General features: G+C 37.5%; 44 protein-coding genes, 3 long non-coding RNA genes, 3 other non-coding genes and 1 pseudogene across 71 annotated transcripts in view; 14 read left to right on the top strand and 37 right to left on the bottom strand.

Moving 5' to 3' along the window:
* LOC117634033 (anaphase-promoting complex subunit 10) overlaps positions 1-1756 on the bottom strand; it is a 2242-nt gene extending 486 nt beyond the window's left edge. Inside the window, exons 1-5 of the mRNA XM_034367934.1 lie at positions 1288-1756; positions 1127-1187; positions 931-1023; positions 725-795; positions 24-128 (exon numbers count right to left, since the gene is read on the bottom strand). Of these exons, the coding sequence (XP_034223825.1) occupies positions 24-128; positions 725-795; positions 931-1023; positions 1127-1187; positions 1288-1466 (509 nt within the window). The 5' untranslated portion in view covers positions 1467-1756. The remainder of the gene's footprint in view (positions 1-23; positions 129-724; positions 796-930; positions 1024-1126; positions 1188-1287) is intronic.
* Positions 1757-1770: 14 nt separating this feature from the next.
* TRNAN-GUU lies at positions 1771-1844 on the bottom strand. The gene has a single exon. It is a non-coding gene; the product is annotated as a tRNA-Asn (tRNA).
* A 770-nt stretch (positions 1845-2614) lies between these two features.
* LOC117634082 (U-box domain-containing protein 5) lies at positions 2615-8400 on the bottom strand. 4 transcript variants are annotated; one of them, XM_034367996.1, is made up of 7 exons: positions 7637-8400; positions 6708-6785; positions 5890-6075; positions 5354-5461; positions 3826-4982; positions 3472-3679; positions 3226-3368 (listed from the first exon to the last, which is right to left on the bottom strand). In XM_034367996.1, exons 2-7 carry the CDS (start codon positions 6762-6764, stop codon positions 3348-3350), a joined length of 1737 nt encoding a protein of 578 aa, XP_034223887.1. In that variant the 5' UTR covers positions 6765-6785; positions 7637-8400; the 3' UTR covers positions 3226-3347. The 4 variants fall into 4 exon arrangements, with proteins under 4 accessions (XP_034223884.1, XP_034223885.1, XP_034223886.1 ...); XM_034367993.1 differs by having other exon boundaries at positions 2615-3679; positions 7637-8396; XM_034367994.1 differs by lacking the exon at positions 5354-5461 and having other exon boundaries at positions 2615-3679; positions 7637-8398.
* Positions 8401-19927: 11527 nt separating this feature from the next.
* Positions 19928-21311, top strand: LOC117635099 (protein RADIALIS-like 4). Its single transcript, XM_034369440.1, has 2 exons — positions 19928-20344; positions 21110-21311. Exon 1 carries the CDS (start codon positions 20066-20068, stop codon positions 20309-20311), a length of 246 nt encoding a protein of 81 aa, XP_034225331.1. The 5' UTR covers positions 19928-20065; the 3' UTR covers positions 20312-20344; positions 21110-21311.
* A 1176-nt stretch (positions 21312-22487) lies between these two features.
* Positions 22488-27188, top strand: LOC117636053 (ATPase family AAA domain-containing protein 3C-like). Its single transcript, XM_034370490.1, has 8 exons — positions 22488-22926; positions 23342-23437; positions 23724-23834; positions 24196-24505; positions 24745-24835; positions 25383-25725; positions 26083-26231; positions 26420-27188. The coding sequence occupies exons 1-8, from the start codon at positions 22654-22656 to the stop codon at positions 26925-26927; spliced, it is 1881 nt and encodes a 626-aa protein (XP_034226381.1). The 5' UTR covers positions 22488-22653; the 3' UTR covers positions 26928-27188.
* Positions 27189-28089: 901 nt separating this feature from the next.
* Positions 28090-30810, top strand: LOC117634087. Its single transcript, XM_034368001.1, has 2 exons — positions 28090-28296; positions 28712-30810. Exons 1-2 carry the CDS (start codon positions 28172-28174, stop codon positions 30801-30803), a joined length of 2217 nt encoding a protein of 738 aa, XP_034223892.1. The 5' UTR covers positions 28090-28171; the 3' UTR covers positions 30804-30810.
* Positions 30811-35912: 5102 nt separating this feature from the next.
* LOC117634611 (embryonic protein DC-8) lies at positions 35913-39009 on the top strand. Its single transcript, XM_034368787.1, has 3 exons — positions 35913-36321; positions 37338-37453; positions 37598-39009. The coding sequence occupies exons 1-3, from the start codon at positions 36125-36127 to the stop codon at positions 38794-38796; spliced, it is 1512 nt and encodes a 503-aa protein (XP_034224678.1). The 5' UTR covers positions 35913-36124; the 3' UTR covers positions 38797-39009.
* A 561-nt stretch (positions 39010-39570) lies between these two features.
* On the bottom strand, positions 39571-41954 carry LOC117636028 (zinc-finger homeodomain protein 6-like). Its single transcript, XM_034370454.1, has 2 exons — positions 41554-41954; positions 39571-41436 (listed from the first exon to the last, which is right to left on the bottom strand). The coding sequence occupies exon 2, from the start codon at positions 41046-41048 to the stop codon at positions 40068-40070; it is 981 nt and encodes a 326-aa protein (XP_034226345.1). The 5' UTR covers positions 41049-41436; positions 41554-41954; the 3' UTR covers positions 39571-40067.
* A 6935-nt stretch (positions 41955-48889) lies between these two features.
* Positions 48890-49966, bottom strand: LOC117634512 (DNA-3-methyladenine glycosylase 1). Its single transcript, XM_034368654.1, is given in 1 exon segment — positions 48890-49966. A coding segment is annotated over 1 exon segment (792 nt). The 5' UTR covers positions 49881-49966; the 3' UTR covers positions 48890-49088.
* Positions 49967-50400: 434 nt separating this feature from the next.
* LOC117634936 (epoxide hydrolase 1-like) lies at positions 50401-52338 on the bottom strand. Its single transcript, XM_034369220.1, has 4 exons — positions 51588-52338; positions 50900-50989; positions 50705-50772; positions 50401-50610 (listed from the first exon to the last, which is right to left on the bottom strand). The coding sequence occupies exons 1-4, from the start codon at positions 52236-52238 to the stop codon at positions 50472-50474; spliced, it is 948 nt and encodes a 315-aa protein (XP_034225111.1). The 5' UTR covers positions 52239-52338; the 3' UTR covers positions 50401-50471.
* A 4706-nt stretch (positions 52339-57044) lies between these two features.
* Positions 57045-58414, bottom strand: LOC117635602 (GATA transcription factor 19-like). The gene is made up of 2 exons (XM_034369930.1): positions 57701-58414; positions 57045-57446 (listed from the first exon to the last, which is right to left on the bottom strand). The coding sequence occupies exons 1-2, from the start codon at positions 58223-58225 to the stop codon at positions 57126-57128; spliced, it is 846 nt and encodes a 281-aa protein (XP_034225821.1). The 5' UTR covers positions 58226-58414; the 3' UTR covers positions 57045-57125.
* A 4888-nt stretch (positions 58415-63302) lies between these two features.
* Positions 63303-71384, top strand: LOC117633566 (nucleolar protein 6). 2 transcript variants are annotated; one of them, XM_034367215.1, is made up of 26 exons: positions 63303-63564; positions 63795-63956; positions 64148-64313; positions 64441-64557; positions 64639-64772; positions 64850-65000; positions 65178-65245; positions 65749-65847; positions 65949-66064; positions 66243-66417; positions 66508-66618; positions 66697-66775; positions 66891-67034; positions 67140-67253; positions 67892-68013; positions 68103-68185; positions 68267-68391; positions 68519-68639; positions 68719-68856; positions 69111-69207; positions 69310-69435; positions 69919-70011; positions 70120-70225; positions 70351-70493; positions 70597-70683; positions 70803-71384. In XM_034367215.1, the coding sequence occupies exons 1-26, from the start codon at positions 63409-63411 to the stop codon at positions 70929-70931; spliced, it is 3162 nt and encodes a 1053-aa protein (XP_034223106.1). In that variant the 5' UTR covers positions 63303-63408; the 3' UTR covers positions 70932-71384. The 2 variants fall into 2 exon arrangements, with proteins under 2 accessions (XP_034223106.1, XP_034223107.1); XM_034367216.1 differs by lacking the exon at positions 66508-66618 and having other exon boundaries at positions 63332-63564.
* A 107-nt stretch (positions 71385-71491) lies between these two features.
* On the bottom strand, positions 71492-73872 carry LOC117633567 (7-methyl-GTP pyrophosphatase). Of its 3 annotated transcripts, none has more exons than XM_034367217.1 (9): positions 73716-73872; positions 73555-73626; positions 73390-73464; positions 73061-73144; positions 72656-72725; positions 72483-72574; positions 72249-72290; positions 72078-72158; positions 71492-71777 (listed from the first exon to the last, which is right to left on the bottom strand). In XM_034367217.1, exons 1-9 carry the CDS (start codon positions 73725-73727, stop codon positions 71697-71699), a joined length of 609 nt encoding a protein of 202 aa, XP_034223108.1. In that variant the 5' UTR covers positions 73728-73872; the 3' UTR covers positions 71492-71696. The 3 variants fall into 3 exon arrangements, with proteins under 3 accessions (XP_034223108.1, XP_034223110.1, XP_034223109.1); XM_034367219.1 differs by having other exon boundaries at positions 72078-72154; positions 73716-73831; XM_034367218.1 differs by lacking the exons at positions 72078-72158; positions 72249-72290 and having other exon boundaries at positions 73716-73831.
* A 185-nt stretch (positions 73873-74057) lies between these two features.
* On the top strand, positions 74058-74570 carry LOC117633569. Its single transcript, XR_004586684.1, has 2 exons — positions 74058-74174; positions 74310-74570. It is a non-coding gene; the product is annotated as an uncharacterized LOC117633569 (long non-coding RNA).
* A 363-nt stretch (positions 74571-74933) lies between these two features.
* LOC117633568 (protein RADIALIS-like 3) lies at positions 74934-76311 on the bottom strand. The gene is made up of 2 exons (XM_034367220.1): positions 75653-76311; positions 74934-75137 (listed from the first exon to the last, which is right to left on the bottom strand). Exons 1-2 carry the CDS (start codon positions 75916-75918, stop codon positions 75116-75118), a joined length of 288 nt encoding a protein of 95 aa, XP_034223111.1. The 5' UTR covers positions 75919-76311; the 3' UTR covers positions 74934-75115.
* A 6867-nt stretch (positions 76312-83178) lies between these two features.
* LOC117634554 (pyridine nucleotide-disulfide oxidoreductase domain-containing protein 2-like) lies at positions 83179-87871 on the top strand. 2 transcript variants are annotated; one of them, XM_034368711.1, is made up of 16 exons: positions 83179-83630; positions 83737-83898; positions 83998-84180; positions 84255-84312; positions 84445-84495; positions 84836-84918; positions 85046-85133; positions 85461-85502; positions 85586-85660; positions 85809-85877; positions 86105-86220; positions 86533-86645; positions 86740-86819; positions 86917-87037; positions 87196-87262; positions 87348-87868. In XM_034368711.1, the coding sequence occupies exons 1-16, from the start codon at positions 83374-83376 to the stop codon at positions 87481-87483; spliced, it is 1701 nt and encodes a 566-aa protein (XP_034224602.1). In that variant the 5' UTR covers positions 83179-83373; the 3' UTR covers positions 87484-87868. The 2 variants fall into 2 exon arrangements, with proteins under 2 accessions (XP_034224602.1, XP_034224603.1); XM_034368712.1 differs by lacking the exon at positions 85461-85502 and having other exon boundaries at positions 83232-83630; positions 87348-87871.
* Positions 87872-87936: 65 nt separating this feature from the next.
* Positions 87937-92986, top strand: LOC117634553 (pyridine nucleotide-disulfide oxidoreductase domain-containing protein 2). 3 transcript variants are annotated; one of them, XM_034368710.1, is made up of 17 exons: positions 87937-88121; positions 88253-88535; positions 88650-88811; positions 88885-89070; positions 89195-89252; positions 89446-89496; positions 89787-89869; positions 90078-90165; positions 90319-90360; positions 90446-90520; positions 90677-90745; positions 91334-91449; positions 91529-91641; positions 91743-91822; positions 91925-92045; positions 92435-92501; positions 92639-92986. In XM_034368710.1, exons 2-17 carry the CDS (start codon positions 88273-88275, stop codon positions 92772-92774), a joined length of 1710 nt encoding a protein of 569 aa, XP_034224601.1. In that variant the 5' UTR covers positions 87937-88121; positions 88253-88272; the 3' UTR covers positions 92775-92986. The 3 variants fall into 3 exon arrangements, with proteins under 3 accessions (XP_034224601.1, XP_034224600.1, XP_034224599.1); XM_034368709.1 differs by having other exon boundaries at positions 88075-88121; positions 88266-88535; XM_034368708.1 differs by having other exon boundaries at positions 88075-88121; positions 88263-88535.
* Positions 92987-93058: 72 nt separating this feature from the next.
* On the bottom strand, positions 93059-95236 carry LOC117634557 (AP-3 complex subunit sigma). Its single transcript, XM_034368714.1, has 7 exons — positions 94935-95236; positions 94787-94829; positions 94560-94621; positions 94308-94404; positions 93880-93950; positions 93484-93575; positions 93059-93278 (listed from the first exon to the last, which is right to left on the bottom strand). Exons 1-7 carry the CDS (start codon positions 95001-95003, stop codon positions 93212-93214), a joined length of 501 nt encoding a protein of 166 aa, XP_034224605.1. The 5' UTR covers positions 95004-95236; the 3' UTR covers positions 93059-93211.
* On the top strand, positions 95222-96198 carry LOC117634556 (protein N-lysine methyltransferase METTL21A-like). Its single transcript, XM_034368713.1, has one exon. It carries the CDS (start codon positions 95292-95294, stop codon positions 96096-96098), a length of 807 nt encoding a protein of 268 aa, XP_034224604.1. The 5' UTR covers positions 95222-95291; the 3' UTR covers positions 96099-96198.
* Positions 96143-101625, bottom strand: LOC117634552 (vacuolar sorting protein 39). The gene is made up of 12 exons (XM_034368707.1): positions 101095-101625; positions 100780-100991; positions 100561-100692; positions 100313-100456; positions 100094-100206; positions 99554-99992; positions 98694-99023; positions 98283-98504; positions 97829-98071; positions 97252-97704; positions 96870-96968; positions 96143-96581 (listed from the first exon to the last, which is right to left on the bottom strand). Exons 1-12 carry the CDS (start codon positions 101528-101530, stop codon positions 96375-96377), a joined length of 3030 nt encoding a protein of 1009 aa, XP_034224598.1. The 5' UTR covers positions 101531-101625; the 3' UTR covers positions 96143-96374.
* A 148-nt stretch (positions 101626-101773) lies between these two features.
* On the bottom strand, positions 101774-101847 carry TRNAI-UAU. Its single transcript has one exon. It is a non-coding gene; the product is annotated as a tRNA-Ile (tRNA).
* A 630-nt stretch (positions 101848-102477) lies between these two features.
* On the top strand, positions 102478-104753 carry LOC117634100 (protein AE7-like 1). The gene is made up of 5 exons (XM_034368021.1): positions 102478-102680; positions 102851-102956; positions 103079-103178; positions 103788-103833; positions 104305-104753. Exons 1-5 carry the CDS (start codon positions 102569-102571, stop codon positions 104403-104405), a joined length of 465 nt encoding a protein of 154 aa, XP_034223912.1. The 5' UTR covers positions 102478-102568; the 3' UTR covers positions 104406-104753.
* A 351-nt stretch (positions 104754-105104) lies between these two features.
* On the bottom strand, positions 105105-108700 carry LOC117634099 (phosphatidylinositol transfer protein 3). Of its 2 annotated transcripts, none has more exons than XM_034368019.1 (6): positions 108301-108700; positions 107615-107711; positions 107182-107358; positions 106633-106731; positions 106283-106528; positions 105105-105731 (listed from the first exon to the last, which is right to left on the bottom strand). In XM_034368019.1, the coding sequence occupies exons 2-6, from the start codon at positions 107681-107683 to the stop codon at positions 105432-105434; spliced, it is 891 nt and encodes a 296-aa protein (XP_034223910.1). In that variant the 5' UTR covers positions 107684-107711; positions 108301-108700; the 3' UTR covers positions 105105-105431. The 2 variants fall into 2 exon arrangements, with proteins under 2 accessions (XP_034223910.1, XP_034223911.1); XM_034368020.1 differs by lacking the exon at positions 108301-108700 and adding an exon at positions 108195-108273.
* Positions 108701-113533: 4833 nt separating this feature from the next.
* Positions 113534-115613, bottom strand: LOC117634141. Its single transcript, XR_004586733.1, has 2 exons — positions 115355-115613; positions 113534-115232 (listed from the first exon to the last, which is right to left on the bottom strand). It is a non-coding gene; the product is annotated as an uncharacterized LOC117634141 (long non-coding RNA).
* Positions 115614-117342: 1729 nt separating this feature from the next.
* Positions 117343-119440, bottom strand: LOC117633693. The gene is made up of 2 exons (XR_004586694.1): positions 119182-119440; positions 117343-119020 (listed from the first exon to the last, which is right to left on the bottom strand). It is a non-coding gene; the product is annotated as an uncharacterized LOC117633693 (long non-coding RNA).
* A 1939-nt stretch (positions 119441-121379) lies between these two features.
* LOC117635652 lies at positions 121380-122392 on the bottom strand. Its single transcript, XM_034369989.1, has 2 exons — positions 122124-122392; positions 121380-121786 (listed from the first exon to the last, which is right to left on the bottom strand). The coding sequence occupies exons 1-2, from the start codon at positions 122279-122281 to the stop codon at positions 121570-121572; spliced, it is 375 nt and encodes a 124-aa protein (XP_034225880.1). The 5' UTR covers positions 122282-122392; the 3' UTR covers positions 121380-121569.
* A 349-nt stretch (positions 122393-122741) lies between these two features.
* LOC117635573 lies at positions 122742-123538 on the bottom strand. The gene is made up of 2 exons (XM_034369876.1): positions 123313-123538; positions 122742-123200 (listed from the first exon to the last, which is right to left on the bottom strand). The coding sequence occupies exons 1-2, from the start codon at positions 123513-123515 to the stop codon at positions 122999-123001; spliced, it is 405 nt and encodes a 134-aa protein (XP_034225767.1). The 5' UTR covers positions 123516-123538; the 3' UTR covers positions 122742-122998.
* Positions 123539-127820: 4282 nt separating this feature from the next.
* On the bottom strand, positions 127821-130673 carry LOC117634542 (SCARECROW-LIKE protein 7). Its single transcript, XM_034368693.1, has 2 exons — positions 130288-130673; positions 127821-130154 (listed from the first exon to the last, which is right to left on the bottom strand). The coding sequence occupies exon 2, from the start codon at positions 130125-130127 to the stop codon at positions 128322-128324; it is 1806 nt and encodes a 601-aa protein (XP_034224584.1). The 5' UTR covers positions 130128-130154; positions 130288-130673; the 3' UTR covers positions 127821-128321.
* Positions 130674-136426: 5753 nt separating this feature from the next.
* LOC117634211 (succinate dehydrogenase [ubiquinone] flavoprotein subunit 1, mitochondrial) lies at positions 136427-141675 on the bottom strand. Its single transcript, XM_034368185.1, has 16 exons — positions 141394-141675; positions 140690-140857; positions 140483-140570; positions 140089-140235; positions 139834-139974; positions 139205-139290; positions 139007-139099; positions 138855-138918; positions 138590-138733; positions 138252-138439; positions 137878-138052; positions 137620-137790; positions 137341-137410; positions 137110-137230; positions 136998-137035; positions 136427-136887 (listed from the first exon to the last, which is right to left on the bottom strand). Exons 1-16 carry the CDS (start codon positions 141496-141498, stop codon positions 136785-136787), a joined length of 1902 nt encoding a protein of 633 aa, XP_034224076.1. The 5' UTR covers positions 141499-141675; the 3' UTR covers positions 136427-136784.
* Positions 141676-145381: 3706 nt separating this feature from the next.
* Positions 145382-149416, bottom strand: LOC117635807 (cytochrome P450 90B1). Of its 2 annotated transcripts, none has more exons than XM_034370171.1 (8): positions 149031-149416; positions 148607-148931; positions 148337-148489; positions 147995-148237; positions 147811-147903; positions 147650-147728; positions 147406-147512; positions 145382-146060 (listed from the first exon to the last, which is right to left on the bottom strand). In XM_034370171.1, the coding sequence occupies exons 1-8, from the start codon at positions 149264-149266 to the stop codon at positions 145785-145787; spliced, it is 1512 nt and encodes a 503-aa protein (XP_034226062.1). In that variant the 5' UTR covers positions 149267-149416; the 3' UTR covers positions 145382-145784. The 2 variants fall into 2 exon arrangements, with proteins under 2 accessions (XP_034226062.1, XP_034226063.1); XM_034370172.1 differs by having other exon boundaries at positions 145382-146057; positions 149031-149415.
* Positions 149417-163250: 13834 nt separating this feature from the next.
* TRNAE-UUC lies at positions 163251-163322 on the top strand. Its single transcript has one exon. It is a non-coding gene; the product is annotated as a tRNA-Glu (tRNA).
* Positions 163323-164052: 730 nt separating this feature from the next.
* Positions 164053-170366, bottom strand: LOC117635978 (ATP-dependent DNA helicase DDM1). Its single transcript, XM_034370386.1, has 16 exons — positions 170257-170366; positions 169966-170030; positions 169218-169511; positions 169047-169130; positions 168292-168638; positions 167994-168183; positions 167720-167895; positions 167068-167137; positions 166791-166980; positions 166151-166246; positions 165973-166067; positions 165775-165894; positions 165197-165316; positions 164989-165087; positions 164780-164890; positions 164053-164563 (listed from the first exon to the last, which is right to left on the bottom strand). Exons 2-16 carry the CDS (start codon positions 170020-170022, stop codon positions 164321-164323), a joined length of 2292 nt encoding a protein of 763 aa, XP_034226277.1. The 5' UTR covers positions 170023-170030; positions 170257-170366; the 3' UTR covers positions 164053-164320.
* A 681-nt stretch (positions 170367-171047) lies between these two features.
* Positions 171048-174508, bottom strand: LOC117634998 (sulfite exporter TauE/SafE family protein 3-like). The gene is made up of 12 exons (XM_034369312.1): positions 174065-174508; positions 173712-173871; positions 173400-173600; positions 173252-173316; positions 173117-173156; positions 172946-173007; positions 172739-172825; positions 172476-172526; positions 172128-172349; positions 171726-171819; positions 171459-171599; positions 171048-171360 (listed from the first exon to the last, which is right to left on the bottom strand). The coding sequence occupies exons 1-12, from the start codon at positions 174305-174307 to the stop codon at positions 171278-171280; spliced, it is 1449 nt and encodes a 482-aa protein (XP_034225203.1). The 5' UTR covers positions 174308-174508; the 3' UTR covers positions 171048-171277.
* A 1578-nt stretch (positions 174509-176086) lies between these two features.
* Positions 176087-181564, bottom strand: LOC117636014 (U1 small nuclear ribonucleoprotein 70 kDa). The gene is made up of 10 exons (XM_034370436.1): positions 181255-181564; positions 180806-180920; positions 180624-180703; positions 180452-180527; positions 180300-180364; positions 180144-180206; positions 178577-178658; positions 178335-178497; positions 177577-177648; positions 176087-177177 (listed from the first exon to the last, which is right to left on the bottom strand). Exons 1-10 carry the CDS (start codon positions 181375-181377, stop codon positions 176436-176438), a joined length of 1581 nt encoding a protein of 526 aa, XP_034226327.1. The 5' UTR covers positions 181378-181564; the 3' UTR covers positions 176087-176435.
* A 3589-nt stretch (positions 181565-185153) lies between these two features.
* LOC117636013 (proline-rich receptor-like protein kinase PERK4) lies at positions 185154-189154 on the bottom strand. Of its 3 annotated transcripts, none has more exons than XM_034370434.1 (9): positions 188942-189154; positions 187891-188624; positions 187106-187630; positions 186811-186897; positions 186648-186718; positions 186469-186545; positions 186139-186283; positions 185859-186020; positions 185154-185759 (listed from the first exon to the last, which is right to left on the bottom strand). In XM_034370434.1, the coding sequence occupies exons 2-9, from the start codon at positions 188543-188545 to the stop codon at positions 185499-185501; spliced, it is 1983 nt and encodes a 660-aa protein (XP_034226325.1). In that variant the 5' UTR covers positions 188546-188624; positions 188942-189154; the 3' UTR covers positions 185154-185498. The 3 variants fall into 3 exon arrangements, with proteins under 3 accessions (XP_034226325.1, XP_034226324.1, XP_034226326.1); XM_034370433.1 differs by lacking the exon at positions 188942-189154 and adding an exon at positions 188752-188925; XM_034370435.1 differs by lacking the exon at positions 188942-189154 and adding an exon at positions 188768-188924.
* Positions 189155-189721: 567 nt separating this feature from the next.
* LOC117634846 (F-box protein At5g07610-like) lies at positions 189722-192215 on the bottom strand. Its single transcript, XM_034369102.1, has 3 exons — positions 191834-192215; positions 191588-191725; positions 189722-191101 (listed from the first exon to the last, which is right to left on the bottom strand). The coding sequence occupies exons 2-3, from the start codon at positions 191717-191719 to the stop codon at positions 189995-189997; spliced, it is 1239 nt and encodes a 412-aa protein (XP_034224993.1). The 5' UTR covers positions 191720-191725; positions 191834-192215; the 3' UTR covers positions 189722-189994.
* A 1109-nt stretch (positions 192216-193324) lies between these two features.
* On the bottom strand, positions 193325-196552 carry LOC117635896 (F-box protein At5g03970-like). Of its 2 annotated transcripts, none has more exons than XM_034370274.1 (3): positions 196408-196552; positions 195010-195583; positions 193325-194675 (listed from the first exon to the last, which is right to left on the bottom strand). In XM_034370274.1, the coding sequence occupies exons 2-3, from the start codon at positions 195553-195555 to the stop codon at positions 193587-193589; spliced, it is 1635 nt and encodes a 544-aa protein (XP_034226165.1). In that variant the 5' UTR covers positions 195556-195583; positions 196408-196552; the 3' UTR covers positions 193325-193586. The 2 variants fall into 2 exon arrangements, with proteins under 2 accessions (XP_034226165.1, XP_034226166.1); XM_034370275.1 differs by having other exon boundaries at positions 196418-196552.
* A 578-nt stretch (positions 196553-197130) lies between these two features.
* Positions 197131-199492, bottom strand: LOC117635181 (F-box protein At5g07610-like). Of its 3 annotated transcripts, XM_034369533.1 has the most exons (3): positions 199401-199492; positions 197342-198502; positions 197131-197294 (listed from the first exon to the last, which is right to left on the bottom strand). In XM_034369533.1, exon 2 carries the CDS (start codon positions 198474-198476, stop codon positions 197376-197378), a length of 1101 nt encoding a protein of 366 aa, XP_034225424.1. In that variant the 5' UTR covers positions 198477-198502; positions 199401-199492; the 3' UTR covers positions 197131-197294; positions 197342-197375. The 3 variants fall into 3 exon arrangements, with proteins under 3 accessions (XP_034225424.1, XP_034225423.1, XP_034225425.1); XM_034369532.1 differs by having other exon boundaries at positions 197131-198502; XM_034369534.1 differs by having other exon boundaries at positions 197131-198496.
* Positions 199493-200353: 861 nt separating this feature from the next.
* On the bottom strand, positions 200354-201108 carry LOC117635051. The gene has a single exon (XM_034369377.1). It carries the CDS (start codon positions 201028-201030, stop codon positions 200527-200529), a length of 504 nt encoding a protein of 167 aa, XP_034225268.1. The 5' UTR covers positions 201031-201108; the 3' UTR covers positions 200354-200526.
* Positions 201109-201706: 598 nt separating this feature from the next.
* On the bottom strand, positions 201707-205096 carry LOC117634300 (acidic leucine-rich nuclear phosphoprotein 32-related protein). The gene is made up of 2 exons (XM_034368346.1): positions 203553-205096; positions 201707-202457 (listed from the first exon to the last, which is right to left on the bottom strand). The coding sequence occupies exons 1-2, from the start codon at positions 204663-204665 to the stop codon at positions 202170-202172; spliced, it is 1401 nt and encodes a 466-aa protein (XP_034224237.1). The 5' UTR covers positions 204666-205096; the 3' UTR covers positions 201707-202169.
* Positions 205097-205670: 574 nt separating this feature from the next.
* Positions 205671-208517, bottom strand: LOC117634298 (plant-specific TFIIB-related protein 1). Its single transcript, XM_034368343.1, has 3 exons — positions 207734-208517; positions 207332-207490; positions 205671-206728 (listed from the first exon to the last, which is right to left on the bottom strand). The coding sequence occupies exons 1-3, from the start codon at positions 208337-208339 to the stop codon at positions 205886-205888; spliced, it is 1608 nt and encodes a 535-aa protein (XP_034224234.1). The 5' UTR covers positions 208340-208517; the 3' UTR covers positions 205671-205885.
* Positions 208518-209040: 523 nt separating this feature from the next.
* Positions 209041-212364, bottom strand: LOC117634302. Its single transcript, XM_034368348.1, has 3 exons — positions 211833-212364; positions 211515-211730; positions 209041-209417 (listed from the first exon to the last, which is right to left on the bottom strand). Exons 1-3 carry the CDS (start codon positions 212067-212069, stop codon positions 209337-209339), a joined length of 534 nt encoding a protein of 177 aa, XP_034224239.1. The 5' UTR covers positions 212070-212364; the 3' UTR covers positions 209041-209336.
* A 3530-nt stretch (positions 212365-215894) lies between these two features.
* LOC117634303 lies at positions 215895-216923 on the bottom strand. Its single transcript, XM_034368349.1, has 3 exons — positions 216704-216923; positions 216397-216459; positions 215895-216309 (listed from the first exon to the last, which is right to left on the bottom strand). The coding sequence occupies exons 1-3, from the start codon at positions 216797-216799 to the stop codon at positions 216175-216177; spliced, it is 294 nt and encodes a 97-aa protein (XP_034224240.1). The 5' UTR covers positions 216800-216923; the 3' UTR covers positions 215895-216174.
* Positions 216924-217699: 776 nt separating this feature from the next.
* LOC117634301 lies at positions 217700-219828 on the bottom strand. Its single transcript, XM_034368347.1, has 3 exons — positions 219410-219828; positions 218671-219012; positions 217700-218468 (listed from the first exon to the last, which is right to left on the bottom strand). Exons 1-3 carry the CDS (start codon positions 219695-219697, stop codon positions 217983-217985), a joined length of 1116 nt encoding a protein of 371 aa, XP_034224238.1. The 5' UTR covers positions 219698-219828; the 3' UTR covers positions 217700-217982.
* Positions 219829-222465: 2637 nt separating this feature from the next.
* On the bottom strand, positions 222466-224590 carry LOC117634299 (probable polyol transporter 6). Its single transcript, XM_034368345.1, has 2 exons — positions 224126-224590; positions 222466-223974 (listed from the first exon to the last, which is right to left on the bottom strand). The coding sequence occupies exons 1-2, from the start codon at positions 224268-224270 to the stop codon at positions 222596-222598; spliced, it is 1524 nt and encodes a 507-aa protein (XP_034224236.1). The 5' UTR covers positions 224271-224590; the 3' UTR covers positions 222466-222595.
* A 3677-nt stretch (positions 224591-228267) lies between these two features.
* On the top strand, positions 228268-229621 carry LOC117635007 (transcription repressor OFP7). The gene has a single exon (XM_034369325.1). The coding sequence runs from the start codon at positions 228433-228435 to the stop codon at positions 229480-229482; it is 1050 nt and encodes a 349-aa protein (XP_034225216.1). The 5' UTR covers positions 228268-228432; the 3' UTR covers positions 229483-229621.
* Positions 229622-233284: 3663 nt separating this feature from the next.
* On the bottom strand, positions 233285-235081 carry LOC117635992 (pentatricopeptide repeat-containing protein At4g36680, mitochondrial). Its single transcript, XM_034370403.1, has one exon. It carries the CDS (start codon positions 234875-234877, stop codon positions 233660-233662), a length of 1218 nt encoding a protein of 405 aa, XP_034226294.1. The 5' UTR covers positions 234878-235081; the 3' UTR covers positions 233285-233659.
* Positions 235082-235497: 416 nt separating this feature from the next.
* Positions 235498-241622, bottom strand: LOC117633789 (splicing factor U2af large subunit A). Of its 5 annotated transcripts, none has more exons than XM_034367566.1 (13): positions 241333-241604; positions 240489-240820; positions 240128-240247; positions 239088-239161; positions 238373-238443; positions 238176-238220; positions 238013-238072; positions 237729-237789; positions 237525-237637; positions 236926-237372; positions 236306-236447; positions 235970-236037; positions 235498-235873 (listed from the first exon to the last, which is right to left on the bottom strand). In XM_034367566.1, the coding sequence occupies exons 1-13, from the start codon at positions 241462-241464 to the stop codon at positions 235736-235738; spliced, it is 1803 nt and encodes a 600-aa protein (XP_034223457.1). In that variant the 5' UTR covers positions 241465-241604; the 3' UTR covers positions 235498-235735. The 5 variants fall into 5 exon arrangements, 4 of the variants coding, with proteins under 4 accessions (XP_034223457.1, XP_034223459.1, XP_034223458.1 ...); XR_004586705.1 differs by having other exon boundaries at positions 235554-235873; positions 235970-236179; positions 238176-238223; positions 241333-241616; XM_034367565.1 differs by having other exon boundaries at positions 235554-235873; positions 238176-238223; positions 241333-241622.
* A 693-nt stretch (positions 241623-242315) lies between these two features.
* LOC117635957 (DNA-directed RNA polymerase III subunit RPC5) lies at positions 242316-250024 on the bottom strand. Its single transcript, XM_034370357.1, has 12 exons — positions 249448-250024; positions 249128-249304; positions 248935-249009; positions 247572-247736; positions 247185-247232; positions 246206-246312; positions 246056-246109; positions 245401-245452; positions 244511-245139; positions 243594-243809; positions 243234-243354; positions 242316-242635 (listed from the first exon to the last, which is right to left on the bottom strand). The coding sequence occupies exons 1-12, from the start codon at positions 249826-249828 to the stop codon at positions 242564-242566; spliced, it is 2097 nt and encodes a 698-aa protein (XP_034226248.1). The 5' UTR covers positions 249829-250024; the 3' UTR covers positions 242316-242563.
* Positions 250025-257049: 7025 nt separating this feature from the next.
* On the top strand, positions 257050-260645 carry LOC117634196 (zinc finger protein GAI-ASSOCIATED FACTOR 1). The gene is made up of 4 exons (XM_034368166.1): positions 257050-257805; positions 257903-258299; positions 258402-258658; positions 259174-260645. Exons 1-4 carry the CDS (start codon positions 257682-257684, stop codon positions 259956-259958), a joined length of 1563 nt encoding a protein of 520 aa, XP_034224057.1. The 5' UTR covers positions 257050-257681; the 3' UTR covers positions 259959-260645.
* A 7334-nt stretch (positions 260646-267979) lies between these two features.
* LOC117635444 overlaps positions 267980-269363 on the top strand; it is a 2429-nt pseudogene continuing 1045 nt past the window's right edge. Inside the window, exons 1-6 of the transcript XR_004586895.1 lie at positions 267980-268242; positions 268376-268512; positions 268597-268805; positions 268889-268953; positions 269049-269088; positions 269177-269259. The product of XR_004586895.1 is annotated as a sulfite exporter TauE/SafE family protein 3-like (transcript). The remainder of the gene's footprint in view (positions 268243-268375; positions 268513-268596; positions 268806-268888; positions 268954-269048; positions 269089-269176; positions 269260-269363) is intronic.

The following is a 269363-nucleotide window of genomic DNA, read 5'->3' as shown; positions in this document are numbered from 1 at the left end:
AAGAAAAAGATAAGGAGACACACGGTCGAGGGCCGTAAACTTTGATCTGCCGCACATGAGTGTCCCTTCCATTAAGGTGATTTGATAACACGGAGATTTGCAGCATAAAAGTATTGACAAAAGTTTCCCTGCAAACATATTGACAAACATTTCAAAACTTGAAAATCAATTCGAGAAATTAAACATCATCGCCATATGTGGATCTATTCTGGGAAATATTTCTTTAAGCATATCTCATTCCTCAAACATATCAACATGCAAACATATTTCACCATCATGTCATTGAACCACATATAAAGGCAAAAGCAAATAATTCATTCAACTCGCTTATTTTTGATTCATCAATCATCAATACTTGTCACACCATAAACTGAAATAGGAGGATGTTACTGAACCCAATTTTTTTCCCAGCATTAAGGTCCTCCATGTGACAGAATAGAAAAAAGAGTTGAGCTCCAATTATTATTCAGTGAGGTATTAGAGATCAAATCAAGAAGAACGCAACAGCTATCAAGTTTTGAATTTCTTAACAATAATATTATACATGTTATTCATGTAAGCTCTTGCAATTGAACCTTGTTGAGCCACCGCTCGTCAAGTTATAATTTCATGCAAAGATGCAACAATGTTGTAAACAAAACTACAACCCAGGAATAACAAGGAGAAATATGCAATCCAGGTAACTACTATAGCTTAAAAAATGAATAATGCTTTCACTGCTTACCTAGGATCATTTCCAGACAATGATATATGAACCCAACCAGTTGGCTTATCGAGCTCAACAGTTTTTATGTCCTAAAAACATTTGCAGCACCATAACCAAAGTTAATCAAATTGGGTCTTAGGCAAGATCACATAGCAGTACAGCACAAAAGGAGATATGTAATACAATCGTTCAAGTAGACAAACAAGAGGAGACAAACATATTACCTTCAAGTTGTGGAAGCCATCCCCGGCACGAATTGAGATCTTACAAGGTGTATAGCTCTCATCAAGCTTGAAATCCACATAGAGAACAACAAGCTGATTTTGTTTTGTTTTTTTGGTGAGAAAAAACAAAACCAATTAGTCAAAATCAAATTTTGGATTTTTAAATAACTAAAAAGATAGAAACTTTCACACATACTTGGAGCTTCACTTTCTTCTGGAATTGAATGTTTACTAAATGAGGTTGCGCACCATCCGATCTGCAAACGAAGCAAAAAAGAACAAAACAATTATAAGTTTTCATTTTGCATTTTCGCATTTTTGAGGATCAAGAAAGGAAAAGAGAATTGAAGCAGAGACTGCCAATAAGTATCAAGATTGTCGTCACGGAGAGATGAGACGCCATTGCCGGCCTTGCAAGAGCTGACACTCCAAGCGGCCTTCTTGCCCATTTCTCTGAGATCATCATCCACTGTTAGCACTTGGTTCCCTCCTGTCAGCTTCCCTTCCTCTTCCCCCTCTGATGATTCTGTCGCCATTGCCTCTTCTTCTATGGTTCTTCTATGAACAGGAAGAAGAAAAGAAAAAAGAAAAACCCTAATTTGATCAAGTACCAAAAACCCCAAACCCTAGCTTAGAGAGCAGCCTGATGCGAAGAATCAATCAAAGCAAAACCCTTTATATCATAAAATAAAAATAAAAAGTCTGCAAAAATGAAGCGCTTCTGTTGATGATTTTGAAATTTTGAATTGTAATTTATCGTAGTGTTTTAGACTTCAGGGTTATGCAAAAGGCACTGGTTAATTTGGCGGTTTTAAAAAGAGAAAATGGACAAAATTGTCGCGCTAGAAGAAGGGTTCGAACCTTCGACCTTGTGGTTAACAGCCACACGCTCTAACCAACTGAGCTACTCCAGCTTTTGATATAGTTTATACATATATTAATTAGAATACCACCTAACTTCTTATATTTTTCACTCCGAATTTTTTTTAATAAGGTTTTTTATGCGAAATTAAACCACATAACTTTATGACGTAATTGCTTATGATTATATGACGTAATTTTTCATTCCCCAGTTTTTACTTTTGATTGATGAATAATCAAAGTTGATGTATAGGGGTCTCGGAGCTCAATCGGTTAAAGAATTTATATATTTTATCTACGATATCACTTGTAGAAAACACAAAAAGAAAACAAAGTGGAGAATCATATGCAACTTCAGTGGGATCAATCGATCCCAATAGTATTTCTTCTCTCCCCCTGATCTTGAATGAAGATGCAATTTTGATCCAATATTCTTGAGTTTTTTTTTTTCTTGTTTCATAAGTGAGGATTAATGTGTTTCATGATGGTGATCAGCCTTCCACCATCATCACTTAGCCAAGGTTTTGCCAACTCTGCTATTGGCTCGTTAAAAATGAAAAGGTTCTCAATTAATACCCACCAATCAATATTTACAATTTTTTTTTTGGCCAAATCAATATTGACCTATTGAACATGTTTGATATGCCTCATTCTTAAGAATGGCAGGGAATGATGGTTCATGTAAGAGAGCTGGCAAAAATATTGGATTCCATAGCACCCACCTTCTCTAAATTTCATCTTTTCCAGCAGGCTGCTACAGTGTACCAGGCAATACATACATGATTATGAATGCAAAATCTGTCAAGCCACAAGTACATACAAATGCAATGAGAAAAGGGATTCAATTTTCACAAGCACATCAAATAACATCATTCTATCATTTTTATGGAGTATGCAGCTGCAAAAGGGTAGAAGATACACTATGAATGAAGATTAAAAGCTGAGAGTCTAAATCTTAGCTGAATTCTAAAAACCTGATAAAAACTATGTCGAAATTTGTATGACCGCAAAAGCCAATCAACTTCCTTCTATATTTACATATGACATGATGATACCTTAACTCAGCTTTAAGACCACAAAGCTCTCCAAGCTAGAAGCAATGAACCTTAACAGACATTGGCTTCATTTCTTCTTTTTCGGTGCAAGCGAACGGGGCTTTGAGAACTTTAACATTGTCCTTCCAAAGAATCCTGATGTCTTTGACAACTTCTTTCCAGCAGAGTGATTGTCATTGTCTTTAGATGCATCAAGGTCAGATCCAGAGCATTCTTGCTCATCAACGTAATCGATATCTCTTAAGAGCCGTAGCACTTCCAATGCACTTATCATTGCTCTCTCTTTCCCATTGTTAGATAAAAAGACAAGAGCAGGGATAACACCCTCATGCATGACCAAGTGACAAAATTCAACACGCTGAGAACATAAAGAAAGGAGGATAGCAACAGCATGCTCTTGGTCCTCACTACTGCCTGTCTCAAGTACTTCAGCAATAGAAGCAATGCATCCGCTAGTTTCAGCAATGGAAATCCTGGCCTCTTCAGTATCACACAAATTTTTCAATATGGAAATGCAGTTTCCTGCAAGAGCGTCATCTTTAAAGAAAGAAACCAGTTTTGGGATACACTCCAAAGATACAATTTTTGGACAAATGTCTCTGTTTAAGGACAAATTATACAAAACCTTAATGGCTTTTCCTTGTATATCTTTGATCTGGGAATCAAGGAGTTTTAGAATGGATGAAAGTGCACCAGACTCTGAGATCTTAGACCTGCAATGCTGTTGGACAGACACAATTTCCAATATCGCAAGAGCTTTTTCTACGACCTTTGAATCAAGATAAGATGCCAGCAGAGTATATGCCTCTTCAACTAAGTACGGTATATCATTTCTACATTAGGCAACAAGAAGGAAATTAAAAGAAAAAAATTATAAACCAATCCATAAGCAAAAGCAAGAGCACAGTCAATAAGAGAGTAATGACATAGTTAAGAAATGACTGCAATAAGAATTCCCAGCTACAAAATATAAATTTACCTGTTTTTGCTCACAAAGGTGAACAATAATTTAAATCCATCTCTCTGAGCTTTTACATCATCCAGGTCATGGGCATCCCTTAAAAATTTGATGAGAGGTTCAACAAAATTCTTAGATGACATAGAGTAAGAAGCTTGAGGATTGCATTTCAAATGGCTTTTGACATCTTCAACAACCTTGCATTGGGATTCCCATGGGAGCTCACCAAGTTTAGATAGAAATTCTGAATCTGTCTCACAATTTTTAGCATACCGGTATTTCAGAGAATCGTCATACTCCTGCACCAAACTCAAGCCACTTTCTATCTTTGTGCGTGAAGAATCTGAATTGTAACTAGTATCTAAGGATCCAAATGATACATTGCTGAGATCCATTTGCAGATGTATATCATTCATAGAACTGTCCAAACTAGCAATGGAAGTGGAGGACGTTTCCCATGAGAGGGTTTCTGGTTGCATACTTGCGTCGAGAATGGTGACTCCATACTCTCTACACCACCTTGATATTAACTCCTTCATGGCAGCGTTTGGAGTAAATGACAGGTGGGTGAGCTTCATATGAGTTTTTGGGCATGTATCATGACCCTCATCAAACCACTTCTGTATCCACTTCTTTTCGTATGTTTGTCCAGAAGCAATAACAACAGGATCATACATCAATCTGGAAGATATTCCGCATAAAAATTCCTCAGGAGGTACAGTTCTGTGCAACATGTCACTTCGATTATATTGATTATATTTAACATGGGGTTCAGCTTCAGTATATTGATTATATTCCAAACCATTGCCAGAAGTCTCAGATGCCAAGGATCCTTGTTGCCGCATAGAGGCCCCCTCTGCTTGCTTCCCCATTATTAAGTGTCCATACTTCTTGATTAGATACAAGAAATATGTCAAAATATGCTTTTTTCGAAGGTCACTATCACCAACTTTATCTAGCAACTTCTTAATAGATCTTTTCTCTATCAACATTGCCTTTGATGATGTAATATGAAGCCTCCAAGATGCAATTTGAAGAGCCTTGATTTCAGAATCCTCCTTTGAGTTTGATTGAGAAGCATCTTGATGGAGCAATCCTCGGACAACCCTCCCAGCCTTTTCTTCAGATGGGTCCAGTATAAAGGTTGCACCTTTAAGATCATCGACTATTTGAGAGATCTGCAGATAACCTATCATCATCAGCTCCACCAAACAACTGTGACTCAAATTGGTATGAACCAACATAGAAAATTTGAAATTATATGACAAAAATTACATTGACTTAGAAACAGGTTGATGCTGCCAGAAAAAGAAGAAGATTCATAAATGACAAGCTGCTAGAAGCCTAGGACATAAAACTTCAACATTGTTTTCATTCACTGAATATCCATAAATGTTTGACTTGGGCAATAATAGAACACTGTTATACCGTTGCACACAGGTCACTGGCCAGCACCCCATCAGAAGGGAGTGTAGGATTGGGGGAAAAAGGAAATATCAAAGGGGCATGTAAATTTTTATTAGGAAAAAGGGCATGTAAATTGACAAACCTCCACTACTAACATCACTGGAACCCAATTCTGAATTTCGCGTAAATTTTGCTCCAACAAGTTCCTTGATTTTTGACATCTTGAGACTATCACATCCCCTGTAAATGCCTGCAAGTGATGCAAAGGAACTATCAACCATAGAAAGACAGGTAGGTAGAGAGTTCATAGTGGAGAAACGCACTGAGTATATGACAAGAAATGAAATGCCTTGGTTTTGCATTTCAAAATGACTAACCCGTAGGCATTGGAGCAAGCTCCATAAAAAAAGTTTCTCAAGGGTAAGTTCCATTAGGAAACATGACAACCTAATGCAGAAACAAGTGTAGAGGTTTCCTAGAAAAAGGAAGAAAAGAATGCAGTTATTTATGTTTCTTCCTCCGTTATTTATTCAAGGATCGCCAAATCTTGTTATCTTTTACTTGGCTAGGCAGCATGGAACAATCTCAGTTGCTGTTCCAACACCATATTGACACATTCAATAAACAGTCTTCTCACTCCATCTACTTTCTTCTACTAAATCAAGCAAAGGTACAAACCAGGTAGAGTTTACTAGAATCGCTGCAATGCTGGAGAAGTAGCTTGGCTTTCTCAATTGCACGAGTTAACAAGCATAGAGCCTGTATTCCTGTTGTGCACCGAGGTCTTGCTGCTTCTATATCTGGAAATATCCGTGAAATTCTATCTACCAACTTCATAAGTTCCGTGCACATCAAACGATGAACCTGTTATCATGAATAACAATTTTGTAAAAATCCAACTAATATGACCACACAATTAGATAAATGCACTTAAAATGTTCAAGGACACAACTATCTCAAGTTTGAGATTCCTTAGAGAATCCATTAGGTTTTACAAGGAACCCTTATCATTTGTCATGTTCCTAATACTAGTTCTCAATTGGATACACCCTAACGTTTGTTTTTTGTTTTTCCACGCAAAATACAGAAATATTATTAGGGTAATATTCTGTCATCTTGAAGAAATATCAGTACAAGTTTTTGCGTCGCTTTTCTTGTCCCAAGTTTTATATCAGCTACTGGAAGCTCAACAGCTATTATCTTCCTTTCAAAAATCAACTATTAGTTGGGAAGATGTATAAAACTACACTATGTATACATTTGAACTTTATTTTTCATACATCAAAGCAAAAACAAACTTGAGCAATTCACAGTTTCATTAGTTTTGTTAAATTTTTTAAAAATATATATGTATAAAAATAAAATAAAAAGGTTGTTTCTTGTCATATGTGATTAAAGCTGATCAGACATTGAATCCATAACTACAAAGTGAATGCATATTCAAAGTTGGACGTCCCATATGAAACAAAATAAGAGACTTGTGTGGCGTATCACACCTTAAAGGAATGGGGTTTTCTCACAGTCTCCACCCCTTCAGCAGCATCAGTACCCATTCAAGAGGAATTATCTCATATCTGGGTATTCAATAACAAGAAAAAGATGGTTACTGTCATATGGTTCAACCATATCTCTGTACATATTATGCAGAAAATCTAATATTGTGAAACAGTTACATGTCAACATTCTGTAAACATGCATCCCGTATGCAAAACAATGTGACTTCGGTCACAAGTTCTAAGCAACAGCAAATTGCAAAACTTTATTTTCGAGTTAAGGCATTAATTATGCAAATAATGAATGGGAACCGTCAAGAATCCATAAAAAAGAAACACTCTAACTTAAAATTAGATTATAAAGTTTATCACACTCCCATATCAAGAACAATTTGCAGAGTTTGGTAGAGGTCCTAACAAAATCATTTTCAAATATATGCGGCAGAAAAGAAATTTAACCAGTAACAGAATTTGGGAACCAAATAATCATTGCAGAAGACCATATTTGATTGCTTCAACTGGGTAATGTTCCTGTTTGGAATCATTTCACCACAAAGATTCATGCATCAGCATTCATGACTGACAATTTTAAGTACATGCAATCTTATTGTGCCTTATATTAAAGATTTTCCATTTCCCACCTAAACAACTATTACTGTTATAAATCACAAAGTTATAGCCCACTCATCATTTGAATTATACTTGAGTTGGAGCTATTTGATAGATTTTGAGAATAAAGTTGAAGACTGCAAAAACTTGTCCAGGACCCTTTCAATCTCTGTTTTGCTTCTTTTTTCTATAACATACCAACGAAGCTAGATATTAAGAAGCTCTGATCTGATGTATGCTATAACTTGAGCCATATATAAAATAGAGACCAAACTTGATGACAACTATCTAAGAAAAACAAAAATAAGAAAAAATGGACTCACCAAGTGACACAGAAAGTAGAGCCACGTTCACAAGCTCCCTCCTCAGTCTTCAGCCCACATAGATATGCTAAAAATTGAAAATAACCACAACCCAATTCATATAACCCACAAAATATGGCCTCCAATATATCCACCTTTCACAACCCCTTGAAACTCCAAGTCTCTACAATAACACAAAAGTACACACTGCCTACAGACTAGCTCTTAAACTACAAGAATTCTCAAAGAAGTTGTCAAATTTCAAGCAGAATTCAGCTTCTTGTACTGATAAACCATCCCATATATGAGAAAGTAAAAGAACAAACAGTATTTTTACACAAACTTTTAAGAAGCCCAGAAACCCACGCAAGGAGCACCAATCAAAGTGCGTGGCTTCTATATCCAAAGCAGAAAACAACCCAGGAACAAAGGGGTAATCTTTATCACAGAATGTAAAGCATGCCCACAAGGGAGACTAGCAGTTGGAGTCTAGGGGCAACCGAGTCTTTGCACTACAAACAAAACGAATAACTTAATTGAAAACACAAGCTTTATCTGGTTGTGTTAAGACTTCGAATAACTATAACACAAGAGAGAGAGAGAGAGAGAGAGAGAGAGAGAGAGAGCAGTCAACAAGCATGAGGTTTTACTGGCCGTCTTTGTCACAAAGAGAGAGCAAAGACCCAGTGGGTTCTTCTGTTTCACTTGCAGACATCACATAACAAAACGAAAAACTTAATTGAAAACACAAGCGTATCTGGTTGTGTTCACACTTCGAATAACTATAACTCAAGCGAGAGAGAGAGAGAGAGAGAGAGAGAGAGAGAGGGAAGTCAACGAGCATGAGGTTGTACTGGTCGTCTTTGTCACAAAGTGAGAGAAAGAGAGAGAGAAAAGACCCAGTGGGTTCTTCAGTCTCACTCGCAGACATCACATAGCATTGAAGCAGCATGACATGCCTGTCACGGCTGTGATCAATTTCACCGTGTGAAATGGTGGTAGCCTGGGCTCCACATTATAGAATCTGATTGTTAATAAACCGTAAATTAATTACGCGATGGCTGTGATGGTGGGTTCTCGTTAATCTGAGTGGCCATTTGTAAAACGTCAAAAGAAGCTGACCTTTCAAATGCGCAGGCTATATTGAAGAAGTCTCAACAAGGGTCTTCAAATACTAGAACAGTATTGACCAACAAAAAAACTAGTGAACACGGGTAAATGTAAATGCTCTTAACTTAATCACTTTAACTATATTCACAGGATTTAATTTAGTAAAAAATGATTTTAACTTGCAAATCAGAGATTTTATATTTAAAATCTTCATGATATCTTGATTGTATATGTGAGAAATACTCCTCTCTTATACTGTACATATTATTGTTTGTACTAAAAAAAACCATTTCATCTGCAAGCCATCTCCCTTTCTTTTTCTAATTCAAGGAAAGAAGGAAAAAAAATCCAAATAGAATGAGAACCATTCAGAAAGGCCTGACCCCATTGGCCTTTGGGTGTGTGGCTTTATGACAACAAAAGGGACCTTTTAAAGTGACCCAGTGAGCGGTGACGTGTGGGGTCTACTAGCAGAAAAAAATCTGAGATTAAGAAGCATCCCAGAGACACAGGCCCTCAACACAATACGCATGGGGTACGATTAAACGTAGAGGGAGGGGAACATTTGAAATGCATTATTACCATAATGACTTTTCTTGGAAAAAACCTCTGAGCCAAGGAAAGGAGAAATTAAACACACCAATCCTTGTATGGCCAAATCCTATCTTGTCTGCCGGCTGACGCCTGACTTGTTAAAGATCAGGTATATAATTAAATTTGTATAATAATATTCTCAACCTTCTTGATTAGCTAACATAGTGGTCAAACCGGTTAATGTGAATTGAGGATTGGCGTTTGTTTGATACAAGAAACAATATAGACAATGAGTTTCAATTATATAGTAATGTGATAGAAAAAATCTTAAGTGTAACTGGTTTCATGGTACCTTTTTTTGTAAAAATATTTAAAAGATGATAAGTAACTGTAATATTATTTTTTAAGAGTAACCGATTATGGAGTAGATTTTCTCGTAAAAATATTAGGAAGATGAAGGGTAGATGCAAGCTATTTTGGCAGAAGAAGTAAGATATTAAGTTAGTTCTATTTATGGCTCATATTCATTTGTTTCCATGTGTTTATCGATTACATGACTTTGATGATGAATTACCAACGTTAGCAATAATTGTCAAAAAAGAAAAAAGCAGGTGGCTAGCGAGGGACAAATATTGATTACATGACTTTGTTTCGTTCTCTTGCCCACATTTTGTCCTTCGAAGCAAAAGATTTCAACTCATTCATACAACTTTTTTTTAATCTCAACCTTTCCGTTGAAAAGCTTGTAAATCTTCTTCATCTTATTTCTAAGGAGGTATTCAACTGTCTCTTTTTTCTTTGTTTGTTGGGGTTTCCTTTTTTCACAAGATAACAGTTGCATTCTCAGCAAAATCACTGACAAAAAAAGCAAAAAAGAGAGGAAAGGCTTTCATAGAAAAGAAAGGTCAAAAAAGGCAATTAAATTTGTAGCAAAAACTATTATAATTTAGCTTTTCTTCAAAGACTGTACCAAGTCTAAACAGCTACAATTGAGAAGGAGTCAAGTTGACAGTACAATATTCGAGTATTCAATCATACGCTTTTATGATAACAAATGTTGAAATTTTCATAAGGAATCTAAGTGCTTTTTTTAAAAGCAATATAAACTGGGTGCTTCTCTAGAAAGCATTTACATGACTCGTAAGCACTTCTAAATCTTTATGTCAAATACTATCAAAAACACTTTTGGTTATTATGAAGTATTTTTGGCCCTTTCAGAAACACTCCTAAAATCTAAGGCCATCTCCAGTCATAGGGCTAAATGTAGTCCATGACTATAATTTAGCCCTCCAAAATATTAATTTTTTAAAGAATAGTATAGGATTAAATTTTTTCATCTCCAGCTATGCATGGCTATATTTTAGGGTCCATCATATTTTATTATTTTGAGAAAAACTATGGCACAACACTTATACATTCCACAACTATGTATTGTTTGATTTAATTAAACTATTATCTAGAAAAAAATATTCCATATATGACACGTATACGTTGATAACATTTAAAAATGCTATTTAAAAAAAAATTATCCTAACGGCTAGCTAACGTCATCGATGACGTCAATGCACCTTTAATATTGACTATTGGATATGCATTTGCACAAAATGTTTCGTGCTTTGCCCAATATTCCACAAAATAGGCCTAATTTCCTTCTCTAAGAGCATCTCCACCCATAAGGGCTAAGGGTAAGGCAAGGGCTGCAAGAAATTATGCCATTCTTTTTCCATTTTCTTCTCACGTGAATAGTGGCAGCCTTGCCATTTGTGGTTCCACCTCAAAAGGCTAGGGCAAGGGCAAGAAAAAAAAAAGAATATGCAACAAAATATAAACTTGTTATGTATTTATAGGGAAAGTGAATAAAATTGTTATGTATTTATAGGGAAAACATCCATAAATTTTTGGTTTTTTTTTCGATTTTTTTTTTGCTCGCTGACGTCAGTGCCTTTGGGCTGAAGCCCAAGTAAAATCTGCCCTTGAACTTGCCCGAGCTGGATTTGCTGCGCTGGAGAGTAGATTGGGCTCGAGGGGGGCCTTTTGCCCTGGCAGCGCCCCCGCACTGGAGATGCTCTAACAGACTTGGGCAAAGTCACAATTGCATGACCTCTGACATGTGAAGGAAAACTGGCTAGCCTCTCTGTAAGTTAGCATATATTATTATCCAAACCACACGTAATCGCATAAGTTGGGTGGAGCAGACCAAAATTTGCAAGGTGCATATGTGAGGGCTTCAAAATACAACGTGCAAAAACAATGGCCCTTCAAATTTGATCTTAAATCTCATTTGCTTTTTGTAACCCATCATTTTCACACCGTAAAATCGAAGCCAGGGCTTATCTATCTGCCTTGTGGGTTTGCGTTTCCAAGTTGCTCACATACGAAAGCATGGATGGATTTAGCTTTCTTTGACAACAAGATTCTTCTGTGCATTGCATGCATCACCTTTTAACTGGCCTAAATGACTTGCAGCGACCAACTTTCGACCACCTTTCAGAAAACCCTTCTAAAAGCTCGCATGATTTTAAATTTGCAGCATTTTCAACCATCTGGGGGAATTATTTCTTAGTTGATTTGTGACGCCACACTTGATAATTTTTCTTCTTGAAAAGCACATGTATGGGGCTCTAGTTGGAAGGCCAAAGGGCCAAATGTGGCCCTCTAAATTTGGCAATTTTTTTTCTTTTTTTTTTTTATAGCCAATAGCTGGAGATGGACTAAGGAGCTAGAATTGAGACAAGGGTCAAAGCTCACATTACAATATTCGAGTATAAAATATTGTTGAAGGAAAATGTGAACCTCCCAACATAATTTCACCACCACTAATTAAATAATGGGATTTTATTATTTTAAGTTCGACCCGTTCGAGACACAGTGTTTCTTAATTACAATCCCTTGCTTTAAGGAAACACCCTTTGATTCCATCATAAAGAAACAGAATGTGTGTGTTTGGTTTTGCGGCTGCCCCTAAGTCGAACCTCAGGGTGCCTATGTATCCCTTGCGGGAATCAAGCCACTCGTAGTTCAAAGAATTGCAATGAATAAATTACTCATCACAAAGGAGGAATTTGAATGAATTTAATTGAGAAGTGTTTGAGTGAATTTAGCTGAATAAACCAGGAATTCGATATGGAATTGTGTTTGGGGGCGAATTAAAGAATAAACTAGGGATTCTATTTGGACATTTGGACGGTTGTATCTAGATTGATCCTCTAGATTGCCTACGTACCCTTTCGAAGGGATCAAACCAACGTTGTTCGAAATTGATTTATGTGGAGATAGATATTTGATTTGTAGGAATTTGGTTGACATAACCAGTGATTCAAATTTGGTTGCGGTTGTGTCTATTAAGATGCTAGACTGCTTACGTACCCTTGATGAGATCAACCCGGCGTAGTTCCAAAATTAGAAATTAATGAGTAAGTGTGGCCCACTAATTTAGAATTTGTGTATTTGGGACAATTTGGAGATTTTCATAGGTAGATGACTTATGGGGAAAATTGAAAATAATGGGTAAATGTGGCCCAATAATTTAGAATTTGTGTCTTTAGGACAATTTGGGGATTTTCATAGGTAAATAACATATGATGAAAATTGGAGATTAATGGGTAAGTGAGGCCCAATAATTTAGAATTTGGGTCTTTGAGACAATTTAGGGATTTTCATATGTAGATGACCTATGGGAAAAATTGGAAATCAATGGGTAAGTGTGGCCCACTAATTAAGAATTTGTGTTTGAGATATTTGAATTTAATCTCATTGGAATTTTCATGGGTAGGTGACCCATGAGAAAGATTGAAAATTAATGGGTGAGTGTAACCCACTAATTGAGAATTTGTGTTTTAGATATTTAAATTTAATCTTATTGGAATTTTCATTGGTAGATGACCCATGGGAAAAGTTGGAAATTAATGGGTCAGTGTGGCTCACCAATTCAGAATTTGTGTTTTGAGATTTAAATTTATTCTCATTGGAATTTTCATGGGTAGATGACCCATGAGAAAAATTGGAAATTAATGGGTGAGTGTGACCCATTAATTGAGAACGGTGAAATGAGTTCGTAGACACGTAGTGGGCCCGAATCGGAGTTGTAACAAGAGAGTTATGGTCAAAAGAGTCTCAATGGCATAACCGTAAATATTTCGAAGTTGGATTTATAAAACCAGCTCAGCCTTCTCTCTCCTCTCGCGCGATCTCTCTCTCCTCTCTCCCTTTCCAGCGCCCTGCCGCCTTCCAGGGATCGTCGGCGCCGCCACAGGGCACCACCGACCACGGGACCGGTGGCGTTCGAACCGCCGTCGAGTCCCCTTCCTTTCCCGACCCTTCCCCTCCGGCGGCACGGCCTGTGCTGGCCGGATGAGAAAAATTGGATGGTTTTGTACCATTTTCCTTATTGTGAATGTCCAAGAAAAATAATGAGCAATTTTGATTAACTCACTAATTTTTTAAAATTGACATTTGCACTTGGAAAAATGTTTTGACGAATTTGGTTAGGATAAATCAGGGATTCAAATTGGGTTGCGATTGCGTCAAGTGGGATACTAGACTGCCTACGTACCATTGAAGGAATCAAACCGGCGTAGTTTCAAAATTAGAAATTAATGGGTAAGTGTGGCCCCACTAATTGAGAATTTGTGTTTGAGAGATTTGAATTTAATCTCATTAGAATTTGCATGGATGGATGACCCATGAGAAAAATTAGAAATTAATGAGTAAGTGTAACCCACGAATTGAAAATTTGTGTTTGAGAGATTTTAGATTAATCTCAATGAAATTTGTATGGATAGATGACCTATGAGAAAAATTGGATGGTGTTGTATCATTGAGCAATTTTGATTAACTCACTAATTTTTAAAAATTGACATTTGCACTTGGAAAAGTGCTTTGACGAATTTGGTTAGGATAAACCAGGGATTCAAATTGGGTTGCGGTTGCGTCAAGTGGGATACTAGACTGCCTACGTACCATTGACGGAATCAAACCGGCGTAGTTTCAAAATTAGAAATTAATGGGTAAGTGTGGCCCCACTAATTGAGAATTTGTGTTTGAGAGATTTGAATTTAATCTCATTAGAATTTGCATGGATGGATGACCCATGAGAAAAATTAAAATGTAATGGGTAAGTGTAACCCACGAATTGAAAATTTGTGTTTGAGAGATTTTAGATTAATCTCAATGAAATTTGTATGGATAGATGACTTATGAGAAAAATTGGATGGTGTTGTATCATTTTTATTTTTGTTAATGTCCAAGAAAAATAATGAGTAATTTTGATTAACCCACTCATTTTCTAAAATTGACATTTGCATTTGAACCCAAATATGACTATAAGGATTTTTTAAATAAAATTAATCCATTAACCATATAATGGAAAATTTGGACTTCTAAAAATTTAATGAGTAATTATTTGGCCACCCATTAAATATAGTGGGCTTTTAAGAATTAATGGATATATAACCCAATAATTTGACTAATGGGCCCTTTATTTTGTTTGTTTGCTAAGAAGCCAACAGATGGGGAACCCAATGCATGGGCTGTCCCAACGTGGCCCTTCCCAATTTCTGCTTCTTTTTCCTTGTTTTTTTTAGGGTAATTCGCTATTATACCCAATATAGGGGCCCAAATTATAAAAATACCCTATATGAAATGGACTTTAGAAAGACATCCAAAATTCATTTACAACATAACAAAGAAGCTTTTAACTTCTTATAAATTACAAAACTGCCATCAATTTCTTAAAATAAGCTCAACTCCAAAATCTCATAAAAATACCCAAAACACTCAATAGAGTATCAAAGTAATTTAATAATTAATATTAAATTTAATAAGGTCAGCTGTCAATTTTTATATTTATTTATAGAAATTCAATGATATAAGATTTATCTATAATATTAGTGCTAAGAATTAATATATCATTAAATATCTCTTCTTTTTTTTTATATCCAGCAAACCGAGTAGGTGGCATACAGCCACCCGTTTTCTTTTCTTTTTTGTTTGGCTGCCACACAAAAAACGTGGCTGTAAGTCCATCTTTCCCTCTCTCTTTTTTGTCTTTTTCTTTTTTTTTTTAAAACTTTTCTTCTTTGTTTTTCTTTGTTTTTGGTTTGCTGCACAACAAGAAGTTGCCAACAGAAACGTGGCTATCCTTTTTCCCTTTTTTAAAGACCTCCATCCTTTGTTTTGATTGTTTGCAAACAATCCCCAGATGAGGAATTTAAGGAATGGGCTGCACTACACGGTCTCCCTTTTCGAGCTTTGTTTCTTTTTGTTTTTGTGCACACAGCTGATTTTTATTTGCTGTGAGATTAAACCCCTTCATGGTTTTGTTTGTGGGTTTTGTACCCAAATGGGATCTATCATCCAGAGAACTCGGTGAATGAGCTTTATGCCCAAAATGGATATATCACAAAGTATTTAATTGAGGGTTACACACCCATGATGGATTTTGTATCCAAAATTTGTTTGGGGTGTAAAACCCAAAGTCTTGATTGAGGGTGAAAAACCCAAACTTGTTTTTGTAAACTCATATTTGTTTTCAGGGTGAAATACCCAAACTTTGTTTCTGGGTTGCAAAACCCAATGCTTTGATTTCGGGGTTTATTACCCAATGATGGATTGAACATCCAAGAAATTTTGATTCAAGGGATGCCATCCCACGTGAATTGCCATCCATAGGGATGGCAAAAATCCCCGTAGGGGCGGGTCCCCGTCGGGTCCTCGACCCTAATGGGAGTAGATTTCGGGGCTAAATGGGTATCAGGTACGGGGATCCCCGAACTTGAAAAATTTCCGACAGGTATGGGGAGGGGATGGTATTAGCGTCCCCATCCCCGAACCCGACCCGAAAATATATATGTTTATATTTAAATAAATAAATATATAATTATAATATTTATGTTTAACCCTAAGTTAACTTCTCTCTCCTAATTCTTCCTAATTTTCTATGGAATTTCATATTGATGTGATTTTGAATAGTTGAGTTGAACTTTATAGTTAATTTGGATGTGTTGAATGATAATGTAATATGAAACTCAATGTTAAAATATATGGTAAATATTTTTTTATGCAAAAAAAATCGGGGATTCAGGGCGGGTATGGGAGATAGTCCCCCGACGGGGACGGGAACGGGGATTCCCCGAAACCTAATAAACGGGGATGGGTTCGGGAATGGCGGCGGGAATGGAGAGCGGGGATGGGAATGGTATTGTCATACCCGACCCGTTGCCATCCCTAGCCATCCATTTGATTGATTAAAGGGTTGCCACCCAACATGGAGGACCTCAATAGAGGAGCCTTGATTGCCTCTGTCATTTTTCTTCAGCATGGCTGTGCTCCATTCTTCCCCAGGCCTTGCAGCCTCTCCAACAGCTATGAACAGGCTTCCATTTTAGCACAGAAACTATTGTGAATTGTCAATAGACAATCTTGTAGCAAAAGCTTCATGGCTCCACAAATCAGCCATATGCAGGCTACACGACGAAACCAAACTCCAGATCAGAACCAAAACCAACTCCGAAAAAGCTAGACATGGTTCGTTCTAATTCTAGAACAGAAACATTGCACAAGCAAAACAGCGGTTGAAAATTGAGTAACCTAAAGTGGTTGGTATGTTTCAAATCAGGTCCCTCAGCATCCCTCACAATAATTGGATTGTATCTTGTCCAACCCGTGCAAGCCACAGACCTTTTATCACCTCCAAGAACATCAACTTGTGGAGGGAGAACAAAAGGCTAGGCCTAACTTTTTAATGTAAAATAAACTCAATACGCACAACACATGTTGGGTGACGTGAGAGTACGGGCCCAACACGTGAAGCATTGTTTTGATACTATGAACAAAGTTGAAAATCCACCCAAAAACCAATTGACAATGGGAAGAACAGCCAAATTCATCTAGGTCCCTTAACCTTTTAATGTAATACAAACACTCTCAACAAAAACAATGGTGCGTGAAACTTATCCTTGAAAGAAATGGTGTGTGCCGGTGTGTTTATGTGTACTCCACATCACAAAGGTACAAAGTGATGCGACTAGTCTAGTCTATATATGCTAATTAAATTAACACACAGGTCTTTTCCAAGCTGCCCATAATTTGGAAACCGAATCACTAAAGAAGCAGATTCAGAGTCACTAGAAAACCATTTAAAGATGAAGGAATTTTGTGTATTTTGATCCCCTTAAAAGGGTGGTTCCTTCTCATGCTTACGCTAGCTTAGCAGCTAGAGATGCCTTAATCAGGAGCAAGCAACCTGCAGAGCTCACAGCATGAAAATTCGAATTGAATTTCGGTATAAAGATGCACATAAATATATATGTTCCATTCACAACTTTTTAATCCCCATCAAATTTCAGAGCAGTAAGAAACAATGGAGATACAAAAATCTCTGCAAGACTATTATAGCTATAAGGGTAAAAGAAAAAGGAATCTGTAGGCATGCATATTTACTTTGATGGACGTAGACTTGTGATGAGGTGATAAAGATTCCAGCTATATACGTATCTGCAAAAGATTAATGATGTATTTGAATGCAAGGGTCAGTGGCAGTACATGAGTACAGATTCTCTCCCTCTACTTTTCCTAAAGTCCCTCTCAACCAATGATCATATCAACCGACCTCAACAATAGTGGCACAGCACAATATCTAGATTTTTGTGGCTGTTTTTTTCGGGATGATTTTGAGGGACTTGGATCAACAAATTAAAGCCAAAAAAACATTTTCCAGTTAATTATTAATCTAGTGCTATAATTTTGCTCTATTTTTTTATAAGAAGTGTCAAGTCCGAATCCCGAATCCCGAATCTCCAGATTTAAAAACATTTATAATATTCTCACAAGTTCAAATTGCCAAAGTGTATAATTCCTTATCAAAGTAAAATTAAGCATATATTTATCTAGCAATGATTTGTTGAGAGAGTTGAAATTCATGATTCTTAATCCCAGCCTCTGCTTTGTGAGCCAAGAAATCTAAACAATTGCAGATTCTAGACTCTGTAGCAATGAAACAAAATAATATGCAACTTGCATGCAAAAGGTGTCAGCCAATTAGCGATTTATCTAAAGAATATACCAAACATTCCAAGCAGCCATAGATTTTGGTCCAAGAAAATGAGTCCATATCTTGTTTGGAATAATAGCAAGTGGAAGAATCAAAGATCACCAAGATATGTTTTACCAGAGATAAAAATGAGAAAAGAAGAACAACAAAGCAGCCTGAAAAAGAAATATCGGCAAGGAGATCGTCCAAGATTCGAAAGTGGTCCAGTCGAATTCATATTGACCCAAATGAGTTGCTATCAGTATGACTTTGAGCTCAAAACTTATACCATGTGAATTGCATAGCAGATAGTTACCTCCATTTGTGCAGGAAGTTTTCAAACAATAGTGGAATGTGAAACCCAAAAGGCAAAAGATGGAACCTTTATAGGCTCAGCTTTTGAACCATATTCATACTGCTGACGTACAATCTTAAATACCAAGCCTTGCCCACTTCCAAACATGGGATGGGGATGGAGAAATTACATTGAAAATTACTCACTCTTGTATTCTGCATTCACTTTCTTCCATGAAAAAAAACCTTTTATGCTTTTTTAAAAAAAAAACAGAAAAGCAATTGTGAATAGAGGGGTTTTTCCACCCAAATTAAGCTTAAACTATAATGTAAAACATTATGAATGAGGCATTGTTCCAATTTCCAAATGTTAAGTATTTGTTCCTCTAAAGCAAGAGAAAAGAACCGAACGAAAGACTGATTGAACGGACGGAAACAAGAAAGCAGATTTATGAAGTAATGAACACTAGAAACAATCTTACTTTCCTGACCAGAATCTCAAGTATGTTTTATCTATTCTTGCACAAGCTTCCTGTTTTTGGAAAATGATTAAAAGCATATAATAGTCATTAACACTCAAATGGCAAACAAATTGATGTCAAAATCAGATAATTAGCAATGACAAGGAGGTGATACAACTTGCAATCTTATCCCAAAAGGGCCCTTTGCTTATTAAAAACGTATTGCTGCTATCAGTGTCCTCTCTCTCTCTTTAATTAGTCATATTCCTATTATCCTTATTTGGGAGAAATTCTGGAATATATACAGCTTTAATTTTGCACCACTAATAATGCTTTAGTTAGACCAGTACCTACATTAAGAAGAACCCATTTGCCTGTCAGTGCTGGATAACTATATGGATCAAACCAGACAAAGAAAAAAAGAACCATCTTGCCAAACAAAAGCAATATAAACTAAAGAAAAATGGAAAATAAATATCTGTCTACAGCAGCCAAGCAAGTACTGATACATTATGTGTTTTCAGTTGCTGCAATTACCAGTATTTCAAATGAGTCTGCTTCAGTCGGCTAGCTAATGACAAGAACTGACCAGTAACTAATAAAGGAGGACCAACTTGTTGGTCATTAGATCAAAGGAATATAGTTCCAGTGAAAATAAAATAAAATAAAAGGGCCAGCCCTTTCATACTGATTCTCCTCTAGCAATTGATGTTCCTTGTCCTGCTTTATCTTGTGGCTCTTAAGGGAACGGGTCACTTCATATTCTGCCCTTTTGGAAGATATATTCGGCCAACTGGCTTAACCCCACCACCCCTTTTAAGGCTTCTCCTCCTGCTTATAAGGAGCTCACTTGGTTATCTATTTTCTCAAGCCATTCCTTGACTTCAGTCTTCAAGTAACCAATCTTCCTTGACTTAGAAGGAAAAAAAACAACCATTCTTTTCCCTTCTTTCCCTTCCTTTTGGGTTCAGTCTAGTACCTCTTCTTAACAAGTGCTTTTAGATTATCTGTAGAAGTGCTTTCATGGCATCCAACTCACTCAGTTCTTCAAGAAACTCTAACTCCTCGTGGACTCCTAAGCAAAACAAGCAGTTCGAAAAGGCCCTGGCTTTGTATGACAAGGATACCCCGGACCGCTGGCAGAAGGTTGCCAGAGCTGTGGGTGGGAAATCTGCTGAGGAGGTGAAGCAGCACTATGAGGTCCTCCTTGAGGATGTCAATCACATTGAGGCCGGCAGAGTCCCATTTCCTCGTTACCGGGGCGACTAATAAGGCCAATAGTTTGAACTTTGAATGGCAGCGGTACTTAACTAGTTCCTCTCTACTGTTTTTCTTCTTCTTCCTTTTCTCTTTTAACATTTTGCTTTGCAATCCATAAACAAATGACCATTTCTGGTACCCTGTATTGGACCGGACTGGTTAAGCTGGTTTGTATTCAAAGGATATGTTGCAATATGACTTATGAACTTAACGACAGAATGCTGGTTGTTCCCGGTTAACATGAACAAGATGGGCAACACCATTTCTGATATGGGCAGTTGTATCTGTCCACACTTAAGTTCATGTATCCATGGGAACAGCTGGTTGAGTTATGTATCTACTATCTCCATTTCCTAGTCCCCCTTAGAGCTTCCTTTTTTTCTTTCGTTTTTTTTTTTTAATTCGGTGGGGACAATAGAAAAGTCCAGGAAAGTGAAATTGAGAAGTACTTCTGAAGTGCTTGTTCTCAGTGTGGTCCATCAGTTTCTGCAACTGATCAATAGGCTAAAATCCTACTCCCTCACCTAACTACTTATCATTATACAATGTATTTAATGCAAAAAGGAAATAGCTGACCACACTAGTTCAACTTCTTATCCTGTCTCTAGGCCAAAGAAAGTCCACATGTGATCTAATCCTACCTCCTTTTGGATAACATATGCCAGTGCTCCTATGGACCTAATACATTGGCCTGATTTCTCTAGCATACCCAACTCAATATTTTATCCTTTCTTTGCAACCCATATGAACCTTTTGGCTTTTGCCTACGCTTGGATTTAACTTTTGGAATTCTTCACATTTTTGCAGGCTGGTTTAAAGTCTTTCTGCAGACGCAGACTTACGTTCCTCTATAAAAAATTCCACCTTGTAAGGTCTTCAAGTATATGATATCTAACGTTTCAAAGAAGTTGAAGATGCAAACTTGTGAAAAGTAGCAGATGCAGATATGTATGTAAATGAAGCAGTTTGGGTTTTATGCAACTAAGTGAACCATTGTTATGGCTTTTCAGTGTACCAATCACCATGTATTTGTGTATGAAATTTTCAGTACTAGTATGATTATGACGTTTGCTCATATTTCTTTCCTTTCTGTTAATCCATAGATGCAGGGGTCAAATGGGGCGGCCTTGTCCCTTTCCCAATCTTATCCCTTCCCTATTGTTGTCCAGCTTGAATTCTCCATCCTTGGGGATGAGATTTGCACTACAAACAGCACAGCAGAATTACAATGTAGGCTAGAAAAATGAAGATGTTCTCCTGGAATGGTAGAGAAAACTTGAGCTATACGGCAATCAGAGCATGCAAAGTGATCTAAATGGATGCGATTATTGACTTAATCAACATCAACATAATCATGAATGATAATTAAATGATAATGATATCTATGGGGGAGCTTGATGGAATCTAAAAAGTCAAAAAGGTTGTGGAGAACTTGATGGCTGACCTGACAGATTCTGGACTAAAGTATTCAACCAAGAAAGACGGCCACGAGGGGAATCTAAATTTTATATTATAACCTCTAACTTGAGTACTAATTTTAATGTAGTTAAAGGAGAAGTCAAATGGAGTGAGGGAATTCAAATTCTGACTTGTGAGATAAATGATCAATATTTTCGGCAGCTAGAGCTATACATAGTTCGTATCGTATTAACGGTTTGTGTTACATTATGTTGGATGTAACCTGCATGCCACAAACTTTGTTGCCTCACGGGTCTTTAATAGCCATCAAATCAATTGCGGAACTATTATTGAACAATTAAATTAAACCATTCAATACATCCGCTCCACCCACCCTAGTCGAATTCTATAGTGAGAGCCTTAAGGCCCTTAGTAGATGATGCCCTATTTTTTAATCATTGAATTAAACTAAATAATTTGATCAAACAGCTAACTAATTTGATTCAACAGTTACGAGATAGGATCTCATTTAATAGCCTTAGATGAAGCCTGCACTATAGAATAACTCCCTCACCATATCCCCTAGTTGGGCCTATTTTGTAAATCATTTGGGTCAGCCTCTTTTGTAAATCATTTTGGGTCAACCCCAAATTCCCAGTCCACTTTGTAACCTTGTTGAGAGAGATACCATAAACCGGGTCAGGATAATGGACCAAGTGTATCCAAACAATCTACAGTGGGGTCCCAGTTGGTTAATTGTTTTATTCTCCACGCAAGCCCTCCCTCCTAGATCCTAGAAGGGCCGAGCGAGCACCTTTCAATGTTTCCGTTTAAACCCTAGAGTTCAGGGTTTAAGGTTGAAAGAGGTTTATGCTCGCACAGACATTTGAGTTTACGCCCATGAATTCTCCAACTTAGAAATCTGATCAAAAGCAAAGCTCGAACCTTTATCCATGGCTGCCTCGAAAATATCTTCGTGCATAGCAATGGCGGTCGCCGCGGCGGCTTCCGTGCCCGCTCTCTCCAACCGCGCCTACGCCGACTCTCCCTTCCGTTTTAATCCATTCTCATCTTCTTCTCCTTCTGCTGCGCCAACGGACCAGAGCTCTAATGCGAAATCGGTGCCTGAAGCTGAAGAGCCCAGAGGGTCGGGGATGGATCCCGAGGCTTTAGAACGAGCTGCCAAAGCTCTCCGGAAAATCAATTCCTCGAAATACGCCAAGCAGGTAATTTAAATGTTGCTGAAGTTGAAATTTTTCGTTGGTGTTTGTTTTCTGAGAAGAAAGATGGAAAATAGAAGAAAGATACAACTGTTTTAGTGTATCACTAAGAAGGAAATGAGGGATGAAATCAGAATGCTTAATTCCTGATTTTCTGTTCCTTTTATTTCTATAATTTGGCTTCACGTGTTTCGGTAGCCATTTGGTAGGAGTCCTTAGTTTTATCTGTATGTGTTCCTACAATTGCTATGCTCACGGCTCTACCTTTGTTGTTGTTGGAGCCATTGAAGCATATGAATTGAAATGTGTTTTTCTTTTTATTCTGCATGAGGTTTCAACGCAACTGAATTATGATCTGAGATGAATCTTTACATGGAGTATGGTAAAGGTGTTAAATTGGTCACTTGGTCTTGTTCTCCAGGTCTTTGATCTGATGAGGAAGCAGGAACAAACTCGCCTTGCTGAGTCAGAAGCAGAGAAGAATCATCATCAAGCAATACAAGCTCAAAGTGATATTGTAAGTTGTATCCATCTTAGAACTTTAGTCATCTTCTGGTGTTATTATTTCAAACATAACTATCACACGAGATTGGCTCCTGGTCCTTTCCTTTGTTGTGCCTTGGGTTAGGTAATTTCTTTTCAATTAATGAAACATATAATGTTCTAGGTTTTTAGCATTTAGGTTTAGCAAATTGTGAAAGCCAGCATGCTAATCAATCTTGTGAGAGAATAAATGTGGTTTGCTGTATCTTATCTTTCCTCTATGGATTTTAACTTATACTGCATAGTTTTTTTATTGACAGGAAAGGCAGAGGAAAATGGCTGAGGAACAACGAAATATAGTGCAACAACAAGCACAAGCAAAGGCACAAATGCTTCGTTATGAAGATGAACTGGCTAGGAAGAGATTACAGGTGCAAGCAGTGGAATAAATTATGTGTTCTTTATCTAAGAGTTTATGGTATCTAGCACTTAGACTTTGTAAGTTCTTACCACTGAAGGGAGTCGCTATTAGCTCTCAATGGTGGTGGGCATATTTTGAGAATATATCTATATAAATCTGGCATGTCTTGCTTATAATCAAGAGAGTAGCTACTCTCTTACCAAAAAAATTGGTCAAGTCAGTAGTTGGTTTAACAAATTCACAAACATTGGTAAAGTCTGTAACTACTCTCTAATTCTGGAGCAAGAAAAGATAGGTTTGTTTTATCTTTTAATATTCAATTATTAACTCCTGGTTATTGAAACCTTACTTTATTGTCTACTTGAATGCAGACAGATCATGAGGCCCAGAGGCAGCATAATGTTGAGTTGGCTAGGATGCAAGAAGAGTCCTCTATGCGAAAAGAGCGAGCAAGACAGGCTACTGAGGAGCAGATCCAAGCTCAGCAGCGTCAAACCGAGAAAGAGAGAGCTGAAATAGAACGAGAAACCATTAGAGTAAAGGCCATAGCAGAGGCTGAAGGTCGGGCCCATGAAGCAAAATTGACTGAGGACCATAACAGGAGAATGCTTATAGAGCGGATGAATGGTGAAAAAGAAAAATGGCTTGCTGCAATCAATACAGCTTTTAGTCACATTGAAGGTATGCAAAATTTAGTAGCTGTGTTTTATTTTATAGGAAAAAATCTGAGGCTCATATTTGTACATGAATAACCAACTGTTGCTTCAGACAGATTGAGTAAAATGTTGTCTTTTTTAATCTCTGGTGGTGGCAATAGTGCCACTTTTATCTTGAGTTCGTTGGAACACATTTGTTTGATATCATATTTTTGACTTCATGATAATGTTTGATGATATAATCGTCTCATCTGGTATCTGCAGGGGGTTTTAGAACTTTGTTGACTGATAGGAATAAGTTGGTTATGACCGTTGGAGGTGCCACAGCACTGGCCGCAGGTGTTTATACGACTAGGTTCGTATTCTGTTCTTTCGTTGCATTCAAATGCAACAGCCCTATATATTACTTCTTTTTGGCATGTTTCAACTTAATTAGGATACACATGGGTTTATGTTGAAGGAGCAGAGTTTATCAGTCCATTGTGCTACTTCTAAACCTCCCCATGTAAACTGTCAAGGAACCTAGTCTGCACAATGAGAGGTAGTCCTCTCCCATCCAATAAACCCGCTTAACCTTGGTGTAGACAAGATTCAACCTCTTGTGTGACCACAAGACACATCCTAACTAACCAGTTGGTACCTTCCAGAAATGCTACTTTATAGCTTTGTAGAAATCATTGCACTGCAACCTTTCTATTTCTTGTGTCCAATTACACAGGTAGATAGATGATAAGTTTCAGTCTCTCTCTTAATGATGATGTCAAGTTAATCAGTAATGCCTTTTACTGTGTTGATGTGATGAACTTTTAATATATCAAGTTCTTCATCTGTGGTTTGTGATGACTGTATTGTTTATTGGATGTGCCAACTAATTGTCTTTTGATATCCTTTCTTTTCGACAGAGAAGGTTCTAGAGTTATGTGGGGTTATATCAACCGGATACTGGGGCAGCCATCTCTGATTCGAGAATCATCCATTGCAAGATTTCCAGGTTCAGAGATAATATCTAAAGCAAAGAATAAAGTTTTAAATTATAGTGCTGGTGCTGCAGCATCTGGATCTCTGCAAGGCAAGAATGGTCTTTCAAATATCGTTCTCCATCCCTCGTTGCAGAAGAGAATAGAACTACTTGCTCGAGCTACAGCAAACACTAAGGCTCACCAGGCTCCCTTTCGCAACATGATGTTTTATGGCCCCCCTGGCACTGGTAAAACCATGGTTGCCAGAGAAATAGCTCGAAAATCGGTATTTCACTGATTCATGGCCTTACATTATATCTTTTGTCATTGGTGCTCATTTATATGCCTTACTTAAACCTTTTTATATGTTCTACTGCCTCGCTGGGACAGCACCTGTGCATGGGGAGATCTTTATAGGTCAAATGAATGCAACTGCTTGAATAGTTAAAAGCTTCAATTTGTTATCAATTGAAATGAATGCTAATTTTCATCCATTTTTTTGTTTGTTTTATATATTGAATTACTTTATTGTTGGATCAAAATTCTTAGGATTACAAATGACTGTTTGTAACCATATATGGGAGTTACTCTGAAGGAAACTGTAACTTCTCAACATGAGAGTTTTTTATCCTTTCGAATGCAGGGTTTGGATTATGCTATGATGACCGGAGGAGATGTTGCACCCTTAGGCCCACAGGCTGTTACTAAGATCCATCAGATATTTGATTGGGCAAAAAAATCAAACAAAGGTCTACTGCTTTTTATTGATGAGGCAGATGCTTTCCTATGCGAGTAAGTTCGAGTTTTCAGGCTATCTGTTTTTTCATCTGTTGCAGCTTTTTTTTAAATAAAAAAAGCTTGGGAGTTAACTTCCATTAGTTTATAATTTCAGAGGGTGCAACCTAGATTTTCATTACCTTATAGCTTCAGTCATATATATAAGCTCAATCGGCAGGCCTCTAATGAATGTTCCCATGCAGGCGTAACAGTACACACATGAGCGAATCTCAGCGTAGTGCTCTAAATGCATTGCTCTTCCGAACTGGAGATCAGTCAAGGGACATAGTTCTAGTACTTGCCACAAACAGGCCAGGTGATCTTGACAGTGCTATCACTGACCGCATAGATGAAGTGATTGAGTTCCCAATCCCTGGAGAGGAGGAACGATTTAAACTTTTGAAGCTCTATTTGAACAAATACCTTTGTGATGAAGGCGAAAGCTCTAAGTCAGGCATTTTTGTCAAGAAGAAGCCACAAAAAATAGAGATAAAGGATTTCTCTGATGATTTGATCCTAGAGGCTGCCCGTAAGACAGAAGGGTTCTCTGGCCGTGAGATAGCAAAACTCATGGCCAGTGTCCAAGCAGCTGTGTATGGGCGCCCAGACTGTGTATTGGATTCCCAATTGTTCAAGGAAATTGTAGAGTACAAAGTTGCCGAGCACCACCAAAGAATAAAACTAGCTGCTGAAGGTGGTCATCAAGCTTAGCTATGGAATTTTTACCCTGGCTTGAGTGGATAGAGAAGTAGCGATTTAACATCCATCAAAATCCCATATGGTAGAAATTTTTGTCCTGTCGATTTTTGTTTCACATTTTCCATGATTTTGGAATATGTCATTCATTCAATAGTCTTTGTTAATTGATGAAGCATGTTTCCTTGGGCTAGTCATCCCCACTTTTACTCTCTTCTTAACTTACAACAGTTCTACTCTCATTTCTCATTTTGCTTAAAAGTGAATCTACTCTCATTTCTCATTTTGCTTAAAAGTGAATCTACTCTCATTTCTCATTTTGCTTAAAAGTGAATCTACTCTCATCCCCTATATCTTTCTATCTCTCTTCTTTCCCCAATTCCTAACAACCCATACCATCTTTTGGAGGTGCTAATGTCCGCATATATAAATTAAAATGAACATTATTAGCCAAAAAATAAAGACTAAACAAACTATATATATATATATATATATATAATAGACGGTTTGGATCAGTGAAATACAATCTAGAGAGGGGCCTACAAGGAGTGTCCCTCAATAGAAGCTCTCTGTATATTATTATTATTATTATTATTATTTATTTTATTTTATTACGTGGAACTTTGAACATTAGAATTCAAAATTTCTCAAAATAACAAAGTTAGCCTTTGAGCATTATACATATAGCCGTGGAGCTTCATGAAGAACTCGAACCCCTGGTTTTTGAAATTTAATTTTTGACTATGTGTATTCACCAACTTTATCTATTTACATTTTACAGTCTTGTTTTAAAGAAGCAAGTGGTTCAAATTTGAGTAAATGACAGGCAGGTAATTTGGTGAATAATAAAATTTGATAAATAAATTTGGTGAGTGTAAATTATAATAATGCCCCTAGTCAAGTCACCTTTAAACCCTCGTCGCAAAATGCAATTAAGACCAAACATTCTCACCACCCCGCTTATAGCAAGAACAACCAAGAGAATTTGTCCTCCTAACTCTTCGCTTCGCAAACTGCAAATTTAAGGCGCAGAGGGAGATGCGGCCAAAGCTGCTTTGGTCAAAGCAACAGGTGGAGCCAAGGCAGCAATACTGCATCGCGCCCTTTTCTAACGGTCTGAGTAACTGCCACTATGACCCGACGCATATATATACACAGGCCATCAAACAAACACTTCATAGGGAAAAAAGAAAAGAAGAAAAACAAGTTTGTGTTGTTCAGAGAGAAAGAGCGAAAGAGAGCGAAAGAGAAATTGAAGGATGAGGAAGAGCGCAGCGTTGTTGCTGGTGCTATGGCTGGCTATGTCGGTGGGGGCTTGGGGTGAGGATCAGAACGCCGAAAACAATGATTCATGGACTGGCTGGGCCCGTGACAAGCTCACAGAGTAATTTCTTCATCTTTTCTTTTTCTTATTTACTTTCAAGTTTCTTCCTTTTTTGTGTGTGCATATAATGAAATTGAACCATCCCCTCCTTTGATTTCCCTTCTAAATTAAACAACCATGCATTTTCATTCATAGGAAAAATCTTAACAATCAAGTTACTGGGTCTGGTACATTGTCAATATTTTTGTTAATTGCCAATTCTGTGTTGATGTGATAACAATTGACATGGACCGAATATCGACAATGTACCAGCTACTGTAGATTGGTACACGTACCAACCAATCACTTTTAACCAATTTATGTTTCCTTTCCAATATACTCTGTTTCTTGGATTTTGTAGTTGATGAAAATAATGGTTGTTTTACTTTGTTTTGTGAATGCTTATTGATCATTAACGTTGTGTTGTGTTCTTTAGGGGACTTGGACTCAAAGGTGGGGAAGCAGGCTCTAAGCCCGCGGAAAGAGCGAACAAAGCAGCCTTCGTTCAGAAGTTTTTAGAAGGAGCTATATACTCTCTTGAAAAACATCAAACAGCCAAAGCTGAAGAGCTGATGAAAGGAGCTATGGAGTATCTTTATCATGATAACACAGTAAAGGATAAAGCAGCCAAACTTGAAGAGTTCATGAAAGAAGCTATCAAGTATCTTGAGCAAGATATGGTAGATAAAGCAGAAAACGTGGTGAAAGGCGCTGTGCTGTATCTTAAAGGCGATGACGAAGACAACGATGAAGAGAATGGGAAAAGAGCGAAATATCTTGAAAAGGATGAAAAGGAGAAAGTAGTAGCAGGAGTAAATAAAGCAACCATTGTTGATTCGTTTCTGGAAGGAGCTTTAGCCTATCTTGAACAACACCAAGTGGCGAAAGCTATAGATATTATGCAGGGAATTGTACTGTATGTTGGTCAATCTGACGAAATAAAAGATAAAGCAGCCGCTGCTGAAGAGATGATCCAAGGAGCTTTGACATATCTTCAAGAAGACAAACTAGAGAAAGGTACAGAGATGATCCGTGAAGCTGCGAAGTATCTTGAAAACGACGAGGATTACAAAGCAGCAATTGGCAAGGGGAAAGGAGCGAAGTATCTTGAAAAAGGTAATGCAGAAATAGGATTACAGAAAGCACATTTTGTTGAAGAGGTTCTAAAGGGAGCTATGTCCTATCTTCAAGCAAATCATTTGGTCAAAGCTAAAGACGTTATTCAAGGAGTGCAACAGTTTATTGCTCAGGATAATACATTAAAAGATAAACGTGCCACAGCTGAACAATTGCTCAATGGAGCTTTTGGCTATCTTGAACAAGAGAAATCAGGGAAAGCGCAAAAAATAATCCAAGAAGCTATAGAGTATCTTCAAAACGACGAGGATGTCAAAGCAGCAAATAAAGTCTTTAAAGAAGCAGAAGCTAAGGAAGCTAAGTTGAGAGGGGTGAAGTATCTTGAAAAGGATGAAAAGGAGAAAGTAGCAGCAGGAGTAAATAAAGCAACCCTTGTTGATTCGTTTCTGGAAGGAGCTTTAGCCTATCTTGAACAACACCAAGTGGCGAAAGCTATAGATATTATGCAGGGAATTGTACTGTATGTTGGTCAATCTGACGAAATAAAAGATAAAGCAGCCGCTGCTGAAGAGATGATCCAAGGAGCTTTGACGTATCTTCAAGAAGACAAACTAGAGAAAGGTACGGAAATGATCCGTGAAGCTGCGAAGTATCTTGAAAACGACGAGGATTACAAAGCAGCAATTGGCAAGGGGAAAGGAGCGAAGTATCTTGAAAAAGGCAATGCAGAAATAGGATTACAAAAAGCACATTTTGTTGAAGAGGTTCTAAAGGGAGCTATGTCCTATCTTCAAGCAAATCATTTGGTCAAAGCTAAAGACGTTATTCAAGGAGTGCAACAGTTTATTGCTCAGGATAGTACATTAAAGGATAAACGTGCCACAGCTGAACAATTGCTCAGTGGAGCTTTTGGCTATCTTGAACAAGAGAAATCAGGGAAAGCGCAAAAAATCATCCAAGAAGCTATAGAGTATCTTGAAAAAGACGAGGATGTCAAAGAAGCAAATAAAGTCTTTAAAGAAGCAGAATCTAAGGAAGCTAAGTTGAGAGGAGTGAAGTATCTTGAAAAGGATGAAAAGGAGAAAGTAGCAGCAGGAGTAAATAAGGCAACCATTGTTGATTCGTTTCTGGAAGGAGCTTTAGCCTATCTTGAACAACACCAAGTGGCGAAAGCTATAGATATTATGCAGGGAATTGTACTGTATGTTGGTCAATCTGACGAAATAAAAGATAAAGCAGCCGCTGCTGAAGAGATGATCCAAGGAGCTTTGACATATCTTCAAGAAGACAAACTAGAGAAAGGTACAGAGATGATCCGTGAAGCTGCGAAGTATCTTGAAAACGACGAGGATTACAAAGCAGCAATTGGCAAGGGGAAAGGAGCGAAGTATCTTGAAAAAGGTAATGCAGAAATAGGATTACAGAAAGCACATTTGTTGAAGAGGTTCTAAAGGGAGCTATGTCCTATCTTCAAGCAAATCATTTGGTCAAAGCTAAAGACGTTATTCAAGGAGTGCAACAGTTTATTGCTCAGGATAATACATTAAAAGATAAACGTGCCACAGCTGAACAATTGCTCAATGGAGCTTTTGGCTATCTTGAACAAGAGAAATCAGGGAAAGCGCAAAAAATAATCCAAGAAGCTATAGAGTATCTTCAAAACGACGAGGATGTCAAAGAAGCAAATAAAGTCTTTAAAGAAGCAGAAGCTAAGGAAGCTAAGTTGAGAGGAGTGAAGTATCTTGAAAAGGATGAAAAGGAGAAAGTAGCAGCAGGAGTAAATAAAGCAACCCTTGTTGATTCGTTTCTGGAAGGAGCTTTAGCCTATCTTGAACAACACCAAGTGGCGAAAGCTATAGATATTATGCAGGGAATTGTACTGTATGTTGGTCAATCTGACGAAATAAAAGATAAAGCAGCCGCTGCTGAAGAGATGATCCAAGGAGCTTTGACATATCTTCAAGAAGACAAACTAGAGAAAGGTACAGAGATGATCCGTGAAGCTGCGAAGTATCTTGAAAACGACGAGGATTACAAAGCAGCAATTGGCAAGGGGAAAGGAGCGAAGTATCTTGAAAAAGGTAATGCAGAAATAGGATTACAGAAAGCACATTTTGTTGAAGAGGTTCTAAAGGGAGCTATGTCCTATCTTCAAGCAAATCATTTGGTCAAAGCTAAAGACGTTATTCAAGGAGTGCAACAGTTTATTGCTCAGGATAATACATTAAAAGATAAACGTGCCACAGCTGAACAATTGCTCAATGGAGCTTTTGGCTATCTTGAACAAGAGAAATCAGGGAAAGCGCAAAAAATCATCCAAGAAGCTATAGAGTATCTTCAAAACGACGAGGATGTCAAAGAAGCAAATAAAGTCTTTAAAGAAGCAGAAGCTAAGGAAGCTAAGTTGAGAGGAGTGAAGTATCTTGAAAAGGATGAAAAGGAGAAAGTAGCAGCAGGAGTAAATAAAGCAACCCTTGTTGATTCGTTTCTGGAAGGAGCTTTAGCCTATCTTGAACAACACCAAGTGGCGAAAGCTATAGATATTATGCAGGGAATTGTACTGTATGTTGGTCAATCTGACGAAATAAAAGATAAAGCAGCCGCTGCTGAAGAGATGATCCAAGGAGCTTTGACGTATCTTCAAGAAGACAAACTAGAGAAAGGTACGGAGATGATCCGTGAAGCTGCGAAGTATCTTGAAAATGACGAGGATTACAAAGCAGCAATTGGCAAGGGGAAAGGAGCGAAGTATCTTGAAAAAGGTAATGCAGAAATAGGATTACAAAAAGCACAGTTTGTTGAAGAGGTTCTAAAAGGAGCTATGTCCTATCTTCAAGCAAATCATTTGGTCAAAGCTAAAGACGTTATTCAAGGAGTGCAACAGTTTATTGCTCAGGATAATACATTAAAAGATAAACGTGCCACAGCTGAACAATTGCTCAGTGGAGCTTTTGGCTATCTTGAACAAGAGAAATCAGGGAAAGCGCAAAAAATAATCCAAGAAGCTATAGAGTATCTTGAAAACGACGAGGATGTCAAAGAAGCAAATAAAGTCTTTAAAGAAGCAGAAGCTAAGGAAGCTAAGTTGAGAGGAGTGAAGTATCTTGAAAAGAATGAAAAGGAGAAAGTAGCAGCAGGAGTAAATAAAGCAACCCTTGTTGATTCGTTTCTGGAAGGAGCTTTAGCCTATCTTGAACAACACCAAGTGGCGAAAGCTATAGATATTATGCAGGGAATTGTACTATATGTTGGTCAATCTGACGAAATAAAAGATAAAGCAGCCGCTGCTGAAGAGATGATCCAAGGAGCTTTGACATATCTTCAAGAAGACAAACTAGAGAAAGGTACAGAGATGATCCGTGAAGCTGCGAAGTATCTTGAAAACGACGAGGATTACAAAGCAGCAATTGGCAAGGGGAAAGGAGCGAAGTATCTTGAAAAAGGTAATGCAGAAATAGGATTACAGAAAGCACATTTTGTTGAAGAGGTTCTAAAGGGAGCTATGTCCTATCTTCAAGCAAATCATTTGGTCAAAGCTAAAGACGTTATTCAAGGAGTGCAACAGTTTATTGCTCAGGATAATACATTAAAAGATAAACGTGCCACAGCTGAACAATTGCTCAATGGAGCTTTTGGCTATCTTGAACAAGAGAAATCAGGGAAAGCGCAAAAAATAATCCAAGAGGCCATAGACTATCTTCAAAACGATGAGGATGTCAAAGCAGCAAATAAAGTCTTTAAAGAAGCAGAAGCTAAGGCAGCTAAGGTGACAGGAAGGAAGCATCCTAAAACAAACAATGGAGCTAAACATGATGGTTCAGAGCTCTAAAGTACTTACAGCTACCTGATTGCATGTTAGCCCCATGAAGCCATATGAGATCAGTTTATGTTTTTTTGTTTTTTTTTTTTCACATACTGTGCCCTTTAAGGCATTATTTTCCCATATTTTGGATCTTGTATTGTTCTTTTGTTCCTTGAAAAGGAGCTGCGGGAGCAATAGCGGTATTTAGATTTCCTTTTTTATTTTCCCTTATTTTTCTCTGTTTTGTTGAACGGGAATTTTTTGTATTTGGTAATGAGTTTATTCATAGCTCGAATAAAGTGATTGTGATGTGTTTATATCCCAATCATATTGGACATGCATCTGAGCCTGCAATATTCAAATTATTTAGGCTTACGGTTAAGTTTTGTAGTACCTGCTTCTACTTTTTGTTTACAATTTTCCTGCTGAGGGTTTAGCGTACTTTATTATCAAGGGTCTTTCCTTTTTCTATCCCTCGAGTCCTTCAAATTCATGTCAATTAGAACAATAAGAAAGACTTTGAATCAGAGTTGTATTTTGACTTCAAAAAGTCTTTTGTATTGTATGTTCAGATATTCTGAAGTGAGTGACAAAATGTAAGTACCTGTGACAGCTTGGTTGTTTCAGTCATGAGATTCATCTCTGAAATTCATTTTCAGTTTCAGTTTTTGGGTCACTTGTTGAGCAATGTAATGGTTTTTTCTTAGATTACATTATAATATAGGATCTATTGTTTCCAATGGCACTTGAACCTAGATATTCCACTCTACCCTTTTACTTGCAATACGGCTTCAATCAGAACTCATGATGATTTTCAAATACTAGTTAAAATTTTAGAACAAAGTTGTGAATTTCCTCAACAACAAAAAAATGTTGGGAAAGTTTTTGTGAATCTTAAAAGACTTGTAACTTGACGGTTTATAACTTCTTGTCCAAGGAAACAAAAGTGCACTGCACAGAAACTTGTCCACTTCAACATTCGAGACGAGAAACATCACTAGTAAAATTAAGAGCTAATTGGTAAACAATGCTTCGTAAATCTGATTTGTTGCTCATGTGACTCTTTTTATGGTGTTTTCGTCTTGTTCACTCTCATCTCTCTTCCATGGCTTTTCTCTTTTCCTTTCTTTCTCTTGTTCTCTCTTCTATTTCTTGCGCAAAATGAGAAGTGCACTCTTGTTTCTCAATAAAAATTTCTGGGTGACTCTGAAAATGTGATTGTGATTCGCACAATGTACCATAAATACTCGTATTGTACACATAATACTCACATATTATTGAATAAAAATAAAAATAAATAAACTATTTAAATACAAATTATTCACTAAGTAAATAATAATTAATGTAATTAAAAAAAAGAAATTCAGATTATGCTGTTTACATAGTATAGCCGCGCGGCTGTAGCGTTGAAATATTCCATTTATAGCGTATAGCCGCGCGGCTATACTATTTTCCCCCAAAAACACGCGCTACGCGCCGGGCGTCTCTCTTTTCACAAAAACATAGCTAAGCGCTGGGCGGGTTTTTTTAAAATATTTTTATATAAATAGTACAGCCGCCCGGCTATACTCTTTACACATATACTGTTTTTTTTTTTTTTAATAATTTTTTTCCCTGATTTTTTTTTGGTAGTTTAGAGCATTATCCATTACTATTAGGTCATTACCCGAGTCTCTATTATCCTTTTTTGAGTTTTTTACTTTTCAGAGTTATTACCTGTGTAAATAATTTAGTATTTTCACGCTTAATACTCATATTATACATGTATGTACGTATTTTTCATATTTAATACACTTATTTTTTTTTGAAAATTTTCAAAATTACACACAAAATTTATGTATTGTACACATATTATTGAATAAAATAAATTTGATAAAATATTTAAATGGGTATAGCCACGCACCAATACTTTTAAAAAACTTCTATTTATACAGTAAAGCCGCACGGCTATACTCTTTGCGCTACACGTCCTCTCTTTTTTTAATAACAAGTATAGCCGCTATACTTGTTACACAGTTACTGTGATCTTTTTTTTTTCTTTTCTTTTTTTTAAATAATTATTTTTCCCATTTTTTTTTGTTTATCAATAAGAGTAGTTTAGAGCATTATACATTACTATTAGGCCATTATCCAAGTCTTTATTGTCCCTTTTTGAGTTTTTACTTTTTCATATTTATTACCCGTATAAAGAATTTAGCATTTTCACATTTAAACTCATATTGTACAATGTATTTTTCTTGTTTTGTATAAAATTCACGTATTATACACATAATACTCACATATTATTGAAATACAATAAATTTTAATAAAATATTTAAATACTAATTAAAGTAATTAAAAAAGAGTGATTCACTAAGTATTTTTCATGACGATTAAGTTAATGTATTAATATTTAAAAATGTGTCACGTCTCTTTTGATTGTATTTACGCCGCGAATCTTTTAACTAAATTTTGCTCTTATTCTTAATTGTCATGACACATTTTTTAATATTAATACAATATCTTTTATTTCACCACCAAAAAAAAAAAGTACAATATATTTTCCAACCAAAAAAAATTATGACGCATTAAAATAATTTCTTTCAGACATTTGTCCCCTCTTATCGTCATATGACTAAGCAAATTACAATTAAGGCACGCGAAGTGCGGCCAACACATTGACCAAGCAACACGTGGAGGGATGGCAGATATGGCCTCCTTCTATAACGGTCTGAATAACTGCCACGTTGACCCGAAAGGCGCCACGTTGAGAAACCAGTCTGAAGCCCAAACATCTCTCCGATTTTTCACAACAGAAGAAGCAAACGTTTTGCAGTCAGTGGCGCATATATACAAACACCTCGTACTCATAGGCTTATAATAAGACGTTCGAATATCTCATGGTCCCATACATCCGTGCTTGTTAATTTTCTCAAATCTCAACTGGGTTTTTCACATTCTCTGTAACCCAAAAAATATTGAGTTGTAAAAATGGGGAAGAGAGGAGTGTTTTTGTTTTTGTTGTTGGCGTTGTGGCTGGCTATGTCTGCAGGGACTTGGGGCCAGGACGCGAAGGAGACGCTGAACTTGGCTGCTGGAACAGCCCAGCACAAAACGCACGAGACCTTCAAAGCTGCCAAGGAAAACACCGACTCGTGGGTTGATCGTACCTTCGGCAAAATCGCAGAGTAATTTGTTACAAAATCATTCACTCTGTTTTTTTTTTTTCCTTCAACCTTTTGCTTTCTTCCCCTTCACCATGCATTTTTTTTGTAAATTATTAGTAACTGTTCATATATGCATGCTCATTTTGGAAACAAAAAAAAAAATGTGATGTGATGTGATGTATTATATCAGGGTCCGTTTGATTGCGATTTCGTTTTTAGTTTGTAATTTTTTTCAGCTTTTTAACCTAGAGAGTAAAGGGAAAGCATATGTGAGAAATGAGGGATGAAGAAATATGGAGGGAAGCAAGGGCGGAGACTGGATTTTTTGTTGGGGGGACCCAAACATAAAATACAAGTTTTCTTTTCATAAGCTTCAATTTGATTTGGCTTTAATTATAGGGTAATGCTAGGCATACCACATTTTTATAACACATTGTGTATCATCTCTCTAATAGAGAGAGGTGGAGCTCGTCAATACAATGGAGCGCATGCGAAAGGCTTTTTCAAAAAAATTTAAAATTTATTTTAGAATTAAAAAAGATAATTGGTAGTTGTATTCCATAAAAATTGGATCCATTATCTGATTTTTATTTTTATTTTAATTTGGAAAAGTGTGAATTTACCATATTATCCTAATTTAATTAATAATTTTAATCCTTAATATTTGCATTAATCAAGGGCATTTTTTGGTATTTTGAATGTTTCACTATTCTCTGTCTTTTGCTTTATATATATATATGGCTATTTCTTTTTCATGTAACCTATTTGCAACTAACCATATCCGAGATCAAGGCAACTCCTATACAAGAAAAAGAAAAGTCCAACAAATAGCAAAAAGGAAATGTCACATAAGTGAGGGAAATGCCAAGCACTAGTCTTTACATTGGTTGAGCTAAATGTTTTCAATCTAGGCCGAGTCTTTCTGCTAACAACTTGAGTTTTAAGCTTTTGCGTTTGATCCTTAAACGAGTAGTTGTGTACGTGTGTTAAGAATTAAGGGTTTTTGCTCATTTATATTGTGTGATGGTGCCATTCAGGGGGTTAGGATTCGGCCAGGAAAATGCAAAAGAGAAGGCTAAGAATATGGGGGACAAAGCTGGGGATGCAGCCTCTGTGGCTACAGAAAGATTAAGAACGAGCACATTTGGATCTTGTAATTATTTATTACTAGCTTATTCTTTCACAGATGAAGTAATTAATAAGTCAATTAGTTCTTCAAACAAGTATTTGATTTCATGCTTCTGGGTTTTACTTTATGTATTCTCAACATATGCTTCTCTGATTTCCCAAATGGCAGCGGACACCGATTCTGTTCATGACAACTTTGATCCCTCTATAAGGATGCCTACTGATACAGTTGACAATGCCAAAGAGACCGTGACAAGGGCAATGGGTTCTGGAATGGATAGAGCAGCAAATGCCTACGATGAAGCAAAGAATACAATGAATAGGGCTACAGGCGCGGCTTCTGATAAGGCTTATGATGCAATGGAATATGGAAAAGACAGAACTGCGGGTGCCTATGATGAAGCCAAGGAGAAAATGAACACGGCCTCGGATAAGGCCTACAATGCCAAAGAGACAGTGAGAGGGGCAATGGGTTCTGGAATGGACAGAGCAGCGAATGCTTATGATGGAGCAAAGAATGCAATGAATAGGGCTATGGGTTCGGCCTCTGATAAGGCTCATGAAGCAATGGAATATGGAAAAGAAAGAAGTAGCAATGCCTATGATGGAGCCAAGGAGGGAGTGAACATGGCCTCCGATAAGGCTTATGACGCAATGGAATATGGAAAAGAAAGAACTGCCAATACCTATGATGGAGCCAAGGAGGGAGTGAACATGGCCTCTGATAAGGCCTACGATGCCAAAGAGGCAGCCAGAGGGGCAATTGGTTCTGGAAAGGACAGAGCGGCGAATACCTATGATGAAGCGAAGAATACAATGAATAGGGCTACGGGTTCGGCTTCTGATAAGGCATATGATGCAATGGAATATGGAAAAGAAACAACTGCCAATGCCTATGATGGAGCCAAGGAGGGAGTGAACATGGCATCCAATAAGGCCTACGACGCCAAAGAGACGGTGAGAGGGGCCATGGGTTCTGGAATGGACAGAGCAGCCAATGCCTATGATGGAGCAAAGAATACAATGAATAGGGCTATGGGTTCGGCTTCTGATAACACTCATCACGCAATGGAATACGGAAAAGAAAGAACTGCCAATGCCTATGATGGAGCCAAGGAGAGAATGAACATGGCCTCCAATAAGGCCTCCGATGCCAAAAAAATGGTAGCGGGAGGAATTGATTCTGGGACGGAAAGAGCAGCCAATTCATACGACGAAGCAAAACAAAATGTTGGGGAGTCATACAAGTCAGCTAAGGACTGCATGACTGGACATGCCAAGCATAACTATGAGGCTGCAAAGGAGAGTGCCTCGCAGGCTGCAGGAGATCTCGGCGCTACCATGAGGAATGCTGGTTCAGAGATATAAGGAGGCCGATTGCATGCTTGCTCCATGAAGCCATGTTTGATGAGTTTATGTTTCTTTTGAGTAGCTAGGAATCTCTGTAAGTTCTATGATCAATGTTGCTGTATGTTTCTTGTTTTCTCTTAGTTTGCCCTTACAGTTTTACAGTTTTGTTTCTTTATATCAATGTTGCTATGTTTCTTGTTTTCTATGAATACGGGTCAAGAATTGCTTGAATTAAGCTAGTCTCGCTTTGTCATTTCATTTCTAGTAAATCTATGGCCCAAGCCAAGGCCTCTGATTTTGATGCATGTGCTAGCTACTCTTGTTTGTCTTCATCATTAATATTCTGCATATGGCCTGCTCAGAGGTTTGACCAAGCCGTGTCCCCTTTCTAGCCTTCTAGCCTTCTAGCCTTCTAGCCTACCAATAAAATAATTACAAATCGATCTGTATACTACATAATTGTTCGGCACAAATTATCTGCTGGGGATTTAGAGTACGTATATATTATGGGAGAGGTAGCCTTGGTCTGAAAATATATAGCAGACGTGACTGATCACCCATACGATATTAATGAATATGCAACGCCAAAAACTGAAAATAAGACCTGCTTAATTTGTTTAATTTGTTTCTGCATCAAATTGCAAATTAATAAACACAAAAAAAGAAAAACTATATATATATATACACACACATGTTTTGAAACAGGAAAATATTGTAATGCATGCAAAGACACACTGGTATGTATGATTCATGAAGACGAACTGGATGCGAAAAATTAGAAGAAGAAAATCATACATGAAATGAAACAATAATATGAGAAAATCACATAACACCACGACAAAAAAGCTGACATCTCATTTCCTCTTTTGCTTTCCTTTTTCTTCCTTTTACATCTTTTACCCTAGTGAAAAAGCACAAGCATAGTGATTGGAAATCAAAAGAAAAGGTGCATGCGATGCTAGAGCTCGATGCCAAACATTCAAGCACAAGAAAAAATTGTTGGTTTTTTTCTGCAATTTTATGTTTTTTTTCGAAAGCAACCAAACAAACAAACCGCAGAGAAAGAAGATGAGCATCAAATAGCTAGGTTTATGTTAAATTAAGAAGCAAAAAAACAAAGAAAAAAAGGAGAGCGTGCTTGATTTTCTCTAGCTATCTCCTATCTCTCTAGCTAGCTACATATTTGACTATATATATATTTATGTGCACATACAAATTATCTGATCTAATTATTCACTGATTATATTGATCTCTTTTCCCAGTCACAAATCAATGTATTGAAGTTTGGCTTACATTTGCTTCTTCTTCATGGCTTGTTTATTATTGTGCATCCACACCTTGAACACCTGCCTCTTTATACCCACTTCAGAACACAACTTCTGCACCTCTTGCTCATCATGCCTCTGGATCTTCCACCCTAACTTCTCAGCAACCTCCACCATCTTCTCCTTCTGCTCCTGACTGAACTTCGTCCTAAACCGCTTCTTTGACCGCGCTGCCTGCTGGCCTGCCGCATAAGTTGCCCGAAACAAATTATTCATGTTGAGATCCTCGCTCGAGGACTCATCAGCCCCCCCTCCGCCCCCACCACCGCCTCCAAACGCCATCATCATCGGGGGAACTGGGCCCCCCACAGCTGAATGATGAACAGGAGGCAGTGGGGGTGGAGGGAGTTGAAATACTCTAGTTTCTGAATCTCTACGGCTAATGGTGTGTTTTTGGTGGTTAACAACATAGTAATTATTTGGCAAATGATCGCCTTCGATCTCTTTTCTGTGGAAATTTCTATGGCACTCACAAGCTGCACATTTTAGTGCTTCTGGGATGTCTTCCTCTCCACTTGGCATGAATTCTCCGCAGCCATCGAGCACGTGGCCGCCGCTGCTGGCCGCGTGGTTTCTCAAGCATTCCCTATATCTAACTTTCTGTGGTGGTGGTGGTGGTTGAGCTGGTGGTGCTTTGAAATTTGATCCACCGGGAATTGATGTTGCTGTTGTTGTTGTTGCACTTGGGGTGACAACAATTGGAGATGAGATTGGATCTGGGTTTTGCTCAGAATCTCTTCTTGATGATTTGTGTGGTGATAGATTCAATTGATGAGGCTGGTGATGATGAGGAGAAGGATGGGGGTCTAGGGTTTGAAGAGGGTTGATGAAGATTGTGTTGTTAGCAGTTGAGGGTAGGGCTGGAGAAGAAGAGTCCCTATTGGGGGGATTATAGCCCAGAGTGGTTGGCATCCCTATTACCTTATCTTGGCCTCTCACCTCCATTAAATCTGATATCTATAGCTATTATACTGGCCTTGATCTCAGCCTCCTTTTTATTTTCTCTAATAAAAATAAATAATAATGGAGAGTGTGATTACATTAACTATCTTCATCATGGCATGATCTGTCTCTCAAACTCAAACTATGGATCTTTTTGTCATTTTCTCAACTCTAATTCATACTCTACCTCTAATCTAACCCAAGAGAAAACTTAATCAAAGATATAATCACTAACCTAAGATTATTCTTTTTTCTTTTTTCTTTTTTCTTTTTTGTATTCTGATTTTGACATTTTGGGTGCTAAACCCACCAACCCATCTCACTAATTTCAACCCTATTTCCAAAGAGGTGAGAGGATGACTTGAGAGAGAGAGATGGACTGATGGAGTAGCTGAAGAAGAAAAGATTGAATATTAACTCACATAAACAATTTAAAACAAATCTTGGAACTCAAACAGGAAAAGAGAAAAGAGGGGGCCCTACAAGCAAGAGCTTGAATAAATCTTACCTCCCAGAAATTAGACTGTAAAAATGGTAGAAATATTGTTGTAGTTGCACCACCATTGGAAGCATAAGTAAGAAGCTTGTTCTGACATTTGATTAAAGAAGGAGGGTATTCAGATAATTAGAGCTAAAACTAAGATTATGACAAAGTATAGGGAAGAGAGAGAGAGAGAGGGAGATAAGAAGAGGCCAAGAAAGAGATAGATGGGTATTCTGAGAACAACTGAGAAAGTGGTTTGTGTTTCCTACCACCCATCCAACCCCATAAAATCTATTGATGCAAGGTGCAGGTGGTTTGTTTTGTACTCAAAATGAGTGATGACTACACTGAGTGAGTGAATGAATGAGTAAGAGAGAGTCCTCTTATTTTGCAGAAGAGCCGACAGGGTCACGTTAGTACTCTCTCACACCCTGCAACCCTGGTCCAGTTCCTAATTATTGCTCTCTGAAACCCTAAACCACCCCAAAATTAATGTGTTTTATGTGTAAGACAGAAAGAAAGAGAGAGAAAGAGAGGAGAGAAAAAGAAAAAGAAAAAGAAAATATGTCAGATTTGACGTTACTCTGTTTGCCTGGAATCTTTCCTGCAATGTTCCTCAAATTTTTCCCAGATTAAAGACTTAAACTGTTTGAGATTGATTCTCAGACGCAAAACCCAGTTAGTTCCTAATTAAACAGGCCTTAAAACAAGGGTTTACGATAAAGACAACGAGAGAATCCGAGGGTATATCTAAAGGTAATAAAAAAACAGTTTCTATGTCATTATCAAGTGGTTAAGAGCATTTGACTCTACGCATGAACAACTTCTAATTGTTTATGAGTGTGGGTTTGCGTGTGGTTGATTCTCAACCGTTGATGTAAGTAGAACTCTACACTAACTTCTAATTACATTAACGGCCGTTGATGTAAGTAAAACTCTACATTAACTTCTAATTACATTAACGATTAGAATCACTCACGCGCGCGCGACAACTATTCTAAAAATAAGAAGAAATAAAGGGGTGAGAGCAAGATTTTATTTTTCTCTTTTTTCCACCTCTCTCTTTTGGGTGGGTGTGTGAGGAAGCTAAAGTGAAAGAGAATGGTATGCTGGTCCACATAACAGCATTTATTTTGTCTTGTTAGTGTGTGTGTGTCAGAGAGGTTGTGTTTGTGCGCCTGCTGCAGTTTCGTTCTTTCCCATTGCAATTGATGCTGTATTTGCTGCCATTATTGGCACTTTCACTCCTTTTACTTCATCTTCACACATCCATATTGTGTTGCACTATTGTGCTTGGTTTTGCGGTACTGTTTCTACACTAGTTGTCTTAGCCCATGTCTAAAGAAATAACCCATTTTCAACACTTTGCTATTTGGTTTGGCCCCCCTCTTTTCCTTAGGACCCGCATTATTTCCTTCTAGTCCACGCCACAGTTCATAAGGTATTGTATACCAGTACTATTCTTTGAAAAATGGTGATGTAGGACAAGGCGAGACTTTGTTCAAATGCTAAATTTGTTAAGAAGACGATTTGTCCAAAATTTGATGAGAAAGCGATCAAGAGTTGGAAAGACATACTCAAATTACGTGTTTGACGTTCAGAGAAGTAGTACAACGAATATTCAAGCCAAGATGAGCAAAGAGTGAGATCCAGTGTATCTGCTCAAATCTAAACCCTTGTCGGTTTGTTAATTTTGATTCTCGATGCATCACATTGTAAAAAGAATATAACATTTCTACAACCACCTTAGGCAACTACACATTGTCGTAATCCATGTATTTATTATTGTAAGTCTGATCGATTGTTCATTTCTTGATAACTAAGTTTTTGGAGATGGTGACCCTCTAGCGTAGTATTAAAAAATTTATTTGCAAGAAAATTATGTTCAATTCTCATTCCCCGATTTCTTTGCTACTTAATGTGGTTAGAAAATATGACCCTTTTAGGATTACCTTTTAAATTTTGTTTGTAAGGGGCATTCCTCATCCACATTTCATTCTTATGCATAGTACAAATAACAGAGTATGATGTTGGGGTCTTAATTAAGATGTTAATTATCACCATCTAATAATTTGATAGTTCTTAAATTGTACAACCAACCACCGTGTTCAATCTATTAGACAAACTTGTTAGGTTTCCACTAAGCAGGTCTTGGGTTGTGTATATAATTTTTCTTTTGGGTCATATGGGTTGTATATATAATTAAATAAAACATCTAGCTGAATTTCCATTTTGGCATACACTTCATTTAAAATGATATTAAAATGATTGTATTAAAAAATAATAATAATGATAATGTATGACAAAAGGCAATCCTATCCATATTCAAAGTCTACCGGCTGCCCATTTGTTCGCTATTCAACATCTGTGACTTCAAATAAATAAAAATTAATCTAGATCGATTATCATGATTAACATCCGATCCAAGCATCTAATATAATTAAGTCTTTTGGCATGTTTATTAATTCATAATCGGATTAGGAGGAATTGAATTGAGGAGGAGTTGGGTTAAAGAGAATTAAATTCTGAATTCCTATTAAAGTTGTTTATTGAACCATATGAATTAAAGAGAGTTAGATTCTGAATTTTTATTGAAGTTGGTTAGATTCTGGATTCTTATTGAAGTTGTTGACTAAACCATATGGAACTGGAATTTGTGTTGTGCTAACTACTAAAATATCTTCGTTGCTGTGTTAAAGTAGATGACAAATTTAAAATTTGTAAAATTATGTGAGAATATAATAGGTAAAAAAAGATGAATTCTTAATGGGTTAGATCTCTAGAAATTAAAATACAACCTCTAACCTAAGATTTGAATTCATCTAAAATCAAAAATTCAATTCCTAATTTTATGTGAATTCTATTTCTTTTTTAATTTTTCAATGTGAAACAAACACATGAATTCTTCATACTTAGAATTCAATGAATTGAATTCAATTCATGATTTGTAAAGTTGTGTGGCTGGCCAGTTGCATGCACCCAATTTTGCACTCTCTGACACAATGTTTGTTTGATACAATTCTTATTAATTTGAATTACTATATTTGAGATAACTAATGGTTTATTAGGGCTGAGTTTTATATTCCAAGAATATCTTGTGAACTTCCTTGATCTGTCTAAACCATTTTTTTGGTGTGCTTGAGGGAACAATTTCCAAGTAGTTAAGCCTCGTTTAAATTAAAGGAATAAGATCTGTGATTAAACTAATCAGACAAGCTTTTCTTTCCTAATCAGTGCATGCACACAAGTAATTAAATGCTGGGATTTTGGAGACGTGGCAGAAACCCAGCCAAGTGGCTCTATTTATCAATTTGGGACTGTTCCAGGTGTCCCTGTCGCACTTTTCTTTTGTTTGCTCTATTCAATCTGGCATTTCACAGGTGAGGGAGGGGCCAAGCCAGGGTTGGCAGTAGTTGTCTTTGAATAGCCAAAGGGGTTCGTGGTCTTAGTCTATGGTTTCATTGTCTAGGTCATAATAAAGATGTTAGCGTGGGCCTAATTTAGTTTACTTATGACCCAGAAAATACTTTTTTCTTTTTCCTTTTCCTTTTTTTTTTTTTAATATTTATAATCAGCACCCCTAATGAACCAATTTCTTGGTTGGATTTGTCTCAAATTTGGGAAACTTTTAATAACATTAGCCAAAATGTGATGAATTCTGTGATGTTTTCAAGGCTCCAAGCCCACTTTAAAAAATCAGATTCTGAAGTGACATAACATTACAGATGGGTAATAACAGAGCCTGGAAAAATAAAAGAATGGGTACTTCTACTTCTTTATGATCAGGTTGAGGACCACATATGCTGAAGCCTCAGTTGCATTTTCCTTTTCCACTGTTTGGTAAAGAAAATACTAGTAACTGTCAATATTCTTGATCCAACAACGGCATGTATTTCAGTTTATTTCAAATACTAAAAATATATAAAGAGAGGGTGTGAGGTTGTGAGGACCGAAATCCGAGTTTTCTAAATAAGTGGTCTATCACTGAAGTTATACGTCTTACGAATACCTTGCTAATACAAAAAGCCCTAAACATACTAATTCCGGGAAATTCAAAATGCATCGACATAAGACCTTGACAGCCAAAAAGACGACAAGAAACACAAAGGTTGTGTATTTGATTCGTCTTATCATCTCTGCTTTATGGATTTGGAGAGAGAGGTCAGGGAGGGGGGTCCTATGCAATTTGGACGGACATGGGACACCAAATGTTCCAAGAATAAAGAGAGCCAAATTGTACGGATGGAGCAGAGAGGGCTTTATTTTCTTCTTCTTCTTTATTTTTATTTTTTTCCAAAAATCTTTGGAATTAGTCTGAGTTGAGACAAGGAAATCTATAACATTTGGATCTATGGATTTGAATGAGTCACATCACTCTGCGCATGCACGTTTTAAAGTGTGTGGTGCATTTAGTTTGGTATTTTGGTGGTTAAGGTCATGACTGGTGCGTGCGAAGCCACCACCAATCACCTCCACTCTCTACTTTTCTCATTTTTCTTCCTTTCCTTTACGTTAACAAGGGGGTGTGGAGCATTGGTCAACTATATACTCATTATTAACCACCCCCTAATTGTTAAGTGGTCCTACCATTCTCTATACTCAGAATTTCACTCAAACCCTAAATGATGTGGATGGATCCAATTTTGATCTGAATTTGACATAAGTAATGTAAGATTGATACATTGAGATTCTCGATTCGATAATCTATATATTCAAAATTTGATGATTCATCACTTTAACAAATCAAATACAGATTGAAATCAATTCGATCTGAATCCAATGTTTATCATATATGAATTAATAAATTGATTCGAATTTGAATGCAAGCCAAATCAGATCTGCTTACAAGCCTAGTGCATTTGGAGGGAAAAAACTAAGCGCCCACCAGCACTTTTAGGGCCCAATATAAGAATTTAGGTATAAGATTTGACGTTTAGCATTGGAGATGTCTCATGGATATTTAACAATTAAAAATAATATCTCACATCACTTCAACAAATGTGTCAAAGCTGATGTGGAATGAAGATCAGAGGTTGAGATGTTATTTTTGACATCCCAAAAGCAAGATGTCAAATTAATATTTTATTTTATTTATTTTATTTTATTTTTAATTAAAAATAAATCAATACTAAAATGTAATAAAATAATAATTTAATTTGACATATCGAGTGGAGTGTAAAGCTGTGTAAGATGTCAAATTATCACATCAACCATCAAATTTAAATTTAATATTTAGTATTTTACATCTCCTTTCGAGATGCTCTTAGCATAACGGCGATTTGAATGTAAACCTAGCAAAATAATGATTATATACTGCTGTCATGTCTATTCTTTTGTCTTCTAAAAAGAATCCCTCCTAGCATATATAGTTGAACATTGACTACTGACTTGTGCTTACACTCTGGCATTTATTTTATAGATCATCAAAGTCGCATCTTACATTACGTCCAGCTTCACATACAGGTTGGAGGATAGGGCCAAACTGCCAGAATTCTAAAACTATACACAACAAAATACGCGGTTACACCTTTGAGAAGATCAGACAAAAATTATCCGCAAAATTCTATAATGAGGGTATCATATATGGACTTCTCATGTGGACCTTCATATTAACTAATAGCTATAAGATCATTTCATTAAACTTAAGTGAAATTACTATTTAGAGAAATCGATTAATATGAAAGTCCACATCTATAGTCCATACATCACCCTCACCATAGAACTTCTGTGTGCCTTTTTTAATTTTCCGAGAATGATCGAATGTGTGCTTTCGGCTATGTGCCTTTGTCTGCATGGTTTTCTGCCTTTAATAAGATTCCTTCACTCTGCAAGCATGTAGTGGTAAGCAGATATGCATGATCCTAATCAATCTATTACTCAATCCGATAAGATTAAGGGCACCATCAAACCATCAAAAGCAAAGCCACCCGAAACTCTATCCGAAACATAGGAAGCAACGCAAGGATTCAATTGCAAAACTGAAGTCAGTATCGGATATGAACTAGAATCTTTACGATGTATCGACGATATCAATCATTCTTCAAGGACTAGCAAGTTTCCTCAAGTGTCATAAACAGAATATTTGGTTCCCTACTATGTAGCATGGATACGGATATAGACACGGCAATACGACACGACGAGAAGGCAAATCTCTAAAAACTAGGATACGATACATCATGGATAGAAGAATTAAAAATATATATTAATAATTTAATATATAGCAATAAAAATATATATAATTCAAAACATATTTTAAATAACATTCATTTCACTCAAGGATCAAATCCACGCAAATCCTCCAGCAATTACAACTCAATCAGGATCAAATCTCCTTCATCCTACAACCAATGAGAGTTTCTGTATATACTTTATGTACAAGTGAGCTGTAAACACACAGGTTATTCTCAAGATTCCTACTCCCACTTATCTGAAAAGCCGGATACCCGTGTCTGTTGACTCCGATATGTATCCGAAGTTTATCGGAGCGTATCGTACGCATATTGTATCAGATACGGGATACGGAGTTAAATTGGCATATCCGTGCTTCATAATAGGGGTGGGCATCTAATACCGAAATACCGAAATACCGAAATCGTACACTAACCATACCGTACCATACTGATTTCATACCATTTCATTTGGGATGAGGAGATATTCGGTACTGTACCGTACCGTACCGAATACATTAAAAATGAGCTTTACACGTTTCAACAGCTTGATATCCTTGTTTTGCTTTCAATGTTATTTGCTTGGGTTGGGGTCTAAGTGTTTTGGTGTCATTTACAACAATCTCCTCTGGTAAGATGTTTAAACTTATAAGTTATGACTAGCTCTGATTTTGCAACACAAGTGAGGTTGTGGTTTCATTCCAGAGCTCAGCCCAAAAAAATAAAAATAAAAACAAGTCATAAGAAGACAACCAAATTAAAGAACTACAACTCAGAATCTGTTAAGCACTGCGACAACTCAGAATCCAGATAGAAGATAACTGGGGTTCAATAAAGACTCGAGAGTTTTTCACCAAAAAAACAAACGACTCAAGAGCTCAAGCCCAAAAAAGATCTGTTATATCCAGACAACAAAATCGAGGAACTCAAAACTCCAATCCCTGGCCATATGATTAAGATGGTAGAATGGTAACTTATCGTCTACAGGCCACAAATAAAGACATGATCCACAATGGGTGTTTCAATAATGATGCTTATCAACCACCAATCAAACCTTAGTCATATAATTATCAAACAGGACATCACACATCTAAGTGATGCTACAGTTGGACCAACTTTGACGCAGAACTAATCCTCAAGCTCTATATCTACTAGCAAACACTCAATATTCATCTTTCATTACACAAACAAAAGATTACAAAGTAACTTAAGATTCAAATTTCAGTCTAACAATGATAAACCAATGAACCAGTTCAGAAATTCTTCAATGATACAACAAATATACACAAACTACAAAAGTGATTCTTAAGATTGAATTAGTTCAGAGCGAAAGTTCCATTACCCGAGAATTCGAAAAAGTTCCAAAACCATAAGAGCCCTCCACAATTGCTACTATAAGACCCCCTTGGCCTCCATGTACCTCCACATGTACCAAGACCCAACAGACCTATAAGGCCTCCATTTCTCACACAACTGCTCCATCTCCAATGGCTTCGGCAACTCCTTCAAACCATACAGTAACTGCACTCCTTTCCTCACACCGAGATCGCCGACCGGAAGCACATCCGGTCTGCGAAGTGAGAAAATCATGAACATGTGGACCGACCAAGCCCCAATTCCCTTCACCACGGTGAGCATTGTGAGCAGAGCCTCATCGTCCATTTCCAGAATAGAAGAATCGGACAACGTCCCATCACTGTACTTCTCGGCCAAGTCATGAAGATACGAAGCCTTTCGGCCCGAGACGCCGATATTTCAGAGCTGCTGGGCCGAGAGCGATGCAACGACGTCGGCGACCACTGATTCCTCGCCTCCGCAGAGCGAAATGAATCGGGTGTAGATCGATTGAGCGGCTTTGGTGGCAAGTTGCTGGTAAAGAATGCTTCTTGCGAGCGATAGAAATGGACGGCCAGAATCAAACGACGACGGAGGGCTGTATGAGTCGATCAGAGCCGTTAAATTCGGGTCGGAGCTGCGTAAGTGTTGGAGGGCGAGGTCGACTTCGGATTGGGAGGTTAATGGGTTTAGGGTTTTGGGGAGAGTGGAGGAGGAGGAGGTGAGGGGCTTGGTGGTGGGGGTATTGGAGAGTTTTAGGATTTTGCGGGGTCGGAATGGTATTTTGGGGGAAATGGAGGGGTTTTGGGAAATTTCGGTTTGTATTTGAGCTTTGGATCGCTTAGCCATAATGGTGGCGATGATGGTTGGTGGCGGCCAATCGGTGTTTGCTCTGCCTAAAGAGTAAAGAGACAATGAAAAGTCGTTGTTCTCAGATACGACTTTACGTGAAAACGTATCGTAGTAACCGCGTGTTGGCGGGTAATGGCCAGCGTACGGCCCATGGTCGACTTGATCTACTCGACTTTCTGATCCAAAAATCTCGGACCCAGTTTGGAATTTAATTTGAGCCTCGGGACCGGGGTTTTCAGCCCGATATAAACAGTTATGGGACAGCTTGTAGGCCCGGTCCTTAACCCTTTCTCATCAGTTGAGATATAAAAAATTCGAATTTGTGGCATATTTCACTATTGAGAAGATAAATACTACTAGATTAATAATTAATTTAAGTCCGTAACATTTGAAAAGCTTACAAAAATTATATAAAAAAAACAAAATAATTATCAAATAGGAGCATTCTATCAAATTTAGTACCAAAGAGTAAAAATATCTCTGAATTCTTAGAACATAAGAAAATTCATTCAAATTCTTGGAGCAAACATCGTGGTTGGCAATATATAGGATAGGAAGGAGAAGACAAATACATAGAATGATTGGGTTTTATTTCTGAGCTCCATCTTCATGGGGGAGGGAAGCAAGGAATCGCTTGAGACATCTATTGTAAACGCAAGGTCTTTCCAAGTGGACCAAGTGACCCGCCTTCTTTATGCCTTCAAATGTTGCATTTTCTCCTAGTTGCCTGCGTACACATTACACAAAAATAATATCATTCAAACACATCTTAAGCTACTACACAAAATATTTAGAGGGCAAATTAAGCTCATTCGACCTACTCTTTCATGTTGTGGGCAAGCTCCTGCTGGAATATCTGATCATTTTCACCCCACAACAGATGTATTCTCTGCAGATATATGTAAATTAAGCACACAGAAATTAGAATAAAATAAATTCTTGAGTGATGTAATTAAGAAACACAGAAAGGAAAGTAGCATAGAATCTCCAGAAGAGAGTGAGTGCATGTGGATCACCTGTGGGAATTTGGGGATTGTTGGGTCCTTGGTATCAATGACTAAACCTTCAAGGAGTTCTTCTCTCTCCTTCCTGTTGGTGAACATCACCTACAGATTGGCAGTTGCCCAAAAAAACCTTTAGCTAGAGGTTGAACGATTTTGCTTCCTAAACCACGTAACAATGATGATGTTATCTTTCCTAGTATGCACATACCAAGGCGTTTTTACAATATGAACGTAGGTCGAGCTTACAATGTTTTCGTTACAAATCCAATGACTATTTTCTACAATATTTTCTGAATTGAAAGTTTATCAAAACTCTTTCATCATTTGCTTATAAAATAACGTAATTTTGGACATAAGCACAATATCGACTCCGAAAATAATTATAGAATATTAAAACCCTTTCATCTATACAATTTTGTGATCCCAATTATGCCTAGATGCATTTGTTAACCCTTTCATTCAAAAGTGTAATCTTTCCTTTGTCCCACATCCCATTTATGTCTGACAATTCTGCAAAATTTCACTATCCACCATAGGCTCACCAGAATAATAAAAAAAGAAAAATATCTCAGAACCAATCAAACATGAAACTCTAGCATTTTTCCCAATATGTCTCAAAAACTTTCTATATTTGGGTAAAAAAAAACTTGCATACTTGTTTGTTCAAACCCAAAAAGAAGAAGAAAACAAAATTGAATACCTCGAGGAAGTCCTTGTGAAGCCGGTCAGGAAAATAAAGCTTCTTATGAGCAGCAATAGAGAGCAAGTTCTTGAGCCCCTTCACCGAGCTGGGCAGCAGAAGCTCCGAAGAAGACCCGCACCCAAGCCTCTCCATGGTCTCGTCGCTGACCGAGCAAGTCATAGCCAAGATCGAGCCGGAAACCACCAGGGCTCGAACCATGTCCGGGTACAGCTCGGCCAATTTGAACCCCACCATCCCGCCGTAGCTAAACCCAACCACCGTGCACCTCTCCACCCCGAGCTTCCTCAACCCCGCAGCCAAACATTCCGCCTGCAGAGTCGGTGATCGGTCCGCCTTATCGGTCGCGGAGCCGCCGAAGAAGAGGAGGTCCGGGACGTAGACTGAGTACTTTTTGCTCAACGCGCCAATCTGAAACTGCCACGTGACAATCCCCTCGGCTGCGAAGCCGTGCACGAGGACCACGACGGGCTTTGTTGGGCTGGCCTTGACGGTGGGCTTCTGGCCCTTCTTGGGCTTGTCGAGGGTCTCATTTGGAACCCAAAAGTTCATGGACGTGCCAGGTTCGAGCTCTACCGTGTACGGCCGCACCCCTGCCATTTTCATGAGCCCATGCAGTAAGGGTCTCTGCAGCGCTACCCAGTTCACCATGTGTTTGTTTAAAGTCCTCTGTGAAAAATTTCTCAGTGTTGAGGCTCTCAAAGCATGTGTTCAGAAGCTGGGTTTAAAACCTGGGAGGGAAAGTGAGGTTTGGTGATGGGTTGTTATAGCTTGTATTAATGGAATGTAAAATTTGAATGAGATGGCGAATTTAATGTTAGTAAATTGGGAGCTTTGGAAGCTTCTCTCTGTAATAAAATAGTGAAGTTTTTCTTGTTGTAGGTGAGTGATTTAGTGGATTGAGCAGACACCGGTAGCAGAGTTTCTTGCACGATATCTCCTGTTGTTTATCTTGTGAGTGATAAACTTGTTTAATCAAACTTATGAACTTTGTGTTTTGTCAAAATACTAAATCTATAAGTGTGTGAATAATTTATGCACATATACACACACAATTAGTTTCGTGTAAAAATGAGGAAAGACCCTGTGTTTAGGGGTCCAAAGTCTCTATTGTTGTCTCAATATCTGGCGTTCATTTTTAGGTTTATTCTCAAGAATTATTCTCAGTTTTGCTGAAATTTTGAAAGGGTTTTATCATGCAATGAAAACTTTAAAAATGGAGAGTTTTCGGATCTTATTAGGACAATTATGCGAGATGAAGAGCTCTAACGATGTGTTCTTAAAAGTGACACTCACCTAGATTTTTTGAAAAGAAGATATGCGTAAATAAATAGGAACATGTTTTGTAATATGATATGTCGGATTGAATAAGAATAATCAACTACTAAAAATTAACACATATTCACAGTCTAACAATATAATATGTTTAATATATATATCAAAATATTATTTATATATAAGTCTTTGTTGCATGATGATGTACAGTATTTAACCCGTGGATTAGAAGTAAAGATTTGGGTTTAAATGTTAATAGTTAAGATTTTAATCCAACGGTTTATAATGACCAAGAGGGTATGGATTAATTTATAATATATATATATATATATATATATATATATATATATATTTGTCGGTGTTGCTTTGTGTACGTAGGATATGTGGATTATTATTTTTCCTATTCAGGTACAAGGTTGTTTGGCTTTTGATCAACTGCTCCGCCTACCACTGCCGTCTGCATGACTTTATGGTGGACCTTAGGAGTGGGCTAGTGAATTACTAAAGAATGTGAAGGGCCTTTGAATCATTTCGAACTGACGTTTGCATTTGATCCAAGGTTTTGAGTTTGACTCTTTTGACCCTCATTGCATTGATACATCCTTTTCTTTTTAAATAAAATAAAACTACGTATATGCTTATTATCTCGTTAATTAGGATGAATGTAATTTTATTACTTGAAATTGAACTCAAACGTTAAAATTTCACTTACAATTATATACCAAACTGTGAACTCAAATTCTAACAGCGAAAATAAAAGTATATGCTACATGATTGTTGATGTGTTACTCAAAATAACTCCTGAATTTACAATAATTCAGAGTCAGAAGATGAAAATATATGCATTTATTTTTCAGATTTTTCAAACGATAGGCCAAGTATGCTTAATGGCATGCAGTTGTGCAATAATAACTGAGCCCGCTATAAAAGTCTTTTTCTCATCAATAATACTTTGCTTATTTGCATAAATAACACGTGGAGTAAATCTGACACATCAAGTGTATTTGTGCGCCAATAAAAAGTTGTTGACGGTGGCACCTTTGGCGGTCTTCAGATAAAGAATCGCTTTAACTATTATTTTGATCCAAAATAATACTATTTTTTTAAAAAAATTGGGGACTTTATTATTATCCCCTTCAAAAATTACGAGGAAATAAATATTAAGAAAAATGGTATTCGAGACTTCGACTGTGGCTAAATTGCACTTTTGTAACCATGTCAAGCGATATTAAAGAGGAGGAAAAGTGAAAATTATAATTCAAATATGAAAAATATGATACTAGTGTCACTTACCGTGTATTAAGGTTTTTTAGGGTAGGTGGTTGACATATTTTTTTCAAAAGTTAAGCCTTGCGAAGCTAACCCATTTTCTCAACGGTGAGGTCGCCTGGCCATTGTGGCATTATTAACAAGGTGAGGTTTAGTTTAGATTGCGTTAGGTTTTTAGGTCATCTAAGATTTTTATTTTTATTTTTTGGGATTAAAAGCGATAGCAATTTTATTGATAACACATAAACAAGTACAGAGTAGTCGCAATGCCAAATATGAGTACAACATCTCCAGTGACCAAACACAAAAATAGATTGGTTTGATTTGGAGAGAATTACGCACGCTAGAAAAACCTAAAAACTCCAATTCGGCAGACAAGAAGCATCAGTACTCATACCTACAATACAGATCCATCGCGCAACAACAGTAAATGCAAATCCGCATCGAAAAGTTGAACACAAAATACATACATCAGCAAACTCCTATTGAGTTTTTGAGAATTATTAGAGTCAAATAAACATAGAAACAAGGAGACTGCACCACTTTCTTTCCAACAACCCAAAGAGACTAGTAGCACCAATGTGGCTAAACCTCTTATTTTGCACAGGCAAAACCCGATCCCACACAAGCTAGCAACAATCACTTTTCCAACTCTAAACGTTGAATTGGAGCAAATTCCATATGCGTGGACCAAAAGCTACAACAAAATCATAGCGTCTACAGTGGATTGCAGTACTTGCTTCAAAAACACTACGAAAACCAAAGAGAAAAGCTGAGTCGACAACACTACACCGCAACCATCCTATTGACAGCAAGACACATCCAAGAACAACAAAAGTCAAGGACCTACAACAGAAAACACACAAACAAACACACACACAAACACACACACACAAAAGACAAGATCCAGATAGATCTGGGCAAGAGGACCCAAAATCTAGACAAATCTGGGGAGAGAAGAGGAGAGGGGAATAAAACTAGGAAAGGAGAAAGGGAGATGAGGAGAGAAAGATAGAAGATGGGGAAGCCACCCAGCCCTAGAGGGGGGCGGTGGCTACAGTGCAAGCTCACAGCTTCACCTTCAGAAAGAGTTTAGGGTTTCAGCAGTAAGCGATTTATTTTTTTTATTTTTAAGGTCATCTAAGTTAAAGGCAGGAACCGCATATCCGGTCCCTGCTTCTCAACCACCCATGGAGGAGGTGGACATATTTTAGGTAATTTCTTATTTCTTAATAATAATGCTAAATTCATCACAAATTTAGGCCACACTAATAAAAAAGAATAATGTTGTACCACATTTTTATCCCACGTTTCTATACCATATGATGTGGTATGTCCATATTATATGCCACATCAATTAAATCAATGAAGTGTATTTTAATTAAGGCAATTAAATCAATGAAGTGTATATGCCACATCAATTATATACAAATATGATAAAGAGTATGATTTTTCAATAAAAAAAAGAAAAAGAAAAAGAAAGACAGCCGGTCTGAATCAACTCAAGAATACATTAGGTCGGCCCAAAATGGATCAAATTAAGAATATATTAGGTCGGCCCATGTACACTCTAAATCTTGGACGCTACAGAGTTGCAAAAACTGAGTTTTAAAAATCTGAAGGAGAGGGTCGAGCTCGAGAGGCCCAAGTATGTATTTATTAATATTTTTATATTAAAATATAATATGGAATTATTTCACATAGGCACTAATGTATGATCGTCCTTTAGGGGTAGAGATGAAAAGTTCTCCGAAAAAAAGGGTGCTGTAGACATTAAACAAAATAATTTTTATATATAAAGTAAAAGACGGAGAACGATAAACAGAGTGATTAATTCGGTTGGCAATGGCTTGCATTAATATTGCTTGACCTCTAGCTAGGATGGCATGTGAGAAATATTTAGTGCAGTAATTTAGAAAACTGAACCCCCTCCAAAACTTTAACACAAGGGGAATATCAAGCATGTGACTAAGGTACAAAATTTACGAGATACAAACAAAGGTAAAAATGCTTCTTTTCCAAATTTTATATATATAAAATTTAATTCACACCACCCCTTTCCCCCTCTGTTTGTTAATGCTACAAAATTTAAACCTGACAATATGGCAATTTACTTACATAGTAGTTTGACCGACAGAAGGCTGACTGTCGTGATCGTGAACCCGTGAGACTTGTAAAAAGCGCATGTCAATTTGGCATGCATCATCACCAAAATACTTCCATCTTACATTAAATTGATCACCCTCCACAGCACAAGAACCCATTTGCTGAGCACGGAAAAAACCACACACTCAAGAAAATTAACGAGACTGAACTGAACAGAAATTGAACGGTCAGATTGAATTGGACGTACGGACGGTCAGCATATGATCAGAAAAAGACAAAATGACAGAAACCTCAGAAGTGTCCGGTCCAAGTCGAGAGACAGTGAGTCTAACAATCGCCATTGGACAATCAGATGCATTCCCCAGGTTTAAAAAAAAGTGAACGGATATTTGTGAAATTCAGTAAAATGGCTCCCGATTCAGGTGAGCTTTTAACTTGCAGTTCAATGCTCATGTGATAGCCGACTAACAACTAGTAACTCCTCCTACCAGGGTGTAATATTTATATAAAATACCCTAAAACGATAACCGAGCTGAGATGTTGGTTAAGTCAGTTGGTTAGAACAGTGAGTTCGTTTTTTAACATTCAGGTTCGAATCCCCATAAAATAGATAACTTAGCTCATGATCATCAAGTTAATCAAACGGTGGGCATGCATTTATCATGTAGATCATCATTCATGGTCGTCATTTGTAACATGAAGCGAACCAACAGAACAGAAAGGCAGTAGGTTTATATGTAACTCATGAGGAGAAATAAAGAAAGAAAAAAAGTTAAAAGAAATAAACAACTTGAGAAGAAATAAAAAAAAAAAAGAAGAAGAAGCAAACTAATTAACAACATGGAATTAATTAATTAATAATATTTCTTCATCAACATCCTCGCGAGCTCATCTTGTGAAGTCATGGACGAGGCTTGGTCTGTCCGTGACGTTGAGACGCCAAGAGAGGAAGGGAATGCCGGTGGCGTCGTTTTCGTGGTGCGCAGTGTCGTCCTCCATGAACCGAAACTCGTTGCCCATGGCAGGAGAGAAGCACGGCATTTTCTGGGTTTGTGAATGCGGCATCCATGAATTGTTGTGGTGGTGCTGGCTCAACATGTGACTGTTGTGCTCCATTCCTACCACACTCGAACTGGCGCCGTTTGCTGCCGCCGCCGTGGCACGCCTCTCTTCTTTCTTGAACCGAATTCCACAGGCATTGCACAGTGACTGCAAAAATCGAAGGAATTAAATTAGTTTGATTAAAATGTTACAAAATTATAATTTGTAGGGAAAAAAAATGTAGTACAAAAAAATCATTGGTGGTTTGACTTGGGAGTACAAGTAACAATCATTACGAAAAAGAAGCTTAGAATCCCATCATTTTTTAGGGATAAACTTCGTAATTAATCACATCATTACAAAATTAAAATACAAAATTAATTAAAATGGGTTAATGGCATGATTGGAATTAGGTGGTGTACCTTGGGGCCTCTTGGACCGTTTCTCCAGAGAGGGGTGGAGGTGGTGTCGCAGTTGGCGCAGCGGCGGGCGAGGAGGGGGTCGTTATTAGAATGGACGGCGTTAGATACGCCGTTACCATTGCCGCCGCTGCGGTGGCTGCCGTTCTTGTGATGGTGGGAAGACGTGGCTGACGTGGCGTGGTGCTTGGGCTGCAACAAGTCCCAGCAGAAGTTGGAAACGCTGCGCCGCTCGTTGCGGGTGCGCTTGTCGTCGAGGACGACGTCATTTTCGGTGAGGCGGGTGGAGGGAGTGCCTAGGGAGAGAGTACAGTCGACAGAGGAGGAAGAGGATGCGAACGGGTACATGTGATTATGATGATCATGCTGCGTTTCGTGATGGTGATGATGATGATGATCGTACGGCTTGTGATGGTTGGGCATGGAGAAGAGCATGGAGAAGGAGGAATTGGATTGGGTGTGGTGGAGGACACCGCATGTACATGGACCGGCCATGTTCTCATGTGAGCTGCTACTACACCTCTGCATAATTTCTTTTTTTTTTTTTTTATGTTCTTTTTTTGGTGGGTTTTTCTGGGTTTGTTTTTGTTTTTGTTTTCTCAAAATGGGTTTGGTTTGGTTTGGTTTGGTTTGAATGAAAGCAAAGTGTGGTGGTGGGTTTTTGAAGATGAAGAAGAAGAAGAAGTAGGAAGAGGCAAATAGTGAAGTGAGAGCGAAGTGTAATAATAAATGGGTTTGAAGAAAAAAAAAACTTGGGGGAGAGAGAGAGAGAGGAGGGAGAGGAGTGAGAAGGGGTTGTTGTCTGGTAGCTTTATAAGCTAATAAAAGGGCGAAATACCAGTCAGCAGCTGCAGTCCACGTTGTCGTGAAATGCAAATAGAGAGGTGTATTATATATATAGCAAGGGAAAGGATGATAAAGATGGAGACAGAGAGGGACCCAATTTGCATGTTACAGTGAGAGAAAAAAACACATAATGGACCAAGAAGAAGACTGAGTCATTTAGTCAGTTACCCTCCTCAGCCTCAGTCTCAGAGTGTTTATATATCCATCTATTTATCTCTCTCTCTCTCTGCTACTAGTAGTAGTACTTGTAGGGCATCAACGAGTGTACATTATTTCACAAACTACAAACACTAAAATCACATTTTCACATGTTCATGTTATTGTATATATGTCAAATTGTGATTTAAAAATAAATTTCAAACTGTTGGGGACGTGGGAAATTGAAATTTTAAATAATGTAAAGGGTAATGGAACAAAAAATGAAATGAAAGAAAATGATAATGAGGGAGGAGAATAATGGGGGGAAAGGAAGGGGTTTGGTTTTGGTAATGGTGAGAGAGATTGGGGTAGTCAAAAGAGCCCACGTGACTAGCGGGAACAGTCTTCTATAGATCTGCCTTCTCCGATCACGAGGCCTAATGAGTCTGGTGGTCTGGTCTCAAACCCAATACCATCAAAAACCTCTGTCCGTATCCGTATCTCTGCTCCTCTCTTCTGTCACTGCCACCCTCCCAAGGAAAATGGAATAGTCTCTCTCTCTCTCTCTCTCACTCTCCCCAGTCCCATTCGCACTCCCACACACCACATTCACGTTTTTTATAATTACCATTTTACCCCTCTATCTCTCCCTCTCCTCTCTCTTCTCTCTCCTCTCTATCCCTCTCTCAATCTCTGCCACAAGTATATTCAGATATTCAAAGCCCTTGTTAGTCTTTGTCACCCTGTCACGCTCTTTTTCGGAGCTCTGGACAAGGTATATATGTATGTACCCACAAAATTAAAATTAGGTGGGTCACTTAATTAGTTTTAAAGAAGAAAAGTATAGTTATGATATCAGTGGTTCATTTACGCGTGAGTTAAAATTTATTGTTATATTTGCTTCAACGTAGTTAGATGACTTACTATAATATTCTTCGAGTAAAAAAAGAAAAGTACATATGTGCCAATCATTTCATTAGTGAATCTTAATCTTTCACCAATGCTATATATCTACAAATTCATCACTGCACCTATGCATCCTCTAATTCTAAAACTCTGTTTGGTTATTATAGGGTGTCAAATCCATCCATCAAAATCGACCCATGCCCTAATAGTCCATTTTACCACAAGAGGAGCCAGTTTTTGAGACCTAGCAAAGTACTTCTACTACTAGTAGTATAATTTGCAGTGGCCGTACCCAGTGGAATCACGTGAAGTAGTAAACAAAGGAAAAAAGAAGCCAAAATGGTCATCATAAAACCCTCAAGGCTCTCAATTAGGTTTGAGAAAATCCTCAAAATACCCATCACAACTCAACAAGGTAGCTCACTTTTGAGATATTGTATGAGAGTAGGAAGACTAGTAGTGGTAATAGTAGAAGATTTGGAGATTTTGATCAGACAGAAAAGCGAAAGAGAGAGACAGGGAGAGAGTGATAAAGTTGCACAAATATGACACAACGCAATCATCAAAGCAACACAACACTTTGGAAGTTTTGGGTGTTTTTCTTTTTTATTTTCTGTTGGGTCAAACCGTCAAAGATGGAAACTCAAAAAAGATCAAAAGGGTACTTGCTAGTAAAATCAACAAATCAAAATTTTTTCAAAATATAAAAATATAAAAAAAAATTGGGAAGAAAAAAAAGGGTGTGGCCCCCACAATATTATGATGGGCGGGCAGGCAAGCAAGCCCCAACAAACAAACCTCTCTGGAAGCCCGACCCCATGTTTTGATCAAAGATTCAAAACACAACCAAAGACGCAGAGAGAATCAGATCGTCTAGAGATTGGTGAGGCCACAGTTGGACAAACGGGACGACTACCGCTTTCCAAAAGATGCTCTCGCTCCCTCTATCTACCCATTCGCTCTGTTAATTAATGAGAGAGAACAAAGCAAACAATCAAACAAGCAACCAAGCAAACTACGATTAGCCCAAGACAACACTCACTAAGTGTTGCATTTTTTGCTATTACACATAACACATGCATTTCTCTCATCCCCACGCGACCTCTTTCAACGTGTGACCTGCAATAGTAGTCTTCTGTTTAATCATAAACTAATGTGTGCGTCAGTCATCATTACGTGGCATGTCGAGATGGCGTTATTATGATTCTACATAAATTATAAATTAAGCGACATGTTAATACAATGTTATTAAACATGTATGCATGTGTGAGTTAGGTTAGTTGGTCAGACCAACGAGTCCTTCTCTTTAGGTTCAAATTTAAATCTCTATATCTATAGATTCAATTAACATAAGTAAATTGATAACATTATATAACGTTGTGACTGTTTAGACCTAAATACAATGACTATTTAGTCTTCTCTTGTGTAAATTACACGCTCTATCGAATGTGGTGGTTGGGTTTGCCCAAGTAAATTCGAGTAATTAATGCGGATCTATTTATAATGTATTTAATGTTACTCTGGGATTTGCTTAATCATCCAACCCCAAAAGAATCTAATTAGTGTTGGTTCACCGCCTCTCATGCACGCAACGCAAGTAGTAGTAGTAGTAGTCATCGTCGCATATGCTCTCTCCTATATTAATCATGATGTTTTGTGGCTCGTTGGATTTGGTGGGGCCCGCTCTTAATTGGGCCTTGGTAAGGTTTTTTTTTCTTTTTTTTTTCTTCCCACTTTTCCAAGGTAACCCGACGACGACGACGACCAGAAAAATATCGTATCTGCCTAAAAATAATTAATAAATAATCATCACTATCACTAATGGGAGTGCCACGTGGAAGCCGCAGAGGGATTTACTTTGCATGCATGCATGCAAATGGGTGTGGTTTTTATTATAAGTTGCAAATAATAATAAAAATTATCAATTATGAGCTTTGGAACCCATAAAAATACACATTCCTCAAAAGCACCAAGATACAACTGGAATGTCTGTCCCTCTTCCCTTCTCTCTCTCTCTAGGGTTTTTGATTTATTTAATTTGGTTTTTAACTTTTTAGCTAAGGTGGGTTGGATTGGGTTGGGTTTGGGATTGGTCTAGGGGGCTGGTCAATTTGTAGTTGACCAGAGGATCTTTGTTGGCTGCCAGGTAAGAATAAATTCAATAAAGTAATAATATTCCAGTGGGTGTTGAGAGAAAATAAAAATAAAAAGAAGAAAAAAGCAAAAATTGGGAAGGGAAGTAATAAGTGGACCAGCATTTAGAAAAGGAGGGGGGGGTGAGGTGAGAGAGAGAGGGAGAAGGAAGAAAACCCCCCTAACAAGCCGTCCTATGAAATGAAAGCTAAATCCTTGTCAGTATCATGACATCTACTCATATCTATGGGGAACACTGTAAACCTCTAATTGTCTCCTCCAAGGAGGTCTAAAATATACTAGGATTTCTTTCCTCTCTTTTTTCTTTATTTTTATTTTTAATTTCTTCTAAATGTATGATATGTTCCATTTTAACAATATTATAAGATAAATGTTTTTAAATTGATAATATTACAACATATAACATATTTATCGTACGTGTTATTTTTATTTGAATATATGATACAAACTGAGACTGACCAACAACAAAACACATCAATTCTATTGATTTAATGTGGAGAGGAATTCTCAACCAACTTTTGAGCCAATCGAATGTTGATCTGCGATTTGCTACATAAGGCAACATGAAGTACCTAAATTGATGAACCGACCGACATGCAGAATGTGGAAAAGTGCCAAAACTAAGGGGATAGCGTACGTTGTTGGCTCAGATCTAGTCTTCATGATATATACCCCAACGCCAGGCTTTTCCTTTCTTCTCCCTCTTCTACAACATCTTTCTCCTCCACACTTTGAATCTCTTTTGAACCTTTTGCAGAGACCAACAAGACCAACCAACACATTTCTCTTTTAAGGAATATGTATAAACTTCCTGATCCGGGAACTGTTGCGCTTTTTGTTTTTCTGCTAAGGAAGATCTATGATCCCTCATTGCGATCCAGATCTTGACTGCTGAATCTTCTTTACAACTTCAAAGGGAATCAAATGCATAAAATTTTATTCCAACCCCCCTTTTTCAATTCGTCCAAGTTTAAAGAAATATTAACGGACATGTAACATGTCGATGAGGTTATCAATATTGAAAAATGTCATAAATTCGAACTTTTAGGTAATTGTTAACACTATGTGTGTATATTTTTTCTTTAAAACTATGTAGTGCTTCACCCATATGATACACAAGCACATATTTTCTAGTATCATAATTTAAAATGAAAAATGCTAGGCTTATAACATTTTTCATACCACATTGTGTACCACCTCTTTAATAGAGGTGAACCCTATTGTATTGGTGGGCTCCACATCTATTAGAGAGGTGGTATACAATGTGGTGAGAAAAATGTTGTAAGCCTAGCATTACTCATTTAAAATATATGTTCGTCGCTCATCCATCCATGTTAAAACACATCGACTAGTAACACTGTGTGGGCTATTCTAGTACCATCCAATAAGGTTTCTGGGCTTTAAAGGCCCAACTAAAATAAGCGGGTCTACAAAATATGGTTGCAAGCAAATTGTGTTTGTTCCAAGTTTAATGAAGCCCAACTGAAAATTGGACTGTGCTTATATGGGTTTTTTGAATGAAGCTCAGCCCATAAGTAAGTTAGGGCCAGCTTCTCCCGCCACCTCTTCCGTTAAACCCTAAACCCTAAATACCAGAAGCTTTACCAGTTTCCAACTACACGTTCGGTTTTAGCTCCGAAAGCAAAACCAAAGCCAGAAGAAGAACAATGGAATCAGTTGCAGACACGAACTCAGTGGACCTGAAGGTGACGGAGCTCTTGAAAGAGGTCCAGCTAGACTATTCACCTGCATTCACTAAGGCCGTAGACGACGCCGTTTCAGCCATCAAAGGAGCCATCGATAAAATCCCAGAAAACCTCAAGGTTAGTTTCCTTTCCACACTCTGAAACCGAATTCCTAACTTCTCATGGGTGCCGAGAAATTGTAGCATTTTGAGCTGGATTATGTGGTGTTTGTTCTTTGAATTTGAAAAGCTATCTTATAGGGATGCATTTTTTCAAGAATTGGACTTCTACTGTTATTCATCTAATGAATTTGTATTTCACCATTTACATTGAACTCACTGGCCATCCTTGGTTTAAAATTCGGGCAGGTTACAGCTGATGAAGCTCCCGGATTCGTCAGAGACATTGGTGCAGACAAGGTTGAGTTTGAGTTTAAGAAGCCGAAATCAATTGCAGTTGGTGGGAGTTATGCCCTACAGTGCATTGTAAAACCTGAGGTTAATGTGGACCTTTTGGTCAGGTTGCCAAAGGTATTTGAACACCAAACTTCATGATCGTAACATGTTTTTTGTTTTGATAATCAAAATAAGTGTGTTAATTCTTAATTATTTATTATCGTTAGAGTAGTTTTTGGTAAGAAGATTAGGTGATCAGGATTTACGAGAGGTTGTATTTACTCATGTGGGAAGTTCATGAATCTAAATAATTTTCTCTTTTGCAGGAGTGTTTCCATGAGAAAGACTATTTGAATTACCGGTACCATGCGAAAAGGTGCCTGTACCTTTGTGTAATTAAAAAGTTTTTGATGTCTTCTTCATTAATTCAGAAGGTTGAATGGTCCACCTTACAGAATGAAGTCCGGAAACCTGTATTGATTGTCTATCCAGGTTTGTTTTCCTGTGGCACCTTTTGATTATTATTTTCTCTTTTCATCAACTTAAAATGCTGAATATTTTTGTTTCTTTGGTGCCTGATAAATGCAACTTTTGAATTACAAATAAATCGGTATCACAGGCATGAAGCTTGTTGAAGTCCCTGAGTTTTGTATAAGGATAATTCCTACAGCACCATCCCTTTTTAGCATTCCGAAATTGCACTTGAATCGCAATAATGTTCGTGCACTAAATCAAGGTAAAGTATGTTATCGTGTTTGTGCCATTTGATGATGTTTTCAAGTTAAATGCTTATAATATATTTAACTCTTTTTTGAAGACGGCATTCCTCAGGCGACTCCTAAGTACAATAGTAGTATTTTGGAAGACATGTTTATTGAAGATATGGAAGAATTTCTCAAGAAAACTTTTCTGGGTTGGAAGGAATTACAAGAGGCCTTAATGTTGCTGAAGGTATAAACCAAGCGCTCGCTTGTCATTTTAAAAATCTTAATGCAATATCTCTGACAAGGGTATTCTTATTGATGTAGGTCTGGGCTCGTCAGAGGACACCAATATATGCTTATGATTGCTTGAATGGATTTTTAATCTCTGTCATATTGTCATATCTTGCGGATAGAGATCGTATTAAGAAATCAATGAAGGCAATGCATATACTCCGTGTAACACTGAACTTCATTGGTATGCTTATTTTACAGGACTTTTTTTGTATTTTGTTTTCGCAAAACAAGGAACTGTTGTGCACTACAGAAACTAGATTGTCTTACTTGGCTATTTTCTAACTCAAAGTTGGTTTTTCAAGGCTTTAATAGAGAACTGTGATGACTATTATACTTAATATTGTTATTTCATGTGCAGCCACTTCAGAGCTTTGGAAACATGGGCTCTACTTTACGCCGAAAGGCCAAAATGCTATTCCAAAGGAGGTCTGCTGTTACTGGATCTTAATATCTTCAATTATGGTCTTCACAGGTTTTTTGTTGTCTTCACAGGTTTTTTGTTGTTTTTGTTCCACAAAATAGACATGTGATGTACTCGCCATTTTTGGTTTCTTGTTTTATGTCTGTATCTGTTTTCCCCAAATGATTCCTAGAGAGAAACTATAACTAAGAAACAGACAAGTTGGGAAGTAAGATCAAATGACATACATATGAACTTCACTCTTAGCACACTATCCTTTATTATATTGTCAGCCTTGCGACTTAAAAGAACTATGTGCTCATTCAGAAGTCTGTTGATGTCTCTTATCAGTTGAAATAATTTGAAAAACTTGCTTTTGTTTTTCGGACTGAAGCATTGGAATAGTCTCTTTACGAGTATCCTTCATTGCTTGCTAATTACTTCTGTGTCTATTTTGAAACTTGTACAAATGCTCTCCCCTATATTGTATTATACTGATATTAGTTAACTATGATCTTTGGGATTGCAGAAAAGGTTGCCTCTTAAAGAATCATTTCCAGTTGTTATATGTAGTCCATCTACAAACTTTAATTTGGCCTTCCGGATGACAAGGGTTGGATTCCTCGAGGTACTACTGATTCACAGTTAAATTTTGCTCCATAGTAATGATATATATAGTACACACTCAATTGACCTCTTTACAAACTAATGTATTGCTCTGCATTTCAGCTCCAAGATGAGTCTGCTTTGACACTTGAATGCATAAAGAAAGGTAGAGATTGTGGATTTGAAGAAATTTTTGTGACTAGGGTTGACTATCCTGCAAAATATGATCACATCATAAGGTATAATTTTTTCAAATCTATTTCTTATTGAAGTTGTCTTTATTGTGTACAATGACCTTGTGTTAACTTTTGTACAATGACCTTGTGTTAACTTTTGATTTGAGACTGCATTATCCCTACTGTCCTTGCCTGCTTGTGGTTTGATTTTTTCTTTTTGTGTGCATGGTTGCTCTTTTAGGTTGAACTTAAAGGGGAACAGTAAAGTTTATGCGTCAGGATTTTGCTTGGATGATGAATGCTGGAGATTGTATGAGCAGAAGGTGCATAATGTTTTAATTCAAGGATTGAGTGACAGAGTGAAGACTGTACGTGTCACTTGGAGAAACATGTTATCTGAATGCAGCATAAAAGATGTACGGTATCAAGTATTTAACTTTAGCACCTCACGTCAAAGATGTGTTTTTGTACCAGATCAATTTGTTTATATTGGTATGTGTCTCCAGGGATTGTCAACACTCAATGCAGAGCCATTGCTTATTGGAATTTCAGTGAGCTCTTTAGATAAAGCTTTTAGGATTGTTAATATTGGTCCAGATGCTGATAATAAAGAGGAGGTATTTTGAGTGTATGTTTGGAATTATAAGTCAATTATTTCTTTTGGTGCATGTATTGATTTTACTCATTCTCTCTAGGCTCTCAAATTCCGCAAGTTCTGGGGGGAGAAGGCGGAGCTCAGGAGATTTAAAGATGGTAAAATTGCAGAAAGCACAGGTTAGGCATTTTTTTTGGCCATTTTTTTTTTTAATAAAAAAATTTATTTGACCTTAGTTGTATTATTATGATTTACATGATTTAAAATGATGACACTGTTTGCACAATTCCTTAGTTTGGGAAAGTGATCAATGGAAAAGACATATCATTTTAAAGAGGATTTCTGAGTATGTGCTTCTGCGACATCTTTCTGTATCAAAAGAGAATATAATGCACATAGTGGATCAACTTGATTTCTCGTTGCTATATGGCACTGAAGGTAAACTAGAGCCATTTGTTATCGTTAATTTTTGTGCAATTTCTATATAGTTCTCTTGTTCTTTGTTTCATTTATTGATTTATGAAAACATCTTAACTCCCGCAGATCCTATATCATCTTCTGGGAGTTTGCTTGGGGCATTTGAAATTCTATCAAAACAACTGCGTCTTATTGAAGACATTCCTTTGAAGGTTTCTACTGTGCATCCCCTAGATTCAGGTATAATTTCTTAGCTGGAAAAAAAAAAAAAAATTTTTTTTAAATGCCGAGCCTGAATTGTCTATTCCAAATATTTGATTATGGCTTGTATTCTCTCTGTGTTCGGGATATGGAATTATTTGATTGTTGTTATACATTGTGTTCGTTAGCATTGACCCTTTCGTTCAAGAATTTTAATTTCAAAGGTTGGTGGAAATATCCTCATTAAATTTCCTTTTTCTTCTGTATAACTCATCAAAAGTTTTAGATTAAAGTTTTCTACACATGTACACATGTGCACGCACACACACATGATGCTCTAAAATTTGGGGTAATTTGAAACCTTTTTTCAGTATTGAAGATCTGTACAGTCACTTTGGCCCACTTGGGCTTTTCCTCAGCATGTGTGTATACCTTTTGTTGATAAAAGAGATTGGCAAATTTTATTCATTGCTCGAAAATATAATAACAGTCATATAGCTTGTAAAAATTCATTAGTAATATGATTTTGAAATGATAGTATAATTATATCCAGAAAAAAAAAAAGACAAGATAATTTGTATATAAAGGTATGCTTTTTATATGGCTCTTCCTTCAACCTCTTTTGCTCAAGGTCAAGCAATGCACGCTTATCATGACATCTATATATTTATATACAGCTTTCAGGTTTTCATCTGTCTTCCCACCTGAACCTCATCCCCTTGCTAATGAAAAGGGTACTTTTCTAAGACTACGTAATCTCCCTCCTTCCTGCATTCGTCCGCTGGAAGTTATGATCCAGGCACGCCACTATATCCTTCGACTATTCATGATTTTTTAAATTAATATTACCAGTCAGTTAACAAAAGCCTCATTACTTGATCTAATTAGTTGGAAGGTTCTGGAAACTGGCCAATGGATGATGTTGCGATTGAGAAAACTAAATCTGCATTCCTTCTCAAGATTGGAGAGAGGTGGGCAGACTGGGATTACAAAATTTCAATACTAGCTATACTGTCTTTTGAAAGAAATATCTGATGATACTACTATGGCAGTCTCCAGAATAATTGGGGGATGACATGTACAGCTACTGAGGATGATGTGGATGTTTTTGTCTCTGGATATGCCTTTCGCCTTAAAATTTGGCATGAGAGAGGCCTGACTTTGTTGAGACGGGAAAGTAAGAACTAAGACTCACATATGATTACATTTTCACTGTCGGGATGTTAGATTCTTTTTCCCCTTTTAATAAGAAAGGATGTCAGATTCTATTAATGCTGACCCCTTCAACTTCTTTCTGACTGCAGCTGGAAATGATCAAGTGAAGCAGGTTTCTAATATGGACAGGGAACTTTATTTTCGCAGTCAACATTCCAGCATGATTAATGGATTACAGGGTTGTTACGCAGCATATGGGCCAGTTGTTAGGTGAGTTTTAGCATTTACATTTTTTTATCTCTTATTTGTGATCTTTTACTGCATATAACTTTTTTCGTTTCATGTGAAGGCTTGCAAAACGGTGGGTTGCATCGCATCTGTTTTCTGCTTGCTTGGTGGAGGAGGCAATTGAGCTATTGGTTGCATACATTTTTTTGAAGCCTTTACCATTTAATGCTCCTTCCTCACGGATCACTGGATTTTTAAGGTTGACATTTATATATCCTATTTGCAGGGCATTTATATAGTTCTCAATGACACTTTTGCCTAAAAAGATAGAATTACTAAAATTGCTTGCTTTCCTTTTTTGCTTAGGAGCATCTAAGTAAAATAATTCCAACTTGACTGGCAATTAGAAATAATGCGGTGTAGCGCGCACAATAATTATTGCAAAACTTTACAATGGTGCTGTCTTATTCAGCTAAAACTGTTCTCTCATATGCATGGTAATTTCATCAACAGGTTCCTGCGATTATTAGTGGATTATGACTGGACCTTTTCTGCATTAGTTGTTGACATAAATAATGATTTGACTCCAAATGATGAGAAAGAGATAAGCGTAAGTTCTTGAGTTGAGCTTTAATTAAGAACCTTGTTGATCTCTTTGTTTTCTTGAGTTTATATTTTCTTGGTTGCTACTAATAGCAGTTCTCAACTTCAGGATAACTTTATGTCAAGTAGAAAAACTTATGAAGAAAATGTGCAAAGCGTAAATCCAGCAATGTTCTTAGCTACAGCTTACGACAAGGCATCCGAAGCTTGGACCAGATTCTCACCAAACTCAATGGTTAGTAGATCCTTTTGATTGGTTTTTATTTTCCTGTAATAAAGTTATTTTTTTAGTAAGTTCTTGGTGCTCTCTCTAGTTTTCTGGTCTATGATACTTTTCCTGAGCTGATCCTGCCTATTTAATAAATTTTACTGGCATTTCAATGCATTTCCTTTTCCATTAAAATTCATTGTCTAATTCTTTTCTTGGCTCATGTTAGAATATCAGTTCAAAACTTAGTTTCCATGCAAATGTTAATTATAGACATGGGGGACTTTTGTTAATTCTTCTAATGATTGTAATCAAAAGATAAGACTAATTGAAACCTTTGGCTGACAGAACATTGAGATGAATAATCCTCAACAAAATGGATGTGTCTCTAAAATTTGTGATGGCTGGCTATCTGTATGTCTGTACTGAGTGCAGTAACATTTTTGCTAGGAATTATAGATATGTTCTTTACTATGCTTATCTAGAAGTTTATCTTGTTGAATATGCAAGGAGTTAAAGAGGTTGATGGCCTATGCTGGTAGCAGTGCAAACTTGTTGACCAAACTGATATCGGAGGATCATAATGATTCTTATAGATGGGAGGTGAGCCTGACAAATTTACTAATTGTTTTCCGCTAATGGTTTTTCCTTAATGCATGTTTTGATATATGAGAAGTTGCGAACTTTTAAAGTTTAATTCTTGGTTTGCAGTGCCTTTTTAAAACTCCTTTGAACAATTATGATGCTGTGATTCTTCTCCACGGAGATAAATTACCTTACCCCCAACGTCTTCTCTTCTCGTCCGAATTAAATCAAGGTTCTTTATCTTACCTGAAAGTTTGCATGGCCACGGTTTTATTGCTATTCTCTCTCCTTTTATGGCAATGCAACACTCAAATATTGGTATGTGCTAAGTTTTCATTATGAGCATATCTTGTTCAGGGGTGCATGTGGCACGTGGGAATGCGAGCAAGGTTTTTCACCCCTTTCTTTTGCCTGGTGACCTGAATGGAAACTCAGAGGACCTAAGGAATAAGCTATTGGTAAACTTTGATCCAATGAGGTGCTTTGTTGGGGATATAGAGGCAAGTATTATGCAATGCCTTAATTTTGACCATGATGCCGTTGCGTTCTATTTCATTCTGGGCCAATGCTTTCTTTGCTTACATCTTCTTTTCTTGAATGTAGAAAGAGTACTCCAACACCTTCAAGCTATGGTATGATTCTCTGGGTGGTGATGCTGTTGGCATAACGTGGGGGAGATATAGTTCAAAGGTATAATTGGATGTGTTCCAACAGAATAAATGTGTATCCCAAATTCTCAATGAAAATTTTAAAAAATTATTCTTCTACACATCTTAATCAGCTGTATTCTCTGATCCTAATATCTGCAGAAACGGGGGCGGGAAGAAGAAGCAGAGGAAGTAAAAGATCCAACTGATATATTAAAAGATGTCGGTAAAGTTGGAAAAGGGTTTGTCAGGGGCATTTATCTTCTCAAAGCCCCAAGGCTCATTGGTTAAATCTATTATATCGTCAATTGCTCAAAACTTAATGGGTGACAAGAATTTTACTTCTCAGCTGCAGCTGCTTGTTGACACGATAAGCAACCCTCAGCTCCATTAGTTTAACGCCGAGGGCACCCATTTAGATCCTTGTCGCAATCATAAGCTTGATGTGCGGCTGCAGATTGAGCGAGTTTAGAGGGTCTTTTTTGTAACAAGTGTATCATTAGGTTTACTGGTAATTGCGATGCCCATAACAGAAAGAAGCAAAAAAGAAAAAGGACACTATTTGTATAGTCGTATTTCCAGCCATGAGAATTTTACTATCTGAAATTGTATTATGTTACAGTGAGCAGATTGAGAGCAGCATTTTTGTTGATGAGAAATTCTTTCGAACTGTTTCATCTTGTTACTTGAAAGTAGCTTATGGAATGATATGCTCTATATTGTCGAAAAGAGAACAATTACTCAGTAAGGCTTTCTTTCTTTTACCTGGATATGGTAGGAATTTCATCTCACATGATTAACGTATTACATGAGAATACAAAGGAACATAATTTAATATCGTATCTTCAAAATTAAGAGAACTATGATATTTAATATATGTGCTATCATCGCCATAATCAATATCAAAATGTTTAATATTGATGTGGTAAAAACAATTACGCAACCTCACCTGAAGTCATTAATGATGGGGTTCAATCCCACAATTCTGAAACTGACGGGAAATTATAGATTCATCTGCAGCTGCCATGTTAGCAACAAGAGCCTGGTCGCTAGTAACTACATCAGTTGGAGTGCTTCATGAATGAGTTTTTCTGTGAGTTCTTTAGGTAGCCCCATCACCGTGTCAGTCGTCCCTACCTGCCACAAACCGAACAAAGCACATTACAAAGAAATGTTTGAGAAGGCAGATCAAGAGCAATAATTGAGGGGCAAACTATTATGATTATTAATATATATGCATGCAAGATGCAAAGATATACTGAGGCTAAAATTCAAGTTTTTTGGTTGCTGAATCATTTGGAAGATGCAAGAAAATTTAAGAACACATTATTAGTGAAGCACAAGGAATGTGGCTAAAAAATGAAAGGACCATGTGAAGGGCTCTCTTAGTTGTATCTCTGCAGCATAGACATGAGATAGAGAGAAGAGAGAGCTAACCACTGCTTCTACAAAAGGAGATATCAGTGGATGTTCCAGCATCAAACCCCCCGCGACATCGAGTGTAATTCCCTCCTCTATCTGGGCCAACATCAGACTCATACACAAAATTCAACAAAGAAAAATAGCTCACAATGAAGTACCTAAAGTGATTATGTATCCAATATTTACCAGGCTATCAATAATCTCCTCTGGTATGACATGAAAATAAACCTGTACCACAACATCATCAAATAGATATTATAATTACCAAACTAACCATGAAGGATATAACTATCCATAATCTTTGTTAATCACAAACTTGAACCAAAAAAGGGAGAAAAGAAGGTTATTTCTGACATGCGATTGTTGCTCTTTAGGACAGGACAGCTAAAGAATGAGCTTAAGCTGTAAAAGAATAAGTACCTCCGCTCTGCAACATCCTCCTTTTCTTTTTCCTGTTTTAAGGTTGGTCACAAATACAGATCCTATAACTGCTGCTTGGCCGCCAGAATAGCCTGCAACCCACAAAGACTTGACCACTGCATCCAGCTAATTTTAACAAAGGGAAAAGGTGGACAGTTTCCATTTAAGCAAACCTTTGATAAAATTCCATGCTTCTTCCTTGCTGGATGGTTTTTCCCTTATTATCCCTTCATACACCACCACCTCAAAATCAATAAGACGCAGTAGTAGTGAGAATTAACCTTTAACTGCACAGTCCATGCCAACAACACAAGAGACACTCACTAAAATTCACTAAAAGAAAAAACAGCCTCTGATGCTTTTTCACCTGTAACATGTTTTCTGGATAAGTGGGCCACACTTAAAGAGCAAATGGAATTACCAGACCGCATAAAGGGTATTTCAATTACAGAATTTTAGAACAGAGACATGTTCTATTTCGATTCTTAGCGAATGAGAAACTAATCTACGTCAAAATCAGATACATTTCAAATAGCAAGAAGTTGAAAAATGTAAATATATTACATATAAACGCATACTGTGTCCGCAGTAATCAACAGTGTTGCATGAGCATCTTCATCCGGCTGACTTGTACTTTGAAGCCTTGAAATTATGGCATCTGCCTAAAATAAAAAGGGAGGCAAGACACACATGAATGAAAGTTATATTCTCATAAATATAATTCAAAAGTCATGCAAACTGAAAAGTAAAGCATATAAATTAGAATCTACAGTTCTACATTGCAATTCTTGTAAAACAAAATTGAACCCACATATTTGACCAGCAAAGTAAAACTAAAGAAATTACAAAACCACCACCAAATTGAAAGAAAGCAAAGAAAAAGCAAAAGTGGACAAAGAAGACGTACTTTGGCCTCAGCTAGAACCATCACCAATTCCTCAGGCTTATCCATCCTTATACTTTTTTCGTCTATGTCTGCAGTCTAGACCCATAAACCAGATCAAAAATTTCAATGGCTACCCATTAAGCAAGGCAAAAAAAAGATTGCTTCTTTTATATAAACACAATGTACCAGGATGGTGAATTCATATCCCATCTCCGCTAGTATTTTCCGTCGTGCCATTGAAGCCGAACCCAATATTATCTGTCTCAGAAAAGATTAGAAATTTCTGCAGATTCGCTTCTTTTAAACACCGAAAATTTATGGCTTAAGGTTAATTTGTAATGACGAACCTGAAATGACATCTTTGTCTCTGCATTCACTTTCTGCTCTATCAAATTATCAGAGAGAACTGCACTGGCTGGCTGTGACTGAGTATACGTACGCTTTCCGTTTTGGGCCTAATGGTTCAACTCGGCCCAGTTCAAATCGCATTTTTCTCCAGAATATACCCTACATATGACGGCGTCGTTTTGCATTTTGGAAAGAGTTAATATCACATGGCCGCATCGGCGCCTTTACCTCCTTCCCGTCAGTTTCTTTTACCTCCATTTTGTTTTCCTGCTCAGCTCCTCAGGAACGACGACGACGTTTTAGTATTACAAAGTAAATCAAAGGCGACTATGGGTTCTTGTAGAAAGAAGAATTTTGGGAGTGGTAGCTTTGTGTCGAATTTGAGGGATCACATTCATGAATTTATTCATGCCTCGATGGATGAACACAGAACTTGCATGAAAGAGACAGTGCGGAAGGTACGCTTCTAGCCTCTCTCTCTCTCTCTCTCTTGTTTGCAGAACATGTATTTACTTAGTGGCAGATTTATATTTGTGAATTGTTGGAAATTTGGGAGATAAATATGATTTTGGTTTTGGTTTGGTCTAAAACAGATGTTTGAAAGGGCAAAACTTTACAGAGAAAAGAGTGGCGGTGGCCCAAAGGAAGGAGAAACACCACTGCCTTTGCAAACAACTACAGATTAGGAACATTTTGTGAGCTTTTCTGTTTTCTGGGTTGCAGAGAAAATAGTCGTGTAAGACATTTTTGAGATTCTTATCTAGCATTTATATAGGTTATGTGATTGGCATGAATGACTAGAAATGTATAGAAAGCAAATGTTAGAGTTCTTATCAATCAATTGCTATTGCTCATGTGCGTGTGAGTGACTGACGGGGCAAACTTCGTGATGACTGGAATGGTAATATAGTTTAGTTGTTTGCCGGTTTTCGTTGGTATGCTAACACTCAAACGTGGAAAATTAGCCGTTTACATCCAAATGATTCAGTGTTTCATGCCCTTTTTTGGGAATGATTTGAACCTTACAATGTTAGTTGCAGACTTATTGTAATGAGTTTAAAAATGTGTCACTCAGTTAGAGTAATATGTTATTTAATGCTTCCTTTCTTTAATTTTGAACCTAATATTTCTTCCCCTAACCCCAACCCACCCTATGTGACTTAGAGCTAAGGCTCATGTGATATGCATCCTTTCTTTAAATAATGATGAGAAAAAAGTAAGCAATAGCATATGGGATGATTCTTCCTGGGTACATGTGCAAGACAAAAGTATATTGCATCTAGAAGTTACAGGAACAAAAAAGGGAAAGGGGTAGGGGGGAGTGGGGTGTTATGAGTTAATTTCTAGATGCACTTAAGAGGAATTTGGTGCTCTGTCTAATTCTGGACGGCATCTTCCTTTAGAGCTTTAGGATCTTCAGCCTGCAGAAGAAAAATGGAAGTTATTATACAGGCAGCTTGTAGTGTTTTCTGAACTAAGTGCTTTCTAGTGCTGCAAATCATCATCAATGAACAAACTTTCTTACAGTATAGGAACAAAATATATGAGCAAGGAGTAAGCAATGTTCTTTCATCCACTATGGCTTTAACTGTTAGGATGAAGAGCAGATAATGACAATGTTGAAAGTGCGACTCCACTTATGAAGAAGATTCAAGCTCATGCAAAATGAAGAATAAGAAGGTTAGTATCAAATTGAGGCTCGATGTTATCTGAGATGGACTTCTATGCTTTCACAAGCACAATGGTGATACCTAGAATCCTTATATTTGTGAATACGGATTTAATACAGAAGTGTGTTTCACTTGTTACAGTTGGTGATATCATAGAACAGTTCATATATCTTGTGGTTATAGAAGGTCTGAATATGGTTAACCAAGGATTTAGAAGCTGTTTGTCTAGTCTTCATCTTATCAAGTAGTAAGGAGAAGCGTATTACCTCTTTTCTTCATTGCTGATGTTACTTGCTCCAACTTTCCGATACTTAGGGAGGGGAACTTTGCCTGACTCAATGCGCTTGATGTCTGATAGAAGGATCTCATACTGCCTCTTCACTTCCTCTTCAGTCGTCCCTCCAACAATCCTGGCTATCTTGTGCCAACGATCAGGGGTTTCCTCATCATATGTTGCCAGAGCGTTTTCGAACAATTTGTTTTGTTTGGCTGTCCAAGTCAAACTGGTTTGCGGGGAAGAAAGCTTGCTCATGTTTCTGAGATATTAGAGCAACGATTAGTATGGCGAAAGTGATCAGAACAAAGCTTCTATTTAAGAGAGAGAATGAATTCGGGTGATAAAAGGATTGGAAAAAATTGAAAGGAAACGCCTAAGGCAGAGAAGCTGAATGGTATAGAAAGTCTGAAATATAAAGAAAGGTAGCATACTTAAGTCAAGGGACTAGCAAAGAAGAGATCACAGGATGACTGTTCATGTAAATGGGGTGATGCAAGTTGGCAGACAAAATTTCTGGTTTGCATATTATAAAATATTATGTGTTTAGAATAAGAAGCAGAAACTAGGAACAGAGAAACAGAGAGAGAGAGTTATGTGATTCCAAGGACAGTCAATTGCTTCCTTTCCAAGTCTTTTTGTAATTGGAAGTACGATGATCTAATATTATATTATTATAAGCATGTGGGTTTTCATAAGTAGAGGGGAGAATCATTAAAGAAAGAACCCACTCACCTTTTGAGAATAAACAGATGTCATCGTGAAATGTTCTTTCCTTAAATTATATCATTGCAAAACAGTGTTGGTTAGGAGAATCTGGCTTGCCTGCTTAGTTAATTTCACTTCCAAGAAAATGATTGTAAAACTGTAAATCCAGATTATGTTTTCCAAACAACTTCTTGATATTTATTGATACAAAAGAAACAAATGTTGTAACATGTATATGTGTGCATCCTACATCATTATCATTAAACAAATTCTTCTTCCTGGTTTTCTTGAAGTGGCAGGACCAAGTTGTGGTTACTTACAAGAATCACACTTCTTTTTTTAGCTACTGTATAAAATTGGATACTCTTTGGTCCTGTTTTATCCTGTATTCTAGTTTCTGTCTGACTCTAGAAATGAGAATTTGGTTTTCTTGGGCCATTATTCATCAATCCAAGCTTATTTTGTTTTCTTTTTGTTAGTCATTTATCTCTACTAGGTAATTCGGTGCATATGAAATGGTATGATATGCATAGGGTTCCATTATTGTAGCTTTTGTCCAAAAATGGAGATAAAGAAAAGGGTGTTTCTTTGTCTAATCTGCTTGGCTATATTATATTATTCATCAGTGTGGAACAAAACTCATAAGCCCATGTGAAGTTTCTCATATTTGCTAGACTTTTTCTTGTCCTTTGAAATCGGCGGATTGGGTAATGAAAGTGCATGCTTTGTGTTCTTTTGAGGTTTGCTTATCCTGTTTTTTGAGAAAAAAAAATTGATTATTTTAAGTATAGGATGATCATGTTTAGGAAAGTTTAAAGCTACACGCTTATCTTGAGCTAGTCCCCCCAAGGAAAGCATCTTTTGGCATCATCTCTAAACTATTCAACCCTGAATGTGATGTGAACCCATAGCCTCATTTTTCTGGTGCTTAGCCCTGAAGGAAAACAAAAAGAATAAAGAAAAAGCAGCAGCAATTTCTGGATGATATTTATTAGGAAGAAGTGGGATCCTTTACTTGTATTTTTTCTGCTAATAAAACTCAAATTGTTCTTATCCCAAAAGTGATGATCATCTCGGTTTGTGTTTGGGGTTGTTTACCCCCCCTTTCACCCAAAATAAAGTGATGATCTCTCCTTTATAATTTGCTTTGCTTTTCAGGCTCTTTATCAATCAATGGGGAAAAATGACTTGCTGGATACTTGGTGCTTAAGAATTAGTCATTTGACAAATTCATACCATACAATTACTACTAACTCTATGAAAATACAAGAACCTCTTCTAGCACAGGAGTTTCAAATGTGATTCAACTCCAGTGCAACCCCAAAACCAAATTTAATAAATAAATAAATAAAAGCCATCCCAAAGTGATTCAAGAGAAGATATTAGTTATAAGTTCACCAAGAAATCATGGATTGCTTGTGAGGTCTATTCTGTACTGTAATTTTGGCATACTAAATCCATAATGTAGGACAATGTGGATAATTTCTTCAAAGTTTCTTGGCAAATTTCACTCCAAGGGCTGTAAAATGTTGTGGCCCGTTCTTTTCTTCAACATGCTCTTATGTGGTCCGGAAGGCCCGGTGACTTATAAAACTCTACTTACAAATTAAGGCCCATTTCATATTTTTCTTTTTATATAAGTGATATTCTACTTTAATCTAATCTGGAGCGGGATTTGAACTTGGCTAAGCCCAGTCTACAAGTCAAGTTTATTTATCTATATGTATTAGGGCCAGTTTGGTATTGATGTGCTGTGAAAATAATCTTTCAGATTTACTGTGAGAGCAAGTAGTTTGACGTTTGGTAAACTTTTTTGTTAAAAGTGTTATTGTTACTGGTTCTCACATAATCAGAAAATGATTACCACATAGTCATTAAACTCAGGCCCCGTTTGGTTCATGGAAAATGAGACTTGGGGATGGAAAATCAATTGCTTTCCCATGTTTGGTAAGTCCAGGCATGGAAAATCGTTTCCTGGCCCATGAGAAAGTAGCGAGGAAAATGAAGTCATCCTCCCAACTTGAATTTTATTTTCCTTCCTCATGGGAAAGTTTGGGAAAATGAGCCAATATTAAATAAACATTTTTCATGACAATTTTGTCCCCATCAACAATTTAAAATTACAATAAATCATTAAATGCATTCTTTTTTTATTTGATTCAATATGGGTATAATTGAAAATTTATACAAACTTTGTTTTCCATTCCTACTCAAAACAAACATGGGAAAGGAAATAAAGTGATATCTCTCGGTTAGTTTCCCAGCATTACCAAACATGTGAAAGGAATCTTCCATTTCCCATCTCTTGAGAAGTGATTTCCCCTTAAATTCATTTCGTAAACCAAACGGGGCCTCAATGCCTCTTCGAAACTGATTTATTCACAATTAGAAAATGAAAGCATCTCATTAGCTGATTTCCCTTATAGCTTTCTCTCACATCAATTTTTAACAATAAGTGATTTTCTCATAGTTTATCAAACAAACTGGGCTTCCCAAATTTTTTAAAAATTCACTTATCACCCCAAATAAGTAATGCCAAATGAGTACTCAAAAAAGTTCATCGTGATGATCTTAATTGTTAAAAATGATTTTTAATTTAAATTAAAATTTTCACAACGTAATATTTAAATTATAATTTAGAAAGTGAACATTTTCAATTATAATATGATGAAGATTTGTTAATCAAAATAGGATAGACAATAGATGAGCTTCAATATTGTCAAAAAAGAAGAAGTAATAGTTCATTTGTCTTGTTTATGTATGCCATGCATGAACCTTATTTATTCATATTAACTCAAATAAAATATTGACAAATCAGTTGATGTCCAAAAAGATTGCAATATTATTGAAAAAGGGTTTATTGTCGATTTATTTTCTGAATTTGTATGCTATTCTTAATTTGCACCTTCAATGTTTTTTTTGGAAAATTGAGTACACAAACTAATTGTTATTGTTAATTCCCCCTACCATCTAAATCAACAATATGTCATCCAATAGTCCGTCAAATTATTAAAAACTATTTAAAAATTAAAGAAAAAGAGAACATATGTCATCTAATAGTCCATCTAAATAAAAAATTCTAGGGACCCAACCACCCCATTTGGTTTTCTTCTCCTTCCATTCCTCATTCCCCCATGACCACCACCTTTCACTCTAGACCTCCCCAATGAACCCATAATGACAGGACCTGAATCAAATTCCGCTTTGGAATTCGAGTCGAACCCTGTGCGTGTCCGACACTTGGCAAATATCGGCACAAAAGACCTATTTGCCCTTTTTCTTAAAATTTTGACCTTGACTCCTACCGAAATTTCGGCAGAGTCTCCCCTATATTTCGTTCAATCCCAAAATTTCCACTGTCAGAACGAGCATAATTATCCAAACAACCAACAGCCAGCACTTCAATAACCATGTCAAAAGTTCCATTCCCTCTCTAGGGCAACATATCAGAGCAATTTTGATAGTTTACGGATCACTTAATTATTTTACTTACCAACACTTTTGGACCAGAAGGCACAGAAGTCAAGATAGCCCGGTGGTGGATGTCTTATGCACGCTACAGCCTGGGGGCGCAAAACCGTTGAAAGTGTGAGTGGACAAAAATAGAATTCCAGAAAATAATTTTGCGAACATAATAACCCCCACTGTAAAATGATAGTAATAAAAGCTGGATATGTGAAGTGCGCTTGAAATATGCTAAATGCAAAGCATTCACACATATATAGATAGATATAAAACATGTTCAATATCGAGAAAACTTGCATAAAATCACCGTAATTAATCCTTGCATAAAAGTACTGAAATCCAAAATTTGCATGAAAGTACTGAAATCAAACCTGCATAAAAAGCAATGTACTCAACACTTTAATCAAAGCACTGCAATCAATCAAAACTACCACTCGGATGTACCCCTGTAATTCCGTCAATTCCCCTGGCAGGTCTCGGCGACACACAGTCTATCCGAGCCGCAAATCCTGGCAGGATACAGGGGACTATAGTCAGCCTGATCCGCTGGCAGGTCTCGGTGACACACAGTCAACTCGAGCCGCTCTAGCAGGATTCAGGGGACCGTAGTCAGCCTGATCCGCAATCCTGGCAGGTCTCGGGGACACAAAGTCAGCCGAGCCGCAAATCCTGGCAGGTCTCGGGACACCAAGTCAGCCGAGCCGCAAATCCTGGCACTCACGGTCCGAGCGTCCCCGAAACTCGTGAGGCAATGTCAAGTGCACTGACAAAACTGAAAAAAATAGACTGGATGTCCGTAGACATCGGTCCAACTGAGGGTAATCACCATAGCTGGGTACATGGTGGTGAAAAAATATAATATCTTAGAAAAGTCTGCTAAATAACTGCATTTCAGTAGATCTGAAATTAAACTGCTATTTCCTCTGGTAAAATTCTCAAACTCTGCTTTTTATCACTTTTTAGCATGCTCAACTAAGCAGCATAGGAATAAAAATACTTTACGGCATAAATCATACTCGGAAAACATTCCATAAAACTTATTCAAGATCAAATATGAAATTTATTCAGATAAATTCATTTATAAAAACTCATTTTATAAACTCATTTATATAAAATCATTTATGAAAGAAAGTCCACTCACTCCTGGTCCGAGCTCGCTAGACCTCCTGACGGTCTCTTCTGCGGGCCTGTCTGGTCCCGGGTGCCTGGGTAAACCATCATGAATGTTTAATTAATAAAACTGCTCGGTATAACTTTTTAAGTAAAACCCTGACCCCCGACTTCTAAAAGTGCGTGCACTAACTTTAAAGTTATTTTCCTGCCCATTTAGGCATTTCAGATATTTACAATCGTCTGAAAAGACTCGAGACTTCATTAAGTGATAAACTTCCACCTTGGTCGAGACGGAACCCCATGGGGTCCACGACCTCCAATGACCAATCTGAGAATTCCTTTAAGTTCCTCACGTTTAAGGAACCATATCCTGCAAGTTTGGTCTGAAACTGACGATCGGTTTGACCACGAGGGTGAAATCATACAATTTCCAAACCCTAGCCCCAGGGCTCTCGATTTCGGAGTATCCAGGACTCCGATTCACAATCCGTCGAATCATACACGATCCTAAAATTATTTGGAACAACATATCCGAAATTGAGCGCGATCCAACGGTTCAGTAATATTGAACCCGGAAATCGCACAATATGGAAAATCCGTTCGGGGCTCAAACGGAATCCAAATTGAGATCCGCAAAATCCTACGCGTTCGTGACAACATAAGGGTCGCAACAAGACACAGTGCCACTGCACTACCCTCACCCACGCGCTCCAGCACGCGCCGACAGCGATGGGTGTCTAAAGCGATTTCGGCTCGCCGGAAAAACTTCAAACCAAGGCTCCAAACTCTTACCCTAGGTAAAACACCATATTTGGAGCCACTTTTGTTCTTGGACCTACCCCAAAAAGTGTCCGAAAACGGAGGCCGAAAATTGGCTGAAACTTCAATCTCAAAAATCCGATGGCTACACTACAAATCGATCTAATCCGACCGAACAGGCAGCTAGAACAGCTCGAGAGGTTCAAGATCCATACCTGGGTCGACGGAAATGGTGGCCGGAGGAGGGAGATCGACGGCTGTGAAGTTTCGATGACATTCCGGCGATTTTCTGCATTTTTCGGCCAGCACAGGCCGTGCCGCCGGCGGGGAAGGGTCGGGAAAGGTAGGGGACTCGATGGCGGTTCCATCGCCACCTGTCCCGTGGCCGGTGGTGCCCTGAGGCGGCACCAGCAAGCTCTGGAAGGCGGCGGGCAGTTTCGCGCGAGAGGAGAGAGCTGGCTGGTTTTTATAGATCCAACTTCAAAATATTTACGGTTATGCCACTGAGACTCTTTTGACCATAACTTTCTCGTTACAACTCCGATTCGGGCCCACTACGTGTCTATGAACTCGTCTCACCGTGCTCTACGCAATGGCACAAGCGGAATTGTCAAATTCCACCCCGATCAAAAAGTCACCTTTTTCTTAATAAAATATTCCGAAGGCGAAATTGTCTTTTCGCAAAATAAAATATTCCTTAATTATGAATTTTTGATCTGGGATATTACACATAACCCCAACCCGCAACCACCCATTTTCTTCTCCCCTATTCCCCATGACCACCACGACAAGTCACCATCCACCCCAGACCCATCCCCCTCCCCCAACAGACCTTCCTCCCCTTCTGCCGTTGTCGACTCCCTTTTGTACCCATCTTTCTCATTTGTTTGTTTAATTACAACAAGGGGAAGACATGGGTGGGCTCCGCTATTTATTAAATTTATTTACTTTAGATTTCATATTATTTTAACATGTAAAATGACCAAGTTGCCCTTATATTTAACTGCAAATTGGATGAAATGTTGAGATTTAGACGATATGGGGAAATTGGCAATAAAAATTAGTTCATGTACTCAATTTTCTTAGGGAAAAAAAATTGAGGATGTAAATTGAAAGTAGCGTACAAGTTTAGGGGATAAATCGACGGTTAACCCATTAAAAAAAGAAAAGAAAAGAAGATAACACACGTTACCTAGCATATATATGTATTTTTTACATTTAATACATGTATTTTTAAATAAAATTTTAAATAATACAAATAAAATTCACATATTATTAAAAAAAATTATATATATTAAAATATTAAAATCTAATATAATGGCTGAATTTTTCAGTTGTATCTTGTTAAAATTTTATTGAATTTACTAACTACGCTACAGTCAGACCAAAAAAAAAAAAAACTACGCTACAGACAGAACCAGACAAATCGTGAGGGAAACGTAGATGACAGATATATCTCCAGCGTCCGACGTGGCCGGGTCCCACCCACCCCAACGACAAAAAAGAAAAACCAAGTCTCACCGCCCACTGGCCAGTGGCCACTGCATGCAGCAGCAGAATTGAAATGTTCGTTAGAACATAGCTCATCCCCCATTGAAGGAACTACGTTTTCCTCCATGAAACACACAACAAGAAGCTCCCAAACCCTACGCGCATCATCTGGACTCAATGTTGTGGCGAAGAGCCTTCAGCACCACCGCCGCCAAGCGCCACCTCACGGCCAAGAAATGGGATGCGCTGATCATCGGCGCCGGCCACAACGGCTTGGTCTCCTCGGCTTACCTGGCCCGAGCCGGCCTCTCCGTCGCCGTCCTCGAGCGCCGCCACGTCATCGGAGGCGCAGCCGTCACTGAGGAGATCATCCCCGGCTTCAAGTTCACTCGCTGCAGCTACCTCTATGGCCTCTTCCGCCCCTCCATCGCCAGGTAGGGTCTGGGGCCTGCGTGGGTCCCGCATTCAACGAATTAATTGAACATTGATATTATGATTTGGTATTTAGTTCAATTTTGTTACTAATTTGATTTGGTGAAGGGAACTGGAATTGACGAGACATGGATTGAAGCTGTTGAAGCCTTTGGCTTCATCGTTCACACCATGTCTTGATGGGCGTTATCTGCTCTTGGGCCTCAACCAGGAACAAGACCACTTGGAAATTTCGAAGTTCTCAAAACGAGACGCAGATGCTTATACAAGGTCAATTTTTCCTCATTCAGTCATATGATCAATTTATGTTTAGCTTCATTCAAAAAAATTTGTAGAGCTCATAAATCAATCTATTGTTTTGGTTAATAGCTACGAAAATCAGCTGCATAGGTTCCAAAAATTTGTGGATTTTGTTTTGGATTCACGTACCCCTGAAACTTTCCCCTGTGAACATTCCTCTATCTATGATGGCCTCCGGAATAAGTGGCACAAATCAGCTTTTTGGGCTCGTTGTCTGCAACAAGTTCTGTCTTTAGGCCAAAAAGATATGGTGTAAGTATGAGTATCTGACTATCAATTGAATTTCCCAACAAGTCACTTCCTTTTAATGCTTTTAAAAATGGCAGGGAATTTGTGGATCTTTTGTTGTCCCCAACTTCAAAGTATCTGAATAAGCGGTTTGAGGTTGCCTTTGAGCTGTTCATTTGTGGTTTTCATGTATTCCATACGACTGTCACAAGTGCATCTTGATTTAAAGAGAGATGTTAGTCATTTGAGCAAAGAATCTTACTTTCACAACCCAATGATGTAATGCAGTCGGATATACTCAAGGGAACACTTGCAGTAGAAGCTATCGTTGGAAGTATGGTAGGACTTTTATACTTTGATAATGTATAGAAGGATACTATCTTTGGAAGCATGATGGAGTATGATAATAATAACAAAACTTCCTACTTTGATAATGTGGAGTTGGAAGTTATAAAGTATCTTGGAGGACAGACCAGAATTGTTATTGGAACTTCTTCTCTCCCCTTCCTCACCTTCGTAAAAACAAATTGTTATTATAATTTTTGAGTAACCATATTTGTCACTCCTTTACTTTCATGAAGTGCAACCAAACTAGTGGTTCAGATCTATTATGAAAATTTTAATGATGCTCTGCTAGTTTTTAGCATTATCAAGTGACTTTCTCTATTTCATTTTGTAGGTAAGTATCCATAATTCTGGGAGTGGATACGTTCTGCTACATCATGTCATGGGTGAAGTTGATGGTGATCATAATATTTGGTCGTAAGTACCTCACATGTGAAGTTATGAGTAGGATAACTGTTAATTGTATATCAGAATAATGTGTATTTATGCTTCCAATAATGTTCGTTGAATCTATTTGATAATAAATGAGCTGCATTCTTTGTAGGCATGTTGAAGGCGGGATGGGTTCTGTATCATTGGCCATAAGTAATGCTGCGAAAGAAGCTGGGGTTCATATTGTCACCAATGCAGAGGTATTTGAGCTCTTGAAGTATGGCTTTCAGTAGTGTGGCAATGTTGATTTCCTTTAAGGTTTCCTGCAATCACCAAATGAAGTTTTGTTGTCTTATTATTTTCATCTAGATCTTTCGTTTTCTTTTTCTTTAGGTTTATATACTGGAATAATGTTAGACTATAGGACATCCAGGTTCTTCTTGTTTAACCTTTTCATATCTATTTAGTATCTAATAAGTTAGACATTTTAGTCTGTTTCTACATCCCCTCCATTTTAGTATACAACCATTTGTTTCATTCTATAAGGTTTTGTCTTTCAACTTTTATGATATTATTTCTCTGTTTAGGTTTCACAAGTGATGATTGGAGACACAGGCATAGTGAATGGGGTTAGTTCAGTTGCTGAATTTCCAAGATGTTCTCAACTAAGTAAATATTTCATTCAGATTTTGATAAAATATTTATAATCTAGGTATGCCTGGCTGATGGGACACAAGTGCATTCTTCAGTTGTTTTATCAAATGCAACTCCCTACAAGACTTTCATGGTAAATATTATGTTTTTATTCGATGACACGGAAGAGCATCAACAGCTATTTTTATACTAATGCCAGACTCACATAAACCTTTCAAATTTCTCTCCAATGAGTCCTGTATTTCCTTTCAAAGTTAAACATTATGATTTTTCTGACACAGGAGCTGGTGCCCCAAGATTTTCTTCCCAGCGACTTTCTTCATGCTATAAAGAACTCTGACTACAGCTCTGTAAGAACCCTTAGTTGGTAACTTTGGATATTTGATACATTGATTAGCATTGTACATATGTTTCTTTTGGTTTTAAGTTACCTTTGTAGACGAGTCTCTGTTTCTTATGCCAGTGAAAAAATTTATCTGGTGGGACTTCTATCTCTTTCCATGCGTGGACTAGTTTCTATATCTTCAGCTTACTCAAGACATGTTGAGTTGAGTTTTGCTATCATTGAATTGATCAGGGAACAACAAAAATTAATGTTGCTGTTGATAGATTGCCTCAGTTCCAATGTTGCAAATCGAGTAATCCAGAAGTGGGTCCTCAGCATACAGCTAGTATTCGCATTGGTACTGAGAGGTATGATAGTATGTAGCTTTTATTCTTCTCATTTTGGAAATTCCATGTGTTGTCTCTACATAGTGCAACCTGGTTGATAAACTAAGCTCATATGGAAGAGCATGGTCTCATTTGGTTGAGAGACCACTAAAATGCAATCTAAAATCTAGGTGCGGATAATTATTACAAATTATACAAGTTTTTGTATTTATGTATATCAGTGTATAAATTTGAAACTTAAACCATGCCCAGGGATAGTTCCAATGTGATCAGCATGCTGAACCGTGGACATTTGTGGTACACCTTATTATGTCATCTTTGTTAATATTACAGTATGGGGGAAATTGATACAGCTTGTCAGGAGGCTTGGAATGGCTTACCATCAAGGAGACCTGTTATGGAAATGACAATTCCTTCTTCATTGGATAACACTATATCTCCTCCTGGTATGATGAAACTAATCTTCCTTACGCCTTTGTCCATTTACACATAGCAGTGAGACTCATTTTTATACTTGTCTTCCTTTGCCTTCTCTTGTAGGTAAGCATGTGGTTAGCTTGTTTACACAATACACACCCTACAAACCCTCAGATGGTAGCTGGGAAGATCCTAAATACAGAGTGAGTTGCAATTACCATTCGGGTTGCATGTATATACGCACGCTGCACACGTCATTAGTCCAATTTACCTGAGATATGCTGATATCCGTCTCTGCAGGAATTATATGCACGCAGATGTTTTAACTTGATTGATGAATATGCCCCTGGGTTCAGTTCATCAGTCATTGGCTATGACATGTTGGCACCACCTGATCTAGAAAGGGAAATTGGTCTTACAGGTATTTCACCGCACAGATGCAGATTCCTATGCCATGCTTACTGAGGCTTGAAATCTTGCATTCATACTAAAGCAGACCATGGGAATTCGAGAATCATGAATAAGTATATTTTTCAGTTCAGAACGTTTAAATGTACTGATTTAGAATATTTGCAACAGGGGGTAATGTTTTTCATGGTGCTATGGGTCTAGATTCACTTTTCCTGATGCGACCTGTTAAAGGATGGTAATTTGACAGCAACTCAGAAATAGTTATTTTCCATCTGCTACTCTTCCTAACGCAAAGATTGTGTTTTCTTTTTTTTATACAGGTCTGGCAATCGAACACCGGTGAGAGGACTCTATATGTGTGGGAGTGGATCCCATCCAGGAGGCGGTGTGATGGGAGCTCCTGGGCGTAATGCTGCACACATTGTTCTTGAGGATGTTCAGAAGCGATCTCATTAGGAGACTTGTTTCTGTCTGTCCTTTATTATATCCCTATCCTTCACTAGAATCACCACCCTTACTTGTCCAACTATTGTTGTTTTGCTGACGGTGTATATAGTAATTTTCTTTTGGGGGTAAAATGTATACAGTAGCAAATGATCCCTGAGAAAAATGTAATTAAACATCACATTGTAGTTGTATGTATTAGCCGACTCAGTTATATCATATATGGCATGTGATCCTTGATCAGGTTTGTATCAAAATATGACAGGCTTTCCTTGGATATTGCATTTGCTCATACTGTCAAACGTTGACGCGTATGTGAGTGATTTTTGACTGTTAATGCATAAGGTCCACACTACATCATTGATTAAGACTTATCGTGGCAAAACATTACATGTCTTACAGATAAATCACAATTTGACATATTTGCAGAATCATTTCGTTTTGTAATTTTCCGGAGTTACTTTTGCATTGTCATACATACTAGGATTTGATTGTCATACATACTAGGATTTGTTTGTAAAGAGATATTCTTCTTCCAAATAAAGGAGCCAAACAATGTCGTTGCGCAGGGAATTGCACCTCAAATCCACGTGTCACCTTTGACCCTTGCCGTCTCCCATGTGTCAACTCTCTAAGTTCGTCAATTACAGGTACTTGCCAAAAAAAAAACAAAAATTAACAGGGCCCCACCAAAATCGCCTTATCATTGTACTATTAATTATAATAATAATTAATATTATTAATCATACTAAGCAAAGCACCAACACTAACTGGTAAGCAGCAAAAACCAGCAGAGAAGAAATGTGGCGAAGGAGCTTTAGCAGCAGCAGCAGCGCGGGCGCTACAAGTTCGTTGAAGGACAAGAAATGGGACGCTCTGGTCATTGGTGGTGGCCACAACGGCCTCACGGCTGCCGCGTACCTCGCACGTGGCGGCCTATCCGTCGCCGTCCTTGAACGGCGTCACGTGATCGGCGGCGCCGCCGTGACCGAAGAACTCGTTCCCGGCTTCAAATTCTCTCGGTGTAGCTACCTCCAAAGCCTCCTCCGCCCCTCCATCATCAAGTAACACACACAAACACATTTCTTCATTTATTTATGCATTTGCTTGATAAAATGCAAATTTGAATAATTTAATTTTCAACCAAACAACAATGCCTTATGTTATGCTTCTAACAGAGAACTAGAGCTGGCGCGGCATGGAATGAAGTTGCTGAAGAGGAGCCCCTCGTCGTTCACGCCTTGTTTGGATGGAAAATATCTTCTTTTGGGGCCAAACAAGGACTTAAACCACTCTGAGATTTCCAAGTTCTCCAAACAAGACGCCGATGCTTATCCAAGGTTATCCTTATTCTATCCGTATTTCGTATTCAGTATTCCATGTCTGTTTGGGTTTGAATAGTTAATTTTACAGATATGAGAATCAGCTGGAGAAGTTTTGTGAATTTATGGACCCCTTGTTGGATTCGGCTCCTCCTGAATCTTTGCAATGTGAGTCATCTTGTAGTGTTGGTGACCGCATCAAGAATAAGATGCACAATTCAATGTTTTGGGCTCGGTGTCTGAGACAGGCTGCCACCTTAGGCCAAAAAGATATGGTGTAAGAATTCATTTTCCTAAAAATGTCAGCTACAAACAGCATGCTTGCTATGGTTATGGTACGGCTAATTAGTTTCCTGATACAGATTTTAGGTTTATGATTACGTAATTATTGGCTTTGGCAGGGATTTTATGGACCTTTTATTATCTCCGGCTTCAAAGGTTTTGAACAACTGGTTTGAGGTGATCAAGTCCTCTCTATCTAGGATCACTGACAACAAGATTTTAATTAAAATGGGAATTTTATATATATATATATATATATATATATATAAAATTCTGCATAATCGTTTTCAATGGTGATCAGTTCAAATCTTGTGCAGTTTTATGCATACTAGTTTATTAGCTTCTCTGTTGTTGACTCTGCCTTTTACAGTCAGATGTTCTGAAGGCAACCCTTGCAACAGATGCTGTAATAGGAACCACGGTAAGAGTTCTCATGAATGGTGTGGAGATGCATTTCTTCAAATATTTAAACACCTCCAGATGGCATACATAGTGGACATTGTGTTTTCTATTTTCTTTCTCATCAATAGCACACACACTCTACTTAAGAAGTACTATGCATCTGTGCCTTATAACTTTTCTTGAGAGGACAATGATATTGTGGGAAATCATTTCATTTCAGGGTTCATAATAGATTGATTATACAATATACATTTTCTACTATATCATCCACATTGTTAATCATTTTGACGCCTCTATTTTCTTATGTAGAGAAGTGTCCATACACCGGGGAGTGGATATGTCCTGCTACATCATGTGATGGGAGAAACTGATGGTGAGCGTGGAATTTGGTCGTAAGTTATCTTTTGCGTGCTTGATATATCTCTCCCTACTATTTTTCAATATTAGTTTTTCATTAGACTTGGATAAATGCATTGGATTGTTCTTTTCATGCCAACGTTCATATTTTAATACCTTTAGCTTGGAATTTTCATTTTACACAATTTTGATTCATCCCAATTTATGCTTTCTCTTAGTATTGAAAACCAATTTTCCTTATAGGTATGTTGAAGGTGGGATGGGTTCAGTATCCTTGGCTATCGGTAATGCCGCTAAGGAAGCTGGAGCTCATATTGTAACATGTGCAGAGGTATTTTAGTACAGAAGAGAGCTAGGATTAGTTGATGCTCCAGTTCTCAAACTTTTTTCTTCATTCGCTTCTTTTTACATTGTTTGTCTGTTTGCCTTTGTACATTATGCAATGATCTATTGCTACCTTTAATATTTCAGTTTTGTTGTTTAGGTGCAACAATTGTTGATTAATGACTCTGGCACGGTCAACGGGGTTAGTTTCTTCTTGCTTTCCTAAATGAGGCAGTTTTGAAACTTAAATCTAACTGAATGGACATTGTGGACATGTCTTATTCTAGGTTTTGCTGGCTGATGGTTTACAAGTGCACACTTCAATGGTTTTATCAAATGCAACCCCTTATAAAACATTCAAGGTTCTTCCCTTGCTTATATAATTTAAATTTACTTTAAATTTACTGAGACAAATTATATTTTACGAAATAGATGGGATTCACATTTATGTGAAACCTTTAGACTAGCTATTTAAATGGATTTTAATCTTGATTATAGGTTTCTATTATCTGACGCAGGAGTTGGTGCCGGATAATGTTCTTCCTGATGATTTCATTAATGCAATTAAGTACTCTGATTACAGCTCTGTAAGTTTCCTCTATTACTTTCCTCTCATGTTTATGCAATCTATAATCTTTACTTTAGTGCCTTTATTTGACAATATTAAATATTTACTATCATGCAATGTAAGAACATACGCCATATGCTAAAATGTTACTTGATACACTAATGATTAGAAGATTGGATTAAATGGATAACAAATGTGATTTATTACAATCCGAGAAGGTGTGAGACAATCTATTGTCTTCATCTGATTTTTCAATTTTGTTCGGTTGACCAATGTTCCATACACAATCTCTTAGGAATGGTCGGTATTGGTTCTAACTTCTATCCCTTTCATTACTATTTGTGACCAAAATTAAATTTTTGGATTTATATCATCCTGATGAAAATGTTAATTTAAAACAAGGAAGCATGCGATCAAAATTGTGTGCTCATCAGTTGTGATTTGAGATTTAGAATTAAAATTCATACAAAGTTGTAAAGATTGATTTGACTATTGTACTGCAAGTGTGACTATGGCCTATGAGTTCTAGTCATCTGACTATCACAAATGAGAGGACAGAGACTTCTTTCATGCTAATTGAGAGATTGCTTACCTTCTTTGTCTGTAGGGAACGACAAAAATAAATTTAGCAGTTGATAAATTGCCTCAGTTCAAATGTTGCAAGTTAAGTCATCCTGATGCAGGTCCTCAGCATGTGGGGACCATTCATATTGGTTCTGAGAGGTATGCTCTTATCTCAGCATTATCATTTACATGGTTCCACATGCTGTGCTTTCTGTTATCTTTTCTGTTACTCTTAAAGTATGGAGGAGATTCACTCTGCCTGTCAAGATGCTGTCAATGGATTACCGTCTCAAAGACCAGTTATTGAGATGACAATACCTTCTGTACTGGACAATACCATATCTCCACCTGGTACTTAAAAATTACATTGCCTTAAAGAATGCGTCATATATTTCATTCCTCTTGATACATAATTTTATCTGCCCATATCGATATAATCAAATTCGTTTTAGGTAAGCATGTGATCAACTTGTTTATTCAGTACACACCATATAGTCCGTCAGATGGTCACTGGGGAGATCCTGTTTACAGAGTGAGTTTCCCTACGTACGTCATATATTTCATTCCACATGGTGTGCATTCTCACTTCTTTTCTCTGACTAATCCTTTGAAAATGGCATGGCATCCTTTGCAGGAATCATTCGCACAAAAATGTTTTACCTTGATTGATGAGTATGCCCCGGGGTTCAGTTCATCAATAATTGGTTATGACATGTTGACTCCACCAGACCTTGAGAGGGAAATTGGTTTAACAGGTACTTCAAACCTCTGCACAAATGTAGGCAGCATGTTCTGGTTATTTAAGTTTACAGTAAATGATACAAGGATACTGGCAGAAATACCAGCCATTGATCATCATCACAATACACGGAGATAGGAAGTTTGTCAAACAAGCTTGAACTTGATAACTGGTTGTACTAAATTTTGTAATATTTTAATTTACAAACCGAAACTGATATGACAGCACAATATGCCCATGGAAACACAGAGGCCGGCATAGTGCATTATGAATGGCATAAATGTTTAAGGAGCACATAGTTCACCCAACTCAAAATTTAGCAAGTGTAAAAACTTAAAAGTACATCAAACTTGACTGCAACATCTAAATCTCCCAGCCTCCTGATTCTTAAATTATTTTTGACAGGAGGGAATATCTTCCATGGTGCTATGGGATTGGATTCGCTCTTTCTCATGCGACCCGTTAAAGGATGGTAAATTTTACTGACACATCTGATTTTGCGTGGGACATAAACTTTCTGTTATAGCTATGCCTTATGTTTACTTGCGTGAGTGTGTGGCGCTACCAAAATCTACATTATGTTTATGTTGTTTTGGGGTGCATATACAGGTCAAATTACAGAACACCATTGTACGGGCTGTATTTGTGTGGCAGCGGTACCCACCCGGGAGGTGGTGTGATGGGTGCACCCGGGCGTAATGCTGCGCGTGTGGCTCTTGAAGATGTTAACAAGCCCTTGAAATGATTTTCAGAATGTTACCAACTTACCATCGATGTTAATCTGACGGTTCTACTTTCATTTGCCGTTGGGTGTGGGCTGAAATTTACGGGCGCACAACCACTTTTTTCCTTATCTTGTATCTTGTGTTATCTTTTTTGGGTTTTTTTTCTTTCATTCAGAAATTCAGAATATACAAGCGAAAAAAATAAAATAATACTCTCAAGATTATTTACCAATTTGGCCTCCTTGGACAATACAAAAGGTGTCTCAGGGTCAATTGCTTGATGATTTACAAGGATGGCGAGGGGTTTTGAGGAGGGGAATGTATGCTCTGTCACAATTTTCATTAAAATTATGGAAATTCTCTATTAAAATTGCCTTCCATTAAGCATCCAAAATCTTCACAAACTCCTATCAGAGAAACTTGGAGGTTCTGATAACAAATCACTCAAAACTGCATACTATCGGTTCCGCCAGGCAGAAACAGATTTTGGGACCAGTGAGATGGCATTTGAGGCTGTTTCTAACCTGCATTAAAAGTGAACGCCATGTGTTAAGTACTCGAATGAATGGCAATAATAAGCAAGCAGTGAACGCCATGTGTTAAGTACTCGAATGAATGGCAATAATAAGCAAGCAGACATCATGTCCCACCCCCCCCAAAAAAAAAAAAAAAAAAGATTACTCAGACACAAGGAGAGGGAAGAAGGTGAGAGGAGTTGGGAGAGAGTACTTTGAGATTTCTTCAACGGCTTTCATAACTTCAGTTGAACTTGTTTCCAGCACTTGCCCTCCAAAAATGATCTCATCCAATACTGTATGCATCTGAAAAACAAGAAGAGAAAAAAAAACCCTAAATGAAGCATAGTTCAATGGAAGTCTAAACATGCAACGGAAATGGTTTCACGAATCCAACAAGCAATGCTTTGAAACATAAGATACACCATGAGCATTTTTCTCACCTACATCTCCTAAAAAAACTAAATACCCACCTTTGTATGCAACATAGTCCAATCACAGAACAACGCCAAATAATGTTTATTAAGTTCGTGATGAAAGCTAATACTGTTTATTATTTTTAGGAATTTCACATTTGTCAGGCATTATGCAAATGGGGGGAATGTACAACCTTGCTGTAATTGAGCACGACATCAAGCTCGCACACATTTTTGAAGCATTTGTCCAGGGTTTCCACAAAAACTGTAGGAATGAGAATTGAAGTAAGCAAATCATCCCATCAAAGCAAAACTTAATATAATTAAGCACAAGCATTAACACTAAGAAATAAGCTAATCACTCTCATATTCAGCTTGTTTGCAAGAAAATTTTCACCCTAAATTTCACTTATGGCATTTTAAATTCCCAATAAGCATCCCTTTAAAATTCATCGAAATTCCAACCATAAAAAGCTTTCCCAATTCTACTAATTTGAAGTTAAATTTGCAAATTTGCAAGCAACCAATTTGTGAATGCTCTACTTGTCAAAGGTGCTGCATGTTGTAAATTTGAACATTTGCATTCAGTGCCAGCTACATATAATCCGGTTATGCTATGTACCTTGTATGAGGTCGAGCATGGCAAGCTCGTTTTCAGAGCTATCAAATACAAAAACAAAGTACAAAGTTGCAAAGTGCTTGTACACAAGGCGAGTATCCTGCACCAGAAAGGAAATGGTTCATATAGAAGAACAGCCTATAATCGTGCCGAATAGAACAGGACTGTTTATTTTTTCTTTTCCAATTCAGATCATACAGAAACATAATAAACATGGAGAATTTGAGAATTTGAGGGAAAAATTAGCTAAAATACCGGGCCGAAAATAGACTCAGCATCCACGAAATTGCTCACATTCTCAGCTCTGCTGGATAACACTAGATAAAAGAAAATCAAACATGAAACCCTAATTTGAAGTAGAGTGGTGAACAGAAAACCACCCAACAAATTCAGTGTGAAGCTATGATAATCGTAAAAAAATTAAAATTAAAAATTGCAGGAAAAATATAAAAAGTTAATTACAGTAGAGAGAGAGAGAGAACCTCCATAGACGCTGCGTATAAGCTCCTGTTGCTTCTCCACAGGCTGACCTCAAAAACTGGAAAGTCAGCAATTTTATACATAATCGTAAAATAATAATAATAATAAAGACGCACAGAAATAATAAAACTGAAAAGAGAAGGAGCCGACCTGAAATTCGTAGAACTTGGCAAGCCGAGGCTTTCCCTGCGTGTTTATCACCATCACCGCCCGAATCATCTCTTCCGTTTTTTTTTTTTTTTGGGGTTTTTTCAGTCAATCAGATCAGAAAACACAGATGAGATCACACACAGACTTCACTGCCAGGAGGGGGAAGGGGCCTTTTGGTAAATTTGCTAAAGAGGCAATATCCCGCTGTACCATGTGGGGGCCACATAGCAATCCACTCAAGTTGGCGGTACAAAAATTAAATAAATATCATAAATAGTGCGCGAAACAAGCCCTAATTGAATTGAACTGAAGTCAAACGCAACCAAAATCCTCGTCGGCGCATCAGAGCATCTAACAATGGCCGCTCAACAAGGCGACGGTTCTGAAGACGATGCAACTCTAAGCCCTGTCACCGCCGCCATTCTCCTTCCACCGACTGAACATTGCCTCCACTCCATCAACTCAACCGTCTTCATCCGGCAGCTTCCGTCTCAAGGTCTCTCCTTCCAGCTCTGGCCAGCCGCCACCACGTTCCTCACTCTCCTCGACGACCACCGCCGTAACCCTAGCACCGGCCCGCTGGGCCCCACTCTCACGGCCTTGGGCTCGCGTCGCCCCCCGCTCAAAATCCTCGAGCTCGGCTCCGGAACCGGCCTAGTCGGAATCGCAGCCGCTGTCACGCTCGGAGTTAGCGTCACGGTCACCGACCTCCCGCACGTCATTCCTAACCTTTCGTTTAACGTAAAAGCGAATGCCGCCGTTTTGGCCGCGAACGGCGGGGTCGTCCACGTGGCGGCACTGAGATGGGGAGAGGCCGAGGACGTGGAGGTGATTGGGCGGGAGTTTGATCTTATCGTAGCCTCGGATGTAGTGTACCACGATCACCTGTACGACCCCTTGCTTAAAACGCTGCGTTTGTTGATAACGGGTGGGGAGGAGGCGGAGGAGGAGGGAAGGGTGTTTGTGATGGCCCACTTGAGGAGGTGGAAGAAGGACTCGGCTTTCTTCAAGAAGGCAAGGAAGCTTTTTGAGGTTGAGGTTTTGCACGTGGACCCACCGTGCCATGGCTCCAGGGTTGGAGTTACTGTTTACCGTTTTGCAGGGAAAAAGTCAAGTAAGAAATTGTTGAAAGCAAACAATGCCAATGCCAATGCCATTGCCTAACAATCAAAATAGATCTGATGTCTTCTTGGGTTTTTGTTCTTTGATACCACAAATTCAATGCACTTTTAATTTATAACTTAAAATCAAGACAATTTTTACATTTTACAATCTTGACAAAACAAAAGCTATATAACCAACAAAGAAAACCCGCAACCTCACTCTCACACCAATTTACAATGAGCCTCTGGCCGAATGTCACACCAGTATTTCTACAGTCACTTGAGCAAAAGTAGCAGCACCCAGAATACTTGGATTTATGCACGAATTGCTTCGTCTTCATAGCTTCCTTAGCGGCGAAGGCGATCCTCTGCCCACAGTTTTCATGCTTTGTGAGTCTCTGAAGCAGACAAAATGTACTATTGTTTTTCCGTTCGGATACACTGCAAAGACACTTGTTCCTATTTTCTTCCTGCAAAGGGAGCACATGCTATCACTGGTGATCTTCACCACCCCTTTCCTTTGTTCATAGAGTTCATCCTTAACCTGTTTCGGATGATCATTGGTTTAGAAGAAATTCAATCAAGTAGTGGTCTACGTTTTAAAATTATTAACATGAATAACTGGGTGAGGAGTCTCAACCACAACAGAAACATTTGAAACAAGCAAAAAAAAAAAAAGGTCACAAAGGAACGCAAGCACATGCACCAAGTGAAAAAGCAGACTAAATTAGAACACAGAACTAAGCATTCAGTATAAACTGCAAGTGGATCATGTCCCTAAGCTACCTACTCATTACCGAACTAAGCATCTGAGAGCACGATATATGCATACCTGTAGGTTCTCACTTTGTCTCAAACTCTTGATCACTGAAAGGTTCCTGTATGCTTCACTGGATTTTCTCAACAGCGGTCCCATAAATGGAAGCAAATTCTGCAGATAAATGATAATAACACATGACTTCAGCACGGAAAACAGGGTAAAACCTTGCGTGAACAAAGCGGATTTAAGAAACATATCAACACCAATGCTTTGATATAATATTTAAAACGCTTTGCAAATGCATTATGTTGTGGTAGATAAAATCATACGGAAGAATGACACTCATGACCAGATAATCTATCAGATACATTGCCTTCTCTGGTTATTTGATATGAATTTAGCTTATTTAACTAGTTTCTTAAGGTCACAAGTCCTTAATCAATATGATCAATACCTGTAGCTTAGTTTCCCTTGGCAAAAGTTTGAGGGCCTGAGCTCCATTTATTCTGTCCCACTTTCGGCTTAACAAATCCAGGACCTCATCAAGCATGATTGTTGAACCTCCTTCCTCACTAGATTCGTCTGCATCTCCATCACTCCTGCTACTGTCAGTGCTACTTTGACCGACTCTTATTTCATCTGCCACCTCTATTGCAGCAATTTTCTTATTTCCACGACCTCCTTTACTTTTAACTGTACTTGCAGAACCAACCTTTGGTGTACCGATATTCTGAGGTGATACTAAATTTGTAATTCGCTTCTCAAAGTTCTTGGTTGTTCTCCTCGGATTAAGATAAATTTGCAATAGAGTGAGGTATATATTGCCAGAAGATCTTGAAGATTGCTGATGAACCAATGACTCATACACTCGATCACAATAGGACAGTGCCAGCTCAGGAACATGAAGCTACAAAAGCAAAGAACTTAATCTATTCAAACAGGATTCATAAGAAAAATAATAGATAATAAAGAAAAGCAAGAATTCAAAAAGCATATATATTTGTTATAGGATGTGAAGATATAGAAAATACCTTATGAACATATAGAGATAAGGCAAGCTCATGTTGGTTCATTTTTCCCAACAAAATTGCACGCTCTTCATATAAAGCATCTGTTGGAAGACGTCTCAACAAAGCCTCTGGGTTATATCCTGAAATACTCTCTAAAGCAGACAATAATTTTTTTCTCGTTGAGGAGTAAGTTTGCTCATCCCATTTCTGCTGAGCACTTAAATCAGCATGCCAATCAAGAACTTCTGATAGATAGATATGTACCTGCCATGCACTAAATCAATTAGAATGCAGTTTTGATTAGTAAATACAGAAACACTACTTCTATAACCTAAGTTTATAGAAACTCCTACAGGATAGCTGAAATTGGCAGCACATATCTGTTCTTCCAAATCAACCTGATTAGCTTCCAGGCAACTCCGAATGGCTCTTAAATGCCAACTAATAATTTGTGAACAATGCAATACATCCTTACCATTTCATTTTGCAGATTTCCAGAGATCCCATTTTCATCCATTGCAAGCATAAGCTCCAAGTATGTGGCCTGCATGTTGGGAGCATGCTGCTTCAAATAAGAGTTCACCAGGTCTGCTGGAATATTTCCATTCAAAAAGAGCTCAATTGTCTGTGTTGGACAACTTTCCAGAACAAGCATTGAATACTCCAGGACAAGCATGGGATCAGTCCCACAGAGAGGCTGCACAAGAAAACGATCAAATATACCTAGGTATGTTACACATATACTGGTTCCAAATAATCAAGTTCTAGACGCCAAATGTCAAAGATTGACACAGTTTAAAGGTTTCATATCACTAAGATACTTAAATTCCAACAACACGACTAGCATATTGAAGATCCAAGTCATCAAACAAAATGAGAAAACTACCTTGAGATATTCAACAATTGACTCAGGCTTTAACTTCTGGATCAATTCAGTTTGCACTTGGTTAGATTTTGGGTCTTCTACTAATTGATGCAAAAGTTTTAGAGCTTCATGGTGCATTGAATTGCACCTGTAGAGTTCTAACAAGGCAGCGTGGTGATTGTTTTTCTGGAGAATCTCCTCGCATATTTTTACATCACAGTAGTTAGGACCTTTCAGTAATTCTAAAGCCGCTGAAGCCTGTCCAGTAAGAAGTAGAGCTTGGGGTAGTGCTGTATCCAGTATCGCAGCCATCTCCCTAGCACCAGAGGTAACTGGGATGCTGCCCCGCCCCTAGGAACCAAAATGCTGTCAGTTTGTTGATGTCACAATTGACATAAAGAATCATGAATATATCAACATACAAAGAGGTATCAAGTTGTGCAGAATCTGAAGATTCAGAATGGGCATACGCACACACACAGAGACACAAGGTCATACATATTGGAGTTGTTGAATTTGAGTTAAGTATTTTAAAGCAAAAAGGTTAAAATAATAAACAAAGCATGGTCATTCATTTTGGCAACCATGTGTTTATGCTATACGAATATAACTTTAATTATAAGTGAAGTAACCACAGCCTACTCTATCTGTTTTAATATTAAAAGCTATAAGGACATTTTGGTACAAATAGAACTCTTTCTTTGTTGCTACCACAAAAGTCACAACATCTGAGTTTTGACCAAGAATATCTAGCACACTGCATTTGGTTTGACACAAGATCATGATTGCCATGTTCAGGACCCATATGAAAACTTGTGTATCAATATCAGATCACATACGAAATATGGAAATCGCACACAAAATAAACATAAGTAGTTTACCTTGTTCGATTTCTTAAACCTATTATTAGACTCAAAGGATGCAAAGTTGTTTCCTACTGCATCTAAAACAACCTCATCTGTCCCCTCAGCAGTAGCCTTTTCAATTATGCCATATCTTTTTTTCTGTAAGAACTTTATCAGAGCCATGAGAGTGTTATGGCTCATTTTCTTGGACTCTAATGCTGCACTCTCTTCAGATTCCAGTAGATGCAAAGGGGTAGAGGGTTCCATATCATCTGATATACCAGATGAACCTCTTGAGAGATATGAGGAATCCCCAGAAATATCCATCAGCTTCTCTGGCTCCAAAACCATAGTTGTCTTAGGAAGAACAATAGATGGATACAAAGAAAGTACATAGGTTATATCTACTTGAGATGCAAAAAAATGCTCCATGGCGTCCTCATAGGCCCCATTATCAAAAAGATGATGAGCATATCTGTAACACAATAACACAAACTCATTTACCACTTAATAAAAAGGCATGGAACAAGCATGATTCACATAAATGAAATGAAAAACAAAAGCAGAAATATTCACCTCATGTGAATTGACCCCTCCTTTGCAGCTCTAAGACTTGCTTCTTCTGGCGGAAGCAGCTTGCACAATGCCAACGCTTCCTCAAAATCGCCAGATGCTGTTAATTGCACAATCTGCAACGCAAATGCACAATTCTTACTCACTCTCAAAAGAAGATGGTACGCCCACAATAAAAGCTGTGGTCAGCCACCATGAGCATAGCAAGAGCATCAAGAATACCTGAGCACCAAGAGGAACAGGGAAGAGACCATAAACAGCATTCTCTAATGCAACAATTACAGAATTGTTGCTCTGGAGAATACGACGAGCATTCCGAAGAACTACAGTCTGTATCAATGGGTATGGAGCTCGAAGTGATCGAACCTGCAAAACATAATTGGCAAAGGAAAGGTAAAACTTTTCACTGTCTAGCAAAAGTAGAAAAGACGAAACAAGTAATCTTCTTTAGAGTATGAGGCACAGCCTACCTCAACATATCTCGGTAAGAGAGCTATTGCATATGGCTTCTGAATAACAACAACATTAGGAGCCTCTGACCAACAAACCCTGCCTTCTTGAAGAAGCTTCCCATTTTGGTCCACAAAAACCCCAATGTTATCCTAAAACATAAGAACTCTAATCACTAATCGTAATGCTTTTAGTCCTTAAAACACAAACCAAATGGCAGACACAGAAAAAGCAATTACCTTTCCAAGAAGAAGCTCCCCAGAAGGAAGAGAGACCACCAATGGCGGTGCCAATCTCCCCGAAGGAAACACCTCAGACAATGCACCATTAGTAGAATTCAGTATCATGTATTCTCTTCTAATCCCTATACATATATTTTCACCGCACCACGACATCGACTTCACCACGTCTGGAACCCCAAACTCTTTCACTTCCACAAACCCTCGTCCTCCTAAAACAATTCAATTTCGCATTCATTTCAAAACAAAACAAAAAAATTGAGCATTTTCAACCGAAATTGACAAATTATGAGAAATGGAATTCATGTCAATTACCGTCATGTCTGAAAATGCAGACCCGCTTCTGCCTCGCGAAGCACAAGAAGCCTCTGCGGTCATCCCAGGAGTAGACATTGGCGCCCTTCGCCTTTGTGATCACCGCGATGGTGCCCAAGTTCGGGAGGCCATGAAACGCTATTGACTCAGACAGCGATAGAAGGAGCTCCCTTGATTCCAGGACCTCCATGGAGACCAAAGGCTTCTTCGAAAAACCGGACAAGTTTCTCTCCAGTGCGTACGGTTCCTGATGCAGCTTGTGCGCGTGGTAATCGGACGGCGGAGAACGGCCGGAACTGGAGGAGTCCGGAGCGTAGATTTTGAGAGATCCATCAGAGCAGCCGAGGAGGAGCTTCGGACCGTACGATTCGATGGCTTCGATCTTCGTAGGGCAGTCGCTGATGAGCTCGAATGAATCGTAGGCACTGTGTACCATGTTGTCGTCGACGCTTTAGAACTACTGATCGGAGCTTCGTGGCCAAGTGCAGACGTTTATATCTACCGATGGATACGGCGTCGCTTTGTGTTTATATTTTTACCGGAAAATTTCGATTTCTGTCGCTGCATTTCAATTTTTGGTACCAAAATCACAAACAAATTTTTTTTTTTTAGTAAATTAAAGAAATTTTGACTGTAAAATGAAAAAAAAAAATTTGTTAATAATAGAAGTGGAAAAAAGTGGTCCCGGCGGGGCTCGAACCCGCGACCTTCGGCTCATAAGACCAACGCTCTAACCAACTGAGCTACGGGACCGTGATGTTAAGTTTTCGTGCAGTTAACATATATAACATAAAATAAAACAACATTTGGATTTTGTCTTTTTCACAAGTAGTTTGTTTGGTTTCGTTTTCTGATGACAGTGAAAACCAATGACCAGAACGTCTTACTTTAATTTTTACCCAACAAAAAAAATCAATTATTAAACATTAAACATTATTAAACCAACCCTTGTATTAAATTAATAGATAGTACATAGGTAAATGCTTATTACTATGAGATGCACCTACCTAGCTTCACCTATGAATATTCAAACATATATGATCTAAATTTACGTAGCTAAATTTTCAAAAAATTTCGATCTGCTTCTGACATCGTGACATGATATTATTAATCTACTAATGTTGTAAGATTGGATATTTCTTATACATGAATTTTGTGACATATCAACGACGGATATTTCTTATAAGTGATTTCTTTTTTCTGTTTTTTTGATAAGATATAAGTGAATTCTATGATATATCAATCATCTTGTCCGCTCACAATCCGTATACGCGCTTGTCGCCATTATTGTCATTTCTTCGTGAAAATTATCTTCTTTGCATTACGTGGCTTATTTTAATTGCTTATTAAAAAGGTTAACGAATCAGACAAAGATAAATAACGAACCAGTCACCCCGTTCAGGTCTCGACTTGGTAAAAGCTGGTTCGTGAAAGAAGTGAGTGAAAAAAGAGTTGGACTGTACAGAGAGCGAAGATGACGCTGGGTCTGATCAATGCGAACCCCGTGGTTCACGCTAAAAGGGAAAGGGTTGCTCGCACTGAAGATCTCCATGCTGACGATGCCGTTGATCCTCTCGATATCTATGATATCCTTTCCATTTCTCGCTGTCTTTTTTTCTTTTTTGGAATTTTTTTTTTTTACTTGGATTTTGTATTCTGATTGATATCTGCAACACAGTTAGTTCAATTAAGCTAAATGATGGTCTTTGTTTTGTCAACTTTGCTGAAATTTGCGATCTTTGACTGGAAATTGTAAATTTCGTGAGGGATATTAGAGATCCAGAGCACCCATATTCCTTAGAGCAGCTCAGCGTGCTTTCAGAGGAATCGATCACCGTTGATGACAAGCTCGGTCGTATTCTGTGAGTGTTTCTGAGCTGCAGTCAGCTTTCTCTGATAATTTTGATTTTGGGTTTCTTAAGAATTTACCAAAGTTTTGATCTTTGTCTTCTTCTTTTTTGTTTTGGTCAAATTCATTTTTTAGGATAACTTTCACGCCGACTATTCAGCATTGCAGTATGGCAACAGTGATAGGTCTTTGCCTGAGAGTTAAACTAAAACACTGTTTCCCTCCTCATTATAAGGTCAGTTTGCTATGTTAGAAATATTGGTGTATTTAGCTTTCAAGCAATTAATTTACGCGTCCTGTTTGCAGTGCGATCTGTTTCAGTTATGAGGCTGACAATGATCATAGTTGCAACTTGCAATAGGGACCAAAGTTTGATGCATTTTAGTCCATTGATGCTAGACGAGACACATCATTCTCTATTTCTGTCGGATAGTTCGCGCTTAGCTGCTAGTTGGATAATGTGATAGTTGATGCATGCTTGACCATTTGTTAATTGGCGCATAATGTGATTAGAAAATGTGATCTTCTAGCATTACTCCAACTACAAATAACCTCCCTTGTGAGCTGTTACTGCCAACTTATTTTGGAGTTGCTCAACTCTGTACCTCACGCTAACACTATCCCAAGTGTTCCTTTTAGCATCTTTTGATCCCCTTCTCATTACATAATTTATCAAAAGAACGGCCTCACTTTAGGACTGATAACAAAAAATCAATAGAAGATATATGGTTGATCTGAGTGAGTCACATTATAGTTGTTTAGCTATGTGTATAACCATATGCTTTTTTGTGTTTTTGGAAAAATGTTTAACCATATGCATATGCTTGATGATGCGTTTTAACAGGTTGACATTAAAGTATCTCCAGGATCTCATGCAAATGAAGAATCAGGTAATCTCTTTTTTCCCCTTTTTAGCATCAGGTAATGACTTAAGAAATTTCATCCCGGATAGCATCTTCTGCGAAGGGTTGGATGCTATCTAAGAACCTAGTCATCCTGTCCTGGCTTGTTATGTGCCTAGGGAACTGTTGGAGTCGTTGGACCGATTGTTATTAGATTGGTATTCAATCCGCTTACTTTGGTCAAATATCTTTAGGCAAGAAAAGCTAATGCTGGGTTATGAGTTTTCTGAAATAAGGGAAGAGAAATACATAGACAGACACATTAAGTAGTTTTGATATATATTACCAAGCTAGTTGATTTGTCCCTCGAGATGTGTCAAGTTACAAGAAAGCATCAATCTTATTTTGGGAATTTCCACGGTGCAAGAACTAACATTTATCATTGTATGTTGACATGTTTCTCCTCAAAATTAAGGCTGAGAACTGAGATTGTGAAGTTGGCTCTTTTCATTTTTATAGTTAACAAGCAGTTGAATGATAAAGAAAGAGTGGCTGCTGCCCTGGAGAATCCCAACCTTCGCCAACTCGTGGACGAGTGCCTGTATTCCAATGAACTCTGACCAAGTAAAACTTCACAGCTCAAAACCCACTGTACAGAAGAAACTTTAGTAGTTCATATGCAATAAGAAATTGCTTTGTTGTATTGTTAATCTGCCTTTTTGCCTCTATTAAGTGAAGTTGCTTTACAGTGAGTGGCCTTGTTATGTCTACGTAAAGTTCATCTGCAAAAGCTATCATGTAAAATAGGAGGGAAAACATAAGTTGCAAAGTGTGTGTGTAGTCTCTGTTTGGATTATCTTATAGTGTCTAATGTGGTTGGTTGGCTCGCCATCTTTTGGTGTGGACAACCCGTCAAATAAAATAATCAGAAATTTTATCAGTTTATGAATATAAAATTAAGCCTGAGATGCCGCCCATGAGTTTCAATCTTTCGTCAGTCAAAGGTTTTGCTTTGTTTTCTTTTCCCTTCAAATAGTCTTCTCTTATTTCTTATGTTTTGGTAAAGACTTCATATAGTCGTCTATGTGTTGGACACCTTAAATCAACGTACTTCTTAATCGCAATTATTTAACATCTCTAAAGTAATTAAGGAACTTCATAATTCTTACCATCTTGATAAAAATGGGAGTATGCATTGAATTTTTAGGTACCAAGAAATTGGATAGCTAACCCCGACCAGCTATGAACAAGTATAACTAAGTGCTTGGAATTGGTTAGCTGATTATGACCCGAATGCACCATGCTTAAGTTTTGCGTTGTAATCGAAATGAAATTTTGAAGCAGTTGGCAACAAAGTTCTTTAATCAAGAGGGAACAAAAGATACATTGAAAAAATAGAAGAAACATATTACAGTGTGTTTAAGGTGAGAACATCAGGAAAACAACACAGAGGTTTGTCTATTTCCCTCATGGTTAGCAGTTAAGCACGGTAGATCACATGCTTATTAACCCGCATCAAGGAACTGAAACATGAACATTCCAGTCCACATTTCCGAAATTGAAACTAAACTTCTATATATAAGTTCAGCTCCTGCTCATCGTATAATTTTTGTGATTCTTACTGTTCTGGGCATTAGGCAGGGTGCTCAGCTAGCTATAGGTGCAATGGGGAGGGGCTCTGGCACCACCTCTGCTCCCGAACGCCCATTTTTTATGCGGCAAGGCTTCTCATCAAATCCCCAGAACTTGGCAGTTTTCACATCATCCTCAGCCATCATTCGTGAAAACTCCTCATGGTCGTACTTTAGGGTGGCTTGACCCCCGAACTCGCTTGGAAGATTTTCAACATCAAAGAATGTCTTCATGAGCTCTACACTTTCTTTACCTTTGGGGTATACAAACTTCACCTTCTGAAATGTCTTGGGATCCAGGAAGTACTTGACAGCCTACAGAAGTGAAAGCAGCAGGAAGTTCATCAAATGACAGATATGCGTGCTAAGCTACAAATAGTGTATCAATAAAAGTGTATATGAGTGAACTCGTAGTACAACTCTTATCTAAAATGAATTTTCAGATTTACATGCAAGAGTTTATCAGGTTGAACAGGACCCTTTACTGAACCAGCTTGAAGAACCCATGTTTGAACTTCTGCGAATGGCAGACTGAAAATTGGAAATGAAGGCTATTCCATTCCATGCTGCAGATCCTCATCCTCTTCTTGTGCGTGTGTGTGTGTGTGTGTGTGTGTGTGTGTGTGTGTGTGTGTGTGTGTGTGCACGCGTGCCCATGGGTGTCATGCTAAGTTCAAAAGTTGAACTGTTCTAAATCTAGTGGTGGAAGTAATCAAATTGCCTTCCAGTTGAAATTTAATTAACTAAATTTTATTTTCTCAATCAAGTTGAAATGTTGGTGCTCAAACTTCAGTTGAAGTTATGTGTGTGCAGTGGATGTCTGTGTCAATAACTTAAAAATTTTCCAACAGTTAAGTAGTTCAAACCTTCCAGAACGCCTGAAAAATCCTTGGTGGGTTATAAAGAAATGCAACCGCAAGCCTCTCGGGGTAATGGTTCTGTAGAATGTAAATAATATCACGGGCTGTCTTGACCGAGACATTGGTGTTCAACGAGAATCCAGAGAAGTCAACCAACCACGACATTTGTTCTTGACCTTCAGGAAGGTTGAGGATACCATTTTCTATAAGATAGACTAAATGGCGGATATTACCTTCAGGTGAGTTTGTGTTCTGAAAGAAAGAAAAGAAAAAAGATAAAGAGTAAGATCTATTTACTAAAATCTACAGACAGTGTAACCAATTTTTGTGGGGGGTGGGCAAAGCCTACAACAGACCTGCATTGCTGGCCTCATTATAAGCACAGTCCTCCCAAGTCGATCATGGAAATTTGCTCTTGACACTTTTCCAGTCTCACCTTCATGTGCTATTTCATGCTGAATGACATATTTCCATGGTAAGTAAGTACAACTTAAACCAAAACATAGTGAACTGAAATTTAACATCAATAAGTTGCAGATCATGTAAAGGAACTAAATGAACGCATTACATATGCAATGTGGTTAGAGAACACCATCGGAGTCCACAATGAGTTTATTCTGCCATATCTTTGATGTGGGCTACATGAAAACAGCATATGCAAGCTTAGGCATCCTAACATTGCTTGTTTTTCTTTTATTTTCAGTTAAGACCAAAGACTCAAAGCCCCATGCCCTCATGTTTTTTTCCAAGGTGATGTTGTGTTGATTTCCACAAGAATTCACGCTTAAAAATGATCGTTTTATTTGCAAGCAGAAGTAATAAGATAATAAAAGAAACAAATAGTACTAGAACCGCAACATATCCATTTCTAGTTTTTGCATGTCAGAAAAGTTCATCTGAATTACCCAACGAGTTTCTTCAGGCTTATAAGTTGCCCTCCACCTGAGTGTCTCTTCCACCATTTTCTTCGCCTTATCAAGATTCCAGCTCCGAGCTTCCAAATATCTCCGAAGGCATGCATCAGTGCAGTACTTCAGATTACGTCCAGACAGGGGGCCGAGTGCAGCCCTGAGTTCTTTGACCTGATTGCAAATATGTTTCATACAATGTCAGATTTCAATATTTGTTATGTAAATTAACCTTTTCCGTTAAAATTTATTTTGCAAATGAGATAAGAAGACAAGGTTTAATTTTTCTTGCTCATTTAACAATTATCATCATGTGTATGCTAGAAAAGCCGATTGATTTACTTGAGATTAAAGCCCTTTGGATGGACAATTGTACACTAGTTGTTTTCCAACCAAAACAAAAACCCAGAAAAGTAATTGAATTTGTTACCTTTGTATCTTTTTGTGCAGAATCATCCTCTGGGGATGGTTTTTGTGCTTGTCTTCTCAGAAGATACATGTTGGTCACCAATTGACTTCACTTCAATCTACAGTAATAACATTGGTAAATAAAAGGCGAAACAAAAATCTGTAGGTCCTTTTTTTCTCTTGAATTCCTCTTTCAAATACAATCAGTGTATCTACAACAATGCATTAACTTAAAAAAGCAAAATTCACCAAGCACTTCACGTCAAAACAGAAAAAACTTAGAAATCCAAAACATGAAAATTCTTCTACAGCATATTGGAAAACTAGTCGATCTTCATGTTCAAGCTACTATTCATCAAGATCGACCACAGCACCTTAGTTTCATATTTGAAGCTGAGACCTGGTGTGCTGGTCAAATCCCTCTAGATAAAAACGATCCTACTAATTTCTAACAAAATCGGAGAATCATTCAAGATCCATTTTAAGAAATGGTCAAAAGGGTCTAGCTACACTTATTGGAAAATCATTTGGGAGTGACAGATCTCATTAAAACTCAGGAAAAAAAAAAACATGAATATGCAAAACGAGAAAAAGAAAAATACCAAACTGGGTTAAGTCTTGATCAGCTATGCTTTTTTGAAAAAAATCTCAAAAATCTCATCTTTTATTCTTTTGTAAGCATAATGAAATGAATAACTTAAAACGTACCTGGGTTCAGCAGAGGAGAGAATGAAATGAAATGAATCAGCTCTTGGTCAAGCGTAGGTAGCTTTGTGCTTAGCCTTTTACGACAATTAAAAATGTTACAGAGACAGAGACAGAAGGGAGAGAGAGAGAGAGTCTGCGTGATTGGTTTGATGTTGATTCTTGACCTTTATGAGGGTGTCATTTAGTGGGTTTTATTTACCACGACAAGAACAACGTGAATGAGAGAAGGGGAATTGCAGGAGTTGGCCATCTCTAGTTGTCCCTGCATTTATAGTGTTAAAAAAGGGAAGCACTTGATGACTGGGAATTGGTGTTTGCTGTGTCCTGTGTGTGTGAGGCCACCAAAGTTGGCTCCAAGTCCTTCAAAGACTGCGACTGACTTTACCAAAGTGGGGGTTTCTTTGTACCTCCCCTTGGCCCGCTTCCCATTCATTTCTCATTTCTATTTCCTCTATGTTTTCCTTTTTTTTTTAATATTAATTTCTTATTATATTTTTATTTTTGTGTGAACGTTTTCCATATAATAGTTCAACAAGATCTTGTTTCCCAAAAAAATGTTTATACAAGATCTGGCGAGTGAGGTGTTTTACTAATATAACAAAAAAGATAATTATCTGTAGATATAGATTAGGTCAGTTGATTAGGATTGTATTTACTTCTTTACATCTGAATTTTGATTAAATGAAAAAAGATTTTCGCCCTCTATTTACGTTTCTTTTACCAAAGGGTATATCATGTGGTATCACCATAATAAAATGAAATCATATTAGAATAAATGATTTTAATTCACAATTTTATCATGCTTATTTTGTTCAACATGTGATAGATACAGAAGTAAATGGTGAGCATGCGTCTTAAATGAAGGTGGTGAGTAAAAAATGAACTCATTAAAAAGAATCACGTTACTTGATTGTAATATACTATTATGTACCAATTACATTAATAATTCTTCTTTTATGCAAATGATCCACTAAGGCAGTGGTTTAGAGCAATTGCTCATTCATAAAAGATCCTGAATTCGAATCTTAACATATGTATAGTATATGAATTTAATATATTATTGCCCATTTATATGGATTACTACCTTTATTTTTTATTTTTTATCAAATATCATTATTTTCATAATCTTTCTAGTTTGGCATTACTGTGCTGTGAAAATAATCGCTGTCAGATTTGCTGTGAGAGAAAGCAATTTAGCGTTTGGTAAACTTTTTGTTATAAGTGTTGTTGGTACTGATTCCCGCATAATTAGAAAATAATTGTCACATAATCATTAAACCCAACCTCTCTTCAAAACTGATTTCTGCATAATCAGAAAATAAAAGCACATCATTAGCTGCTTTACCTTAAAGCTTTCTCTCACAACAATTTTTAATAATAAATAATTTTCTCATAGTTTACCAAACGAACTGGACTTCCTAAATTTTTTAAAAAATCACTTATCACCTCAAATAATAACAAACATGCACTAATTATTGGCATTGGCATTGGGAGCAGAAGTTGCGTTATTGACTGGCCCCGCCTACCAGAAATAGGGGTTCTAGGTGGGAAGACCCATCCCACTTTATTTTGAAGTAGTTCCTTTGCCCTTACATATCTTTTATATACATATATTTCAAATGTTTCTAGAATTCTTAACGTGTAATAATTATTCTTTCTTTTTCCTATTGGATAGATCGCCGTCTATAGAGGAGGGAAAAGCTTTAATATTTGAATTCCCATTCAGAGGCAAAATTCTGCCTAATTTTAGTATTTGCTTTAGGATGTGTTGTCCTCTAGGTCTCGGAGGTGTGCCATGTGTTCATATCCTATGAAAGATTGCACTTTTATTATAGAGTTGACTATAAATAATTGCATGATTAATTAATTCAGCAAAATTCTTGGGTACCTCTCTACTTATCTTTGTTTGTTTATTAACGCATTGATCACACTAATCAATCATGTTGGACCAATTTGCACAATTATTAAGGATTCGGACTTAATTAATCATACAACCTTGTGTTTGGTTTTCCCATTTTTCTATTTATATGATTGTTAAATATAGGAAAATTTACTATTATACCCAAATAGGGGGCTAAATTATAGAAGGAAAAAAATTATATATGAAATGAACTTTAAAAACACACCAAAAGCCTCATTACAACATAACAAATAGGCTTTTAACTTCTTATAAATTACAAAACTGTATCAATTTCTTAAAATAAGCCCAACTCCAAAACCTCATTAAAAAAATAACAAACCCAAAACACTCAATAGGGCATCAAAGGAACTTAAAATCAAAATTAAAATTCAATAGGGTCAGCTGTCATTTTCTAGGTTTGTTTATAGAAATTAAATAGTGTATGGTTTATCTATATCATTAGTGCTAAAAATGGGTATATGACTAAATATATCTTAAAAGTATTACCTTACTTTATCATATAAAATAAAAAATATTATGCCCAAATAGGGTCTAACCCAATGAAAAATGGTCTTGAATTGCAGAACAGTGGTCTCAAATTTGAACTTACATAACTCCTTAATAGTGTGTGTAAGGGGACTACTAGCTCGAGTGGTTAAGAGCCTCATGCATCCTAAGTCCTCGGTTAGATTCCTCCAATATCGCTGGTATAAAAAAAAATATATATTTTAAAAAAAAGATAATATAAGGGCCAACCTCTGTTGAATGTAGCATTGGGTGGCTGGAATCTCTTGGTTGTTTGTTTGTTAGGACTTGGGATCACGCATCTTGAAAATACTTAGGAATATTTCCATGACCAAATGGCTTCAGTGAAAAGTTATGAAAAGAAAGCGACTAGAAGCTTGGATTGTCAATAGGTGCTTCATCATATTTCTGTGGGGCTATAAGTTTGATCCGCGCATTAAAGTTGACAAGCAAAACGCCAGACGGTTTAGGGTAGAGTCAATATCAGAAGCAAATGAGAAACTTCTTTAGGTGCCAATTTATAAGGGGAGGCCATGATATTGATGGTGATATTTGGCTCATGAGGTCCAAAAATGTATACGTTTTGACTTTTGTTACAACCACCACCCAAGCCTTGGCCTTGGGAAGGCATACTTGGCATGTTATTTGGGTTTTGATCCAGATGATGAAATTGTGAAAATGACCGTACAATTGACTTTTCCTTTTCTTTCTTTTTTTGTGTGTCCATTTTCTTTTATGAGGGTTCCTTGTTCTAATTCTTTGTTCTTATGTGAATATATGGTTGACTTTGGTGAAGTGAAAAATGATTATGTCTCGGTTTGAATGAGAGCATTCAACCCAAAATCATAGAATGAGAGCATTCAACTCAAAATCAGTCGGCAATGAGTAGAGAAATCCAAGATCGCATTAATTATGAAATGTCATATATAGAGATCACTAAAAGCTGATATCCAAATTGAATCTATATGCAAATCAAGAACCATCTTGAAGTGGATGAAACTTGTATGTATCATTAGAAGTTAGAAGTACCAAGATCCCAGGCTGGTTAAAGAACATAAATGAACCACAATAAGGATGAGCTGGGTGGGTAGATAGATACATAAACTGCAGGCATTAAGTTTTAGCTTACACTTTTGGTGGTGCAGTTGAGATTACTGTTTGTGTTGTGACCACATCCTGCATGATTTTGTACTCTGTGGTCTTTGGCAAATGGGCATTGAATATCAGACAAATCATTGATATGAAATATTATACTGTCTAAAAGAAGTGCATAAAATTCAATGACCAACCACCTCCCAAAGCCACAACTGGGTATAGGGATCTGGCTCTCTTCCTCCTACCTCAGCTTACGGTTACAGATCTGCACAAATAAAGGAACAAGAAAGGTATAGCCTTGAAGAGGGACAATTGCTGCGCCAAATATGAAGTTTAGAACAAGCAGTAAGTAGCAAGAACTTTAGAAAAAGGCACAGCAGAAAATTAGAGGCAAGTTTTTAATGGAAAAGCCTACGATTTCTTTAAAAGGATGCACTTGCAAATGAATCAGGCAAGCAAGCTCCAAATTACAGGCCCATCAAATTGAGTTACAAAACGACCAGAAACCGAGACGGGACTTGAATATTAAGGTCTTCATTGGCAGCTAAAATACGTTGAATTCATGCATCAAGCTTTCCTACTAAAGAGAGAACAACCCGCAAAACCCATGTACACCAAGAGCCCAACTGAAACAGTAGGTAACATCTAATCGAAATAGGTGGGGCAAGATGACTAAAATTTCAGACCAAAAACATAAGAGCATAAAATTTGAAAAACAAATAAAAGACTAAAAATTAAAAATAGGGAAACCCAGCCCGCCAAACCAACCGCACTAACAAGAGAAAGCAGATCCGGGTGGATTTGAACCACCAACCTCTCAAAAGCCCAATACGGACTTTGAGCGCTCTACCATTTTTGAGCTACAGACCTTCTGATTTCACGTGATTTCCAACGGCCAGCCTTGAACTAGACTGATAAATTCAACAGCCGGAAACAAAACTCTCTACAATTCTTGGGACAGAAATTCGACAGACGAAGCAAGTATTCTTTGTTAAGAATGGATTACAAACTTTGGATTGCATTCGTGTTGTTAAATCTCTTAGATGCACAAGAGTAAAGAACCAATATTAGAAATATGTACACAATCCTTTACTTGTATACTTATTGGAGAACGCCCCCAAAAATAATTTGGGGCTTTAAACAACAATGCTTGACGAAACAAAATTAAAAACCGGTTTAGTATTCATCTTCCCAACTATCTACTTGATCAAAAACCAATTTCGGAGACAACAGACCAAGAACAAAATTCCAGACGGTAACAGAAATTTTCACGCATCAAGAATGTTTCGAACTATTCAACTTCTTGATAAATTCGCTGGTCTCGCTTTACGAAGCAACATAGAAAAATCACAAAACTGCTCTTTTGGAGGTCGTGAAACCAGTATTATTTCAATGTAGCATATATTCGCACAAGTATTATGAGACCATAGTTGGTTATTGAAACAATAACTAATTTATTTAGCGACTCAAATGAATGCAAGATAATCCAACCCAAAAGACTTAACTACTACTGCAATCCTAATCCATCCCAACCTCCTCTCTTCAACCTTCACCACGCCTACCCCCACCCACCCACCCACCACATTCTAATTCTGATTGCTTCCATCTTTAACAATTAAACCACCACAGGAAACACAACGGCATACAAAAATAATATCTAAACAAAAAATCCAATAAAATAGATAAAGAATAAATATTTACTACAATCAAGGATGTATAAATAGTTCATCTAATTCAATTGAACAAAAGATGAAGAGGTCCATGGGCAGATAAAACTACTAACATGAATAAATAAAAACATACGAAATAATCCTTGAAATAACTCGATTAATAAGGACAAAACTATATAAAGTACTTCTGAACAACGGTAAGAAGTTTAAAACCAAATGCAATGCGAAGCTCATCTCAAATCATTTTTCACCTCAAGATTTCCAGAAAGAGATAGAAGACTAACAGAACTTGAACCTTCCGGCGACCAAACAGCTTGTAATTGAGAAGTCTTGATTGGTTTATAAACGAGTAGAAACATTCAGGCTTCAATGAAGAAATTGCTTCCAGCAGCCAAACTCCTACAAACCATCTTATAACGGGAATACAATCTATTGCTAGAGGCAATATCAGCCCAAAGCAAATATAATTACATATATTACAAAGGATCCATAAATCTTGAGATAACAGAATATACCACAATTTCAGAAGTGCATACCCACAAAATTATAAATACGAAAACCCAACCACCTCACAACCTCATTTCAGCTCATACAAGAATTGTAGTAAAATAGAGACAAGAATTGGAGCAGATGTATTGGCATTTGGTCTTATAAGTATGGATTGCGAAGTATTGCATGATGAATTGAATAAGTGAATGGTGGGGATGTGAGATTTGGGCGCGCATACGACCTTGTATTATAGCATATGATAGCATATAAAAATGGATTATTGTAAACAAATTGAAACTTACCCAAAATATTATGATTAGCCAAATTACCAAACAATTCAAAAGACTAGGTTAAATCCAAATTTCTGTTCCATAATTCCACATTTTCATATGCTTCATATTTACCAAAAAAAATTATTTTTTCTATGGTTGCAGAAACTTGAGACCCATTTATCTAGAAAACATTACTCTATATAATAAATTTTAGGTTACCAAATATATCGTATTATACATAATAATAAGAAAAGGCTTAATCCAATATCAATTCAAAGCAGCGCCATAACTACGAGCATAAGACTAATTAATTGTACATGAGGGTTGTGAATTAGTCATGATTAAATTAGATGAATGTCAATTTAAATAATGATCGTGAGTTGGCTGTGCAAGTGGCAGATTTCAGAAATAGAATTAGATGGATGCATATCAATTGAAATAGAATTGGGCAGATGATACCTTGGGCGGCTGAGATTTTGTCGTCGTTGCTGTCCACGATCTAGCATGCTTGGATGAGCAGGAGAGCGAAAAATAAAAGAGAGTAAAGAGAGGACGACACAGATCACACACCACACAAAAGAGGGAGAGACCCTGGGCAAAACCCCATGCAATCTCCCCTCCAAACCAAAAAATCGTCTGTATTTTTTTATTAAGGTATTTTTGTGACCTGCCATGCAAGCGCACCTGTCATGGCAAAGGTCGGATGACAAAGATCGGTCCAGGACACAGACCCTTCCTCTGAGCCTTTCGTCCCGACATCTTATACATCCGTTGCCCAACCCAATCATCCCTAAACACCCCAGATTTGACCTTCCCGATCATCAAATTACAATTATTCCATTCGAATATCGAATAAACATACGCTAGACTCCAGAAGAACCAGATCTGCAGCTGAAACGACGTCAGATTTGGCTCAAAACGGTCAAGTCTTGGAACCTCCGAGGACTTGCTATGAACTCCATCATCATCAATCAGTTTAACCTGCATGAAGCAGAAACTGTTAAGCTGAATTCTAGCAAATCTAACAATTTAAACGAAAGCATAAACAGTATAGCCTCCTTCGAAATCTAGATAAGTTAAACGAATAGAAAACATAGACGAACCTGTAAATCTGAGCCAAAGCACGAAGAAGACGAGCTCGAGCTGGCAAAACCAGCTATGAACCAGCAGCTCAAAACATCTTCACAGCCTCAAATCACCATGAAAACGTAGATCTCGATAAGACCTACGCGAATCCGAGACAAAGTAAGAGAAAACAATCCCTGCAGAACAGATCTGCGGGAGAAGAACCATGGAGGCGCATAGAGATGTGAAGAGAGAGAGGAGAGAGAGAACGTTGAGGCGTTGAATGATTTGGAACCAACCAAACCTAACCTACTTTTATAATAGTAAAAATGAGATGGACGGCTGCGATTGCGCCCTTATCTTTAAGATCGACGGCTGGTATGTTATAACGTGGGTGGGTGGGTAGTTAGAGGCGGTGGTATAATTTTCTACGTTACTGTTTTTGACCGTATCAATCACGACACGTTAATTTTGCCGCCTTGACAGCTGGGTCATAACTATAATTAGGTTCTCTCGCGCCAATTACTATATTTCCTTCTAGATATTTCGGAATTTGGAACAGCCCAAGCTCGAAATTACAGTCCTTGAATAATTTTAACCGGGCGGGACCTAAGAAAAAAGATAAAGAGACTACGGCCCGGAAAAACGAGAATTGGGCTGGGGTTTTAGGCCCAAACTTATTCTTTATTCCTTTAACAAATCGGTAACCGACATAAAACCATACAACTAGTATTCAAATAGGGCATCCTCGGTCTAGTTGCACGCATTAACATCAAATTTCATAGGTCACAACCTTTAGATTTAGATACATAAAATGAAGAACAAAATCATACTAGGTTTCTTTAACGTAAAACAAATTTTTTTTTTATACAAACGATATTAAAATCGAACACAAATAAATATCGACATAGTCCTCAACATTCCTTCAATGGGAAGGTATGTCACTAATCATGTATTAGTCAGGGAGACAATGACCTGACATTTACCGTTAATAATAATCAGATTATGGGTGCCTACTATTGCTTGGTTAGCTCGCTTTTGGCTGTGTCGTTTTGTCTCTCATCTTCGGCTGCCTGCCTTGGTCCTTGTTCTGCTTTGCCGCCAGTTGTTTGCTGTTGCTGCCGGCCTTGGGCTTTTTTGGTTGTCTGACAGCTATATGAGGTTAAAGAGCAATGAAAACATAAAAGCGACAACACATGAACGGTGATGGCACACCAAGTCATAGTTTGATCATAAAAAGTAATGTGTTCATTATTTAAATGGTATTGTTATTGTAGATCTGGGTGGATTCGAACCACCATCCTCCCAAAGCCCAATTATGGACCCGAGCGCTCTACCATTTTTGAGCTTACAGACCTTTATTGAAATTACCCACATCTATACAGCTCCACTATAACGGGTAAAATCACATCGCCAAACAAGAAACTCACCGTTTCAATATAGCTTACGTCTTACGACGAGAGTCACAGGTCATCACCATGAGACTAGATTGTGGAAATTAGGTTTACTGGGTTTCTTACGGGTTTAACATGTTTTCCAATCTAAAACAGCTCTGTTTTCATTCTCTTGTCGTCAACTCTTCCGAAAATTTTAAGAAACAAAGTTCAGAAAATACCCAGCAATTCACAAAAAACCGCGGTGAGAGACACTTGGAAGAATAAAATTACTGGTTCGAATAGGGAACCCAATATAGAGACTTTCTTCAAAAACCACAAATGAACATCGACTTATAACATGGAACAGTCTCCTGATTTGAAATATAAGAATTATAGTTTTTTTTTTCATATAAAACAACATTCCAGAGTCAATTAATATGAGAAGATCGATACTACTACACAACTACAGAAGATCCCACATAACCTTCACAGAAAATTTCATGCAGTTTTCAAAATAAAGTTAATAAAATCAAGAACCATTCCTGCATTTTCAAACCAAAACATGTCCTCAAATCCCATCCACCCCTCTGCATGATCCTAATTTTTCATTTCAATAATCAGTCATCTATATGCACAATCCACAAACACAATTGAGATTCAATGATTTATATTAACAGAAGTAATTCATTATTCAACCGAAGACATCATCATAACAACATAAATTCAACAGAACCAAGTCACGAAATTGAAATATACATAATGAGTTCAAATAATTGAAAACGCTGATAGTAATGACTTCAATAACTTAAAGGAGAAATAAAATGTAGGACACTGCTAATCAAGGCTTCAAATAACTTCCAAAGCCATAAGAAATTGAACCTTCAGGTGTACAGTCATTTTTCACCTTATAATCTCCAGAAAGAGGGTTGCATACAACAACAGACGACTTGGACCTTCCCACAACCTCACTGCTTCAATCCGGTAGAAGTCTTGTTCAATCTCCAGAGCGAAGAAAGCTTCCAGCAGTCACTCCTAAGAACAAACTACTGGGAATACAATCCACGGCTCAACGAAAATAAAATTACAGAATATTACAGGGGATCCCATATATTTTGAGATCCCACGATATAACATACCATAAACTGTAATCCAGATTATAATGAATAATTATTTAAAATAGCTCACGAGACACCATAAAATTTCATTTCAACACATGTAATTAGCTGCAGTAACAGAAGTAATTATAAATGTTGCAAAGGTGTTGGGAATCTGTGACGAAATACGTAACGCAAGGCATTTTAAATGAGTGGCATGGTGGGATGAGGGATTTGGGATCTGGACGAGCATACGACTACTTCTGATTTACAGTATTTTAAAATAATAAATGAATATCAGTACAAGGAACTTACCAAAAATATTAGTATTGGATTTAGTAAAATACGGGTGTATACTTTGAGGTTATAATGGATCAAAATACTCGGTTTGCTGTTAATACTATGTAACTGGTATCCTACATCGATATAGCCATGTAAACTCGAACCCGATTACCTTCAAAATCAGTGGGGTAGTTTGAAGAAATCCACAATTACCAAACTGTAAACAAAAATTATTACCAAGCCCTATCAAGTCCCCAGTTATGCTTAATATAACCCAATAAGCTTAATCCCTTGTTAATTAAGATAAATAAAACTAATTAATCGTGTAGCTGCAGATTTAAGTACCATGTTTAGATAGGTGTTCGTGTGAATTTGGTGTGAAATTTGCAGATCTGGGTACCATGATGCATATCAACTAAAAGAATATAGACTTGGGCAGATAATACCTTTAGGCGCGAGATTTCGTTGTTGTTGATGTCCACGATCCGTGCTCGACTGGTGTGCATGGAGAAGAGAGCAACAAAAAAAAAAAACAGAGAACAAAGAGAAAGGAGGACACAGCGCACACACACCAGAGGGGAGACCCTGGGCAAACCCCCATGCTGTCTCCCCTCAAAACCAAAAAATCGTTTGTTTTTTTATTGAGGTATTTTTGTGACCTGCCATGCAAGCGCACCTGTCATGGCAAAGGTCGGATGACAAAGATCGGTCCAGGACTCAGCCCTTCCACCGAGCCTTTCGTCCCGATATCTTATACATCCGGAATTCAACCACACCCAAAAACCCGAATACTTCAGCTTCCCTCTTCAAATTACAAATATGCCCATCGAATTGAATATCAATTACATCTGTTGGACCAGCTTCAGCAGCCATAAGCATCACATCTGCATCCAGCTCAGAACCGTCGGGGCTTGAAACCTCTTGAAATTCCATAAGAGCTCCGTCGCCATCTCTGTTTGAACACAAAATAAAATACATGAATCAGAAACTGTGCGAAGCAGAAACACAAAAAACTCAATTCGTAGCAGATCTATAAAATTCAAACTAAGGCATAAACACCGAAGCTTTATTGCAGATCTGGATGCGTAAATCAAAGCAAAAACATATACGAACCTGTAAATCTGAATCGAAGAACGCGGACTACAAGCTGGAGCTGGTCAAACCAGCTATTCAACATCAGCTCAAACCATCCTCACAACATAAAACCACCATCAATATGTAGACAACGAAGCGATCTACGCGAATTTGAAAGAAACAGAGAGAGAAAACGATCCATGCAGAGCAGATCTGCAGGAGAAGAAGAACCGAGGAGGCTCATAGAGTTGTGAGGAGAGAGAAAGAGAACGTTGAGGCGCCGAATGATTTGGAACCAGACGCCCTAACGTACTTTTATAATAGGATAAAAGCGGATGTACGGTTGCGATTGATTTCTAATATTTAAGATCGACGGCTAATACGAAATCGCATGGTTTGGTGGATTCGGCGGTGGTCCACTTGTACACGTCTCTGATGCGCTGGAGACAGAGAAAAGTAAACCTTTGCGTTTTTCGTAAGCACTTTCCTTTTTTGAATTTATTATACAACACGTTACCGTTTTTGTCTGGGAATCGGATTCACGTCCTTATCAGGTTTCTTACTATAATTAGGTTTCTCTCGCGCGAATTTACTACCTTACCAGCTTTTTACTACAATTAGTTTTCTCTCGCGCCAATTTGTTATCATTTCTTCTAGATTATTCGCATTTGCAACGTGTCAAGCTCGATATTACCGGTCCGGAATAATTTAAATCGGGATTATATATTAGCTGGTTTCCTTAGGATTGCACGGCTATGATTTTGAACCGGGGTGCCACATCGGGGAAAGGGGACATGTGTATAGTGAAAATTATTTAATCACAAAGGGATGGGGTGCCTCCAATGACTACATATAAGTATTGTCCTCATAAGATATTTAAAATAAAAATGTGAGGAAGAAAAAGAAAAAGAAAATAAACCATCCACTTTCTCAATATAGTTCTGAATTCCTTTCTCACATATCCTCCTTTCGGAACGGATTCAGGATTTCAAAATAGTGTGGGCTATATTTATCTTATATGTACAAACATGCTAAATTGATTTTAAAAAAACTTGACTGTACAAGTGAATTTCATTGATAACAAAAAAATACTTAGGGGGAACATAATGAGCCTTCCTCCTCAAAATGCATCTAGTACATGTAAGGGGAAAAAAAAACAATAAATAAACATGCAAGCAAGAACACTCAAATCAATTGCAAATCTTGATCTCTAAGAGTCTATGATCTCTTAACATTTCGATATTGATTCGACACTATAAAGTATAACCTATTGAATAATATATAGATCAACAAAATCTCCAATTGATAATTCATACAAGCAAGCAAGAACACCAAAATCAATTACACGTCTTGTTTGATAATTCACAACTCTTAATTGTAAATTCCTCATTGATACTTCATAAACCCTAAACAATCTCCAAAATTTCAACATCCACACATTTAGAGAAGAAAAGGAAATGAAGAATTGAAGATTACCTTAGTTTGCTATAATTAACTCTTCAAGAATAACATAGGTTTGTTAATATGATTTTATTTGGTTGGGATGGTGTTGTCACGTGCGGGTTAATTTTGTTTTTCCCATTTTTTTGTTGGTAAGACTTCTTGTGGAGTTAGTTAATGAGATTTTATTTGTGTGGGATGAGTGTATGGGGCTTGCAAGGGAAGGCTGGGGTATTATTTTAGGCTAAAAATAATAAGTCACTTTAGGATATAGCCTAGGTTAACCTTGACGTAGGACTGTCCTTCCTCCTCTTTTGAAAAAAACTTACATATAATTAAGTGTATACTTCTTATCTCTACCGTTCTCCTCACATGGTAACTCACAAAAGAAGGTTTACGGATATACAATGAGGGATTCTAGGCATGAGGTTATTTTGAATTTGTTTATAATCCTTATATGGCTCTGGCATTTCTCTATCATAATGCATGATTTACATTTCACTTACCTACAAAGTTCATCAAACTTTTGATTCTCTATCGTAATTCTAACATAATCATTTTTCGGGCCAAAAGATATCAACAAAATCATTCATAAAAGCTTCTTTTTTTTACTCTCACATTAGCCTTTTGGGTTAGGATTGTAGTGGTGGTCTTGAGCTTGTGTTCCGTTTGGATTTTGCCTTCGAATTATACTGCCCTCCTTTTTTAATAGTAATTTAGTTTCTTTTTTTTAATTTAGGAACCATGAACTCTGGGTGCAAATTATTACAAAATCCAAATGCAGATTGAAGCAAATGATCAATTAAAAGAAAACTTTAATCCAACGATAATTTCGATAAATGAATGAAATTATTACGAACTTTAAAGCCTTTCCAAGTATTAACATATAACCAACAAATTAAATTAAAAATATTTTGCAAAATGAAAAGGAATTATATAGAAAGGCCACCGAATCCACACAGGTCAATCCGCTCGGGGGCTCCTTCATTAGTTTGTTGATGCATTGGCGTGGGTTTGGTGCCGTCCTTTCTCCTTCTCCTTCACTTCGCTTCCCTGCGTCTTGTCATACGCAGGGTGGTTTTCATGGATCAGCTGATCCTGCTGTGTCTTCGGTAGAGACTGGTTTCCTGAAAATACCCCTCCAAATCCTTCCTCATCGGACCTCGTCGCATACCCTTCCCCAAATGAATGAGACATCGCATCTCTAATTAATATACAACAAACAAAATGTAGTACCCAAATTAATAATACTAATCCCTCAATATGAATCAACGAATCAAACTTGCACAATAAGTCAATTGATTTATACATTTGATGTGAGAAATACAATTCGAATATCCGCAACAATTATCATAAACAGTTGATTATATACCGTAATTATCATAAACAGTTGATTATATACCGTATTTGATATATTGTCGATATTCTCGTGTCATGTGGGAAATGCTGATTGAATATTGACAATGCACCGAGTAGTGTACAAAAACCAAAAACTCGAGAAGTTAACATATGAGATAACAATAAGAAATGTGTAGACTAACCCAGTTTTCTGCTGGTTAGGGTTTTGTGTCTTGTCCATGTTATGTTTAGTATCTGGATCGGTAGAAATAGTTGCGTTCTGCCTAAACCGGACCCCGGAAGCTTTTTGGACCAAGTTTGAGGGCGATTGGGTTCTGAGTGATCTTATTGCATGAATCATGTTTTGCGTACCTTGTAGGAATTTCTGCTGGTTGCTATTTATGCACGAAAACACACAACATAACTGAGGATGAGGCAGTGAATATATGGCGGTGAAAGGTGAGGCCAAAAAATCACCAAATTGTGTCCGGTTCAATGGGGACTGATCCTGATTTCAGTGAGAAATTTAGTTTCATGTCATGACACGTAGTGGTGGAATTTGGCAACCACAAGTGGTAGCCATTGCTATTAATATCAGTCTACTTCATCCCCTACTAATATAAATTCAACACTTTACTAGAGGCCCACAAACCAAGATAGCCAAAAGTAGAAGCCCAAAATGTTTCAAATAATTTTTGTATGGTAGAAATATTCGCCAATACACATGCCCAAAATATTTCAATTAATTTTTGTATGCTTCGATGTTTTGAGTAATTTTTGTATGTTCAGATTACACCAACATGTAGAAATATTCGCCAATATACATGCCCAAAATGTTTCGATTAATTATTACCCAACTTGAAAGCGTTTCTAGATACACACATTTACATTACATAGCTAGATATAGAGCCAGTCAATACAAATAGTAATATGGGTCGTCCTCCTCGCTCCATAAAAGGGATTAGCAGAAATTAAAAAAACATACAAAAGCGAAAATTAACAAATCTATATATATATATATATATATATATATATATATATGTGTGTGTGTAGTCGACTCTCGTATATATTAGTTTAGTTAGGATGAAGCATTTGTCTGGTGTCGCCCTTTCTCCTTCTCCTGCACCTCACTTCCCTGTGACTTGTCCACAGCAGGGTGGTTCTCATCCTGCTCCGTCTTTGGAACTGACCGGATTCCCCCATATACCACTCCGAACCCATCGTCATCGCACCTCGTCGCATACCCCTCCCCAAATGAATGTGACAAACTGTCCCTATCCCTAATATATAAATATTGTACATTCAAATAACATTAGCCAACTTAAATTAAATACACATCCAACTTACTTTCAAAGAAAATGGGATAATTAATCATGGTATAAAGCCACTTACCTAGTTTTCTCAGTAGGGTTAGGCTCTGGCTTGTCCATGTTCTGCTCACTATCGGACTCGCTGGAGCGCAGGGTTGTGGTCTGTTTGAATCGGACCCCGGAAGCTTTCCGTCCCAAGCCTGGCGGCGGCGGCAGAGGCGTTGAGAATGTCAAAGCTGCTGATTGGGTTCTGAATGTTTTGAATGCATTAATCATCTTTGGCATCTTCAAACTTCTACCGCTTTCTATATATATATATATATATATATATATATATATATGCCGGTGAAGGGCTGTGGATGAAGCCAGCACTATTGTGTCCCATTTTTGTTGGGGAATTTTTTTCATTTCAAGTCATGACACGTGGCGATAAAGTGGACAGGTGTCTCTTGTCTGAGAGGAAAATTTGTGTACGTGGGCTTTCAACTGTCCATGTCGTCCATCGTCACAACCCATTGAATCTTCTGGCACATTTGGTACTGCTAGAAGATAAGGAAGAGCACCGCCAAGGTGTAACATCAGATATTTATTTGTTGTACTTGTTTAATTCGTTGCACTAAAGTAACATCAGATATGTATTCATTGTACTAGTTTTATAAACTTAGTTCTAAATTATATTTTTCATTTATAATTAGTTTTTTTTTTTTCATCAAACGCGCTACGTGGGATTTATAAAGTTTTTATATATTTTATTTTGAAATTATATATAAAAAATTTATTATTAAAAAATTATATGATTGCATTCATAATTCAGTCAAAAAAGCTATTGGCCAAAAAAGACCAATACAAATTAACCACAAAAAGGCCATTGTAATAACGAAACGGTCTAACATTAAAATTAAGACAATTTGATGCGTCTCACCTAACGATCATGTATGATGGAAGAAGCTTTGGTATAGGCATCCCAACTAAGATTGCAAACTTAGAATAATTAAAAAGAGATAAGGCTTGAAAAAATAAAGTCATAACAGTACAAATAAAACTCTCACAAAGGAGAGGTGAAAACTACACAAAGAACTCAAATAGTTTATGCAACTTATTCCAAACATAAAGAAACCGCACAAGTTCTTGCAGCCGCCCGTGATAGTTGGATGAAAATCATAACAAAACAAATACAAATAGGGTAAACCATTTGCCTCTGAAAATGGGGAAAGAGGTGAAGGGAGGAAGAATAATGGATTCCTCCTAAAAGTAAAAACGGCTCTAAGAGTGTTTTTTGGGAGAAAAGAAGCTAGAGTTTTTTCTCTGTTAGACGGGTAATTATATTTTTCTAAATAGTCGTTTTAAAAAAATTTCTTTATTATATGTATTTTTCTAGATATCTGTCTCAATAATTTACGTACTATAAAAGAAAAAAAGAAACTATCATCTGATAAATTAATATCTCCCTACATTAGCCATCTGATAAATTTTTGGAACACAATGTACAAACTTAGCCTATAGCCCAAAATTGGATGCGTTTTCAATCCTTGGGAGAAAAGCCCAAAATTCTTTTACCCCTAAAGTAGCCCAAACTTTCTTTGCCCACAAAGTTGGCTATAGCCTCTATTGTCGACCATGACTATTGCTTATTGAACTTAGCAGCAACTTCTGATCTTTTGGTTACATTCACTAACACAATAATTATAACTGCTAATTTCTAGTACAAGACTACTAAGGCTTCTCCTTACATGGAACGAATCATTCCTCTTTGATATTTACCGATTATACTTTGACGTGTTGCAGACAATTTTCCCTTCTTTTTTTTTTTCTAGCTTTAATGGGTTATTTTCTATAAATGTTTCGGACTTAATTTGAAGTTAATGAAGAACGACTCCGAATATAAAAATGATTTTGATTTTGAAATTTTCCTTTTTGGAAGAATAATTTTTCATATAAGTTTTGTGTCGAAGCTTAGGAACGTAAATGAGACGTATGTTTACTCTCTCCATTTCAACACTCCACTATTCTTCAATATTTTTATTATTTGTAGTTGTTATATTCCGTAACACGCCAATGTATGTATCGATCGAAATTCAAATTATTTGCTTATTTTAGAGGATGATGGTGTAGGTTAATCTTGCTAATTTGAAATTTCGATCTTCCAATTAAGAAAACAATCCCTCTTGATCACTTCAGAAAAGTTAGAAATCAAACTGAAGTATGATCACAGAGTTGATTCAAATATGAGATGATACTGTCGTCGACGTAGATGAACACGTCTCCTTGCGCAATAGCAATAGTATAAATACACAACACATGCATACATCTGAGTCATGACCCAGTCAGCCACTGTGTATAGATGACATGTCACTTTTACATTTTGATAGTAACAACACAATCGCCAATGTCTCCTCCCTCCGGAAGGAAGAAGCACAAGGCTGGGATGGGACCACTTTGCACCATGCATGATGTCATCGTCAGAGCACATTCTGCTCATCTCTGATAAAATCACCCTCCCAAAAACGTCAAATTCATCACCAGTACCCTAGTGAAAAAGTGTAGCACCAAAATCTCCCTCCTGCTCTATTCGCAAATTGCGCAACAGCAGCAGTCACCTCCTCTCGCCAATACAGCCTCTCTCTTTCTAGCGGTGGTGTGACGGTTTGATTACTGTGTAGGCTTAAAAGCCTCAAAATCTCGGAGGCAACTGATTTGGTACCCTATCATAATTTTGATGTACGTGACAATATGTGATTGACTTAAAATGCTGTTAACATGACATCCTGCTACACCAAAGTTGTTCTCCGTTTGTGAGGCACTCACAACAGTGAAACAGTTGCATCCCTCAAAATATGAATTTGGGTTGATGAGACTCATGCAATTGCACGCAACAAGCAATCCTATCTGTCAAGTACTGTAGGTTTTGAAAAACCAGTCAAGGTGACTTGTTCAAATGTTACCAAATCTCCAATGTGCACTGTTTCATTACCGTTGTAGTAAAGTTCTCACCTTTTAACCCCAAAGCTGTAAAGTAACTTAACTACATCATCTTCAAACTGTACGCAAATAATCAACAAAAACTTCGCACACTTTATGACCTCCTTTTAATTGATCCTTCTTTTTTACCATTAGAAGCGCCTCACTAAAGTCTAAAAGATAATTATGTTTAGTAATTGTCTCAAGTACTGGTTAATCTAATCCCAAAAGACTCAATTTAAGTTTTTGACCAGCACACTGTACTTTTTCTTTATAAAAAAAAAAACAAATATGAAACTCAACGGGTGCTACTATTTCCACCCCGTGTCATATTTTCCTACCCATCTTATACTAATACGTGTAGGAAGTGCTTTTGACTGAAAAATGTGTGTTTAAAATTTTCCAGTCGAACTATTTATAACCAGTTAACCACGGCCTTAGCTGTCAAGTTCCCAAATCAAAGGGGTCTTTGGTACAATTAGTGATGAAAAAGGCCTCTTTCAAGTAATTAACTTGCCAAATCACACTTCTCCAGTTACGAGGAGAAGGACATTTCACAGGATAGTGCCAGACCAGCAGAGGGGCTTAAAGGGTCCATTTCTTTGCAATTCAATATGGTGTTATTCTGCTGAGGACGACATAAGAGGGAGTGCTTTGTTTTTTTACAGGTAACAGAGCAAGAGATATTGAAAGATACTTATACCAAACCCAACATAGTGATATTTATTTATAATTTATAATTTTTTTCTTTTTCTTTTTTGGGTTTAAATGGGACCCTACCCTAGAAGGCAAATCAAATTTCTATATACTCAAACGTAGCTTTTACAATGAGGCTTGAATGGTCAGAGTCACTCGGACCATAAGCAGAGCATTATCATGCAGTGCCACTGCCTTCTTTGTCATGCTTTTGGCCCATTTATTTTGTACAGAGAGAGAGACTAGGAAAGGGGTTGGTTCTCATCCCCAAGTCTGTAAGCAAGAGAGCCAGAGAAGGACTGATCTCAGAGTGAAAGGGACATGCATTAATATCATAATCAGGAAGAAAACATGGCCCATGGATTGAAAAAATAGACACATTTACACATTGGATGGGCGAGAAACTCCAATGCTCAAGCAAATTGCCAAGTTGCTTTAACTCCAAGTCATTGTCTTTTGCGCTGGTTTAAGGAAATTGATTACGAGGCAGAAACAAAAGCAGCAGCCTTTGAATATGGAAAGTTGAGCAGCAGGAGTAAAAAAGATCTCTGCTGGCAGATCACTTGTAGCAGGTCGTCTTCATCAAGAGACCAATTACAGAAATCACAGCTTTGCACGCTCAGGTAATGGGTCTTCATCAAACCCTAATTACAGTCTTACAGAGACAACCTGATGGATAATGAGGCAATTAAAACTGTCAGAAATCTATTACACACTGCTACTGCTGCTGTAGGTCACAAAAATCTGATGCCTGCCTGATGGCATAGGCATTGAAATAAATTGCAGAGCCACAGCCTCTGTGAGGTAAACCAAACTTGCAGCCATAAAGCCAGAATACTCGAAAAGTGCAAGCTTTAATGTAAAAAACAAAAATGAGATCACCAATTAACCATTTCTGACGGTAAAAATAATCTTTGTTGGACAAAAGAATGAAGCTGAACTGAAGAAATAGAAACTAAATTCAATATGAAGATTCAAATTTACATACAGAAACTACAGACAACAAAGGGAACAGAACCTTGTTACCCCTTGATTTTCAATGCCCTTTTTTTTTTTTTTTTTTTACAATTAGTCATATTTCAGAGTCTCAAACCTGTAAGAAAAACCCCAACCAAAAAAACAAAAAAAACCAGAGAAGACCATGATAACGTTGGAGAATGATGAAAAACTAGGAAGAAACTACAAAAATTAACAAGCAATTTGTGATCCAAAAAGCTCAAAAGAGTGATGGTGGTGGAGGTGATTTTATATGCTGAAGTAAAATAAATACTAACTGTAAGTTCACTAGGGCAGTCTTGAGTTCCATTTCTGATCATGAAGAAGAACAAGAAGCACTGAACTAAGACCACTGTCAATGGCGTACTGAAACTAATAGGCTTCCACCCAGTATTAAAAGACCTGGTGAAAAACCCAATTCCCAAATTGAAGCAAAACCCATTAACGCCATGATGAAACAGTGAACAGAGGAACTTCGTTCCAAGCCAGAGAGAGAAACCCCGGTGGAGATTCAATTAGAGAATACAAAGAATTGTTGTAGTTCCAAAGCAGGATCTTGGCCTGGCTCACTGCGTAATGGCTAAGAGCTACCGGCTCAAAACCGGAGCTTTCCATCAAATACTTCCATTGCTCTTTGTCTTCGAACCGTTCTCTCTTGGTTCCCGGTTGCTCCGGCCCAACCACGCCGCCAATTCGACGACCCAGTAAAAGCTTCTCCACTTTAAGCCTCTCCGGCGAGTCTCGGGTCATGTTCGGCTCCAGCGACTCAAACAGCGCGGTGTAGTACTTCAACGCGTTCTTGAACCGACTCGTGAACCCAACCCGGCTCAAGTTCGCTTCGTACTCGCCCAAAGTCACAATCTTCGGGTTCAGCGATTTAGCTAGTTTCAGAGCCGATTGAACCGCCGTTGGAGTCTCGTCAAGTAGGTTGTACAATTGGAGCATCAAGTTCACAGCCAAGGCCTCGTCCGGTTCTACCCGGAAGCACGACTCGTCGAGCTCATGAACCGGAGTGAGAATCGGTTCGAACTCGAAGTTCAATTCCAGAAGCTTGGCAAAATCGCGCAGTCGATTTCCAGTAGCAAAAAGCGAGGCCGCCGGAGATGTCCCCAGAGACGGAGCCGGTATGCCGGAGATCCGAATTCTGCTGGGCTTTCCGGTTGACCTGGTCGCCAAGGCCTGCAACAGAGCGGCCCATTGGACCCCTTGGACGATTCCGAAGTCGACTATGTGGATCTTCGTCGCTCTCTCCGTCGCTTCGAGAATGGCCTGGTTCGCAGTCAAATGGGCAAACTTGGAATAGGGGCAAGCGTCGTTTAGGGCCTTGTAAGAGAGAGTGAAGTCTTCGCAAGCAGTGTCGTAGGTCGTGGTGGCCGCCAAGCTTTTCTCCGATTGCAGAGACGACACTCTGCTCTGCAACGCTTCGGTGAAGTAAAAACCAACTCTTTCAGTTGGATCTCCGCGGTCTGAGACCGATTCTCTGAGTCGAATCAGTGATTTGACGGCGCGGTCCGCGTCGGACTCGGCTAGCCGGGCGCAGTCGAGTAGGGCCTTCAGTAGCGGCGGCGCTGACTCGATCTCCGGTGACCTTGACGAGACCCCGACGGCTTCGTTTGGCTGCGGAGGAGGGTCTGCTGATTTGGCCTGTTTGACTACAACATGCGGTGCTGGTGGCGGCGGAGGAGGGGCGGTCCAGGCTGGCAACTGGTTCTGAGTTTCAGAGAAGATGACTCGGTTGAGATCGGACGGTGGGGAGCAGGGATTGCTGAGTCGACTCGGGCAGGGGGGTTGGAATGGATCGGCACCGTAGAGACCGAAATCAGCATTGCTGCCATGCCACGTGTCGCAAGCAGAGGGCAGATTAGAACTATCCGTTGAATCCCCACCGCCTATGATACTATCCATCCACTCGTCCGAGTCGAACTCGGCCGCGCCACCGCCGCCTAAATCAGAAAACCGGAACCCAGTGGGGTGGTGATCCAAGTTGGGAAACGGAAACCCAGGCTCCCCGCCGGCGTCAGAGCTTCCGGAAAGCTGAAACGGGTCGGTATACCCCGACCCGGTTAATCCGTAGCCCAAATTGGGGCTGTGAGTGTTGTTGGGCCAGGGAGTGAGAGAGAAAGCGCCAAGCGGCTGCTGTTGGTGGTGGTGGTGCTGCTGTTGTTGCTGCTCCTGCTGCTGCTTCTGCTTGATGACTTGCTGAGCAATCGCCATTAGATTGCCACTGTCTGCACACATATATGCCATTCTCCGGCCAAATCCAACCGGAAACCGCTGCACTCACATTACAACAACACAAACCCACAATCAGAACATAGCAGCCAAGTGAGTTCCAGAGTGAAAGACTGAGACTTTATATAGTGAGAGAGAGAGAGAGAGAGAGAGAGAGAGAGAGAGTGGTACATACACAACTGGAGGTCCAGAAACAACGGGATCACAACTTGGTTTGCTGAGCTAGAGAGAGAGAGAGAGAGAGAGAGAGAGTAGACGTTTGTATAGAGCAGAGCTTTGGTTTATTATTTAAACAAACAGGATTTTAAGAAGGAGAAAGCAAGCAGAGCAGCTGAAGCTAAAAACTTTCAAAGTACTTGAACCCCAGAAGGAGGACCAAAAACCAAACCCAAGGCGCTCGCTGGCTCGCTGGCTGCTGGAGCTGATTAAAGTCCATACAAAATCAGCAACGGTGTGGGACCCACTTCCTCATTTCGCAAAAAGATTAAAAAAGAAAGGCATTCCCAATTTTGAAAACCAAAAAAATGAAAAATTAAGAAATCATGAGAGTAGAGGGAACCACCTTCTCCCACCCTCCCCTACTAAAAAACCTAGGCCCTCTTTTCTGCGCTCTCTCTTTCCTTTTTTTCTTTTCTTTTCTTTTCTTTTTTTTTTTCTTTTTTTTTTCCTCCCTCAGTGACGTGGCGCCCATATGAGAGTGGGCCCCGCCTACTCAAATATGACAACACCGTGTCACGAACGTCCACGTGTGTAGGTCTTTTTTATTTTCCTCCCGCTGTGTTCGGGCCATGTGGGACCCCGGGGCTCTCGATTTTAAACGGCGCGTCCATGTCACCGTCTACGAGTGACGTCATGGGGTCTGATCTTTTAGGGAAAAGGTGAGCGAATCCTGGCCGCTCGTTTCTCTGACTTACACAAAAACAGAAACGGACTGCGTTACCTGTCTGCTTCATCTCTTATGCCCGATGCGTGTATGCAGTTGGCGCTTCGTACGACATGCAATTACTGTAGTTTAGTCGTGGACCTGAGTCAAAAGGTAAAAATGTGGATCCAACAACAACGAATGGTGAGGTGAGGTGAGTTTAGAATAGATTTATTAGCCATAATTACTTTTTGGATTTAAACATTACATGATGTGTCTCTACTACCTTTCCTAGTAGAAATCGACAAAACAGAAACAAAAAAACAAAAAAACAAAAAAACCTTTCCTATTAGAACTAAATCAAATTTTTCGAAAGAGGAAAAAAAAAAAAAAAAAACTAAGTGAAGTTTTGTAGTGGTCTCAATTTCAACTAAGTACAAAGTGTTATGCTGATCTGAGTCACGCCACGGTCTATAATGATCTATAATCATCAATGGTTGAAATTACTTCATGTGCCCACTTATAACTGACGTTAGCATTCTCTTATGAAAGAAAACACCACATCATATCATTATCAAACTTTAATATTCAAATATAATTAATGTAGTAGTACTATTTTTCATTCAATAAATCAACAATTAGTTTCGAATTAATTACGTGTATTTTAAATATCGAATGAGGTGGAACGAGAAAGAAACCCAAATTCGAATTTCTCTCCTTCCTTAATGTAAAAACAAAACAATTTTATAAGGCATGAAACTAGATCAAAAAGAGAACACAATGCAAAGTATAGTCAAGAGATAAAAAGTGAGTCAAGGCCCAAGGGTGGGGGTGGAAGGGGTGATTTTTAGATAATAAAGGGTGGAGATAAGGGGAAAAAAAGGAAGAAAGAGCATAGAAAGGTGAAAATTTGGAGTGGGCTTTTTTTAATGGGGCAAAGTGGGGAGGGAGGGAGAGACTCGCAGGCAGATTGGGGTCCGTTCTTTTTGGCCGGTCGGTGGGCCCACTTTAAGACTACATGGGCCCTCTTTGTCAAGGACTAATGAGGAAAAGTGGGTACAGTGTGGTCCCACGTGGACAATCTTGGACCAACCAAAATGCAACAACTGAGAAAAGCAACGGTGCACGAAACTTTGACGTGGAACAAACAAACCAACGGGCAACAAACCCAGTGAAAACAACGTCCACGGTGGGCTTTCGGAATTTGGTGGTGGTGCTGGTGGAGATGTCTACCACATTAACATGATTTCTTATGTTACGTTTCATTCAAATGCAAAATAAATAAATATATAAATATATAAATATAATTATATATATAATCAAAGATTCAAAAAAGTGAGAACCAAAATTTCTTTTTCAGAATCTGAGACATGTGTTGGTGGTGTAAGTCAACGGATTCATTATGTTGAAATGTATTTTTGTTGGAAAATAGTCATTCAATTCACAATTTTAGGTTTTTGGGAAGTAGGTGTTGAGATCAGAAGTCCTTGTTGGCTTCAGAGCAAGTGAATCGGGAAAGTTTTAGGCGTATCCAGTTATATATAATTGTATTTTTATATCTCCTGTCACGTTTAAAAACACAAACAAATAGTGGGAAATTTTTTCTCCGAATTAAGATGTGATAATAAGTAGAGGTCAACCAAATGTGTTGTTTTTAGTGATGATCACTCGGCAATTGGGACGTGGATTTGAGGTAGTGTTGTAGATGGGAAAGGCTGTGAAAGAACCCTTTATACTTTTTAAATATATTTTTTTTTCTGGCTCTCTAATTAAGATTATCAATTAATGATGTAAAAGCGAAATGGACAAAGATTAGAGGGTCTTAGTCCGCCGTCACTAGTTGGGTTGATTAGACAATAAATCAAAGCAGTCCATTGCTTAGCTTATCTTTCTCATTTGGACTAGACCCACAACGGATGCACATCCTCCTTTATCATTTCTTTTTCTCCATCCACTTTTCACACCTTCAATTTAGTTTAACCCAAGGTTCTCAAATTCTCATTTCTCACTATCTAATCAAGATTTATTTTACTTATTCTCATGATTCTACTTCGCAATAGCAATAATTACTATATACGTAACTTATAGATATCTATTACATTTAGCACTATTAATTTATATGTGATTTTTACATGCATGTTGTGAGAGAGAAAAGTTATATAACTGATTCACTTTTTTTTAATCAATCACATTTCTTAATGACGCTAGCTTCCCCTTCTTCATATTCGAAACAATTGTGAATCTTTGGTAGTTTAGCTATTGCATCACGTAAGCAAATCATCATAATTAATACGTCCAGTTCATGGAATTTGAAGGTATTTAAAAAAGAAAGAATTGTGAAGTACGAGTCTATAAATAATCATAATCAAATTTGTTTCCTAAATTTAGGGTTTGGGGGGTTCGAATTGTATAGTGAGCAGCTGGACCAATTCAATAATAGTTAATTGTACAGTTGAATCTGCCTAATGCAATATAAGTGAAGGGTCATTTTGTAGTATAGGCTTCAAATTCAGAAGATATCAATAGCTAGGATAATAGGGTAGAAAGCTATTATGAACAACTGAAATTAATAATTGGATAAAAAGGACTCATTAGTGTAGTGATTTGAAGTATTTACTTTTTCAGGTAAAGTCATGGATTTGAGTCCTAGCATCCGTGTAGTGTGTGTGAGTTTATTATACTATCGTCTATCTCAATATAAAAGATCCTAAAAGCAAAGAGTTAGTGAAACTAAACCATTAATAATTAGGGTTAACTCATAGAGCACTAGAGTACACGCATATAACAATTACGCATGATGGATTAATTAAGCAGTAAGCAGCTTATAGCTTAGTCAACAATCTGATTAAGATCCAGCACTGAAATAGTATTTTGTTTTAAAAAGTTATACAGGTATGGCTAATAGCTGCGGGGCTGTTGCTAGCCTGAGATAGTTGAAAATTTTGAAATTCAGTCGAAAATGAAAGCAACAACCACTAGCATTACAATACTGTATGTTCTACAAATGGCCATCTCTTGAAAGAGATATTTAATATTTTCTAATTAAGTTTTTATTTATTTTAAAAACAGCTTACATATGATGACATGTTATATCCCACATAACTTTTGCATTATGTTATGGAAATTGACTCTAACTTTATTTCGGATGGACGTATTAATTACAATAATATTATTTGGACGTTATTACAGTGCGGACGTTATATATTTTTTAATATATTTTTTTACATTTTTATTTGTTTATAATGGCATTCGCACAATAATAACGTACAGATATCTGAATCAGAGAATAACTATACATATATATATATATAATTTTTTTTAATAGCTAACTTTAGACAGTGGTGAATGGGGTTGGGAATAATCAAATATTGAATGCAGGTTTATGATCAAGTACTTAAGTACTTTGGCTAATAATTGAGCGTAGTAATACACTTTTTATTTTATTTTATATGTACTTATCTTATTTACAAATTTGGGCTACAAATTAGTCTTTTAATGTTGCCTGTTTAGTGTTCACCAACTCTTTTGTGGTCCACCAAAATCCCAACAGTGCATATCCCTTAATTTTGTATTACAAGTGTCATCATTTGATCAAGTTAGTGCAAAAAAGAAAGGGAAAAAAAAAAAACACTGATCAATGTATATTTGTCTAAGTGGGAAAATCTATATTTTCAAATTCAATCAACAAATTGTGTAAAAGGTAAAGAAACAATAGTTTTTACAAATAGGTCTACATGACATTTTATAAATACAATATTTAAAATACAATATTTTAGAAAAATTTCTTGCTGTTAAGTGAAAAAATTGTAACACACTAAGAACCAATTAGAAAATAACAAGTAGCTAATTGAGGTTTTTTTTTTTTCTTACAAGATATGAAACTCAAAATATTAAAGAAATCATGTAAAACCCATAATATTTTGACAAATTAAATATAAAAATAAGGTTAGGTTCTGTACATGTTTTCTAAATATTTAAGGCTCTTTAAAATAATGACACTTTCTTAGTCTTAGAACGTGATAAATTAAATAAATGACTTACCACCACCACCATCACCACCTTAACCATTAGTAAGGAAATATAGAAATCAGTTCCCAAACACAGTTTATATTATATTAGGACAATAACAAACATCATAATCACAGGACAAGAACGTCATCCGTCATCCGCACCAAGTGGGTCATATAATTGAAGCTGTTATTCAACTTGAGTGACTGTAATCGTAATGACTAATGAGTACTTAATTTCAGAATTAAATTGAAACACTCATGAAAAAGTTAAAAACAAAAACAAAAAGAAGAGTTGCAAACGTAGTTAAATAGTTAAGAGTATTTACCTCTGTACTTGAGATTTTGTATTTCAACGGAGTCTAGCCGAGTAAAAAAGAATTTTGATTTGCTCCACTCTGAATATTAATCGAATCACCCCAACTGATTTTAAAATATAAATGTTAGAATTATGGAATTTTTTTTAGGGGAGTATGAAATATGAATGAGTAGTTATTTGATTTTTGTGAGGGGGGCACAGTTTCTCCCACTAACATCATGAAACATGTAGATGTAGTGAGTCAGTGATATTGTAGCAACGTCTTTGTGAATGCCATTTAGTCCAACTAAAAGCCACTATTGTCGCCTACTTGTTACTAACTCTCTCACTCTCTCACTCAACTCTTACATTATTATAAGCCATGCACACTCGAATTTCCAATAAAGCAGTTTTTGGATCAAGACACCACTCCATTGCATGTTTGACTGCTAAAAACTTAGCTTTGTCCTTACATGATGGGCTCATTGTTAATTCTTGATTCTTCACTGTTGCTTGTGGATTATATGAGGGATTAATACTATGCAATTTTCAATTGAACTCTCTTAGGGCTAGTCGCGGTGGTGCACTTGTGATTGATTGTTGATTGGAGATTTAAATGAATCTCTAATGCATTCATGCGTTTACGATAGACGTGTAATTGATTGTTAATCATAGATCTAAATGGGTCCCTAATGTATCTACTACAACAACTGATCATTCACGAACGCATGACTGAACGTGGCAAAATCCTTCCCAACATCAACAAGCAAATTTCCTACATAATGCAAAGAGACTGATTGTTCCTCCATTGCCACCTTTAGTCCTCTTTCTTTCAAATAATACCAAGAGCTAAAGTTTAAACAAAGGGTGGGAAGACAATGAGAACTTCACCTAAATGTGGCCTTTTTCTAAACGAGTAGAAGGGATCTATGTACCTACCCCGATTTCAAATCTTGCCTCAACAACTTTATTGTTATCTCACAGATACTAAATTTGATTTAAATCATTTAAATTATTTTGGCCTTTGCCAATCCAAAGCAAACATTTGGAAACTCACTGCTCTTGTAGATCGACACTAAGACCATAGTTTTGTAAACCCAATCATTTTGGGATTCAATTTCGGAGTATAAATTCAGCTTCACAAATGTTAAAAGGTATCGGCTATATGTTGATAAATTCACCTTTAGCAAGTCCAAGTCCAACAGATCGCCTGGATAGGCTCTCGACTAAAACACAATATCACATCCATGAATTTGCTGGCAATTTAATGGGTTATCAAAATTAAATACATTCGAAGAATCTTCCCCTTTGCTGCAAAATAGACATTCCAATCCTTGATTGAAATTATTGATACTTTGGATCACATCAGTTTAACACAGATTAATGCAACAATTATTTGCCAAAAAGCTGCACCTACAACAATTAACAGCCTTCTTTCCTCTTAGGGAGTTCACTACATGCTTGTAAAACAGATTATCAGCGCGATTATAAACGGAGCAGACATCTCAGTAGACACGAGCTTTAGGTGGGAAAGACTCGATTTCATCGTCTAATGTGTTCAAGTGAACTGGTCTGTAGTCTAGCCGGACCTTCTCATTTTCCCAGTATCTGCACAAAAAATGAACATAATTTAATTTCGAATATACAATACAATGAAATTCCACGAATAGGGAACTGCATATTTCTCATAATAGAGGGGGATGGCGAAGGTGGCTTACCCTAGAGTATGTTTCATCCACTTCTCATCATCCCTTTTCTGCAAGAGCACAGAAATTTTCATTATATAGTGGTAAGGAAAGGACATTTATAAACAAGAGCAACAGGGCTAACCGTGAAGTCTTCACGAGCATGTGCTCCTCTGCTCTCTTTCCTGGCTTCAGCGGAATGCATGGTGACACAGGCATTTATCAAAAGGTTTTCCAACTCTATAGTCTCTATCAAGTCGGAGTTCCTGTAAAAAAATTATATATATATATATATATTTTTTTTTTAAATTGTTAGCTCATAAAAGAAAAAAATGTATTTACTTATTTGCCAACATTCTCATGCACAAAATTTCACCATATCAAACTCCGATCCTTCACTTGAACATTATCAAAACTCTCCCATGCCTTGTCAATCAACTGAGAACCTACAGAAGGAACACAGAAAAGGGGGTACATAAAAGGTTGCAATAGTGCTTGATTTTCAGCCAAAAAGTTCAGGGGAAATCTATATAGCTCAAGGTAATGGGTTGAAATATGAGATATTGAGTTGAAGGAGTAAGCAATAAAGCCACTTTATGTACCCAAAAAGGGCAAAATGGGGTCAAGGCGTTGTAACTTTTGGGAAATGGAATACCTTCTTCTAATGTTTCTTGTGTGCGGAACACAGCAGCATTATTTTGCATTATTCGTTGCATATTCAACCGGATTTGCGAAGTTGGTAGTGAACCATTTGAATTCCTTATTTTGTCCAACCATGCAATGGTCTGCTCACCAGAATCCTTTTCCAGAGGCTGTTGTTTCTCCCCTATACAAGATCAAGTAGAGACGTTTAAGATTTTCACACATTTACATTATTAATTTATTATCTTCATTAGCATGAAAACAAACTTGCCTGGTTTATGGATCTCTGCAACTCTATTTGCACAAGCTCGGCCAAAAACAACAATGTCAAGGAGTGAATTTGCACCAAGCCGATTGGCACCATGCACAGATGCACAGGCTGCCTCCCCAGCTGCCATTAACCCAGGAATTATTACATCTGGGTCATCACCTTTTTTGGTAACGACCTGAAAAACAAAGAACATGTTCGTGAGGAAAAGCAGTATTTCAGAGAATTGTTTATGCTTATTTTAATCAAAGGATGTTTCTTTGGAATTTTAGTCATTATATCTATTCATTCAATAAGTGATGATCCAATTTAACTACATTGTAGGCCCTTGACTAAATCATAAGAGGCCTAGTTGACATGAATATATTAACTCATACCTCTCCATGATAATTGGTCGGAATTCCACCCATATTATAATGCACAGTAGGTAAGACGGGAATAGGCTCTTTTGTAACGTCCACGCCAGCAAAAATGGCAGCAGTTTCAGAGATACCAGGAAGCCTCTCCTTGAGTACATCTGGGGGCAAATGATTCAAGTGGAGATAGATGTGGTCCTTCAAAGGTCCTGATAAAAATAACTGTAACAGTTACTAAAGGACACACAAAAAGCATAGCAAGGAAATAATTGAAATGATCCATCTCATTACTGAATACAAAGATAGGACAGCAGTGTCAGCAAGGATGAAGGTCAATGTCATTCCAAAACACATCATACCTACACCACGACCCTCCCGGATTTCCATAGTCATAGATCTTGACACAACATCCCTAGAAGCAAGGTCTTTCGCTGTAGGGGCATACCGTTCCATAAATCGCTCACCTTCACTGTTCCTAAGGATACCACCTTCCCCTCGTGATCCTACAATTTGCAAAAATAAGAAGAAAATATCAGTTTCTAGCTTCTAATTAACTGAGGATAACAAACAACAAGATAATCAAACGATGAGATTGCATAGGAATGCAACCAAAATATCACTAACCTTCAGTGATGAGGCACCCAGCACCATATATACCAGTAGGGTGAAACTGCACAAACTCCAAATCCTGCAGAAGGGACATACCAAACAAGAAAATATATCATGACAATAGGAAAAGCCTACTGAAGACTCAAGAATGGGAAAGATTAAAAAACCTGAAGAGGGAGTCCAGCACGTGCGACCATGGCATTACCATCTCCAGTGCAGGTATGAGCTGAGGTTGCAGAGAAATATGCTCTACCGTAACCCTGCCAGAAACACAAAATATGGATTCAGATCTTATTGCTTAATTGGAATAAGATGAACTTCAATGACATAACTCCAACAAAGGAAAAAGAAAACAGAAAAAATACCCCTGTGGCCAAAATTGTTGATGCTGCTTGGAACCGATGCAAAGTCCCGTCCTCCATATTTAATGCAATAACTCCTTGGCAGCTCCCTGAATTACAATATCAATCAACAATTAACTTAATGAAAAGCACTCTTGATATACAAAAAACAATTCTTTATATCATATTTTCGTATGTGCATTGCTATCAAGAAAATAGTAAATCTTTAAAGTGGACACAGTTGAACATCTCAGAACAAGATGTTCAACATGCAAGCAATCCAGGGAAGAGATGAAAAGAACTCAATGGTCAATGACTCAATATACCAAAGCATCAACATATACGCAGCTGAAATATGGACCTCATCTTAACTTTGTCACTATACCACATCTTAACTAAGACACTAAAAGTTGCCGACTTTTATGTATAAGAACATGTGATGAAACTAGCTTCATTCCACAAGTAACATGTCAAAACTTTCTTCTCATGAAAGGCAATTTTGAATATGATTAATCACTTCTGATATGCTTCTGGTTTGTATAAAGGGTTGCATCTTCCAATAGTCAAAACATAGCAACATAGTGATTACAACTTGTACATTTCTATTTATTTTTTCTTCAAAGAAAGTGCCCATCTGTTACACATAAACTTACCATCACTGTTCATTAGAAGATCCAAAGCGAAATATTCGACAAAAAATTGTGTATTATGCTTCATAGCTTGTCCATAGAGAGTATGTAATAGAGCATGACCAGTTCTGTCAGCAGCACAAGCACAGCGGTATGCTTGTCCACCTATAAGGTAACAAGATAAAGTACACGAAGCCAATGTCAGACAGCTTTAAACAGAAATCATGAGATAGGCACGTGATCTTCAAAGTTCAAACATGCATGGATGCATCATCTTACCTTTTCCGAAGTCAAGGCTTTGCCCACCAAATGCACGCTGATATATTCTTCCATCTTCAGTTCGAGAAAATGGCAATCCATAATTTTCAAGTTCAATCACAGCTTTTGGAGCCTCTCTACACATATACTGGATGGCATCTTGATCACCTATAGGAACACAAAAGGCTCACACGTCAAAATACAACCAAAGGACAACTGTAAAAAGTAGAGATAAAACCACAAAGTGTGTGTTTGTCTGTCTGCATGTGCACAGTGGGGTGCAAGAATAATAAGTGCCTATGAAATACTTGTACAGTTAAAATACAATCCATAAAAGCAAGTGTTTCCTGTCTAACACCCCATCCCCAGCATGAAATGAAAACCACAGATGTGTCATGTTTAACAAGTAACATACCCAGCCAATCGCTTCCCTTGACTGTGTCATACATGTGCCATCTCCAGTCATCCTCTGTCATATTCCCTAATGCAGCATTTATGCCACCCTACAGACAACTCAACGCATTAGTAAACCATATCCAAACCAAAACTATGGAATTTACATAGTCACATGAACTCGGTGAAGCTATATGCAATAGTCAGATTAAATTGCAATATCACACACCTGGGCTGCAACAGTATGTGAACGAGTTGGGAAAAGCTTCGTAATGCAAGCGGTATTAAATCCATGCTCTGAAAGTCCTATGGCTGCTCTCAGCCCTGCACCACCAGCCCCGACAACCACTGCATCATAAGTGTGGTCCACCACAGTGTACGAAGAGCGCCCTGTAGCCTGCCAAAAGCAAAAAAGACATGTACTATTACCAAATACAATCGATCACAAAATAAAGAACTAAACTTTGCACGTAGATTAAAGAATAATGAACTGCATTAATAGAGTGTTTGAAAACTTAAATGTCAACAAAATGAATAACTGAATTCAACTTTAACCCCCCCAAAAATAGCTTAGCCAATTAGCAGCAATGAGCTCGTTTGAGTGGATTGATGCCGTTTCAAAATCAATAAAATGGAGAATCAGAAACTTATAAGCTTTAGATTCCCTTACTTTCCTGCTAATTATCGGCAACCAAACTGAATAGAAATCAAAAGCTCAACTATTGTACCATATAAAATCAAAATAATGACAAAAATAAGATAGAATCCGATCAAAACTCAACAAAATCATCCATAAAACCAATAATCAATTCCTGGATACACAGTTGCGTATCATTTCCAATGAAGCTACGCAGATGAAATGAAATCAATGATCAAGAATAAGACGAAGAAGATTGAGAAGAAAAAAAACCCAAAGACTGAGAGTGCGCGTACGGATTCAGTGGAGAAGAGCCTGGAGAAGTGAGATCTAAGAGAGTCACTGGAGATGGATCTCTGGGAAGAAGGAACGCCAAGTCGACGAGAAACGCACCGCCACATCTCGCTGCAGCTGTAGCTCTAGCTCTGGGGTGGTGTTTGGTTTCCGGTTTATCTCTGTCCCGCTCTGTATCTCAGTGGATTGGAAACTCTGCTATTCTGCGTTTGTTTTTTTTTCCTTCTCGGCGTCGCAGCAGTGGAGGCGAAACGGAAAATAAAACAGCAGCTTTTGATTAGCAAATGGAATTTTACGGTTATAAAGTTCTCCGAAATTACTGAATCGCCACCAGGATAAAACCTGCCAATGACCGTTTCAGCATTGTTGTTTTTACCAACCAGTCTGGCTTGTGTCCGTACAGTTTGCTACTACCCAAGGGGAGAATTCGGTAATTTTGGTGAGTGACTTATGTTTTTAGACCAAACCTACCCCCATAAAATCATACTCACATATATAAAAACTCGTTAACTATTCAATCATTATTTTCTTCGAATAATATTTAAGCAAAGCATGTTTTACAATGTTTGATACTAAACCGACATGTTTAATATTTGCATTGGTGGCTTGTGTCATATCCATGAATCGTGTTTATGTTAAGTAATGGTGAATTAAACTGATTAACTATTTTATGTCGAGTATGAATAATATTATCATATCGTGTCAAAAACATTAACTTACTATTTAAAAACCATATTATGTTCTCAACACGAATAGAGGTCGGTCAATTAGCAATACACATATGCTCAAACCCCATATTCCTATGATACCCTTATTCTTTCCCATATTCATATACCATAAGCATATGGTGGTGATTACAAGCGTAGTAATTAGTAGCAATGTTACTTAATCATTGAAGGAAAATTCGAATTCAAGACGTCTTGAAAAGAGAATTACCGCCAAATTAAAGATTAATTAACATAGATTGCATTCATTTTAGGTGGATCAAAGCAAATACGAATCAAGTCATGTTTAAAGTTTTACCATTGTTCCAAATTTAATTAAAAAAAATGTTGTATATTTTGTAACATCAAGTTTAGTAAATCATTTTCATTGATTACTGCTGCTGAATTTTGACATTTGTCCTTTTTGAATTTTGCGATTGGGATTTCAACACGCTTCATTTGCAAAAACCTCATGTTGATCATTTTTTCTCTTGTTTAATTTTATTAGTCGGTTCAGAATAGATTGGTCTTCTTCTTATTAATGTGAATGGATAACGTTCCAATCAGAATGGTCCTCCTCCAAGGCATAAAGTTTCTTTTTAGGACTTTTACGTCGAAGAACATGGTGATCCAAACCCAACCCAACCCAACTAAAAATATTTTGGAGGTTTGGTTTGGTTTGGTAGGGAAAGGGCAAGTGTGCATGGGCTGGTGCTCTTTAAGCCACGATGGACATAATGAAGACAAACCACGTGGCAGTTAATCCACCATTAGCTCAAGACCTCCATATCAATTTTGATTTGAATTGCAAAACTATAAAGTATGGTATCGTAATTGATTGAGGGACACGGCATGTGTTCCATGTACGACTGCTCGAATACAAATTTAGTCTAAGAGCATCCATAGTGAGGGTTGTATGTTAAATATACACTTTTTGTTGTTGGAATTATCTCAAATGGAAAGATATAAATGGTTATAAAAATACATCACAACTATGGAGATGTAAAATTAGATGTACATTTGCATATTTTTTTACATCTTTACTTCAAATGGCCCAGATTTCTACATAAATATTTTTATGTTAGTTCGTAAGTAAAATCATATGTTCTCCAAATTTAAATTTTTTTATGTCCATTTATTTGGAAAAATAAAATAAATCTAACACGCACAAAATTAATTTTTAAAAGTTAAAACAAAAAAAAACCATAAAAAAGAATTATCACAAACAAATCGAATATGCATATTTGGATTTACATCGTTTTCCATTGGAGCAAAAAAAGTATTTACACCCTCTGGAGGTGTAAAGGAGATGTAAAAGTGGCTTTACACCCCCGAAAATACACCCCCCTACTGTGGATGCTCTAAGGGCATTTCATCTCAATTTTGTTAGAAGATGACATAACTTAAGGCCTTGTTTAAGAGTGATTCTGGATAGGTCAATAATCATTTTTATGGAGGAGTGTTTCTCCTCAAAATCACTAAAAATGATTATATGAAAAAGCACATGCAAAGATGCTTCTTTCCATAAGTGATTATAACATATTCAGAATCATTCCTAAACGAACCCTAAATCTCATAACACTTGTTTTGTGTTGAAAAAGAAAGTTATAATAATCACTAATCTACATTTCTGATATGATAAGGGAGTATTTTTGCCGCCATTTGAGATCGATGGCAATTGATGCATGGTAGATTTCATATTTAGTATTTTTCTTTAACTCTTATGTGCAAGCTGATGTATTTAACATTCCTATTTTAAAGTCAAAATGAGAATGTAAAGATGGGTTATGACAGTTAGTCACGATAGTGAATCGGCCCATTGTAGTCAAGTCGGTGTGAAAAGGCCTATATGGAGAAACACATGAATGATCCGGTCCAAGTTTATTGCTAACTAATTATACATAGTTTTGGGCCAATTCTAGAACTTTGCATCCTGTTGTGAAAAGTTGGATGGGAGAAACTCATCAAATGGTCTTAACAAGAACCCATCACATATTGGCCACAATTGGATTTGGTTTATTCAACTCTGTAGTTGAGCTAGGCTGAAAACAGAGTTTATAGGCTGGGGGCTGAACTAGGGATGGCAACGGGTCGGGTAGGGGCCGGGTATGACAATACCATCTCCATCCCCGCTCTCCATCCCCGCCCTCATCCCCGAACCCATCCCCGTTTATTAGGTTTCGGGGAATCCCCGTCCCCGTCCCCGTCGGGGGACTATCCCCCATACCCACCCCGAATCCCCGATTTTTTTGCATAAAAAAATATTTATCATACATTTTAACATTAAGTTTCATATTAACTTATCATTCAACACATTCAAATTAACTATAAAGTTCAACTCAACTATTTAAAATCACATCAATATGAAATTTCATAGAAAATTAGGAAGAATTAGGAGAGGGAAGTTAACTTAGGGTTAAACATAAATATTATAATTATATATTTAAATATAAACATATATATTTTCGGGCCGGTTTCGGGGATGGGGACGCCAATACCATCCCCTCCCCATACCCGTCGGGGATTTTTCAAGTTCATGAATCTCCATACCCGATACCCATTTAGTCCCGAAATCTCTCCCCGTTAGGGTCGGGGACTCGACGGGGACCCGCCCCTACGGGGATTTTTGCCATCCCTAGGCTGAACCCAAATTTTAACTTAGTTTCAATTTCATAACAATAGGAAAGTCGTAACCTGGTAATTAATGGCCGCACTTCTTGCAACCATAAGTTTTAAGTGGGTAATTCAACTTGCACACACTATACAAATGCTAGAATTCAAATCGAGGACTTCGTCTGAGGATCGTTCCTATTTTCGTAACAATAGTAGTCGTAAGCTTGTATTTAAGGGCTACATTTCTTGCAACCATAAGCTTTAAGCGGGTAATTAAGGTCCACATTTCTTAGAAACCTAACGTGCAGCTTCCTTGGCCGCAGAGAGATCATCAACAACAGTGAGAGACAGAAACAAAAAGAAACAGAAACCCATGAATTGGAATTTAAGTAGATGGTAGGAAGTAGGAACAAACAATTGCACATCGGGAAAGCGAAAGAAAACCTACTAACAAGGATCAGAAAGGGGAAGGAGCCCTTGGCCTATTCATTTAAGTTTCTGCACGAGCTTTCTGATGCTTTCATTAAATCTGTGTCCTTTCTTGGCCTTTTTCTTTTGAAGTTTTTATTTCTCGATCCATAGAAAATTAACAAATAAAATATCAACAGAAAAGAGGTTGATATTTTAAAAATAAGGCATTTCAAATTGTTGCTTGTGTTGCAAGTTCAAATGCTAGTTAAAAATGCATACAAAAACTTAGTTAAATTGACTAGAACGGATGTGCTCCCCACTATGTTCCGAGTTCGAATCCATATCACATTAAAATAAATAATTACCCTCAAGTCTCCCAACAAGAATGAGGAAAGGACCTTAAGACAATCAAATTTACAAAGGGAGGAAGATGTGATATATATATTTTTTTCTCCTTTTAAATTGGGTGCATATATGCAGAGCTTGGCGGTGATCAGTTGAGGTCTTTGTTTAAGTGAAGCACCACATAAACAGAGGCACAAGAAGTTGCCCTAGTAGACTAAGCCGTTGGGAAATTACAACAACCCAAAACAATGAGCTAGCTAGCTAGCTTTGTCATCTATCACATTTGAAGCTTTTTTTAAAATATAATTCCATGGGGAGTTTTAAATTTTGGGATTTATATGAGATTGGTTTTGGTGCCTCCGGGCTGTGATTGGTAGGCCATTTTGAAAATCGACAAAAGGGAAGGCAAAAGGTTGATCCAAATCGTCTTCTAAGTCCCAGTGGAAGTTGAGGACCAGATGGTGGATGAAAACCGCCATTTCAAGTTTGGCCAGTTCTGAACCGGCGCAAAGTCGTGGTCCTCCCCCAAATGGCATAAAGTTGCTGCTTGTCATGCTCGTGTAAGATGATGAAGATGCTCCACTGTTGTTATTCTGCTGCATCAAATCATCATCACCATCACCATCACCACACACACACAAACAAAACCACAAATGAACAAAAAAATTCAGTGGCATGTGATGCTAAAAATATAATCAAGCAAAAGTCATTGGTTTTGTTTTGTTTCGGATTATTTGGGGCTCATATGAGCTTTCTACTTTTCTACCCAATACAGTATTATACTACTATTACATAATGAGACTAATGGGCCTTTTACACCCCATTAAAGATTTGAGATTCGGATGCATATTACTACTTACGTTACTATTTGTAACGTATTTCTTGATCACATTTCTAATACTTACATCATTATTAGTAGTGAGTCTCGTCTCTATTAAAGATACGACTTTTACTCAGTGGTGGATCCACTAAAGATCAAATGAGAGGTATTGACCCCACCAAACAAATATGTTTGACAAAATGCCTCCAAGAGGGCAACTTTCCTAAGGGGAGAATTTTGAGGGTTTCATCTTGACCCTATGAGGATAAAATTCACCAAAAACTTGCGTTCTCATAGTGATTTTGTCACTGTCGCTCTAATTATCATTGTAATGTCGTATGGTTTCCGTGGTACACTCTTCAACCTTTTGGGATGGCCTTTGTAAATACGTTTCTATTCCTTATTCGTTTGGGATTTTCTGGACCAGTGTTTGGGCTTCTTTTTGTTATAAAAGGAGAAAAAATGGTCAGGACCAGTTTGGCATTTGACCCACTAGAGAAAAAAGCACTTATGTGCACGTGCAATGGCAGCATGTGACCAACCCCACATCCACATGGGCTCTAATAATCTCAAACCCCCCGTCTCTCCCCACACGCACACTAGGGCAAGAAATAAAGAGAGGTGGAGGACCTAGTTTGTCCGTACACAGTATGAAGCTTCCATCCTTTCAGTGATATAGAAACTTCATCTGAATGGGAAAAATCCATGAGATATCCTCTGCCTTTGCAACTATCTTATTACGGACGCACCTCGCATCCACGCTGAATTGGAACTATTAATCAGGTAGAATTTTATCTGAATATGCGTTTTTTTATTCATATCATATCAACACAATAATCAATTGTCATCATCTCTTTAATCACAGGACGATAGACTATTGTAGATAGTGTATAACACAAATATCTACTACATGTAGGATTAGGAAGAAGAAATTTTTGTGTGGGGTACACAAGTAACAACCAACGGCTGTTTTGTGGGAGCCGCAAGAACAACCAAAGGGGATGTGCTTGGTACCCTTTTCAATTTAACCTTGACACAAAACAATTATTTAAAGGAAAATGTGAAAAAGACCACTATAATTATGAGGCATGCTGTCCAAAGGCCAAAGCTAAAAAACTGACCTGCCATCTCCATGGATTGAAGTGTTGAGGCTGGTCAAAAAGTAAAGGATCCAAATGCACGGCTGCAATAACCGGAAGCACTTTCCATCCACATGGAATGTCATAACCTTTCCAAGTTTCAAACACCAAACAGAAAAAGAAGAAGAAAAAAAAAATCAACTTTAATTCTAAGCAGCCTAAGATTTCAGACGACTTTTTGGCTACAACTTCCAACTCTTACACTAAATTGTCCTCAAAGTCTTACCTTTGTACCTAACATCCTTCAAAGCCTTTCTGTGTAAAAACCTCACTACATTTCCAAGCCGAAGTGTCTCACTGATAACCTTCGCAAACAAAAGATGCAAAATTTTAATTATGAGATAATTTAGCTTAATTTAAGCTTTAACAATGATTAAGAGAGCTTACACATTGAGTGAACTCCATTTTCTTGTAGTCATCCCAATTCAACTCTGTCTCTCCTGCTTGTTTCTTGGCTTTGGCAATTTCTGTGTGTTCTTCCTGCAGAATAAACCAGACCCATTAAAGAAATAATCAAAACTAATCAAAAATCCAAGTGGAGATGGATTGGAATTAATCTAAGTTTGCTTACCCTTAACTGCTGAATTGCATTAGGACAGCCTGGTAAGAAGTATATGGCTAAAGCTATGGCCACTGAGGATGTTTCATGGCCAGCAAAGAGCAAGCTCAATATCAAGTCAAGAATCTGCTCTTTGGAGAGATTGGAATGCTTCAAAACCCATCCAAGAAGATCATCTTCATCTATATTTTCTTTTCCCTCCTTTAATCTTTCTTCCATTTTGCTCTCTATAAACTTCAGAATGGTTGATCTTGACTGTGAAGCAGAGTAAATAAATCATTTTAAAATTTTGAAAATTAAAATTTAAGCTTATTGGCAGATGAAATTCCATGTAGAAAAATGTTAACTAATTACCTGCAAGGCTTTTCTGTAAGCTGTTCCTGGTAAGTTGACTGGAGCAGAAACCACACCTTTCATGAAAGTAACATACAATTTCTTCAGCTGCTCAGTCTCTGGTTTTCCAGGATCTAAGCTCATGATATGTTTGGCCATCAAATTGAATGTGAACTGCAATCACTTTTTCATAACAAAATTAAGCTGCTGTTGCTTCTTTTTTTTTCCCTTGAATTGCAAGCATTCATTGCATAAATTTTGTTTTTCTTGTTGGGTACGAAAGTAGTTTACCTTCTTAGCTTCATCTTGGGCTGAAAAAACAGAATTCTCTTTCCAGCTGCTCAAAACAAGCAGAGTGTGTTTTTCAACTTCTCTCATCAGATGGGTTCTGAGCCTGGCATGGCTTAAGAAATTGAGAGATATCATCCTCATGTCTCTATGCATGTCACCAACTAAAACCAACATAGACCATTTCCCAAGAATTCCACCTATGCTTCTTGGGTAGCTGCATTCAAACAATCTCCCTTCATTTTGCAATATGAACCTGTTGAGCCCTGCATCTGCTGAGACTATGGTTGGCTCACCAAACAGATTGGACTTGTAGATTTTTCCATACCTGCAGATTTTAAGTGAAAGTTCAAGTCTTTCCTGCATAAAACAGAACCTGGGTTATGAAATTCAAGGCTTTGTGCTTTGTGGGTCTTGTGTGACTTACCTTGAGATATGTTGCTCCATGAACTGGCCTGTGCAGGTAGCAGAGTAAGGCTTCAAATAGCCTAGGGTTTCACCAAGAAAAGGCCACCCCATGTTGCCTGGTGGGAGATGAAGTCTTGTTTGCTGCTGCTTCCTTCTGATGAGAATGAGGAAGAGGAACAGAGCTAAGACTGATGGAAGAAGACAGAGAATTACCTCTGAGTCAGAAGACATGGAGGCTGACTGTCTCTCTACCATCTTTCTTTCTTTCTGTTTCTGTGGAACTCTGCTTAGCTGTTATAATGCAAAAATGAAAACAGATATCTGCCTTTTGAAGCTCTCTACACCTGTTGAAAAAAAGAGCTAAGCTTAAAGCTGCTTAGCTTTGATTTCCAGAGTTTTTATAAAAAAGTTGCTTATTCTTAAGCAAAAGGCTTTTATGAAAGGCTTTTGCAGCCAAAGAGGTTACTTTTATAAGCTGTTTATACCATATCTGATTAGGGAATTAGAAGCAACCTTAAGAAAGGTAAAGAGTTTCATATTGAAATATTACAAGAAGTGAGGACTCCCTCTCACCTATAAAAGGAGACAATTCTCCACTTAGAAGGGAATCTCTAAGCTTAACTTGATCTTTAGTCATTGGCTTCTCCCTTATTCTCTTTATATTTGGACCCAACCCCTTATACAAATGTAAATACACATTATTATGAGAATGAGAATATACTTCTTCGTGGACGTAGTCCATTCATTAAGGGTGAATCGATTGTCCAAATCTTCACACACATATTGAAGGTCCTCACCTTCACATCTCATCCGTAAGTTAGACTCAATCTTGACTGTTCATTTTTTAGCATCAACATAAGCTTCCTTTTTTTTTTTTTGTGGTTCTTTTGAGCAAAACCGAAAATAATAATGAATTTGAATTATGTGCTTGATCGAAACATAATTTCTCAAGTAGGATGGAATTTGGGTCTATCTATTATAGCAACTTTTAATTAGCCTTTGATAAATAGCAGTTGTTGCAGAACTTTTGAGTTGTTCTTTTAATTTGCCGAATCAAATTGGTGAGGTTGAAGTGCGGTACTCCAGTATGGTTATATAGTATAACTCATCTGTTATAATATAAGTGAATGTAATTGATATTATATCATAAAATACCAAAATCTAACACGATATATTTAGCCATTCAAACAATGGCATGTGTCAGAAAAGAGACACGTACAGCTTTTTATTTTTTATTTTTTAGTTTTAATACACTGGTGTCTTACAAGCCTAATTAAAAAAACAGAGCTTGAAACATAAACAAGTAATTTTCTTTGAGCGATTAGACCCACCAAAATTCCAAAGTTTGTGAATCTTGAATAACATAATGTTGTTTCCTTGTCATAGAAATTTTAACTTAAGATTTTATTCTTAGTCGTTCACATCATGTTAGTTATTATAGCATTTGTCATTGGTATCGTAAATTTGCAGTTGTCCCACATCTCCAAAGGAGCAGAAAATTATTTTGACTATAGGGATGTTTACAGAGGACACTGCCAGGAGCTTCTGAATCATTTTATTGATGGTTGTTTTTTTATATAGCCATTATCAAGTTAATTATGCGTTTATTGTTTAGCTCGTTATGCTCTTTGTTTACACTATAATTAACTGAGCGCATTCAGTATTAGACGACTGGTACTTGGCAGGTATGCCGGCTGCCAAAGAGAAAAAAAACACTCTTAAAAGACATACAAACAAGCCCTTGGAGTGCGAATGACATTATCACCTTCTTAACCTATCGAAAGAAGATCCCTTTCTAAAACGGTAAGCCATCTGCCGATGCTCTCAACTATAAAACTAAAAATCAAGAACACGTGTCGCATTCACAACAGTTTGCACAAAATCCCATATCAAGACTTTGATAATTATTTTTTATATATTCATTATCAAGTTAATTATACGCCCATTGTTTAGCTCGTTTTGATATTTGAGGATACTTTAAAAAAAATTTGTTTCTCTTCGAATCTCTCCTTTTTCCCAGAATAACCAAGGTGATAATTAATGTACTAGATTAAAGCATTTGGAACAAAATCAGTCACAATAACTAGAGATTAGGGTTTGGATAATAATCTCTTTTGACTTATCAATGTGTCTTCAATTTGCATGTTCTTGGCAGAGGAAAAAAGACAGACACACAAACATAGTAATGTGAGCCTTTTAATACTCGGTACTAATTGTCGCCCATCCTATGTGCTGAGTCTAGGACCAAAAGGAAAATATTTATTTTACTGCGTCTCTGCCTCCTGCAAACATCAATACGACTAATTAATTTACTCAATTAATTGCCTTTGACCATGTTGATGACCTGCACTGCTCACCTGAGTTTGCCTACGGACTCTGTATATCCTGAAAAGTAAAACCAGCAGGTTTTGTGTCATTCCCTCTTATTTAAGTAGATAGCTCTCAATCGTTGATCTCTTTTATTCAAAAAGATAATTTTCAATTATTAATGCATGCAGAATCGAAATGTATAAACGATAGAGAGCAAAGAAAGAACCGGAGAATTGGTAATTGAGATGTTATTATACCAAGATGAAATTCCGAAATATCTCTCTAAATATCTGTATTCTCCAAATAGGGGGAGCAATGTTTTTATTATTATTGATATTATTTCCACAATTATTAATATATATTTATATGAATATAAATATTTCTCTAAATGTAGACCGTCGATGTATCTACCCAAATGGAAACTTAAATCCTTGGATTGTTATTACTTTTTTTTGTTTTTTTTGGGATATCTAGGAGTGACTTCAATTCGAAGCATCCGTGTAAAACGATTTTAATATTTTTTTTGCTGGTTTTTAAGGTATAATTGACTTAGGGGCATGGGTATCAAAGCAAGTACACAACGAAGTTATCTTTTTCTCTCTTTTTCTGTTTTTTGTTTTGTTTTGTTTTTTCCCGTTTGCATGGGAAAAACTATAAAATCCTTATACGCACCTTTATTGTTTTTACAATTATTGTGGAATTTAGTCTTCGATTTTCATCATTTTGGGCAAGAAAGTATATATTAACTAAATGAAAATATATATATATATATATGCAGACAATAAAAACATTGTATTTAGGCCCAAACAAGTATTGTAGTTTGTATAACAGGGAGAGCAAAATTGTTTTTTTGATGAAAAGCAAACATGAGATAACAAATCCAGTCTTACTCTAAGATTTCAAATAGCTGTTCCGAATTCAAGTTGAATTTGAAATATCCTTCAATTTAGAAGGCTAGTTAATTATCTACACTTATACTTCGATAATTTTCGAAAATATATCAAAATTTCTTGCTACCGACGTTTCCCTCGCTCTAATTATGAATGAATGAAAACTAAGATGTTGTGCTCGCTCTAATTATGGATCTTATTGGCAACTTATATGTGGATTTAGCATTTTCTTCAAAAATTAATTATTTGTTTTGATTAAGATGCTATATGTTTCTTAAGTATGGTTTAGTATGATAAGACTACTCAGTTAAACTGACGACCGAACTCATTGAAATAGATACATTAGCTTAATCCCAACAACATAACCTGATTTTGTTGGGTCCTAATTACTCATCCTTTTTTCAATAATATACTATCGCCATTGTCTCAAAAAGCATGGTTTAGCATCAAAGACCACGCGTGGTGACATAAAAATGCTAAAGACGACAAGTCTATAATTAAATTGATTGCTGATTATGACTAATAGCTACTATTAACATGATTGATCACTAATATTCTCATTTTAGCTGTTCTAATCATTCAGAAATCCTGGACTGACAGAGCTGATGCATGGCCCATTATCTAGAACTAAGAATATTAATTGGTTCTATTAGCTGAATGTATACAAAATGAAAATGAAAATAAAATAAACCATATTTTCCATGCGTTCCATTTCCAGACAAGTCTACCCATTTTTTATTGAAAAAAATATACCAGAACTGAAAAACATGGTCCTAATTAATAATTACTAGCCCCTTTTAGAATTTAAAAAAAAAAATAGATAGTTGTGTTTCATAAAAATAAGACTTATTATTTTTATTTTATTTTAAATTTTAAATTTATTTAATATGAAAAAGTATGAATTTAATATATTATCTTTATTTAATTAATTTTTAATATTTACATTAACCAATGACATCTTCTGATATTTTAAATATTTCACTATTCTTTACATTTTGCGTGATATATATAGATTATGTAATGACCCTTTTGTCTTAATTTTGATATTAGACCGCTCCGTTACTGTAATGGTCCTTTTGTGGCTAGTTTGTATTGGCCCTTTGTGGCTAGTGGCTTTTTTGGCTGAAGTATGAATGCAATCATAGAATTTCTCCACACACACACACACAAAAAAAAAAAAAAAAAAAAAAACACCATGGTTGTAAATGTTTGCAAATGTTTTAAAGGCTTATGATTTGACAAAAAAATCTTCAAATGAAATTATGTTTAAATAGTTTCTAGCGAGGACCATGTAATAAAAGTTGGGTGTGAGCCCATCCATTGAACAAGTAATCATATACAAAAAGGAGAGGTGTGGTGCTCGATGGAATTATAGTAGTTGCCTCATCCCATGTAGTTTTACTCATTTATATTTTGGGCTTGTTTGATACTACATATTTAGAAAGCACTTTTATTTATAAGTTTTTTAAATAATTAAAAAAAATTATTATAAAGATGTTGAAATTTTCATAAGAAATCAAAGTGTTTCTTGAAAAAGTACTCGGGAGTCATGTACTTCTTCAGAAAGCCCTTCTAAATTTTTTTGCAAAACACTATTAAAAGCGGTTTTAGTTATTCCAGAACCACTCCAAATGGCTCCTTAGTGGCTAATTATAATTAACATATAGATTGTGGGCAATCCAAGGGTTGCCTATCTTGGTCAATGATAATCAATCGAATAATCACCATACTTTCTAACACAATAATGTTAATTTTTCTTTAATTTTTTTAAAATTATTATGCAAAGACAAATAATACCACGCATCAGGATCTTGATTTCAGATATTCAAGATGCCTTGCAATGATTTAGAAGTGTATAATATAAATTGTGAGGCAAATTTGGTATCTAATTCGTTCACACATGAGTTTTTATTTATGAAAAACGACATCGAATATCCTTTTTTTCCCTCAACCACAATGACGACAAAGATTTGTTTGGTAATAAAGGTCTTAAATTATAATTTGTATTAATTAATCTCAAATTAGTTTAGTTAATGGGCATTTGTTCGTTCTCTTTGATCATCTGCTAGAGCATCAAACGATCACCGTTCGTTCCAATATCATATCCACATGTATGCATTATTGGCCTCCACGTGAAAACTCATCTGCCAACTTATCTTCCTTCCTAGGACCCAACCTTTACCAAAAGATTTCGCCCAATTTCATAAAATAAGAAAATAAATATTTTGCAATCAAACCGAACTATTTTCCGGACATTTTCCTCAACTTTCTTTGGATCAAATTGTATAATATTTATTTAATTCACACTAGATAGAGAATTGGATTCCGGCCTATATTCTTAATAAAAAATAGCAAAGATTCATACAAATTATATATATGTATGTTCACTCATTCTCCATTATGCCTCCCATGTTAATTAATTTTATAATAAATAAAGATAATCAAACATGTTAATAATAATTAAGCCATAAAACCAGTGACAAATATTTTAACTGAGAGAATTAATAATAATAAAATGACAACGAGTCTTTAATCTTATATAATAAAAAAGGAGAGATATTGACAGAAAATATGTTTTTATATAATAATGACAATAATAATAACAAAGATTACATGAGTAAACCACAAACAACACACGAATGTTGAAGATGTAGACCACCACAGCCCACTCGTGCGCGCGGCCAACATGCCAATCATTGCAACCATAAGACTGTACTGGGTTTCAGCCACGTGGCTGACCACACGTGTGGGTGGCGGTGTCAATGCAGTGTGGGGTTATTGCGTACCAACCAAGTAAGGGTTGGTTATTGTGTACCAACTAAGAAAGGGTAGGGGCCAGAAAAAGTCCTTTACAGCCCATTTTGGATTAGACGAGGATTTGCTTGGGAACCCTCACAAAAGGTCAAGCAAGCAAGAGATCTTTAATGAGACAAAGCCTATGGATTTCACCACTGTAATTTAGCTTGTCTTTGCCCATTACTAAATACTATCACTTCTGTTTACGTTTGACTACCATGTCAGTGCCACTGTTCTTGATTTTCTAAGCATTATTTTCCTAGTATTTTTGCATTCATTTATAAATTCTCTATCCAATGCGGGGCTGCATCGTGGGATGTGAATGTCGTCTCACTTGAATTCATATGTTAGTCGATTGTCGAATCAGTCAAAACTTTCGCCTTTCAATGGAAAAAAACTTATCTATAACGAGAATATCACTGTTTTGTTATCCTCGATCAATCACACAATGACATATGAAAAAGTTATAATATGTATCACTGCGTTATTTGTCGGGAATAGTAAAAAGTATTATCCCCATTACACGAGAGTGTCTCTCTTCACAATGAAGAAAACTTATATTCCTATACGACAATGCAAGAAAGTGTTTGAAGTAACGCGGAGGAAAACTTGGCTATTACAAGTGTTTTCTTTTGCAATATCTATTTGCAGTGCGTAATGATAGAAGTAGAAACAATAGTTGCATGAACCAAAATCAATCATACACAGACAATTTGAGAGAGAGGTTAGGCAAGTGGCATTTCAGTCAACTACAATGTGAAGTGGTTGTCTTCATTCCTTTTGTAGCTTAGGACAGATACGCATGCCACGACCGACACTATGTACGGTTTGGATGCTATCCCTAGTTTCGTGTAAGAAGACCAAAGTACAAATCCATTAATATCCTCCTTAAACAACATGCATAATGGAGGTATCAAAACACCCTTTTTTTTTTTTTTAAATCAACAAAAGTTTAGGGTGGGGAGGGGAGGCTATCCCATATCAAAGCCATGGTATATTAAGATCTCTTTGAAGACTTACAAAAGGGGTCTTAATTTATTTTTTGGTTTTTACAGATTACCTACCAAGAGGAATTATCGATAGCGGAACTTGAACATAGGCCTTGATAGCTAAGATAACGATCCTTCCCAACTTAACCAACCCTAGTTGGCAAAACACCCATTTTCTTCCTTGTGTGGTCAAGGAGAAAATTATCCTTTTAGTTATATGGTTAATAAATTACATGAATAAATTGAAAGTTTATTTATAGTATAAACTAGATAATTTTACGAATTTGAATCTTTGTCCGTGATTGAAGCGTATTTAAAGTTTATCTGATTAAACCTTTTTATTGAACTTGTGATGGGAGAGTGTGGTTTGAATTGGATGGAAAGGACTAAACCATAGACTTATGACTAACAAGAGGAATTGTCAACAGTGGGACTTGAACCTAGGCCTTGATAGTGAATAGAACGATCCTTATCAACTCAACCAACTCTCGTTGGCAAAACACCCATTTTCTTCTTTATGTGGCATAGGAGAAAATTATCCTTTTATTTATATGGTTAATAAATTACATGAATGAATTAAAAGTTTATTCAAAGTATAAACTATATAATTTTGCGAATTTGAATTTTTGTCCGTAATTGAAGCGTGTTTAAAATTTATCTGATTAAACCTGAACTTGTGATGAGAGAGTGTGGTTTGAATTGGATGAAAAGGACTAAACCATAGACTTATGAGTAATCTTGTGTAAAGCCAAAATTGGGGAAAGGATTGAAAGATTAGGATGGTTTTTGTTGGAAGCTTAATTTGGCAGTAGTATCATTGTTTGACTAAAAGGAGGAGGAACTTCCAAGATCTTTGATTAAGATAAAGGTTTTATTTTATTTTATCCTCATACAAAGGCCGAGGCATCATCCCATATCCCTCCTCACCAAACTAACTCTTTTTAGCCTTCAAAGTTCAAACAACGACAAGAGCTAGTGCCGTGAAGTTTTGTAAGTTTGTATTTGCATAGGAAAAAGTTGGCGCAGCGTCAAATTCAAAGTTTGGAAGGAAGTACATAAATTGATACATATTTATATTAAAATAAATAATAATATGTACAAATGGACAGCAGAACAGAGAAGAATAGGAGAGAGAAGAGGTGAGGTGAGCCCATGATGATGATGATTGTGCAAACCAAGGATGGCCTCAACTCAATCATTGCTCACGAGCGGGTTTGCCTTAGAAACGTGTCCGCACGATGCTCCAAGAAATTCACAGGCCTTTGTCAGCCAAATGATGGCACTTTGGCTTTTGGGTCTCTCTCTACTCTCAACCACTTTGACTGACTGGTTTTCTTCCTAGGGAGAAACGCCCGTGTGTTTTTAGGCAACTATTAATCGTTGATTACAAGTGAGACTGATAATGTATCAACAGTTAATAGCTATCCGATTACATCAACCACTTACAACTACTTGTGTATGCATGTGCACTGTAACTGTTAACCATTTATGCAAGTGAGTTTCACAATACATTACGTTAATAGTTGATATTTACTAAATTATATTAACAATTTATAATCATCCACACATCTGCAAATAATTATCACTAGCACAACTCTGTTAGCTTTATTTTGCTGCTGCAAAATTTGGTTGTGGGTTGGAATATATATATATATTTTTTCGGATAAATATCACGAGACGTTCTCATACTCGAAGACTAGGATTTTGGAGGCTTGTGGAATTTTGGAGGCCCTTTGAACAAGATGATGATGAAGTTGTTTCAATGGCTTAATCAATGAGATTAATGGATCTCTGCTATGAAGAAGGACCACAATGAGAGATAATGGCTGACCATTACTCTGCAGATGGTTCATTCATTCATCTAATAATGCCAAGGAAGCAAACCTAATAGATAGATATACATTTTTATTTTGTACTTTCTGAGGTCTTGATTTAGTTTCGTGTCTTCGTTTTAGCATGCAGCATCACTAGGAAAAAACAGCACGGCCCATTCCACTTGCCATATAAAATTAAAATGAAATCTTATCTTTAAAATGAAACACTACGTAACTTATAACCCATCATATACATCAAAGCATTATTGTTCCACATTATTCTAACTGCAACAACTTTTAACTATGAAAATAACACTTTTTAAATCTTATACAAAGATGTGGTGGAAGAAAGTTAGACACGCATGTATATATATACATATCTACTATTCTACATTATCCTAACACGTACAACTCTAACTGTTGGAAAGTAACATTTTCTTATATCTTAAAATCATGGGGTGCTAACGGGGTTTAGTCTAGTGAAAAATGACCTTAACTTGTAGATTAATGGTTTCATGTTTGAACCTCTATGGCTCCGTGGTAGTGTGTGTGAGAGAAACAACCTTTCCCCTTGTAGTTTAGACTATCGCTTTAGAGTAAGTGTTCTTATGAGAACAACTATGCATTTACGAAACTATGATGAAAGATGAGAGTGTTTTGCTCATCTTTTTCCAGTCATCAACATTTTCATTACATTACACACTCCACATGCGTGCAATGCTTCTATTCTAGTACATACACACACCCATCTCTCTCTATTGACCTTATGTCACAGTCAGTGATCAGCCAAACAATATGAAAAGAATCAAAAATCAAAATAAGGATCCGAAGTGTTTTAATGATTTCATCAAGGAAGCACCACACAATATAAAGATACAAAAAGGAGATAAGTGTGTTTTTTTCTTTCTTTTGGGGTCTCTGGTAAAAGGAGATAAGTATTGGTGAAGAAGCCCTATAAATGAGCCACACGAGTGAGAGGGGCTTTGAGCAACACATGATCAAGGCAACATAGACTTTTGCTCTGCAAAAGCGACCCAAGCAAAAAGTCAAAAAAGGAGTTTTTGATGGACTTGTGGGGCTTCTTCATGTTAGCTCTAAACATGGATTTAAATTTAATAACACATCTTAGACATGATTTCCTGCAATTAAAAACTTCAATAAAGCATCATGCAATGCCAACATTCCAGCACAAAAGAAAGGGGGGAGCTTAGCCTTTCGACTATGGTGAGGAAAACAGATCTAAGCTTTTGCTTTCCGCTGTGAAGCAACCAACACATGGTCCCCTCAATAATTTGATGGTCAGGGTTCATGCACAAAGTGAATTGAGTGCATCTTTAGGGCCAAGGAAACATTAACACCATAATTCATCATGCATAATTATTAGTTTAATACAACAATCAATAGTTTTTCTATGATGGCATTTAGGCTAAGTACATAATAAAGATACAAAAGATGTAACACTAAATTAGGCTTAGTGGAAGAGAATCATTAATTGGCCGAGAATTTCGGCCTTTCGTGGAAATGTAACTGAGTATTTGCATTGTCTTGTCAGCTAAATATAGGGGAAGGCTAATAATCTTATGACAACTAGACCTAATAGGGTTGGAGCATTAGACTAAAAGAGGGGAGGGGAGTCATTTTTAATATAGGGTTATCTTGTTCCTGGATAAATCGCCTGTCATAATCCAAAACCTGATGTGGAGATAAAGAAAATGCCAAAATACCAGAATGTTTCCTCCGAAACATACAAAACACACTATCCACTTCCATCTTTCACATATAGCAGATGACACATGTATTTGCTCTTAAGTGGAGCTAAAATCCTGCAAACTTAAAACTCCAACTGTCTGAAAAGAAATTTTTTGATGGACCCTAAGAACTAATTTGAACTTGCAAGTTCAATGCATTGAGAAAAAAGATCTCATCAACAAAGACATTGAGAAAAAAACTTCATCCTCAACCAAACTTGAACACTACTGTTACAGAAGGATCATCAGAAATGGCTCATGGTAATCTTTAGTGGTGACAATTTCTAGGCTTTGCTATATCTGCATACAAATAAACTGTCCCAATCAATTAATAGGAATGCATACTAAGAACGTCTATTGTATTGTCTTGTGCCAAATCAGTGTTTCGCGTGAATAACATGCTCCATAAAGTTTCTTGCCACTAGTTCCACCTTTTTTCCACCTTGAATACACCATTTACACATATAATAAAACCTTCTCTCTTTTTTTCTGTCAAGTGGGCAACCTCATCATCATCCTTGCCTTTGGGTTCTAGGGTTTAGGATAATTGCAGACTCCAACTGGCACCAGCTAACCAACTCCTATAATTACTGTAATTGCAGAATCCAATTGGCACCAAATACTTAACATAAATAGGCTATATATGTGTGTGTGTGTGTGTGTGTGTAATCTCTTTCAATAATTAGAATGATATAATTGAATAGAGCTTCATGAATAATCCTTTCTATCCAAGGAAACAGTAGACAGTATATGACTTGAACTCGAACTACAACAACAAAGAAACAAAAACAGTATTGAACAACAATAATTTGTAGCACCGGTCATATTCATCTTCTTCCGATAAAAAAGACATATCCTGCACAACTTTGACGTGCGGGAGGACCATGCACTCATTAATTTAGAGCAATCATGTCATTTGTATGCCACCGACAGACTCAGTTTTTCATTATATTTCTTGCTTTTCTTCTTCCCTAGCTCATCATAACTAGACTTTGAGCCATGTTTACAGGAAAAAGAACACTGCATTCCTGTATATGGGGGACCATGGAAACACGGGTGCATGCAAAATGATATGACAAGCAAAAAATGCATTCACTTTAGAGTGACTAAATTTCCAGTGTTGGATTGATTTCCCGACCCCTTTTATTACATTAAAAAGGAGAACACAGATGACAAATCAATATTGTATCAACTCAGGAGTTGAATTAACTGGCAGCAATGCCAGAGATGATATATGACTGACATTACCGGCTCGGCTACTATGTGCATGTCTCAACACAACATTGCAATCTATCTCTAATCTGTGTTGGCAAAACAGATATGTGATTTATGAAGGGAAGACGACAACAATGCTGAACATAAAATTTAAACAGACAAGTCTATAGAAAAAAAATAATTATAATCTTTTCCTTCACAAAGTAAAGAAAGACAAGTCTGTAATATCCTTTAAACCTGCAATTGCTATCGTAATTGAATATTACTTCCCGATAAATAAAGTTACAATGAAAGCCTGCACATGGATTTGACATCATAATATGAACCCAGGCAACAGTTAAAAGTTGTTTTCTATTTACTTTCTAAGAAAGATTACCTTTTCCATAAAAAAATATTTATTACTTCTGTACAAGTAGTTCATTTAAAATATATATTACTTACATACAAGTAGGGAAGCACCTTGATCTTCTTACTTCAGGGAAGCTGAATGGCTATTATCCAGAGTAAATGCCGAGCTGCGTGAGCAAAAATATGTACTCTTCAACTTCTCATTCCTCAAAAATATTGAAATAACAAGATTAACAGGGTATCATGAAGGTACCTGCCACTCCCAACTCTTTCTATATATCAGGCTGCTAGAAAGCACGTCAATGTAGTTCCACCCTTTTTCATAAATCAAAATTTTTACTTTGTAAGACAAAGCTAGTTTAAAACTGAAGAACAACTCATTCACCAACCCTATCAACAGAACAATTTAAAATACATATTTTTCACTTAGAACGGAATTACAATCCAATCAGGGGAAAATCAAACGAAGCAGCCTCTTAACTTGGTTTGTATTTATGGTGTTTACATTAGTGAAAGAATTTGGAAATTCTCATGGTCTCTGTATGAGTTGTAAGGATGGAAATAAACAGTGTCTTCTATTTAGGAAAGAGGTGCAATAGCTTGTTTAGCAAGATCATCACTTCTGGCTTCAGTAACATCAACTAAAATCAAAATGGACTGAGCAATGAGTCTATGAAGCCAAATAAGATGACTGTAAACGTACGAACCCATAGACAGTGTTAACTGCATTCTCTCTCCCTCTTCTTGGCCACAGCCCGCCAAGATATTTTAAGGCGTAAAGGATATAGAAATGCCATAGCATATAACTGTATAACACCTCAAGATTGTTCCTTAAAGTACAGGGTCGTATAATGACAAAAGAAAGCCAAACGTGCACAAAATGCAGGGTCATACAAAATGCTGCAACAAGCATAATAAAAACTAAGGCCCAAAAGATAGTCACAGCAGCATCAGCCCTGCATAAAGGTAATAAAATATGTTGCATCAACAATGATTTGAGACATCTAATGCACCATAGGCACTACTGAAGGGATATAATTTTGGAAAATCCAGACAACCAATAAAGGCACTTATGAAATATAAAAGTTAGGAAAGAGGGGAGATCTAAGGGAAAAAGTGAGTCCAACAGGAGGGAGGAAACATAGATTGATAAATCTATGACTTTATTAACGATTTTATTGCTCAAACATCATTATCCTTGCTTTAACCTCAGTTGGTATAACGTTGTGGGAACAGTCCAGTTGTCCATCTTAGTTAAAGTTGTGGACTTGACCTCAATTACATGACCCCTGAAAATTGGAAGCAGATTTATGCTTTTCCGAAAAACAGAAACCTTTCCCTATTCCATGATTCCATGACCAAACAAAGAAAATGTAGTGGCATTTAAAAGAGGCAACAGGAACCTCAAAATCCCATGATCCCACAGGTCTTATCTTGAAAGGCATTGATCACATGTCAGAGCCATTGTCAATTCTGATCCTTTTTAAACAGCAACAAATACTCATGGTGGGCATCCCTATACTGTTGGGGTGTCATGAATATAAGAGACTCAGTCCATAAGATAAAACCCAAGTTTTTCTTGTGCAAATGAATTTGATAAAACAAACACTCGCAGTGAACACCTTCTGCCCACATCCCTTATACCAACTCACTCTTCTCTTAAAAAACTCAACTTTCCAAGCACTTTTTGAGTATGCCATCAAGATCAAGATAATGCTAAAGTTAGCTAGAAACGTTATTTATACAAATTACTATTAAAGCAAACGCTTTTGAGGTTCACCTAAATGCCCAACTAAAAAGCTATCAAATTTTAATCCTCAAATCGTTTGAGAACATAACAAAACAAGTAGTGATCAGTTTCAGATCAAAATGATTAAATAAATAGACAGATAAAAGAGTTGAGAATAGTCTACCAGGTGGAGGTTAATGGTTTGGGTTTAGACTTTTATCAATGGCGGTGTTTGGGTGGGGCTGTGCATGGCCTGTCGTTCAATTTTCCCGGTTAACGGATGGATGGTTTAAACCAAGAATTTGAGTTTGGATAAAATAGTCAAATTTTCTCTGGGTTGTGGTTTTTGTTGGTCAGAAGCCAGGTTTATATCCATATAATTATACTATCATTACAAGCATCCGTTGTCGTCCAGCGGTTAGGATATCTGGCTTTCACCCAGGAGACCCGGGTTCGATTCCCGGCAACGAAACTTTTTGTTATTTTAAAACCTTTTTCATTCAATTTTTTTTTCGGATATTTACATCCCTTGATTTCAAACATTTTATTTTGAAGCCTTCTTTTTATTTGGTTTGGTTTGGTTAAAAAATGTTTAAAAATCGAACTAGAATTTATATAAGTTGGTTTTGAGCGGCTTAAACCAAATCGGACCATTTATGTGTATATTTATTTATTTATTTATATTATATTTTACATGTGTACTCTTATTAGATAATAACTATATATGGCTATTTGAATTGAACTATATTAGTTATTGAAATTTGAAGTTTTATAGCATGTTGAGCTTTAGGATGGTTTTACTCTAAAAAATCATTAAAGTATGGAGCAAGTTGTAAATTTGTTACTTGTAATTAGGAGAACAATTTTTTTTTTTTTTTTTGGATAGGCTTAGGATAACAATGTTGAAAAAATGCAAGAAGAAAGAGAATTGGGTTTAGCTCAAACTGATCAAATCAAACCGTCTTAAATTGGTTTGATTTGATTATATTTCCTTTGTAACTTTAGTTAAAATTGAACTAAACCAAACCGTTATAGTATAATTAATTCGACCGTAATTTTGAGATGAAACTGATCCAATTCAACCCGTGCCCGCACCCGCCCCTAATTCAGAGTATTCAATCGGATCAACTTGAAAAATACTTTCGTGAGCAAAACATATTTATTCATTGGCAAATCACAAAGAAAGAAATAATAACAATTCATTCATTGAAGAACTAATAACTTGATATGGCTGGGCCATTTTCATTAAACATTGAAACTTCAACTTCGACAAGTCTTGGCATGGAACTTGGATCTTCCCAATACAAAAATACAGCTCGATTTCTACCATATACAAAATAATCGAGCCCCTCCATTTTAGCTCCCATATCACCAGGGGTAACTTTCCATACTAGAAAAATATCAGCATCCAAAATCCACTGATGTGTAAATAACTAAACTACCCCTACCAAGTTCAAATAACAGTTAAATCTAACTATTGAGGGTGGCGAGCATGCCTCCCCCTGCAGTTGGTAACACCACCTCCCAGCCAGGGCCTTTAAGGGGAAGAGCACCAGCAATGCCGTCGCCCTTCTCTTCCTTATGATCATCAGGAGTAACCACCAGATCACTGCGATCCAACACCCTCTCCAAATCTTCGTCAGTAATCATGGTCTGTATCATCTTGTCTTCAGCAGATTCTTCTTCTCGGAGCAAAGCTATAAGATCATCTTCCTAAAAAAATTATAAAAAACATTTGCATCACTTTCAAATCACAGTGTGCATGATCTTCAACTCACATACGTGGCCAGATTGTCCCATGCAAAAATGAATGAAAATTGTATTTGAATATTTAAGACTTGCAAAATTGATTTTTGTAACTATGAGATTCTTTCTAGAGCAAGATTTGCTATTTAAGTTCTCATAACCAACAAAGGACAGCATGCAAACCTCGAGGACATCAGTACAACCAGGCTTCGCCTTATCTTGATGGAACTGCCCTTTCCCAATCACCACGTGTTCAAGCTTCAACTTGCTAAAAGCTCTTTTCAAAATCCGACCCTGTTAATTCACATCTTCTCATAAAATTTTCCCAATATACCAAATAAAGTACACCTAAATTATATGACAAATATTAAAAACCTGCATCACCAACTCACCTCTACAGATTGTGCTGTTGTCAATCTGTAAACATGAACAGGCTTCGTTTGACCGATTCTGTGACATCGATCCATGGCCTGCAAATCCATTTGAGGGTTCTGGTATGCACATGTAAAATAACAAATCAAATTAATCCTGCGTGAATGTTGAATTGCAGTAAAAGAAAAATAAAAGAAAGAATTAAAGAGGAGAGGACCAAGAATATACCCAATCACTGTCATACAGTATACAAGTATCAGCTGCAGTAAGGTTGATACCCAGTCCACCAGCTCTGGTGCTTAGAAGAAAAATTCTATAATTGCTGTCCACATCATTGAACACTGCAATCTGCTTGCAATAGAATATTTATCAATAAGCAATGATCCTAAAACAGGGGTAACACTAAATTTGAGTAAGAAAACCAGTTGTGCAATGAGGAAATAAACTCTCAACCCTACGCACTGTCAGAATCCTAGCCTATGGCCAGAACTGGAATGGTTTTGTCTGCCAGAGGTATTCCACTTCAAATAACCGGATCTAACTGCTATATACATGGTTTAATAATAGATGTTAATCCAAGCAACAAATAAAGATGGCATGGTTGAATTTATTTCTGCAATTATGCTTAACTGAATGACATAATTACAGTACAGAAGTCAGGAAAATAAAAATAAAAAAATGACAGCTACAGTGCTGAAAAAGAATTCCAGTTTTAATGCAGCCAAAGCACGAGATAACGCACATCTACTAAACAATTAGATAATCTCCAACAGAATTAAGACTTCTGATTCAAACCAATCACGAACCTGTCTTTTCCGTTCTTCAAGTTTCACACTTCCGTCAATTCTACAGACTTGAAATCCTATCTCACCAAAATAGTAATCCATTATATCCAAAATTTTAGTCCACTGAGAGAAGATTATAACCTGAATACAAAACAAATGGAAGATAGTTAGCAACCCAATAGCAAACAAAAATATACCCAAAATAACTGGTAGACATACTTTGTGTTTGCGGGCAAACAGCCGCTTCAACAGTCTGTCCAGCAAGCTAAATTTGCCACACTGCTCAACCATCTGTTCAACAGGTGGGTAGAAATCTGTCAAGAAATAGGAATCTGAATAAGGATTGGTCGAGCACCCATTTCAAATGACAACACTGAATTAATTTAAAGTGAAGTACACGAGCCGTCAAATGCAGCCTCTAAAAGGTCAGGATGACAGCAGTTCTTCCGAAGTTGGACCATCAAATTGTTAAGCTTTCCCTTCATACCGCGTACTGCAAGTTTGAGAATTGTTAGATAACATAAATAACTGCACAATATGATACAGTAATAACTAACCGAGCTAATCATCATATTTATATAACACGCCAAAGTTAAGGACCATAACACAGGAAACAGAAAAAGGTAGAAAGAATTATAGTGATCCAAATTTAAGAAATTGGGGACAAGTGGTGCTGCGAACAAACACTGCAGAAATGATACTAGACAGCCAACCTCTTGGGATCATTTACAGAAAATAAAAAATATAGGAGCAACCAGAAAATCATTAAATTATTTTTCTGACTAGTCTAATGACTAAATAATGAAAAACAAATCCAAAGTCAACCCTATCTGTTCCACAAAGGTCAATTTTGACAGTCCGGCATATTGATATTGGAAGATACAGCATTTTCCCTATGATATGCATCATCAGTGTCTTAACTGGTTAAATGAGACTACCAATGGTTCCAGGAAAACCAAATGCACAGAAAATTAGGACCTTATATATCTTCCTACAATGCAAATCGCAGTTTTCACTAATACAGACAGATGTCATACCACGGTCTCCCTTCTCAAGTAGATAATTCTCCAGTGTCTTATTTATCAGATGTTCCTGTAAATGTTTTTGATGTTCTGTCATGGATGCATATAATATGATTTCCTTTTTCCTAGGAAGCATCTGCTCAACATCAGTCTTCATTCTTCGAAGAAGAAAGGGACGCAATATGGCATGGAGTTTTGCTACCATCTGTGGACAATTGAAACACCCTATTCATCATAACACAGTTCAAATTTTCTATAAAAATGAACCCACAATGTTTGCAATGACGCATACTTGGGCCTTTCGCTTCTCTTCCAGTTCTTCCATCATTGCTTCACCATTGCACTTTCCTGCTAAATCAAACCTGCCAACAAGAATGCACTAGGATAATTATCTAATAGTCATACAAAAGAAATCTATTGGTCTTCCTTTTCCACAAAAGTTATTCACCCAGCATATCATGGGCTTAGGTCTTAGCAAAACATAAAGGCATATAGCGTGGTTCTTTCAACAGCTAACCTTCTAAACAAAAGATACTATTTTAATGACATCACAGTAATGATTGAATTGTGTCTACAATCCAGATGAATAACGGAATTGGACTGGACAGGTAAACCCATATTACGCCAAAGAAAATGCTTCTGACTTATTCCTTCACTGGACATTTGAAGGATTTCCACATAATATATAATAGTTGCATGTTTACCATTCCAGAGATTAAAAATATTACTAGGCAAGATGCTTAATTATAAAAAGTATGAAGATACAACGGTTATTCAGTTGCCCATTGCAGTTTCTAGAAAGCAGGTGGTTCTCAAACTAGACACCTAGTGGAGCTTGATATCGTCCATCACCAACCAAAAATATTTCCACCTTGATAGATTAACGAGTTTGCGAATTAACAAGCATCAAACTGGAGAAAAAAAAACCAGAAAAGCATACTTACCATGACTCAAATTCTTCATGGGATGAGAATATATCAGGCAAAATGAAGTTCAACAATGACCAAAGCTCTGCCAGATTATTCTGCAGAGGAGTTCCAGTCAAAAGAATCTTATTTTCTATAGGTAAGAATTTCAATTGCTGCAGTAACTTGCACTTTGAGTTTTTCAATCTGTGTCCCTTCAATAAACAGATGTAGAATAGGTCAACATTCATGCTAGATTATAGGTTTTTTTTTTAAATGGAAACAATATCAGTAAACGGACTAGTCTACTCACTTCATCAACCACAAGATATTTCCACTTGTAATGTCTCAAAAATCTTCTTGCATCAGCCATTGCGACTTCATATGAAGTAACAATTATAGGGAAGTTAGGGCCAATTGCTCTAGGCATGTGCTTCCTTCGTATCTCATCCCTCTGTTTCTTGTCCCCATGGTAGACTATAGCCTTTATTGAAGGGGTGAACCTATTTGGGGATAGAAAGAAGGTAAAAGGAAGAAATAAAGTTGACAGATCATTGGATGAAACTATATTCAGAGAAGTTAACCAAAAAGAATCTATTTAAAACATTTACCTTGAGAATTCATTTACCCAGTTGGAGAGAGTAGACAGAGGAGCAATTACTAAATACGGCCCATCCAATCCATTCCCTTTCAGATGAGCAAGAAAACCAATGGTCTGGATAGTTTTTCCAAGTCCCATTTGATCTGCAAGGATCCCGTTCAGCCCATTTTGCCATAATGAGATCAACCACTTTACACCTTTGATTTGATAAGACTTCAATTGTCCACCAGTCAACAGAGGCACAAGTTCCTTTTGCTCTTTCTCAACTCTTTCTTCCTCAGTGAGGTCCACATCTTGAGTTTTCTCACCCTCTTTAGATCTTGTAAGCATAGCTTGAACTGCCCTCTTGGCCTTCTTCTAAGGAAATGAAGATAGTAAAGGTCAAGAAGACATAGAAATATACCAGGAACTTAAAGAAGACATAGAAATATCCAATAAACTTCTGATGGGATGAAATTTAAAACATAATTAAAAGATATATTCACTATATTCCGAAAGAATATTTAGACTTTATTATGTCACCCAGCAAGCAAATTTTCTCCCTTGGAAAAGATTAATCCACTTGGGACAGAAGACAAGAGCAATCGGACCACCCAAAACCTCAATAAATAGATGTCCATATGATAGATAAGTGTGACAATACTAATTACATCTGATAGGACAACTATACAAGAACATCCATATATATTCATGATCAACCAAACCAGATTCAAATGAACAAGATATCTCATTTTGGAAAAATGAAGGAAGCATGGAATTTCTTACGTTATTGTAGGTTGCAGTGGCTTTTCTTTTTCTACCACGACCTTTCTTTTCCTCAACAGTTTCAGTCTGCTGCTCGGCTCCAATCTAGCATAACATTTCATTTTATAACTTAATCAACAAAAAGCATAAGAAAGAATTTACCATTTAATAGAAAAGTGTAAGAGAAGGTACAAGTGTGATGTTATCCATTTTCTCAAGCAAAAACTGCGAGTAAAGCTGAGTTTGTGTTAGGAGCTCATCCAACTTGGTAATCTGAGTGTTATTCAAGTTGGGTAACTGCTCTGCCGCCTTTTCTTTTTCTGCCTCCTCTTCCTTCACCCGATCTTCAAGCAACTTTTCTTCCACCTCAGTCAAGGCTTTTGGTATAAGCAAGGAATCCTCATTTTTTTCATCAGGAAGTATCTCCTCCTCTGATTTGACCTCGCTCTTCTCTAATTTGACATCAATCTTCTCCTCGCATGTTTCCTTAAACATGATTCAATACAACAACATTACAAAATGAACAAAACATGGTTAAAAATGTAACATTAGTAGGAGTTCGAAGCAAATATAGACCCTATTTATAAAATCCAACAGAAACCACACAATAGGCATCTATAATTTGTCACACTGAAGCCTGTCAGGACTATAAGAGAACATATTTCATGGAAACAATAGATCGAGCATATGCATGGAAACATCATTTTCTCACAGCAAGACCAAAACTCGAAAGTTCTTAATTCAAAAAGTACGTGAGAGACATAGACACACACAGACATGATTTATTTTCTACAAAATTCGTTATTTTAAGGAATTTCTTGTCTTTCTACTCGTTCTTCAAACATTTTCCTTCAAACTCTGCCACTTTCCTAAGAACCAACCAGACCGACAGAGAGAAGCTATAGAAACAACCGCCATTAGAAAATTAGTGAAAGCAAACCTCGTCCTCGAGAACCGAAGTCGGGGAATCTGCTGAGGCATCGTTCTTCGCCGCCATTTCAAAATCTAAAGGTGAACAAGAAAAAAAAAACATTTTCAGTACATATTAACCGAACAGAAGATAAAAATTCCAAATAAAAATAATTAGTGTTTCATAAAACACAAACCCTAGGTTTCGGGTTCCAAACAATAACCACACGAAAAAGCGAACAGAAAGAAGAAAAAAAACGAAATAATGAAACTTAAATATAAACATAAAAAAACACAGGAAATGAAGGAATAGGAACCGTACCCAGAGTGAACCGCAGAGAGAGACGAATGCCTCCAAAGGACACAGTTGCAGAGAGAGAAGAGAGCAGGGAAGATGAAGAAGCGCTTGAGAGTTCAGATATTATTGAGAGAGAGAGTAGTGGGTGGAGCAGAGAGGCATATAAAGTAACCCAAATTTATTAATTTTCTCAAGTGAGCGAAGTGACTGGGCGGGAAAACGGGGTTTGAATATTGCCCTAGAACGAGCAGTTAATTACTTCTGCACCTTTCTTGTTTTACGATGTTTTCCTTTTTTGTTGGTTTTTTCTTCACGCAGGGTGTTATTAGTCTTTTCGGTGAATGGAGATATTGGTGGGTTGGGTTCCCAAATTGAAGGGAACAGGCACGCTTTGTCCGGCATTTTCTTGGATTTGTCGTTATTGAGTCCACTCTTTGGAAAAATACGATTAAAAAAACAAAAAATAGTTCAGTTTTTGGATATGGATAATTATATGGAATGTTTTTATTTAATTTTCTTAAGCTCGTCACCTTTGACCAATTTCATTAGGAACTTGATTTTCTCCTTGAATATTATTTTTTTTTTTCCTCTTAGTGATAGTATTGTATGTATATATTTGATGTTTCACAATTTAAAGATTGGAATGTTGTTGTATGTAACGAAATACAGCTAAGTTTGACTTCTTTTGAAACGCCTTGTTAACCAGAAATAGAGAAAAAAAAGAAGAAGAAGGATTATCATAGTTGACTATGACAAACTAACAAAATTTAAGTTTGAATTGAAAAAGAGAAAGCATTTCAAAAAAATTATTTTAATTGGAATTCTACATGGACATTCTCATTAACAATGCAATGTTGGAAACGATGACGTTTTAGAAACTGATGGAACAATGATTTGAAAATCCAGTACATAAATATCAAGTCATCTTTGCCAGAAAATTACTGGAAAAATATACCACAATATTTAAAGTAGACTGTGGTGTGGATAATAGTTATTGTGGGTTGACAAATTCCACAGCAAACAAATAGGATATTACACAACATGCTTAAGACTGGTGACAGAAATTTTCAAATCCCATGTACTCTTGATTCTCCATCTTCTCAACCATATTTGCTATCCCCACCCCACCTGAACAAACAAACAAACAAACAAAAACAAAAAATTAAGTACATTAGTGAAAAAAAACTTGTTCATTTTGCTTTTGTGTGAGTTATTTGTTGTTATACCTAAGCTGATTGCGCTCACAAAGATGGTCAAAGCTAGTATGAAGATGACAATGGATGCCCTCCCAAGAACTGCAATTATCTTTCTCACTACATGCTGACCAGTAAATGCAGCAATTGTTGCAACTAAAACAAAATAAGCAGCTGCAGCATAGAGTAAACTTGGAACAGTTAGTTTTTTTCTTTCTTCTTTTTTTGGTATATATAGAAGATATGAACAAATATAATTTTTGAAATCTCAGCTGAAGTTAGATTATTGCTACTACTTACCATAGGGGACTGGGAAACGGTTGAGAAGGTAATACTGTACAACTGACATGGAGGATGAGAATAGCATTGCAAATGTGGATGTAGCACTTGCTACCTGCCAAAGATAAAAAATCATCAATCTCGTTTCGTTTTCCTGCTTATTTCGATTGCAGATGTGATTTTCTCTTCCTGATGTTTTCGGTTATGATACCCAAAAATGTATGTTATAGATGATAGGCTATTATCAGCCTATGAGGCTTATATATGTTCTCTGAGCTGAGGCCAGTCCAGCTGACTTGTTAATGGCAGGTTATCTAGCTGATATCTTTCTAAAGCTTCCTTTGCACCAATGGATTTGGGCTGGACAAGATTTTCTTACTGACAAAAAGAATAGAGTGAATTTTGTCTTGCATTGAACTATACCTGAGGAGGAATTCCCAATTCAAGAAAAAGGGGTCCCAAAATGAAACCGCCTCCCAGCCCAAGTAGGCCGCCCACCATACCAGCTACTATCCCACAGCTGCAGTAAAGAAAAATCTGATGCAACTTCCAGTTTGTGATTTCCTTTCCTTTGGATGCAATCACCCTGGTGCCTTTGCATAAGCATATGGCTTCAAAGAGCGTAACGGAGACTGCAATTGGTACCTACAAAATGATAAAATATTATGTTCAACTGGACATCATTCTTTTTATGTATGCTTGAGTGTACATAGTTATGTGTTTCTATAGTGCTCTTGAAAGAAATCTTACTACTCTGGTTGTTAACCTTACCTGCAAGGAGTTCAGGACCCAGAACATGGTGGAGCAAGTTTCAGTATATGTCTGCACAGAGTTCAGATACACTAATTCAGTAACAAAAGTTAAAATCATGGCGCTTTGGAAGCAAATGCAGAGGAATTAGAAAGATGGAACTTGATTGCATTGCTAGTGATGATCATATCTTTTGGAGAGCATTTTAAGGTCCGGTATGTGAATAGATGAGTTCCTAGAAAAGCTTCTTTAGTTGTTCAGAACTACAGAGTAAAATAACTTACCTTAACAATCTGAACAATAAGAAAAGCCACCCAGACATACACAAGCATCGATAACTCCTTCCAGTAAACGTTGTGTGATATAGGCACCTGGATAGAGTTGTTCATAATATCAATAAAACAAAAACTGAAACAACTTAAAAATTGCAGATGACAAAGAAGTTGCAAAAGAATACTGCCCTAGAGTGTTCTCATATTCTTGGAACTTACCTGCTCATCTTGCAATGAAGCAGGACCACCAGGTAGTGGTTTGTAGTCTTCTCCAGAACCATCTGCAACAAAGGAGATGCGCACTTGAGAGTTTTCTTTTAGTTGATATTAGTGTATAATCTCTAAACTTGGTCTATATATATAGGAATGTTTGCTTGGATGAGCACTCACCGCCAGGTTTGGACTCTGATTCCAACTGCTTTTCTGCTTCCTGAAAGTCATTTGAAATCTCAAATTCCTTGTTACTAGATTGGTACCAGACCAAAATCATTGATAGCTCAGGAAATAGTTAAGTGAAAACCTTACCTTCTTCATCATTGTCTCTTTCTTCCATGTTTCTATGCCTTTCATTAAAGCTTTTGCTGCTGTACCTGCCAGAATTCAGAAGAATGTCTAATAAGATTATTGGGAGTATTCAAAGTAAATAAGGAATTTGTGTTCAAAATGTTAGTACCTAAGAAGAGAATGATAAGTAGAACTGTGACCATCCAGTCGGCGAACATGACGTTGAAGGCAACTCCTATGCTGATGCCTAGCATGAGCATTGGCTGAAAGAGCAAAGCCAAATCATAATCTATAAGGGGCATGTCCAGTGTTGGGTGCCTAAGTCTCAAATTGAAGTATACTGTTGAACCTGCAGCACCCATTATCATACCTGCATGACCAATAGGATGGCATACAGTTCTTCAATTCTGTCTAAATTGAATACATTAAGATTAAAGTAACAAGTTAAAAGAAAAGATTAAAAGGAAAAGTGATTACTAACACTTGGAAATGGCAGTGGAAGACTTGGGATCAAAACCAATGATCAAGGCAAGCATTGGTACAAAAATACCTCCACCTCCAACACCTCCCACACTACCCAATGCTGCACCAAAGAATCCAACTATTGAGCCAACTACAATTTTCCAACCAAAATTCATCTCCTGAACAACCAAAATATATATTTGTATGTCAAAGTCAAAATACCACAACAGTAAACATGAAAGGAAGAATCATCAAATTTTATAGGAAATTAGATGTAAAAGTTATATCCCCTTTAAGCTCTCTATCTCTTTCTCTCTCTGTGTTCTTGCTGGAGATGCATGAACTATGGTGTTTAAGAGAGATCAAACTCACTGGCCAAACAGGCTGATAAGAAGATCCTCCAGCCTGCCATAGAAAATTGACCACTTTCACAAAAAATGCTTCATGTATGTCTTGCTCAATAAATTTTGTTGGCTTCTCATCTTTGAGAGGCCTCTCTGCACTGGCAACTTCACTTGTCATAAGGAGGTTAATGAAGAGTGCCCATGCTATTGCTATTGTTGCTGCTCTTGCTGATATTGTAACTGCCCTCGGAGTGACCTTGGTTTGAGCCATTCAGGTGATGATAGTTAATAGCAAGGCAATGAAGTTATGGTTCAGAGAAGCTGTTTCTATACAGAAATAATACTTCTGTTGAATGTTCTGCACTTCCCTTTTCTTCTCCTCCTAGCTTTTTTAAGTATAATGCACAATTCGGAGTGCACTCTTCTAGTACTGCCTACTGTCCTGCTGTCTACATTTATAATCTCTCTCTCTGCATGTGTATTGATTTGGACTTCATTAAGATTATAAAAAAATTTACATATGGGACCCTCAAATCCTATTTACCCTCTCTCTCTCTCTCTCTCTCTCTCTGAGTTGGGACCCTCAAATCCTAGTAAGAGTGTAAGTAGGGACTGGGGAGTGCTGAGTCATCAAAGCTTTGCTGCAATCATGCCAACTCACATTCATAAAGTGATATAGCAGGGTGAAGAAAACACCAAATGCTAACATTTTTGGTGTCCTTCATTCTTTATTCTCGAGGAATCTAGAGGAGGGTTAAAAAAAAAAAAAAAAAAGGTGTTTAAGCTTAAAAAGGATCTCAAAAAAATAATAAAAACCCAAACTCTCAAACAGGTTTTTCTTTGGCATTTACACAACAACAGTCAAGTCAAAATTGCAAGCTTTGCAGTAAAACTCTGCCAAACAAACAGTCCAAAATCTTAAAATGGTACAAATCATGCTCCACAGTACACAATGATGCACCCCCTTAAAAATTACCAACAACAATTCTTAATCTCAAATTTGGATGGAGCAAGAAATGGGAAGCAAACATAAGAGGCTTTTGTCCTCAATATGTCATTTTTCTAATCATGAAGCTTCCCAGAAGCTGAATGGAAGAAACTGGAACTGGCAAGTGGGTTCACTTCACCTCATGATTTTGAACTGATAGTTTTCAACATTGGGATTTATTTGATGCCCAAGTGATTTTAACGTTATTTTGTTTCTTTGTTGTCATGGTTACTTGTTTTCTAAACAACCTGCTGGCCACACAAAACCTCTGTTGTGATTTTGTTTCTTACCATAAAGCAGGACAAGGGGTTTCTTCCTAGAAATTTCCGAGAAGCAACTTCAATTTCTCGAGGCAATGCAGTACCCACACGAAGAAGCTTTTACGAATTGACATTCTTGAAGAAGCTGTAAGCAACAGGTGCTGTGGCACTTTAATATATGAAGCTTCATCGCTGCTTCTTGGTTTTTGGCCTCTTCCAAACAAAAACACAACACAGCCCCCTCAAAAATTCCTATATTTGAATTATAGAGTTGTTGATTTGACTCATTGGCTTGTAACTAAAGTGGTTAAAATCATTTACCTCGGAGGGTTTTAGCTTCGATTATGCTTTGTATAAAATTATATAAAAACAAAAGATTTATATTGAAAACTAGACTGGACCATTTGTACCAAAAATAAAAAGCTTGGACTGGACCATATATACTAAACTGTGTAAAACTGGAACACAAATTAATTTGAAACGTTTGGGCATGGGTAACCAGAAAATTGTTTTATCAGTGAAATTTGGTTAGAGTGGAAGACTACTTGCATGGGCCCGCGTACCATTGGGCCTCATTTTATTCCAGCCCAATTATACAACGTACGCAGTATTCCATCAGAAGGGCGTGGTGCCTGCATGCTAATCAGATCAGATAAAAAGACTGATGTGCAATGCAATGCTCATAAAAGGGGGTGGTGCCTGCATGCCTACATATTTATGAAATCTGGGTAGGTGGCAAATAGAATTTCAAGATGCCTGCATGTCCAGGAGACAGATGAGATGCAAAGTCCAAGACATCTTGGAATTAAATGTCTCACACGAATCCACCAACAAATTCATTAATTTTCACAAATTTAAAAGGTTTACAAAAGAGGGAAAAAAAACCTACCCAATTCCACCACCGTAAACGTTCAGACATTTAAATTACCCAACACGTAACATCCTCAAGCCAGCTTAGTCGCAAAGACATTTAATTTTCACAGCTCTACGTAGGATTGAGTAGAAAGAAAAGGGCAAAAAGAACAAAACAAAAGACCCGACACAGAAAGCAGCTGCTGCATAAGACGCAATCTTAGAGTGCTGATGAACCCAATCAGAGTGAATAGCTAACCAACAAAGCACAAAAACTTGAGAGGTATTCAATTTCAGTCTTAATACTCATTGTAATCCCGAGAGAGTGATCTAGATGACCTCCGATAATCTCGCTCCACATCTCCATCCCTGTCCCTTTCGCGGGACTCAACTGGTGCTTGTTCATAATGGTAATCATCCTCCTCCATTCGATCATAGCGATCATGCCCGCGATCAGGATATTGTTTGTAACGGTCATGGTCATGCTGGACATCCAATTGATCATACTGGCTACGATGATGTTCATAGGGCTCAGCATCCTGGTCAGGGTCGGAGCGCCTATGGCCATGTTCAGGTTGTTCAAACCACCCCTGGCCGTCTTCCTGGGCAGTGTGGTCATAATCCCGTTCTCTTTCGCCATGTCGGTCCCTCTCATGTTTTGATTCAGTACGGTGGTCATAATCAGATTCCTTGTCACGGGAACGGCCACGATCATGCTCAGGGTCCCCAACTTCATAATCCCTGTCTCTTTCTCGAGGGCGATCGCGATCCCGATCCCTAGTTTCTCGATCACGTTCATAGTCACGGCCACGATCACGTCCTCGCTCACGAGTTCGATCACGATCACGACCACGATCTCTTTCCCTATCCCTATCCCGGTCCCTGTCCCTGGTTCTATCACGATCTCTGTGGTGCCTATCTTCCCTGTGATCACGATCCCTAGGCTTGTCATGGGAGCGTTCACGGGAGCGCTCACGGGACTTCTCCCGTTCTCTCTCCTTGTCTTTCTCTTTCCCCCTTTCACGGGATTTTTCTCTATCCCTGAAAATCAGTTCACTCAATATCACTCACATAGAAAGCAATAATGAAATTGCATTAGTAATAATAATAAAAATTCATGAATACCTACAAAGCATGACCAAATGCCAGAACAATTACTTCAAGACAATTGTTACAAAAATTTAAATTGTATTAACTATCATTAGTATGCAAGTTAAAAGCAGTACATAACCATGACAGATTGAGTGCACCCAAGGATATCTTGCATGCTTTTTGTCCGGGCATGCTTTTTGTTTTCAACTCTTTTTTTGTTTTTCATATTTTGAACAAGCTTTTATAATAATAATAATAATCATCATCATCATCATCATCATTTAAAGCTGAGCATCACTACTACCAAAACCTTTCAAACAATGTGCAAAACAGTTTGGAAAATCTTACAAGTCTACATGCCGCTCCTCGCGTACCCTCGGCTCCTCGGACCGGGGTTGTCCTCCTGATTGTACTTGCTCCCTAAGCAAACAAAGATAAATGTTAAAGTTAACAAAGGCACTGAAAAAAAACATGCTAAACATACGAGGAAACAAAGTTTTCACCGGAACACATCCAGCAATTTTATGACACAACTTGGAAGTTGACAAAAAGATCATGTTCCCAAAATCCCATAGCTTATATAATAAAAACAGTACAAAACAAAGCAGTTTGTTTTGATAATATAGATTACATATTAGGAAGACAAAGAAATCTCTACCAACATACCACTTAAAGATGAGTCATAAAACAACCACAGAAGATACAATTCTCTTCATTTATTGGTGCTCACATAATGTTGGTTACTATAATTTTTTCTGCAATGGATGACTATTACATTACCATTAACTATATTTGACCACATATGGGATTAAGGAAAAAAAAGACATGTACAGAAGAGATTAAACATCTTTACCTCAGTAGGAAAAACTTTGATATCCCCGATAAAACTTCTAAAATTCAAGCATACTCTACAAATCTCACATATTTTCAATTCTGAAACTAAAAGAACACCTTCATCCCCATGTTAATTCAGGGCAAAACATAAGCACTTTAGGCAATGAGGTCCATCTCTCTTACAACTAAATTTCTACTGTACAATATGCACAGTATTTGCACATCAGTTTTCAATGACTAAAGTCGGGAAATGTTGGAATCAAACTCCTTACCTTCCTGAATATCTCTGATTAACTTCTTCACCTCCAACTCTGGTGGTCCCAAGCCCACCACCCAGTCGGCGAGGACGCCAGTTTGGGACTGTCCTCCCACGTTCAACATCTACAAGAACCCTTCTGCCTTCAATCTTCCTCCCATCAGCTTGCTTGTATGCAGCTGTAACATGCATATAACTAGTCTTAGAAACAAAGGACAAATCATATTGTAATTTAGTACATAAAGTATTAAAGCAAACCTTTCATGTCCCGTGTATGCATGTACTCAATGAATCCATAGCCTCTAGGTTTATTTGTTTCTTTGTCAGAGACCAATCGAACCTGAAATTTCATAGAAGAAGAATACGATTAATAAACTAGATATAAAGGATTCTGATCTTAAGCAAAGAATGCTTAAGACTAAGTAACTGTGGATAGATGTTTTAACATCTACAACAAAGCATCATACTGCAGAAAAATATTGAATCCTAAATGGCACGGCAGACAGGCACTATGCCTCTTTAGCCGTGCTCACCTTTAAATCATACAGCTTCCATCGCAAGATGCATCATCACCGGCTAGAGTTGCAGAAAAACTGACATTTGTGGCCAACTTACCAGTTGAACAGACTATTATCCCCTTACCAGGGAGATTTTTTTAATAATTAAAAAAAAATTTGTAATACTATTAAAAATACCAGGACATCCCGCTGCCGATGTGGTTTTTTTTTTTTTGGATAGCCTTCAAAGCCAAAAGTAGAATTTTCAGCAGAAAATGCATGTACTAAAAATTCAAAGGAGAAAGAGATGCTAATACCCCCGACTTGTTTTACCCTGTTGGTCTCCTTTGGTTGCTTGAAATAAAGTCCAAAAGGCACAATGCATCACTGCTCTGCTCAATTTATAGTATTCAGCTTTGCTATGCAGGATGAAGCATCATTTTTGGGATTGGATAGGGAGAAATTTTGGAATCAAAGATACCATATGCGAACAAATTACCACCTTACCAGGGATATGTCTTGAATGTTAGAACTTAAAACCAATACATATCCTAGAAACACCCAGTTCCAAGATCTCTTAAATAAAACTACATTAAAGAGGGAGCTAAGAATGGAGCAAACCCATACGAGATTACCAGTATACTCGCAGTGACACCTGTGTTAATTTTTAAGTCTTATAAACTCAGCTTTGCTGTGCAGGACGAAGCACCATGTTCGGAATCAGGTAGGTAGAAATCAAAGATATTGATGAATACTCACCCCTTACCAGGGATACCTCTCGAATGTTAAAACTTAATGCTGGTATATACCCTAGAAAGCCCAATTCCAAGATCTCTAAATAAAACCGTATAAAAACCAGAGCTATGGAAGGATTTAAACAAACCCGCAAGACATTACCGGCATATTTGCAGAGACACCTGTAATAGTAATACAAACTTGCACAGACTCCACTAACAATAAAACTAATCAAGGAGAACAGACTCGAAAGGCATCACCAGGCATTACCATTTATAGTTATGGCTGGAAACAATGCATTATCTCAACCCAGTTGGCTGAATGAATTTTCAAATTCAGTTTATTATGCAGAAAATGTATGAGACAGACTCTTTAGGGTTCTAACTACATAACTTCAGAAAAGTTCAGTAATATGTACCCCAGGCATCTTTTTGAACAAAATAGGAAAAAGGAAAACAATCCTGAGAATACTTTTTTCCAAATTCAAAGATTAGAAAATCTGGGATTTTTGTAGAGAAAACGAAAAGGAACAAGCTACAATGCAAGTGAACCTCTTACCGAACCCCCTTGGGGTTGCTCAAAAAAATACCTACCCGTTTGATTGGACCATAAACGTCAAACTCCCTTTTGATTCTGCTCTCAGTTGACTCATAATTCTGCAGGTATACAATGAAGATTACACGTCAACCTTAATGAATACGAAGAATAGCATGAGGAAAACCAATACGGTACCCAAACACGTTACTCACCAGTCTAGCGATAAACAAAGTCTTATATGGATCTCCAGAAATATTTGGGTCATTATTTGGATCATCTGCACAGAAACAGATATAAGGAAAACAAGGTAACATAAATTTTAAGAATCCAAAGTCTTACAATCAAAAGAAGAGTAGGTCATCACATTTCTCTAGCTCTTCTGCAGCCTTTGCTGCACCCTTGTCAAGCCTTAACTGGTGTATCCGAGCCCTTCTTTGTGTCTGAATCCAACAAGACAGAAAGCATATATGTTTCAGTATGAACAGTGACTTCATAAGGTTATGTCTTCATACAAGAATTTCAAGTTAGAATCTTACAGGAGTTTCCCCCTTTTGGACAGGCGCAGTATATTCAGGATCTCCTGGCTCCGCAAACTTACTCACAAATTGCGCAATCCCTTCATTAACCAAAAATAATACAAAAAAATTAAGAGCTACAACCTAAAAAGTCATGCCAAATTGGAAATTATTCATGCCCCCAATAAGATTTACTAAAAAACCTGTCAAGGGTGGGCATTTTCTTTTCTCTGGAGGCGGTTTAAAATCCAACGGTGGTCGAGGCTCAAACAGCTTCAAAAGGTTAGTTGTTAAACCAGTGGGGTGACTCTGACCAATCTGCAGCGCAAACACAAAAATTACAGATCGATATTCCTTACAAAATAAATCCAGACCTTAACTAAGTTTACAAAGCAACCAATACAGAACGCCCAGTCAAAAAGCAAAAAGCAAAGTATGTTCAAATTCTGAGTACTATCAATTGACATGCAACAAAATTCAATAAATTAGAAGAAACCTACAAAGATCAGCTACATATTTAGCTAGGGTTTATCTAAAACATGAAAATCCTATATTAATCAAGTAATTTGAGAAGGATAAAAACAAAAACTTAGCCTCACGAATAGAAACACTAAACCTAAACAAGTAAGAGGAAGAAACCCTAAGGACGAACCAGTTTGAGCTGAAGAACATTAGCGCGGTTCTGGGCCTTGGTTCGGCCCTGAACGGCGGCGTTTTGGCTGCGCATGAAGGCATCGTTGTTGTTGTTGTTGTTGTTGTTGTTGTAGTCTCCCATGGCGAATCGATCGGAGCTGAGTTATGTTTTCTGAAGCAGTCCGAGTACTCTGTACTCAGACGATGAAGGTTGCATAAATATATGGGGAATCCGAATCCGGATCCGGTTGAAACAGTCGGGTCGGACTGGGAAAGCCAGATAGGCGGCAGCGAAAATCTGAGAAGGGTTTCCGAGAAGGTATTTATAGACGCCAAATTATGTGTGAGCTTTGTCCTTTTGTAATGTCAATTATATGCAACGTCGGTTAAAAAGTTAAAATCGAAAGGTTTTTTTTTTTTTTTTTTTTTTACCAAATCATATTTTCGGTGTTTGTGACCAATTTTCAACATTTTGTTTCCATCATTTTAATTTTAACAATTCCGTTCACCTAAGGACTTAACATATAATAAAGAGAGTTTAATTACTAATTATATATGTCATTGGATTAATCTAAGGATCTTTATTAAATATGAGCTCACATAACTTCATTTTTAGGTCCTTAGGTGAGTGGGACTAACAGCTTTAGTTATATAGTTTTGTAGTTTTGTTTATTTAGCAATTAAGTCTTACAACTCTAACATTGTTAAGAAGATAGACCTAATTCTTAGGGTTTTTTGTTGATTTCAAATATTATTGCATCCCCACAAAGGATGGTTACGTATTGCCACATCGAAGTTCATCTATTAAATTCACAAAACAAAATTTATGATTCGAACTTGATTACAAATCAAACAAAACTATATGACTAATTATGCCAAAGTTCCCTATAAAAAAAAAAAGCCAAGGAAAATAAATCAAACTACAAAAACCAAAAATATTCTAGTAAATATAAATTATATTAACTAAATCTTAATCTAGTGGTATTTCTCTACTACATAATGTAAGAACCCAAAACAAAATATCAAAAAGAAAGAAAATATCTAAAAAGGTAAGGAAAATATCTTTTAGCGAAATGACCAAATTGCCCTCGCATATTTTAATGGGGGAAAATTTGGCTTTTTAATCGGGAAAGAATTTGAGAATTTCGCCTACGCCATTGCGTAGAGCGCGGCGAAAGGAGTTCGTAGACACGGAGTAGACCCGAATCGGAGCCGTAACGAAGAAGTTATGGTCTAAAAACCGCGAGGGGCAAAATGGTAATTTGGTCAAAAAGTCATATATTTATATCACTCTCTCTCCTCTCCCCCGTCAGCTCTCTCTCTCCTCCCGCAGCTGCCCTCGCCCGCGACCTTCCTCCCTTCCCGACGTCGCACCGGCCGCCTCGCTTGGAGTTGATCTCCGAGACCGGTGCCAAACAAACCAGCACACGACGGGCGACGTTTCCTTACCCACCTCCGCCGCTGCCGTGGTCGGAATCGGCCGAAATCTGCCATGGAAGTCGACGGTTCGTCCGAATGCCATCCGAACTTCCAGCCGCTCGATCTCCTCCATTTCTCAACCAAATCAGTTGAGTGAGGTATCAGGAGCCCGACAGAATTTTAAAAGGAGACCTCCGAGGGATCGAAGTAGCTCGGACCATCTGTGAGTGGACCTTCTTTCATAATTCAGATTTCATAAATGAATTGATGTGCTTTTATATAAAATAGATTTTATAAATGATTTTATATAAATGAGTTTTATAAATGAGTTTATTTGAGTAAGTTTCTTCATTCAGTCTTTGAGTAAGTTTTAATACGATTTTGAATATGATCAGTACAGTAATAATTCTATAAGTCGGTGCTGCTTATTTACCAGTTACAGAAACAGAGTTTGAGTTTTGAATCAGTGGAGACCGCAGCACGACTTGAGTTTTTCAGTTGTGATTCAGATTTTTCTAAAGGACTTTATTTTTAAACCACCTCGTACCCGTTTTTCTTTATGGTGATTACCCAGAGTCGGACCGATGTCTACGGACATCCAGTCTGATTATAGTTCAGTCAGTGCACTTGACTTACCTCACGAGTTTCGGGGACGCTCGGACCGTGAGTGCCAGGATTTGCGGCTCGGCAGACTTGGTGTCCCGAGACCTGCCAGGATTGCGGCTCGGCTGACTCTGTGTCCCCGAGACCTGCCAGAATTGCGGATCAGGCTGACTACGGTCCCCTGCATCCTGCCAGAGCGACTCGAGCTGACTTGGTGTCACCGAGGAATCTGCTGGCGGGACAGGCTGATCATAGTCCCCTGATTTCGCCAGTTTGCGGCTCGGGTAGCCTGTGTGACGCCCGAGACCTGCCAGGGAATTGACGGAAATGACAGGGGTACAAACTGGTGGTATTTCAAAGGATTTTGAGTTTCTTTTATGTAACTATGGTTTTCAGTTATTTTAAGTCAGTTTTTCTGATTTTTCAAGTATAGATACCTTTATATTCGTTCAGTTATGAAAGATCTGAGTACAGAGTTTTTATATGCGTTGGATTTCAGTACTTTTATGAAAGCTTTGAATTCAGTGGTTTGTATGAAACTTTCAAGTTTGAATATGACTGATATAGAATGCCTTGAATTGACTACGCGTGATATAATAAGTAAGTATTCATTTTTATTTAGCTAAATTTATTTTACCATGGGGGATATTATGTTTATGAGAATTGTTTTGAAGAACATTATTGTTGCTTTGGTCCACTCACATTTTCAACCTGTTTTTCGCCCCCAGGCCTTAGAAGTACGCGGGATCCACCACCGGGCCAATCATAGTTTCTGCGCCAAGGTAAAGTTTTGCAGAAGATCCTTGCAACCTTGAAAACCCTAGAAAATGCTCTGATATCATGTTGAACATAAAGAATTGAGGTTGGAATCTGTTTGTTGACTTAGTCTGGCTGTTGGTAGGGTTTCTGAGATTATTTGACAGGTGAAAATTTTGGGATAAATCAAAAATACAGGGGAGGTTCTGTCGAATTTTCGGCAGAAATCTAAGGAAATTTAAAGAGAAATTGAAGTCAGAAGGGTAAGAAGGTCATTTGTGCCCGACATTTGTCAGGTGTCGGACACGCACAGGACTTGGCTCGAATTCCAAAGTGGAAATTGGGTCGGGTCCTGTCACATAATGTTAGAAAAAAATTGCATATTCAATTCCCCTTTGAAAATATATAAATCATATTAACTAATAAAATTTTAATCTAGTAGTAATTCTCTACACAATCGTTAATTGTTTTAAAAGTAGCCATTCTAAATTGTTAATTTGTTTCAAGTATGACATCATAAATTGTTAATTATGAGCAGTTCTGCCTGTCTCCAAGTTGGTTCAGGGGACAGATTCAAAGAAAGCAAAAAATGCTATACTTACTACATTATTATCCCACATTTCTATACTACATGATGTGACATATTCATATCATATGCCACATCAATTAAATGAATGAAATGTATTTTAATAAATAAAATTAGCAAAACAAAAACTAGTATTTTACATTATGTGGTATGTACACATCAGCTGCCACATCATATAGTATAAAATTGTGGTATAAAAAATGTGGTAAGACTAGTATTATTCTTAAGGATAATACATTTGTGTGATCCTATAGAGTTGATTTGCAAGGAGGTGCTCTAGCTACCTAAGGGATCCGGAGCCTCTTCAATTAATATCAGTGTATTTATATGTATTTAAAAGAATTCTAACCATTTAATTAATCTAATGAAGTTTAATCATCCCCACCAGTATAATCATATTACATTAAAAATTCACATTTTGTAGCATATAAATCTGTGATACAAATAAATTTATTGAATAAAATAATCAAACATTCATGGCAATTCATAACAATACAGATAAGCTATCTTCTTCTAAGTCCAAAGTATTTGTACGAATATAGTACAAATCCATATTTATCAAAGAAAACAAGTTAATCAAACTAATTAATCAAGATCTGGGTCATCTCAATTGGCCCCCAAAATACACAATTTCCCAAAGCACATGCCCCTCTCCCCCCCCAAACGCCCTTCCAATGTCACTCCAAACCTCCTCTCTCTCTCTCTCTCTCTCTCTCTCACCTTTCTTGGGTAAAAATCCCAAATCCCAAAATTCAATAGCAAATTAGAAACTGTAGCCACATTTTCATCCATAAGCAATATGATCAATTGTTTTTCTTTGTACTGTGTTGTTGTGAAATTATGTCCTCTCTTAGTTAAGCTCTTGTTGGACATTAATTGTTGTGGTGAGGGCTCAGACTTTAAAGGAGTTGCTGCTTTGGGTTCTTGGGTGTGCCAGACATTTCTCTGGAGTCATTACTTGAAGTCCCAAACTCACTGCTCCCAAACTCCTGGCTTGACAAGGCCAACTTTCTGAACTTCTTCATGTCTGCATTGTATGCCTGCGTGTCGTAGTCCGAGCTTCCTCCGCCGGTGGTGGCGTTGAACATGGAGCTCTGCCCTGGTTTTGTCCCCTCATTCAAGTCATCTAGTGACACATCTCCTTCGAGTGCACGTACAATCTGTTTTTTCAGCATGGAGCATTTGTGTTCTCACACTGTCAATCTCGACTAATTAATTATGAATGATAACGTAACATATCCGATGTATATACACGTTACCTGGCTCATCTTCGGGCGCTTTCTAGCAGAGTGACGGATACTTGCAGCAGCGCAGGCGACCATGCGTGCCATCTCCTGAAGGTTGAAGTTATTGTCCAAGCGGATGTCAACTAGCTCCAAATTATTGCCTTCCTCTAGTGAACGGTTGAGAAGTGGTCGAGCCTGTACATTTAATGTGTCACATTATTATTTTCACAAAAATTAAGAGAGGAAGTAAGATTGATTTATTATAATTAGCACTCAAAAACTTGCAAAGATTAATAGATGAGGAAGTACGAACCCAGTCAACTAAGCTGTCGTCCATTGCATTTGAAGGATCCACTGGTCGCTTTCCAGTTATGAGTTCCAGGAGCATGACCCCAAATGAGAAAACATCTGATTTCTCTGTCAATTTTCCACTTGATGCATATTCTGGAGCCAAATACCTGCATTGTTTTGATACAAAACCAAATTTATATTAATCTGGTAATTAACTGGAACAACCACTAGTAATTAAGATAAGATTGAGTTAAATTGCAGTATTCTTCAAAACTCAAACAATGTTGAGAGTATTATTCCAGATCGATCACTCATAATCATCGCCAATTGGTTTTGAATCAGATGAACTTACCCGAAAGTTCCCATAACTCGTGTAGACACGTGGGTGTAATTGTCAGAAGACAACTTGGCCAACCCAAAATCAGCAACCTGAAAAAGCAAATTAGAAGGATGATCAAGGTGGTTGATTGATTGATTTTGGCGTATGCATACTATAAGCATCACAAAAATATGTATGTCAGCAACACATACCATGGCTTCAAAGTTGAAATCAAGGAGAATGTTAGCAGATTTAATATCACGATGGATGATTTTCGGGTGGCCTGCATTGATTCATTTAATTTCCGATTAAGTAAATATATGTCAAGAGAGAGAGAGAGTTAGAATAAATAGCTAGGTGCTTTGACTTTCTTACAATCTTCATGAAGGTATGCAAGCCCTTTGGCAGACCCAACCGCAATTCGAAGCCTAGTTGGCCAGTCCATAGGTGGAAGACCCTTTCCTGCAACCCATAATTTTATCAACATCTCATAAAATTTCGAGAAATACAACTATTTAGATGGAATTTGAAGATTTAGATAGATGATAAACCAAAATCGTTTAAATATTAGCACTCAAAATTGAGTTTAAGTAACTGAAAAAATTGTGCTGTGTTGATATTTGATCGTAACATCGACAATGTAGAGTATTATAAGTGTATTCAAACTCACCATGCAAGTGATATTCCATGGTTTTGTTTTCAACAAATTCATAGACCAGCATTCTCTGCCCACCAGCAATACAATATCCAACCAGCGACACAAGATGCCGATGATGAACTCGGCTAATGATCTCCACCTCGGCCGCAAATTCTCGTTCTCCTTGACCACTGCCCGACTTGAGACTTTTCACTGCAACCTCTTTCCCATTGGGCAAGACACCTTTGTGCACATACCCGAACCCGCCCTGACCCAACAAATTCGCCTCTGAAAACCCATTGGTGGCAGCTGCAAGCTCATCGTAAGTGAAGGTGCTCTTGTTGAACCCAAGTGACATTGTTGGCGAAGGAGGTGGCAATGGCGCCCCCCGGGGTCCTGAGAAATTGGTGCTCGCTTCGACACTCAGCGGAGGTGGCCCCGAAGGCCAGGCACCACCACCAGGTGCTTGGTTGTTTAGCCTCACCACATGGTCTCCTTGTGGATTATTCATGTCATGCCAATTTTGTTGCTGTGTATTGTTGTAATAGCCACCACCGCCTGTGCAAATATAAAGTTAATGAGGCTAATCTCAAGATTGTTTATATATGGGGTGATGAACACCATGTGAATCTTTTCTTCAATATGAGATTTATTTTATTATTTTTTTGTCAATTGAAATAAAGTGACAAGAGATATTATAATTTCATAACACCACGACTAGATGATTTCACAGTTGATGCGTACTTATTAAATCAATAAGTAATTGAAAATTATTTGACATCATGTGGTGAACAAAATTAAGGGTTAGGGTTTGGCACCTTTGTGATGATCAGCAGGATCTCCATAGTACTGCATTTCACGACGCTTTCTCCTCTTCCTTCTGATGCAAACCACGCACACCACGAGCAAGGCAATTATAACCAATGACGCCCCAATAGCCACTCCGGCTATCTTACCTTTATTATCCGTTGATGATGAGCTGTCTTCATCAGAGCTATCTGTTGATGGGGTGCTGCTTCCATGTGACGGCGGCGATAGTGCACCAGTGGGAGAAGTCTTAGGACGCGCGTGTGGAGGTGTTGTAGCGGCAGCCGTATCATTTGCTTCAGTAACAGCCGCTGGAGGTGTCGGCACAGCCGGCGGTGATTTTGCCGCCTGCTCCTTTGGAGGAGGAGGCGAACTGGCTGGGTTCGCTTCCTTTGGCGGAGGTGGCGAGGAGGATGCCGCTTTCGGTGGAGGTGACGATGAGGAACCCTTGGGAGGTGGCGTCGAGTCCTTTGGAGGTGGCGGAGATGATGGTGGAGGTGATGACGGCGGCGGAGATGACGGTGGCGGTGCTGATGGTGGTGGTGACGAGGGCGGTTTCGCGGGAGATGATTCCTTTGGGGATTCCTTTGGAGACGGCGATGACGAGGAGGAGTCTGGTGATGGTGGTGAAGTGCTATCCGGGGACGGAGCACTATCAGAAGACATTATTCGTCTCTTGATCAACCTCCGGCCAAGTACCACTTCACCTCTCCCGTAACTGCTCGCCTCAATGATTGAAGACCCCCTAAAACAATTTGAAAGCAATAATAAGGTTTTAATTAGCAAATTATAATCAAACCTAAATTCATGCAAGCATATGCATATATAAAGAATAAGAGAAATTGAAAATGTGTAACGTTTGATTAATGTACATGTAAAATGTGCTACCAAGAAGAGATAACAACATTAATCTCCCCTCCAGGACCTCCAGGACCCCATCGGTAGTTTTTAGTTTAGTTGATCCAAAGATTATTATTATTTTTTTTTTCGAATTTTAAAAAAATTGATCGGAGAAGAAGATATGCAGGAGGGCAGAACGAAATAACGAAATAATTAAGGTACCTGGTGATCAATGGAAAGAAGATAGGGTAGGAGGGTTTCTCAAAGGAAAGAGAAAGGGAGGAGCACTCTAGTGTGTCCTTGCCATTATGGCCTCCTACAAAGGAGGGACCAACCCTTAGCTCTCTCTCTAAACCTCTGTTTTTGTCTCGGCCACCCCTAACTTAGATTGTGTTGGTTATTTCTTTTACCAGTTCCTCTGTCTCATATTGGCACCTCGCTGGAGCCTCCCCCATTTAATTTGCTTCAGATTTGTTATTGGCTCACAAGCAACAAATATTGCCTTCAAATTTAGACTTTGCCTCCACCTTGGGCGCTTCTCTTCACACTTGGACGCAAATCACATCACATCCTATTGGTTTGGGCACACTAACCAACTTCATAACCTAGCTACTACCAGCACCAAGTAATGACAGCATATGAAGGTTCCAAGAATAGCAACCAACGTTTATATAGTATATACCACTCAGCAGTTATCCCCTTACGCCATGGTAAAAGTTCAAAACTTCGATTCTTGCACTCTTCCGCTGTTTTTTCTGGTACAAAATCGGTTAATTAATCTTGTAACCCTCGAGATATTTATCATATATTCGCCGTTCTTTTTTCAAATTAAAAGGAAAGATAACATCATGTTCTTTATTGTTGGGACGAAATCGATCGTTTGTCATGTATAAATTATCATTACAAGATGTTTAGTATGTTTGCATATAGGGCCGATGACTTAGTGCAATGGTGTTATGACCAAAATTTCCATAATTGATTTGTTTTCTGATGTGAATCTTGGCGGTGTTTAAACTTGATTTAAGAAATGAAATATTTCAGCATTCAACATTCACCATTTTCCGATCAAATTTCCATGGCCTGCAACATACAGGCAGCCAAAAACCCAGAGCAAAGATTATGACCTCAAACAAGTTTCAAATAAGAACTTCGTCAGGAGTTTGAGAAGAAGTTCGGAATTACACTTGCAAACAATCTAATCCTAAAGTACACAATCCAGTTTGCTAGCTTGGCTTAGGCAGTAGGATCCACAGAATAGAGGCTGCTCATGTATGATTAATGCACGTGTACAAGGCTGTTCACATATGGAAGGTACCTCACACATCCATCATCAGTCCCGGTTCCACTTCTTAGCACTTCAGCCTTCCCTGCTTTCACATCATAGGCAATCAGTATCCTTCCAATATTAACTATCACCACATCACTATTGACGCAAGCCAGAGCCCTCATCTTCTCAGTAAATTCGCTGAAAAAATCACCATCAAGAGAAATACTATGCTTCAGATTCATGTCCATATCACCATAGATGTCCAGGTTGTACTCATAGCCCCTTCGATGAGGCAGAATGTAACAGAGCTCCCCGTGCATCTCTGCCAAAGCACCATGTGGTCCGCTGCCGAGAGGGAGTGACAGAATACCATATTGCTCCTCATTCAAATCAAAAGCCAAAATGTCCCCAGCAGAAGTTTCCCAGAAGGCTACACCCTTCATAAAGAGTCCATCGCCATTCAGCTTCGAAGCATCCAGCTCACAGCATTCCGTGTCAGCAAGTCTCCATGAGGATGACCTCGAAGAGAATATTTCGAAACAGATAACCGGATGATCAGTTAAAGAGAAAGCACAAATAAGTTGATAATGTGCTGCAAAGTTCAGGACAGAAGGCTCAAAGGCTAGAGCTAGGGCTGGTTCAGGGCCATGATACAAGTTTGACTTGGGAAGCGCTCTCCAATCCTTGGTAGCAGGGTTGCAAATATAGTAGGTATTTTCTCCATTGCAGCTTTGGCAGCAAAGCAGACCATTGCAACTGGTTCTGACAGTAACTGGTTCAGGCAAGAAACTGAGGGAAGGACTGGGAACGCCATAAGCATCACCATTAAGAGACACGAAGAAAGGCGCATCACCAGGGAGTTGACAAAACAGACCAGAGATGTCCCGGAAGTGATGAGATTGCTGGTGAATGAAAAAAGGACTGGTAATCAACTCATCCCACTCTTTGCTAACAGCTCTGAGCCTGAAAAGTGATTTGGCAGGAAGGAAAGGAAGAACATGCTCTGTTACAACATCTTTGATCTCTATGTTCTGCTTGAACCTTTTGGGTCCAGGAAATTCAGAATAGTCAACAACAAGAGCAATCCTTTTTCTGTCATTTGGAGATCCGTGAAACTGCAATAGAAAAACAAAAACAAAAATTTGGTCAGAGGAAAAGCAGATTACGGATGAAGAAATGATAAAAATCTTAGTGAGAGAGAGAGAGACAAGGGGAGCAAAATGGTTTCCAACATGTAGAACTTCAAGCAAAATGATTATCAATACTGCACAAATAACAGAAGCACCGCCAAGCAAATGAAAGGAAAATCTGCCAAAAATAATTGAAACGTCGAGTCACATAAACTCATCTGGTGACCCTCTTTTACACGAATGACTCTTTTTTATAATGTTCTATTGGGAACACAACGCAGAGAAGCATAAAAAACCTGTTCGGCATAATTCTTGAGGGTCTGGAGATACCCATTGGAGCTCTCTTGGAGCTCACAGACACACATAATACAATTTAAGCCAAACTACCAACAATTATCAACCATCCATTTATTTTATTAAGTACAAATTAAAAATCTAAAAATAAAAGCGTCAAATCTACCAATGGCATACCACATCATAGCCATCCACAACCTTCTCCTCATGAACCGGAGATGGTGGATATTCTTGTCCACTGTCATCAGATAGATCACCTTCTTCAGAATTCCCAGTACTATGCTCCTTACTGTCCACAGAAGTCGCCATTTCTGCCTAAAAAGAGACATAACAAAGTCAAATTTCAAAGAATTAGATCATTCAATTGCGGTTGCTTGGTGCAAAAGAAATTAACCAAACTAACATAACAAAATGAGATCTTACCGAAATCAACAAAGATTTAAATGTCTACTGCTCTGTTGATTGCTTCAATAAGGTATGGAGAATCAGAAATGAAAATTTTGATATCTTCATTTCCATAATTTACGATCTTGAATGAAAAGAAACAAAAACCCTATAAAGAACAACCCAATATGGGTTTTTTTCTTTCTTCGTAAAATGGGTCATTTCCAAAAATCAAATTCAAACCCAAAATCCATTAGGAGATAAGAAACAAAAGCCCCGTCAGTAACATCCGAAGTGGGTTTCTTGTTTTCTTGGAATAAGTTGGCAATTTTCCAAAAATAAAATTCAAACCCAAAACACAATGACAATGTCTTAGAGACCGAGTTTTCCTTCTTTTTCCTTGGCTTTCTCAGTAACCAAACAAACCAAAATGGTAATAGAAATAAGAAACTTGAAAGAAAAAGAAAAAAGAAACAGAACGAAAACAGAGAGCCGTCTGTCAAGAAACCCAAAACATACAAACCTCATAAAACAGAGAAATCGACACTCTTACAAAACCCATTCATGAAATGCATTATAGATTCAAGAGTGTTCAACAAGAAAAGGAAAAAAGAACAGAGAAGCACTCTGCCGATGGGTTGGGTTTTGCATTTCCAATAAACGAAGCAATGTGCGTATCGGCAATTTCGAAACACTTTAAAAAAAACCCTGAAAAAGAAAACTACGAGAAGCTTACCGTCGTAGCCCTAAGAGACTACCGGAGATCAAACGCTGCGTTGAACTTGAACGCGAGAGAGAGAGAGAGAGAGAGAGAGAGAGAGAGAGAGAGAGAGACTCTGTGTTCACGGTTGAGAGCAGTTAACATGACGTACGTAGTACTTTACTCCTCTGCACATAAATAGGGCTTATATCGGCTTCCAATGGTGTTTGAACACGTGGCTGACTTAGATTGGCCAATGTGGATGTCAAGGGTGACGTGAGCTACAAGTTTATTTATACAAGGAGCATGAAATTTGGACACAAGACAGGACATCGAGTGTAAGAGTAACTGCTCTTAACCACTTGAGCTGTAAATCATTTTCTTTTTGTTTATATTGAAGAAATAAGGAGATTATAGCTCAAGTGGTTAAGAACATTTAACATTACACTTGAGATCTTAGATTCGATTGTTTCCTTCTCAATCTCACTTGTATCAAAGAAAATAATAAACAACTTATTGGGTTTTTCTCTTGGTACCTTTGTTCACACGCATCGTCAAAATGAACGAAATAGGAACGCAGAAAGTGACAAGCTTGTACTCGAACCATAAAGTTGAGAAATGATGATTCCAAGATGAGCCATCATTTTCATTTTGGGTCGGTCATTTTCCTTTTGGCTTTTTTTTGGGGTATGGGGTCAAGTCAATACAAATGTGAAATGTCTTGTTTTTTTCTGTCTAGTGGGTTTTCTTTTCAAGTTGCGTCAAGTTGCATTATACAACCAAAGCTAAATGGAATATCATAGGCACAAAGGGAATACATGGAACTCAAATAAGAAAAGGTTGTATCCACTCCAATATTATTTATTATAAACCCAAATACCATACGATGCACCAAAGCACCTGATCTACACAAAGCCAACGAGAAATAAGCAGTTGAGAACTAAAAGGAAATTACATAGCCACGGACAGAAGCCTAATATTAAACATAGCTTTACCAATTAGTTCCAAACATAACCACCTAACAAAAACTACCAAATGCCTTCTTTCTTCATGGTTTTGCACAAATGGCAAATATAGGACAGCAGAGGCCAACTAAATCGCCACAAGGCTGTTCACGTACGGAAGAAACCTTTCATATCCAGCATTGGTCCTGCCAGTTCTTAGTGTTTCAATCTCCCCTGCTTTCACATGATAAGCAATCAGGTACCTTCCAAGAAGAATTACCACCACATCATCATTCACACAAGCCAGAGCCCTCAACCCTTCAGTAACATGGTTGAAAACCTCACCGATGAGATGGATCCTGCGCTTCAGGTTCATGCACATATCGCCATAGATTTCCAAGGTGTACTGACCGTCGTCATCTTCACAAGGCAGAATGTAGCACAGCTCCCCATTCATCTCTGTCATAACACCTTGTGGTCCGCTGCCGAGAGGGAGAAGCATCATACCATATTGCTTCTCCTTCAAATCAAATGCCAGAATGTGCCCAGTTGATGTTTCCCAAAAGACCACACCCTTCAAAAAGAGCCCATTACCACTCAGCTCCAAAGCATTGAGCTCATAGCATACTGCGTCAGACAGTTCCCAAGAGTTGGACCTTGAAGAAAATATATCAAAATAGACACCCGTATGACCAGGTACAGAGAAGGCACAGACAAGTTCAAATTTTGCTTCAAAATCAAGCACAGAAGGCTCAAAGGCTAGTGCCAGGAAAGATTCAGGCCCATGATAGTAGCCTGGCTTGGGAAGCTCTTTCCATTGCTTGTTCAGAGGGTTGCAGATATAGTAGGTATCTTCTCCATCGCAGGTTTGACAGCATAGCAGACCTTTGCAAGTGGTTCTTACAGTAACTGGTTTAGGCAAGAAAGTGAGGGAAGAACTGGGAACGCCATAAGCATCACGATCAAGTGAGATGAAGGATGGATAATCACCAGAGGGCTGACAGAATAGACCAGAGATGTCCCTGAAGTAGTAAGTTTGCTTGTGACTGAAGAATGCACTACCAATCCACTGATCCCATTGTTTGCTAACAGTTTTCAACCTGCAAAGTATTTTGGCAGGGAGGAAAGGAAGAACATACTCCATTGCAGCATCATTGATGTTCATTTTCTTAATATGCTTTCTGTCTTCAGGACAATCATCTATATGACCAATTCTTTTATATGAATATGTGTGAAACTGCACATTAAAAAGTTCATCAAGATGCAAATCAAGGGAAAAGAAACAAAGACACAAAAACTTGAACATTTAATCACATGAACAATGACAGCCTCCAATTCATCAATAAACAAAACAAACATGGAAATCCGGGCAAAGATAGGACCTTATCAGTTTGCTTAATTTGGTTCTATCTGCAGGAGCCAGGAATGCTTGTTTAGGATAGAATTAACCCTTAATATCATACGCAATCAATTAACCAAAACAGTAACAGAGCAATATAGAAGTATGAAAACTTCATCTCACATATAATACAGCCACTACCAAACACTAGGGCCAAACAAAAATGTCATACCTTGAAAGAATAACGCTTTATCCTCGACCGAGGCACAGGGACTACAGTACCCACATAATTGCCATTATCCTCAATCTTCAGCACTTCTCCGCTTCCATCAGATAGATATTCTTCAGAATCAGTGCCCAAATAACTGTCATTATCCACATTCTTCATCTGTGGTTCGCTTTCATCAAATATATCTTCTTCATAATCAGAACCCAAATAACAGTCATTATTCACATTTTTCATCCCTGGTTCGCTTTCATCATATAGATATCCTTCAGAATCAGTATCCATATAACTGTCTTTATCTACATTCTTCAACTGTTGTTTGCTTTCATCAGATAGATCTTCTTCAGAATCCGTACCCACAGAAATGTCAGTATCCACAATCTTCAACTGTTGCTTGGTTACATCACATAGATTTTCTACAGAAGCACTAGCCACATAACTTTCATCACCCAAAATTACATAATTTTCAGAATCACTACCCACAGAATTGTTATCGCTCACAAAGACAAAAGACGAGTCAGAGTCACTGCCCATATATTTATCATTATCCATGGTATATAATCCTAAGAATTCACCACCACTGCACAATGACATCAAGTTGGTTAGAACACATTTAATAACCATTCGAAGACAATTGAATTTCCCAAACATCAAGACCCATCACAGATCAGGACTTTCAAACAAGAGGAAAGCAACATAAGCTTCTTTGAACCACGGAACAATTTTGCTGCCAAATACAAGGGAACAACTGTTTAAACAGCAGCTAAATTAAAGCCTAGTATTCAATTATGGTTGCTTGGCACAAAAGAAACAAAACAAAATCAGATCATAACAAAAACCCCAAGTCCTTGGTTCGATTGCTTCAATAAGGTGTTCTTATTCAAAAAATTCTAAAATTCGGGGATTGGGAAGAAGAAGAAGAAAAATAATAAAATCCCATAAAGAAAAATCCAAAATACATTTCTTGTTTTCGCAGAAACAAATGGTATTTTTTTCGAAATTCAAATTCAAACCCTAAGCGCAATGGCATCAAGTCCCAGTAGACTTTCAGTTTCTTTGGGTTTCTCAGTAACCAAACAAATCAAAACATAGATAAAAACATGAAAATTGGATAAAAGACAGAGCGAAAGCAGAGAGCTTTCTCTAAATTACGAAATCCAAAACACACAGATAAACCCTACAATGATCAAACAAAACCCATAAAGCAGAAACAGTAAAACCCTTAGAAACGATCGAAAGCAACCCAAAAAAAAAACCCACTCATGCATGTAACATGACAAGCCATAGAGATTAAAGATTTTTCCACAAAAACCCAAACAAAAAAAAAAGGAGCACTTTGCCAATGAGTTGGGCTTTTTCATCTCGGCAAAAGAGAAAGCAACGAAGCAATAGCAAGAAGCGTACCTTCGAATACCTGAGAGTCGAGCAAGCCGGTGATCGAACGCAGCGTTGAACGCAACAGAGAGAGAGAGAGAGAGAGAGAGGACTTAGAACTGAAAAGTCTATAGAGTGAGAGAGCAGTTAAAGTCACGAACGAGGCCGTATGGTCTGTTTGTATCCATGGGTTTTCTTGACATGTGGAATTCCAGTGGTTTATGTCGGGTTTCTCTGGACAAGTGTACGCCTCAGATTGGTCTGTTGGCGGAGAAACGAGGTCTTGACGCGGTCAGAGGTTGCTTAAGTTTTAAGTTTGAAGCTTGTGAAGGGATTCGCACGAGTTGTTGAACTTGTATATATTGGATTTTAGATTCCAACCAAGTTTTCTCCATAATCCAAGTGATTAATACGAAGTAAAAAACTTACAGATAATTACTAATCCAAGTTTTTCTCCACAATAATCTCGTAGCCTAATTTTTAGGAATTGCATCCCATTTTGAAGGAAGTAAATAGGAAGCTAAATAAATAGTATTAATTTCTAAATAATTATGGCTCAAATTAGCTTTAAATGCATACAAAATTACTAGGTTTTAGCTTTGCTAATGATTAATGACTTTACGCTTCATGAACAATCATGATCTTTCATAAAAATAATAATAATTAAAAACCCAAAATCATGATGCATCAAGGTTTTATCCACCTTTTTTCTCTGTTTGTTTTGGGTCAAGGTTTTATCCATTCATATCTATATACTTATAAACCCAATAATATCATATGTGGTAAAGCTGCAGGTCTACAAAGGAAGCCAATAAGAAGAAATAAGCGGTTGACTGTTGACTCATGGACAATTCGATGGCCATGTACACAAGCTCTAAGCAAAGCATAAATGGAGAAACTTTACTAATTAGTTCAAAACACAACCATCTAATAAAAACTACCCAGTGTTATTTTCTACATGGTTGCACAACTGCAAAATAAGGCACAAGAGAGGCCAGCTAGATCTCCACAAGACTGTTCACATGCGAGACAATCCTCGCATCGTAATCAAATTCATCACCCACACATTGAGTTTCTTTAGTCTTCAGGTTGTACGAATAGATTTTTCCGCCACTGCGAAACAAGACCACATTTCCACTGGCAAACATTATGTTACTTGACAAGCGATCAGCAGCCGGAGCGAAGGGTGAAGGTGATAGAGTGATCTGATGTTTTGTTTTCCATGTCCTGGCCTTGCTGTTCATCTCCATTGTGTTTGTGTATGCGTTAGACAATACATTCACAGTTAATCCAGAAGACTGAGCCTTTGTCAAACAAAGCTTTCCATCCATCAGACCCAGGGCCGCACATCCTCCTGTGCCGTAAAAATCGCCATAGAGGAGTTGTGTGCGCTCCATCTTCAGGTCAAAAACAAGAATCTGAGAACCCATTGCCTGCCAATAAACTATGTCGTTCACATGAACACCAGATCTTGGCACAAGAGTTTTATTGCCAAAGTAAATCTCACCAGAAACTCTCCAAGACCCCTCCTTGGAGGAATAAATCTCAAATTCATATCCATTGTCAAAATCAACGGATGGAAAAGCACATACGAGCTTGTACTCGGCCACAAAGTTCAGCAACGATGGTTCAAAGATGAGAACAATAGCAGGGTCAGATCCATGATCAGCATTTGCCTTAGGAAGTTGTTTCCACTTCTTAGTAACAGGATTGCATATGTAATAAGCCTTGTAGCCATCACGACCCTGGCAGCAAAGTAAACCATTGGAAGAAGTCCTTATGTCAACTGGCTCAGGCAAGAACTTCAGACATGGGTCTGGAACACCATATGCATTGCGGTCAAGAGATATGAATGAAGATGGGTCTGCTCTGGATTGATAAAAGAAGCCCGAGATATCAGAAAAACAATTCGACTGCTTGTGGGCAAAGAAAGGAGTTAGGATGTCGAGCTTCCAGTCCCTACAAACTCCAGTGAACCTGAAAAGTGATTTAGCAGGAAGATATGGGAGGGCATGATCCCTAACGATGTCCTTGAGGTCCATGTATATCTTACTGTTTTTGTTTACTAGTACCTGATTTGCTCTCCTTCCTCGATCCATTATGCCCTCAATTAAATGTTCTACTCCTTCAAAAGCAATCAAATATTCAAAACTTAAGAAAAAAAGGTAAGACATCTGAAGTACAATATAGTAAAAGAGACATTTGACACAAGCCAATACATCTGAGACGGAGACATCACTGCTGGTTTTTCCGAATGTTTCATTGTAGATTTGTTTTGTGACACACTGATCAGATCTTTGAATTTGTCTAGTATTTGAAGACTATTGTATGTCACACCTTTTCCATATTTGACAGAGCACCGCGCCAGATACAAATACAAATTTTACATTTTAGGTAAAAGGATAGTTTAACTCATAATCAATTCTAAATGCTAGACCCAAGGAAAGCAACCAATTTCTTCTTATGACCAAGAATCACCAATCACTATTGGCTTCTGCATATTCGTCTTATTAAAATTACACGATGAAAACACAGTTCAGGATCTCAGATAATATTCAAAGACGATATTCCACAATCTTATGAACTCTCCAAAATCAACTTGCTCAGAGAATATGGAATCTTAACAAGAATAAATAAACAAACCACATTTTTAACATAACTTCTTAGGCTTGCGCTGTTTCTATTTTCTACCCAAAAAAGAACTGAGAGCATAGACCAACTCAAAAAGCCCCTTTCATTTCTTCAGCCTAAATTTTCTAAGCAACCAAACAGATCAATAACAGAAACGAAAACTTCCAAGGCAACTCTAACACAATCAAGAGGCAGCCAGAGAAAATCAGACTATAAAAAACCAAAAACAATTCATCACAAAATGTGAACAAACTGGAAGCATACAAAACTCATGTAAAAATTTGCAGAGAGCTAAACATGATTAAAAACCTCAATTAATGATCAAAACGAAGATTAAAAGGAAATCAAGGTGAGAGAAAAGAGTAGAACTGTGAGTGAGTGAGCGATCGTACCAATCGGATTGCGTCGTTCGTGAAATCGTCGAGGAGAGAGAGAGAGAGGGAGAGGGGTCTTGATCGAGACGAAGATATTGCAGAAAAGACTTTTTGGGGCCCTCTATTTGTGGTAAAGTAGGACTCAGCTTGACTTCTAGTGGAGTCAGTCAATAGCGCGGCTGTTTGGTTCCAAGAAGACTTATGTTCTATTCTGGAATAGAACAATATTTCTATTCCGGTTTGGGATTTGGAGTAATTATTGTGTTAGGCGGAGCTACACTGGTGTATTGAGGGAGCAAATCCGCATAACTTTTCTAATTTTTCTGAATTTATGAGAAGATTTCATTAGCCTCAAATGCTTGGAAATTGGAGGCTAAAAAGGAAATTACATGAAAGCTGATTTGTGTAACGATATTACTATTAATACATACATAAAGGAAATGAGGATCTGCAACTGATTTTTATAAACAAATTACCATTCATTTATATAAGGAAATTACTTGAATAGATGATTACCTTTTTCTTGGTGTTTATCTCTTCAATTGGGGAAAAAAGATAGCTAGGAAGTTGGGATTTAAAGTGTGTTGTAGACAAAATATACTTGAGATTTTAATTTTTGGTGGGCTTATTTGCATCTTGAAAATAATTTTGTGTGTTTTCGTTACGTGATGTTTTTAATCTACATATTACAATATGTGTTATAACATCGGTGATTTGGTAACACCGTGTAGTGAAATAGATGGTGGTTATTTCTGCTTCTCATCTCCATGGTGGTTATTTCTGCTTCTCATCTCCGCTTCATGTGTTCTCGGTCTTTGGGCATACATCATCATATACAACTTTGGAGCAAGATGATTAAAAATTGTGGAAACGCCATTGAAATAATAGAATTAATTGGATTCGACCCTAAATTAGTGCTAGAATAATCTTGTTACATACACAATAAACCAAGGAAAATTGAAGTTGGCGACACTGAATGGGTTAAAAGATCAAAGAAGAAGGAAAATTTTGGAAAAACATTGTCATGGAATTTCTTATAGATACAAATTAACATTGTACTAGTACTTGAAAAGCAGGACACATTAATTGGACCAAACCACGTCCACAAACACAAGATAGAATTATGGTGGCCGATAATCCCACATCATCCAAAGCACTGGTCACTGGGGAGGGGTCCTGGAATGGAGCCCTGCTGAAAAAATTGGAGCCCAAACACCACCAAAATGGAGAGCAAAGACAAGTAAGAGAGACCTTCAACAGCACCCAAAAGGCCAAAAGGGCCATTAGGGAGGCCAGAGCCAGTTTTGGTTTTGGTGTACAAGGACCACCCTACAATTCCCAGGACAGCCAAATAGCTCACGCCTTCAAGGGCACCGATGGAGCCACCGGGTCCGGGCGGCAGGCCACAGCCGGTTGTTTTGAGGGTGTAGAGTGACCAGCCAATCACTGGGGTGGAGACTAGGCCTCCTGCTATGGCTGCTTTCTCTGCAATGGTGCTGCTGCTGCTGTCGTCGCTGGTTTGCTTTGCCATGGCTAAGACCTTGGCTGGGGCTTGCAATCTGGTTGATGTTGTTTTGTATGTGGCATGGAAGCTTTGAAGTGGGTTTGATAATAGGGAGGTGGATGCTGGAGAAACTAGCAACATCATTGAGAGAGAGAGAGAGAGAGAGAGAGAGAGAGAGAGAGGGTTTGTTTCTAGTTTGCTGAATTCACATGTTGGAACCAGTTTGATGTATTTACAATTGAGCACCAAAGAGTCAATTCAATTTAAGACCAACCAATTTGATTATTTTATTATCATAAAAGTGTCTCCGTCAACCACTCTTTTCTTTTTTATGGCCAAAAAGAAAAGAAAAAAGAAGGAAAAAAAACTCTTCTATGTAATTACTAGCTTGTTTCCGCGCACCAAAAGCTAGCGTGAAATGGGAGCCGCAGGTAAGAAAATGCTTGAGCTTTTGGCTCAGCAGAGCTGCTTTTGACGGTAAAGCCGTCTACAAGTTGAGCTTGAGCTTCAAAGCGAGTTAGCTCATTCATGCAAATAAAACTTAAAGACTAACTTTATTTTGTAATGAATGCTTATTTATAAACTGTCCAATTGAAACCAAGTCCTTTACTAGTAGGCAACACTAGGGTACAAATCCTCTATTACCAAATCTACCATCTTTTGTTGCACTCTTCTATCAGAGATCGACACCTTAGGTCCCACGTCACATGGGCACCATTTACCCGACGATCACTGCCACCTGGTATATTAGACGCCCATAATATAAAGATAAACAAAATTTACACGTCACCTGCTGAATAACATAAAAAAGCAAAGCAAATAAGACTCGAAGCCAAACTTGATTGAATAGAACTATCTACAAGCGTTTTTACATGCCCCCATTTTTTCCAAAAAAAACTGGTTGGACAAAAAACTGAAGCCAAAAACAATGACAATTTTCAAGTTTCTTTTTCCCTCCACATGCTCTCCCCAACACCCCATTTTGAAACTGACTCTTCCCCAACTACAGCCGCGCATAACTGTCATTTGAATAACATACAGCAACGGCTATGTGAGAGATCCAAGTGGGGATAAATTACTAACGACTTTTTGAACTTGAAAAACATTGCATCCAAACCCCTTCTTTTTCCTTAAAACATTATATATATATATGCTTGTCCAAGATCAGGGAAAATCACTAACAGTTCTACCAACCAATCTAATCTAATCTGAGGTTCTCTGTTTTCCAAACTAGAAAAAGGGCAGCATCAACAAAACATAAACATTGACAGATTTACTGACTGTCAACGATGCTTCTTTGAAGACTTGCTGTACTCGACAACATCGTCGTCCTCCTCATCGTCCTCACCATTGTCATCCGAATCTGCAGCTTCATCTCTCTTCCTCTTCATTTGAGAAGAAGAAGAAGAAGGGGGCGGCAACACCTGAACTTCATCATCTTCATCGTCTTCAACTTCCTCCTCTTCGCCATCACCTTCTTCATTTCCTGCATCCATGTCACTGCCACCAGCATCCTCTTCCTCAGCCTGCACCACGGGTTGAACTAAGTAACCTGCACCATAGTCCTCTTCCTGCCATCCAATCATGTTTCCGTAAGTTGATAAATTTAAGTAATCATGATAAAATCAATAATAATGATAGTAATAGTAATGAAAAAAGGGCCAAATTGATAGGAAACAAATCATCATACAATTGCAGCATGATTAAAAAAAAGTGCAACTTTGATTTATAACACACTAAAAACAGACACTGCTTCGAATAAACAGCCAATTTATCAAAGACCAACAATCCGCCACCCTTGAAAAACCAACCAGTCTTTTGCAGGAAAATGCCAGCCTATAAGAATACTACTCTTAAGAACCATGAGCACCAAATATTACAGGAAAAAGCTTGAAGTTAAGTGCACTCACAGAATTTCAAGAACACTCTAAATCATGTAATCTGACCTAGGAAGGCAATTGACAATCAAATCAACAAATTCAGGTACTAGATAACAGCAATCAGAAAAAAAAGACCTTCAAATTTTTTCGTGACACATTCAATTTCTTTTCCCACAAAGATATAAACACTGAAGAGTCAACAGCAAATAATACACATTCCAGCAACACTGGTATTATAAGATACATCAGAAAAAGGCATCAAATAAAAGTTTTCTAACAACAACAACAAAAAAGAGGTCTAGCAACAAATGAGAATAAAGTGCGGGGTTTTAAAAGGCATATTGTAACATTTACCTTATCACTACACAACTGTTACCAAAACAGAAATCTGATTTTCAAAAAGCTTCCAAAACTACGAAACTAAAACAATCAGCTAAGAACAAAGTTCAACAACCTTAACCTATAATTGTTCAAAATTTTCAAGACATACTATACACCACATGTAACCACGGAAAAGCACAAACATTATTTCACAGTACTGCAGAAGACACTCCAAAGAATCATCCTCCTAAACGTATATAACCAATCAACATATACACAAAGACATATGCAGAAAACCAACAGCAGCCATGTCTCTCCTCTCCAGTGATCTAAAAGAACATCAGCCATAAACAGTTAAACACTGCTACAAAATAATAAGCAAATAATATTATAGCAAACAATAAATATTTATGCAGACAACCAAATATTAGTATATAAAAAATGTTCTTGCAAGGGACTCCTCACCTCTTCCTCACCATCTTCATCTTCAAATTCCCCATCCTCTTCTACTAACTGCTCTTCCTCCCCGGTCTCTCCATTATCATCCTCATCCGCATCATCCTCCCCTTGTTCATGTCCATCAATCTCTCCTTCCGTGCTCGTCAACCTCCCTGTACTCTCCGGCTCTGCAAGATCCCCTTCATCATTGTCCACCTCCTCTTCTTCGTCATCTTCATCATCGTCGTCATCATCCTCCTCATCATACTCAACCCCATCTTCCTCATCGTCACTATCCTCAATCTCTTGAACCTCCACCACATCGTCATCATCAACATCCTCTTCATCGATTTCTTCACCAGAATCATTCTCTTCATCATCGTCTCCCTCCTCATCCTCATCTCCCTCTTCACCAGCCACAGCAGCAACCCGAAATCCATTTGCTGTCTGGTGATTTTGTCCATTCACCCTCGTCGCAGTCACAGTCTCTTCCTCGTCTGCATCACTCTCGTCATCCTCATCAACATCAACAACACCTTCAACCGCCTCACTGTGGCCATTGGTCATCCTAAATGGCCGATCCTCACCATCGATTTCACCGCTCCCAGGATCATCCTCCTCGTCATCTTCGTCGTCCTCCTCGTCATCAGATTCCGGCCTCTCGTTCTCCTCCGCGTCCATCTTATCCAAATACTTCAACGACTTGATCAATCCAAACACCCTAGATCGATAATCCTTGACATGAGTGACCGGACACTCATACAGATCAAGGGACACCAGCTTGAGCTGCGCGAGCGGCGCGAGATCTTCGACATGCTGAATCCGATTGTTCGAGAGGTCGAGGTCTCTCAGCGAGTCGAGACCGGCTTCTACGAGAAATTCAAGGCCTCCAGCGATTCGATTATCCGAGAGGATTAGCTTCTGGAGATTTCGGAGCCTCGGGAACTGCTCCAGGGACGAAACGCCCACGTTTGCAATCGAGAGATGCTGAAGGTTCTGAAACTTCTCTAGAAGGCTCGGAGGAGGTAGACGACCCTGAACGCACTTAACGGCGCCGTCTAGGGTTAGGGCTCGAGCCGCGGCGTGGTCGCTCTGGCCCTCTAGCGCTGTCTCAACGGCTCGCTCCCAGATCTCGTCCATCAAATTCGAAACCTTATTTTATCTCATACAAAGAACAAAACTAAAATTTATCGCTATTTTTTTCTTTTTTTGGTATTTTGTAAACAAGCAACGGAGCTTCAATATTTCAATCCCAGAGAGGGGAGAACATAAATGACATAGAAACTCTAACCTTAGCCGTATCCCAATTCAAGATCAAAACGACACGAATTCAAATCGTTTTTCTCTGAACCGCTTTAAAACCCTAAAACGTTCAGATGTACGGACGCTCTTCTGCAAGTAGGAAATGCTTGAGGAGCACAAACAAGAAAAGGACCTAAAATGAAATTGGAATTCCTCTCTCTCTCTTTCTCTCTCTTCCCTCTCTCTCTCTCCTATTGGTATTGGGCGAGTGTGTGAATCGGGATAAACCTCTAGAGGGGGCTCGTAAGTCTTCGGGTTCCGTGGCTAGGGTTCGGGGGGCTGAACCTATCCGTATGGTTTAGTCTCTGTGAATTATTGAAGGATTTTAGACCGTTGGATATACAAGGCGCGGATCGGTGACATGGACGAACGGAAGGTTAAGATTATGGTTTGTTGTGTTTGTTTGTATGGGAAGATAGAGAGAGAAAGAGAGAGAAGATTTCGGCTTCGCATGAAAGACACGTCACTGTTGTGGAAATATCGGGGCGGTTATAGATATGCCTATACGATTTGACTAAATTACGTGATTGCCACGATTGTTCCGACGGACGACTTACGTTGCATGTCGTAACTGCGACGCTGCTTTTTGTTTTACCGTCTATTTTATTTACGACATGCTTTCTTTGCTCGTTTAGCTGGTTTGTCCCGTGGTATACTATAAACACCACTTTTTCCCTTCTATACATAAATATCTCTTTTTTTCTTCTTTCTTTTTTACATTGAAAGGGAGGGATGAAAATAAAAATATAAAACTGTGGATTTGTTGTTCGGACTGAAACTAAACACACACAAAAAGAAAAATTAAAATGCAATTTGTAGCTCAGTGTGAAGAGTATTTACCTATGCACTTAAAAGTTCTAAGTTTTTTAGGTTCGCTTCTCTCCCCCCAATGAATTCTGTAATTCTACAACTCCTATAACCCAAAAAATAATCAAACTGTGTTCAAACCTTAAACAAGTAACTAGGCTACGCATTTGTCACCAAAATACAGAAGAAATACATCGATCGTGACAAGGAAGATGCATTTTGTAAGGTCTCTATATACAAAAGTCATACCACTAGGCATCTCCACTCTGTTTGGCATTTTCACTTCCATTTTGACTCCCGCTACCTCTAAGCTCAGTATAACCTGGGGCCAGCTTTGGTGGCAGCACATAACAAACATTTGGAGAAGAACCTGATGAAGGTGGAGGGCACCGAAACTGCCTGGTAACTGAGCATGCACCTGAAGCTGGGGGGCTCAAAATTTGAGTTGGCTTTCGTGTACTAGTAAGACCGTTTGAGTCCATACCCATCTTCTGCTCAAACTGTTGGTTAGGCTGCTGGTTACGTTGCGGCTCATCGATGTCCATTCCTTCGGTGCCATTATGAGAGTTCTTTCCTGCTGTCCTTAAACCAGAAGTGCCATATGGAACCTGGTGTTGCCAGAAAGTTGTTGATTGATTCAAAACAGTGGTTTGCGCACCTCGAGAATTACCTTTAAGCTCGAACTCCTCTTTACCTATGGCCGGAACATTCATGTCTAATCCCTCATTTGGTTTGTTAGGTTTTATTTCAGGCAGCTTCTCTCTCTCCAAATAAACTGGTATTTCGACTAAATCAACTTTAGATGTTGAAGAACGGCCTGAAGCGATTACAGTGGTAGGGAATGCTCTTTCCGGAGGAACGGCTGGAGTATAATTAGATGGGAGCAAGTCATCCCAATTCTCCAACAGCTCCTTGTAAACTTTCCGGAGAGTGACTTCAGTAAGACCAGTCACCTTACAAATCTCTGCTTGGGTTTTTCGCTTGTCTTCAAGCTGGCAGGCTAAATATATTGCAGCTGCAGAGATGCTAATGGGGTTCCTACGAGTGCAGAAGCATTTGTTTATGACAACCTCTCCAATGTGAGTTGCCAGTTTCTACAAGAAAGTATGTGAATCATGGTCAGACTTGATCAGGAGGAAAATTCAAGTTCAACACTGTCAGCAAAGAACACAACAATTTAAGTCACTAAAGGAAACCCCTGTGAGTAAACGATTACATAAACCTCATTCCATAGTCTAAATATTGAAGATATTGCAAGATGCCAATGACACAAATAAGAAACTCATCAGACACATTGTGATGGTGGTTAAGAAACCAAAATGTCATTAGCAGGGTTCCTTAAAAATGTGCCTCCATTTGGCTTTCAATTACATGGAAACTGGAAGATCAAAATGATAGAATCTACCAAAAATTGCTTTCACCAGTTCTTGTGAGATAAACTTTCCACAACTTTTAACTCTATGTCTATTTGGGTTCACAGTTCCCCAACTCCTAATTCTAGTTTGAAACCTTTCTTAGTCCTAATTAATAGGATTTCCCTAAAGAATTTTGGATTGCAAATCCCATGCCATATTTCTTTCCTTTTAATAATCATCTAATTGTACATCATCAGGCTTATGCAGGCAAAAGACTTGATCTAAGTATGTTAATGTAATGAGTAGTTCAAGTAGTGCAATCTGCAACAAAACAAAAGGTACCTGAGCAGATTTATTGAGCTGGAGGAGAGTGCAAAACCGTGGCATATGGACGGATATGGAGTTGCTGTTGATGGGCTGACTAAGTTGCAGTGCTTCTCCAAGTATCTTGATATACTTACCAATTTCCTTCTGGGGCACATTGGCTGCAATTGAGATTTCCTGCAGTACAAAACCAAATGCCAAGTCACAGAAGCTCCAGAAACTGGAAAGAACAGCCACAAAACTCACAACCCAATAGGTTAATCACTTCACTTCCACAATACCCATCATCAAAATCCACACTTTTTAATCAGAAATTAACTTACAAGAAATACAATTACAAACCCAATTAGCATTATAACTGAAAAGGTGAAAACTTAGAAGTAAGCCGATTAGCTTTAATCAGTGTATGTATGTATGTACCTGGAGGGTTCTGGGCTCTTGGGCTTCTCTGATGGCCTGCACAAGAGCAGCAGTAGCGAGAGCTTCAACGCTGCGATTCCTCAAGCAAGTAGTGGAGCAACAGTCCCTGAAGAGCTGAAACGCGTGGTCTGAGATGTCGTATTCCAAGCCCAGGATCGAAGCGACATCGATGATTTGCATGTAGGCCCTGAGATTATCGACCACAACGGTGGAAGACGACGGGGATGATGAAGAAGAAGAGGAGGTGGATTCGAGGGTGCGCTCGAGCTCGGCGAGGTGGCCGGAGAAGGAGAGAGAGGAGCGGAGGAAGAGCGGGTTGGGCTCCAGGGACCAGGTCGAGAAGGCGGTGATGAATCCGGTGGGCTCGAACGGGTCGTCGTCGTCGGCGGCTGCGTTGTTGGGTTGGGCCTGGTGGTGGAGGGTGGGGAGGTCGGAGGTGACGAGGCAGAGAGGGTTGTCTTGGGCGCGAAGGTGGAAGAGGTGGTGGAATTGGGATTGGCGCTCTTCCACCACACGACCACACGACGTGCACTCCGTTATCGAACGACGGGAGTTTGTTGTCGTCGCGCACCGGCCTTGCCCGGCCAAGCAGTACGGGCACCTCATTTCTCTGTGTGTTTGAGAGATTGGTGTTGATTGTTGCGGCGGCTGGGCTGAGACTCTGAGAGAGCCCTGAGTCCGTCGCTCTCTCTTCTTCAGGATGGTCCGTTAGTTTGGGGGTCAACTCCCATACGACTATACCATATACGTTATTTCTCTTTTTCTTTTTCTTTATAAACAAAAAAGAAAGATAGATTAGGGAGATTAACTTTAATGTTTTATTAACTCACTGAATTTGTATTATTTGTGAGTCGAATTACAGAAGTTTTTGTTTGATACCAGATGCAAATTACACATTTAAAAAAAAAAACTTCAGACGTGAACTAGATTGATCAAGATATTGAGCTCGTTTCCTTACATTCAAGTTCGAATTACTCTTAATTGGTCCTACATCCAAGTTCTAATTACCCTTAATTGGTAGAAACTACATTGCTTTGTCGACAATCGCTTAATAGTTTGAATATACTCCTGTGAATTTATAAATGACACCAGAAATCCACTGACTTAGGGTTAACAGACATTCATATACACCACACCAGTATCAAACTTTGTCTTGTCTTGGATTCACTCAATTTGTCCAAGTCACAAGTTTTCTATTTGACAGGAAAAAGAACATAAGAACAGGAACTAATTGAAAATCGAGTGATATAAATATTTAGTACTAGGATTTTACTTGCTGTAAAGAACTAAAATTAGAAACTTGAAGGTGAGGCTTCAGAAATTTCTTTCAATTGAATTTATAGAAAATAATATCAAACAAAATTCCTGCACTTTTAACTCATCTACTCCACATGTTCTTTCAGTTTACCACACACATGGCAAGACTGTGATATCCAAAAATGGAGAACCTAATCAAATACAAAGTTTTGCCCTATGAAAACGTATGAAGAAGAAGAACCGAGTATGACTGTGCACCTCAGTATCACTCACAAACTCTGGCCAGCACACAGTTTTAATTGCAGGAAAATGGAGACTTAAACCATGGTCCTCAACATTCTAGACATCATCGACCGCTCCGTGTCGAGGTCGCCAGTTCTCTACCTTTCTCTGCCTGCTTCAGAGTCTTACTAAACTCCCGTGCACTCTGGTACAAAGAACAGAACTTGTTAAAAAGTATAAGCATATTTACACACAAAGCTAGGCATCTAGGAAAAGATCTACAGATATTCAGAAACCAAATAGCAAGGCTTTGCTATACGAGGAAATCATTTCTTAGTCAAGACTCAAGATTCAAGATCAAGATCAAGATGTGCCAAGACTCAAGATCAGTAGGGTATGGTTCAATTACTAAGTCTATCATCCTGATCAACCAAACAACTGTACGTGGTTTTCAAAAGACGGACATATTAATTGATACTAAAAGTACTGGAACATCTGCCGTTGTGGTGGGCATCACAAGCATACATTTGCAGTTTATACCAGAAATTACAACCTGCCTTCATCTTAGGATAAATGATCGGGTTAGAGGACGACATCAATCAAAATTCAACCAGTGAAACACTATGTGATGCTTGCTTACTATGCTTCAAATTTCAGCATTACATAATAGAAAACCATGTGTTGAACTAGTATAAAGCATCAGTTTTACATTCCAGGTCTAATTTGTTCCCTAGGAGGCTAGTTGACTAAACCGATGCTGTTCTGTTTAATGCCATAGTGATCAGGGGGTCAAAAGATTGTCATAAATTCTTTAAAATCCCAAGGAAAATCCTCTGGTTTTCAGCATGAATTATTTCCAAGAGTCCCATGCACAAGACCTTAATTTGTAGTTTTAGTTTTGGAATTACATAGTGCAAACACTAAACAGACAAAGCAGCAGCAACAAAGGAATGCCCAGCACAACAAATTACCAAACAAGAAAACTGAACACAATAATCTCTTTCTTTTTCCCCTTTGAACGACACACTGGGCATGAGTTGGCTTTGTGATGGTTTGCCCATCACTTAAGCAGTCTGCAAGAATGTATAATCACTCATATTTTGTGGAAGACATCATTTTATCCAAACATACACAACATGATGTCAACTTGAAGTGACTGAATCTCAACTTACTACAACAGAGGAAACTAATGGAATGTACAGATATAGATCCAACAATATAATTTCCAGGCTGTCACCTTTTCCAACTCTATCCATTGCCTCTCAGTTTGATGTGCAAAATGAATTCGGTTAATTCTTACAAAAAGGGTGAAATGCAAGTATTGGCAAATAGCTTTTGTCTTTGGTCACCTGACAATCTGGCATGACAACTAAGTCTTCTTAACCCACTCAGCAACCCAAATGCCGCAAGCAAAATGGTTATTGAAATACCAAGTCCAAATTGGCCAGAAGTTTAGGTTGTCACTTGTCATGGCCTGAGTTTCTGCACCTTATACAATGTAAAGCTGATCGATGACAGATTTGCATTGGATTCGGACATTCACCAGGATCTCAATCGAACCAGGTGATCAAGTTCTGTGATTTAGAGTAATTACAACAGGTAAACAAAGGACCATCATCTAGATGCTAAGGTGCTAACGCCAGGTATGTCTGAAGATAACCCATATTTACTTTCCAGTCTTACATCATAGTCTTAAAACTTCATATCTGCCAGACTGCCACTTAGATATCTAATACTAACATGAGGAGGCAAATGATGGTATAGATTGCCAGAAAACTATATTAGGATAGGGTAGGGATCAGAATTTAAGCTATCACCAAAGGAATTAAACAATACAAGATCAATGAAAATAATAAAACTAAAGGTAAAACAGCATTCTTCTCTTACCCTAGTGATATAAAAAGCAAGAAAAAAAGAGCAGATTATGTAGCATAAGCTTATCATCCTACTTGAATGGATTATAATGTCAAGCCCAAGTAATAACTTGCATGAGAATTCCAACTCCAACCCCACCCAAGCTTCATAACAATGAAAGCAAAGAAACGTTGCACTAGTGATGCTATATTGCTTCCTGGGTAATCATAAACAGGTTAATTAATGGACAACAAAACAACCCATTTCCTTAATACACTTCCCAATCAAAGTACCGAAGTCCCCAAGCTAAACTAACCCATTTCACTAATTAAAAGAGCAATGCAGTCTACAGCTAATGAGCAGTGTAGCCTGCTTAACAAAGAACAAATCAGCCGTAAACAATGTGCTAGAGTAATCAAACAAAAAACACAAAAGAAAGGGGACTCACTGCAGATTGTACAGGAGGCGGATCGAGATCGACAGAGCGCACGGACATTTTAGCGATCTCGGTTATGGCTTCTTCTCGAACACCAGGGACGTCACTGGTTAACTCCTCATAGGCAGCCTCAAATGCCTCTTGCCAGAACCTGGGCAGTCTGATCCGACGGCTGTTAGTGTACACATCCCACATGTGCTTCACCACCTTCTCCCTCTCCTCCATTTCCTACACACAACAATACCCAAAATCCCCAATCAAATCAGAGATCACCAACTAAACCAACCCAGAAAACAAAAACAAGCAACAAAAATGCATAAGGGGACTGACAAGGACATCGAGATCGTCGTGAATAGGAGAGTCTAGGTCGTCGGAGAGCCGATTGAGGTTGCCGGCGGACCACCGGAGCGTGACGGTGCCGGTGAACATGGACCAAAACGCGAGCAACAAAATCGCAGCCAAAGCCCAAAACTTGTACCTGCCTTTCCCGAGTACTACACTCGAATCCGAGCTCTCCTTCTTCGCGCTGGCCGTCGTCGACGTTGGAAGGCCATCCTCATCCTTCATTGCTGATTAATGACAGAGATTCAGTTTAATTTAACTTTAATTGCAGAAAAAAGTTTGAATTTTTGTTGTTGTTGTTGGGTTTTTTCTATTTTTATATTTCGTCTGTGAATCTTGTGCGTGGTGTTCACATTCTGATGTGGACTCAGATTTGGAGATGGAAAAAGAAAAGTGGAGGACACAATGAGAGGGAAGGAGCAAGAGAAGAGTGTTTCCTTGATGGATTTGCTGTTTCAGGGAAAGAGGTGAAAGAGTTTAAAATATGCTGTGCGGGCCACCACATTTTATTGAATTCAATAGGGTTGACAATTAATTGGATTTTGGTTTTGATGGATTGTGGCCGTTTGATCTTATTGGATCTAAATGACCTTGTTTTTTTTTTTTTCTCTCTCTATATTTTGTCAATACAAGTCTATATTATTATATTTACCATATGGCAAGAAAAAAAAAGACCATACCATAAGTCTATAAATAATTGAGTGATGTGACAAATGCCATTCAATAGTAACCTTATAAAATTCTCATGCTTCTATCACTACTATTAATTTCCTTCCTCATTTTTCTTTTACATTTATTGATGACAATCCATTCAATCATCAAATAAAGAAGGTAAGGAAGAAGCTAACACGAATCTGAATTCTCTGTTATGATTTTCTCTGTCATGATCTGCTTAATTTTTATTCTCCACATGTCACTTCATTAAAATTTAATTTAAGGGATATAACTGGACACATCATCCTTAAAAACAAATCATGGCAGATCATGGCAGATAAAATCAAATCAGAGGATTCGAATCTAGCTAACACTACATTCTTATTTTTCTTTTTCAACTTGTGATTCGATGTGTAATTTATTCTATTAAAATAATTCAAAATATATGAAACAAATCAAAGAAAATGTATCATGAATGCACTACAAAGTAACATAGGTTCATAAGCAAGTAAATGGTTGAATTCCGCATCAAAAAGGTCCGTATGTTAGACAAGTAAGTTTGACGAGGACTACAAACTCTAAATGCGGGGAGATTGTGGTATCCCGAATGTCACATTGGAAATGCACTTGAAATATTTGTGGTACTTAAGTGAGATATATAAATCTAAGAATTACATTAAGCTAGCACTTTTAGATGAGATATTAAGTCTTTAAATGCACATATAAGATTAAAGGAAATGTAGGATTTTTGTTGTTGTTGAAATAGTACGGTTTCATTTAATTGTCAAAGGTTACAGACTTGAGCGAACAAACGTGGCCTCATCAAAATCTTGCCACATAAAACTCAGTGGGAAAAATCCGAGACGAAGGAAAAAGAGTGTCACACGCTCCTTAAAGGCTACAAACAAAACCAAAATAACAATGTCAACTAGCAGAGACACATTGGCCTTGGAGGACCCTCTTCAAGCCAAGCGTCTGAAGACACACTACCTAGAGAAAACTTAGCATGGCTACAATAAGACACAAACTGGGAACAAAGACAATAAGAAAATTCAACTCAATCATATGCCATATTGACATCAAGCATCACAACAACATTTGGCTCCTTTTTTCCTCACCGTTTGTTGACTGAAAGCATGGGCTCAAAAACAAGAGATTATCAGGAATGGACCGAACATGAACAAATGCGTTTTGAACACTACAAATCTTCTCAAGCAAAATGATCATCACGAGGTTAGCTAGAGTTTTTGCACACAAACAGAATCTTGGGCTCTAAGAAATCGTTTTAGAGCATGAAATATGTAGGGATTTCCAAACCCCCGCACATTCCAATCCATTAATCTCATTGAAATTGACGGGATAGCCCTACTAATCCCGCCTCTATATTAATCTACAATTGAATAGTGTTCAGTTTCGATTGCTGCATGTTCTTATCACCCTTTTGGGCCTTAGATACATATTGGGCTGCTCGAGCCTTAGTCTTCCACGATACATCTTGATGCCCGCTTTAATTTGGGTTAACAATTTGAGTTGCCTCACTAACTTACTTCACTTGCAGACCCCTTTTTTGAAGAGATGATGAATTAAGGCCCATAATATTAGAATTATAATAGCTTTTTACTCCAATAATTGAGAGAGAAAACAGCACCATTGTCAATTATATTCAAAGGAAATGCAGGATGAATGCGAATGTATGGCTGGGGAGAATTCCACAAGTAATAACATCTTTTCTTCTTTTTTTGGCTTGGACCACAAATAACAAGATTGATATTAGCACTTACAAGAAGAACAAAATACAACACAAGCATAGCCAAACGCTGAAATTTGTAATTGAAGGAATTTTTAAATGATGTAATTGAAAATTCCGTCATTTACAATTTCCATTAAAATTAGAATTACTTTATCCAAACACAACGCTATAGAAGTTGGAGGAGAAAACAATGTAGTGTATGCATCTGGATTCATTGTTTTGTCTTTTTCGGTCAAGTGCTGAAGGCCCAAGAATAGCCAGCCCAAAACAGAAAAACAAAGTATAAAAAAACAAAACAAAACCAAAAACCAAATTCATTGAACAAGCCCATACCAAATACAATTGAGAGACCTTTTGAGTTAGCTGAAATTTATTTTATTTTTTATTTTTATGAAATGAGTTAGCTGAATTTTAATCACTAGGGAAGGATTCTGCCAGGGCAATAGTGTAATTATGGTTGATGAAGGTGGAAGTTTGATAGAAGCGATTGAGAGTGTGTTCTAAAATGCTTGCTACACCAGTGGCGGAAAGGAGTGGCCCTGGCCCTCCAATTTTTTTTTATAACCTTTCTCCTATATTATATAATGTAATATATACAATTTATAATTTAAATTAATGACTCTTTTAAAAATAATTAAACATGACTAATTTTGAAAAAATTTAATTCTAACATGTGTTTTGAACACTTATATGCATGGGTGGAGTCACACTAACTGTAGCCTAGTGTGGTTTTTTAAGAAAAAAAAATATAAAACCTATATATTTAACTTATCTTCAATATTAGCCTAGTTAGTGGAGCCGTACAGATTACCTTATTTCCACTTTCAACATTTAAGTAAATGTTTTTGTCATTTTACTTTTATTTATTTTAATATTACTCCATTTACTTAAGTTTACAATGTAAATAAGGATGAGATTCAAATAAAAATACTAGAAAATCAAATTCCCACCAAATCAAAATATGAAAAATCGGTTCTAGTGCAAAATACTATTTAGGCTAAAAATGATGGTTTATTAAGTCAATATATACTTCATACTAAAATCCCATGAAATCAAGTTTTCTTATTTGATGTGTGAGGAATAAAAGCCGCCAAAAATTATATTGAGAAAATGATTATTCTGAAAACTCATTTTTCATACTTACTCAATATTTTTACATAAAACAATTTTTCATGTATGATATGAATGCATAAAGGAACCTAAGATCAATCTAGATAAAAAGCCTTAGATGTTCAATCTACTATAGTGTTAAACCATATTTGGTTTATGTTAAAACTTATTGAAAATTAGTCTATGAAACTATGAACTCGCTTGATTTATACGATTTAATATTTACTTTTATTTCTAAAAAGACTATAGCAATTGTAAGTACCAAAAAAAATAATCATTAAATTTTAAGCTAATAACTTTAACTAGTCCACCCGTTAAAAAATTCATGATTCCTCCCTTACTTATATATATATATATTTAATATACTTGTATTTCCTATCTCGGACCCAATCTTACAATTCTAGCTCCCCTTGTTCTACACAACACAACACAACAACTACACAAGTTATCAAAGTTGTCACGGAATGAATCCATGCATATCAAGTTAGCATCATCTCTCACATGCAGCCGCATTGTGCACAATACAAGAATTTTAAGATTATTTTAAACAATTACTGGTTCAAAATTTAAGCTGATAGAAAATAACGCAGCTAGCGTCCCCACAAATAGAAACGTGATAGGAAAATGATGCGCAAGAGATAAATTTACAAGACAAAGCAAATCAAATTCGATTTAGGAGACAAGACAAGATCCGATCTCAATTCATGAGACACAAATTATACAGAGACTGATGGAGCGAATAAAAAAAAGATCCATCCTGTACAATATTTTTAACATTCAGAACACAGCAATCAAATTATCACAAAGGCAGCTAAATTAAAAAGGCGCTGAGACACAGTCCCTCGGCCCCTGTGGTCTTATATAATTATCTTCTGAGTACTCAAGATCCTCAAACGAATCCATCATTTCGTCACCATTTTGGTTAATCGAACTCACCACTGGCACCAAACCCTGCAAAATTTATGAGTTAATTAGCTCATGTAATGTAATGTGGTATCTCTAATTAATTATATATGTTCATCCATAAACCACGCCCACCTCTGTGAAAATGCGCATTGCTTCTTCTATATTCTTTGTTTTCAACACATACCTAGCTGCCTCCTGCATATATGAACGCCATGATCACCAAATTTAATTACAAATCCAGAACAAATTAAAACTCATACGTAAAAACCAAAAAAAATATGTGTGTGTCCAGTCGCTACACGTATTTTAAGTAGTTACGAGCAATTATTTCTTCCGATAACAACGCTTATATATATATATATATATATGCATGTTTGAAAAAACCCAGAAAACATTTTTCAGCAAAAATAAAGACACAGAAAGTTTTCATTAAACATACCCTTGCAAACTGAATTTGATCGAACCCCAGCGTTCTTGGCTCACTTTCTATTGATGTTTTCCTATCAATCCGTACGATTGATGAATCTTCCTTCATTTAAACAGATAGAGACAGAAAGAAGAAGAAGAAGAAGAAGAAGTGAAGACAAAGCCTAAGGATATTTGTATATGTGTTTGAGAAAATGAAATATGGCTACGGAGGTCCACGTAAAAGGAAGGGAGGCAGGCTTTTATATATATATGTACATTTGATTTGGTAGGTCACATGACTCATTGACTGATTCCCTCACCAGCCAGCATGAAGAGGCTTGGCGTGAGCAACTTCACCACGTAATGTTACGTGGCCTGTTGCCAACCACAAGAATGCGAATACGTGGCATTCAAGGGATGGCAGGATCGCACACGTGGCGGCTGATGGTAACATCGTCCTGATGCAGAAAGTCTGGGCTGGCCGAGATCCCGACAATTTTCCAAATCGGGGAACATATGGCGATTTTCTTCGGACACCTGTCTGCATCTCACGGCACCCTACGGAGACCAATCTGGGAGGACCACGAAGACGTTTGCCAAGCTTGAGAGATGCATGCAAAGCAATATAAAAATATTTCTGCACAGTGGAAAAGTTGTCGCTGTTTTTTTTTTTCTTTCCAGAATAACCGACATGGATGATACAAAGCCAGAACAAATGAGTTGATAAGAATTCAAGATTATACGCATTTCATATTTTTTTTCTTTTTATACACGTGATATTTAGAGAGCGGAATTAAACACAATATTTTGGGTGCATGAATAATTATTCTTAATTATTTAAGCTAAAAGCTCCTTGCAAACATCTCATATTCTTATTAGTTATTATATAAAGTTACGTCTTCAATGTGCAAAAACAATCTTAGAGCTAACATGGGATTAGGCCAGTTAACCCGGTTGCATCCAAGTTTGATTTCTTTATATAATTTCGGATAAAATAGACAAACACAAAACGAACTTGACAACTAGATACTCAACTTCTTTTCCAACTTAAAGAAATCATATACATGCTATAGGTATCAACTTCCTCGATCAGAAGCTAGCTGTATGATCTACTCTCTTCCAGCAAACAATGTATACAAATTAACAGAAAATTCAATTTAATTAAGCGGCTCAAACAAAACTGTTGTTACAAAACCTTTTCATCATTTTGCCATACATATATTGCTTTTCACTCACTAGTATTTACACAAGTTTTCTTTTAGCTATCTCTTTAATTTCAAAACAAAAAAAGAAGAAGAAAATTTATCATCTCACCCTTGCTTCTTTATGTCAGCAGGAGGCAAAAAGCTCTCCATGGTCAAACCCCAAATATTAAAATCCACCTCTTCGATCTTCCACGTCTCCTCCATCTCCCTCTTGTGGTTTGCAGACCGCTCGCCATATCTGAAAACCTTAACCCTAGTTCTCCCACTGTGAGCAATGTTGACGGAGTCAACGTACTTGTAATCTTGTATCACAGACTCAGCGCTCGTCTCCCAGAACACATCTGTGTCGTCCGCTTTGTTGGTCATCCTCAGCAGCCTCGAGTCTTCGAATTGTACGAGGAGCCCCGAGCGCTGGCTGAAGTATCCCCATATTGTGTGGTGGATTATCTCGTAGTTTGGGCCGCTCTGTGCCTCTCGAATTGCTGGGCTTGTGTCCAGCTTGAGGATGAAGCAATCGTCATCGTTGATGATCTTTTCGCCGATGCACATTGCATCCGCGAATAAATTGGCCGTGGCCCTTGGGTCCAAACCCTACAAAATGTTCATATTTCATATAAAAATTGCAAGCACATTGACTCATCACTACATCATTAGGGGTCAATTGACCCCCTCACTGTCTTTTGTTCATCAAAGTTACGGTACAAATAGTTTTATTCATGATACCAAGTTTATTAGGTATTTTGTTCAAAGAAAACAAGAAAATGTTGAAGATCATATAAGTGTATATATATACCTGAAGAAAACGGCGCAAGGGTCTAGGGGGGCCTTGAGAGATGGGTGTTTGTTGGTTAGAGGAATGCCGCCATGAAAGCTTGCCATTGCTTCCACAGATGACCTTGCAGCCAGAAACAACAAGCTCTAAGCACCATAAGTCCGGGTTCTTTTGCCACAGCAAGAAGCCGCCGCTCTCGGCCGAGCTCCTTTTCACCTCCAGGCTCACGTCCCCTTGTTGAAAATCCGACGCACTGATCTTAACCTCGCCTGTCACACACATGCTGTTCACCGAGTTCAATGCTGCTTGGCCTCCCGTTGCAGCGGTGTACTGTTGCACTATGTATTTGGCTGTTGAAGCTTGCTGTAACATTTTGACTCCAATTATTATTGAGATTTAAGGTAAAATTCATGATGTCTTATGTTCTATAATAATCTGTAGTCATTTTGTATTTGTATCTTAAACATCATTGAAAAAGATGAAATCCATGTGACATCTCTCTGTAAATAAATGAATTTGTTTCAAAAGTAATGGAACCACTACAAGAAATGTACATTATAGTCATTAACATTCGTGGCACTAAATGATGTGGCTATGGCTAAATGCATTGTTAGTATCTAGTAATACAATGGGCACGAATGACCGTGAACGTGTTAATGAAAAAGTCACATATTTTTAGGTCCTCCACCTTTTTTACTTGCACATCACATGTGCAACAAGAAAAAATATAACAACTTTGAGAAGGATTGATGGTTCTTACAATGGAAGAATCTCTAACTGGACGGTGGACGGAATGACCCAACTGAACTTGAAGAGGGATAAGAGGAGAGCCTACAAGGTAAAGCAAGAACCGTAGCTCATTCAACCGTCCCGCGATGACTGGTGCCGACCATTTGTCGGAGGTTTGAGCCTTCATCCATGTCATCATGTTTTGCAATCGCAACTGCACATTGCTTCCCATGCTTGTGAACATCTCTTCTGGTATAGGGACCTCAAGAACAGTCTCAAGGCCATCTTCTTTATCAATATTTGGACAAAGCTTCCTCATGTGTATGTGTATGTTACATAAAAGAGAGAAGAAAAGGGGGAAAAAAGAGAGAGACTTAGAGTCAAGGGCTTAATTAAACACCTTGCTCTCCTTCCTCAAACCTCTGCCTGATGAGGGAAAAGAGGGAGCTATGTGGGGAAGGTGGGGTTGATGAGAGGATGGGGTCGGTGTGAATTTGCCCAAGGTTCTCCTTGTTTGTAGGTGTCATGTGGGCAAGATTTATTGATTGATTTGATTTGTTAACTTTCTATTTTAGGGGCCCAATTCATATTTGTTAAATTAAATTGAACAAAACTTGCGTACTTATATATTAGTCACAAATTTTGTATAGGTACATTATAACACGATTTAATTGATTTATTCTATGTATCTTTAAACTTTTCTACATAACTAAAATATACATTCGAGCATTCTCTTTTATCAAATTTAACACATGTCACTTTTTTCGTATTCATAAAAAAAACGATGAGATAACAAATCTATAAAAGTAATAAGGACAGATTGATCCACTGCATACGAACTACTCCTTATACAACACATTTCAGCTTCACCTAAATTTGCTCTCCAATTTACATTCTGCCCATCTTTTTTTGACTGCATTCCAACACCATTTGCAACTTCATTTCTAGAATCATAATTTCTAGTCTAGTCTTTCTCCTGAAAAAGCATTTCCATCTCTTCCAAATTAAAGATCTCCCCTTGGTCTCTGGCAAGAAGAAATAAAAGAAAAAAACCCTACCAACACAGATATGCCTGCAAACATGAAAAAGGCCCCTCCAACAATATCTCTTATACACCGAAACGAAACCCATTAACATTCATAACTTTGTTCACAAACACCCCAAAACTGAGTCCCTGCTCTAAACTTCAAAGGGAAAATCTCAGTGCTATAAACCCAAGTTATAGGCCCTATCCCAAGTGAGAAGAAAGCCACATATGAGTACTGAGCCACCTTCCTAAAGGTGCTAAATCCTTCTCATAGTGCTCTGGTTAAACCTAAGCCCAATTCTGATAAGGTTACAAAAATACCCTCAATGCTTGTCAACAAGAGCTGCCTCCTACCAATTCTGTCAACCAAACATGTGGCTACCAAGTTGCATATAATTTTTTTTTTTTAATTATGAGGTTAATGGTAACAATCCCAGTATGCAAGAAACAAAGAGCTCGCCTCTATTGACCGTACCGTCATCGTTCAACATTCTATACAACACGACTGGTTCTATGCCGGTGGCATGAGCAAAGAAATGGATGCCAATTGCTGCAACTAAAGTTGTATGGACACTAGGACTTTTGTGTTTTTGTGTTGTTCACTTTCTTATTTATGTTTTATATTTTTCTTGTGACTTTTGATTAATCTGAGCTTTATATGGTTTCTGATTAAAGCATAGAATTGATCATTTCCTTATCTACCTGGGTTATATTTCATTTTTTCAACAAGTTTAGCAATGAGCATAATTTGTTCTCACGAAATCACATTAATGAGCATGAGCATGACGATCTTGTATGTTTGGATGAAATCACATTAACCGTTCGATAACATTTTTGCTCACCATCTTTAATTATAATGGTGAGCATTACCACTATATTAATGATCGATAGATGAGTTTGATTTTTTAGATTGGTATAGCATGTAGATTAAATTACACTCGTACAATGACAATTAATATGAGGATAATGCTCAACACTATCAATTAAGGGCAGTGAATAAAAATACTCTCTTATACCCTAAAACCTCAAGTATGGAAGCCCACCATTACAATGGGTGGTTAGCAAAAATCTTAATTATTCATTAAGAAATAACCTAAAATCTGAAAGCCAGTACCTGATCAAGACAATAAATTAATCAAAAACTAATTAAGTTTATAAATCTGAAAATTTTATGTTTTGATATAACTAGATTAAACTATTGGGGTGTTAGACTGATATATATATATATATATATATATATTTTAGTACAAACGATCGTCTAAACTACAGGATGTTAGATTGGATTTTTAATAATCCATTATTATGATTATGAATATTATACTTGGATATGTGAACTGTAGGATGACAATCCAATCACACCTAAAATAAATTCTTTACAAAGCTTCAGGAAAGACTAATCAAGAGGAGATAACTTACTATAGCCAAATAGAAAGGATAAGCAAACACAGCAAAACCACATGCATCACTGTATTTATAATACCAAGGATGATATATGAGAAGTAAGAATAGGCAGCTTATAAGTTTTTACAACTCTCATGGAACCCACAGGATCGAGCATAGATTTATATTTTGTCTCATCTTAATTAGCAACTTTTTCCTTACGTATGTGTAAGAGCATCTTCCAGCATATGGCTCTTTAAACCTTACCCGTAGGTTAATTTGAAGGGTTATTCCAAAAGTTGTATTGATTAAAAAATAATAATAATAATAATAATTTGTATTGTTTGAAGAGTTGTCCCCAAAAAAATCAAGTACCATATGTACACAGAGGATTGGCCACCAGCCAAGCAACATCATCTTCTTGATTCTTTCTTGATAGCACAATCAATTTTTAAGCATTATTGTTTTAGAAATTTTGTGCATCTATAAATTTATTGTAAATTACTACTATTTGAGATTTCGGCTTGTACTCTTCTACTAGATAAGCAAGGTTTGTAATCTGTTTACTATATGAGCAAAGCTTGTAATCACCACATAATTTAAGGTTTTAGATAAAACATAGAGTGCATTAATAACCTCCTTTTCTTTTTTTCTTTTTTGGAGTACAAGCGATAGCGGGAGAGGAGTTTACACCAATATTTATTGGGTGCCTTGGGGTTTCCAATCTCTGTCCACATGGGTGGAGGTGGAAAAATTCAACCAACTGAGCTATACCCCGCTGGCTTAGAGTACATAAATTCTTGATTGCATTCATACAATACCATTTCTAGACTTATTAGTATCTTTGCTTTTGCTGAAAACCATTTCCATCTCTTCCAATGATCTCCCCTTGGTCTCCGGCAAGCAGAAATAGAAAAAGATCCAGGCCAAGACAGCCATGCCTGCAAACATAAAGAAGGCCCCTCCAATGGTAATTGCCTTATAAATTGAAAGGAAACTCATAGAAATTGTAGCATTCGTAAGTCTGTTCACAGCCACCCCGATACTTGTTCCCTGTGCCCTCAATTTCAAAGGGAAAATCTCACTGCTGTAAACCCAAGTTATGGGCCCAAGCCCAATTGAGAAAAAAACCACAAACACATAAACTGACACAATGCTCAAGCTTAGTGCCCAAGTAAGCTGCTCTTTGGCGTGCTCTACCATTGTCAAGCAAAACCCTAATCCTGTTAGAGCCACGATCATGCCACCAGTGCTTGTCAACAATAAGCGCCTCCTGCCAGCTTTGTCAAGCAAAAATGTGGCTACCAATATGAACAAAGTCTTTGTAACACCAACCCCAACTGTGGCAAGCAACAACTTGTCTTTGCTTCTAACCCCAGCTTTCTTGAAAATTCTTGGACTATATAACACAACAGCTTCTATCCCTGTGGCATGCTCAAAGAAATGGATTCCGATGGCTGCGATTAGAATCCGACGGACGGGCGGAGTTGGCCTCAAAAGTAGTTCTTTCCAAACCCCTTCACCCTTGGTGCTTTTGGGAACCTCAATTACATCTTCGTTACAATTTTCATCAATTCCAGCAGCAACCAAGATATCACAAAAACGAGACTCAGCTTCTTCTTTGGTGTTAGAAATTAGATACAAAATTTTCTTGGCCTCTGCTAGCCTGCCCTGCATCACCAACCACCTTGGCGACTCTGGCATTTTGACAATCCCAAATGCCAAAACAATTGAAGGAACTCCAGCAATGCCTAGCATCAGTCTCCATCCAAGTGTCAATGACAGTTTTCCGAAAACATAATTTGAAACGTAACCAAGTAAGATGCCAAGACTTATGCAAAGCTCTGGCAGAGCGGTTAGACGGCCTCTGGTTGCTGGAGATGAAATTTCTGCAGAGTAAACTGGCGCAATCATAAGTGCAAAGCCTACACCTAAGCCAGCAATGCATCTTCCAGTCATCAGCACAGGATAGTTTGGAGCATACCCCATTAGAATTGACCCTATTAAGAAAATTATGGAGGCTACAACAATAGTGTAACGCCGACCGATATAATCAGAGGTTCTTCCAGCTGCTAGAGATCCCACTAGAGCACAAATGTTGAGAATTCCGGCTAGTACTTCGACTTCGACATCGTTGATTTTGAGATCTTCTTTGATGAAGATCATGGCTCCACTCATCACACCAGTATCTGTATTCACAGTTCGAATTCATTTTCATTACCATCTTAGTTAAAAATGTAATTCATGGAAAACCATATTCTTTAGAACCCACATTGATCTAGATAGCAAATTGAAAGTAAAATGAACAAGTACTATCCTGTCAAGAGAGAGAAAGCCTACCATAGCCAAATATAATGGATATAATTGAGCCAACCACAGCACAAAGTAAAGCAATCTTGTTGATCTTTTCCGGGGCTTCTCTGCTACCCTCCACCTCTATTGAGGCCTTCTTCTCGACCATATCTGTGTGTTTCTCAGGCTCCATTTTAACTTGAAGCGTCTGTATGTCGCACAAGCTCCCCCTCGCCAATATTGTCTCTCTGTTATAACAACTCTTTTTCACTGAGAATCATTCATTTTTAAAAAAAAATAAACAACAAGATTGAGGCATATATAGAACTGGGTGTAACAAGATACAACAAGACGTGTATCGAGAAACAACTTGATCTCTATCCTTTGGATGAAAATCTTGGGACTTCAAAGAGTTAAAAACAAGTCTCAAGGATTGAGGAATGTTCAAAAGAACTCAAGAACACTACACGAAAGATTCAAAAACGCTCAAGCGAAATTTAGAAAAGGGCAGAAGAGAAGAGAAAATATATGTGTCATTAGGGTAAACAGATGGGGTTTATATAGGAACATAAGAGCGCTAAACTTGGGAGTTCATGCAATAAACAATGTCTAATTGCCAAAGAGATTTTCTAACAGTAAAAACAATATTGCAAAATAAAATGTGGGAAATGGGGTAACCTTTCCTTAACACAAAACGCGGTCTTGAATTAAACTGGTAATTATATTTTCAAAATAACCATAAAGTCTCAGAAACTCAAAGGAAAAAGGGTTGATCTAATTGAAAGGATGATTTCAGTCCTTGTCCAAATTATTTGTTTTGGTCAAGCATGAAATCCGACCTGCATATTCGGCCAAATTCACCCGCTTGATGTGCCATTGACCAAAAACGATGGTTTAAATTTGGATTAAAACTCTTGGTGGGATCGAATAAGTTGGTATTTATGGTTCAAATTTGATTTGATTTTATTTTTTATATAGTCGTGCCACTGCCAGGTTAAGTGCACAACAGAAGGGGTGCCTGGAAGATTTGGCAAAATTGCCTTTTGATTTCCAGTCGATAGTGACATGGCAAATTAGAATCGCTTTCACTTATGTCATACAATAATATTGCACTATAGAGAAGTGGGTGGGCGGTGAAATTGACAAATATCCTTTCTGAGCTTTTCAGTATATGGTTTCGACCTAGGCCAAAGCCAGCTACACTTCTGTTTTATTACGTTACTATCAAATCTGTTTTCTTATGAAACGTGGAGATATAATTAGATCAATAACGTTACGGGGCACTAACTTATTTATCAACTTTTAAATATTAAAATATGTAGCACATGACATGACAACATGTGTCATCTGTCATCGTATTTGTTTTAATTACATAAATTGTTATAATAATAATAAAAATTCACAGCAAAAAGGAAACCCGACGATTTTAGATTTAGGGATGACGAACATACATAACACTCGTCAAAGAGTGACACAAGATGTTCTCCTATGTTTTAGCAGCCAATACGACAAGAGAACTAACATCAAGCATATGCTTGGCTGTTTTCTTGTTCGAACAAGGGGCAAGTTCTTACCTTTTTATATAATATAAAAAGAAAACGAAAGAAAAACAATGGTGGGTCAATTGTTATTTTGATTCGTACCCCTTTAATATTGGAAGGCATTGTATTTGTTTAGCAGATTAAATTATATGCAAGTGGAAGATAAGTTGTTAAGGTATGATATAAATATCTGACTGATGATGAAACCAGGAAAGTTGCAAACTTTACCAAACACCACTTCACCTTCCATATTTTGTTATTTGTTATTTTTTTGTCCTTATCTTCCATGTTCCTAGAGATTATAGAATACTACGGTAGTACGGTCATGCTGTATATTTTATACACGTGTTATAATATAAATGAATATTCTATTCCCTAAAGGAAAAGAAAATAAACTTTGTCGTCCACCCATATTATAATATGTGTATAAGATGTACCACGTGACGGTACTGCTGTAAGATTCTATAATTTCTCTCATGTTCCGATATTCGTTTGTATAATACAAACAATATTTAAGATGAAATGAATCAAACCTATGACCTCGGGTGCATGAGCAAATACTCTTACCCAATAAGTAGAGTCGAGATATGGCCAAAGGGCAACGCTTCTCAACAAAAATGGCCTGGCATACAATTGGGAAGAGAATACCCAAATAGTAAAATTTCAAAATTTAGAAAGACAAAAAAGAAAAAAAAAAATACAAGCAAAGCAACCTGAACAAAAAAGTGATATTATTAACTGTGCAAACGAGCTCCACAGAGTCACGACTGTTCTGCTCAGAGAGCGCAGAGCGCCCCATGCTGGGGTGGGGGAACATCTGGGATTTTATGTATAGACAGAGGCATTAACTTTGCCAAAGAGCATGTCCAAAAGGACAGAGAAAAAGAAAAAAGGAGACACTTGCATGCAAAGATGATTTTGTTTCCTTGGATATCTTATCCCACACCACGTGTTTGATAAATTAGAAATGCCTCTTCTTCTGTTTGACTTTTCTTTGAGTTCACAGTCTCTGTACAAATTGAATCTCTCAAGCACAAAAAGAAGCTTGGCTTCTTTATTTGCAAGCTTTGGAAACGTTTGCGTAAATGCAATTTCAGTGCTAGAATAGGAGCTTGGAGGGGACAAGACTTACTTTTTTTACTATCTTTTTTGACTATTTATCCACCAATCCAGCAACGATTATTACCACTATCATGAGTTCTGAGACAGATGCTGCAGTGCTGGGGCCTAGCTAGGCTATGAGGTTGAATTTTTTTACACAGCGCTGCTTACAAATTTGAAACTCTTGTCTGCTGGCTCCTCATCATCGGCTATCTGTTTTCTTTTATTAGGTCATGTCATCTCCAATGTTGTACTGGCTCCTCAGCTATCTTCTTAGGCCATCTCCAATGGTTAAGTCATAAACCCCAACATGAGATGAGGTTGTGGTCCAGAAACTTTGCCGAAACGCATGTGTTGGGCAAGGCATAATGGTTTTATTACAGGATATCGAACTAAATAAAGGACTTATTTGGATCGTCCAAATACGCTTTCATGATTAAGAAGCACATATTTGACAAAAATTGTTATCAACACTCTTTGACCCTTTCAAAATGCAATTCCGAACAAACTATGTTAGTTAATCTTTGCTATTCTACGTTCATCCAACATAATTAAATTGGACCATGCCCTAACTCAGATCCTCAGGATGAAAATTCCAAATCATTGGAACACATGTCGTCAAAATGCATTTGCTTGACCGTTGAATCATACAACTCAACTTTGCTTGTGGTGGGTAGGGGCCTGGTGGAAATTGGCTCCCCCCCCTCTTTCACCAAAAAAGAAATTGGCTCCCCTACCCTACAACATAGTGTAGAAGCCCTGCAGGAGATGCAAATCAGATTTTAAGATATCAACTTTGTCATGACTCTATTGACTTTTCTCACCGAAGAGAATGTATTATACAGAATAATATTATAATAATTAATGAATTCAAGTTAATATTTCAGCATTTTGTAATCTATGAATCTATGATCACCTGCCAAGAATCCATCAGCGTACGGCCTGGATACTGCTAGGTACTATACATAACATGTGCCTAGATATATATATATATATATAGTCTCCCAATTTCAGGTGTGTCTTACTCTCTTGGAAGTCGGCTCCTTTGGCTTTCGTATATCTTCCCCCAAAAATAATACAAGGAAGAAATGGCAGCAGCTCACCAGTCCACAGCGAAACAGTAGGCTAGCCTGCTCATATACCCACAACCCCAAAAAATAATAATCCAACAATAGATTCTCTTTTGTATATGGATTCAAAGTAATTTCAATCCACAATACTCTCGAAAAGTGTGTTACTAATTATTAACCAGTACATATCTTATTACCCTGCATATTTACTATAATTTCATTTTCACTAACTTATGCCTGCTTATGCTGTAAATCTAAAGTACCACTGTACCACACATCGTAAATAAAATCAAACAAATCAATGTTATTATAATTCTAATTTAACAGCATGACCAGATTGTCTCATAAAAGAACATTTTTTAAACATTATGTCGTATTATAACATTGGATACGAAAAAATAAACGACATTATATGAGTGACATTAAAAAGTAAAAGACTATATTGTTATAAACAGAACAGTGGAAAATGGGTGGAACTAGAGAGAAGTGGTGCACACAACTTTCTATTTAAGCCCCACCACTTCTCATACACAAACAGTTTGCATGTCAATTTTATCACACTGCTACTTCCTGCTTCCTGCCAAGTTAGTCTCCCATACATACATACACAGAGAGCTTGTTTCTTAAGAAACGTCCATCCTTCATGGCGAAACGTTTCAAGTTCCGAATCTCCCGAGTGATCCCCTCCTTCCAATCTTGCCGTTCAAAAGACCCCTCCACTCTCCCCTCAAATCCTGTCCCTTCATTTCTCTCCCGACCACCCCCCTTAGTCAACCACGTGAACTTCCCAGCCACCACCCCACTACCACCACCTCTACCGTCCAAAATCCATCACCACTCCTCCATCAAACGCCACGTGTTATTCTGTGGCATCAGATCCAGACCAACACTCTCCGACGACGACCGCACCAGATCGCCGCCCGACCATCATCATAAGTTCGAGTGGGAAAGAGAGGACAAGTGGCACGTGGTCGCCAAGGTCTACGACATTAACCCACGCAACAAAATCTACACTTCCTCCGCCTCCGCCTCCTCCGACGTAGACGACACCGTTTCGCCTCCTCCCTCCTCCGTCTCGGAGCAGAACAAGAAAACGAATCAAAAACGACGAGTCAAAAACAAAAAGAAGAAAACAACGACAAGTCGCATCAGGATCAGCACGTCCTCCTTCGAAACCGGAATTTTCAGCAGCGAAGGCGGCGGCGGCTTGGACGAAGAAGAAACCGAAACCCTCGTCTCCACCAGATCTTCCAGAAGCTTCTCCACCGACTCATCCCCGCCACTTCCTCGCCGGAAAAAGAAAAAGAAGCGTGGCAGCAGCGCCGCGAAACGCAGCGTCTCGAGAAGGTCATCGGCGGAGATGGAAACGGCGGCGCCGGCTAGGCTGTCGGTGTTTCAGAGGCTGATACCGTGCACGGTGGAGGGGAAGGTGAGGGAGAGTTTCGCGGTGGTGAAGAAGTCGGAGGATCCGTACGAGGACTTCAAGAGGTCGATGATGGAGATGATTTTGGAGAAGCAGATGTTCGACGACAGAGAGTTGGAGCAGTTGCTCCATTGTTTCTTGTCTCTGAACTCGAGGGAGCACCATGGGGTCATCGTTGAAGCTTTCGCCGAGATTTGGGAGGCTCTGTTCTGTTGCGCTACTGGTAGTGCAAGATCATCATCTGGAGCAAGAGTTTCTAGAGCTCTTTAAAACCTAGCTAGCTAGCTCTCAAACGAATGAAAATAAAACACGAACTAGATGATCACTTTAATTATTTTTCAGTTTGAGGGTTTTTATGTAATATATGTGTTGCAAGAGATCATATGAAATAGTATGGGTTAGTTTTAAAGGTTTCTAGTTAAGATGATAATGGTTGTGGCTAATTTTCATTAATTTGTTGTGGTGCATGTTGTTATTCTACGTAGAAAGATGGATGATCAGTTAATGGAAATACTTGGCATGCAAACGCAATGCAAGATGAGATTACTCAAAAAGAGATCGGCATTTATCCGCATTTTATAACACTTGAACAATTCAAATGGGGCTCCAACGATTCGCTAACTCTTGGCAAACAATTGCTCCATCTCTTCGGGAACAGCTCGGAGTCCGTTTGATATACAGGGTGTGATTCTTCTTTACAGCTTAAATTATGGGGGTTGGCAAAGAACCCTGTAATGATTCTTCTTTACTCCCTCGCGTAAGGATTTGTGTTCGAGTAATTTAGTATACTATCTTACCCCTCAATTGAAAATGTCCTATAAAAAAAATAAAAATTAATTTTCTAACACATTACTGAATGGTGCCTGATTAAAAAGCAAAAGTTGGGAGGTAGTGAAAGGTGCAAGAGCTGATAAACGAGTATGCACTTTTGGTCGACATGACATGATATGGTAGCTCCTTTGACAGGGAGCCTGAGAGTATCACGCGGACACAACACAAGAACACAATCAATTGAAAATATTGGGATGTACAACTTTAATCAATGATGTTATTAAGGACCAATTAAGCATTTGGACCGACCAATGATTAAAAAGCCAGTCTTCTGCCTTCTGCCTTCTCATGGACTGAAATGATGTTGTAGCTTGCAACTTGGAAGAAACATCAATAAAAAGCTCTAATCTTCTCCGCTTTGCACGCTCAGTTCTGTGGTGCACATGCCTACCATCCAACTCTAGTCCATGAAAGTCAATATGATGTCGTATCTTGTTGCAGGAATATTTGATAATTTTGTTTGGTACTAATACAACTTACGAACAACCGTTCACGCGCACATAAATAATGAAATCGTTGACTGTTGATGTAATTGAGTCTCACAACGTATCAATAACTAACAAATGTTGTTAGCACAACTTGTACCGTTAAAAAGGATTGTAATTGTTTATCGGACGTAGCGACCTTGTTTGATTTGATTGTGCCATTGCATGTACATTACCAAAATCTTCTCGAGTTGCTAAAAGCTAACACATCCCTTATACAAGAAAAACTAAAATTCACTATTGGATCCGATATGCAATTTGCTTGCTCCTCTTTCTATTATTTCGTTGTTTCTTTTGGTGGGGTCTGCCATTTGTTTCTATTCCTTTCACCTTTCTCTTTTACGCACAAATGGAAAGCAAGTAAGAAAGAAAATTGCCCTCGCCCTTTGTTATTATTACGTACACACCACGTAACGTAATAAAAGTAGAGAAATGGAATCGGATCCATGACGACATGACGAATTGATGACCCACCCTCCAACTCAGTCCTCCTTACAAGTCATCATCATCAGTCAGGTGGTGCTCTTCTTCAATCCCGCCCCACTACTCTCTCTCTCCTGGTTGTTGTGACCCAGCACTGCAGTAAAAAGTAACACTTCACTCATACTGTTAATAGTAAATGGCTGATTAGGCTGTCATTTAATTTTCTCTCTCTTTCTTGGCCGAAGAGAATGAATCTTTTCTGGAAATGGTAAAGTTTCAGTGTGGAGAGCGCGCACACACGGTATCAGAGATTCATCATCCACCTGAGAAATTATATAGCTGGCTCAAAATTGAAATCAGCAGCACATGTCCCTATGAGTTTTATTTACCCCAAGTAAGTAGCAGAGCTTCTTTTAGCGCATGAGCTCAGTTGATCAGATCTTTCTGGTTCACATGTACTTGCGTCTCTTCTGTGTGTATCCATCTTTCTATCTATCTATCAATCTTAGCTTTAGAGGCTTAGAGCTTAGCCTTGCAGCGTGCTATTATGTCTGTGTTTCATCAGAAAATCTTTGTCATTAGCCAGTCACAGTTGCAGCAATAACCCCTGTGTCCTCCACCCTTGGATTCTTATCTTTGTTTCTACCTACTATTTGCCTTTGGGATTGAGTTTGAGGCACACTTTTTTAGAGGATCAAATCAAAGATCCCAACCCTGTGGTCTACTGAGTCTGAATCACGGTGCCCGTGATCTTTATCTATCTGGCTTGTTTAGTTCTAAGTTCTAGCCCAGCCTACCTATTTAGTCCCTTCTTGTCACTCAACAGAAGAAACTACAGAGAAAAATAAGTTTTGGGCTACTTTGTAATGTAAAACTGCAGTGCAGGAAATTCAAATTCTAAATCAATTTCATGTAAAATAGCCACCATTTCAGCAAGCATTACAACAATGAGCAAATGCCAGCAGTCATATGTGTATTGCAACTAAAATAATACCCTTTTGACTTTGGCTTCAAAACCAAAACAAATATAATTTCCAATTTCCAGGAGTGATAGCATGGAACTCATAACAAGGCGTAGCAGAAGTTCCGCTTTTACTTATAAGTAGAACCCTCCCTAGTTTAGATACTTGAAAACTCTTTCACACAATCTATCAACACTACAGAACATATATGATATGCAGTTGGTAGAGACGGAACAGAATGCCTAACCCTCAAAAAACAAAAATTAAGTGCAATTCTATGATTGGTACCTGTCTATGTAAACAAGATGACAGATGTACAGACCCAGAAAATGATAGCTAGGCAAGAAAAACAGTTCAGTACCTTATTTACACATATTGGCTTCCCATAAAGTGATCATATTAAGCACCTTGATTTCCTGTTTAGCAGTCAAATACAAAATAGAGTTAGAAGTAGAAAACTCTAACAAGGAAAAGGGACCTAGAGTAACTTAAGAAAAGGACCATTATTGATTCCATAATTAGAATCTTTCTCATTACAGATTTCAAAAAAATCGTATCCTTGGTGAAGGTTTCTGACTCAAATTCATATATTTTCATTAGGAGTTTAACACACAGGTATGCAACCAGCAAAACCTGCAAGGCAGGCTTTGATCTTCAACTGAGGCACACTAAGAGGGCCAGCTGAACAAACAACTCCAATGATAAATCTTCAGAAATCTGAAAGCAAACAAAATCAACTACTTGAACCGAAAGTAGAACTGAATGGAAGGAGCATTAAACTAGAACTGCAAGTACAAGAAAGGAAAGAGAACCTGAACTTCAAGATATCCAGCCTAAGCTGTGGCGTCTTTGTTTCACTCGGCAGGGTTGGGCCTGAAAAACTTTCCTTATTACTCTATTTACAAAAAGAAATTAGCAAATGTCATATGTGTAGTTATACATTTTACTGCTGACAGTGATTTTGAGTTTTTTCTTTTGCTCTTTGGTGTATAACAAAATAGCTTTGGCTGAGTAGTTATCTTCACTGCTTGACACTCTCCTGCAATCCAATGGCTCTCTCATTTAGAATCAAACGACTCTCATATGCAATCCTGGGACTACCTCCTCTGTAACAGTAACCCAGTGACCTCCTCTATTCTATACAATCTGGGAACTCCAAATAAATTTTTGGTTCTGATTCTGAGCCAAAATAGTTTTGTGGGTCCTTGACAGAGAACTGTAGTACTTAAACTGTTAAACTCTGGTTCGAATTGTAATATGAACATTTCTTCATAGCCGTTAAACTCTGGTGGCAGGACAACTTTCAACCAGTTTTGTTAATCAAAATTTATAAAAGGAAAATAAAACATTACAGAGTATTAACACTCAGCAGGATGTGAACGGAATCTTCATACTGGCTATGGCATAAGCAGGATGCAAAGTAATAAAATACGCCTGCTTCCATATCTGGATAAAAGACGGCTTGAACAAGGGCTCTGAAATCTTACTAAATGCCAGATGAGCCAAGTAATTTTTACTAGCACTACAATAGGTGAACAGATTCAACCAAATAGCAGAAAACAGAGTAGAAAATTAACATAAAAATCAAAATTGAAGCTTTTACAGCATTACAATTTCCAAAAGCTTCAAACTTGCTTCCTCGGAAAATTGGCATCCTTGCTCACGGTTTCACCAGATCAGCTCGGGCAGCCGCAGATGAAGTAATCAACACATTCAGCACAAGACCAACAAGAATCCCGCCAATAACTATGCTGTAGCCTCCTTAGCCTCGTCGTCATCAGGAACCGAAGAAGCATTCCTATTAGAAGAAGCCAAACCGAGACCCTCTTCCACTTTCTTCCAGGCAACCAAAAGATTAGGAGGGAACTTCTTCTTAATTGTGCGTATCAATCCCTTGGCCTCCTTCATCTTCTTCTTCTTCACCAATCCTTCAACCAAATGTCTCATCGTATTAAAGTCGGGGATCTTATGCACCTCCACACTCCTCTTGAAAATCTTATACGCCTTATCATAATCCTCACTACTACACAGATAAAATATCAGAGTCCTAAAAGTTGCAGCATTCGGATTACAAGCATTTCCCTCCAACCCCTCATAAACCTTGACAGCTTCTTCCATCATCTCATTCCTGCAATAACAAGTCAACAAGTAATTGTAACTAATAGTGTCGGGTTTCAGGCCGGCATTCGCCATTTCTTCGATCAAGGCTTTCACATTGTCCGGGTTCCCGCCATGGACATACATAATCTTAACATTATAAGCGGCAGCATCAACCTCAATACCCTTCTTCACCATCTCATTCCACAAGTTCTCAGCCTCTTCGCCATTGCCTTTCTTATACAGAGCATTAAATATTGTGGTGAACGTCACTGCAGTTATCTCAATACCCTTCTCCTCCATCAACCTCAGAGTCTCAATCGCCTTCTCGGGCTTATCAGCCTCGCAATACGACTTGATTAATATACCATACGACACTTTATCGGGGGAGACACCATGCTTGTTGGGAATTTCATCGAACAGCTGGGGGACTTTTTCGAACTGTTTCGAATTGGTGCACGCAGTCAACAGAGCATTGAAGGATAGTGAAGATCTCGGAGTACCCAGCTGGTCCATTTGATCAAAGGTCCTCATTGCGTGGTCGAACATGCCGGAACGGCCGTACGATCGGATGAGGGTGCACAAGAAAGGCTCTTGGGTGATTTTTGGGTCATTTTTGTGAGATTCAATGAATTTTTCGATGTCGGCGAAGCGATGAGACTTGGCGAGGCGACGAACGGTGAGGTCCTGAGCATAGCGAGAGGAGGTAGGAGTCGAGTAGTGTTCGGTGACAGAGGAGTAAATCTCTAAGGCTTTGTCAGGGTCGTACTCTGTTCGGAGCTTGGACTTCGCTTGTGAGATGGAGATTGAAGATTTAGCGGTGGTGGAGAGCTGGCGGAGATGGCGGAGAGGAATTGAAGATGACATTTTTAGGGTTTTGCTGTTTCGGGGGTTTTGGGTGAAAGTCTTGTTGCTTGCTTCTGAAATTTTAGGGTTTTAGGAGTTGGTTTTGTCGCGGTGCAAACATTTTTTGTTTTTTGTTTTTTTTGGGGTCTGAGAGCGGAGCATAAATATAGGAAACCATTTCCCGGGATTTTCCGTATCAGGAAACCCTTTACCTAGGAATATATATTTTTTATTTAAATAAATAGTTCTTCAACTCAAAGGAAAAAACGACACTTCGGTGAAATTTAATGTTCTGTGCTATGGGTAATCCCTTTCTGTTATTTCCAAATTTATTAGGCCCGATCATATAATTGCTCAATGATGTTGAGTAATGAAAGATCGGAAATGACATAATTTGAATAAAATTGTGAATTAAATCAGCTTATCAATTGTTTATCACGTTGTGTTATCTCGAGCCTGAAGCTCAATTTGAAATGTTTAGCTCACAAACTAGTTCTTGGTGTGCTAGCACAAGGTTTGGGATGAGGCCAAAAAGGTAATGGCTCAAGGTGATATTTTTTAGGTTGAGAAATGGCTCTAAGTGTTTAGTTTATGCGAAAAATGAAAAATACATTGTTATGCTTATGAAAAGCTAAAATGTATTCAACCACAGAAAGACCATAACTCATATTTAAGTTCATATTTTCACTTCTCGCACTAACTGGAAAAGTACACAATTGTAATTTTCAACGAAAAAAAGAAATTAAAAAAGGAACAATCATCCTAGCTTACATACTAGGCTACAAGATACCACTAAATGTGGAACATTAAGGAAATAGCAAACTCAAAGTTCTAATTAAGAAATCTTGACAATTCAGTTAATATGTATATTTGGACAAACTAGCCCTCGTAATCGCCCTGGGCAAACTTGTCTTCCGGGTAAAACACTGCTACCACCTGATTACCACCAAACTTCCTGCCATTCAACCCAGTGCGGGCTTTGGTAGAACCGTCAACATCTGCATACTCTAAAAACACCTGTAAATTGAAGATTGTTTTCAGCAAGTAGAAGACATTATCCTGTCAATCAGATTTTCAAACTTCAATGTATTAATAACTAGAATTCAGACCAACCTTCCCAACTCCGGGTAACGGTTCACCATCTGGTCTTGGACGTGGGATGATGACATTCACTAACGGTCCTGCAGATCAGTGAAAAACAAATAGATCTTATAAGTAGACAACAAAACAAATCTTAGGTGAATTCAGTTAGAAGGTTAGGGAGGCTTCTGTCTGAATGTTAGGCCTGAATCTTTATAGCAGAATGTGTGACTACAAAAAAGGCTGTAAAACAGAAAGATGGCGACAAAAAAAAAAGAAAAAGAAAATCAATACCACAATAAACTTTGTAGGATAATTAAAAGAAAGAAAAGAAATCAAGAAATTAACACTAGAGTGATGGTAATTTACCAAACTTTCCGCCTTCCAGCCTCATGTCTTCCAAAATATCTTCATACTCATCATCATCCCTAAGCTCATCTGCAGTTACTACTTGAGTTAAACATACAACCCTGGTGGCGACAGAACTAGGCGGTTGCAACAACATGAACCTCTGCAAATGAAACAAACACCTCAAGATGTTAAACCAAAACTTAAGTAGAGTTCAGATCAGAATCAATATTAAGAAGATGAAAGTAATATTGAGGAAAGTATATAAGCACGTTCATTTAAACACTGCATGTTAGCAAATATATCCCACATTACATAAAATATTCTCACCCAAAAACGAAAAGACTAAAAATTCAGTACAAGGATAATATGAAATATATAGATAAATTATGAAAAAGATAGTTTTCAAACTACATCATATATTTATCAGGGATACACTATTTTATAAAGTCTACAACTACATGTATTATATATGCATTATTTACTAGGATAACATGGACAATTCTAAAGTAAACATCATTTTTTCAACAAAAAAAACACCTTTTCACCATAATATCATTAACTGTAGAATACAGACTCCTTCAGCAGGAGTGACCTGTCCATAACACAATTTTCTAAAGGAAAAACCAATTTGACTCTACCTGCAATGCAATTTGCTGCTGTGCATGCAACAAAACACTCTCTTGCTCTGGTTTGGGCTGGTTGGCACCTTGGTTAGCACGCCTAACTGTGAGTGTCTTGTCACCCATTTTAATACCGTTAAGTGCAGCACAAGCTATGTCTGTAACTGAAAGATCTTGATAAACACAAAAAGCGTAGCCTTTTGAGTTTCCCGTTTCCCTGTCTTTCACTAAATCAAAACCACGAAGGGGTCCGAAGGATTCCAGCAACTCCTTGATCTGTACTTCTGTGAAGTAATAGGGTAGCCCACCCACAAATATGCGGTCAGGACCCTCAAGCCCACCAGCAGAACCCGGTGTAAGCCCAACAGCAGCCAGGTTCAGATTGGGACTTGGCTGGCTTGGACCAAGTGTTGCAGCAAGAGATGGGTTGTAGTCACTAGGTCTCCTCACCTTTACAGGGGCTCCCTGTATTAATTACCCAAATAAAGAAGGGGAAAAGTCAATACCATGCAATATGCTTCACAAAGTGTCAATACCATGCAATCTGCTTTACAAAATGTCAACGCGGCACAAATGACAATCCTATACTGATCTAAACACAAAGAAGTTCAGAATACCTCAAAAATAATTCCATCCAGAGCCATTGCATTGCTGGCCTCTTCAACTGATCTCATCTCAACAAAAGCGAATTTCTTTTCGTGGTTAATGTAAACATTGACAACAGCATCTCCTGCATGAAACAAATACGAAAACAATTAGGTAATCATCTTTAGGCAAGCACACTTGATTATGTACAGATTTGAGTGCAAACATCAGTATACCTGGGGCAGCTGTATTCCCTCCAATTGCAGCCATAACTTGGCTGAAAAATGTAGCAACCGACTGCAGACGATGGCACATTAAGACACATTGTACATTTGGAGTAAAACCATATTTCTTTATTCTTTTTGTAGCATGACTAATTTAACAAAAACAAAATTCATGGAAGTACTCATTGAAGAAAAATAGATATTTATCTGAACAATGTCAAAGAATATAGCAATGTAACTTTACTAACCATAAGTAGAAGAGCACAAATAATAAAGGGTTAAAGAAGTGAGTAAACCTGTTCGTTTGCTGTAGGAGGAAGCCCTCCAACGTACACCCGTCGGGCATGCCTAGTAGCCTGATTATAAATAAAGAACAATTAATGTCAGCACATGCTACATATAGGGGAGCGTGGGATGTAGGAATGCATCGAAGAAAAAAAAATTATCAATCATGCCAACCTGTTGAGTCATTGCCTGTACAGGCATAACTGGAAGGGATCCAAACTGCTGCAAGCACACAAAAAGACATAATATTAGTGAAGATCAAGCATGCTAACATGTTTGGTCACAATATGTTAGAAGGGATGGTGGGAGGGACGGGGGGAGGGAGGATGAAGGCAGCGAAAGAAAGCAAGCAAGAGAGAAGAGAGAGATACCTGGCCAGTCGCTAAAGGGAACATGTTCGGGAACATCCCAGGAATGGTCGGACTAGTCCCAGGAATTTGCCCTGCAAAAAAAATTAGATCGCATTTCAGTCATCAGATCAAATTTAACTTCTAGGACTAATTGAATGTAAATACCAAATGACTCCTCTGCCACTTAATTTTCCATGAAAATTCATTAGATTAAGGATATCCTAACCTTCAGTTTTATATAGTCTATCAAAAGGAGACGAAAGAAATACATCATTTACAAGTTCTGGAGGAAATATTTGTAAGACTACCAAAAAAAGGCAATAGTTGCCGGTTGAAGACGAACAAGATCCATCAAACCGGTGCATTGATTCCTCCTTGTACATAAAAGCTACAGAAGTCGGCTCACACCCATTGTCATCACAGTGGGGCAAGTAGCCCAACATTGCCTTCTTACAACAAAGGACAAGACATAGAAACAAACAAACAAAAACACCAAACACAAGAAAAAACCAGAAAGATCTCTCAGTCCCAGAATTATTTCACCAAGTAAACAATAAAAAATCATAACCCGTCCACAGACCGCAGATTTATAAAGGCTATATGCACAAGTGAAGGAACAAAATATAGCTTACCAAAGTAACACCATCAATTGGATACGAACTTTCCACACTAAACAACAAAGAAAAAAGGCAGTTAACAAAATATAACAATCCTACGTCTAGGAGTGAAAATGTACCTGCTGCAGCAACGGCAGCACCAGCTAACATTGCAGAAGCAGGAGGCGCCATGTCAAAACCGCTAATCCTTTTGCTGCAAGAGTTAATGTCAGGATACCAAGAACAAATATAATATACAAGTGACAACTTAAAACCCTGAGACTAAAACCTACATTCTGTGAATTACTTAAAAAAAGTAATGATCGCAACCAAAGAGAAAAATAAAACCTGCAAAATTTTCCGTCTTATCCCAGACATAAACTACATGAAACTAATACAAGAAATCTCTACAACAGAATTCATATAACTTGATAGTTCTCTACTTCACTACATAAAATGGTTTATGTAGACCATACATCTGGATAATACATACAGAACTAAAAGAAAAGGGAAACGAATAAGATAGAAAAATAAAATCTGCCAAATTTTCCATCTTATCCCATACATAAACTACATGAAACTAATACAAGAAATCTCTAATACAGAACCCATATAACTTGATAGGTCTCTACTTCACTACATAAAATGGTTCTGTAGACCACACATCTGGATAATACATATGGAACTCATAGAAAAGGGAAACGAATACATGAAAGATTTAGTACATAAATGATAAACCACAACACATACAGAACAAATTTTGAAAACCCCATACATCTGGAAAGATAACACTAATCAAAACATACTCCAAGGAGCACAATATTTAAAAATTACGCCAAAAACTATTTGTACAAATTTGATCATGACCTACAAATTTAAACGATTACGGATAATGGATATTTATGTATGCCATCAAAGTTCCTTTTCCTAATTAAATCCATGCAGCTAGATCCTACATTGTCAAATAGTATGAATAAAGAGGACAAGCAAACAAAAATGACTAACAATAATTTGGTCGATAAGGAAACCTGAGTAAAGCAAAAAAATTGAATGAAAATAACTCATGTCAACCAAGTGTTTATTCCAAATATAGGATTTGCTACAGGAGTTAGGAGCCCTTATAGTGATTCAAGCGCATTTTTTTTATCCACATTCACATACTAATCTCTCAAATAACTACCTTTTTGAGCGTGAACGAGAACGTGACCTCGATCTGGATTTGTGCTCAGATCTACCCCTCGAACGAGACCGAGACTTGCGTCTATGCCTATCCTCCCTGTCTCTGTCATAATCCCTCCGCCTGTAAAATCAATTCATAAATAATAATAATAATAATAATAATAATAGAAATAAGACTGCAATAATTCATAGGATTTGTTTCTAGAATAAAGAAATTTAAAAAAAGGAGAAGCTTCCCCTGATTAATTAACACACTAGTTACTATCAATATAAAAAATTCCAAATTGCATCGAACTCAGTTCACAGTACACAACAGAACATTCATTTTACAAGTGAATAACTAGCTAAAAAAAAATTCATACCTATCAGAGTCCCGGACACGGTAGTGATCATCATCGTCATCGTCCTTATCTCTCCTCCGCTCACTTCTCTCGCGATCCCTGTGGCGGTCCCTATGATGACGATCACGATCCCTGTCTCGAGACCTTTCTCTTTCTCTATCTCGGTCCCTATCCCTATTCCTATCTCTGTCCCTGTCCCTTTCCCTATCTTTGTCCTTGCTTCTCCCCCTATCTCTATCTCTGTCCCTCTCCCTCTCCCGATCTCTGTCCCTGTCCTTCTCCTTATCACGCCCCTTTTCTCTTTCCTTTTCTCTACTCTTTGAAGATTCTCTCTCATAGTCACGAGAGCCATGCTGCAAAAGAGACCATCAGATAACTGTACCTTAAAATAACTGATGAAACGAAGCTAATATACACCATTTTCAGAAAGATATTGAAATAAATATTTTATCAGAAGTAAGTTAAGGAGTCTATTATCCTTTACAAAAATAAACCGGAAGTTCAAGTGCTAGTAAATATCAAGAAGCTTTTCTAAGATTGGATATATAAGGTACAACGGAATACACTATCATGCGTAATCCTAGAAAACCCCAATATTCACTATCCAAAGGAGTATTTCCATAAAACGTAAAAAAAACTAAAAACTAAAAGCCCCAGATTCATAGCAGAAAACGAGCAGATCACACACATACAGACACAACCAACACCATTAAATTTATGCAAAGAACCCTAACCAGTCCAGCTAACCCAACATAAACCCTAAAACACCCTCATAAACGGAGCCCCTTCGCAGCGATCTTAATTTTATGTAATCAGAAGAAAATAAGAAGTCAGTAATCGCATGGTTTTGCAACTCTTGGTGTACCTGAGATTTGGAATCGCTGTAATCGTCGGGACCGCCATGGTTGGTAGCACGAGGTTGGGGAGAGGAACCCCCATCGCCATAGTTGTCAGCGTCCTCTCCGTTCCCTTCGTACCTTCCTTCGTAGTCCGTCATCTTAGGTTTCAGTTATCCCGGACTTTCTCGGAGTTGCTCTCTATCACAGTCTTACTTGGCGTTTGTTTCTCGGGAAAATTGTCTGCGATATTAGAAGACTAGACCGACTCTGAGCGGTGAGAAATCTAGGGCTCGATAATTGGGATTTTGCCACTTTATAGAGAGCACGAAGTTTGAGTGGAAAGGATTTACCTTAGGCTGTATAAATGTTTTTTTTCTTTAACTTTTTACTACAAACTGCACCCAGTAATATTATGATGAGATTTTACCAAACATAAATTGAACTTGAAACCTCTGATAACATTAGAAAAATGTTGAATTTTCACGTTTGTTGACTTTTAAAAATAACACCAGAAGAAGAGGTATCCATATTTAAGTATTGTTCTTAACCTAATCTCCCGATTACTTCTTTTAGTTCGTATAGAAATGGAGATAATTTGTGCTATGATTTATACCTGAAACCTGTATAAGAATATTGGAATTTTGATGGTCTCACAAAAAGAAATATCACTCAATTAAGAGTTAGTGTAGCACAATGCTCTATCAAAATTTTATTGAAGGTCAATTTATAATCGTGTGTGATATAGCATGTGTAATACGATAAAACTTTAAATTGTCAATCTTAAACTTTGCAAAGTTTTCACCAAGATATTTATTAAATGAGATCTAAAAACTATGTGGTTTAGACCATTAACCACACAACGAAATGCCCCAACGATAGAATTCTTTTCAACTATTCATCCAAAAGTTTTCATAATAAAATTAAGTTTTCATCAAATTTCCATGGGAGTCCCAATAAATGCGTGTTCTGAGTTTGGTTTATCACGATAAATCTCGGATAGCTTGTTATAGAGGAAACAAAGATAACAACATGTTGAAAATGCGCCTGCATAAAACTATCATTGTACAAGTTGGCGTGTATCGTTCATTTTCTTGTTTTGGCTTTGGCCGCCATGGCAATCCCAAAAAAAAAAAAATTTACTAACATAGCACAACGATGTACTTCCTGAAAAAGAAAGAAAAAATGAATTTGGCAGCTCCCTATTCCTTGAACCACCGGTTAAAATTTTGTCATAAATCCATCATCAGGTTTCCAAAATTAGTTCGGACCACCATCACCGCTTTTTAAGATCCAAGCAGAACCCTTGAACACGCAAAAATCATTCATGACCTGCACAAGTAAGCAACTTCTAATGAGAAATTATTATGGAAGAATCATACTTCTGGTTAACATGCAAAAGCAGTCATCGCTGATATAGCATTTACACTGCTACACACGAGCTAAGACCCCTCCTAGACTGTTATGTAAACATGTAAAAACAAAGAGTATAAAACTTAATTAAACCGTGATTCTAAGATTTGGTTTTCATTGCCACTAATTGAGCCCTCATCCCTATCTTTCGGAACAGATGAGGTTAAATGAGACGCAATGTGCAATTCCATGCCGAGGTGCAAGTGCAACAGAAAAGCAAGGGTTTTTATCAAGAACTGCTAGTAACGTGGTTCCAGAAAAATCAACGTGTTTTGCTGACCACTGATACACAAGAACCATATAACTGGGTTCAACAACAGAGTTGAAAACATTGGGCAACAAGAAGAAGACACCTCAGTTTCTTAGGGGTTTCTAGCGCCTAGGGTCTTCTCACTTATTTTAAAAAAAACTGTTGTGACAAACAGTCAAAATAAAGAAAAAAGGAGAAAATTTATGTTAGGTAGCCTGACAACCAATGTAAACCTCCTTCAGATCACAAACAAAAGAAACAACTAACCTTGTTGTATTCGTTAGTGTTGATGTCCCTCTCAAGAGCAATCTTGGCAGCTTCAAAAACCTCACCCCTTTTAAGCTTCGCATTAGGTCCTTTTGTGCATAGTAGATCAATAACAACTTTCCTGCAAGAACAAACACAAATACAAAGTAAAATAAGAGTATAACTTATTACTTAACAATACTTGCAACTGATGGAATCTCGCTCATTCAGAAATCACCGTGGAACACACACCACAACATCATCATAGTTTCTGGTAAGAAAACAAGTGATTTTTATAACCTCTTCTTATCCCTACACCAAGGTACACAACATCATATGTTTTAGGCACTTTGTCAATAAATAGATGAAAATGGGAACAACCTCAATCTGTCATGCTCTGAGTGCTCTGGCGATGATTTCAAGACATATAACCCATGTATGTCTGCTGCAACTTGACATATCACTTTCTGCAACTCATGTTGAGGAGCATCAACACCATATGCTGCATCAATCACCCTTTTAGTTTTAGGATCAACCTTTGGAAGAGAAGACTTTCTGACTGCCAACCGCCGTAATCCTTCACATATGAGCCGAAAGCTGCCAAGAAAATTGCAAGTCAAAACTACAAGATTGAAGAAGATACTTCCATCAGTTCTGACAACTTCATGATTACACCATCATATTGAGAACAGAGAGCGTTAATACTGAAAAGTGTAAACTGGATAGGTGTAGGACATCAGAAACCTTTTCAAAAGATAGTTATAACCTTAATAATAGAGCAACATTAATAGCCGTTCTAACAGAATTAAAATTCCAAACTAAAATATGAATGCTAGTATTAGTATTTTTGTTCATCATGCATGTTAAACAATTAAATTTGATACCCATAACTGTACTAATTAATGTTTCCTTACACATTTTACATGAAAATTTGAAGTAAATTGATAAAGTAATTGCCAAACACTAACAATGACCTAAAATTTGGTAGACATGATATTCATAACCAAAAAATTTATTTCAAAATTTTAACTAAGAAATAACAAGAGACAATAAAAGTAATGAGGTGGCGTAAGAATTAGAAAATTTTACACTGCTGTCAAGAGTTAACTAATTCTATCTCGTTTTCTAAAACACCCGACTTTTCATAAAATAAAATAGAACTAGCAGAACTACCTAATGCTAGCAATTATAATTCCAGTTCAAAGTCTACTACAGAAAATCTATCAGAAACTTTTTGATGCATGAATGCAGCTTCACGAATTGTGAAATGTGCAGAGGTTACAGCTCAAAACACCTACTTGCAAACTTTGTGTTCTTGAAGAACTTCCTTTATAGCCTCTGGTAAAGCTGCTCGAGTTTCATCTGACATGGTTCTTCCCCCAATCTGTACATCACTTGCACTTCTTGTCGTACCTTTATCAGAATTCAGTGATTTACCAGGCTTACTAGTCATACAAGCATTCTTCACACCACGGTCAGTATGAGCTTTAAAGGCATTCACCAACTTTTCTTCCATTCTTTCCCAGTTCTGTTCTTGGCTTTTAAAGATGTCTGGGTAGAGTTCTTTAAAAGACTTATCTGACTGCTCTTTTAATTTCCAATCTTGAGAGGAAGGTCTTGAGACAGCCAAAATTTTTAGGGATTCATACGCATGATTTTTATGGTTTTGTGGGAGGTTCAACTGTGAATTACTGATTACAGTGTTCTTCCTAAATAAATTTAGGACGTAATTTCTAGCTGTCTGCCGAGCAACATGATCTCTATCTTTCATATCTTTGGATGGATATAGCAATAAAGTTTTTGGAACCCAGAGACCAGAGTCCAGCAGTAATTGAGCATGCTTCTGAAGAACATCCAGAAGTTCTTCCCCGATGTGATCAGGAGCGAAGTACTTCTTAAGATCACTGAACCGACGAGCTACAGGTTCCTGTTATGGCACAATCTTGAATTAATGGATTGCTCAAGAACAGCCCTAAGAGAGTGTGCTTCTGAAGGTTATGAATCCACTGTCATGACTTCAAGGATTTTTCAAAAATAAAGACAATGATGGTAAATTAGCCCCAGTTCCATATGATGGAAGGCACAATGCTAATATGAGGTCAGACAAAAATGGTGCGCACCAGCTTCAAATTTATTACTATAATATTATCAAAACACTAATATGTGGCTTAAGTAAGTTGCAACCAACCTCAACAAGCAACTTCTTGATACGCTCTTCCAGAGGCAGGGAAAGTAGAAACCTAAAACGACATTCATTCACATATTTAAATCAAAATCAAAATAAGGTTAAAAAAAAGTGCTAATGTTTTCATTCAATAGCTATGTCCTTAACAAGTAAATAAATAAATATGCATAAATGTACACAAAACCAGGTGAACAAAAAACTTTGTTTGTCCACCAAAATGACAAACAGGCAAAAACAAGAGCAATCACCACATAGTATATATTTCTCTCGTTGTTTATCTAGCCAGCCAACAGGATTAAGATAACCAATAAATGAAGCACTTCACAAGGGGAATGGGAGGTCAACCAATAATTTTATATGACAATGTCTTGGTTGCTTCTTGTTCTATATTTTGTGTCTATATTGTAAGATTCATCTTCAAAATTTCAAATACACATCCTCTGTTTTCATGAAAGATTAAAAGACCCCTTCAGTTTCAACTTTTTGCAAAACTATTAAAAGATGGGCAAAATTGATACTCCCCTTACCTCTTTGAAAATTTAAGATCATGCTTTCAAAAGTACAACTTAATAAAAGGAACTCAACATATTACAGTTTGCACGACGTTAAAGAGAAAGGAAATTGACTGACGAACTAAATAATATGAAAATGACCGCACCTTCTTGAAGAACCTTTGCACGTTCTAGGACACAAGGAGTTAACATAGTCATACCTTCAAATAACAACAAAAATTTAACCATTATAATTTGAATTTCAAAAGCTTTTAAAGAATGGGGAAAAAGGTAGTATTGGGGAATAAATAACGTACGGGCTCATTGTAAACTGTATAGGAGAACTTTCTTGTCCCACCATCCTTCGTAAATATTTGGCCGAAAAATCACTTTCTGAGGAATGATACTGAAGTGGAACCCAACTCTGAAAGAGGCAGAGGAGGAAGACATTATCCCAACTAATCTAATAAAACAACCAATGTAATGCACACAGTCCTTTGTAGAAACTCAAACACACAACACCAAGTACTTTTTTTTTATGGTAGAAATCAAGAAACGAAATCCGGAGCATTAATTCCACGGAATAAGTTAAGATAATAAAGCAATATAATCAAAGATCCTGTAAAATGTGAAATAACAATTCAACAAAGCAACCACTGTTGCGAATGTTTGAAAAATCGCTAAAATGTTAGTGATATTGCCATGTTTGGAGTGCCAGGGAGAACAAAACGTCTAGTGTTTCCAGACATTCAGACAATTTTCATCTACGACAGCAAAATAAACGAGCAATCGTAAAAAACTTGGGCTCCAAAGAATGTATCTAGGCCGGCAAGTACAGAATGCTTAGTCTTCAAAGACGAACCTCACCAACAATAAATTTATCCATTTTCATAACCAAAAGAATAAACCATGAAAAATCTCTAACATATCCTTCAAATGGTTCATTATAATATCACCCAAAAAACGAGTTAATTGTTAGAAATAGTCAAAGGATTCAACCGAAAGGTATAACACCTGTCTCATAGGAAAACAAAACTTCTTACTTATGAACTGCACTTAGAAATAAAGCTTGGTGATGTCATACTCAACTAAGTGATCAGAATACCAATATCATATCTGACATAATGCTACTAAGTAGTAATATTTTCTCCTAAGAAATCCAAATTCATAGCAGGAGGGAGGAACTAATACTTCAATGCCGTCAGATCAGAATGAAAAGAATCATACTAATAAGCAAAGTTCATTAAATAATCCTCATTCTGCACAGATGTTTGAGATTATAAATCACTCCCATACCTCTTCATCTTCCGTTTTTTTCTCAGTTGAAGACTCCATCCGCTTGGTCTGAAACAAAATAGTTTCAAATGGTTCATAACATAGATTCAACTGTTATTATGTACGACATAAATAAAGTTTTTTTAAAAACAAAAAACAAAAAACAAAAACAAAAACTTGGATTGATGAGATGGAGTCAGACTTCAGGCACTGAAGTTAGAGAAGTCCAAAACTGGAGTATCATTGTAAAATCTAAAACTAAATACTTGATAGATTTTAAAAAGTTCCAATATGCACAAAATGGGTCCAAATCCTAAAAAATTCTTCACTATAGTGCCATAATTTCGTACAAAATATAAAATTGCGGAGAGAGAGAGAGAGAGAGAGAGAGAGAGAGAGAGAGAATACCTGCTTCTTCGATGGACCCGAAGATGTTTCTTGTCTAGACTCCTCTAATTTAACTTTAACTTCTGCATCCCCTGTGACACTGTTCTTCCTTCTTGAAGAACCAGACTTCAAATGTTCCAGTGACGGTCGGAGCTGTACAACTTTATCAATAGGATTCAAGTGTAACTGCAAGATGAAGAAAAAAAAAAAAGCAAAACCTCTTTCAATGCTTCTACATTAATGAGTCAAACCAACACTGTGTCGCAAAGTGAGATACTATAACTATAACTATAAAAACCATTTACTCTCGCAAGAGATACTAGGAAACTACTAATTACGTTGCAACATTTGTGCGTAACCTTTAAAAAAATCTGTTGGTATAATTGCATGTGCAAAACCACCAATATAAAGAGAACACAGAAGGACAGTTTGTCCGCATTTACGTGCGCATATGTCTAGAGAGGGCATCCATGGTAAATTTATTTAAATCATTAAAAAAATCAATCATAGATTCAATGAAATAAATGCACAACTCCCATCTACCAAGCAAGCCCATATATTCATGATTTCACGAGCACCTTTTTAAATGAATCGCCTTGGGGCCTAGCATGATATGACACATTTGACCAACCGAAGAGTGTTGGATTTGTGCACTGACATGCTCAGTCTAATCCCAAAACAACAAAAACTCATGCTCTCTGGCCAACTTTTAACAGAACAGAGAGACAACATACGCAGGAGAAGCATTTAGCAGCCTAAAATTTATGCAAGAACCCTTTCATGAAACTTTATACAGGCCTAAAAGTGAACCTTGTTGGGGTCTGAAGACAGTGTTAAAATCTATTAACTAAGCATATATGGGCATTCAAGTAATTATTCAAACCTAGCTACCTTTCAACAAATTAACACCATTCATACTAAACACCTAACCACTTCCAAGGTAAATATTCCAACACTAGTTCAACTATGCATATTTTCAAGTGCAATAAGTGTATTCTCTTCAAAAATGAAAATACTGTTTATATCATCTGAAATTTGATTGGAAAATTAACTGACCTACAAGCTCAGAAGCCTTTCACAATTTTTCTCTTTTATTTCAAAAAATCAAATTGAGTCAATTTGAGAGGATTATCAGCTACAAATTCACAACTAAAGGTCATTACTTCTTTCCTGGAATCATGGTCTCCTCAGACGATCTTAATGACAAACCACCCTTATTGGAAACATCTATCTCTGAAACTCGGGATGGCTGGAGTAAACGCATACTCAATTGCCTAAAGAAATCTAGCTCGTTTACCAATCTATAGTAATATAGTAAATTCAACCACATTAAACATAAAATCCGTGGATGATACTTCAAAAGGTCAAGAAAAGTTGCACATACCTTATCACCCATCAAAACCCCAACAGCATAGCCAGTTCCAGTAGTGCGAGTTGGCTTCCATGTTGTATACAGAGTCTGAGGAAAAATCCAATAACACAAAACCACACTACATTACATAACAGTGTAGGCAACAATGTCACAACATCAAAAACAGAATTAAGATATAGCTACAATCTTTATGCAAAAAATTGACCTGCTTAGTCATTTTAAGTCTGTTACCGCAATCTTCATCGTAATTCTTAGGGTCAAGATTAAGAGACAAATCAATCTCCATTTCTGAAGTGGCAGGCTTCAGCCTCACCTCCTCGCACCGGTTCTCCAACTCATACGGTCGCCACCATGGCCTCAGAGGATATTGCAATACATACAACTGATAAAGAAAGATCAAAAGAATTAAAGAAAACATTTCCCCAAAAAATAAATAATAAAAATTAGAGCAACAACGAGCTTAAGGGGGAGAGAGAGAGAGAGAGAGAGAGAGAGAGAGAGAGAGAGAGAGAGAGATTGACAGACCTGAGAGTTGTCATCGATATGAGGATTGAAGAATACGTCGATTTCACGCACAATTGTGTCTTCGACATCGTCTTCTTCCATAGGGTCGTCATCTTTTGGTTCTTCATCGGTTTCCATTTTCAACCCGCCATTTGAATCTTCGTTCTTAGGCGCGCCATCGGTTCCTTCTTCTTCTTTCTTTTCCGCAATCAGGGCATCCAGTTCTTTTGGTTTAGGTTTCAGCTCTGGCTTTTCGGGTTCGGGCTCGGTAACCGGTTTCGGAGGCTCTTGTTTGACGACGGGTTCGGATTTCGGTTTCGGCTTGGCCTTGGAGGACCTGGGCACGAATCTGCTGGGCCGAGCAGCAACCTGGCTCGGCTTGTCGAAGTCGTCCAGGTCCATGGTTCTGTGGTTTTTTTTGCTCCGGTGAACGGTGAAAATGGAGAGCAGAAAGCTGTCACTGCGAGGTTTCTTGTGCGCGGTTTTTTGTTTGCTTAGGGGTTTTTGGGGTTTGAAGTGTTTTGGGCGTGGGGTTTTTACAAGTTACAAAGGCAAAGCAAAATTATTTTTCTTTCTTTTTCTTCAATTTTTATTTTATGGTTTCTCTATTGAGATAAATGTGGTTAAGTTTTTTTTTTTTTTTTTTTGGTTGAGATGGCGGGTCTAAATTTAATTTAATTTATTATAAAAATTGCATAGACCTTCTTCTAACGCCCAATTAAACACAATAAAAAAAATTTGCCTCCTGCCAATGGGGTTGTACCATAGTGAAAAAGTATATTTGACCTAAAATAGTCTCACGTTCGAAATCTTTAGGCATTAGTGTGTATGAGTAAATTCCACTCCCCCTTTCTACCTTTGAAAAAAATATATATATGTGCCTTTTCAATGCTTCATATTTGTTTTTAGCAAATAATGTTCAAATTCATTCACATATAACAAATTTTGTGAATGTATGTCAGCCCAAAGGCCCAAGAACGTTCGGTACGATTGGCAAATTCATTTTGATTGGGGTGCGCCAAAGCCCAAACTGCTGTGCAATACTTGGTCCACATATCAGCTATTAAACTTGCAAAGCTATTTTCTCTGTCTTTTTTTTTTCATGATCCTAAACCATTGAAGAGAGTTTTACTTCACCTTTGATCCACGCCGGATTTCAAAATCATGGACAAAAAAAATTTGGTAGACATTGTGTTTTGGTAGAAAGTTTGTTGGCAACTTGGCACTGTGGAAGGATGTGTTGTTGGATCCTTTTGTTACTGAAAGGACCACTCCAAAAGTAAAGGAAACAATAAAATCATGACATATAACAAAAAAATGCTTTTTCGAGCCTTTAGCTGTCCCAATAAAGCTTCACAAAATGATACCATAAAGAAAATGTATCAAATTCATGGTATCATGATACCATGAATTTGCAAATTTACAGTATTCGAGGATGATCTTATGTTATGTTTGCAAGTAGTCTTATTTACCATGTCCAAAATTAGGGGATGTGAATTGCCAAGTTATATTTCTTCCCTTCGTTTGTTTTTTCATTTCAATCTTGTTTAAAAATTTAATTGAGCGGCCAATTTTACGTAATTGTTAAGAAATGAAAGGTTAAAATGAAGAACTCAAGTAACATGAAATAAGTGACGCGACAGTAATCTGATTTATCGAAAAAGTGACATTTTTGTTCACATATCTTGTTCTTTCAAGTGAGCAAGCTATGAAGATTCAATAAGGATACTTCAACAGCTGTCCTGCGAGATCATAATATTGACAAGACGTACGAGAGGCATTGTGGTGCCCGGAAAATTTCTTTAAAGGAGTTTAGGTATTTAATGTTTTTTGGTGAGGGGATCTGAGGAGTTTGATCCTATTGCCTGGCCGAATTCGGAGTTTGCTGCTGGAAGATCAAGTAAATATCTATGAAACTGGTTTGCCAAACAATTTCTCCAGGGCTCATTGGCTTTGAGATTGCCATAGTTTGATCAGAATCAAGCAACTCAATAAAATGAGTAAATTGAATAGGTGTTTACGTTTTTTTCTGTTAAACATGTCAGAATGTCGAGCATATCATTGCGTCTATACAATTATGTTTTTTTGTTGTTGGTTAAAAGCACATATCTAATACAATAACTAGTTTTTGGTTTAGCAGTATTTCTTCTTTTCTAATATTGAAATAGGTTTCAAGTTCGAATCCATTCCCATATTGATAAGTATATATATACTTGGCAAGAAAATTAGCCGCCTAAAATGACATGTACATTTATTAGAAGTTATTCTAATTTTGTATTAGACGTGTCGAGGAAAACTCAAAACATGGTAGTCTCGAATCGAGTACTATTCTAAATTTACCTAAAATAATTATTCATAGGTTAATTAGTCTTGTCACTTTCACACTCTATATTATTGTTTGCGATGAACAATTCAAGATCTAACTTGTACATAGACAGAGAACTACAACCGAACCATGTAATGTAACATTAATAAATTCTTGTATTTTCATTTTATTATATGGATACAAGTACAACATCATTACTCTTTCTAGGGTTTTTTCTTTTTGGTGTGATGGGGAGGGTGGTTGATGGATTGAAACTGTGGCCACCGGCCACCTCTCTTGTCAGTTGTCCCTATCGCAATTGCAAAAGAGAAGAGAAGGAATCGATCACCTTTTATTTGGTTTTCTTTTAAGTGAAGGCGTCAATGGAGACGGGAACCTATTAGAAAAGTTTGAGATATACATCCACCTTTCCCATCTCTCTTTCAAACCAAAAACAAGTAGTGTAGGAAATTGGTATTTAATTAGTCAATGACTTGTAGTTTTCCATTATGCACAGCTGACTCGGCAAGCTACATCATGAAAGGAACAAGAGAGAGGGAAAAACAGAGAAGGGTTTGTGAAAAGCACATGCATGATGCATGGACCATCGACATGCATGAGAAGATAAAAAAACTGATCCATTCCATTGAATATCTGTTTTACAATTTATAATCGAGAGCCCGTTTGAACTTTTGCAAAGCTTTAGCTCCTTTTTAATGAGGAAAAAGCCACACTTTTTCTTTCTTTTTTTGTGTGTGGGCATGCAGATGCACATATATAACTTTTAAGATGCATCAATGAGTCATGTGTTAGGCGGAACAAATTGTCACGTTTGTGTCAGTTTTTAATCTGAAGGCAAAGAATTGTGTCAATCTCATGTATTAGCAAAAGAAAAATCATACACAGCAGTCTTTGAATTGACAAATATACGTTTTAGATAAAAACTTGAATAACTAATGCCCAAAAAATTAAGATCTCATGCCCTCAATTTAATATAAAGTTTATATATATATATATATAGTTTCCTTTCATTTATGGATTAACTACAAAAAACAATCAAAAAAAAAAAAATCAATCCAAATCCTGTATTTTTCAAGTCTTTATACATAGATTATTTTTGTAAAAAATCAGAAAAATTGAAAATCATTAAAACATCTAGTTTTCAGCAACAAAATAGACGAACATGGTGCTTCAAAAAAAGACTAAAATAGCAATCATCTAATTGAGTGGTCAAATGGTTTCAGAAAGTTTATATTAACTTTAATATAAAGTTTATATATATATATATACAGTCTCCTTTCATTTATGGATTAACTACAAAAAACAATCAAAAAAAAAAATCAATATTTTTCAAGTCTTTATACATAGATTATTTTTGTAAAAAATCAGAAAAATTGAAAATCATTAAAACATCTAGTTTTCAGCAACAAAATAGACGAACATGGTGTTTCAAAAAAAGACTAAAATAGCAATCATCTAATTGAGTAGTCAAATGGTTTCAGAAAGTGATTTTTTGGATATATAATATTTGAAGGAAATATATAAAACAGTTCGGATTATTGAAAAATAATATGTAGTGGACTCTAAAAGGATGTCCCTCAATTGAAACTCATTGCGTATATATGTATATATGAATCTTAATTATACTTTTATCATGAAATAGGTCCCAACTTTCATCGTTTACATATTAAAAAAAGTGGATACGTACTATCTTGATCTCAATTATATGTGGATTTCAGATATTTTGTAGTAACATAATAATTATTTGATGTTATCAATATCGTGAAAACATTCATTGCGGCATGGCCAATAGATTGATTATTTTACCTGCAAATCCTGTCCCGAAACTCAGATTTGCACCAATATATCAGAAGATGGACCCTAACTAAATTTAATAGCAACTGTGTTTCAAGGTAGCAAATGTCACCAAGTTGAGGGACAGAAGCTACATGTGGACAAAAGCAAAAGCACCAGTAGGGTCGTTCGTTCATGTCATGATCACAATTTTAAATCGTCTCATGGTCAGAGCCGGTTTTGGGTTTTCTAAGGCTCAAGGCAAAATTTCTCAAGTGTGCCCTTTTATTCAAATTAAACAAAAATAAAAAATAAAAAATATCAACTAATTAATTTTATTAAAATTATAAGAATTTACAAAAAATAAAGAAGAACACTTTGGGACCTCATTAATATAAAAATATACATAAGCTTTAAAAAAAAAATTTGGGCCCCCCTCAGCTGTGGGCCCCGGACTGAAGCCCTGGTGGCCCTGGCCCAAGGCCGGCTCTGCTCATGGTTCACAAGTGTTTTGTTTAAGCTTATCCTGTATTTTGGTAGTTAACATCGTTTTAAACCTTCACGATCTAATTAGTTTTGACCTAAACATAATCCAAACTCGAAATCAACGTCGTCTTAATCATAAACGATAATATTAGCATAAAAATATAGACAAATGATGAGTCTCATGCTTGCGGTGAGTTTTTAAATTTGGAAGTTGCTAATCCGACTAAGCCTGTTTATTTTCAATTTATTGCCTAATAATTAAAATCTTAATCTCAATTTGATCCCAAATTGAGAATGTGATTGGTCATTGCAGTCTCTAAACTGGTTGGAAATCCATCCAAAGGGCCCCACACAATGCCTAATTAAAAAAAGAAATGCATTCCGAGTCAATGCAAGTGAAGTGGACGGTAGAGTCTACATAGAAAACTTGCCGGCCTTTTGGTCTGTATTTATTTATTAGCTCAGCCTAATTGTCTTTTGCTTATGCTAAACAGAATTTTAAACCTGAAATAATACAACTTTATATGGTATTTTTTTCCCCACGTACTACATGTTTCAAAAGCATGTAATTGTACGTAAATAAAAGGGATCAATTTTGTCAAAAGCCACATGCGTGCACGTTAAGCGTACAAATGCTTTTCTGATTGGGCTTTAGCTGGCTCGCTCTAAAGATGACAATTTTTTCAACAGCAAATTAGGAAATATTGCTGCATGGCTCTTTGTGACATTTTATCAAACACTTTTTAGTCACACTCCTTAAGCAAAAAAATCAACAGAGCTAAGGGAAAAAAATCCTAAAATTAACATACCCCAATTTACCTACATATTTTAGTAATATAGTTTCTACATTTAGTTTTAGTTTTAGTTTTAGTTTTAGTTTTTTTGGTTATACAAACAATAATTTACTTTAATATAATCTAAATTATAGGAAAATAGATTCAAACTCAGGTGTTGAGTGGGGAACACATCTACTCTAGCCAATTTGATTAAGCTCATATATGTAGTTTTTGTTTGAATAGTTAAGTTCTATTGCATCATTTTATAGGTTAAAATTATAATTTGGAAATATAAATTAACAAGTGTTCACATGATGATGAAAAATTGGAAGATTAACTAAGTTTAATAGAAAACTTGTGCACACTATATTCTGCTAATTTATCGACACAAACACGGTACGTTTTATTAGTTGAGATAGTTGAGATAAAAAATGGCTTTTGGGAGGATTATTACTTGTTTATTTTAATTTTATGAACCCTTGGACAAACGTCAGATACTTGTCGAATTCAAAAAACAAAGAAAGACTTTGGGATCTATTCAAAGATGACAACCATAAAGTAACTACATTTTAATTTCATACTTTACCGTTTAAATCCACTTATATAAGCTTCATAAAGCTTATGCGCATTATGTAAACAGCTTTCAAGTTTTGCTTTGGGATTTTGATCCTTCCTTTGTTATCCAAAAAAATAGAACTTATACATTAAGCAAAACCCCTTATTTTATTATCTTACGATTAAGTAAAAACCTTTTAGAACTGAATTTTCTCAACAATTGTGATAGTTGTGTGATTAATATGTTTTGCAAAAGGCACGTGCATTTGGAGACCGATGACTCAAATAAGTTCACAAACAAGAGGCGAGCACATTGTTTCTAGTTCAAATTCTGATTTATTATTGCGGCGTTCTCATCTATATTATAAAACTAACCTATTTCATAATAATCTAAACTCATTTTACGTTCTATTTGATGCATGAACAATCCAACAATAGATGAACTTTGGAAAACCCCACGTGGAAGAATCAGAAGCCATTACTTTTAATTTCACAAAAATGGTTCTCTTCTTTTGAGTTTGGACCACCATGACCGATCACGCATCCTTTAAAAAATGGGACATGAAATTGAAAATATCGGACAATTATTTAAGCATATCCTCCGTAGTCTCCACTGAAATGTTCATGAGATGATTGGGAACGTGTTCATGGAAATGAGGACAAGAAAGAGTGTGAATCGTAAAAAAAAAAAAAAATACAAAAGTAAATCGTATGAAATGACTTATTACAAGTGAATGAAGACAAAAATAAGAAGAATAACATATTCTTTGGAAGGTGGAAGACCCTATCCTATAATCATAAATTATAACCTACTACTCACATGGCGCGCGCGCACATTTTCCGTCGATCAATTCAAAGACTACTCCCCTTTGATTTTGCTGGAGATCAAGAAGACTTATATTCCATCTTAATTAATTCACTTGTCCTTTTGTAGTCGAATGCTTTGTGTCCTTTTGTTATCTTCCTTGTCTTCATGCATTCTAAGTACCATTTGTTGTCGAATGTCTCTCTCTCTCTCTCTCTCTCTCTCTCTCTCTCTCTCTCTCTCTCTCTCTCTCTCTGTGAAATGAATTAGCAAATAAAATCACACAAATAATACGTTTAAGTGTTTTTTTTTATGACTTAAAATAAGATTACAAATTCAATTTATAGGTTTGCATGAAATTGGATAATATGAGGAGAAAAGCTCAAGCCACGTCCTCACTTTTAATCCTACGTGTAAAATCACAACTCATTTAACCGCAATAACCCCAGTAAAAACAATATATAAATAAAAAGAGAGCAGTAATTGAACGTGGTGAAGCCTAGGAAACCTCACAACGTGTCCAGATCAGAATGGGTCAGAACACAAAAATCTCCAATCAAGAAAAAAGTAGTTTGACTTTTATGTATTTAAAGCACCGGTCGTCGACCATTAAGATTGTCCTTTGGTAGCCCAAAACGCATTCAAACACTCCACTAAACGACAAACCCATCGTATTTGGTACCACTTTTTTCTCTTCCGACAACAACACCCAAGAACTAGACAGGTGGACTGTACTAACCTCCGTGTCTGTAATTAGAAGCTTGAACAACAAGTCATGGCTAGCTCAGGTTAATCCCCTGCTTGCCACTAATTAATCTCGATTAAACATCTAATTTTTTAATTGATCACTTTTCTCAGTTTCTCTCTCTCCTGAAAAGTCAGTGAGAAAAGCAGAGGAAAGTCTTTGGCTTCAGACTCTCTATCTCTCTCTCTCTCTCTCTCCCCGTCTCTCACACAAGTCACAAGCTTATTCTATTTCTTCTCCTTATTCACAGAATCTTAATCTCACTCTGTTATTGGGAGGCTTTATAAAACCCTGCCTTTTCTGTTCTGACTTCTATTTAGACGAAAGCTCAATCAAGTTGTTTTGAGAGTAGTGAAGTAGCTAAGAAATAGGTACAAGTTAGCTGAGTTTTTTTGATTTTGTACGTTTTAGATCAAATTTTGACTGTTGGATCAGAGTATCTTTCTGGGTGGTTGTAATTTTTGGGGTTTTCTCTATTAATCTCTGGGTTGAGTGAGAAGCTTTTATTTTACTCTCTTGGGTATAATCATTGTGTTTCTGGGGTAATGTATACTTTGGTCAGAGATCCATCAGACAGAGCTGGTAGGTGGGCATAGAGAAAAAAAAGGGGGGGACCTTGACTGGTAGATGAGAGAAAGAGATGAAACTGAACCCTAGAAAATGAAAATTCGTACCTACAAGGCTTCTTTGGAGTTCTAAGATAAAAACCCAATAGTAGATTTTTTGCTTTTTGTCCTGTAGATTGAGTTCAAAAAAAAGGAAAACCCAAGAGAGAAATTCTTAGTTCTGATGCCGACCGACCTAGATAATTCCTCTACAGCTTCAGGTGAAGCTAGCGTTTCTTCCTCTGGCAACCAAACTGCTCCTCCCAAACCCACCACCAAGAAAAAACGTAACTTGCCTGGAATGCCAGGTAGCTCAAAAAGAAAATTCCCCAAATTTGTTTTTTACACTGATGTTCATAATCTTTGTCTGATTTGGTGAAATTTGACTTTTGGGTTTTGTTACAGATCCAGATGCAGAGGTGATTGCTCTGTCTCCCAAGACCCTATTGGCCACAAACCGTTTCGTTTGTGAAATTTGCAACAAAGGGTTTCAGAGGGATCAGAATCTGCAGCTTCATAGGCGTGGTCATAATCTGCCATGGAAGCTGAGGCAGAGGTCGAGTAAAGAGGTGAAGAAGAGAGTCTATGTCTGCCCAGAGCCCTCTTGTGTGCACCATGACCCATCAAGAGCTTTGGGTGATCTCACTGGGATAAAGAAGCACTTTTGCAGAAAGCACGGCGAGAAGAAGTGGAAATGCGATAAGTGTTCCAAGAAATATGCGGTTCAGTCGGATTGGAAAGCCCATTCCAAGATTTGTGGTACCAGAGAGTACAAATGCGATTGTGGGACTTTGTTTTCAAGGTTCATAAAAGCTGTGATTTTTATCTGAATTTTTTTTATGTTTTTGAGCTTAACTTGTTGGGTTTTAAGTTGGTAAAGTTGTTGTGTTTTTGGTCTTTGAAGGAGGGATAGCTTCATAACACATAGGGCCTTCTGTGATGCTTTGGCTGAGGAGAGCGCCAGAGGCCATACACAAACTCCAACCCAGACTCAAACGGAAGTGAATTTGAATTCAGAATCAGACCCAAAAGATCAAAGTGCTAATTCACCCCCACAGCCAACACCACAGCCACCAGTTCCTTCCCAAGCTACAACTTCATCAGTCCCATCTCAGTCAGCTGGTTTATTATCTTCACCTATGCCTATTACACAAAATCCAGGTAAATATGTCCCAAATTGGAAAATTGTCAATCTTTTCAGTTGGGTTTTGTCGGATGTGTTTTTAGTCTGAATAAACAACAAAACTTAGTTATCTTTGTTTTGTTTGTGTGTGTGTCTCTCTCTCATGCCATGGATCTTGGAGTGTAGTAGTTTTTGTCTGTTATGAAATTTGTTTTCAGCTGGGTATGTATCACAGAATGGTAACTGAACAGAGATTTTTGGAATTTAATTAACTACTGAATAAAAATAAGCTTCTTAGAGGTTAATATTAAAGTTTTAGTTTTCAGTCTGCGTAATCTCAATAATTTCAGACTGCGCAATCTCAATAAAGAGACTAGTGATTCAAAAGCTAAAAGGGAAGAGTAAGTGGGTTAAGAGAAAGGAAACCATTATTGATCCTCCTTTTCCTTCAAAAGTCCTTCATAAAGAAAGGCCTAACTTTCTATTCCTGTATGTCATGTGTGTTTAAGTGTGACCCCTTTAATTTTTTTTATCTTTTCTCCTTTGGTTGTAGTGACAGAATTGCCTGAAAATCCCACACAAACTATGGAAGAAGCACCAGCTGTGACTGGTCCGAAGGGGAACTGTAGCAGCAGCAACAGCTCAAGCAGCAATGGTAGTACAAGCAGTAGTGTTTTTGCAAGTTTATTTGCTTCCTCAACAGCATCAGCAAGCTTGCAACCTCTTCAACCTCTTCAACCTCCTGCATTTACCGACTTAATTCGAGCCATGGGGAATCCAGATAGTACAACTGACTTAGCACCATCTTCTTCAGTAGAACCTATCTCTCTTGGCCTCTCAACCAGCCATGGATCCTCACTTTTTGGGCCTGCAGGACAGGAGCGTAGGCAGTATGCGCCTCCACCACAACCAGCTATGTCAGCTACAGCACTGCTTCAGAAAGCTGCTCAAATGGGAGCGGCAGCAACTAATGCATCGTTGCTTCGTGGGTTTGGCATTATGTCTTCCTCGTCATCTTCTGCACAACAAGAGAGTTTGCAATGGAGTCAGCGGCAAGCAGAACCAGATAGTGCCTCAGTTGCTGCAGGGCTTGGACTTGCTCTTCCTTGTGATGGAGGTTCAGGATGGAAGGAACTAATGATGGGAAGTCCTTCCATGTTCGGGCCTAAGCAAACCACACTCGATCTTTTGGGATTAGGAATGGCCGCTGGTAATAACCCCAGCGGAGGATTGTCAGCCCTAATTACATCCATCGGTGGAGGCCTCGATGTAGCCGCTGCAGCTGCATCCTTTGGAGGCGGAGAATATAGTGGTAAAGACTTGGCAAGGGGCTCATGAAATGGAATATTGAAGAAGACATTTTGTTCCATTTGACTTAGAGGAAGGGGTGTACAAGGTGCAGGCTCATCTGGAGTATGGAAAGTAGATGTTGCAGGGTGAAGTAAGACATACATAAAAATAAAATAAAAGATTAGCCCTCATGGCATAGAGGTAAGCATCAGAACACAGGCAGTTGGGTCTTTTTTATTGTTCTGCTGCCTTGGTGACTAGGGCGAAAACGACTTTGTCTGGCTGGTGTAGACTTTTGTGAAAGCTAAGACCAGAGAACCTTTCTTCTGTTTGTTTAACTTGGGGATTTCAGCATACGTGAAGTGTAAGCTAGAAAAATGGGAGGAAACGTGTATGTTAGTTTGTGTTAGCTTAAGGTGATTTGGTGAATGAATATGTATACCTACTGCATGCATTCTTTAATTTTGTCAAGTTTCTCAAGCCAAGCCTAGTGATAAAGGCTCAGTGGATGAGTTTTACCAATTGGGTTTGCAAAACTAGGCCTAAAGTTTTTCTTTGTAGCAATTTGTAGTGGCCAGGTAGCGGTAGATGGATGTAGTTTGGGGCTGATCTTGTAAATTACTGTTTGAGTAGGCTGTAGATTTAGGGCTCCTGGACTCGGTCAAACCCTCCAATTTCCATCACTTTGTATGTACAATTAAATCAAGATTAAATTATTATCTTCTAGTTATTTAAGTTCTTGAGGCTGAGATATGGGGTCTTTTCTTTGGTTTGAAGTTAGCAATTGAGAAAGGCATCAGTAGTCTCTTATTGAGATGGACTCACTCAGCTATTGCAGTCAATCTCTGTCAGAATTCTTCTGTGCTTGCTCCGCATTCCTTAGCTGCTTTGGTTAGGAGCTGTTGCGACCATATGCAGCAGTTTCCCAGTTGTGCCCTTCAGCATGTTTTTTGGAGTTATCAAGTGGATCTTGGGCTGTGTGCGTGTTTGAGCAGGCCCCTAGTTGGTTAAGTGCTTAACTTCTTGATGATCTGCTTGGAATTATTCATTCTAGATTGGTCTGTTTAGACCAGTGTGTGTAGTCTGTTTAGACCAGTGTGTAATCGAAAAAGAAAAGAACAAGAAGTTGGCATGTTGGTTTCTGTTGGTAAAGGGCACCTAAATATAAAACATGCAATGGATTTAATAACTTAAGAAATTAAATCAAAGTTGTTGTTTCAACATAAAGACATCCTCCTCCTGCATTTCTTCCAAGCCCAAGTTTTCAACCGAAGTGCAAATTCTTGGAGACAAGTGAAAGACTATTCATCATTTGAAGCTTCATCTGTTACCAAATGAAAGAACATTAAATTTTTTAATCTTAAATTATAAAAAATACATATGTTACGAAATGAAAAAAAATAAAAAACCAAAAAAAAAAACAAAAAAACAAAACTCAGGCTTCAAAAATATAATTAGCTAATTAGCTAGCTATATCACTATAGCTTTGGCACTCTGGGTACAAGTGCAGTGCGAATCTGTATGTCAAAAATAAAGTTTACTTATCACCTTTAGCACGAACTGGTTAATAATCAAGATTAAAATAGAAATTAATTTTTATAACCTCTATCTATTTTTTTTCTGCCAAACACTTGAGAAATTACATTTATAAATTACGCCATAAGTGCCGAACAAATACAAAAGCCTTGAGGGCTAGAACAAAAGCGCTAGAGGGCTACACCAAACATGGAGGGATGTAAGCGCATCATCAAACTTATATGGTACACCTCCACTTAAAGCCACGCATGGCCAACTCAATGCCACACAAGGCCACAGACAGTCGGGCTTAATCACCTCAAATATGTAATAACCAAGTACAACACCCATAACGCAACTTACAAACCTAAATTCTCTCGAAGAGAAACCACAACCACACATCAAACTCAACAAAGTTGATGCACTTATTGTACTAAAACAAAAACTGAAACCTAACAACAGCCACTCCAAGCCCAAGACTGGCTTGAAAGAAGGCGGACCCAAAAGATGACCCATAAAGCCGCCGCCGTCAGTTTCGTCGATGCCGCCGCTACTGCCGCTATCACATCCAAAACTAGTACCTACAATAAAAACACGCAAAAACAACCCAACAAACCCAATATCCAAACAAGTCTGGTTAGAGACGCGAAGATCCAGGCGGTTCTGGTTACATATTTAAACTCGTTACCCCCTAAACTCCACCTTCTCTACAATTCTGTCAAGCTTTCTCCACAAGGAGAGAAGCAAGCTAAGAGAAGGAGAGATTGAGAAAGGAAGAGAGAGGAGGAGAAAGAGGAGGATGACTATCAGACATTTTTATTTTATGTATTGAAAATGAACAGCCCCGATCTCTTGGACCACAGGGGTCCAAGAGACTGTGGTCACCCACCGTTGGATGAAACATCCAACGGTTCAAAAAAGTTTCTTAAAAGAAGTGTAAAAGTGAGTGAACCGTTGAATTTACATCCAACGGTGAGCGACCACAAATCTCTTGGACCCCTGTAGTCCAAGAGATCGGGATTGTACCATATGATAGTGTGACTGTAACACTCAATTAATTTTCTGACGGCTGAGATCATGGCTTGGAGCTTGATGCAACTTTTAATTCTCGCATTTTTCTCAAACCTTGCAAAACCATAACACGGGCATTTTTCTCTATCCAGCCATTTCATTTTCACAGTCCCGATCTCTTGGACTACAAGGTTCCAAGAGATTTGTGGTCACTCACCGTTGGATGTAAATTCAATGGTTCACTCACTCTTGCACTCCTTTTAAATTTTTTTTTGAACCATTATATTAATATCCAACGGTGGGTGATCACAATCTCTTAGACTCCTGTGGTCAAAGAGATCGAGACTGTCATATGGTATTACTAGTTCATGTATTAAAATATAGGTAGACACTATGATTGATATCTCATAGACCTAGAATTTAGTATTTATAAATAAATATTTGTATTATAATTTTATTAGATTGATAACACCGTATGACAATGTGTGTGATTATTACACTGAAATTTACCCTTGCCACCACAATCTAGGAGTTTCAAATAACTATGCAAAGTTACATAACTTAAAAACCAACGTAAAAAATAATTGGTGTACAATAATTAGGTACTACATATTAGGGATCGTCATTAGACAGAACCGAACGGGTTTAACCATTGAATCGGACTAAGTTTTAACTCATCGGATCTCGAACTATCCACTTTGGCCCGCAGGCCAAATCATGATTACTATCCAATTTCAAATTTATGAAGGGATTTTTATGACAATAATGTCCATAATGTTTGAGAAATTATTAGGTTTAGTAATTTTTCCTTCATGTTACATGACATGCATGTGAGACCCACAAATTTAATAGTATAAGAAAACATAAATTTTTTAAAGAAATACTTTTAAGAATTTAAGATTTAAAAAAGAAAGAAGAAAAAGACTAAAAAATGCAAGAGAAAGAAAAACCGGTTGCTTTTTTTAAATATCTGTGTGAAACGCGCAATTTAAGTATCAACAATTTTCCCTCCAATTTTTGTTTGGGAGTGTTCTGGAACCAAGCGCTCTGGCTCGTACAGTGAAACGGCACCGTCGGTGTTGTTAAATCTCTGCAAAACTTACAATATAAGCTTTCGGTCCGTCTCATAATCTGTCGCTCTGTCTCTCTCTCTCTCTCTCTCTCTCTCTCTCTCTCTCTCTCTCTCTAACACACTCGCTAGGATCGATCGCTTCGGAACTCTCTCTCGGCTAGTTTCTCAGGTTTTGTAAGTTTATCTGATCTTTAATTTTTTAGCTATTATAGAATTAATGGACTCTAGGTTTACATTAATGGAGCTCTGGGTTTAGATTAATGGCAAAACTATAATCTAAAGGAGAAATGTTGGAGAGTTTACTGGCCAAACTGAAACACGAAGAGAAAGAGATAATTGTTGATTGGCTCTGTAGTTCTGTATATTGTGATGGCATGTATGAATGTGATTTAGGATTTAACGGATTGTTCTCTTTTTTCTTTATTTAACTTATGAAGTTCTTGATTTAGTAATTAATTATATATTTTCCATCGGTAATATACTTGATATTTTCTTTAAAATCTTTATGTTCTTGCCATTAAAATCATTATGTTTTTGTGTTGAAGTTAAAGCTCTAAAGAAAAACATAAAGAGTTTAATGGCAATGGAAAGTTTGAGATTCTAAGAGATCAAGGATTGGCATGTGAGGCAGGCAACCCAAGAAACTTGTCCAACTGCAATATTTGTTGAGGATTTGTACAAATGAATGAGATTTAGGATTCAATGGATTGTTCAATTCTTTCTGTATTTAGCTCAGGATTTATGGAGTTTGTTCTATTAGACCATGTCAGATGTTATCTGCAGATTCATATAATTTTAGTTCAAATTCAAAGCTTAGTGTTTTAGATTACATGTGACTCTTGTTGTAAATTTTGTTTAGAGTTTTGCTTCAAACTGTCCTTCATTCTTGGTTCAGTTTTGTAGTTTGAAAATGTAATCCTACACAAACATCAATATAAATATCGGATTGAAGTTAAAGCTCTAAAGAAAAACATAAAGATTTTAATGGCAATGGAAAGTTTGAGATTCTAAGAGATCAAGGATTGGCATGAGAGGCAGGCAACCCAAGAAACTTGTCCAACTGCAATATTTGTTGAGGATTTGTACAAATGAATGAGATTTAGGATTCAATGGATTGTTCAATTCTTTCTGTATTTAGCTCAGGATTTATGGAGTTTGTTCTATTAGACCATGTCAGATGTTATCTGCAGATTCATATAATTTTAGTTCAAATTCAAAGCTTAGTGTTTTAGATTACATGTGACTCTTGTTGTAAATTTTGTTTAGAGTTTTGCTTCAAACTGTCCTTCATTCTTGGTTCAGTTTTGTAGTTTGAAAATGTAATCCTACACAAACATCAATATAAATATCGGATTGAAGTTAAAGCTCTAAAGAAAAACATAAAGATTTTAATGGCAATGGAAAGTTTGAGATTCTAAGAGATCAAGGATTGGCATGAGAGGCAGGCAACCCAAGAAACTTGTCCAACTGCAATTTTTGTTGAGGATTTGTACAAATGAATGAGATTTAGGATTCAATGGATTGTTCAATTCTTTCTGTATTTAGCTCAGGATTTATGGAGTTTGTTCTGTTAGACCATGTCAGATGTTATCTGCAGATTCATATAATTGTAGTTCAAATTCAAAGCTTAGTGTTTTAGGTTACATGTGACTCTTGTTGTAAATTTTGTTTGGAGTTTTGCTTCAAACTGTCCTTCATTCTTGGTTCAGTTTTGTAGTTTGAATATGTAATCCTACACAAACATCAATATAAATATCGGATTGAAGTTAAAGCTCTAAAGAAAAACATAAAGATTTTAATGGCAATGGAAAGTTTGAGATTCTAAGAGATCAAGGATTGGCATGTGAGGCAGGCAACCCAAGAAACTTGTCCAACTGCAATATTTGTTGAGGATTTGTACAAATGAATGAGATTTAGGATTCAATGGATTGTTCAATTCTTTCTGTATTTAGCTCAGGATTTATGGAGTTTGTTCTGTTAGACCATGTCAGATGTTATCTGCAGATTCATATAATTGTAGTTCAAATTCAAAGCTTAGTGTTTTAGGTTACATGTGACTCTTGTTGTAAATTTTGTTTGGAGTTTTGCTTCAAACTGTCCTTCATTCTTGGTTCAGTTTTGTAGTTTGAATATGTAATCCTACACAAACATCAATATAAATATCGGATTGAAGTTAAAGCTCTAAAGAAAAACATAAAGATTTTAATGGCAATGGAAAGTTTGAGATTCTAAGAGATCAAGGATTGGCATGTGAGGCAGGCAACCCAAGAAACTTGTCCAACTGCAATATTTGTTGAGGATTTGTACAAATGAATGAGATTTAGGATTCAATGGATTGTTCAATTCTTTCTGTATTTAGCTCAGGATTTATGGAGTTTGTTCTGTTAGACCATGTCAGATGTTATCTGCAGATTCATATAATTGTAGTTCAAATTCAAAGCTTAGTGTTTTAGATTACATGTGACTCTTGTTGTAAATTTTGTTTAGAGTTTTGCTTCAAACTGTCCTTCATTCTTGGTTCAGTTTTGTAGTTTGAATATGTAATCCTACACAAACATCAATATAAATATCGGATCACCTCACCCTGTATAGGATTGGACATGGAGACAATTTATTGTCCAGTCACCCAAGTGATAATTCAAGATCCAAAGCTTTTTCAGAACAAGCAGTCTAGATTGCTCACAGATTATGATGAGATTAAAGCCCTTGGTAGTGGAGCCTTTGGAGTTGTTGTCTCCTGCAAGAGTAAGATAGATGAGACATCTTATGCTGTGAAGAAAATTGCAATTGGCGATGAAGAGGAATTCAAGTTTGATCGGGTTAGAAGGTAAGTACTCTTTGGCATTTGCATATTTAATTCTTACTGTGTTTAGACTATAATTATGCTTATTTTATGTACAGGGAGGTGCTGATCATGTCACAGTTGCAGCATCCATGTATCGTAAGGTACCATACGGTATGGCTTGAGCCATTTTTGGCTGGTCTAAACAATCTTACGGATGATGATGATGAAGGGAGTTCATCGGTTAGCAATATTAATCTTCCTCATCTATACATTCAAATGGAGTTGTGTGAAAGGTATCTAATAGTACTTATAACTTTGCCCAATTTGAGATTACTTACCTTAATTTAATAGTTTGAATTTGAATCCTTGGCAGCACTTTAAAGGATGTGTTTGAGAGCGACAAGATTATGACAGAGCCTTTATGTTGGAGCATTTTTGCAGACGTTATGAATGGTCTTACATATATGCATGCCCAAGGAATTATGCATGGAGATCTCTCTCCTGCTAATATTTTTAAGTGTGGTGATGTGTGGAAGATAGGGGACTTCGGACTAGGTATATTCATCCTCTCTTAAAGTCCATAGATCTTTAGTGTTGTGGCAAACAATGACTTAAATTGACTAACAAATGTTCGGTTTTTATTTTCTTCTTTGCAGCCCGAAATGTGAATGATGAAAGTGATGATAAAGTGATTCAAAGCCTGGACATGAAGGGAACATATAAAGCACCAGATGAAAATGTGGATTGTGCTGTAGATATCTATAGTGCAGGTATTTTGCTATTTGTGATGATATTGAAAATGAAACCCATCACCGACATGGAAATGGTAGTAGCAATTGCAGATTTGAAGAATCGTGGGGAGCTGCCGGAGGAGTGGAATAATTATCCACAGTGGCAGTTAGTGCTGAAGCTCGTGCAGAGGAGACCGGACTTGAGGTCTAGTGCTAGGACTCTTTTAAACATTGTCAGTGCTTACTCACAGTAGCCTTTCCAACATATCTTCTGCCTCTGCCTCCACAGCATACCATATACTCTCCTTATGTTTGTATTTCTACTGTAATAGATAACAACCCATGAATGGGAAAGTACTGCGTACAAGCAACACATGTAAATGCTAGTAAAGACAGGAAAGTGATCAGGAGCATAATTTGTACCATTTTAGATTTTGGACTGTTTGATAAAGTTTTACTGAAAGCTTGCAATTTTGATTTGACTGTTGTATAAATCCCACAGGAAAACCTGTTTTTGGGTTTTTATTCTTTTATAGAGATCCTTTATAAGCTTAAACACCATTTTTTTCTTTAACCCTCCTCTAGCATCCTTGAGAATAAAGAATTAAAGACACCAAAAATGTTAAGTTAGTGATACTTGGCAAGTTTAGAGATACTTAGATATCACTTTATGAATGTGAGTTGGCATGAGTGCAGCAAAGCTTTGATGACTCAGCATTCTGCACTCCCTACTTAACACTCTTACTAGGATTTGAAGGTCCCAACTGAGAGAGAGAGAGAGAGAGATTATAAATGTAGACAGTAGGCAGGTACTAGAAGAGTGCACTGCACTTTAAAAAGCTAGGAGGAGGAGAAAAGGGAAGTGCAGAACATTCAACAGAAGTATTACTTATTTATAGAAATAGCTTCTGTGAACCATAACTTCCTTGCCTTGTTATCAACTATCATCACCTGAATGGCTCAAACCAAGGTCACTCGGAGGGCAGCTACAATATCAGCAAGAGTAGCATCAATAGCAATAGCATGGGAACTCTTCATTAACATCCTTATGACAATTGAAGTTGCCAAGCAGAGAGGCCTCTAAAAGATGAGAAGCCAACAAAATTTATTGAGCAAGACATACATGAAGCATTTTTTGTGGAAGTGGTCAATTTTCTATGGGAGGCTGGAGGGTCTTCTTATCAGCCTGTTTGGCCAGTGAATTTGATCCAGCAAGAACACAGAGAGAGATAGAGAGCATAAAAGGGATATAACTATTACATCTAATTTCCTATTAGATTTGATGATTCTTCCTTTCATGTTTACTGTTTTGGTATTTTGACATATATATATATATATATATACTGGTTGTTCAATAGTTGGCTCAATAGTTGGATTCTTTGGTGCAGCACTGGGTAGTGTGGGAGGTGTTGGAGGTGGAGGTATTTTTGTACCAATGCTTGCCTTGATCATTGGTTTTGATCCCAAGTCTTCCACTGCCATTTCCAAGTGTTAGTAATCACTTTTCCTTTTAATCTTTTCTTTTAACTTGTTAATTTAATCTTAATGTATTCAATTTAGACAGAACTGAAGAACTGTATGCCATCCTATTGGTCATGCAGGTTCAACAGTATACTTCAATTTGAGACTTAGGCACCCAACACTGGACATGCCCCTTATAGATTATGATTTGGCTTTGCTCTTTCAGCCAATGCTCATGCTAGGCATCAGCATAGGAGTTGCCTTCAACGTCATGTTCGCCGACTGGATGGTCACAGTTCTACTTATCATTCTCTTCTTAGGTACTAACATTTTGAACACAAATTCCTTATTTACTTTGAATACTCCCAATAATCTTATTAGACATTCTTCTGAATTCTGGCAGGTACAGCAGCAAAAGCTTTAATGAAAGGCATAGAAACATGGAAGAAAGAGACAATGATGAAGAAGGTAAGGTTTTCACTTAACTATTTCCTGAGCTATCAATGATTTTGGTCTGGTACCAATCTAGTAACAAGGAATTTGAGATTTCAAATGACTTTCAGGAAGCAGAAAAGCAGTTGGAATCAGAGTCCAAACCTGGCGGTGAGTGCTCATCCAAGCAAACATTCCTATATATATAGACCAAGTTTAGAGATTATACACTAATATCAACTAAAAGAAAACTCTCAAGTGCGCATCTCCTTTGTTGCAGATGGTTCTGGAGAAGACTACAAACCACTACCTGGTGGTCCTGCTTCATTGCAAGATGAGCAGGTAAGTTCCAAGAATATGAGAACACTCTAGGGCAGTATTCTTTTGCAACTTCTTTGTCATCTGCAATTTTTAAGTTGTTTCAGTTTTTGTTTTATTGATATTAT

The sequence above is a fragment of the Prunus dulcis genome, chromosome 7 (genome assembly GCF_902201215.1).
Source record: "Prunus dulcis chromosome 7, ALMONDv2, whole genome shotgun sequence".
Taxonomy (NCBI): domain Eukaryota; kingdom Viridiplantae; phylum Streptophyta; class Magnoliopsida; order Rosales; family Rosaceae; genus Prunus; species Prunus dulcis.
Note: the sequence above shows the minus strand (reverse complement) of the source record. Positions and strands in the feature narration are given on the sequence as shown.

What these genes read in the sequence shown, in the direction of transcription:
- LOC117635957 (XM_034370357.1), bottom strand. Translation starts at nt 249,828, where the DNA reads ATGGACCTGGACGACTTCGACAAGCCGAGCCAGGTTGCTGCTCGGCCC. An exon ending in ATATCGATGACAACTCTCAG is followed by an intron (nt 249,305 to 249,447) that starts GTCTGTCAATCT and finishes TTTCTTTATCAG; the next exon opens with TTGTATGTATTGCAATATCC. An exon ending in ACACTAACGAATACAACAAG is followed by an intron (nt 242,636 to 243,233) that starts GTTAGTTGTTTC and finishes TTACTTGTGCAG; the next exon opens with GTCATGAATGATTTTTGCGT.
- LOC117634611 (XM_034368787.1), top strand. Translation starts at nt 36,125, where the DNA reads ATGGGGAAGAGAGGAGTGTTTTTGTTTTTGTTGTTGGCGTTGTGGCTG. An exon ending in ACCTTCGGCAAAATCGCAGA is followed by an intron (nt 36,322 to 37,337) that starts GTAATTTGTTAC and finishes GGTGCCATTCAG; the next exon opens with GGGGTTAGGATTCGGCCAGG. An exon ending in AACGAGCACATTTGGATCTT is followed by an intron (nt 37,454 to 37,597) that starts GTAATTATTTAT and finishes CCCAAATGGCAG; the next exon opens with CGGACACCGATTCTGTTCAT.
- LOC117636013 (XM_034370433.1), bottom strand. Translation starts at nt 188,786, where the DNA reads ATGTTGTTATCTCTTCTTGGTAGCACATTTTACAT. An exon ending in TGCATACCTTCATGAAGATT is followed by an intron (nt 186,719 to 186,810) that starts GTAAGAAAGTCA and finishes GAATCAATGCAG; the next exon opens with GCCACCCGAAAATCATCCAT. An exon ending in CGAGTTATGGGAACTTTCGG is followed by an intron (nt 186,284 to 186,468) that starts GTAAGTTCATCT and finishes AAAACAATGCAG; the next exon opens with GTATTTGGCTCCAGAATATG.
- LOC117636028 (XM_034370454.1), bottom strand. Translation starts at nt 41,048, where the DNA reads ATGGAGGTGAGAGGCCAAGATAAGGTAATAGGGATGCCAACCACTCTG.
- LOC117635978 (XM_034370386.1), bottom strand. Translation starts at nt 170,022, where the DNA reads ATGGCGGCGAAGAACGATGCCTCAGCAGATTCCCCGACTTCGGTTCTC. An exon ending in AATATCTTGTGGTTGATGAA is followed by an intron (nt 167,896 to 167,993) that starts GTGAGTAGACTA and finishes TGTTTATTGAAG; the next exon opens with GGACACAGATTGAAAAACTC. An exon ending in CATGAAGAATTTGAGTCATG is followed by an intron (nt 167,138 to 167,719) that starts GTAAGTATGCTT and finishes TCTTGTTGGCAG; the next exon opens with GTTTGATTTAGCAGGAAAGT.
- LOC117634556 (XM_034368713.1), top strand. Translation starts at nt 95,292, where the DNA reads ATGGCCGCTCAACAAGGCGACGGTTCTGAAGACGATGCAACTCTAAGC.
- LOC117635896 (XM_034370274.1), bottom strand. Translation starts at nt 195,555, where the DNA reads ATGGATAATGATAAATATATGGGCAGTGACTCTGACTCGTCTTTTGTC. An exon ending in TAAAGCGTTATTCTTTCAAG is followed by an intron (nt 194,676 to 195,009) that starts GTATGACATTTT and finishes TTTAATGTGCAG; the next exon opens with TTTCACACATATTCATATAA.
- LOC117634552 (XM_034368707.1), bottom strand. Translation starts at nt 101,530, where the DNA reads ATGGTACACAGTGCCTACGATTCATTCGAGCTCATCAGCGACTGCCCT. An exon ending in CTGTTCCTCTTGGTGCTCAG is followed by an intron (nt 100,207 to 100,312) that starts GTATTCTTGATG and finishes TTTGCGTTGCAG; the next exon opens with ATTGTGCAATTAACAGCATC. An exon ending in GGTTTAAGAAATCGAACAAG is followed by an intron (nt 99,024 to 99,553) that starts GTAAACTACTTA and finishes TTTGGTTCCTAG; the next exon opens with GGGCGGGGCAGCATCCCAGT.
- LOC117634211 (XM_034368185.1), bottom strand. Translation starts at nt 141,498, where the DNA reads ATGTGGCGGTGCGTTTCTCGTCGACTTGGCGTTCCTTCTTCCCAGAGA. An exon ending in CACATACTGTTGCAGCCCAG is followed by an intron (nt 140,571 to 140,689) that starts GTGTGTGATATT and finishes AGTTGTCTGTAG; the next exon opens with GGTGGCATAAATGCTGCATT. An exon ending in CCGGGAGGGTCGTGGTGTAG is followed by an intron (nt 138,440 to 138,589) that starts GTATGATGTGTT and finishes TATTTTTATCAG; the next exon opens with GACCTTTGAAGGACCACATC.
- LOC117634554 (XM_034368711.1), top strand. Translation starts at nt 83,374, where the DNA reads ATGTTGTGGCGAAGAGCCTTCAGCACCACCGCCGCCAAGCGCCACCTC. An exon ending in TTAGGCCAAAAAGATATGGT is followed by an intron (nt 84,181 to 84,254) that starts GTAAGTATGAGT and finishes TAAAAATGGCAG; the next exon opens with GGAATTTGTGGATCTTTTGT. An exon ending in ATCTGAATAAGCGGTTTGAG is followed by an intron (nt 84,313 to 84,444) that starts GTTGCCTTTGAG and finishes GATGTAATGCAG; the next exon opens with TCGGATATACTCAAGGGAAC.
- LOC117634846 (XM_034369102.1), bottom strand. Translation starts at nt 191,719, where the DNA reads ATGGCGACTTCTGTGGACAGTAAGGAGCATAGTACTGGGAATTCTGAA. An exon ending in TTGTGGATGGCTATGATGTG is followed by an intron (nt 191,102 to 191,587) that starts GTATGCCATTGG and finishes TTTCTATTGCAG; the next exon opens with TTTCACGGATCTCCAAATGA.
- LOC117633566 (XM_034367215.1), top strand. Translation starts at nt 63,409, where the DNA reads ATGGAATCAGTTGCAGACACGAACTCAGTGGACCTGAAGGTGACGGAG. An exon ending in GACTTTGTTGAGACGGGAAA is followed by an intron (nt 68,392 to 68,518) that starts GTAAGAACTAAG and finishes TTCTGACTGCAG; the next exon opens with CTGGAAATGATCAAGTGAAG. An exon ending in GATTCTCACCAAACTCAATG is followed by an intron (nt 69,436 to 69,918) that starts GTTAGTAGATCC and finishes TGAATATGCAAG; the next exon opens with GAGTTAAAGAGGTTGATGGC.
- LOC117636053 (XM_034370490.1), top strand. Translation starts at nt 22,654, where the DNA reads ATGGCTGCCTCGAAAATATCTTCGTGCATAGCAATGGCGGTCGCCGCG. An exon ending in TGGCTAGGAAGAGATTACAG is followed by an intron (nt 23,835 to 24,195) that starts GTGCAAGCAGTG and finishes ACTTGAATGCAG; the next exon opens with ACAGATCATGAGGCCCAGAG. An exon ending in AGCTTTTAGTCACATTGAAG is followed by an intron (nt 24,506 to 24,744) that starts GTATGCAAAATT and finishes TGGTATCTGCAG; the next exon opens with GGGGTTTTAGAACTTTGTTG.
- LOC117634557 (XM_034368714.1), bottom strand. Translation starts at nt 95,003, where the DNA reads ATGATTCGGGCGGTGATGGTGATAAACACGCAGGGAAAGCCTCGGCTT. An exon ending in CTGAGTCTATTTTCGGCCCG is followed by an intron (nt 94,405 to 94,559) that starts GTATTTTAGCTA and finishes TTTCTGGTGCAG; the next exon opens with GATACTCGCCTTGTGTACAA. An exon ending in CATGCTCGACCTCATACAAG is followed by an intron (nt 93,951 to 94,307) that starts GTACATAGCATA and finishes TCATTCCTACAG; the next exon opens with TTTTTGTGGAAACCCTGGAC.
- LOC117635602 (XM_034369930.1), bottom strand. Translation starts at nt 58,225, where the DNA reads ATGCAGAGGTGTAGTAGCAGCTCACATGAGAACATGGCCGGTCCATGT. An exon ending in ACGGTCCAAGAGGCCCCAAG is followed by an intron (nt 57,447 to 57,700) that starts GTACACCACCTA and finishes CGATTTTTGCAG; the next exon opens with TCACTGTGCAATGCCTGTGG.
- LOC117635099 (XM_034369440.1), top strand. Translation starts at nt 20,066, where the DNA reads ATGGCATCCAACTCACTCAGTTCTTCAAGAAACTCTAACTCCTCGTGG.
- LOC117636014 (XM_034370436.1), bottom strand. Translation starts at nt 181,377, where the DNA reads ATGGGAGACTACAACAACAACAACAACAACAACAACAACGATGCCTTC. An exon ending in CTTTGTTTATCGCTAGACTG is followed by an intron (nt 180,207 to 180,299) that starts GTGAGTAACGTG and finishes GTATACCTGCAG; the next exon opens with AATTATGAGTCAACTGAGAG. An exon ending in GAGGAGCGGCATGTAGACTT is followed by an intron (nt 177,178 to 177,576) that starts GTAAGATTTTCC and finishes ACTGATTTTCAG; the next exon opens with GGATAGAGAAAAATCCCGTG.
- LOC117635992 (XM_034370403.1), bottom strand. Translation starts at nt 234,877, where the DNA reads ATGTCATCTTCAATTCCTCTCCGCCATCTCCGCCAGCTCTCCACCACC.
- LOC117633567 (XM_034367217.1), bottom strand. An exon ending in GATATGAATTCACCATCCTG is followed by an intron (nt 73,465 to 73,554) that starts GTACATTGTGTT and finishes TTATGGGTCTAG; the next exon opens with ACTGCAGACATAGACGAAAA. An exon ending in CTCCTTTTGTAGAAGCAGTG is followed by an intron (nt 71,778 to 72,077) that starts GTTAGCTCTCTC and finishes GGTTTGTGGCAG; the next exon opens with GTAGGGACGACTGACACGGT.
- LOC117633568 (XM_034367220.1), bottom strand. Translation starts at nt 75,918, where the DNA reads ATGAGCAAGCTTTCTTCCCCGCAAACCAGTTTGACTTGGACAGCCAAA. An exon ending in ATCAGCAATGAAGAAAAGAG is followed by an intron (nt 75,138 to 75,652) that starts GTAATACGCTTC and finishes TTTCTTCTGCAG; the next exon opens with GCTGAAGATCCTAAAGCTCT.
- LOC117635051 (XM_034369377.1), bottom strand. Translation starts at nt 201,030, where the DNA reads ATGATGTTGCTAGTTTCTCCAGCATCCACCTCCCTATTATCAAACCCA.
- LOC117634099 (XM_034368019.1), bottom strand. Translation starts at nt 107,683, where the DNA reads ATGTATCTTCTGAGAAGACAAGCACAAAAACCATCCCCAGAGGATGAT. An exon ending in AGCCTGAAGAAACTCGTTGG is followed by an intron (nt 106,732 to 107,181) that starts GTAATTCAGATG and finishes TATGTCATTCAG; the next exon opens with CATGAAATAGCACATGAAGG. An exon ending in TAATGAGGCCAGCAATGCAG is followed by an intron (nt 106,529 to 106,632) that starts GTCTGTTGTAGG and finishes TCTTTCTTTCAG; the next exon opens with AACACAAACTCACCTGAAGG.
- LOC117634302 (XM_034368348.1), bottom strand. Translation starts at nt 212,069, where the DNA reads ATGAAGGATGAGGATGGCCTTCCAACGTCGACGACGGCCAGCGCGAAG. An exon ending in ACGACGATCTCGATGTCCTT is followed by an intron (nt 211,731 to 211,832) that starts GTCAGTCCCCTT and finishes TGTTGTGTGTAG; the next exon opens with GAAATGGAGGAGAGGGAGAA. An exon ending in CGCCTCCTGTACAATCTGCA is followed by an intron (nt 209,418 to 211,514) that starts GTGAGTCCCCTT and finishes TCTTTGTACCAG; the next exon opens with AGTGCACGGGAGTTTAGTAA.
- LOC117635652 (XM_034369989.1), bottom strand. Translation starts at nt 122,281, where the DNA reads ATGATTCATGCAATAAGATCACTCAGAACCCAATCGCCCTCAAACTTG. An exon ending in CCTAACCAGCAGAAAACTGG is followed by an intron (nt 121,787 to 122,123) that starts GTTAGTCTACAC and finishes TATATTAATTAG; the next exon opens with AGATGCGATGTCTCATTCAT.
- LOC117634936 (XM_034369220.1), bottom strand. Translation starts at nt 52,238, where the DNA reads ATGGTGAACTGGGTAGCGCTGCAGAGACCCTTACTGCATGGGCTCATG. An exon ending in CAATCCCCAAATTCCCACAG is followed by an intron (nt 50,773 to 50,899) that starts GTGATCCACATG and finishes ATATATCTGCAG; the next exon opens with AGAATACATCTGTTGTGGGG. An exon ending in CTTGCCCACAACATGAAAGA is followed by an intron (nt 50,611 to 50,704) that starts GTAGGTCGAATG and finishes ATGTGTACGCAG; the next exon opens with GCAACTAGGAGAAAATGCAA.
- LOC117635573 (XM_034369876.1), bottom strand. Translation starts at nt 123,515, where the DNA reads ATGCCAAAGATGATTAATGCATTCAAAACATTCAGAACCCAATCAGCA. An exon ending in AACCCTACTGAGAAAACTAG is followed by an intron (nt 123,201 to 123,312) that starts GTAAGTGGCTTT and finishes TTTATATATTAG; the next exon opens with GGATAGGGACAGTTTGTCAC.
- LOC117635181 (XM_034369532.1), bottom strand. Translation starts at nt 198,476, where the DNA reads ATGGATCGAGGAAGGAGAGCAAATCAGGTACTAGTAAACAAAAACAGT.
- LOC117634082 (XM_034367993.1), bottom strand. Translation starts at nt 6,764, where the DNA reads ATGGGTACTGATGCTGCTGAAGGGGTGGAGACTGTGAGAAAACCCCAT. An exon ending in ATTCTAGTAAACTCTACCTG is followed by an intron (nt 5,462 to 5,889) that starts GTTTGTACCTTT and finishes CATCACTTGCAG; the next exon opens with GCATTTACAGGGGATGTGAT. An exon ending in ACCTTTGTGAGCAAAAACAG is followed by an intron (nt 3,680 to 3,825) that starts GTAAATTTATAT and finishes TGCCTAATGTAG; the next exon opens with AAATGATATACCGTACTTAG.
- LOC117633789 (XM_034367565.1), bottom strand. Translation starts at nt 241,464, where the DNA reads ATGACGGACTACGAAGGAAGGTACGAAGGGAACGGAGAGGACGCTGAC. An exon ending in ACAGCGATTCCAAATCTCAG is followed by an intron (nt 240,821 to 241,332) that starts GTACACCAAGAG and finishes TCTCTTTTGCAG; the next exon opens with CATGGCTCTCGTGACTATGA. An exon ending in TCTCGTTCACGCTCAAAAAG is followed by an intron (nt 239,162 to 240,127) that starts GTAGTTATTTGA and finishes TAACTCTTGCAG; the next exon opens with CAAAAGGATTAGCGGTTTTG.
- LOC117634087 (XM_034368001.1), top strand. Translation starts at nt 28,172, where the DNA reads ATGAGGAAGAGCGCAGCGTTGTTGCTGGTGCTATGGCTGGCTATGTCG. An exon ending in GCCCGTGACAAGCTCACAGA is followed by an intron (nt 28,297 to 28,711) that starts GTAATTTCTTCA and finishes TGTGTTCTTTAG; the next exon opens with GGGACTTGGACTCAAAGGTG.
- LOC117634553 (XM_034368708.1), top strand. Translation starts at nt 88,090, where the DNA reads ATGTGTCAACTCTCTAAGTTCGTCAATTACAG. An exon ending in GGTGAGCGTGGAATTTGGTC is followed by an intron (nt 89,870 to 90,077) that starts GTAAGTTATCTT and finishes TTTTCCTTATAG; the next exon opens with GTATGTTGAAGGTGGGATGG. An exon ending in GAGGGAAATTGGTTTAACAG is followed by an intron (nt 92,046 to 92,434) that starts GTACTTCAAACC and finishes TATTTTTGACAG; the next exon opens with GAGGGAATATCTTCCATGGT.
- LOC117634196 (XM_034368166.1), top strand. Translation starts at nt 257,682, where the DNA reads ATGCCGACCGACCTAGATAATTCCTCTACAGCTTCAGGTGAAGCTAGC. An exon ending in TAACTTGCCTGGAATGCCAG is followed by an intron (nt 257,806 to 257,902) that starts GTAGCTCAAAAA and finishes GTTTTGTTACAG; the next exon opens with ATCCAGATGCAGAGGTGATT. An exon ending in TGTGGGACTTTGTTTTCAAG is followed by an intron (nt 258,300 to 258,401) that starts GTTCATAAAAGC and finishes TGGTCTTTGAAG; the next exon opens with GAGGGATAGCTTCATAACAC.
- LOC117634100 (XM_034368021.1), top strand. Translation starts at nt 102,569, where the DNA reads ATGACGCTGGGTCTGATCAATGCGAACCCCGTGGTTCACGCTAAAAGG. An exon ending in GTTTCCCTCCTCATTATAAG is followed by an intron (nt 103,179 to 103,787) that starts GTCAGTTTGCTA and finishes GCGTTTTAACAG; the next exon opens with GTTGACATTAAAGTATCTCC. An exon ending in TCATGCAAATGAAGAATCAG is followed by an intron (nt 103,834 to 104,304) that starts GTAATCTCTTTT and finishes TCATTTTTATAG; the next exon opens with TTAACAAGCAGTTGAATGAT.
- LOC117635007 (XM_034369325.1), top strand. Translation starts at nt 228,433, where the DNA reads ATGGCGAAACGTTTCAAGTTCCGAATCTCCCGAGTGATCCCCTCCTTC.
- LOC117634998 (XM_034369312.1), bottom strand. Translation starts at nt 174,307, where the DNA reads ATGGCTCAAACCAAGGTCACTCCGAGGGCAGTTACAATATCAGCAAGA. An exon ending in TTCCACTGCCATTTCCAAGT is followed by an intron (nt 173,601 to 173,711) that starts GTTAGTAATCAC and finishes TTGGTCATGCAG; the next exon opens with GTATGATAATGGGTGCTGCA. An exon ending in ACTTATCATTCTCTTCTTAG is followed by an intron (nt 173,317 to 173,399) that starts GTACTAACATTT and finishes GAATTCTGGCAG; the next exon opens with GTACAGCAGCAAAAGCTTTA.
- LOC117634542 (XM_034368693.1), bottom strand. Translation starts at nt 130,127, where the DNA reads ATGGCATATATGTGTGCAGACAGTGGCAATCTAATGGCGATTGCTCAG.
- LOC117634301 (XM_034368347.1), bottom strand. Translation starts at nt 219,697, where the DNA reads ATGAGGAAGCTTTGTCCAAATATTGATAAAGAAGATGGCCTTGAGACT. An exon ending in CAGTTAGAGATTCTTCCATT is followed by an intron (nt 219,013 to 219,409) that starts GTAAGAACCATC and finishes AAAATGTTACAG; the next exon opens with CAAGCTTCAACAGCCAAATA. An exon ending in CCTTGCGCCGTTTTCTTCAG is followed by an intron (nt 218,469 to 218,670) that starts GTATATATATAC and finishes AACATTTTGTAG; the next exon opens with GGTTTGGACCCAAGGGCCAC.
- LOC117634299 (XM_034368345.1), bottom strand. Translation starts at nt 224,270, where the DNA reads ATGGAGCCTGAGAAACACACAGATATGGTCGAGAAGAAGGCCTCAATA. An exon ending in ATCCATTATATTTGGCTATG is followed by an intron (nt 223,975 to 224,125) that starts GTAGGCTTTCTC and finishes CTGTGAATACAG; the next exon opens with ATACTGGTGTGATGAGTGGA.
- LOC117634303 (XM_034368349.1), bottom strand. Translation starts at nt 216,799, where the DNA reads ATGAAGGAAGATTCATCAATCGTACGGATTGATAGGAAAACATCAATA. An exon ending in ATCAAATTCAGTTTGCAAGG is followed by an intron (nt 216,460 to 216,703) that starts GTATGTTTAATG and finishes TCATATATGCAG; the next exon opens with GAGGCAGCTAGGTATGTGTT. An exon ending in CAATGCGCATTTTCACAGAG is followed by an intron (nt 216,310 to 216,396) that starts GTGGGCGTGGTT and finishes TAAATTTTGCAG; the next exon opens with GGTTTGGTGCCAGTGGTGAG.
- LOC117634298 (XM_034368343.1), bottom strand. Translation starts at nt 208,339, where the DNA reads ATGAGGTGCCCGTACTGCTTGGCCGGGCAAGGCCGGTGCGCGACGACA. An exon ending in AAGAGCCCAGAACCCTCCAG is followed by an intron (nt 207,491 to 207,733) that starts GTACATACATAC and finishes TTTGTACTGCAG; the next exon opens with GAAATCTCAATTGCAGCCAA. An exon ending in AGCTCAATAAATCTGCTCAG is followed by an intron (nt 206,729 to 207,331) that starts GTACCTTTTGTT and finishes ACTTTCTTGTAG; the next exon opens with AAACTGGCAACTCACATTGG.
- LOC117635807 (XM_034370171.1), bottom strand. Translation starts at nt 149,266, where the DNA reads ATGGTAGAGAGACAGTCAGCCTCCATGTCTTCTGACTCAGAGGTAATT. An exon ending in CTTACAGAAAAGCCTTGCAG is followed by an intron (nt 148,238 to 148,336) that starts GTAATTAGTTAA and finishes TCTGCTTCACAG; the next exon opens with TCAAGATCAACCATTCTGAA. An exon ending in ATGCAATTCAGCAGTTAAGG is followed by an intron (nt 147,904 to 147,994) that starts GTAAGCAAACTT and finishes TTTATTCTGCAG; the next exon opens with GAAGAACACACAGAAATTGC.
- LOC117634300 (XM_034368346.1), bottom strand. Translation starts at nt 204,665, where the DNA reads ATGGACGAGATCTGGGAGCGAGCCGTTGAGACAGCGCTAGAGGGCCAG. An exon ending in ATGAAGATGGTGAGGAAGAG is followed by an intron (nt 202,458 to 203,552) that starts GTGAGGAGTCCC and finishes ATTGGATGGCAG; the next exon opens with GAAGAGGACTATGGTGCAGG.